Genomic DNA, 288,358 nt, shown 5'->3' with positions numbered 1-288,358 from the left:
ATACTAGAAATAAGAATAATCTTCACAAGGATTTAAAGTCACTTAGTCTTGTACAAAAAGGTGTGCATTATTCAGGAACACACATTTTCAATAACTTGCCAGCAGCCATAAAAAGCTTAACAACCAATGAAATTCAGTTTAAGAGAAGCCTAAAGAATTTATTGGTGGCCAACTCCTTCTACTCCATTGATGAATTTCTGAGGAAAACCAACTGATTTGTATATAAGTACAACATAACTTCTGCACAATTTCAGTGCAGTAATGTGTTCACTGAAAATTTGTGTGTGTGTGTGTGTGTGTGTGTGTGTGTGTGTGTGTGTGTGTGTGTGTGTGTGTGTGTGTGTAAGTATAATCTAACTTCTGCACCATTTCAGTGCAGTAATGTGTTCATTGTAAATAAGTATTACAGTAGTTGTATTACATGTTTCTTACCTTATAAATAAATATAAAACTTTTTTATTTTAAATTCAGTGCAATAGTATTTGTAAAATGACTCTTAGTGTTCATTAAAAAATGACGATCATTCCACTTGGGACCTGTGGAATGGTACATTAGCTTATTTGTTTTAGTTTAAATATTTGTCAAGTATTGTTGTTTTTCTGACATGTTCCACATCCTGGAGGACCTCCTCACTACGGATCAATTGGAATGAAAGTAAATCTAATCTAATCTTAACAAGTGTCTGCTAGACGAGTACAGTGCAAGGGTAAAATACGGGTTCCTAGGTTTTTATTTATTTACGTACTGATTTATTCATGTATTTCTTAAGTTCATTAATGAGGCACCTGAGTCTTTCAGTCACTAAGTCACTGGTACCGGTTTTAATGTTGCTGATTTGTTTAAACAGAAAAATTTTTAATGCGCATTTTATTTGACCAATAATCGTCAGTTTTAAATTTCTCAACACAATATGGACATTTCCTTGAAGTTCACGATTCTTGGACTTTGAAGTTCAGTATTTTGAGCACACTTGTTAGTGAAATAGCTGGGGTCCCACTTTCTTAATCGTACTTATAAGTTGTTTTGGGTTGGTTGGTTGGTTGGTTGGTTGATTTAGGGGAGGGGACCAAATAGCGTAGCGAGGTCATCGGTACCATCGGATTAGGGAAGGAAATCGGCCGTGCCCTTTCAAAGGAACCATTCCGGCATTTGCCTGAAACGATTTAGAGAAATTGCTGAAAACCCAAATCCGGATGGCCGGACGCGGGTTTGAACCGTCCTCCTTCCGAATCCGTACTGTGTCCACTTGTTGTAATCGTTGGGTGTGATGGCTCACTGGTTGATCTGAGCCAGTTCTTAAACCTTCCTGAATGCTTTTCCTCATCAATATGTCTAATTTTTTTCTCTGCTTTAATACTGTTTTTCTGAAACAGATGGAACCAGGGGACAGCGAACACTACAGCTAATTAAATTTCGCCTTTACATACTTCCTGTAATTATGTTATTGATATCTCAATGTTTTTAAGTTGTTGCTCATTTGGTTCAATACTGTTTTAACAGGGAAGTCTCTTCGCTAAATTAATATTACTCACTAAGCAGCATTCTCAACCTCTGCATTTTTCAAAAAATTTTTGAGCTGTAAGAGGCATTCATTCTGCTCCCATGAGATATCTTTTTTTGATAAAAAGCTAAGTGAAATATCTGAATTTTAATGGTAATTCATTTGAACTGATGTTTCCAAGTAAGTGTATTTTCTGGTGCAAACGTCCAATTATACTTCCCAGCACGTTACAGCTCACAACTCGCCACAAGCTGTGCCATTTCAGCGTTCCTTAACACTGGTAAGCCTTTTTCAAACTTGCATCACGTATTTTACAGGTTGGAGAAAAACAGCCTGTTAAGATTAGGCCCGACTAGAGGGGCCTCGACTAAGGCAAAATTTTCGAAATGACCACCAGTCGTAAAAGCACCGTGTGGAGCTAAGGCCATAAAACGACAGCCCATCTGCGACGAACACGCGGAATGGTGTGCAATTAAACTACCATGCCACACCTAATACGCGTTATGCTAAGGAGGTGAAGATAATACTTTCAGCTTAACAATCAAAGCCAGGCATACTTTGAATTCCTATTCATTGCTCATTACGTTGGAAGCCAGTTTTCTGTAATGTTCATTGGGTACAGCTTACCTATTAAATTAACTACACTAAAATTACCGTGCTGCCATTAATTTGTGAAGATAATAAACTGCAGTGCAGAAATAACACTGCCGTAATGTAGTCGACATGCTGTACTGTAGCTGTAATGTTGTTAATGAAGAAATCTAAAAGCCAAGTGTTTTAGTTTCTGATATGTGCATAGGGCAATACAAAAATGCAGTAAATGAAGCAGGAAAAAAGTAATAAAAACGTCTCAAAAATGAGACTGACAGGAAGTGCAAAATTGCTAAGCAGGGATGGCTAGAGGACAAATGTAAGGATGTAGAGTCTTATCTCACTAGGGTAAGATAGATACTGCCTACAGGAAAATTAAGGAGACCTTTGGAGAAAAGAGAACCACTTGCATGAATATCAAGAGCTCGGAAGGAAACCCAGTTCTAAGCAAAGAAGGGAAAGCAGGAAGGTGGAAGGAGTATATAGAGGGTCTATACAAGGGCGATGTTTTTGAGGACAATTTTTCAGAAATGGTGAAACACGTATGTATTCAGTAGCAGCGATGGCGAGGCATGACAGAATCTCTGACCAGAGAGTTATTTATCGTTGCTAGTCTGCGCTTGACCGCGCGAGAGTACAGTTGCGAGAAGGTAGTTGTACGTAGCGAGTCGCGAGAGCATGTAGTTCAGAGTTGGACGCTGTTGCGTGTTGGACTCAGTTGCGAGTCGGAGTTGTATGTGAGGAGTCGGCGGGCGTCGACATGGGTCTCTGGTCAAGGTTCGGGACGAGGTATATTGTTAAATAAGGTAATGAAGCAGCATTGCGCACATCTGATAATGTAATGTATGTTAATTTTAATTAATTTGTTCAAGAAATGCCCCAATAATAATTTTGTTTTCAAAGCAATCGTTTTAAGAAAATAATCATTCCAATTGAAACAATATTTCCTATGCTTTGCTCTCAGAATCAATTTATCAGATTAACTATTGCACAGGGCCTAAGGTCAGCGCAGCAGCCCTTATAAAATTTATCAGGTTCACCTTAACGTTAATTTTGTGGGGGCTTAACATTTTCGCACATTTTTATTATCATTGAGTTTTGTTACTGTGGAAAGCTAACATTTGGCACTATTCGCAATTATATTCAATTCTTATCATTTTTGTATTTTTACGGGGAGGTTACAGTGGAAGAGAATGTAGATGAAGATGAAATGGGAGATACGATACTACGTGAAGAGTTTGACAGAGTACTGAAAGATCTAAGTCGAAACAAGGCCCCGGGAGTACACAACATTCCATTAGAACTACTGAGAGCCTTGGGAGAGCCAGTCCTGACAAAACTCTACCATCTGGTGAGCAAGATGTATGAGACAGGCGAAATACGCTCAGACTTCAAAAAGAATATAATAATCCCAATCCCAAAGAAAGCAGGTGTTGACTAATGTGAAAATTACCGAACTATTAGTTTAATAAGCCACGGCTGCAAAATACTAACACGAATTATTTACAGACGAATGGAAAAACTGGTAGAAGCCGACCTCGGGGAAGATCAGTTTGCGATTCCGTAGAAATGTTGGAACACGTGAGGCAATACTAACCTTACGACTTATCTTAGAAGGAAGATTAAGGAAAGGCAAACCTACGTTTCTAGCATTTGTAGACTTAGAGAAAGCTTTTGAAAATGTTGACTTGAATACTCTCTTTCAAATTCTGAAGGTGGCAAGGGTAAAATACAGGTAGCGAAAGGCTATTTACAATTTGTACAGAAACCAGATGGCAGTTATGAGAGTCGAGGGGCATGAAAGGGAAGCAGTGGTTGGGAAGGGAGTGAGACAGGGTTGTAGCCTATCCCCGATGTTATTCAATCTGTACATTGAGCAAGCAGTAAAGGAAACAAAAGAAAAATTCGGAGTAGGTATTAAAATTCATGGAGAAGAAATAAAAACTTTGAGGTTCGCCGATGACATTGTAATTCAGTCAGAGAGAGCAAAGGAATTGGAAGAGCAGCTGAACGGAATGGACAGGGTCTTGAAAGGAGGATATAATATGTACATCAACAAAAGCAAAATGTGGATAATGGAATGTAGTCGAATTAAGTCGAGTGATGCTGAGGGAATCAGATTAGGAAATAAGACACAAAGTAGTAAAGGAGTTTTGCTATTTGGGGAGCAAAATAACTTATGATGGTCGGAGTAGAGAGGATATGATATGTAGACTGGCAATGGCAAGGAAAGCGTTTCTGAAGAACAGAAATTTGTTAACATCGAGTACAGATTTAAGTGTGAGGAAGTCGTTTCTGAAAGTATTTGTATGGAGTGTAGCCATGTATGGAAGTGGAACATGGACGATGAATAGTTTAGACAATAATAGAATAGAAGCTTTCGAAATGTGGTGCTACAGAAGAATGCTGAAGATTAGATGGGCAGATCACATAAGTAATGAGGAGGTATTGAACAGAATTGGGGAGAAGAGGAGTTTGTGGCACAACTTGACAAGAAGAAGGGGTCCCTTCTTCTTGGTAGGACATGTTCTAAGGCATCAAGGGATCACCAATTTAGTATTGGAGGGGAGCGTGGAGGGTAAAAATCGCAGAGGGAGACCAAGAGATGAATACACTAAACAGATTCAGAAGGATGTAGGCTGCAGTAGGTACTGGGAGCTGAAGAAACTTGCACAGGATAGGGTAGCATGGAGAGCTGCATCAAACCTGTCTCAAGACTGAAGACCACAACAACAACAAAATAATAATAATAATAATAATAATAATAATAATAATGCTAATAATCTCGAGAAATAGAGCAGAAAATTAGTCAGACGAAACCTCACTGATACGCACACCCAAACACGTTCTCTTCCCGGACAAACATTTGCGCGGTTGTCAGTTGTTTTACGGCCAGAGCTGCAGATGGGTGCATTCCGTACCCACGGTTGTCTAGAAGAAATTCTTCGTCCCCTACACTTTTGACCGCCGCCTGGAGGCTGGACTTGCTCTTTGGCCTGCATACCCCGTCATCTGGGCCCGGCACGGTGAGCCGCTGCCAGCTGGCGGAACCGCTCCACGCCGCTCCTCAACACAGCAAGCGGTGCCGCGCTGACAGCAGGGCCTCCGGGAAATGCCTTCCACTCCTGCGTTCCTCCGCGCTTTATTTAGCAGTCGCCTGTTGGCCGATCTTTACTGCCGAGGTCTCTCGGAAGGACTGTAATATATCATTTTCGCGCTGCGGTGCCAACTCCAACTCACGGGGCTGTGTGTAAGGTGACAGTCTCTATTATTAAGGCCACTATGTCGTAGACAGCTTTGTGCACCAGGCCCATCCTGCTCGGTATGCGAGCTTCTCTTGATTTCGTGACACACGACCTAACCTCCTCCTCATTAATTTTAAGCTCGTCTTTGATTCGCGTCAGCAGAAAATTGGGGGCTAGACACGCTCTAACACCAACACGCCAGTCTTCCCAAAAGATGATTTCGATAGTTGGCTTTTATCGCTGAGAATTCGTAAAAACTGCGAATATTGTAGAGAGTACGCAATCACTTAACAATACTATATGCCGAAACATTTCATTTTCCTTCCTAATGCAGGTTTAGCGAAATAAATCTGGCCGGAAAAGTATTAGATTGGTGCGTAAGTTAGTAGCAGTTTTCCTTAAGTTTAATAAACACAGCAGATACACGTAACTGACACTTTACTCATCAGTAATATATTCTCCATCATTTACAACAGTCTTATAACGCTGGGGTTGTAAGTAGGCTGTTTAGGTTTTTATGTCAGTAACGCCACGAAGCGCTCTGTATGAAAATCACTGGCTGTGCTATGTGCAGTTTGTGGCTGATTGGCATTGTTGGAATAGTCGCTATTGTAGTGTTGGGCAGTTGGATGTGAACAGCGCGTTGCAGGTGAGCCGCCAGCAGTGGTGCATGTGGGGAGAGAGATGGCGGAGTTTTGAGAGCGGACGATCTGGCCCTGTGTCCATCAGAAAAAGCATATTTGTACGACTGGATGTCATGAACTGATATATATATATGACTTTTGAACATTATTAAGGTCAATACAATGTTTGTTCTTTATCAAAATCTTTCATTTGCTAACTATGCCTATCAGTAGTTAGTCCCTTCGGTAGATTGAATCTTTTATTTAGCTGGCAGTAGTGGCGCTCGCTGTATTGCAGTAGTTCGAATAACGAAGATTTTTGCGAGGTGATTCATGAAAGGTATAGGTTGTTGTTAGTCAGGGCCATTCTTTTGTAGGGATTATTGAAAGTCAGATTGCGTTGCGCTAAAAATAGTGTGTGTCAGTTTAGTGATGATCAGAATAAGTAAAGAGAGAAATGTCTGAGTACGTTCAGTTTTGCTCAGCTGTCTGAAAATCGTGTAACTGAAGGGGTTAACCAGTACAGTAATTGATACATTTTTCAAAGGGGACGTTTCAGGGTAGCTTTTCGATTCCGCGGCTGTAGAAATCACGTTGATTTTGAGGCGAAGAATGCGCTAAGCCAGGTACGGAGCGCATTTTCACCCGGAAAGGAAGTTCCCTGAAGGCTGTTCGATAGAGAGAGGAAGAGGTGAAAATCTGAGGGCACAAGATGAACTGAATGCAGAATGACTTTCCAACCCAGCTCCTGTATGACACTTGACATTTTATCAGAATGCGGGCGGGTGTTATCGTGGGGTAGTATTACTTCACACAGTCTTCCAGGTCGTTGCGCTTTGATTGCAAGACGATTCACTTGTCGACAATAAATGTCATTAGTGATGGTTACACCTCGGAAAAACAATTTGTAATACACCACACGTCGCTGTTCCACTAGACGCACAAAATTATCTCTCGTGGATAAGCGCAGGTCTTTGTATTATTTTCCGTCGTCAGTAAAGACAGCACCTTTCATTTATTTCCATTGCGTTTCCCCCCTTACTTTCAATCATGCTTCCCAGGTACTTTAAGTTCTCTACCACTTGTAGTTTTTCCCCTCCACAAGTTATATCCACATTTGGCCTATTCTTCTTCCTTGTTGTGACAATTATTTCCCTTTTCTTTGCAGAGAAATGCATTCCATATTGTGCTGCCGTTGCCTCCCATACATCTAACTGCTCTTGCACCTCCTTCTCGCAATTTCCCCATAACATCAGGTCATCGGCAAAAAGCACTGCTTTCATTTTATGATCTCCAATTTCATCTGATACTTGCTGTAGGATTTCATCCATAACAATAATAAACAATAAGGCGAAAGTGCACTTCCCTGTCCCAGTCCATTTTCCAGCTTGAACCATGCAGTACGTTCCCTCCCGACTTTCACACAACTCTCACTTCTCTCATACATTTTTCTGACTTTTCGTGTTATCTCTTCATCTATCCCTTTTGCGTTCAGCACATCCCAGAGCTTGTCCCTACAGATACTGTCATACGCCTTCTCAATATCTAAAAAGGCCATGATTAAGTCCTTCCCGTACTCCTAGTGCCTTTCCTGCAGTTGCCTTGCCGCGAATATGAGGTCCGTTGTTGATCTTCCCGGTCTGGAACCATACTGCTCCTCTTGCAGTCTACTTTCAATACTGCTTCTTATTCTCTTTTCCATGATCTTTTCATAGATTTTTTCCACAGTGGCATAGCAGGGTGATTCCTCTGTAGTTCTCATATCTCCTTTTATCCCCTTTCTTGAAGATTGGGACTATAATTCCTTTCTTGCAATCCTCAGGAATTCTGTTCTCCTTCCACACCACCCTCAGCACTCTGTATAGCCACTGGGTTCCTACTTCTCCTGCTGCTCGTATCATATCCACTGTTACTTCGTCCCAACCTGGTGCCTTGCCCCCTTTCATCCGCTTTATGGCTTCTTCCACTTCATTCCAAGTTAGATCATCAATTTCCCCACTATTATAATCGTCTGCTGCCTTAGGCTCTCCATCGCTGTTAGTTACCCGCTTGGCGGCATTCAACAGATCTTCAAAGTACTCCTTCCAAATCTTTTTGAGCTCATGCATTTCCTTTGCATGAAAGGTGCAGAAAAGCAGGGCAGTTCTACAAATGCATTAGAGGGCTTATTTGGAGCAAAGAGGTGCCACAGAAATCCAAGGGAATTATATACCGAACCTACTTTGTCCCCATATTGGCATACGGAAGTGAGACATGGGTAATGCACATAAGCGACAAAAGTAGAATACAGGCTAGTGAAATGAAGTTCCAGAGGAGCAGGTTGAGTGTAACAAGACGAGACAGATTGCGAAATGTGTATGTGAGGGAAAGACTAAATGAGGAACCAGTACAGGACAGGATAGAAAAATCAAGACTTCAGTGGTATGGACACATGAAGAGAATGGATGAGGGAAGAATTCCAAAGAGGATGTTTGATCTGCAACTGGAGGGGAAGAGGCCCAGAGGAAGACCAAGAGATAGATGGGTGAAGGGAGTGAAGGAATGTGTGACGAGAAGAGGAGAGAACTGGACGAAGGTGGAAGAGGGGGAATGGTGGAAAGACAGAACACGATGGAGAGGCTTGTGTTCCCGACAGACCCAGCCAGTGGCTGGAAACTGCTCAAGATGGTGATGATGAGTAAAGACAGCAATGTTCGGTGCTCAAAATGGTTCAAATGGCTCCAAGCACTATGGGACTTAACATCTGAGGTCATCAGTCCCCTAGAACATAAAACTACTTAAACCTAACTAACCTAAGGACATCACACACATCCATGCCCGAGGCAGGATTCGAACCTGCGACCGTAGCAGCAGCGCGGTTCCGTTCTGAAGCGCCTAGAACCGCTCGGCCACAGCGGCCGGCTGGTGGGTGCTGTTCACGAGCCAATTGATGATCAGCAGAGACGCAATATGGCCACCAGCTGATTTTCGTAATTTTGGCTTAGAGCATTCGGTGTCCCTTCAACCTATTTTTGAACCTTCCCCATTTTGCATGCGAATGTCGCACGATGGTGGAATGATCATAGCTCACCGTTTTTCTCAGTTCTCGAGTACATTGAAGTGCATCACTGTGGATTAATGATCTTCATCAAATGCGAAGGTCTTCCTGTACGTGGAGAGTCACTAATATCAGAATGATCATCTTTCAAGCGAGAAAACCATGATTTATCATGCCCTTTCCAAGGGCATTATTCCAATACACGGCGCAAATGTTTCTGGCTTCCTCCACTGCTATCATCCTTCTACTGAACTCGAACAGAAGAGTATGTCGGAAATATTTGTTTTGTAAACAAACTGAGACAAAAACAAACTCGCAAATGGAGAAATTGGAACAATTCTGACATAGCCACTCCTTTTTCTAGCGTCCACAGCTCCTCTATATCCAAACGACAAAATACTTCATCTCATATGGCAAGCGTGTACTACAAATAAAAAGTGACAATCGAAAAATAAATACTTGGCAACCGGAATGCCAGCAAAATCACTACGAACTTATGCCTCAATCTAGGACTTATAAGACTGACGCCGAACTGTCCCTTGTTAACAAACAGGAGAAATGGGGGGCACCGTGATTTCATGCCCCAACCCGTCACTGTCACACGTCTGCTGGTGGTTACTAAGGTCCTTAGTTTTTCCATTTCTTCAGAGGATGTCTGGTTCAGACTGTCGGGGAATGTGAACTCACAATACATGCGCCATTATGCACCAGAAAGTCCCCATCAGTATTTTGAAGAGCCGTTGCATAATCTCAAGGTTGGTATACGGCGCATGATCTCTAGCGTCCGCACAGGAACACAATTCTTTCACCACACTGTTAATGCTAACCTTAATGTCCAGGAACTGTTTAATCCATATGTAGATCAACTGACAGAAGATGAACGGCCGAATGGTTATTTTCAGCTAGACAGAGCACCTATTTGGCAACATCGTCGCGAATGCATTACGTGTTCGGTCATGAGAGGGTAATCAGCATAGGCAGTTTACTTTCCTCACCATTTCGATCGCCTCACCTCTCCACCGTAATTTTTACCTGTGGGCTAAACTGAAGGGTCATGTGTACTCAAATACTCACACACACACCGGCCGAAGTGGCCGTGCGGTTAAAGGCGCTGCAGTCTGGAACCACAAGACCGCTACGGTCGCAGGTTCGAATCCTGCCTCGGGCATGGATGTTTGTGATGTCCTTAGGTTAGTTAGGTTTAACTCGTTCTAAGTTCTAGGGGACTAATGACCTCAGCAGTTGAGTCCCATAGTGCTCAGAGCCATTTGAACCATTTTTGAACTCACACACACACACACACACACACACACACACACAAAACACACAAAGAGCTATACCATAACAATGGAAATGCTATTTCTGCTATCCCTCGCACAGAGCACCTACGTGTGGGTCACAGTTTGATAAACTGAGCACAGCGCAGAATCGAAGTTAAACGCAGCCATTCCTAGAATCTTCTATGAAGTTCACTAATGAGGCTCAATCCCTCATCAGTTTTGTAGTAAATATTTTCTAAACTAAAACTCCGCCCGAACAGGCCTTGGAAGGCAAAACAGTACCGACCGGCCGCCGTTTCATCCTCAGCCCACAGGCGTCACTGGATGCGGATATGGAGCGGCATCTGAGCAGCACACCGCTCTCCCGGCCGTATGTCAGTTTCCGGGACCGGAGACGCTACTTCTCAATCAAGTAGCTCCTCACTTCACCTCACAAAGACCGAGTGCATCATGCTTGCCAGCAGCGCTCGCCAGACAGGATGGTCACCCATCCAAGTGCTAGCCCAGCCCGACAGCGCTTAACTCCGGTGAGTTCACGGGAACCGATGTTACCACTGCGGCAAGGCCGATGGCAAATATTTTCTGGGTTACTTTTATTTTGACAACTCCGTACATGCTATTCCCCATCCCCTTTCGATTTTTATCCAAGGGGGCTTCAACTGAAATAATTTGAAGAACGATCATGTGAAACACTCGTGCGGAAGGCTGACGTCAGAGGAACTCATTTGAAGAGTCAGAGAAACTTTAGTTCACACACCAGGCACTACGCCTGCAAAGTTCCCAGCAGATCCGTTTCGGAGAATTATCCTTCATATGAAAAGTGTGGTATGTGTTCTTTCATCTACATCTACATCTACATTTATACTCCGCAAGCCACTCAACGGTGTGTGACGGAGGGCACTTTAAGTGCCACTGTCATTTCCTCCCTTTCCTGTTCCAGTCGCGTATGGTTCGCGGGAAGAACGACTGTCTGAAAGCCTCCGTGCGCGCTCTAATCTCTCTAATTTTACATTCGTTCTCTCCTCGGGAGGTATAAGTAGGGGGAAGCAATATATTCGATACCTCATCCAGAAACGTACCCTCTCGAAACCTGGCGAGCAAGCTACACCGCGATGCAGAGCGCCTCTCTTGCAGAGTCTGCCACTTGAGTTTGTTAAACATCTCCGTAACGCTCTCACGGTTACCAAATAACCCTGTGATGAAACGCGCCGCTCTTCTTTGGATCTTCTCTATCTCCTCCGTCAACCCGACCTGGTACGGATCCCACACTGATGAGCAATACTCAAGTATAGGTCGAACGAGTGTTTTGTAAGCCACCCCCTTTGTTGATGGACTACATTTTCTAAGGACTCTCCCAATGAATCTCAACCTGGTACCCGCCTTACCAACAATTAATTTTATATGATCATTCCACTTCAAATCGTTCCGCACGCATACTCCCAGATACTTTACAGAAGTAACTGCTACCAGTGTTCGTTCCGCTATCATATAATCATACAATAAAGGATCCTTCTTTCTATGTATTCGCAATACATTACATTTGTTTATGTTAAGGGCCTTTCGGACATGTACGAAAGAACAGACACCACGCATTCATATAATTGATATGCCTAGCAGGGAAATGGATCCACCTGTTTCAGTGCGGATGCACAAATACGTATGACCTCCTGTGTGAATTTATAAGTGACGAATGGGAGTATAATGGACAGGGACTGCAGATAGGTGGCGCTCGGTAGAAATGTGGATCGAACGCGAGGCGAGCAGAGATACACATTTTCACTCGTCGCCGCTGATTCCGAGTAATGTCCCGCTACAGCCGACAGCAGTGATCCCCTTCAATTTAGAATTATCCGTCGGTCTGCTAATTTCACCAGACTGAATTAACGAGAAACGGATGTGATGCGGAGAACAGCTATGCAGTGTTTCATGAATGTGTTTCATCAGTGTGGGCAACAGACTCTACACGACTGGCGTTGTGCGTTATGGAGTTGAAAGTTCCTAACGCGTATATTCCAAGAAGAGTCGAGGATCAGGATTCTCCTACTTACATCTCGCCCAGAAAAGATGACAGTGACGATCCGAGAAAGTCCAGATTGCGGTGAGGGATGGAGTCAATCATTATTCCCCAGCATAAGTAGTTTTCAGAGTATGAATACAAAAATAAGATGGGGGAGTGATTCCGTGTCAAGGTAACTATCAAAATTAGATGTGTAATAACTCAGAAAACCAGCCAGCTCTGAGATGTGTCACTTGCCCAACACTTTGTTTCAATATCTCTAAGTGTTACTGAAATACTGTAACTGTTATAGTAACGTGAGGTAGCCCGAGTATAGCAACGACGAGAACTTCTGAGACATACGTAGTTGACTGATACTCGTTTATCTCTTTTATTTCGTTTACTGCATCGCATTTCAAGTGTGGGTTTGCGCTTGATGGCTTAGCAGAGCAATGCTGGCATAAAACATGCGGCCGTATAATAGAGTACGGAGGGCATGACTGGGCCTGACTAACTTATCGTCTCTGTTCTCTCAATTTCCAGTTTTCTACGTTCCTGCTCAAAATGTAATTCCAGTGCACCAATTTTTCGGGTCAGCGTTTAGTCTCTTTAGGTTCCTCTTTAACTGATCCTCATAGCGCTTCAGGAGAGCACCAAGTGACCTGTGCTTCCTTCACTATAAAAAAAAATTGTCGAGGAAGCCTCGTTTCTCACTTGCAGGAGATCAGCAATCCATCAGACCTGGTGGCCAACGACGGTGACTTCCACAGTCTACTAATCGTTTTCGTCTTCTCAAGTACAGTTGTGTGTGGTATGAAGCTCTACATCTACATCCATACTCCGCAAGCCACCTGACGATGTGCGGCGGAGGGTACCTTGAGTATCTCTATCGGTTCTCCCTTCTATTCCAGTCTCGTATTGTTCGTGGACAGAAGGATTGTCGGTATGCCTCTGTGTGGCCTCTAATCTCCCTGATTTTATCCTCACGGCCTCTTGGCGAGATATTCGTAGGAGGGAGCAATATACTGCTTGACTCCTCGGTGAAGGTATGTTCTCGAAACTTCAACAAAAGCCCGTACCGAGCTACTGAGCGTCTCTCCTGCAAAGTCTTCCACTGGAATTTATCATCTCCGTAAAGCTTTCGCGATTACTAAATAATCCTGTAACGAAGCGCGTTGCTCTCCGTTGGATCTTCTCTATCTCTTCTATCAACACTATCTGGTACGGACGCCACACTAGTGAGCAATGTTCAATCAGTGGGCGAACAAGTGTACTGTAACCTACTTCTTTTGTTTTCGGATTGCATTTCCTTAGGATTCTTCCAATGAATCTCAGTCTGGCATCTGCTTTACCGACGATCAACTTTCTATCACCATTCCATTTTAAATCACTCCTAATGCCTACTCTCAGATAATTTATGGAATTAACTGCTTCCAGTTGCTGACCTGCTATATTGTAGCTACATGATAAAGGATCTTTCTTTCTATGTATTCGCAGCACATTACACTTGTCTACATTGAGATTCAATTGCCATTCCCTGCACCATGCGTCAATTCGCTGCAGATCCTTCTGCATATCAGTACAATTTTCCATTGTTACAACCTCTCGATATACCACATCATTCGCAAAAAGCCTCAGTAAACTTCCGATGTCATCCACAAGGTCGTTTATGTATATTGTAAATAGCAACGGTCCTACGACACTCCCCTGCGGCACACCTGAAATCACTCTTACTTCGGAAGACTTCTCTCCATTAAGAATGACATGCTGCGTTCTGTTATCTAGGAACTCTTCAATCAAATCACACAATTGGTCCGATAGTCCATATGCTCTTACCTTGTTCATTAAATGACTTGGGGAACTGTATCGAACGCCTTGCGGAAGTCAAGAAACACGGCATCTACCTGGGAACCCGTGTCTATGGCCCTCTGTGTCTCTTGGACGAATAGCGCGAGCCGGGTTTCACACGATCGTCTTTTTCGAAAGTTATCCCATTTGTTCCCGTAAGTGAGCCTGTGCCATACAAAGGATGAAACACTGTTGCAGACAGTTAATGTTCTAGTTGCTGTTGGCGGGTATAGACACCTTCCCCGGTATAGTCGTGTTGCCGCCCGATCACTGTCATTTGCCTGTCTGAATTCGACGAACAGGTACGTCTGTTCCTGGTTGGTACACTGAGTCGTCGCCACTCAGCGCTGCACTACACGAGACATGCTGTCTAGAGTATGGGTGTGAAACACTTTTACAAAATGGCTCGAAGCACTATGGGACTTAACATCTGAGGTAATCAGTCCCCTATCACACACATCCATGCCCGAGGCAGGATTCGAACCAGCGACCGTAGCAGCAGCGTGGTTCCGGACTGAAGCGCCTACAACCGCTCGGCCACAGCGGCCGGACACTTTTACGCAGGCAGAACATTACCAACTGCCTGGTCATCATCTGATGTATGCTAACTACACCGCCGGAAAAAACAGTACTGCGTTTTAGAGGTTTCCAGCTCAGTCAAGATTTTCTGTTGCAACAGTGCACACGAAATGATTACGTTTACAGATCAATAGTACAAGAGGTTCTTAGGCACCAGGTGTCGAGCCATGCTGGAGGCAGAGGCGGGGCGTAGAACAGATGTGCAGAACTATAGACCTATATCTCTAACGTCGATCAGTTGTAGAATTTTGGAACACGTATTATGTTCGAGTATAATATCTTTTCTGGAGACTAGAAATCTACTCTGTAGAAATCAGCATGGGTTGCGAAAAAGACGGTCGTGTGAAACCCAGCTCGCGCTATTCGTCCACAAGACTCAGAGGGCTATAGCACGGGTTCCCAGGTAGATGCCATGTTTCTTGACTTCCGCAGGGCGTTCGATACAGTTCCCCACTGTCGTTTAATGAACAAAGTAAGAGCATATAGAATATCAGACCAATTGTGTGATTGAACTGAAGAGTTCCTAGACAACAGAACGCAGCATGTCATTCTCAATGGAGAGAAGTCTTCCGAAGTAAGAGTGATTTCAGGTGTGCCGCAGGGGAGTGTCGTAGGACCGTTGCTATTCACAATATACATAAATGACCTTGTGGATGACATCGGAAGTTCACTGAGGCTTTTTGCGGATGATGCTGTGGTATATCGAGAGGTTGTAACAATGGAAAGTTGTACTGAAATGCAAGAGGATCTGCAGCGAATTGACGCATGGTGCAGGGAATGGCAATTGAATCTCAATTTAGACAAGTGTAATGTGCTGCGAATACATAGAAAGAAAGATCCCTTATCATTTAGCTACAATACAGCAGGTCAACAACTGGAAGCAGTTAATTCCATAAATTATCTGGGAGTATGCATTAGGAGTGATTTAAAATGGAATGATCATATAAAGTTGATCGTCGGTAAAGCAGATGCCAGACAGATTCATTGGAAGAATCCTAAGGAAATGCAATCCGAAAACAAAGGAAGTAGGTTACAGTACGCTTGTTCGCCCACTGCTTGAATACTGCTCAGCAGTGTGGGATCCGAACCATATAGGGTTGATAGAAGAGATAGAGAAGATCCAACGGAGAGCAGCGCGCTTCGTTACAGGATCATTTAGTAATCGCGAAAGCGTTACGGAGATGATAGATAAACTCCAGTGGAAGACTCTGCAAGAGAGACGCTTAGTAACTCTGTAAGGGCTTTTTTTCGAGAATATAGCTTCACCGAGGAGTCAAGCCGTATATTGCTCCCTCCTACGTATATCTCGCGAAGAGACCATGAGGATAAAATCAGAGAGATTAGAGCCCACACAGAGGCATACCGACAATCCTTCTTTCCACGAACAATACGAGATTGGAATAGAAGGGAGAACCGATAGAGGTACTCAAGGTACCCTCCGCCACACACCGTCAGGTGGCTTGCGGAGTATGGATGTAGATGTAGATGTAGATGTAGACGCTGATTCTGGCATCTAGTCGATCGTACAGACAGCGACTATTGTCCTGGGATATGTTATTTCTCGCCTGCTCGAATTGTAGATGGAAGAGTCATTGGTTGATGAACCGCACAAGTCACTTGCCATCCCACCAATCTCACACCTCGATTGGAGACAAGTTCGGAGATCGTGCTAATCACGGATGCTGCTGCACGACTTGCAGAGCACGTTCAGTTTCACGAACAGTGTGTGGACGAGCATTATCCTTCCTACTGCTAGAACGGCGAAATAACTGGTTTAACAACATTCAGCATGTACCGAGCGCTGATTGACGTCCCCTCCAGAAACATCAAAGATGAACGAGAGTTGTAGCTTATCACACCCAAGACCATAAAGCCCGGGAAGGGGCCACTGTGTCTTGGACGAATGCACTCTACGAGGCAGCGCTCACCAGGTCTACGTCGTACGCACGAACAACCAGCACTTGCAGGCAGAAGCTGCTTTCATCGCTGAACACCACATTGCGCCATTCAATCTTCCAAGTATTCCTCTGATTGCACCAGTCGCTGATGTGGTGTGGTGTGAGTGGAAGACGGGTAGAGATGTGCGTGCCCGTAGTCTCATTGCCAATAACTTCTCCGCAGAACTCCGCATTGATACACCTGGCTTCACTAGCCCTCTTATCTGTGTTGTGGTAGCTGTACGATCTGGCACAGCTGCCGTTACGATACGACGATTCTGGCGGGCGTCTGTGCGGTGTGGACGTCCAGAACTTCGTCTACGTGTGTGAAAATGTTCACGTGACTATTGATACCAGCGTCGTTGCACAACTGACGCAGCACACATCCAGTTTGTGTGGCAGTTCTTCGACAGGACGGTTCCGCCACTAGAAATGCTACAATTAGACGCCTTTCAAACTCATCCAGTTGGGTGTAGGAAGGACGAATGCGCCTCTGTGGCATGGTTGCCTGCTTGTTTCACACGTTCGCACCACATTGAGTCTTCTGGCTGTGAGCATTCCCTGTTGAAGGGTAGCCACAGACAGCGCTCTGGTAGCAACGCCACTATGCAATCTGTTGGCGGCCGACGTCAAAAGTTCGAGGGTCACTCCGAAAGAAACGCACACTATTTTTTTAAAAAAATCCATCTTTTATTCTACGTGTTTGGAAGTGTAACAGTGTGTAGATGCACACTTTAGGAACAAAATTTTCATTTCTCCACATAATTTACATCCCTCTCAATTGCCTTACGCCATCTTGGAACCAGCGCCTGTATACCCGCACGGTAAAATTCTGGACCAACCTGTTGGAGCCACAGTTCGGCAGCGTGCACAAGGGAGTCGTCATCTTCAAACCTTGTTCCACGAAGAGTGTCTTTCAGTTTCCCAAAGAGATGATAGGCACAAGGAGCCAGATCAGGACCGTAAGGCGGGTGTTTCAGTGTTGTCCATCCGAGTTTTGTGATCGCTTCCATAGTTTTTTGACTGACGTGTGGCCGTGCATTGTCGCGCAACAGCAAAACATCCTGCTTTTGCCGATGTGGTCGAACACGACTCAGTAGAGCTTGAAGTTTCTTCAGTGTCCTCACATATGCATCAGAATTTATGGTGGTTCCACATGGCATGAAGTCCACAAGCAGGAGTCCTTCGGAATCGAAAAACACCGTAGCCGTAACTTTTCCAGCAGAAGATGTGGTTTTGAATTATTTTTTTCTCGGGTGAATTTGCATGATGCCAGTGCATTGATTGCCTCTTCGTCTCTGGTGAAAAATGATGGAGCCATGTTTCATCACCTGTCACAATTCTTGTAAGAAATTCATCTCCACCATTCTCCTACTGTTCCAAAAGTTGACTGCATACCGTTTTTCTTGTTTCTTTCTGAGCCACTGTCAACATCCTGGGAACACAACTGGCACAAACCTTTTTCAACGCCAACACTTTCAGTATTCTGCAAACACTTTCTTCCCCTATCCCAACGTACCGTGACAATTCGTTCATTGTGATGCGTCTGTCAGCAGTCACCAATTCGTTAACTCTCTGCACATTGTCTGGAGTGTGTGCAGTACGAGGCCTGCCGCTGCGAGGACAATCCTCAATATTGCAGTGCCCGCTTTCATCACTTAACCTGCTTGCCCATCGACTAACTGTACCGCGATCGACAGCAGCATCTCCATACACCTTTTTCAACCTCTTGTGAATGTTTCCCACTGTCTCGTTTTCACAGCACAGTAATTCTATGAGCGCACGTTGCTTCTGACAAACGTAAAAGTGTAGCAGCCATTTTGAAGACATGCTGTGACGGCGCCACTCACGGGAACAGGTTGAACTAAGTTTGAAAACCAGCGAGAAGGAAGTATCTATAGACTGTAAATCTTTCACACATGCAGAATGAAAACTATTTTTACAAAAATGTGTGCATTTCTTTTGGAGTGACCCTCGTATTAACAGTGCATCTACTATCTCCCAGTCTGCATATGCCATCGTTGGATCAAATTCGACGTCATCTTTCCACGCGTATTATTTTTTTTTTCTTTTTTTTCCGGCAGTGTATCACAGACCTTAACTATCTAAGATCTTATCTTCACCTTCAAGTGGATAGACCGCCCTGGAACGCATTCCCGTTCCGTCCATATGACTTCTTTTTCTCCTTATTTCAGAGATCGTTTCTTGCAGTTTCTCCCCATTTATCACCGAGCGAGGTGGCGCAGTGGTTAGCACACTGGACTCGCATTCGGGAGGACGACGGTTCAATCCCGCGTCCGGCCATCCTGATTTAGGTTTTCCGTGATTTCCCTAAATCGCTTCAGGCAAATGCCGGGATGGTTCCTTAGAAAGGGCACGGCCGATTTCCTTCCGCATCCTTCCCTAATCCGAGCTTGTGCTCCGTCTCTAATGACCTCGTTGTCGACGGGACGTTAAACAGTAATCATCACCTCCTCCTCTCCCCATTTATCAAAATCACCGTCTCTCTCTCTCTCTCTCTCTCTCTCTCTCTCTCTCTCTCTCTGTCTCTGTGTGTGTGTGTGGGGGGGGGGGGGGGGAGAAGGGAGGGAGGCAACACACACGACTGGCTACGCGCCTGCTAACAGGCGGTGCGCGGCGGACATTTGTTTCGCGAGGTGGCATCGTTAGCAGGGCAGACAGCGACACGGTGCGGGAGGAGAGGAGAGGAGAGGAGAGAGGAGACAACAACAGGACGGCAGCGGCGGTGTCGGGCAGAACGCCAGGAATAGCCGGCGCGCCGCTATTAGCCACGCAAATAGAATACAAATGCGCGCGCCCAGGCGAGAGCCGGGCAGAGCCGCGGGCTCATTAACGCGCCGGCGGCCGGCAGCGGCAGCGGACGCCTAAATAAACCTGTTGGCGCGCGCGAGCTAGCTAGCAAGCTACTAGCTCTGTACCTCGCCTCCAGCCATTCAGCAGGTGGCTGCAGGCAACTAGTCTGCTAAGTGCGCACCGACCCCCTGCACACGACACAAACACGGGTCCTCTGCGACTCAAACTCTGCGAAATTGACAGCGGCACATTCCGTATAACGGTTCTTGCGTCCACACGTGCACGTCCACAGCTCGTGGTCTAGTGGCTAGCGTCGCTGCTTCTAGATCATGGGGTCCCGGGTTCGATTCCCGGCCGGGTCGATTTTCTCCGCCCAGGGCCTGGGTGTGTGTGTTGTCATCATTCGTGAAAGTGGCGAGACTTGACTGTGTAAACACTGGGTAACTGCACGAGCGCTGATAACCACGCAATTGAGCATCCCACAAACCAAATAATATCCTCATCACAAACACAGGTGCACTATGTGATCGAAAGTGTCTGGACATCTATTAGCGGACATTGATATGGTGTGTGTGTCCACCTTTCGCCTATATGAGGACTGAACTCTGCGGGGGAACGAGGTGTCTGCTTGTCCGTGTAGTAATGGTGGCCCAATCTTCCTCACGAGGCTGATCCAGAGAAGGTAGTGATGTTGGACGAGTGGGTCGCCGTTCCAACACATCCTAAATGTATTCCACTGAGTTAAAGCCGGGACTCTGCACAGGCCAGTCCATTTTAGGAATGTTAGAATCCTTGAACCATTGCCTCACAAATAGTGCTTTGTGGCAGGTCGCACAGTATTTCTGTATCGTTCCCCTCCCACACACAGCACATTGCGCTGTCTAACGTGTTCATATCTTTCCGCATTTAGCGTTTTTTTTTTTTTTTTTCTTGAACGCAGTAAGAGGACTGTACCCTAACCACAGAAAGCAGACGCATATCGTAATATCACATCCTCCATATTACTTTGCCTGCACTACAATAATGTATTAGGATACAGACTGGGACGATAGAGATAAGTGTAACTATAGTGAAAATGAAAATAGGGCGGTGAAATTTGTAGCTCCAGGTAAAATTGGTTGTTAGTTGGAACAAGGATGCTCTTTAATGGATTCCAAAAGGCAAGCAAAGACTGAATATACAGTCTACAAGTAAATGGATTGGTGAAATAAGAGAACATACACGAGCAACACGGATTTCTATAACTGAAGACCACAGTGAATGGAGAAAACCTACACTCAATAGTGGGTGTCAGGTGGCAATTGAACGTGTCTTGAATGGCCCTAGATGACTGGTAACGGATAAAAAGCAGAAATAGAAGCAGTTGTTTTATATTACTGGAGGAGGAGGAGGAGGAGGAGGAGGAGGAGGAGGAGATTAGTGTTTAACGTCCAGTCGACAACTAGGTCATTAGAGGCGGACCACAAGCTCACATTACGGAAGGATGGGGGGAAGGAAATCGGCCGTGCCCTTTCGAAGGAACTATCCCAGAATTCGTCAGAAGTGATTTAGGGAAACCAAGGAAAATCTAAATCTGGATGGCCAGACGCGGTTTTGAACCGTCGTCGTCTTGAATGCGAGTCCAATGTGCTAACCACTGTGGCACCACGCTCGGTCATATTACTGAAGATGGGGAGAAAACATGTACGCAATGAAGCGGCTGTCTTACACTATTTGAGGAACTTCAGGAGTTGTGGTCAGTTACTTTTGAAGCATACAATTTATCAATCGCCAATAAACCATTTTATTAATGGTACCGACCTTTAAAAGAACATGTGTGTACTTCTGTAATTATTATGCATATAATATATCACAGAAGAAATTCTGCGTTAATTTATGTATGATATGTAGATACGTAATGATATATATTAGAATGAAAATTATGTAGCGAGAAATATCAATTTGTAAATGTCTTAAAAACTGTATGTATTTAACTAAAAGTATGTGTACATGCATAACTTCAATTGACGCAGCCTGTTAGATGGAAAACATGGTTAAAAACTATAAAATAAACGTCTACCCAAGAAGGCAGCCAACACTCTCTAGGCATTCGCCCAACCCAAATTCTACCATCGGATTGCCTGAAGGTATTGCGCGATTCATCGCTCCAAATCACTCGTTTCCAATCGTCCAGTGTTCAGTGATACCACCTCAAGCGTCCCTTAGCATTGATTATAGAAATCTGTGGTTTTTGTGGAGCTCCTTCACCGTTGTACCCTATTATTTTTAACTCCCAACGCGCAGTCATTGTGCCAGTTGCACTACCGATGGCACTCTGAAATGCTCCAGTAATTCCTTACACCCGTTTCTTGCGATCTTTTTCAGCCATGTTCGCAATACTGTACGGTTCCTGTCCGTTAGTTCATGAATTCTCCTAGTCTTTGTATAGTTGCGATTCTGTCTTCACGTTTCTTCTTCATGGTAACATTACCAACAGTCGACTTGGCCCGTTTTAGAAGTATTGAAATGTCTCTCGTGAACCTGTTACTCACAAGCGAAACTCCCCATAGCACCCCTCTCAGATTTAGTGGTAAGGTGTCCCATGGGATAGCCTGTCAAAAACTGAACACAGATCACGCCTGATAACAGGAAGAAGGTGGACTGGATTTTGAAAAAAAGCAGAACAGAAAAGTGAAAAAGTGAACGGTCCAATTACAAGAGGAGCAATAAAGAGCAGCGTAAAATAGCAACGGCGTCGTGGGTAAGCTGTTATGGTGTTGGACTGCCAAGCGGGCGAATCGTGTTCCGAATTACTTAGTGCCATTTATTTATTTTCCACAACAGTATGAACTGTCCGTCCGGTCACTGAAATGTTTGTTCCCTTTCTCCAGTCTTGGCAGTTTTGATACACTACACTGATTATACACACATCAAAAGAAGTTTTGCATCATCTCTGTTCCGAGAGTTCCGGAACTTGTACAGATAACTGGAACAGAGATCAACATAAACATCATTTCCGCCCTTTTTACTGCTCATGAAAACCACACATTGCATGTTGTACCACCATACAGCGAGACCTTCAGAGGTGGTGGTCCATACTGCTGTAAACACCAGTACCTGTAATACCCAGTAGCACGTCCTCTTGCATTGATGCATGCCTGTATTCGTCTTGGCATACTATCCACAAGTACATTAAGGCACTGATGGTCCAGTCCCATCCTTCAACGCCGATTCGGCGTAGATCCCTCAGAGTGGTTGGTGGGTCCTGTCGTTCATAAACAGCCGTTTTCAATTTATCCAAGGCATTTCGAAAGGGTTCATGTCTGGAGAATATGTCGGCCACTCTAGTCGAGCGATGTCGTTATTCTGAAGGAAGTCATTCACAAGACGTACACGACGGAGACGCGAATTGTCGTCCATGAAGATGAAGGCCTCGCCGATATGGTGCCGATATGGTTGTACTATCGGTCAGAGGATGGCATTCACGTATCGTACAGTAGTTACGGCGCCTTCCATAACCACCAGTGGCGTACGTACGGCCCACATAATGCCACCCTAAAACATCAGGGAACCTCTACATTGCTGCACTCGCTGGACAGTGTGTCTAAGGCGTTGCCTCGAAACACGTCTCCGACGATTGTCTGGTTGAAGGCATATGCGACACTCATCGGTGAAGAGAACGTGACACCAATCCTGAGCGGTCCATTCGGCATGTTGCTGGACCCATCTGTACCGTTCTGCATGGTGTCGTGGTTGCAAAGATGGACCTCGCCATGGACTTCGGGAGTGAAGTTGCGCATCATGCAGCATATTGCGCACAGTTTGAGTCGTAACACGAAGTCTTGTGGCTGCACGAAAAGCATTATTCAACATGGTGGCATTGTTGTCAGGGTTCCTCCGAGCCATAACCCGTAGGCGGCGGTCATCCACTTCAGTAGTAGCCTTTGGGCGGCCTGAGCGAGGCGTCATCGACACTTCCTATCTCTCTGTACCATCTCCACGTGCGAACAACATCGCTTTTGTTCACTCCGAGACGCCTCGACACTTCCCTTGTTGGGAGCCCTTCCTGGCAGAAAGTAACAATGCGGACACGACCGAACCGCGGTATTGATCGTCTAAGCATGGTTGAAATAGAGGCAACACGAGCCGTGTACCTCCTTCCTGGTGGAATGACGAACTGATTGGCTGTTGGACCCCCTCTGTCTAATAGGCGCTGCTCATGCATGGTTGTTTACATCTTTGGGCGGTTTTAGTGACATCTCTGAAAAGTCAAAGGGACTGTGTCTGTGATACAATATTGACAGTCAATGTCTATCTTCAGATGTTCTGGGAACTGCGATGATGCAGAACTTTTTTTGGTGTGTGTAGAATATGAGCCATGTGGTAAGAATATGTTACCGTCGCAAGTACGGGTGAGAGCAGGAGAGATACCACATTGACGTCCCACAGAAATGAAAACAACAAATAAACGGCGGTGATTCATGTTAGAACAAAGCAATTCAAGAGTCAGCATCTCCAAAACGGAACGCAACTTCAAAAATTTTCTGTTAGCAGAAGAGCCAACACCGTGTTACGAGTGGAGGCCGAAATGCACGCGTTTTAGCTCACGCAGGCTGGCGTGAGAAGGGAAGAACCATACTGACGTGAGGTTCAGAAAGCGGACGTAATTAGTTTGATACTTAACTGTAATCCGTTAATCATGAACGTCGCTCTTGACGGTACATGATTCACAATATTATCTGTTCAGAATACATTCTTGAAGTAATTATAGTAACTGAATATGGCGCCTTGCTAGGTCGTAGCAAATGACCTTGCTGAAGGCTATGCTAAACTGTCGTCTCTGCAAATAAGAGCGTATGTAGACAGTGAACCATCGCTAGCAAAGTCGGCTGTACAACTGGGGCGAGTGCTAGGCAGTCTCTCGAGACTAGACCTGCCGTGTGGCGGCGCTCGGTCTGCAATCACTGATAGTGGCGACACGCGGGTCCGACGTATGCCAACGGACCGCGGCCGATTTAAAGGCTATCACCTAGCAAGTGTGGTGTCTGGCGGTAACACCACAAAAAACGTAAAAACGTATGTTTTGACAGAGCACAGAGAAACTATGTGATTGTGAAACTGTTGCGTTCATTTGTTGCAGCTTATGTGACGAACTATTATGTTATCATGTCCTTGGTAGTGATCAGTATCACATTCAAACGAACACCTAAATCGGGCAAGGAGGCATATCTCTCTCACTTCCCAGTCGTATAAATTAGGTGTGTCGATAAGAGATTCCTCATATGACAAACGTACTGTCAGTAATCCTGTGTATGACACAGCACACGTGTTTTCCGGTGGAAGATTCGGTTGACTTGTAGCCTCGTCATCAAACTTTTGAGTTTCCCATTCGAAAGCCCCTTCCTTTCGGCTGCTAATAGAGTAGTTGCTCAGAATCAGCTGTCATTATAGGTCCTATCTTAAACCTCGCTCTTGTTAACGGACGTTACACCATGATACAGGCATATATTTGAATAAAACGAACAGCGGAAAAAAATTGGTACGGGAGATATTTAAACACATCTCACCCACTTGCAGTGCAGAACCATAACCACTTAACCACGACGCCATTTCCCTTGCCGCCTGCTCTGTATTTTACTTCTTGCCTTTGGACTAAGGAATTTGTTGCTAGTGCACTCGAGCAGATGTAATTTCAATGTATTGCTCACGCGCTGCCTGAAATATGTAAGCTGTAAGAGAATCTCAGACCAGACAGCGGTGTTGTATGCAGTAAGAGCAGTGTCTGTAGCAGTAGGAGTAAGTAGTAGCTGGCAGTCGTGTGTATGGAATTGGCTGGGCCGGTCGTGGGGGAGCTATGGCGGTGCCTGAGTGTTGTAGTGTAAGGTAAAAGCAGCCTCGCGCATATGTAGTATTGTTATACCAAGTCCCAAGTAAATGTTTTAAAAAATCTCTTATTAATAATCCTTTTTATAAAAATTAACTTTTGACGATCATTCATTTCAATTTAAGGAATTTACTAATTTCTCCAGTCCTTGGTCATCCCGATTATTGAAAAGAAAAATAAGTTGTTTCTTTTTATCCATGACATATCTATCGGCCAGCATTGCACTCGGCTGTGCTAGAAAAATTTCTTATAGGAGCAGATATATATGCGTTATCCGGCGACCTTATTGAGGTAAGAATTTTCAATTTATTCAGTATGATCTTTCAGGGCCATGACGCAGCACTGCTGACGTCCAAAATTTACCAGTTTAAATTCACAGTCTACTATTGAAAGGTTATAAGTGAGCTACAATTCTACTGAGAGATTAGTCACGTTGTATTATTGGTATGTTACGGATTTTTTTTTTTTTATTGGGAGGTTACGCTGAATGTGAATTATGTAAGTAATTAAATTTTACTGTTGGGAGGTTACGAAATTTTTCCTGTTGGGAGGTTATTAGACGTATGATTTACCTGTGGGGAGGTTACAGGACCGTTCACTGTTTCTTTGAGTTCACTGCACCTTCTTGCTGTTTTCGTTCTTGTTCTGTGTTCAGATTTTGACCGGCTGTCCACTGGGCCCTCTTACCACTAAATCTGAAGGATGTGCGGTAGTGTGTTTCCCTTGTCAGGTGACTAGTCCACACTCGAAGTCCTTGAGCTATCCACAACGATATGTTGCCGCTTCTCTACTGTACTGTAACACAATACTCCAACATCACCTTTTATTCTGGCGGGCCCGCCTCTCGTGACATCTAATGGCCAGTTCCACATTTCATAGGAGTGTTCGGACACTTCTGATGACACAGTGTGTGTTGTGAACATTAGATATCCTATTATACATTTTTGGATCACACCAGATGGTACTTTCGTTTCGGTGGGACATCCACCGTCGGAAATATAACATGCTGGGTCCTATCAGCGAAATAGATCTAGAACAAATGACGTATCTGCGAAGATATGTGCCATTTTTAGTAGCCGATGGTGCAGCTAAGTGTCTAACGCCTTTCGAAAATGTAAGACGACGGAATTTACCCTTCAGCTACTTCCATTGTTTGGAACACACAATGTAAGAATGAAGCAACCATGGTTCACTTCGAGTGAATGCGCGCTGATTCTTTGAGAAGCTTGTTTCTGTGCAGTGTCATCATAATGTTTGCGCTTAGAATGAGCTCTAGGGACCTGCAATGGGTGGACGTCAATGACACTGCCCTGCAATTGTGTAAATCCAGTATTTTTCCCTTTTTTTTTAAGCCGGCGTGACCTGCGCTCTTTTTGAGCCACTCTGAAAGGTAGCCGTCTTATTTGTCATTGCCATTGCCAAGAAGTTTTGACCATACATTTAAAGGAAATTGTGAATTTGGTAAATGTACTCAACATTTGTAATGTCGTTATAACCATATTCTTTGTAAATCTGTTCTTGAGACCACAGATGTTGGTCAGAGAGGTTCCTTCTTTTCATGAGAATAACAGAGTGTAGTGTGTGTTAGACAGTCTGGAAATGTACTTGGTTTGAAAAGGATGGAAGTTGGGCCACCATTTAGTGGAGGCAGCATCATTTAAAAATGATTTTGTGCTAATATGTTTTGAAGAAAGAAAACGATATTATATATAACAGAAGTAGGTGAAACAGGCAGATTTTAAGGTAACTAAGTTGCATTATATATTGTAACTGTATAGTTTCTTTGCGACGGGAGACAGCATATGGTTGAAGTTTTCGTAGGAATCTTATAATACAACATATGGTTTTGTTTTATAGTTTAAACAAATGTCAAGAAAAGGAATTGTACACATGAAAGTTATTAACAGACCAGCGACGCAGCTGATCACGTGAAATGCCCATGGTACGCTCGTGATGTATGCATGTAACTTTTAGGAATCAGAAGCGAGCACAAAATGTCCTGTTGGGTGAAATAAACTCAGAAGGAGAAGAAATGGGCGATATTTCGACGCAATTTAAAGGTAGGCCCTTTGCGATTGGTAGAGGTAGTTTCCACAAGATGAAAGAAACGCTCCCATTGGTCTGAAAAAGCCACGACATGAAGCACGAAAGATCACAGATGGGGGACAGTTTGCTATGAAAGACTCAAGACTGAAAACTTCGGGGACTCTCCTTTGAACCAGCGTCAAGTGTAGAACAGAGCGCATCACGCCTCTTTACCACGCCAAAAATGGAATTTTGTGTGAACACTGCATTACTTTGGCTGACATTCAGCTAGAAATTAGCTGAAGAGTCGTTGAGATCCAAAAGTAGAGAAACGGAACAGCCACATAGTTAATTGTTCTAGTAAGAACTGAGAGGGCATTGAAGAACACACACCGTACTATCTACACAGATGTATATTGCCACATTTTCCAAACTTGGGATGAGTGCATGTTTTCTCGCCTAACTAGAAAAATAGGACAGTTTCTGCTGATAAAATCAGTAAAGATTTTGATTAGCTTCTTATAGGGTCTTCAGAGGGCAAGAGCAGCCATGCAGCCGACAGCACATCGCAACTAAACGGTAAGTGCCGCTGGCAGAGGCGTAAATTTGTTGGTTCACCAGCTTGCGTCCATTGTGAACTCGAGCAACCTTGAGTAATCTTTTGCTCATCTTGTCACAAAAACTAACCATCCTCCGCAGACTTTATTGTCATCCTAAATAGCACCGAACTTAGAGCCGGAATCGGATGATTTGTCGTAATATTGGCCAACTTCACGGTGTATAAGTAAGAAAAATCTTGTAGAGAACCTTCTACTTAAATTTGATATTGTTGCGTTCAGTGTTATGTCTGCTGAACAGGACGTAATGCATTATCTTGACAACTGTCCTGACACTGTTATGTCACAGTCTACACTCCTGGAAATGGAAAAAAGAACACATTGACACCGGTGTGTCAGACCCACCATACTTGCTCCGGACACTGCGAGAGGGCTGTACAAGCAATGATCACACGCACGGCACACCGGACACACCAGGAACCGCGGTGTTGGCCGTCGAATGGCGCTAGCTGCGCAGCATTTGTGCACCGCCGCCGTCAGTGTCAGCCAGTTTGCCGTGGCATAGGGAGCTCCATCGCAGTCTTTAACACTGGTAGCATGCCGCGACAGCGTGGACGTGAACCGTATGTGCAGTTGACGGACTTTGAGCGAGGGCGTATAGTGGGCATGCGGGAGGCCGGGTGGACGTACCGCCGAATTGCTCAACACGTGGGGCGTGAGGTCTCCACAGTACATCGATGTTGTCGCCAGTGGTCCGCGGAAGGTGCACGTGCCCGTCGACCTGGGACCGGACCGCAGCGACGCACGGATGCACGCCAAGACCGTAGGATCCTACGCAGTGCCGTAGGGGACCGCACCGCCACTTCCCAGCAAATTAGGGACACTGTTGCTCCTGGGGTATCGGCGAGGACCATTCGCAACCGTCTCCATGAAGCTGGGCTACGGTCCCGCACACCGTTAGGCCGTCTTCCGCTCACGCCCCAACATCGTGCAGCCCGCCTCCAGTGGTGTCGCGACAGGCGTGAATGGAGGGACGAATGGAGACGTGTCGTCTTCAGCGATGAGAGTCGCTTCTGCCTTGGTGCCAATGATGGTCGTATGCGTGTTTGGCGCCGTGCAGGTGAGCGCCACAATCAGGACTGCATACGACCGAGGCACACAGGGCCAACACCCGGCATCATGGTGTGGGGAGCGATCTCCTACACTGGCCGTACACCACTGGTGATCGTCGAGGGGACACTGAATAGTGCACGGTACATCCAAACCGTCATCGAACCCATCGTTCTACCATTCCTAGACCGGCAAGGGAACTTGCTGTTCCAACAGGACAATGCACGTCCGCATGTACCCCGTGCCACCCAACGTGCTCTAGAAGGTGTAAGTCAACTACCCTGGCCAGCAAGATCTCCGGATCTGTCCCCCATTGAGCATGTTTGGGACTGGATGTAGCGTCGTCTCACGCGGTCTGCACGTCCAGCACGAACGCTGGTCCAACTGAGGCGCCAGGTGGAAATGGCATGGCAAGACGTTCCACAGGACTACATCCAGCATCTCTACGATCGTCTCCATGGGAGAATAGCAGCCTGCATTGCTGCAAAAGGTGGATATACACTGTACTTGTGCCGACATTGTGCATGCTCTGTTGCCTGTGTCTATGTGCCTGTGGTTCTGTCAGTGTGATCATGTGATGTATCTGACCCCAGGAATGTGTCAATAAAGTTTCCCCTTCCTGGGACAATGAATTCACGGTGTTCTTATTTCAATTTCCAGGAGTGTATTTAAATTTGCGTACTTCTTTGACAATAATTCTGAAATTAAACAAATGTATACAGTTGAACACCAATGTGCTGTCATAGAATAAGGGTCCACTCCTAACCCCAGTCATTTATTCTAATGACGCTAACGTACTCACAGGGTGTTTTTGCTGATGTCTGACAAACGTGAAAAAGGAGTGGGGTGTCAGAAAGAATAAGAGTTTACTAGTAGCAGGAATGACGATCTCTTTAACCTGACTGTCAGTTCAGTTTAAGTTTTATCCTCCCATGTAAGTAGCTTCGAAACCTTCACTTTAACATTTGTCAGCTTCATAGTTATGTATATTACATCTGACAACTGATTGCTTTCAGAATGCTTGAAAATGACCACGTGCTGAATCTGGAATAGCAGTGAATAATATTTTAACAAACTAAAGGGGAATGATTTCATTTAAAAACATACACAATGTTTTACAGTATGGAAAACCTCGACTCTGTTGTGTAGTGGAATACTACAAGCGACTTTCGGGACTACAGGTCGGTATTTTCCTATCGCCCCTGGTCTGCAATACCATTTGTCTGCCAGGAACTAACAGTAAGCAGTAGAATGTTTCCAATTTCTATCAGCAGGAGATACTACAGACGGAGTGTGTTTAGAGCTGACTTTCTGTTGCAGACGCCTCACGCTTTGTCGTTTTGAATTTTACAAATATTGCCATACCTATTAAAAATTCACAACCATAGATATTCAGTGAGCCATATGGGGCTTAGGAGAAATTATTTTATACCTTTTAGTCCGTTTTAAAAACAGTTACATTAAAATTTTTTATTCAGACAATTATTACTGTTTAGACAATATCCAATAACATATATTTTTAGCTAATTATCTTCTTATTTAAGCACAGTGTAGGCTTTTTCTTTTGCCAGATATTGTAAAATCTAAATCACTTTTTGTATTCGGATTTTTGGTCAACTGGTGGTACAGTACTGAAGAAAAATATCACGTGCAACCTTCGCTAAGTGTGACGGAAACAGATCAACATGTAAAATAAAGATTAAGAAGGCTCAGAAGCACAAAACCCATTACTATACTGCGTTAACGCTCCTGAGCGCGCCGACAATTTGTTATTCGTCTTAAACTATTGGTCGTTTGCATTTAGACATCTCACCTAGCCATGTTTTGTTCCAATTCTTGTCTTTATTTCATATGTAATCCCCACATACACGTTCGCAGCGTGCACCTTAAAGAACTCACCTATCAGATCCAAACTTATGCAGAGGTCGGACAAGAACCATGACATTTGCTTTACAAAGCAGAGGCGAGTGTGGATGATACTGGAATGATCATAGCTGCTCTCAGACACATTCCACCCACATCGGTGACTTTGATAGATTTCACATTCCACTCTCAACAGTCAGTGATATATTGGCGAAATGTTATGAAGCCTGAATTTTGACTAGGAAACTCTAAAACACTGGCAGCAGCTACCGGCAATATCTTTCGACGTGTGCTGAAGCCACAACAACACGCTTCGCTGGAAATCATGAGCACAGGCCTTCGACGTGTGTTGAAATCAAAGCGGCAAAACTTCGTTAGAAACCGACGCCAGCAGCTTTCGACTGGCGTGTGAAAGTCTACCCATTATTCGTGTAATTCCTCGTAATATGTCAGACATTTGGATTCCATGGGCACAGATCAGCACATAAAAGCCAGGGTCATCCAGGTGCAGGCTCGTCACCCATTACAACGGGGCATAGTGGGTTCGGAAACACAGCGTGATCGCTGGAGCGACAGTTTGTGGTGTTATCGCGTAGTACCCGATAAAGCGAGTTGAGGATCTGGTCAGGGTTGCAGTATCGTCGAGAAATCGGAAGCGGGAAGTAGTAATAGCGCACCCTCCAGTATCCTTACAAGTGAAATGCGGTCACGTCTGTAAGCCAATGCCGTTTCCAGTAAGAACTAAACACTTTAATTCTTATGCTTTAATTCTTATGCTTCGAAAAAATCTGCTGCACTTTATCTGTTTATGCGCAAGTTCTTGTCCGTCTGTCTCTCTAACACGTCTGCGCATAGCTTTTTCTACGGTTACCTTTTGGCGTACTATCGGACCTAGTACACGAAAAGGAAACCCTACAGAAAGATATATATATATATATATATATATTATTCGTTCATTCTGGGACATTATAAATCCAGTTCCAGAGACAGAACCGTTTCTCTCGTGCTTCTTTGCTAGCCTTGAAAGCCAGTTATGAGTTACAAAAGCTGTTACGTATCGCAGGTTTGTTATTTCCTTGTATTTTTATAATATCGAATAAATTTCTAGCTTTTTCGAGACCCCCAGGGGAATATTTTTTGTGTGCACCATACTGTATCTTCACTGGGGTAAATATCTGAATCCCATCGCACTATGCATTTGCGCTCCTCCAGTGGTAATTTCGACTCACTCAACTACAACATTTTTCTTCCACGTCCCGGTAACTTTCCTATCAGTACAGTCGCTCCCTTCTCGGTCGCATCGTCAGTAAGTTTAGTGACGTTAACAGAAAGCTGTAGGAATGACAGCGAAGACATTGTTCGCTATCACTTTCTTTTAGGTGAGGTAACAACGTGCATCACTTTGAACTGAAACGTGGCTGTATCGACTGACGTGAAAAGTTAATTCGCACTACCGTGGGTTCTACGGTTCGCTTTGTCGAGTAATATGTATATGGCTCCGGCATATGTCATATACATATTGTTTACATAAGCACAAGGATCCCATAAAAAACCTGCCTCAAGACGCATTGTGGTATTGGTTCAATATTCGCGATGATGTATTCGCGTACTGGTTATATTCTTCGGTATATAGATGTTAAAGTCCATTCGATAATAACAATTCTCTGTTGCCCACGTTGTGGCAACAATTTGGAAATTATACTTTCATTTTTCGATATGAAAGTGGTTCATTCGTAAAGCGTAAGACAGAAATTAGCAGTATAACGATACGTCATTTGTTGAAATGAAATATAGATCAGGGCACCAACAGACACATTAAATAATAATAATAATGGTTCTGAGCACTATGGGACTTAACAGCTGTGGTCATCAGTCCCGTAGAACTTAGAACTACTAAAACCTAACTAACCTAAGGACATCACACACATCCATGCCCGAGGCAGGATTCGAACGGTTCCGGACTGAGCGCCTAGAACCGCTAGACCACCGCGGCCGGCATTAAATAATCGCAGAACTGTTTGCCACGTTGTGGGGAAGAGGGTAAGTACTATTTAGTTAACTTCCTATTCTATTTGTCAGTTGGGCGATATGTAGTATCGACAGGAGACAGTCTCATTTGCGATTTATTTAACATAGTTCCTATTTAACCAGAATTATGTGTCGACCATTTGCAGATTATTTCGAATCGTGAACGAGGGACAGAATTTGCCGGCATAAAGCAGCGACAGAACAGCTCAAGATGCCTGTGATCTCTGTACGTCCTTTAGCGCTTGAGAAACCACTAAAGATTTGGTCTATATTGAAGAGAAAGGAGAAGTCCGTGGAAGACACGCAGATGTTAACTCTGTAAATTCTAACGTCTTGGAAAAGCTGTTATATAGGTTAAGTTTCTGATGTGTTAGTAGGCCTACGCCAAATAAAAATTAGTAGATCTATTCAAACAACCATGTGTGCAATAAATAAGCTACAAAATTGTTAATGGACAGAGGTGCCCGAAGAAAAACCAGCCGAAATTAAGTTAATCTTAGTTGAAACTTTCTCTAGATACTTTCACTTTGCTATCTATCTCCACACCGGAATTTTGGACAGTCTGAGACACACATTATATATGGTTTCACAATAAAATAAGTCATCTATCACTTTTATATCAGCTTGTTGCCGTGATTATTAGAAGACACAGGTCTTCAATTTCGAATGGCAGTTTCTCGTTAATTTACACGAATCTCAGTTTCATGTTCTTCGATGCGAAATTCTAGCATCTAAAGTGGGCCGTGTAAGCCACAAACGTATTGACACGAAACTGGCGGAGATTGAATGTATCTGTAGTAATATCCATTGCAAGCTAAAGGAGACAAGAATAAAGCTTCGTTAACTTCTAAGTCCACCTGTACGTACATCTGAACGATAGCGAGCGCTGGGTTCCGACATAAAAAAAACGAACAGAATACTGAATAGAAAAAAGGAATCCTTGACACGAAACCGTACATCAACAACTTAGGGGGGTAAGCAAATGAAAGTGGAATAAATATTTATCTTGACCATTGGCAAGAAATTGTCTAATGGATGAGGAGGGGGGGGAGGGGGGGGGGGAGCCAACACAAAGATTGTCAAACTCATGTTAAATCATAAACCATATACAACAGAAAACACAAAGTAATGCTAATGGGGGGACAGCTCAGCATACGGGCGTCATTTCATCCAGAGATCCCAGCACCCAGCTGCATATCCCCCAACTCATCATTAATAAATCAATCTACAGTATTGCTATTTATCACTTTTAACGTATGTCATCATTGCCGGAAAAACAGGACCGAGATAACCAAGTACAGCTGAAAATCAAGCTAGCGGGGACGAAGAATAAAGTGGTCATTATTGTTCTCAACAACAGGTACCGTGGGTGAATGGGGTAAGTTTATTTTTGTCGGCATTTGCACTCTTGCACACAATTTTCAGTGTATCACAGATACAAAGGTAAAGGGAAGTAAGAAATCAAACGAAATACAATTACTCCGTAACTAGCCGCCAGAGTGCACAGCTCCCTTATACATATGTATCGGCAGTTTATTACGTCGTCTTACTCATAGTACTCTATCATTAGGTGATCTTTAGTCAGTTCTGTGGTTCGAGTCGTCTTGTAGGTTACATTAGTTTTCATAGTGCTTGTTTGCCTTGTTGTACAGTACTGTCAACCCTGGGTACGTATCATAGTGTGTTACCTTCTTTAAAATGCGGATTCACTTTTGTGTGTTTACTGTTATTGCGTTGTTTGTACTTACAAAGGGAGTAGTACACTTACATTCTCTCTCTTCCATCTCTTGTTAGCAGTGGAAGCCTACTACTGGACAAGTGAAATGATGGATATGATATTCTGCTATGGTTTAGCAAATGGGCGTAGCCTGCGAGCTCGTGCCCTCTACGCTGAAAAATATCCACAGCGCAGAGTGCCCTCTGATAAGCTGTTCGGAGACTTTTCCAGCGTCTGAGGGACACGGGTAGCCTCGCACCCCGGAAAACTGATAGTGGAAGGCCCCCCACTGTCCGCACGCCTGAACGGAGGAGCGTGTGGTACGTTCGGTAGAAGAAACTCCTTTGACCAATGTGTGACGATTAGCAGCGACAGGAGGCTTATCTCACTATCTTATCTGGGCAAGGGGGGGGGGGGTTACTTCATGAACAATTGATGTACCCAAATCATCTACAACGCGTTCAAGCCCTAAGGCTACATGATCTTCATGACAGACGGCGTTCTGTCAGTGGCTGTTGTAGAAGTGTGCCGTAGATCCATTGTTCACATCCAAGATTTTATTTACAGATGAGACAGGATTCACAAGAGATGGTGTGGATTTCCATAACCAACATGTATGGGCAGTTGTAAATCCCCAAGCAATTCAGAGAAGAGGACATCACCAAAACTGTCTATCAACGTGTAGGCAAGCGCACTTCGCGATAGATTAATACGGCCACACGTGATACCACAAAGGTTAACTGGAGCGCATTATCCGGACTCTCTCATTAACGTACTGCCTACCTTGCTGGAGGCTGCGCCATTGCAGCAACAAATTCAAATGTAGTTCAAGCATGATGTCGCACCAGCACACTTTCGTCAAAATGTGCGCGAACTTTTGACGCAGACACTTCAGGACCGCTGGATTGGTTGGAAGGGTGGGGGAGGGGGAGACCTCAATACCCTGGACTTTCGGTTATGGAGACACTTTAAGGAATTAATCTATGGCACGTCAATCAACGATATGGGAACAGTGCAGGCTCGCATCTTCAATGCATGCCAGCAAATAAGGCAACCGCCGGGTATACTTCAAAGGGTGCGTCATTCCTTACGCTGGAAGGGCAGAGGGTTGCGTTGTTATGAATGGACGCCACGTTGAACACCATCTGTAAACATACGTTTATCGCAGATAGTATCCATTTCCGGACCCATATCTATTGGGCGTGTTTTTGTTTTGATGAATACTACCACCACTCGAAGTATTGCTTTCCATTACTTTTAACGTACATCATCATTGCCGGAAAAACAGGACTGAGATAGACCCAAGTAGAGCTGAAAATCAAGCGGGGGAGGGGGGGGGGGGCGGCGAAGAGTAAAGTGGTCATTATTATTCTCAACAACAGGGACCGTGGGTGAATGGGGTAACTTAGTTTTTGTCGGCATTTGCACTCTTGCACACAATTTTCAGTGTATCACAGATACATAGGTAAATGGAAGTAAGAAATCAAACGAAATACAATTACTACGTAACTAGCCACCAGAGTGTACTGCTCCCTTATACAAATGTATCGGCAGATTCAAGAATCACTCGAAGTATTGTTTGCAACACCCTGTATACCATAATAGTCGGGAAGCATCTCTGAGCAGCTTCCGACATTTTCCGTGACAATAAAACGTCAGTTATGGGATAAACGTGAAAACGAAATGTCGGAGTTGGGATAGTTACAATTTCATGTTACTCATTGTTCAGCATGTATTCTATGAAAGCACTCTTTCACAGCGAAGGGACATCACAGAAGCATGGCAACCCCCTTAGACCCATAAATCAGTAAAACAGTTGTGTAATAATAATAATAATAATAATAATAATAATAATAATAATAATAATAATAATTGTAGCTGCTGGTGAATCTTCCGGGATGTATGATCATGGTCAGTGTAGCTTTTCCGTTCGTGACGTTCCGTCCAGAACTGTACTGAGTGTGTTCAGAGGTGCTCTTGGTTGCGCTGAATGTTGCCGACTGACCGACTGGACGTTGGATAGCGACATAAAAACTGTAAAAAAGGGGCATGGTAGAAGTTTGCACGGGATCGGCGTAGATAAAACTTAACTACAGAACTGTTGTCTGTCAAAGATAAAACTGATGAAGTGGGACTTTAGGTCGTAATGACAAGAAATAATTATCTGGACCTAAAGAATAAATTATCTACGCAATTATTCCCTTAATTACTTTCCTTTTATCAAAAAATGGCTCTGAGCACTATGGGACTTAACATCTGAGGTAATCAGTCACCTAGAACTTAGAACTAGTTGAACCTAACTAACCTAAGGACATCACACACATCCATGCCAGAGGCAGTATTCGAACCTGCGACCGCAGCGGTCGCGCGGTTCCAGACTGAAGCGCCTAGAGCCACTCGGCCACTCCAGCCGGCTTTAATTTATCAATGACATCTAGTTAAATTAAATAATCTGAAATCGTATATAGGTATATTCAACCTGAACGTTACGACGCCAGAGAAAAGCAAGCAAGCTGTCACGGATTAAGAACGAATTACGGGTAATCTTTTAATAAGATAGGTATAGCTCTGCAGTGAGCTCTTCTTCTTGTGGTTGTTGAGCACAGGCAGACGTGATGGACTGTCAGTCATGAGCTGCCAGTTAAGGGGACATGGGAGGCAATGTCATCTAGTATTATGTATAATTGAAATTGCGCGTTCTGTTCTGAAGTTAATGTTAAAAGTGTGTACTTCCATGAAGTGAAATAATAAGTGAGTTACAGACGATAAAAAATACGTATCAGATATTGTTTCAAGTTGTGTCACAAAAGAGCCTTACAGTAAAATAATTCTTGACAAAAGAAATGAAGTCCATATAACATCACGACGACTGAACTTCTACGCAGGATCTGGTGAACAATTAATCCACTGTGTGATCAAAAGTATTCGGACACCCCCAGAAACATGCGTTTTACATATTAGGTGCATTTTTCTGCCACCTACTGCCAGCCACTCCATATCAGCGACCTCAGCAGTCATTTAGGCATCGTGAGAGAGCAGAATCGGGCGCTCCGCGGAACTTACGGACTTCGAACGTGGTCAGGTGATAGGGTGTCACTTGTGTCATACGTCTGTACGCGAGATTTCCACACTCCTGAACATCCCTAGGTACACTGTTTCCGATGTGATAGTGAAGTGGAAGCGTAAAGGGACAAGTACAGCACAAAAGCGTACAGGCCCACCTCATCTGTTGACTGACAGAGACCGCCGACAGTTGAAGGGGGGTCTAATGTGTAAAAGGCAGAGATCTATTCCAGACCATCACACATGAAGTCGAAACTGCATCAGGATCCACTGCAAGTACAGTGCCAGTTAGACGGGAGGTGAGAAAACTGATTTCATGGTCGAGCGGCTGCTCATAAGCCACACATAGCGCCGGTAAATCTCAAACGACGCCTCGCTTGATGTAAGGAGCTTAAACATTGGACGATTGAACAGTGGAAAATCGTTGTGTGGGGTGACGAATCACGGTACACAATATGGCGATCCGATGGCAGGTTGTCGGTATGGTGAATGCCCGATGAGTGTCATCTGCCAGCGTGTGTAGTGCCAATAGAAAAATTCAGAGGCGATTTTGTTATGGTGTGGTCGTGTTTTTCATAGAGGGGGCTTGTACCCCTTGTTCTTTGCATCTTTCAACACGATTGAGCACCTGTTCATAATGCACGGCCTGTGGCGGAGTGGTTACACGACAATAACATCCCTGTAGTGGACTGCCTTGCAGAGTTCTGACCTGAATCCTATAGGTCACCTTTAGGATATTTTGGAACGCCGACTTCGCGCCAGGCCTCACCGACCGACGTCGATACCTCTCCTCAGTGCAGCACTCCGTGAAGAATGGGCTGTCATTCCCCAAGAAACCTTCTAGCACGTGATTGAACGTATGCCTGGAGAGTGGAAGCTGTCATCGGGGCTAAGTGTGGGCCAACACCATACTGAATTCCAGCATTACCGATGGAGGGCGCCACGAACTTTTAAGTCATTTTTAGTCAGGTGTCCGGATACTTTTGATCACAGTGTACATCACCACCTCGTACACAAAATAGGAGATACAAGGTACTGTCACGACTGATTAGAAAAACTTATAACAGTAGAGAACAGTTCTGTGTAAAAAACATACTCTGTAGGAAGTCCTACGCAGGGTCTGAGGACTGAATGATGGTACTGTAGGGCTGTATCTACAGGTATCACAACTTCCAATTCAACAAATTTAAATACAGACGTATACTCTCCTTTATATAATTAAATAACATCTCTTTATTGCTCATTTTTTATAATTACATTTTTATTAGATCCCCCTACACTGATCTTTCTTTCTGTACAGTTACTGTCCATAAATCAAGTTTCAAAGAGAAACTATCGAAATTCTTATCTTTGACCCAAGGCATTTCGAGAGTTAATTTTTGTTTCCGATAAGGATTATCTCCGTCGCTCACACATAAACTTATACTACGCTCTATTTTCGTAGTATTTAACTGCCTCTCCGACATCCTAACCGTCAGTCTGCAACACTCAGCAGAATCACGAGCATTTGTGAAGGTGTCTAGAGCAGCTGTGTACGAAATGTCAGGAAAGAAAAAGTTTGATGAATTAGGACGATGTAACACCGAAAATTCACCAGCGGCTAACACATCCGGTCGTGAGAGACTTCATTGTGTAATTAAGAATGAAGCTTTAGAAAAATACGTCGTGCTTCAATCAGCCATTGCCACCGAAGTATCCGGAGTGCCGAGTAATTCGTGACCTTCGCGCCTGTTACACTTGGCTCCGTCGCCCTGGTTGCTACTTCGTGCGGGCTCGACTTTATACAGTCACTCCGAAGATGGTCCACCAACGTCACTGCCTTTTAGAGCGCGCCTATGTGAGACATACCTTCCATTGCATGTCACACGATTCGAAAGCTCCATTCGATTGCAAAACACGATACGCGAGCCTCAGCGCGAAGGTTGGCTACGAGCTTGCTCCGAAACGCGCCTTCCACCACTGTATCTATCTTATGATCAACGGCGACTATCTTCGTGAAGTATAAATTAAACAACTGCTATAGTCAATGTAAGACTCAAAAAAATACTTTATACAATTGCGGCATATAGTATATTGCCTTTCCTGCAGCCTCCTGCGGTAGATAGGTGTACTTCTGTAACATTCTTGCGTAAGTCGTGAAAATTCCTTATTGACTTGCACCAGCATCTCTAATTTCTTCACTCATTCCGATTTGTCGAAGTCCTCAGAAAACGCGAACATTGTTTCAGGATAGATTAGGCGAGTTTTCAGTGATTATTTGTCTACCTGTAAAGCAAGATCGTCCTCCCATTGAAATGTAGTGATGTCTCATTGATCTCAAGACACAGCGATCGTCCTATCCTACATCAACGTAACTACTCGGCAATTAACACTTAAGTGCCCGGCAGCGATTGCATCAAACCACCTTTGGACTGTTCCTCTGCCGTTCCTCTCCGGACCAAAGCTCGGGGAAAGTGTACCTTAAGTCTTTCTGTACAAGCTCTGTTTTTTTTTTTTCTTCGTATATCACTTCTGGTTTACTCGATGACTCTCCGTAGATTACTACGAACAGTGATCTTTCTCAGGAGATATCACGAATCCAGTCGTATAACTGACACGATATCTCAAAAATGGTTCAAATGGCTCTGAGCACTATGGGACTTAACATCTGAGGTCATCAGTCCCCTAGAACTAAGAACTACTTAAACCTAACTAACCTGAGGACATCACACACATTCATGCCCGAGGCAGGATTCGAACCTGCGACCGTAGCAGTCTCGCGGTTCCGGACTGAAGCGCTTAGAACCGCTCCGCCACCGCGGCTGGCAGACGATACCCCAGGGGCAAGCAATTTCATTAGGAGTCTCTTTTGAGAAACGGTGTCAAAAATCTTTTGGAAATCCAAAAATCTAGAATCAACTTGAGATCCCTTGTCGATAGCACTCATTACTTCGTCGAATCAAGAACTAGTTTTGTTTCTGAATCCGTACCAGCTGTTAGTTTCCTTCGAGGTAATTCGTGATGTTTTAACACAATATATATTCCAAAATTCTACCGCAAAATGACGTAAGCAATATGAATCCAAAATTGAAGGCATAACTTCTATTTCTTTTGAGTATTTGTGAGACCAATTAAGTAGATCACGAACGATTCCTCCATTCGAGAAATATAAGGTTACTTACGCAACTTAAGCCACTTCCCCATACGTTTTGAACCAACTACCACTTGCTGCACCGCCGGCCGCGGTGGTCTCGCGGTTCTAGGCGCGCAGTCCGGAACCGCGCGACTGCTACGGTCGCAGGTTCGAATCCTACCTCGGGCATGGATGTGTGTGATGACCTTAGGTTAGTTAGGTTTAAGTAGTTCTAAGTTCTAGGGGACTGATGACCACAGCTGTTAAGACCCATAGTGCTCAGAGCCATTTGAACCAGTTGCTGCACCTAATTTTCTGTCAACATTCCTGAATTTCAACAACTCTCACTAGATAACGTTTCTAAAAAGCGCCATCGTCTGCGGCGAATCCTACAGAGTTAGCGACGCTAATTATTAAGTCTTTTACACAGGTGTGCCGTTAAAGGAAATGAATACCTGCGTATGTACACTGAAGAGCCGAAGAAAGTGGCACACCTGCCTAATATCGTGTAGGACCCCACGAGCACGCAGAAGCGTCGCAGCACGACGTGGTATGGACTCGACTATTGTCTTAAGTAGTGCTGGAGTGAATTGACATCATAAATCCTGCAAGGCTGTCCATAAATCTGTAAGATGGTTCAAATGGCTCTGACCACTATGGGACTCAACTGCTGAGGTCATTAGTCCCCTAGAACTTAGAACTAGTTAAACCTAACTAACCTAAGGACATCACAAACATCCATGCCCGAGGCAGGATTCGAACCTGCGACCGTAGCGGTCTTGCGGTTCCAGACTGCAGCGCCTTTAACCGCACGGCCACTTCGGCCGGCCAAATCCGTAAGAGTACGAGGGTGTAGAGAACAGCCCATTGTAAGGCAATAATGTTCATGTCTGGGTAGTTTGGTAGCCAGGGAAGTGTTTAAACCAAGAAGAGTGTTCCTGGAGCCACTCTGTAGCAACTCTGACGTGTGGGGTGTCGCATTGTCCTGCTGGAATTGCCCAAGTCAGTCGGAATGCACAATGGATATGAATGGCTGCAGGTGATCAGACAGAATGCTTACGTGCGTGTCACCTGTCAGAGTCGTATCTAGAGGTCCCCCATATCACTCCAGCTGCACACGCCCCACACCATTACTGAGCCTCCACCTCCACCAGCTTCAACAGCCCCTGCTGACATGCAGTGTCCATGGATTCATGAAGTTGTCTCCATACCCGTACACGTCCTTCCGCTCGATACATTTGAAACGCGACCCGTCCAACCAGGCAACATGTTTCCAGTCATCAACAGTCCAATGTCGGCGTTGACGGGCTCAGGCGAGGCGTAAAGCTTTGTGTCATACTGTCGTAAAGGGTACACGAGTGGGCCATTCGCTCAGAAAGCCCATATCGATAGTGTGGCGTTAAATGATTCGCATGCTGACACCTGCTGATACCCCAGCATTGAAATCTGCTGCAATTTGCTGAAGGGTTGCACTTTTGTTACTTTGGATGGTTATCTTTAGTCGTCATTGGTTCCATTCTTGCAGGATCTTTTTCCGGCCGCAGCAATGTCTGAGATTTGGTGTCTTACCGGATTCCTGACATTCACAGTACACTCGTGAAGTGGTCTTACGGGAAAATCCCACTTCATCGCTACCTCGGTGATGCTGTCCCCCATCGCTAGTGCGCCGACTATAAAGCCACGTTCAAACTGACTTAAATCTTGATTAAATGTCCCATTGTAGCAGCAGTAACAGATCTAACAACTGCGCCAGACACTTGTCTTATATATGCGTTGCCGACCGCAGTGCCGTATTCTGTGTTTACATGTCCCTGTATTTGAATATGCATGCCTATAACAGTTTCTTTAGCACTAGAGAGTAGATATGCATGCTTTTGTAAGTAGTTTCTTTTATTCCTTTACAGTCTTCTTGTTGTACAAAATAAATATGTTATAAATTATGATATTTGTTTTGTGAAAGAGCATTGGACAACAAACAGTGTAAGAGTATGGGATAAGTGCAGTGACTAACTTGTGAGACGTCTGCGAATCAAGCTCGCTATTTGTGATTAAGTGACAAATTTGGTCTAAGTGGCTTCATGTTTGGTGCGGAGAACCAGTTAAAATTCGAGTAGGAGGGCGTGGTGACTTGAACGAAAATTATGTGGCACTATGATATAACGTCCATGTGTCGAGACACATCATGCAGTAATTATGTATAGACCAAAAAATTGATCGTCGTCATCAAGGCCAATTCTGTAGACTAATGTTTAAAAGAACTCGCACAAGATGATGGCGTTATTCTAAAAAATTCTGTTTGTCAAAACAACTTTCGAACTCAAACACTGTGGCCTTTATGATCCAACGGAAAATCTCCCTTTACAATACCGAAGGACGAAGCTGAAAATTATGTTTCGATGTGCACCTACGCTTCAAGACAGAGAGGGTTTCTACTCTGACAAAGAGGGATGATCTTTCGATTATGCTCAACCTATGTGTGATATGTTTGGGTGAGAATTGCGCAGTAAATGAATAGGTACACGTGTCTCATGTGAACTGTCACGACGATTCCGCGATTTAACCCCTGCTGAAATTTACTTTTAGGTGCGTTATTAAATGAGACGTTTGTGAAAGTAAAAGCCACACACATAATAACACAAAAAAAAAACATTCATGAAGCGTGTCTTAACACCGACTACATCGATAGCTGTGGGTTAAAAATGCTTTCCGGTGGCACTGCTTTACTAAAAACTTGAATCAGTGCTGAAGTTCAGTGACTAATACTTGGACAGAGACTTAATAATAGCAAAAAGACGTTACATCGTACTCTGAGATTACCACGAAACATCAGTACGCAGTGTGTCATTATTTTCAATATTTATTCAGACATTCTATAACTATTGAAGTATTTTTGCAGCGGCAGTACTACAATACATCCACGAAGTAAATTTGACGGTAACTTCTTTTCCGATGATGGCTGCCAATCTAAAACGATATGCTGAACTCTGCCTGTTATGGTATCCTGGATGCGGTTGTTGATCAGATCGGATACTCTAAGCGCAAACTTGTATCTTACTACTAAATGCTGATGCGAACTTTATGTGATTCGCGAACAACGGTGCTTCAAAAAACTGCCACACACCGTATCGAGGAGTGAAAAAGAAAATCTAGGGAACGAGTTACGTCTTAGCTGATACTTTAACTTTCCAGATTTACGTTTTGGCAGCCATGACCCACCTGGACTCAGGATTTCCAGTGCATTGGTATCAGTCAGTATTACTGATTAAGCTGAAGGGTCGTTTAGCCACCGACTTCCTTCGCTCATACAAACATCTGTTGTTCGCGAAGTACAAACGATGTGTCGTCGTGCGTCTACAATGATACACAAGAGCCTAGTACTGTCTGTACGGTTTACTGTTGAGTTTGTATTGTCGTTGAGGGAAAGAAGAATCTGATACCCGTTGCGAGCACAATCCCTATTACGCTATAGTTTTAGCGTTCTTATCTGACGGACCAAACACCAAAGGCCGACATATCCGCTCCCAGGTGCGTACACCGGAAAAAAGGCGGGAAAGTTTTCATCTGGGAAAACACTGGGAACTTTTAGAATTCCAGAAATTTTTCATTGCTTTATTTTTCAGTTAAAGTTTTGAAACTTTGACAGGTGAGAACTGAAGCCGAGACTCTGACAAATAATTTTTCTGTAGCCCGTTACCGCAGAATAATCCTCCAGCAATGAAGCATAAACAAGAGAATAACACCAAAATAAAACGTAAGCTGCAAAGAAAATGCGCCATTTACAACAACAAAACACAGTGCACACACAAGAGTTTGCCGACTGTAATAATATGTTTAAAACTTTAGAACGAAGACTGTGCAATACTTCGTAACAACAAACTCCTTTCAACGAGCTTGACGTCACAACTGTTTACATTTTTAAGTCGCAGAAAGTATTGCGAATGGTGGTTTGAGAAGCGTTACTTTCAAAGTAAATTTCCTTTTGCGTAAGATGAATTATGCTACATGCGATAATGTGCGATGAATTTCTTAGATCACATAGCGTTTGACTCTCAATCGAAACTTAACTCTTTGAAGACCAACCAGTTACAAACATCAGTGCTTCAAGATACCGTGCTATATGTGATGGAATTCGTATTTATACTTTCGTGATACGAAAATATGCAGCGTACGCGTTGTTGTGGTTCAAAGATCTTTCCAAAACGCGTAGTTTTTTGCTGTGTTTCGCTTCCTAAAACGCTGGGAATCTCTACGCCGGTGTATAAAATATTTACTTTTCAAAGGATTGTAAGTTTCACAGCTCTGACGGAAATTATATTTTCACGTAACATAGGAGAAATGTACCTTTACCCGGGAAAAGGTGTATTTTTAACATCGAGATCTGAGAAAAATTCAGGATCTCTTTTTTCTTGTCCGCATGTACACCCCGCCCTCTCCACGAGGCACTGCGGAGACGTTCTGACATTGGCTAGAAGTATGGTGGTCACAAATTGCGCCTTAACACCTCTTATTAGGACTCATCCGGGCTACCTCCAGTCAGAGTGCCATGCCACGAGAGCGTGTTAACTCCCTCTGATTTCTCGTGCAACACCATCGTATTTTACGGACTGTAAGACGAACTTTTTTCTTCGAAAAATTGCTTCCAAAATTCAGATGTATCTTATATTCAAAATCAATATAAAAATGTCCAGTGTTTGCTTTAAAATTCCCGCCAGTCTTAAAATGTTCCAATATGTGTGAAATCTTATGGGACTTAACTGGTAAGGTCATCAGTCCCTAAGCTTACACACTACTTAACCTAAATTATCGTAAGGACAAACACACACACACCCATGCCCGAGGGAGAACTCTAACCTCCGCCGGGACAAGCTGCACAGTCCATGACTGCAGCGCCTAAGACCGCTCGGCTAATCTCGCGCGGCCCGCCAGTCTTAAAAATGGCTATATATTCGATGCCTCTCAATTTGGAAACAATGGATGCAACTGGCGGCAGCACCAGCAGTGTACAGATGCGACGTACATGAGGTGCGGTGAATCACAAACTTGCTAACACAGTCTCCCTCCCTCCCCGCCATCGAGACCCAGGATACCGTCCAGCCTGTGATGCATCAGTGCAGGCTATGGTGCCAGTGAACTTTAAAGTAATTTGTGTTATCGATAACAGTACAATATTTTTGTTAGTAGGTATTTTCGTAATGGAAAAAAATAAAAGGTATTCGTGTGAAGCGATCTATAAATTGTAAGTAATAGCATATGAAGAACACGTAAAAAGAGCAGGTGAGCGGCATTTCGCCCCTCCACCAACAGAAAAGAATCATTCGCGATAGACGGGCTAGTAAAAAGGAAATGAAAAAAAAGAGGAAGACTAAATGTGGAAATAAAGGACTGGATGCAAAATGGCCAAAACTAGAAGATGATGTATTGAAATGACTAGAAGATGATGTATTGAAATGAATTCAAGGACACCGTCAAAATGGTATTGGAATTAATACAAAAATGATTTAGATACACACACACATAAGCTAGCGCTATAGCAGCTAACAGACCTCGATGGTGGAGTTTGTTGGTACTACAGGTTTACGAAGCGTCATAGACTTAGCATGCTAATGAAAACCAAAATATCTCAGAAAATGTCACAAGAGTATGAAGATAAAATACACTACTGGCCATTAGAATTGTTACACCACGAAGATGACGTGCTACAGACGCGAAATTTAACCGACAGGAAGAAGATGCTGCGACACGCAAATAATTAGCTTTTCAGAGCATTCACACAAGGTAGGCGCCGATGGCGACACCTACAACGTGCTGACATGAGGACATTTTCCAACCGATTTCTCATGCACAAACCGAAGTTGACAGGCGTTGCTTGCTGAAACGTTGTTGTGATGCCTCGTGTAAGGAGGACAAATGCGTAACATTACGTTTCCGACTTTGATAATGGTCGGATTGTAGCCTATCGCGATTGCGGTTTATGGTATCGCGACATTGCAGCTCGCGTTGGTCGAGATCCAATGACTGTTAGAATATGGAATCGGTGGGTTCAGGAGGGTAATACGGAACGCCGTGCTGGATCCCAACTGCCTCGTATCTCTAGCAGTCGAGATGACAGGCATCTTATCCGCATGGCTGTAACGGATCGTGCAGCCACGTCTCGATCCCTGAGTCAACAGATGGGGACGTTTGCAAGACAACAACCATCTGCACGAACAGTTCGACGACGTTTGCAGCAGTATGGACTATCACCTCGCAGACCATGGCTGCGGTTACCCTTGACGCTGCAGCACAGACAGGAGCGCCTGCGATGGTGTACTCAACGACAAACCTGGGTGCACGAATGGTAAAACGTCATTTTTTCGGATGAATCAAGGTTCTGTTTACAGCAGCGTGATGGTCGCATCTCTGTTTGGCGACATCGCGGTGAACGCACATTGGAAGCGTGTATTCGTCATCCTCATACTGGCGTATCACCCGACGTGATGGAATGTGGTGCCATTGGTTACACGTCTCGGTCACCCCTTGTTCGCACTGACGGCACTTTGAACAGTGGACGTTACATTTCAGGTGTTTTACGACCCGTCACTCTACCCTTCATCCGATCCCTGCGAAACCCTACATTTCAGCATGATAATGCACGACCGCATGTTGCAGGTCTGTACAGGCCTTTCTGGATAGAGAAAATGTTCGACTGCTGCCCTGGCCAGCACATTCTCCAGATCTCTCACCAATTGAAAACGTCTGGTCAATGGTGGCCGAGCAACTGGCTCGTCACAATACGACAGTCACTACTCTTGATGAACTGTGGTATCGTGCAGCTTCAACACGATACCACAGTTCATCAAGAGTAGGGACTGGCGTATTGTGACGAGCCTGTTGCTCGGCCACCATTGACCAGACGTTATCAGTTGGTGAGAGATCGGGAGAATGTGCTGGCCAGGGCAGCATTCGAACATTTTCTGTACCCAGAAAGGCCCGTACAGCACCTGCAACATGCGGTCGCGCATTATCGTGCTGAAATGTAGGGTTTCGCAGGGATCGGATGAAGGGTAGAGCCAAGGGTCGTAACACATCTGAAATGTAACGCCCACTGTTCAAAGTGCCGTCAATGCGAACAAGAGGTGACGTGTAACCAATGGCACCCCATACCATCATGCCGGGTGATACGCCAGTATGGCGATGACGAATACACGCTTCCAATGTGCGTTCACCGCGATGTCGCCAAACACGGATGCGACCAACATGATGCTGTAAACAGAACCTGGATTCATCCGAAAAAATTACGTTTTGCCATTCGTGCACCCAGGTTCGTCGTTGAGTACACCATCGCAGGCGCTCCTGTCTGTGATGCAGCGTCAAGGGTAACCGCAGCCGTGATCTACGAGCTGGTAGTCCATGATGCTGCAAACGTCGTCGAACTGTTCGTGCAGATGGTTGTCGTCTTGCAAACGTCCCTATCTGTTGACTCAGGGATATAGACGTGGCTGCACGATCCGTTACAGCCATGCGGATAAGATGCCTGTCATCTCGACTTCTAGTGATACGAGGCGGTTGGGATCCAGCACGGCTTTCCGTATTACCCTCCTGAACCCACCGATTCCATATTCTAACAGTCATTGGATCTCTACCAACGCGAGCAGCAATGTCACGATACGATAAACCGCAATCGCGATAGGCTACAACCCGACCTTTATCAAAGTCGGAAACGTGATGGTACGTATTTCTCCTCCTTACACGAGGCATCACAACAACGTTTCACCAGGCAACGTCGGTTAACTGCTGTTTGTGTATGAGAAATCGGCTGGAAACTTTCCGCATGTCAGAACGTTGCAGGTGTCGCCACTGGCGCCAACCTTGTGTGAATGCTCTGAAAAGCTAATCATTTGCATATCACAGCATCTTCTTCGTGTCGGTTAAATTTCACGTATGTAGCACGCCATCTTCGTGGTGTAGCAATTTTAATGGTCAGTAGTGTACAAGGGTTGGATCGACGAGGCTGGTTTAATAATTATGTTAGTTATGGATTAAAAGAGTGTGGGAGAGAACGAAAGGTGCCTTATTGAAGAAGAGCTCTCTTCTTGGGCTAGAGGAGCTTAGCAGTCATTTGAAAAATTCTATGAAACAGAAATTGAGACAGGAAAACAGAGCTTGCCGTTATTCCAGGACGACCTGCTTCATAATTGCAACCTCCTGATGTCTCGATAAATAAACCATTTATAGTGTATATGACAGAGAAATGGAGCAAATGCATGAAACCCAATATGAATTCATGCTGAAGGAAGCTTTAAAATGATCTACAATCAGGTAAGTGTGTCATTGGATAATAAGTCGTGGTGTAGAGTGAGAGAAGGCATTATTGCTAAAACTTCTGAGTACTGCGGAATAAGTGAAGGCCATCTCATATACGAAGAGGACAGCGTTGACGATTGAGAGAAAGAAGGAAGTAAGTTCAGATGACGACTTTCAGGGATTTTAAGGGTCACTTCGATTTTATGAACAAAGAGATTTTTGTCTGGTTTTGCAAGCTAATAATAAAAATGGTAAAAATGCTTTTTTTAAAAGAAGAAGTTGCTTAAAACTGAAGGTGCGTCTTTTAGTCTGCAAAATACGGTAAACAAACTGCTTTGTCCGCCATCACTGTCATCCTAGTTTTGCGGCGATGCCTGCCAGCAGCTTATGTTCTTGGAATGAGCGTGTTGTTGCAGATATAAATACAATTTGGACTCCACGCAAGTACAACAAGGCAGAGAGGAACGGCAGTAGTGATGAATGTACTGGCGAACTGCTGAACTGGCGGACGCGTCACAGGCTAGTCTCTCCGCTTTTCTCATACTCTTGTCTGTTTCCTGTTTTCCAGTGCTATTTCAAAATACAAATGCAAATCTACTTTTACAACATCCCTGTTCCAAAAGAATTAATACGAGGGTGGTTTGAAAAGTTCACTGAATCACCGCGAGGGTCAGCGCTAGCGCAACGAGTTGGTCACGTGACATTCATTGGTCTGTTGCCTGTAAACACGTGCCACGTCAGTGCTTTTGGAAGAGAGCTATGGCGGTCACGTGGTTCTGTTGTTCCCGCGTAGTGATTTGCGAAGATGGAAAAAAATCGAGATTCGAGCAGTGATTAAATAGTTTGTAAGGAAAAAGTATGAAAGCAAAGGACATTCATGCCGATTTCCAGAATATACTGGGGACTCTGCTCCTTCATATTTAACTGTTGCCAAGTGACAAATGAATTTAAATTTGGTCAGAAGAGCTTAGATGATGATGCGCGCAGTGGTCGGCCAAGATGTGACTACTCCAGATATCACTGCAAAAGTGCACAAAATGTTCATGGAGGATCACCGATTGAAAGTGGGTATAACTGCTCACGTTTACTAGATGTCATCTAAATGGGTACATCACATTTTAACTGAAGAATTACGAATGAAAAAAATTATCTGCAAGATGGGTGCCGCAATTCTTGACGCTGGACCAAAAACATGGGCAAAATTACACGAACTAAGGTGTGAATTGTTGCCACACCCGCCTTATTCACCTGATGGCTCCGTCCGACTCCCATCTCTTCCCGAAACTGAAAATTTTTCTTGGTGGACGAAGATTCACTTCAAAAGAAGAATTGATAGCCGGAGTTGACAACTATTTTGCAGGCCTGGAGGAAACTCATTTTCGAGATGGGATCAAGGCACTGGAACATCGTTGGACCAAGTGTATTAACGAACAAGGAGACTACATTGAAAAACAAAAAGGTTTCGGTGCTGTAAGTACTTTTTTCCTATTCCGTTCCGAGAACTTTTCAAACCACCATCGTAGATACTGTTACTAGGTCGCTGAGTTTGCTCGCAGATGATGCAGTCATTGTTAGAGAAGTGATGCAGTTATCTTGGGAGAGTCGTTCAAGTTCAGAAATATTCACAGCCAGTTGGACAATGATGAAAATGGGAGGAACTCCAACTGCCGTAATAGACTAATACGAATCACACCACAGTGGATGGCAAACCCCCATACTTCATTCTACCTCACGAAAATGGTTCTGGCGAAGCAGCTATCGATAGCTGGACAGAGGCGGCCGGTGTGGCCGAGCGGTTCTAGGCGCTTCAGGCTGGAACCGCGGGACCGCTACGGTCGCAAGTTCGAATCCTGCCTCGGGCATGGATGTGTGTGATGTCCTTAGGTTAGTTAGGTTTAAGTAGTTCTAAGTTCTAGGGGACTGATGACCTCAGATGTTAAGTCCCATAGTGCTCGGAGCCATTTGAACCATTTGAGCTGGATAGAACACTGAACTGGTCCCCATACAAAATGGTTTCAAGCTGTTGATGGTCATCAGAACTTGCTTCTGAAGCATCAGTTACCAGCGAATACAAATTTTTCTTACAATGTTAAGACTTCATGGAGAAACAATAAATACAGATCTGATGACCCAACCTAAGTGCAGTATACAAAAGCCTGAAAATGGTAATATTCTGCCGTAGAATGACTGTATTACTTCCGCAATTTTTGTGGGATCCTGAATTATACAACTCTGGTTCCAAATCAACACTCTTTCCAACCGAGAGTTAACGCCGGTGTGCGGAATACAGTCTTGCCGAAAACCAATTTGTCTGCAGCCGATTCGCGTTGTGGACACCACTGCTCCACGGATTGGACCCTATCGTGTTAGGTACAAACAATATTTATATCTGTGGCAATGTTTTTCGTTCGCTCACATTCGTTATCATCTTAGAGTGGTGGGACTGTAAACTAGATTTTTCTACCCTTATTTATGGAATGCTACTGCCACAGTTCATCACATCTACTACACGCCAGACTGACTGTCTAGGACTTGCATAGATTTATATTTTTAGATCAAAACTTATTTTTCGTGAACGTGACGAATCATCCAAGCAAAACTGACCCCCTTGAAACCTCGTAACACTTTATACGTTTAGTTATTTGTTATTATTATCTTTATGCCCCAATTCTATTAGTTGTCAGTACAAACGTTTGGAGTCTCAATTTTTGTCTTCGGTTGTCCATTAAACTAAAAACGATGTATACATCCAAAGTGTTCATTGACATACAGTTTTCTTTAGTTCACAAACAGAACAAATAATTTGCAAATCTACGAAATTAAATGGTAGCTTAAACTGCAACATTTCAGATAACGAAAGGCCAGTGACAAATTGTTAAAAGTCCTAGCGACCCACTATTGCGGCAACGAAAAAATAAACATTACGAATTTAGGCAGCACCCAAATTTAAATAAACAGCTACTAACACCAGCCACAGTAGGAAGATGGATGAGACCTCCTTCGGCCCGTCGAAATCTAGTTCACCATCTCAGTTGGAGATGGACGGGGATGGAAACACCTGTGTCCTGTCTTCCATCATGTACCTTAAGCAATTTTCGGACACGTAGCAATCCTAATTACACATGACTGATATGATACCCGCTGCGTAAAAGGTGAATCTCTGCTGTACCATTCCACTGAATCTCCTGATCATAGCATCTGCATCATTCTACGTGCCAACTACAACAGAGTGTCTCTCATTGAATTCTTCCATCTTTAATGGACCACCTGAAACAACAGTAAAAGAAAAACTGCATGTAGCTACCATAAATGAGTATCTCCTAGCCATGCAAAATCTGCATTGTAAGAAAATTGTCTACTTGGGATATTATGAGTAAGGAAGAAAAAATTAATTCAAAGATCTGTGCCAGGCCAGAAAACTGTTTCGCTCCGCAAATTTCATGTCATTAAAATAAAAAAATAAAAATAAAAAAACGCGGCGTGGCTGGATGTTCTAGACAAAAAACAGCGAGCGATTGCCGGACGTTTGTCCTTCTCAAGGTTGAAACTGACATCGGATAGCAGGTTTGTAGAGACGAAGGGGAGGAAACAAGGCAGCAAAAAATTATATAAAGGCTGCCGCAGTCGCTACTTCAGAAACGAGCATTGCTAACTACGCTTAATCCGTTCCCCGTGCGTGAACAGGTAGTTTATAAATAGCTTAATCCTGTTTGTCGCATAGCATAACGTAAATCTCACGATGGGCTCTTGATATAGTGTGACACAGTAGTTTCATCGTGGGACGGGTTTTCAACCAGTTCAGTCACGTCCTTCGCAGCTGATATATGCACTTTCAAAATAGCTACAGCCTGTTTTACTTTTGTTTTTACTATCACACGTCGTAAGGAGTTTACGTTTAAGCACGTGTTTAATTCAAAAAAGTTCATGAATATGTTAGTAACTAGACGGAAGTTGTAAAATTCAAACACTGAAATAACTTATAAAGAAAAAGATGAGAGATACTTAGTTTTTGAAGATGTTCAGTTGGCCACGAAGTTCGTAAGCCGCTTCAGCTTCCACAGAGCGGCCACTTACCTACGAAAGAGAAAATTCTTAAGTAAAGCATACAAATGTAGCGATAATATTGCTATGAATCACTTTTACAATTTATGACTATAATATGAATCATGGGGTCATTTTATAAGTGGTAACGAGACAAATACTTCCTGAAATCAAACCTACGAAGTAAGTTTCAATTTCTTCCAGGCAACAAGCTTCGATTTAGTTATTCGTTCCCAAGTGTGTTAAGTAATTTTTTTATTCCAGCTCACAACGACACATATCGACAGATTTTATATACGTATTTTATTATGCGAACTTTCAGTCTTCTGTATAAACACTTAACACAACTGAGAATGAATCACAACTAAATTGCAACCACGCTATTTTATTCTCATAAATAGAGTAATTGGCAACTTGCACCTCGCTAGCTCTGTCAAATCGACGAGTGGTAAGCTCATTCTCTCTCTCTCTCTCTCTCTCTCTCTCTCTCTCTCTCTCTCTCTCTCTCTCTCTCTCTCACACACACACACACACACACACACACACACACACACACACACACACACACACACAAGGAGGAAGGGAGGGAGAGACTTTAGTTAGTTGGAACAACCAATGCATAACATGAAATAAATTAGTGTTCAGTTCCTAGTTCGGTACAAACTAAATTTAGAATGCTAATAAAGAGAGGAACAGTTTTAAAACTGGGACACGAACGTATGTAGAGCAGGGAGTACAAGATTTGTAATTAGAAACACACTATTATTACGTCACAAAAAATCGGAAAGCAGCAGAACTTTTCACAGCCTCAATGTACAGCATGCAAAACAAATTAGTGTAAACACCAAATATTTCAGGCCACTGATGATGCCTTTCAAATAATGAAGTCTAAACGCGTGTGGCACGAAACATTCTATTTATTCAGTTGTAATTATCAACATAATATTGCATGCAACTGAGGATGGTAGGACAACAGAAGTCAAGAGTGGCGTAGTGGTTAGCGCATCTACCTTGTGAGCAGGAATCCAGCTTCGAATCCCAGTGTTGGGGCAAATTTTCATTCGCCGCCTCAGTCTGCATATATACATCACAGATGTTTGAGACTCGAGAAGGTCTCTGGAACGGTATAGTTTCATTTTATTAAAGCATCTACGTCTGGCTTTCAGACAGGACCCCCAGTTTCGTTCAACGTTGAGGTGCTATACCAATACAGTTTAAGAGCATCTACAATGCTGTTCGGGTTTAGCGGGAATACCAAGTGGGGTGAGGCGTGAATGGGAATTAGGACTGAGGAGGGGGGCGTTCTAGGACAATCCGTGCAGTTGTGCAGAACCACTGTGCCAGAGCGGTGCAGTGGCTAGTGCATCTGCCTAGTGATCAGGAGACCCGAGTTCGAATCCTGGCCTTGCTACTAATTTTCATTCGTCGCTTCAGTCTGCATACATACGTCATAGACATTTGAGAGTTGAAAGTCTCTGTAACGAAATAGTTTGATTTGATTAAAGTTCAGAATGCTGCATCATTTGGTGGAAGATCGTCGCGAAAAGGTATGGAGATGTTCACTTCTAGTGGTGGTATCGGCAGCAGATGCATTACCTAGGAGCGTGGGCGGAGCGCGTGCCCGCGCTCCCTAGTCCCTAGCCCGGCTAATGAGGCAGGGTCTCCCGTTGTTGTTTCAATGAGCGCTGATGAAGAGCCGCCGTCCACAATCACCGTGTGACGCAACCACCACCGACCGGCGTTGCTCGCAAACGCACTTCGCACAAGCCGGCTCCCGGGGACTCCAGTCTGAGTAGGCCGTTCGCACGCCGTGCGCCTTGAAAAGAACGGAACGGACTGGCGACTAAATCTGTGACTGATTAGCAACGCAGATCCGCACACGGCGCACCTCCGAGCTGACAAACTGCAGTTGCCGTGTGCGAGCGTGGAGGAGAGCGAAAATCGATTGTTCCACCTGGGCATCTTTTTGGTACACTCGGCACGTCGAATACGGATTCAAGCTCAGGGACTTGACACTCTTTAGGATGTCAAAGCAAACACCTTTCAACCGTCCGATTTCCAAACTTATTTTGTTTGGCTACCAGTTTCGGCGATTTACGACGCCATCTTCAGACCCCGGGAGTAGACAACATTCCATTAGAACTACTGATAGCCTTGGGATAGCCATCCCTGACAAAACTCTACCATCTGGTGAGCAAGATGTATGAGACAGGCGAAATACCCTCAGACTTCAAGAAGAATATAATAATTCCAATCCCAAAGAAAGCAGGTGTTGCCAGATGTGAAAATTACCAAACTATCAGTTTAATAAGCCACGGCTGCAAAATACTGACACGAATTCTTTACAGACGAATGGCAAAACTGGTAGAAGCCGACCTCGGGGAAGATTCTGTAGAAATGTTGGAACACGTGAGGCAATACTGACCCTACGACTTATCTTAGAAAATAGATTAAGGAGAGGCAAACCTACGTTTCTAGCATTTGTAGACTTAGAGAAAGTTTTTGACAATGTTGACTGGAATCCTCTCTTTCAAATTCTGTAGGTGGCAGTTACGAGAGTCGAGGGGCAGTGGTTGGGATGGGAGTGAGACAGGGTTGTAGCCTATCCCCGATGTTATTCCATCTGTATATTGAGCAAGCAGTAAAGGAAACAAAAGAAAAATTCGGAGTACGTATTAAAATCCACGGAGAAGAAATAAAAACATTGAGCTTCGCCGATGAGACTAATTCTGTCAGAGACAGCACAGGACCTGGAAGAGTAGCTGAACGGAATGGACAGTGTCTTGAAAGGAGGATATAAGATAAACATCAACAAAAGCAAAACGAGGATAATGAAATGCAGTCAAATTGAATCGGGTGATGCTGAGGGTATTAGATCAGGAAATGAGACGCTTAAAGTAGTAAGTGAGTTTTGCTATTTGGGGAGCAAAATTACTGATGATTGTCGAAGTAGAGGGGATATAAAATGTAGAATGGCAATGGCAAGGAAAACGTTTCTAAAGAAGAGAAATTTGTTCACATCGAGTATAGATTTACGTGTCAGGAAGTATTTTCTGGAAGTATTTGTATTTAGTGTAGCCATGTATGGAAGTGAAACGTGGACGATAAATAGTTCAGACAAAAATAGAATAGAAGCTTTCGAAATATGGTGCTACAGAAGGATGCTGAAGATTAGATGGGTAGATCACATAACTAATGAGGAGGTATTGAATAGAACTGGGGAGAACAGAAATTTCACAACTTGACTGGAAGAAGGGATCTGTTGGTAAGACATATTCTGAGGCATCAAGGGATCACCAATTTAGTATTGGAGGGTAGCGCAGAGGGTAAAAATCGTGAAGGGAGACCAAGAGATGAATACACGAAACAGATTCAGAAGGATGTAGGTTGCAGTAGTTACTGGGAGATGAAGAAGCTTGCACAGGATATAGTAGTATGGAGAGCTGCATCAAACCAGTCTCTGGACTGAAGACCACAACAACTTCAGACCCCTAACCGACTTTTAGGAAGATTCCACCTTGGTTCTGGTCGAAGTAGGGGCCAGCATTCAAATTCTGGTTTTTGTAGATTTCTGCTTGCTATAACGATGAATTCAACCATTATCTGCTGACTGTTAGATAAATAGTCGGCAGATGATGGTTGAAGTGATCGCTGTCGTAAGCAGAAATCTACAGATACCAGTATTTGAATGCTGGCCCATGTTTTGATCAGAACCGAGATCTTCCTCCATGTCAGGAGTCTGAAGATGGCGTAGTAAATCGCCGAAACTGGCAGCCAAATAAAATAAGTGTGGAAATTAGACGGTTGAAAGGTATTTGATTTGACATCCTGTAACGAACAGCCGAATCCCGCGACCATCTCTGAAAAGAGGGACATACAGACACTTGATACTCATGTTAGTACACATTAACGAGAAAACGAAGAGAATTTGTGCCAATTCACCTGCAAATGTATTAGGAAATTACACTGAAGAGACGAAGAATTATGATCACTGCCGCCTAAAGGTGTTTTAGGCGTGTTACGAGGTGAGAGAGTATAAGAGGGGCAGCGAAGAAGGGTGATCACTTTAGCGCGTTTTAATGGCCTCAAATGAGAAAATCCACCGACACAAGCTACTTCGGAGAAGGGCCAGTTAATCGGATTAGAATCTGTATGATCCCGTCATGAGAAGCGATCGTTGAATCTAGATAATGGAGAAAAGAACAGCAATCGATCGCGAAAGCTAGATTTCAACTATTACGAACCATCTTCAGTGCACATAACAATAGTGACATTAGTAATGAGTGTCACGACGTAAACAATATTGGTTGGTGTAGAGTGTATAGGAGTCTAACATGAAGATGACTATGTAACACTTGACACCTAGCTCTGCTGAAAAAAAAAAAAGACTCATTTCGTGATCGATTGCTGTTCTTTTCTCCATTGTCTAACGGGCAGATTGTTAAGGCCTGACACCTGGCAACGACTATCTCGGAAACTGCGAAGTCGGTCGCCTTATTACACTACAAAACTAATTCATTTTTGACATTCTTTATCTTCACATTTATGGTAGTAATTTCAGATTATAGATGTATATATTTTGTCATTTTACGGTCAGTACTAATTATCTGGATTACTGTAACGCAAATTTATTGCAAATCATTTAAAACTACTACTGTAAAGGAATGTATGAGGAACAGCCAGATGAAAACCGTACACTCACAACAACGGGACCATACAATGGTTTCATTCAAAAGTATATAATATATATAAATGACCTAGTAGATAGTGTCGGAAGTTCCATGCGGCTTTTCGCGGATGATGCTGTAGTATACAGAGAAGTTGCAGAATTAGAAAATTGCAGCGAAATGCAGGAAGTTCTGCAGCGGATAGGCACTTGGTGCAGGGAGTGGCAACTGACCCCTAACATAGACAAATGTAACGTATTGCGAATACATAGAAAGAACGATCCTTTATTGTATGATTATATGATAGCGGAACAAGCACTGGTAGCAGTTACTTCTGTAAAATATCTGGGAGTATGCGTGCGGAACGATTTGAGGTGGAATGATCATATAAAATCAATTGTTGGCAAGGCGGGTTCCAGGTTGAGATTCATTGGGAGAGTCCTTAGAAAATGTAGTCTATCAACAAAGGAGGTGGCTTACAGAAGGCTCGTTCGGCCGATACATGAGTATTGCTCATCAGTGTGGGATCCGTACCAGGTCGGGTTGACAGAGGAGATAGAGAAGATCCAAAGAGAAGCGGCGCGTTTCGTCACAGGGTTATTTGGCAAGCGTGATAGCGTGTAAGGTCATGATGACTTTCGAATGCAGGAGTCCTCTACTCGCCGAGTTCCTAGAGTGTGGAATAACAATCTATGCGCAGCGCTATGAAGACACTTTGCAGAAACAGCGAAGCGCCATAATGTCAAAACGCCCAGAGGTGCTGTCGGACGGACCCATTCTGTTACACGATAACGTCGGTCCCCCACTGCCAATCGCATGAGGGCTACGCGACAGCGATTTACTTGGGAAACATTGCAACATCCTCAGTACAGCCCGAATCTTTCACCGTGTGATGTTCAGACCTTTAGCTAACTGAATAGAGGCACGCGTGGAAGTCGGTTTCAGTCGGAATAGGGAGTGTAAGAGTGGTGCGGTTGTGGAGCCGTCAGCGGCCGATCACAGTCTCGTCTCTCCGTGTGATAAATGCCCTAACGTGTGTGGTGATTACTTTTGAATGGAACCATTCCATGGTCCCGGTTGTTGGGTTTTCATTTGACTGCCCCTTACAGTAGACACTCTGGCAGCGTCAAGGGTTTCGCAACGTACAACAACAACCTCTGACCACAGCTGATCTCGGCGTGGCACTAACAGCTTTGGTACGTGAGACCGCGCACATAGCGTTGGCAGTGGGAAAGATCGGACGTGTGTAATGGCGTAAGCGCCCGAGTAACAGTCTGTGATCTTCATAGTGATAAAATGTCGGGCAAGACATTGTGGAAACAAGGAGTAGTTGTAGTAGTAGTAGTAGTAGTAGTATTATGAGACACACAACCGTAATTGCCGGCTGGTGTGGCCAAACGGTTCTAGGCGCTGCAGTCTGGAACCGCGCGACCACTACGGTCGCAGGTTCGAATCCTGCCTTGGGCAAGGATGTGTGTCATGTCCTTAGGTTAGTTAGGTTTAAGTAGTTCTAAGTTCTAGGGGACTGATGACCTCAGATGTGAAGTCCCATAGTGCTCAGAGCCATTTGAACCATGTTTTGAACCATAATTATTTGAGAAGAGCTTCGAGTGTATTTATGGCCCCAAGTATTTAATTTTGTTCATAAACTAAAGGAAGAGACTGTTGCACTACCACCAGTAGGATCCTGATACCATAATTGTAATAACGTAGAGCCGCATAAATGAAACTACTACCATTTTAAATTTACGGAGGAACCGGACTGCAAACCTTAAATTTTGTTAGTTCGCAGAAAAGTGAAGTTTTACGATTTAACTGACAATGTAGATTACTTTTTCAAAATTAGCTAGTTTCATTACATTTTTTGATAAATACATATATAAATCATTTACATCATTATCTCTGGAAAAATATTAGTACGTAATTTATTTCCACTGTGTTATGTTCAAATGGTTCAAATGGCTCTGAGCACTATAGGACTAAACTTCTGAGGTCATAAGTCCCATAGATCTTAGAACTACTTAAACCTAACTAACCTATGGACATCACACACATCCATGCCCGAGGCAGGATTCGAACCTGAGACCGTAGCGACCGCGCAGTTCCAGACTGAAGCGCCTAGAACCGCTAGGCCACTCCGGCCGGCTACTGTGTTATGTGAACTTTGTCTTTTTGTTTTGTGCTTTAAGCTTTTGTGCTTTCGACGTTGCCTGTTTCCGTTGCTGCTGATAGTGAGGTATTCAGTGTTAATTTATCGTGTTCCTAATAATGAGTTTTGTTTACTGAAAAGGAATGATTAGGGAATATTGATACCGAGCATTAAAGTGAATCAACGTTTCTCTATCATTATCGTGTTACGTTTGACAACAATTGTGAGTTGTTGATTTTTGATACTGAGTCATAACAAAGCGTCCAGTGTAAAGCATTTTTAACCGAGCTCTCTCGCGTTCACTGACCGTCACCGTTCACAGAAATTTCAGTAATCATCATCATCATCATCATCATCATCATCATCATCATCATCAGTTGTAGCCGATTACTCTTGTTTTGAAAACCCAGATACCTTTAAATGTATGTACTCTAAATTGTGGTGGTGGTGGTTGTTGTTTTTGTTCCTTAAATCATTTGTATGTCAACATCATTGTGTTTAGGCAAATCGGAGATTTGTGGCATTTCTGCCGTTTCCACCATTCTTTTGCACAGATAATGTAACTTTGCAGGACGACATGAGCGCCGCTATTCACGCTATAGAATACTCCAGATTTTTAGATTCAGTACATGTGCAGTGCGGTACATACTTGCCATTTGAACTGCATGCCTAGTCGCTGCTAACACGTTGCTAACGATGTGCTGAAGCAGGGTCGTCTGCAGAGTTCTATACTCCCACAAAGGAAATTACTCGCAAGCGACCAGTTACAAACTCGCGTCGTCACCGAGTTTCATTTAAGTTGCCCCGTGTGTGGAGAGTGTCACTGCCAATTACCTATACTTCTTAGGCAAACAGTGTTACGATGAATGGATTCGATTTCAAGCTGCCAAGGCTTTCTTGTTCATTTTGTATCAAGGCAGCAAACAAATCCTAAACTAAATTTGCGTAACGATTATTTTCTACTAGTAAACTGATCGAAAACCGTGTTGCGCCACGCTAGCAGAGTCCGATGCTTTATTTTTCTTTTTAAATCGGAAACTTTCTCAACTCTTGACTACAGGGAATCACTATGCACCAGTGTAATGAGGTATTTCTGTGTGCATCTTGTGCTGACTGTACAGTCTGTCATCTTGCTTCTAACGATCCTTTCTGGCTTGGACCTTGCACCCACTGTCATGTTATGGGAAGAGGAGTTGTCAGCAAGAGAATGATTCCGACGAATTGGCGTACACCACATCCATCCGCGAGCAGCAACATCATTCGGACATTCACCCGTCAATGTGAGAGACGAACCAATGAACATTTGACTCTTAGCGGTCTCCTGCGGTCAACATCACCAGCTGATGGTAGCTACCTGCAAATTATGACGAAGGTACTCCAAGACGGCAAGGGCAGAAAAGTGCAAGTAAGTACGGGAACTATCGCGAATCAGCTTAACGGCTCATACATCCTAGTGAGTGGCAAGAATAGTAAGCAGAAGAATGGAAGAAAAAGTTGAGAATTTGTATGATGATGATCAGTTCGGTTTGCAGAAAGGTAAGGGCACCAGAGAGACAATTCTGACGCTGCGAGTAAAAATTGAATATATATTTAAGAAAAATTCAAAACACGTTCCTAGGATCTGTCGACCTAAAATGCATTCGACAACGTAAAATGGCGCAAAATCTTCAAAATTATCACAGAAATAGGAGTAAACTATATCAAAATATGGGTAATATTCCGTATGTTCAACAATCATGAGAGAAAAATATAAATTTTTCGGCCCTTGTACATATCGAAGAAGCAAATGGCGGAACTAAAAGAAGGGTTCACGAATGGGATTAAAATTCAGAGCTAAAGGATATCAATGGTAAGATTCGGTGATAACATTGCTATTCTCAGTGAAAGTGAAGTAGTATTGCAGGATGCAGAGAATGGAAAACATTCGAGTGACTGCAGAATGTAAATTAACAGTAAAACGAAAAAGGCGAAAATAGTAAGTATTAGAAATGAGGTTAGCGATAAACTAAACATCAAAAGTGGGTGTCAAAAAGTAGAGGAAGTTAAGGAATTCTGTTATATTGCAAGCAAAGTCATAAATGACGGACGGAGTGTGGAGGATATAAAAATCACAGGCAGAATTGGCATTCCTGGCCAAAAAAAATTTTTGTATAAAACATCGACTTTGATCTGAGGAAGAAATTTATTATAATGTATATTTGGAGCACAGCTGTATGGCAGCGAAACGTGGATTGTGGGAAAGCTAGAAAAGAAGAGAATCGACGGGTTTGAAATGTTGTGCTATACGAGGTGGCTGGAAATTAGATAGACTGGTACGGAGTGGTGAAGTTCTCCACCGAATCGACGAAGAAAGGAACATATGGAAAACAGACACAAGAAGAAGAGGGAATGATAGGACATGTGTCGCGATACCAGTGAGTAACTACCATGGTACTAGAGGGAGCTGCAGAGGGTGAAAACTGTAAAGGAAGACAGTACATCCAATAAATAACCGAAGATATAAAGCGGGGGAACTACTGTGAGATGAAGAGGTTCCGTAACAGAGAAATTCTTGGCAAACCGAAGTGAACTAGCCACAAGATCTGATGGCTCACAGCACTGTGCTGCACGGAAAATATGAGCTACCGAACACCTGATAACAGTACCTGTGTCAGTGACATCAGGTTCCCTTCATTGACGATCGCGGGGTTTTTCTGACGCCTGACGATTGAGGTAGAGATGTGTGCAGGTGTCCAGGTAACAATACACACACCGGGCATGCAGTGCCACAGGTCCAGAAGTGAGGTGGGTCAGTAACTTTTTGGGCTGGTATCACAGATGTCGGAGGCCTGTCATCGGTATTGAGGGTAATTTGAGGGCTGTGCAGTACAAGACAGAACCCTCCAATTTATTGCCCAGCCCTAGCGTCTACATTCCATTTCAGTGACTGGTTGGTCTTTCAATGCGATAAACACAAGCACATCATTCACATCCCTTTAACATCTTCCTCCTGGAGGCGTCTGCTAACTTTGACCCAGCTGAGAATGCTTGGTACCATTCGAAACTTGCAGCATGTCGTCACAGACACATTCTCCCCCACTGGATAATCTCAGGAAGACAGCTATCTAAAAGCTGGTGCAGGACAGAGCAACAATTTATCTACGGTACGGCACACAGTTTTAATCTGCCAGGGAGTTTCATATCAGCGCACACTCCGCTGCAGAGTGAAAATCTCATTCTGGAAACATTCCCCAGGCTGCGGCTAAGCCATGTCTCCGGTATATCCTTTCACACAGGAGGGCTAGTTCTGCAGGGTTCGCAGGAGAGCTTCTGTGAAGTTCGGAAGGTAGGAGACGAGGTACTGGCAGAAGTAAAGCTGTGAGGACGTGGCGTGAGTCGTGCTTGCGTAGCTCAGTTGGCAGAGCAATTGCCCGTGAATGGCAAAGGTCCCGAGTTCGAGTCTCGGTCCCGCACACAGTTTTAATCTGCCAGGATGTTTCAAGTTTCAATTTATCTACTAGTTTTCGGATAGCATGCCCAAGAGGATACGAACACAGCCACAGTCAAGATTGTCAGGATATTGTAGAAGTACAATATAAAAACCATTTTCCGTTCAGTGGTTAAAATGAACATGCTTGGGTAATCAAAGGCCAACTATGGCTATGACTACTGGGCGTCTATAGCATCAGTTTCTAGTGTGGGATGCAGTACATCAGCCAAACCGAGAAGTCTCCTGTGGCAGACCACAGTGTCAATGAAGGACACACATTTGTTTTAAACAGGTAAAGATGCTATCCCATTTCATTGTGTTCAGGGATTCAGTCACCAAAGAAGCAGTGGAACAACTACATGATAGTTTTGTCAACCAGGACAGCGGTTTCCAACGGAGCTCTGCAGGAAATGTGGCGCTAGTGAAAACACGTCAGGAACACTCTGATGGGAAAGCGGCGAAGGCAGCAAGCAGAATAGACAGGCAGCACCAAAACTGGAAGCTATAAGCTCCTGTCCACCCTGCTAGGAGGTTGTACCCTCCCCTTCATGAGAACACCCTTCCTCCTTCCCACCCACCACCAGTCACTACATCTCTTCGGAGGCATGCGACTGGCCCACGTCTTTGACCCTTGGCAGAAGTGTCTGCGGTCCAGTAGCTAGAAAGGAACAAACTGGGCATGGACCAGACACTTCGCCTGAAGGTAAGTAGATAACTCGAGAGAACGCACATTGGAGGCAGAAGAAGTTCAAACACTCTCTGCTACTTTGGATCGTCAAAGGGTTTTCATCAGTCCCTAGTCCTAGTAGCACGTTTTGGTATCACTGATGTATAAATACACAGATGGGAAAAAAATCCTAATACTAAGTAACAATTAATGTAAAATAATGAAATATCGGGAGTACATTTGTCTAGGTAAATTATTTAAGTGATTTTCGTTGCAAAATCACAAGTTAATGCAGTGCGAGCAAAGCCATTGAGAAATGCTGGTACACTAACAACTACAAGCGGATTCGACTCGCCCAGAAAGCAGAGCGAGTACACGAGTTCTCAAGTATAATTGCAGACTCGCGCCACGTTTTCAAAAGCTTTAAACGAAATTTCGGTCGTTAAACGGAAGACTACTGTTGATTTGCGCTGGACGAAATTTGTGTCTTCTTCCTTTAAAGCGGGGACTATAGCGCGCAACTTTTTCCTCCTCTAACGGAACGCACTTGCAGTTGTATACTCCGCATCAATTAATGTTGTTCTTACATCGTCCACAGTCTCACAAAACACAGCTTCCTTAGAGGCCACCTGATCCCGACAATTCATCATTTGGCCCTGACAGTGGTACTTCCCAGCAGCAAAACCTGTACTCATTTTCTGTATTAACAATAAGTCACAATTAGCCTTACACCTCTTCAGTAAGAGAAAACGAGTAGACGAGTACTCATATGAAGCAACCGCAGTGCCACAGTTCTCAAGACTCGTACTCGCGGAAGTACAGCGGGAACGAAGAAAGCCCGTTATCGCTGATGTAATATACTTAAATGTTTTATTCTTCTTGTTCCCTAATTGTTTGCACCAAACACGCATCGATTTAATAGCTGAAGATCTACTGAAGGCTCTCACACAAAAGCGAAACGCCACAAGACCGCATCTGGAAAGAATTTCTTGCCTTTCAGCAGTAAAGGCTAGAACCGTAAGGAAACAGATCCACATATACTGAGAGGAAATGCAAACCCTGATGTAAATGCAGTAGCTGCCAAGCTAATGTTTCATCGGCTGAACTGGGTAGGCAACATCAATTGTGATGAGACAGCTGTATGCAGAGAGATCTTTAGTGGGACCTCATACTCACTATGCACATGACATTTCATTTCATATACATGAACTCAACTTAGCCCTAAGCTACCTGAACAGTAATAAAGTCGGTGGAACTAATGGGTTGTGTTCCGAAATCAAAGACTGTTTAAGAAAGCTAAGTGATCGCAGTTACCGAAACCGGGAGAATAAGATATTGATGTGGCTACCTGTCAACTTCTCTGTCTACCCGTCACGTCGTAAATTACTGGGGAGGCTAATTCTCAATCGCATCGAAGATGTCATCGATAAAATAACCCCCGTCTAAAAGGGTGGATTAACAAAAAATTAGAATTGGTGCTATCATGTGGTAAAGCCTGCATATTTTCAATCTGGATATCAGACAGACATATGAAATCCGCTTTACAAGTGTGTTCCACGTACTTGTAACCCTGTGGCATGCTACCGTGCTGTTCTTCGGTGTTCACTCCAAACATTTCATTCCAGTGTCCACTGTAATCTGCACTGCGCAACACAGTTAAAGTACCACTTTCCCAAAACGCTGTAATTGTCTTCTATTACAACGTATAAGTTTGAAATCTGGCTCCACGGTGCCTGCAACCTTCCTCTGTAACCATGCAACAGCGTGGCGTCCTGCATACCATCCTCGGGCTCTGCGACGCTTCGAACAGCAAGGTGTCTAAACATGCGAAAAGAAGGCCACAGGTCAGAAGTTCATGACAGCTGAAAGGTGGGTTAAAGGTGTCATAGTGGCATCAAATTTCACCACAATTCTGACCAACGCCACCATGGATGTAACTTATGATGCAAAGATCGTCACATCCTCTCTTACCCACATTACACCCAGCGTTGAAATGACGCGGTTTTCTTACGGGTGACGAGGAAAACATTTCAGACCCACCGGCGCCGATAATCGACACGAGAAGACCTCAGGTGGTGACTTAAAGGGCGTCAATAAAACCAACGGTTCCCATGGGCCATTGATTCCAACACATCTCGCGGTCAAAAGCGACAATACGCAATGCAATCAGCAATAGCACGACGTTCTTGAGATATCGAAACTGCTGTAACCCCTGGGTGTCTCAGCATTACTCTGATATCATGGGGCTGTAACACCATTGAAGTTGATCTGACCCTTTTGGAGTGTAGTGCAACTGCTCTGCTTGCTCCTGTATACTGGATGGAACCACTAGGGACTGATAAAAACCCTTTGACGGTCCGAAGTAGCAAATAGTGTTTGTACTTCTTCAGCGTCCAGTTTGCGTTCTGCTGCGGCGTGGTCACTAAGGGTTGCAACATTAAGACCTGCTGAATAAAACGACAAAGGGACCCCACAGTTCGGCATCATCTTCGGTGCCACCCAAGCCCCTCTCTGAAGCACGTTAAAAATGTACCTGCCAAAACCTTCAACACACGTTCAGCCTCTCGACCGCTCTAGCGTCTGCAGAAAGGCAAACCACACCTAAGGGGTGTAGGTCGAAAGGGGTGGCGGAACCCCATGTCTGTTGTGTTTTCTGATGAAAACCGCTGCTTATCCCATGCACCATGACTACATCTCTGTACATAAATCTGGCAATTCGAACTGTTGAGCAGCCATTCATGAACAGCATTCCAGGGGGTGTTTTCCAAAAGGATAATACTCGCTCACGTACTGCTGTTGTAACCTAGCATGCTCTCAGATGTGTTTCCAGTCTAGCACACGTGGACAATCATCGGACGAGACCTCCTGTGTGATTCACAGTATTAATCGTCCATGTATTGACTAACCAAGTACGACAGGCACTCAAGGACATCCCACCAATTGACATCCACCTGTGCGACACAGTGCATGCAAGTTTGCAAGCTTGCATTCAACTTCTGCTGGTAACACAGCAATCTGCAGCAAGATTAAAATAAACACACTTCTTACATATGTAACATCATTACAACCGCTCTGTGAGCACGTTTCTAAAAAGATGAAAGAAAGCTTTTTTTTCTGCAATTACAAAGGTAGCTCTTCGATTTGTGTGTCCAGTCTTTACGCCTTGAATTTACAAACCACCTTTTACACCGACCTGTCTGAAGGAAACCGACAGAAATATAGCGACCACGTCTGCTACTATTTCAGCAGTTTGGAGCTGCACACCCAACCATTTGACGCTGTGGAACAATAAAATCCAGAAAAACACGCTGATTCAATTTCCTACGGCACGCGAAGCGTACAACACTGTCCTCGGATTGGGACTCAAAATGGCGGATTGTTCAGCCCGCTATATACAGTGGTTTAGTCACAGCCTGCCTTTCTCGAGGGTGAACGAGCTTCATTTACATCTACATACATACTCCGCAATCCACCATACGGTGCGTGGCAGAGGGTACCTCGTAGCACAACTAGCATCTTGTCTCCCTGTTCCACTCCGAAATAGAACGAGGGAAAAATGACTGCCTATATGCCTCTGTACGAGCCCTAATCTCTCTTATCTTTGTTGTCTTTCCGCGAAATGTAAGTTGGCGGCAGTAAAATTGTACTGCAGTCAGCCTCAAATGCTGGTTCTCTAAATTTCCTCAGTTGCGATTCACGAAAAGAACGCCTCCTTTCCTCCAGAGACTCCCACCCGAGTTCCTGAAGCATTTCCGTAACACTCGCGTGATGATCAAACCTACCAGTAACAAATCTAGCAGCCTGCCTCTGAGTTGCTTCTATGTCCTCCCTCAATCCGACCTGATAGGGATCCCAAGCAGTACTCAAGAATAGGTCGTATTAGTGCTTTATAAGCGGTCTCCTTTACAGATGAACCACATTTCCCAAAATTCTACCAATGAACCGAAGACGACTATCCGCCTTCCCTACAACTGCCATTATATGCTTGTCCCACTTCATCTCGCTCTGCAATGTTACGCCCAAATATTTAATCGACGTGATTGTGTCAATCGCTACACTACTATTGGAGTATTCAAACATTACGGGATTCTTTTTCCTATTCATCTGCATTAATTTACATTTATCTGTATTTAGAGTTAGCTGCCATTCTTTACACCGATCACAAATCCTGTCCAAGTCATCTTGTATCCTCCTACAGTCACTCAACGACGACACGTTCCCGTACACCGCAGCATCATCAGCAAACAGCCGCACATTGCTATCCACCCTATCCAAAAGATCATTTATGTAGACAGAAAACAACATCGGACCTACCACACTTGCCTGGGGCACTGGGGCCTTGGCGCAATGGTAACTCCCGTTCCAGTCAGATCACCGAAGTAAAGCGCTGTCGGCCTGGGCTAGCATTTGGATGGGCGACCATCCGGTATGCCGAGCGCTGTTAGCAAGCGGGGTGCACTCAGTCCTTGTGAGCAAACTGAGGAGCTACTTGATCGAGAAGTAGCGGCTCCGGTCTCGTAAACTGGCATACGGCTGGGAGAGCGGTGTGCTGACCACATGCCCCTCCGTATCTGCATCAAGTGACGCCTCTGGGCGCCGGCCAGAGTGGCCGAGCGGTTCTAGGCGCTTCAGTCTGGAACCGCGCGACCGCTAAGGTCGCAGGTTCGAATCCTGCCTCGGGCATGGATGTGTGTGATGTCCTTAGGTTAGTTAGGTTTAAGTAGTTCCAAGTTCTAGGCGACTGATGACCTCAGCTGTTAAGTCCCATAGTGTTCAGAGCTATTTGAACCATTCTGAACGCCTCTGGGCTGAGAACGAGACGGCGGCCGGTAGGTACCGTTGCGCCTTCACGACCTGTTCGGGCTGAGGTTAGTTTAGTTTGGCCTCGCAACAGACTTAGGTTACGACTGGACTCAAAAATGGTTCAAATGGCTCTGAGCACTATGGGACTTCACATCTGAGCCCATCAGTCCCCTAGAACTTAGAACTACTTAAACCTAACTAACCTAAGGACAGCACACACACCCACGCCCGAGGCTGGATTCTAACCTGCGAACGTAGCAGCAGGTCGGTTCCTGACTGAAGCGCCTAGAACCGCTCGGCCACAACGGCCGGCGACGAGTGGACTGTGTCGGTGACTGGCGAGCCGAGTCTACGGGCACACGGAGAAAGCGTGTTTGGAGATGACGTCACAGGATTCGCTAGCGAGTTTAAAGTGAGTATACGGGGCTTATTTCTGATCTCCTGTTCCCAGTCACGCTCCTGTTTGATGTTGCATTAGTTTGCCGGGAAACTTCAGTGGTCCCAGGCTACGCGAAACCGATCTGTAATCGCCCGAACCAATCGACTAGTCACGGCGAAACGGCGCGGCTGCCGCGTGGAGCAGTTGTTGACTCGTTCGGCGATGAGTGGAGAGGTGAGAGCCACTGGCCCCGGCGCACGATTCGTGACGCCGCGTTTCGCACAGCACTCACGCACCAGCGCCGGCTGCGTTTGAACTGCCGCGAACTCCTCAGCCTCTCCGAGCGGCTGAGCAAACGGCGGGCGGCTTCTGGCAAACGCACGTGCGGCACGCACAGTGCCAGAGGCTGGCCGAAGCCGCGGCCCGTATTTCACCGCCGTCCGGCCCTCCTCGAAAGTGGGGTATTTTAACTCCTCCGCGCCGCCGCCGCCGGCGGCCCATATTTTGCCTATCTCTAGGGGAAATAAATTAAGCGGACAAACTTCGCTTTCGTGTGAGGTAGTCAAAACAAACTCCAGTAGCCGGCACTTTCTGAACTAGTGGCACGGCATCTCCACACCCTGCGGACAGTTTGTCGCTGTTTTGCCGCAGAGAAACAAACAATGTGACCGTAGTTAATGATTGTATTCCAGTTCGTGCAGCAGCCAAGTGTGTGTTCTTTCTCTCCATCCGTCTGTGTCAGCTGGAAATACCTTCTGCACTTTATTCAACTGCGTGACTGATTCAGTTGATAGAGTCGGCGCACCGTTTTGAAAAATGTTCAACTGTATGTGAAATCTTATGGGACTTCACTGCTAAGGTCGTCAGTCCCTAAGCTTACACCCTACTTAACCTCAATTATCCTAAGGACAAACACACACACCCATGCCCGAGGAAGGACTCGAACCTCCGCCGGAACCAGCAGCACAGTCCATGACTGCAGCGCCGTAGACCGCTCAGCTAATCCCGAGCGGCGCAGCGTTTTGAACCGGGTCTCTCTCGCGTTCGTAATATCTTCTTTGTCACCGTTTTCTTGAAACTAAACCGGTTGATCTACGTCTACATACATACTCTGCAAACCAACATGCGGTGCATGGCGGAAGGTGCTTTGCGCCATCACTAGAGTGGCCGTCACGAAATGAACACCTGAAGGTCACACCCGCTGCCTATAATTCTCAGGCGCCAACCACTTTGATTCGCCCGCCTCATGGTTTTGTTGCCACGTACAAACTGTTCACAGTGCAGTACGCCAGCGCCAGTTAAATAATCAGAGTTTCCGTGCTATATCGCGTGTTCGCCGTGTGGTTCAGTCTTCCGTGGAACGGTGCGTTGACTTGCGTTTGGTAGCAAGCGAAATGCAGGAGCAGTGGTCTACGTGTAGTGCTGCTTCGTTCAGTGTGCGTAAAGAGCTGAAAGACATCCGAAAAGAATTCAAAATTGTCGTACCGAATGTACTGAAGTTCCTTATTTGTTTGGCCAACAGTGAAGAAGCCACGAACAATATAAAGTTCAAGCAAGTTCATAAAATAACAAAGCCTTGTGGTATTTACGAATCGACTGTATTCCGGATTAACAGTGCAGTAACATCGGTAGAATCTCTAGCTGTGGGTATGTGTTTTGATTCCCCAAGAAATGGATGTAACTGAAAATGGACATATACAAAATTTTTACGAGTTTCAAAAAAAAAAAAAATTACTGCGTACAACTGTGCTTCGATACGACGACAGAGGAGAGTATACGAGGGCTATAAAAGTGCACGATGATCTGCGTGGAAAAAATTAAATATTTTGCTTCAGAGGCCTCCGTTCCTTGCCTTCTCCGCTAACTTGTTTTTCGATTCAGAAAGTGTAATGACGGACGAAAATTTTTAAGGGAATACAGGAACGCTACAGGACCGAGAACGGAGTTTTCTGTGCAGTGCACTTACTGCGCGCTGAGAACAATAATCCTGTAGTACACTTCGATAAAACTCAGGTTGCACATGACCGTACGGATAAATATATTTTGCTCGAATTCAACGGAAACATTGACTTGAAAGTAACAACAGTCACTTTTGTATGCGGTACGTCGGCGGTTTGGATGATGGGTGCAGTGGAGACGGGTCAGAAAGAGATCTAAACAGAAAATCTTCGGGAGGTAGGGAATAGTCTCGGTCGTATTAAGTACAGTCGTCAGAACTAAAATTCTGGCGCTGCACAGTAGATCTCGAGGGCTGCCGCGCGTCTAGTCTCTCGTAAATAAAATGAATTTATACGTCACACGACACAATATTGACGCCGCAGGCGTTACCAAAATTTCTATACTAAAAATAGAGCTGCCATATTTTTTCAGTTTTACTAACATTTGAATTTTTCGCTAACTGGCAATGCTGGAAGATAGCGAGATGACCTTGAGGTGCCTGTTTTCGTGACGGCCGCTATAGTCAGCTCCTTTCCCGTTCCACTTGCAAACGGAGCGAGGGAAAAACGGCAATCTATGTAGCTCTCTATGGTCTCTAATTTCTCTGGTCTTCTATTCGCTATCATTACGTGAAATATACGTTGCTGGCAGTACAATCGTTCTGCACACAGTTGCAAGATCTGCACTCTAAAGTTTCTCAGTAGTTTCGAGGGGCCGGCCGGTGTGGCCCAGCGGTTAAAGGCGCTACAGTCTGGAACCGCGTGGCCGCTACGGTCGCAGGTTCGAATCCTGCCTCGGGCATGGATGTGTGTCATGTCCTTAGGTTAGTTAGGTTTAAGTAGTTCTAAGTTCTAGGGGACTGATGACCTTAGAAGTTAAGTCCCATAGTGCTCAGAGCCATTTGAATTTAGTTTCGAGGGAAGATTGTCGTCTTTCCTCCAGTGAAATCCGTAATATTCGCGTGTCGATCGAACCTGCTGGTAACAAATCCAGCAGCCTGCTTCGATGTCTTCCTTTAATCCGGCACGCGAACAGATGACTGGTAGAGAAACGGGGTGACGTTACGAGTGTCTTTGCCAGCAGCCGTTTGATAGCTACTGTGGGATAAAGATGTCTTCAGTTACTTTCGTCTGTTCTGAGCCAATTGTTTTACGTCATCGTCTGGTACTCGTCTTGGTCTTTCGTTATCTTTGGCGTTCAATAAACATTACTATTGATCCATTTACATCCACTCACCTGGCTGCAAGTCTCTCCTAACTGTGTTTCACTTTCGTGACAGACAAAATAACGTCTTTCACCACAGGTCGTTCGTAGGTCCATTTGTTTGTTTCCCTGTCCCCCTTTCAATAGTTCCTAACATGTATCTCTCCGCTGCTCGCTGAGCAATCTTCACGGGAGTGAAATACTAAAGAAAGTGCCGGGCCATTGTAACGAAAGCGCACCTACACGTGGAGATCCAGTTTGAGCTGTAATTATTGTATGACATCGAAATACGGTAGATGTGCTAATGCAGTAATGCGGAACCGATTTACGTTGGGAAAAAAATTAGGTCCGATACTGGGCATCAGGTGCAAATCTGGCGCCGTACCGCATCTCATCGACGTGTTTGGTAATTATATTGAACAAACTGTGTAAGTGGCGCTTAATTATAAAACCAAAAGGATGCTTTTCTCACTTGTGTGACCTTTTCTGCCCATCTCCTGTTCCTAATCCACTGCATATGGAAAACAACTCTGTATGTCTTTCTTGAATTCACAGCGCCAGATTTGCGCCTGGTGCCAAAGCTGGAACTAATTTTTTTTCCAGCATAAATCGGTTCCGCGTTTACATATTAGAATATCTACGAAGTTTCACTGCCACACGACAATTACAGCCCAGTCTGGACCTCTGTGAGTAGCTGCACTTTAATTATAATCACTTAATGATCAAACTGTCCATCTTGACCTTTTCTTGGCGTACTGATTGAACGTTTTTTTTATCGAGTGAGGTATATCAGTTGGGCACCTTGCAAAATACACTACTGGCCATTACAATTGCTACACCAAGAAGAAATGCAGATGATAAACGGGAATTCATTGGAAAAATATATTATACTAGAACTGACACGTGATTACATTTTCACGCAATGTGGGTGCATAGATCCTGAGAAATCAGTACCCAGAACAACCACCTCTGGCCGTAATAACGGCCTTGATACGCCTGGGCATTGAGTCAAACAGAGCTTGGATGGCGTGTACAGGTACACCTGCCCATGCAGCCTCAACACGATACCACAGTTCATCAAGAGTAGTGGCTGCCGTATTGTGACGAGCCAGTTGCTCGGCCAACATTGACCAGACGTTTTCAATTGGTGAGAGATCTGGATAATGTGCTGGCCAGGGCAGCAGTCGAACATTTTCTGTATCCAGGAACGCCCCTACAGGACCTGCAACATGCGTTCGTGCATTATTCTGCTGAAATGTAGGGTTTCGCAGGGATCGAATGAAGGGTAGAGCCACGGGTCGTAACACATCTGAAATGTAACGTCCACTGTTCAAAGTGCCGTCAGTGCGAACAAGAGGTGACCGAGACGTGTAACCAATGCCACCGCATACCATCACGCCGCGTGATACGCCAGTATGACAGTGACGAATACACGCTTCCAATGTACGTTCACCGCGATGTCGCCAAACACTGATGCGACCATGATGATGCAGTAAACAGAACCTGGATTCATCCAAAAAAAAAAATGACGTCTTGCCATTCGTGCACCCAGATTCGTTGTTGAGTACACTATCGCAGGCGCTCCTGTCTGTGATGCAGTGTCAAGGATAACCGCAGCCATGGTCTCCGAGCTGATAGTCCATGCTGCTGCAAACGCCGTCGAACTGTTCGTGCAGATGGTTGTCGCCTTGGAAACGTCCCCATCTGTTGACTCAGGGATCGAGACGTGGCTGCACGATCCGTTACAGCCATGCGGATAAGATGCCTGTCATCTCGACTACTAGTGATACGACGCCGTTGGGATCCAGCACGGCGTTCCGTATTACCCTCCTGAACCCACCGATTCCATATTCTGCTAACAATCATTGAATCTCGACTAACGCGAGCAGCAGTGTCGCGATACGATAAACCGTAATCGCTATAGGCTACAATCTTACCCTTATCAAAGTCGAAAACGTGATGGTTACGCATTTCTCCTCCTTACACGAGGCATCACAACAACGTTTCACCAGGCAACGCCGTTCAACTGCTGTTCGTGTATGAGAAATCGCTTGAAAACTTTCCTCATTTCAGCACGTTGTAGGTGTCGCCACCGGCGCCAACCTTATATGAAAGCTCTGAAAAGCTTATTTGCATATTACAGTATATTCTTAATGTCAGTTAAATTTCGCGTCTGTAGCACGTCATCTTCGTGGTGTAGCAATTTTAATGGCCAGTAGATTATCATTTCCTTGTCGCGCCTGTGTATACGTTCTGTGGCTATTACGTATACCAGAGCTGGGTTCCCAGCATCTGAGGGAAGCAAGTTTTTCTGCAACTTAGTAGTGATAGGTCGATCTTTACCCCATTTCGCTAGATGGTTTCTGGTAAAAACCTATGAGGTGGGTTCAAGGGTGTGTGATTTTTCCAGGACAACAGATGTTTCTTAGCAAATGTTGGAAATAAAGTTTTGAAAGGCCCTGTCCAAAAGCGGCAGTGGGCTGTTGTTAAAACGAACAGGAATTGCCCAGCAAACTTGGGTGCGTCCAGCTACTGAATCCTGCTGGGCGAAGGTTGGAACGATTTGGAGCTCACGACAGCGGTTGGGAGTGTCTCAGCAGCCCGCTTGGATTTGGGGGTGGGAAGTCGTGGCTCTGAAGGGCAGAGTTGGTAACGTAATGTGTGTAGCTGAATTACAGATTTCGCGATACTTTGTGATCATCGGAGTTACTTTTCCAGTAAGGGAACACTACAAGCATCAAAACTGTGTTTCCCGCGTGTGGTCGTGGAATTTTGTTTAAGTCCTCTTCCGGTTATCTAGGCTACTATTGACTTTCACTGAGCGTTCAAATACTCGACACGAGGAGATATATTGAGAGAGTGGAGATATTAGCCAGCTGGAGATAATGTTTACTGAGCAGAGTGAACCTGGGAAGTTTAGTTGATGCAACAACTTCCATTTCTTTCCATAGAAATTTGAGAGTGGTATTTTTGCACGTCCTTTTCCCTATTGTGGTTGTACGGCCTTCCTGCTTTTGTTGTTGTGTAGGTCATCGATGGAACTTGCTAGAAACTAGCTGGTGGTGATGTTTGGGGTATAAGCTGATAGCGGTGTACAGTTCCAGTCCGGTGATCAGATACTGGAATCTTTCTGCCGTTAGATAGCTGCAGGTCTTTAATTACTGACATTGGAGTAGTGGCAGTCCTGATCTTTTCGCGAGTGAAAGCGAGGCTGCCGATCACTATTTAAACTGATTTAATAGTTTAGCAGTGCAGAGGGTGCAGTCGGGTTCGCCAGTAAACGTTTCCACGCACTGCTAGTCTTACACGCCGCACAGCGCCAGCAGAGTGCGGATTCTGGATGCACCGTAAGTGTGACGTCATGGAAGGAAAACTCTTCAGCCTGCTAGACATCTTCAGGGTCTGTTCCACCTGCTACCGTATTTACTCGAATCTAAGCCGCACTTTTTTTCCGGTTTTTGTAATCCAAAAAACCGCCTGCGGCTTAGAATCGAGCGCAAAGCAAGCGGAAGTTCTGAAAAATGTTGGTAGGTCTTTCCACAACCAACTTCTGCCGTCGAATACATGTAGCGCTACACGGGCAAGCTTTGTAGGCACAAAGATAAGTACTGGCGCCAAAACCTCTGCGTCAATAAATTAATTAAAAAAAAAAAAGGTGGAAGACGAGCTTTTTTCCTCCGCCCTGAGTTTCGACCACTGCATTTTCATACATTATCCAACGAAGTAAACACAAATTCCGTATTGTTTCAATGTACTACGAAAATCCGACTGGCAAGACTGTTTGGGGTGTTTTTCAATATGGCCAACTCTACGTTCTGAATTTTTTCCTACCTGTGAGAAGAGATGGTTGCTAATAGGAACTTTTATGAATTGTGAATCATATGCAATATTCTCTTCATTATAAGGATAATACGCATATAAACATTTTGCCATGTATTGTTTCGTGTTTGCTGCTATCTCATTTAATTCCTGTCTGCCTAATAAACTGCGAAACTAGAGTGAGACAACAGCAAACGCTGAAGAACATACATATCATGTCATGTTTATATTCTTATTATTCTTATGCCTAATAGTGATACAGACAGAAATGAAGCACGGCAGTTGACTAGATTTTTAAATCTAAGATGACTAATTTCTGTGCAGAATGTAATATACTAAAGAGGCGCCTGCAAAGATTTTGAAATGGAGAAAAACTTTCGCTAAACTCTGGTTCAGAACGTCTTCTATCATACGCTGTCTATTATTTGGTTCTTGTTGATCGTTATCAAAGAAAGCAGCAGTGTAAGTAACAACAAATGGCAGTCTCTTGCCATCATTTCGCTAATGAGACGATTCCTCTCTCTCTCTCTCTTTTTTAATTGTAAGCAGCGGTAGCGCGCACAAAAGCAAGCCGTGCCGCGATCAGCGACAGGCCGTAAACACTCATTATCATCATGCGAGAAACAATGCACGACACAGTACAGTAATGCAGTTTCAGCTTAGTGTGACGTAAACACCTATAACAAAGAGAACGACACTTATCAGATCAAAGGAAAATAAGCAAACAATTCAAACCAGACGAAGCACGTGAAAAAGGAAGGGTACCCGTATAAATACGGACGGAGCGCCTGACGCATAGCAATGGCTACCTGGTAAAGCTTAACTGCTAAGCTTACGACTCGAACGAAACTACTGTAGCTGTATCGTCATTCATTCGACCAAAATTATGTCTCATATTACAATGGACCAACTTTGTTTCGATTTGGAGGAGCGGCCTAAAACTTTACTCTCCCCTCGAATTTCGAGTCTCAAATTTCAGGTGCGGCTTAGATTCGGGAATTTTTTTTTCCTTCGATTTCGAGTCTCATTTTTCAGGTGCGGCTTAGATTCGAGTGCGGCTTAGATTCGAGTAAATACGGTATTTGAATTCTGGACGCTGCCAATCATGATGCATGCCTTAAATCGGCTGAAACTTTCGTGGGTCTGGGACAGTTTACGATAAAATATGGGGAGGTCTCATACTGATGTAATTCCACAGACAGAAGCTAGCTAGTTTACTCAAAACACGTTCTCTGATCGACGGTTGCCTTTTTTTTCTGAATGGCAAAGCTAGCAGCTGAAGATCCTCGAGGCTTAATTTCAGGATGAACTATCCGGAACGGTTTTCCGACACCTCCTAGGAATTTTTTTTTTAAACTCACTGGAACACGTCGGCACCGGAGATTTGAAATACTATAGTTGTATTAATTGTCTTCTTAAATTCAGTATTGTTGTGCGTATTGACTTTTCCAATATCTAATGTGCTTGTATTGCACATGTGAGATTTATTCGATCAAATAGAAATACAACAGATAACAATACAATACAGTACAGTACTTCTGTTCCCAAGACAGCAATGTCTTAAAAACCTGAATTTCAGAGGAATATTTTGTAACAAATGATTTCTCACAATAAATTTTATCATAAGTTTAAGCACAACAGAACCAAGAACAATGACCTGTCTCGGTTATCAGTCCTAGCTGCCATTTGCAAGTTCCCGACATGCCAGCTACCACTACTTGTTTTTGTTGTCTACAGTCCAAAGACTGATTTGATGCAGCTCTGTATGCTACTACTGCAGCCTACATCTTTCGAATCTACTTACGATATTCATCCCTTGATCTCCCTCTACGATTTCCCCCCCCCCCCCCCCCCCCCCCCGCGCTTCCATACAGTAATAAATTGATAATCGCTTGAGCTCTCAATGTGTCACATCAAGCGATCCCTTCTTCTAGTCAGGTTGTGCCACAAATTTCTTAGCTCCCAACTTATATTTAGTACCTCTTCATTACTTTCGTAATCTACCCATCTGATCTCCATCATTCTCTGCTGCAGCACCACATTTCACAAGCTTCTGTTCTCTTCTTGTCTAAACTGTTTATCGTCTATGTTTTACTTCCATACATGGCTACTATCCACACGAAACTTTCTGAAAAGACGTCCCGACATTTAAATCTATACTCGATGTAAACAAAATTTTCTTCTTCAGAAATGCTATTCTTGCCACTGCCAGCCTACATTTTATATCCTCTGTGCGTCGGCCATCGGCAGTTACTTTGCTGCCCAAATAGCAAAACTCAACTAGTGTTTTCAGAGCCTCGTTTCCTAATCTACTTCCCTCAGCATCATCTGATTTAATTCGACTACATTCTGTTGTTCTTGTTTTGCCTTTGTTGTTGTTCACTTTATATCCTCCTTCCAAGAAAATGTCCACTCCGTTCAACTGCTCTTCCACGTCTTTTGCTGTCTCTGATAGAACTACAATGTTATCGGCAAACCTCAAAGTTTTTATTTCTTCTCCCTGGACTTTAATTCCTACTCCAAATTTTTCCTTTGTTTCCTTTACTGCTTGCTCAATGTACAGGTGGAATAACATCGGGGATAAGCTAAAACCTCTCTCCCTTTCCATCCACTGCTTCCCTTTCATGTCCCTCGACTCTTAACTCTCGGCTCTTTGGTTTTGGTACAAGTTGTAAATAGCTTTTCGCTCCCTGTATTGTACCCATGCTACCTTCAGAACTTCAAAGAGATTATTCCAGCCAATATTGTCAAAAGCTTTCTCCAATTCTGAAAATGCTGTAAATGTTGGTTTTCCTTGTCTTAATCTGCCATCTAAGGAGAGCCGTAGGGTCAGTATTGCTTCGCGTGTTCCTACATTTCTCTAGAATCCAAACTGATCTTCTCCGAGGCCAGCTACTAACGCCAAGAAAATCCAGTATGGAGATGACCTGGCGGTAATATATCAGAACAAAGATAACAGGTATTGTGAGAGTAACCCGTGGTTCCTCCTCACACGAGGATTCTCCGGAACATTGCAAGAATGAGACCTCTCCCCAGCTCGCCGCCATACTCGTCAGTGATGGTCAAGCACGGTAGCGCAAGACCGCGATTCATCGCCGATACCAATTCGACGCCATGTGTCAGCTGCCAATACTTCGCGGTCACGTCGCCATTCGCAACGCAGCCGTTTGCGTTGTGACGTTAATCCAGCATATGCACGGGATGGTAATACTCAAGTCTGATTGCTGCTGGACTCCGATCATTGCTGGGGAATAAAACAGAATGTTGCAGTATGTCCATTACATGTTCTGGGATGACAGGCGCAGATGTGAAAGACTTACCATGTGCTTGGCGTGCAGTGCGGCCATTACCCATTCTGGTTGTCAGACATGGTCGATAACAACCTCGACGAAGACTGGGTATTGCACGATTCGACCAGTCGGCAAAAGGGAGACCCACATTGTCGCCTCTTTCAAACTATGTCATGTGCTGATACCGCTTTCTCACATGACCACGCTTACTACTGTCAGTGATCACTTAACATCCGACACTGTTCACGCCCCCTAAATATTCTACTAGGCGTCATAACGACACTAAACAGGGAGGACTGTAATGTACACTGGTGGCCGGTCTACCTGTCACAAAGAATTGAAACTCTAATCATTTTACCGAGCGAGGAGGCCCAAAGGTAAGCACAATGGGCTCTCATTCGGGAGGACGACGGTTCAAACCCGCGTCCGGCCAACCTGGTTTAGTCTTTCCGTGATTCCCCTAAATCGCTTTAGGCAAATGCCTGGATGATTCCTCTGAAAGGGGCTGCCGACTTCCTTCCCCATCCTTACCTAATGCGATGAAACCGATGACCTCGCTGTTTGGTCCTCTCCCCCAAGTCAACCAATCACCTAATTCACTTACACACCCGCCGATGATGTGTACTCGTACGAAGTCAGACTGACATTCTACTATGTCCTTTGGATGCTCCCTTTTTTTTTTTTTTTTTTTTTTTTTTGTCAAAATGGCTCTGAGCACTATGGGACTTAACATCTGAGGTCATCAGTCCCCTAGAAGTTAGAACTACTTAAACCTAACTAACCTAAGGACATCACACACATCCATGCCCGGGGCAGGATTCGAACCTGCGACCACAGCGGTCGCGCGGTTCCAGACTGAAGCGCCTAGAATCGCTCGGCCACTCTGGCCGGCTTTTTTTGTCAGACAGTGGATGTTTGAATAGAAAATCTGCTGAAGTTACTAGAAAGAAATCAGCATTCAGCGTTTGCTACAGGTATTGCGATTATAACTTCTGTTTTTACCTTAATTGCTATTTTTTACCGCAAAACACCTGTTCGCTGTACGTGGATAGTCTCCCTTCTACAACGATATGGTTCCCGGGTTCGATTCCCGGCGGGGTCAGGGATTTTCTCTGCCTCGTGATGACTGGGTGTTGTGTGATGTCCTTAGGTTAGTTAGGTTTAAGTAGTTCTAAGTTCTAGGGGACTGATGACCTCAGAAGTAAAGTCCCATAGTACTCAGAGCCATTTGAACCATTTTTGAACAACGATATGGTTGTTTAAGGAAGCAGCGAAAATTTGATTTAAAAAATGTGCGTATGAAAATAGCCCAAATGATTCCAGAAATAAAGTTGTGTAAAGCCACAATAGCAAAATATTAAAGAGAAAGATATGATATTCACTAAAATGGTTTTAGTTTGTGTAACCAAGTTTTCAGAAGAGTAACATTTACATAAACACATTCAAAAAATTGTTTAAATGGCTCTGAGCATTATGGGACTTAACATCTGAGGTCATCAGTCCCCTAGAACTTAGAACTAATTAAACCTAACTAACCTAAGGACATCACACACATCCATGCCCGAGACAGGATTCGAACCTGCGACCGTAGCGGTCGCGCGGTTCCAGACTGTAGCGCCTAGAACCACTCGGCCACTTCAGCCGGCTCATAAACACATTATTTTGTTTATTGCTGGCTACTGGTATTTTTACTGATCACAAGAAGTTTTAATCCTAGTTGTATAAGCAAAATCCATTTAAGGAAGTTGTTTTGTTTTGATACACACACTGTGTTACTTCCACGTTTCGTAACTGAGGCACAAAAAAATGGTTCAAATAGCTCTGAGCACTATGGGACTCAACTGCTGAGGCCATTAATCCCCTAGAACTTAGAACTAGTTAAACGTAACTAACCTAAGGACATCACAAACATCCATGCCCGAGGCAGGAGTCGAACCTGCGACCGTAGCGGTCTTGCGGTTCCAGGCTGCAGCGAACTGAGGCACACACCCGTTCCTGTCTGTCCTGTGAGCTGACCTATTCACTGTAACATAGCTTAGTGGTTACCTTCCAGCGCTATTTTATATGCAAAAGTAAGACTACCGTAGGTGGATACATGTTATAAGAAAACCTTGATCTACCTTTCTGAATTCTAGGAGATGAGAACATCAGACAACTATTTAATGGAAGATGATGAATAAGTTTAGAAAGCACCCAAGAGCAACATGGAGGAAACATTTAGTTGAAGATCGCCAACCATAGAGACGTCTGGAGGACGCATTTGTCCAACCAGTAGTGTGTGATTAATGGACCATTATGATATGAATTACGACAATAAGAGCCTATTTTTATCGTTTTTTTGTTTTCTATCCAGAAAATTCATGTCGATGGTGATGGCAAGCTAACCGCGCATAGTGAACGAATACCGTGCAGATGAAACCAAGTATTAAGTTTGCGCCAAATTTGCAAACGACAACAGTTAGGTTATTATTCAGTTTTAAATATCCGTTATTAGATGAAGTAAAGATTTTCTGATTATGGCTTGTCTGAGCAAGGAAAAACAAGCACAGAATCCCATCCAGTCATTATCTTCGCAAATATGATACTGCAGAGCTTATTTCAAAACATGATCAGGCTATTACACTTCATCGTTGTACACAATTTTTCGATTTTTTGGTCATTGCTGAGGACCATAAAATCTCTCTTTTCAGTCCTATTCGTTGGCAGTAGATTCTATTAAAAGTCCTTGTGGCGATTATGGACCGTTAAATTAAGTGCCTGACTCATGGCTTACAAGTATTTACGTGGAAGAACATTTAATAAGGTAAATAACTCTCTCTACATATGGCTCTAAGCAGTATGGGACTTAAAATCTGAGGTCGTCAATCCCCTAGAACTTAGAACTACTTAAACCTAACTAACCTAAGGACCTCACACACATCCATGTCCGAGGCAGGATTCGAACCTGCGACCGTAGTTGTCACGCGGTTCCAGACTGAAGCGCCTAGAACCGCTCGGCCACACTGGCCGGCTCTCTCTTCGTGTCATTATCATCATTTTATTTTAGGATTTACATTGCAGAGGTAACGAAAGGCTCAATAATTGAATCGGTAAGTTCACCTGATAAAGTATTAGCCTTCCTTTTAAAAACGCAGAAGGGTCGAATTAGAGTGTTGCAGGCGGTGCGGAACTGATACAAAGCGGTCGTGTCAGTGCTCCAGTGCGGCGTAAGTCATGTCAGTGAAGTGAAGTGAAGTGAAGTGTGTGTGTGTGTGTGTGTGTGTGTGTGTGTGTGTGTGTGTGTGTCATAATAAAAATGTACTATTTAGAGAAAGCTTTTATTGTCGGTTTTAGTTTTCTACAAATCTAATTCATGGTTTTGCGTAATCGCCTTTCAGATTATCGTGTGCACTGGTTTGGACTGCACGTTATACTTTATCTCCCCATATAACGTGTGGTACGAGCCGGTAATTAAGTCGAACAAACGCAAGGGTGTACCACCTCCATCAGAATTTTACCGACTAAAGGACTCTACAGACCGATTCAGCCTTCAGAGTGAAGACGGCCTTTTTGTTTCACTCGAGTTTTATTCAGCTATCTATCCGTTAGTCACCGCCAAATAGCAATACGCGCACATAAAATTTAATCAAATGTATGTAAGTCATACAAATGACATGTAGAATTACCGTAATTTCTGTCGTGTGATTTGCGAAAAGTGCAACTGACATCAATTTCATTGGAAGCATAACGCCGAAATACCCATGGATTATCAGCGTCATATACACCTGAAAACCGGATATTTGTCAGGACTTCTTTTGTGAAGCCGCGTGCCTTACAGTCCATTTTTGAAATATTCCCCGGAGGATAGGAACGTGTTTCATAGAAAGATAAACCGGTTCTGAGATTTGCATATAGGCTGAAAGGCGGTATTTGGAAGTGAGAAATGATCAGCTGTTTGTGATCGTTTGAACGATGGCCGCAGTAATTTTTAGGGACGTGCTTAGAATTCGCTGAGCGAGCGGTATTCAACTGTTGCGAAATGGTAGCCGCGAGAGGGCTCCGCTGTTTTGGCGGGCACCTGCTCCTCTGAGATACTGCTGTAGGACGACTTTCACAGAAGCATAATCAAAAAAGAAGAGAACTCTGTGGCAGCGGCGGTCGACTGCTGTGTCATACACCTGATGACGAGCGAGCGGAACAAGTTAGAGAGGGATTAAAGACTGGCTACTTTTTGTCGCTACGTCGCTGCTACGAAAATGTCGCTCTGCCTAAAACTCATGTTTTTAAGTAGAAGCCTGTAGTCGGGAGCTACTATTTAGTAACAGCTACAAAGCTGTGTGACACGGTAAATTTTCGTCCCTAGTCGTTAGGTACACGATTTTTCCAACCTGTTTTTTTTCTTTTCCGTCGCGCTTTAATGTCTTTCTGGCAGCAGGGTCATTAGAGACCCTGCTAGTTCAGGTTCAGCCATTGTGGGTGGACGAAGCCTGCAGTATCCTTGTCGAAAGAGCTTTTTCAGTATCTGCGAAGCGTGGTTTTAGCAAACGACAGATCAATTCCGTTCAACGTGAAAGTTCTCCGACTGGCCCATCCTCTGAGTATTGTGCCTGCTTCTGCCTGCTTTACCACCACATGGATGAACCATAATGTGGGTTAGCGCTCTTAGTTACAACAAATGTACGACAGGAGCGGCCTGTAACTATCATGCACAGCAGCTGTTCGCCCTAATTACTCTCTGCTCACACGATTCGTGTAACTTCAGAACAATGATGGACACACGCGCGTCACGAGCAAGACGACAAACTTCCTGGACACACAGATTTTTCACAGCGTGTCCTGTCTTCGTACAATCTTGAGATTCAGTCTGTTTGGCAAAATGAGGAAATATGTAGGGACCAGACGAATATATAGGATGAGCCATGTAACACAAAACACCTTTTATTTCATGAACGGTTCAACACATCGAAACGAGGTTTTCCCCAGTTGATAACATGCTGAGGGGCACGTAACCTATGTGGACAACGCTCCGAACTCTGGTATCAACCAACATATTGAAACTGTGCTGGCGTAATCTGTCACCAGCACACCGGTCGGCAAAGAGCTTGCAAGAAGACCGATAATAGGCTCTGAATCAAGCGCACCTATCAGGATAGAGGCCAAAGACAGACTCGCAAGCAAAGGGCCATCAACACACACTCGACCGTCAGTATTTATATCGCCGCCGGGGACCGGAGGGCCCAGTCAGAGACAGTGAACCCATTCACAGACAGAATCATTTGCAGTCATCTCAGTTACTTGCTCGGTCACTATTCTAGTTGGCGTTTGTCAGTTCACGTCACCAGCTATGGGAGTGTAGTGTTTATAGCGGGACTTTTACTTCACCAGCAGTGAGGTCAAAATGGACTATTACGGAAGAGCTTGTACCACAACACATGGACTAGTTTAAAGATGAGTAGCTTCTTGTTCTTGTTAATAAAGAAACCTGTTAATACATGTGTGCAGTTGTGTTGCAGAAACGGGATACCGGCTACCAAACAACGTCCTCTCCCTTTCTTCCCCTGGAACAAAACTCTACAGTGTTACCGATGACACAAAAGAAACAAGCATGTTTTGTTTTACTGGGACTGTGTACGTTTCATAACTGCATTCAGTATCCCTTGCAAACACAATTACAGTGATATAGGGCTTGTTGGCATTGACGTTGATACCTTTCGGAAAAAAAGCCCGAGAAGTTCACTAAACTGGAAAGCAATCCGGCTAGGGTTAACTACACTACTGGCCACTAAAATTGCTACACCACGAAGATGACGTGCTACGGACGCGAAATTTAACCGACAGGAAGAAGATGCTGTAATATGCAAATGATTAGCTTTTCAGAGCATTCACACAAGCTTGGCGCCGGTGGCGACACCTACAACGTGCTGACATGACGTAAGTTTCCAACCCATTTCTCGTACACAAACAGCAGTTGACCGGCGTGGCCTGGTGAAACGTCATTGTGATGCCTTGTGTAAAGAGGAGAAATGCGTACCATCACGTTTCCGACTCTCATAAAGGTCGGATTGTAGGCAATCGCGATAGCCGTTTATCGTATCGCGACATTGCTGCTCGCGTTGGTCGACATCCAATGACTGTTAGCAGAATACAGGATCGGTGGGTTCAGGAGGGTAATATGGAACGCCGTGCTGGATCCGAACGGCCTCGTATCACTAGCAGTCGAGATGACACGCATCTTATCTGCATGGCTGTAACCGATCGTGCAGCCACGTCTCTATCCCTGAGTCAACAGATGGGGACATTTGCAAGACAACAACCATCTGCACGAATAGTTCGACGATGTTTGCAGCAGCATGGACTATCAGCTCAGAGACTATGACTGCGGTTACCCTCGACGCTGCATCACAGACTGGAGCGCCTGCGATGGTGTACTCAACGATGAACCTGGGTGCACGAATGCCAAAACGTCATTTTTTCGGATGAATCCAGGTTCTATTTACAGCATCATGATGGTCGCATCCTTGTTTGGCGACATTGCGGTGAACGCCCATTGGAGGCGTGTATTATTCATTGCCATACTGGCGTATCACCCGGCGTGATGGTATGAGGTGCTATTGGTTACACGTCTCCGTCACCTGTTGTTCGCATTGAGGGCACTTTGAACAGTGGGCGTTACATTTCAGATATTTTACGACCCGTGGCTCTACCCTTCATTCGATCCCTGCGAAACCGTACATTTCAGCAGGATAATGCACGACCGCATGTTGCAGGTCCTGTACGGGCCTTTCTCGATACAGAAAATGTTCGACTGCTGCCCTGGCCGGGACATCCTCCAGATCTCTCACCAATTGAAAACGTGTCAATGGTGGCAGAGCAACTGGCTCGTCACAATACGCCAGTCACTACTCTTGATGAACTGTGGTATCGTGTTGAAGCTGTATGGGCAGCTGTACGTGTACACGCCATCCAAGCTCTGTTTGACTCAATGCCAAGGCGTATCAAGGCCGTTATTACGGCCAGAGGTGATTGTTCTGGGTACTGCTTTGGTTCAAATGGCTCCGAGCACTATGGGACTTAACATCTATGGTCATCAGTCCCCTAGAACTTAGAACTACTTAAACCTAACTAACCTAAGGACATCACACAACACACAGTCATCATGAGGCGGTATTGCTTTCTGAGGATCTATGCACCCAAATTGCGTGAAAATGTAATAACATGTCAGTTCTAGTATAATATATTTGTCCAATGAATACCCGTTTATCATCTGCATCTCTTCTTGGTGTAGCAATTTTAATGGCTGGTAGTGTATTTGAGTTGTAAACAACGCCAAGAAGAGCTCAAATGTCATGCTGCGTCGTTATATGTGCAGCAAGATAGGCTTGTGCTGCTAAGAAAGAACCTCTTTTCCATTACGACATACGGTATGTCATCGAAAGTATCCGGACACAAGTTTTTCGTATTAGCTGCACTGTAGTGCCACCTACTGCCAGGTACATCATACCAGCGACCTCAGTAGTCAATAGACAGCGTGAGAGAGCAGAAACGGGCGCTCCGCGGAACTCACGGACTTTGAACGTTGTCAGGTGATTGGGTGTCACTTGTATCATCATAAGTCTGTACGAGAGTTTTCCACACTCCTAAGCATCCCTAGGTCCACTGTCTCCGATGAGAGTGGAAACGCGAAGGGACACGTACAGCACAAAAGCGTACAGGCCGACCTCGTCTGTTGACTGACACAGGCCACCGACAGTTGAAGAGGGTCGTAATGTGTGATAGACATCTGTCCAGACCATCACACAGAAATTCCGAACTGCATCAGGATCCATTGCAAATCCTACGACAGTTAGGTGGGAGGTGAGAAAACTTGATTTCATGGTCGAGCGGCTGCTCATAAGCCACACATCACGCCGGTAAATGCCAAACGACGCCTCGCTTGGTGTAAGGAGCGTAAACATTGGACGATTGAACAGTGGAAAAACGGTGTGTGGAGTGACGTATTACGGTACACACTGTGGCGATCCGATGGCAGGGTGTGGGAGTCGGTGTGGGGAATGCCCGGTGAACGCCATCTACCAGCGTGTGTAGTGCCAACGATAAAATTCGGAGACGGTTGTGTTACGGTGTGGTTGTGTTTTTCATGGAGGGGGCTTGCACCCCTTGTTATTTTGCGTGGCACTATCACTGCACAGGCCTACAGTGATGTTTTAAGCACTTTCTTGCTTCGCACTGTTGAAGAGCAATTCGGGGATGGCGATTGCATCTTTCAACACGATCGAGCACCTGTTCATAATGCACGGTCTGTGGCGGAGTGGTTACAAAACAATAACATCCCTGTAACGGACTGGCCTGCACAGAGTCCTGACCTGAATGCAACAGAACACCTTTGGGATTTTTTGGAACGTCGATTTCGTGAAAGGCCTCACCGACCGACATCGATACCTCTCCTCAGTGCAGCACTCCGTGAAGAATGAGCTGTCATTCCCCAAGAAACCTTTCAGCACCTGATTGAACGTATACCTGCGAGAGTGGAAGTTGTCATCAAGGCTAAGGGTGGGCCAACACAATATTGAATTCCAGCATTGACAATGGAGGGCGCCACGAACTTTTGTCATTTTCAGTCAGATGTCCAGATACATTTGGTCATAGTGTTCTTAGATACACGGTCACCTTTAATTTTTTTATATTGAACTACAGCATGAGCTATATATGCTAGCCTCTGGGAAATGTAGAAGGAAAAATGACCTAGGGACAGACAACGAGGTTTCTGATAGTTCTGCATTGCAAACAAGTAAACAGTCGAAAGGTTTAATCATACAATGTAGGCTTTCATGGCCGGTGTTGTCTTCAGTTGAAACTTCCGGGCTGAGAGGCCGTGGTCGATGTATTTTCCACCCAACGTTTCGTCTCCATCTGCGGGAGACATCTTCTGAGGTCGTCCGGCTACTGCCACTGAGGCTCCAGGTACTCTCGCATTTATAGAGGGCACCACCATTCGTCACGTGATGCCGACGGTATGCCTATCTTTGGAAAGCGTCATCATTCTCGATTAAGAGTAATCGATTGTCATTCTGCTGCCGCAACGTCGGCATCCATATTTTGTCCAACTTTAAAACTTCCTCCTTTCTACTACAATTATTGTATGTTTGTGAATCTCTATTGTTTCTCTATACATGCCTGCATGATAATGGGATGTTCGTGCTAGAATGCTTGTCTCATTAAATTTAATTTCGTGGCTCCCATCTCGAAAAACATGCTCAGCTACGGCCGATTTTTCGATATGTCCTAAGCGACAGTTTCTTTTATGTTCGGCTAAGCGGGTGTTTACACTTCTTCTCGTTGTTCTAATATATACTTGTCCACAACTGCATCGAATTTTGTATACCCCAGGTGTTGCTAGGGGGCGTCGGGCGTCTTTTGCAGTTCTTAAATATTCCTTAATCTTCGTGGTGGGTCTGAAGATTGTTTCGATCCCATACTTTCCCAGAACTTTCACGATACGGCCCGTGATTTTATTAATGAACGGTAGGAAAACTTTTCCAGTACGTGACCGTTGTTGCTCTGGAATTCTGGCTTCTTTTCTTCTTTTATGGAGGGTTCGATCAATTTCCTTGCTGGTATATCCGTTTTTCATGAAGGCTGACCGTAAGTGACTTAGTTCATCTTGCAAGTAAGCTGGCTCGTAGATTTTGTTGGCTCTGTCCACCAAGGTTTTCATGACACCTCTTTTTTGCCTAGGATGATGGTTTGATTCCTTGTGGAGGTAATCGATCCGTGTGAGTGTTCTTTCTATATACCTTGCGTCCCAGAGTCTTGTTTTTCGGATTCCTTTGCGAATAGTTCCTACCCCAAAATTAACAAGCATTAAATCACCGTACTCATATTTTCAAGCTCTTTTGTAGGCCGTTAAAGTACAACGTCCTACACTGAAGCGCCAAAGAAGAGGGTATAGGCATGCGTACTCAAATACAGAGAGATGTGAACATGCACAATACGGCGCTGCGGTCAGCTAGCCTATACAAGACAAGTACCTGGCGCAGTTATTACGAGTACATACGTTACTGCTGCTACAATTGCAGGTTATCAAGATTTAAGTGAATCTTAACGTGGTGTTATAGTCGGCGAACAAGCGATGGGACACCATCTCCGACGTAGCGATGAAGTTGGGATTTTGTCGTACGACCATTTCATGAGTATATCGTAAATATAAGGAATCCGGTAAACATCAGATCTCCAACATCGCTGCGGCCGGAAAAAGATCCTGCAAGAACAGGACCAACGACGACTGAAGAGAATCGTTCAACATGACGTGAGTGCAACCTTCCCGCCAATTTCTACATATTTCAATTCTGGACCGTCAAAATGTGACAGTGTGCGAACCATTCAACGAAACATTATCGATAGACCTATGGGCTTCCGGAGTAGATGGCCCACTCAAGCACCCTTGATGATTGCACGACGCAAACCTTTACGCCTGGCCTGGGACCGTCAGCACCGACATTAGACTGTTGATGACTGGAAATATGTTGCCTGGTCGGACGAGTCTCGTTTCAAATTGTATAGAGCGGATGGACGTGTAGCGGTAAGGAGGCAACCTCATAAATCCATGACACTGCATGTCAGCAGGGGACTGTTCAAGCTGGTGGAGGCTCTGTAATGGTGTAGGGCGTGTGCAGTTGGAGTGATATGGGATCCCTGATAGCCTAGATATGATTCTGACAGGTGACACGTACATAAGCATTCTGTCTGATGACCTGCATCCATTCATGTCCACTGTGCTTTCCGACGGACTTGGGCAATTCCAGCAGGACAATACGACACCCTGCACGTCCAGAATTGGTACAGAGTGACTCCAGGAACACACTACTGAGTTTAAACACTTCCACTGACCACCAACTTCCCACGCAAGAACATTATCGAGCTCATCTGGGATGCCTTGCAGCGTGCTGTTCAGAAGAGATCTCCACCCCCTCGTACTCTTACGGATTTGTGGACAGCACTGCAGGATTCCTGGTGTAAATTCCAGCCACTACTACTTCAGACATTAGTCGAGTCGATGTCACGTCTTGTTGCGGCACTTCTGGGTGCTCGCGGGGGCCCTACACGATATTAGGAAGGTGTACCACTTTCTTTGGCTCTTAAGTGTATATAAACTGGAGAGGCACGCCTTAAGCAAGTCGCTTAAGCCCTGAGACTAGCCAGGAAATTTTACTCCTTTATGTGGAGAATCGGAGAGGGCAGCAATGTCCGTGAACAAATGGACCAACTTCTCTTCCGCTTGATGCCGCATGGACTTGCTTAGTGTAGACGCTGTGTCTTGTGATACTGAAATAAACACACTGAAGTGACATCGTCCAAGACGATGGTGATAAGGTTGCTTGTTTCGGTGTATTTGCGTAATTGCGCATTACGTGGTTTTCCAGATTTGTTTACATGAGATACTTTGCGATTACATTTCACGTGGGCGCACTAGTTATTAGAGTTCACTGCTTGATTAAAACAGATGGAAATATACATCAATTGAAATTGGTTCTCACATCGTTCTGCAATCACTGAATAATATTATGGCCGTCGATATGAATATGTGATTATTATTACTTTCCGTTGTCTTTTGTGAACGTATCGTCTTGTAAAATTAGATACTCCATTCAAGAGCACTCTTATGAGATTTTGTACACAATGACAATGACACAGATGTATTCAAGTATTCAGGTGACTTTGTATCCTTGCGAAGTTATTTTTCACTCCTCTGGAGTATTCAAATACTCACTTACGTTCTAATACGAACTTTGTTCATGAAAAAACTACGTTCGGTTTCATTACATTCAAAGTCAAGAGAGAATAAATTGCTTTCAGAACAGACGATACTTTCACAGTGATTTTCAGCTAACGAAGTGTGTGCGTGAAACTTCCTGGCAGATTTAAACTGTGTGCCGGACCGAGACTCGAACTCGGGACCTTTGCCTTTCGCGGCCACGTGCTGTACCACTTGAGCTACCCAAGCACGACTCACGACCAGTCCTCACAGATACAGTTCTGCCAGTACCTCGTCTCCTACCTTCCAAACTTCACAGAAGATCTGCGAAGGTAGGAGACGAGGTGCTGGCAGAACTGAAGCTGTGAGGACTGGTCGTGAGTCGTGCTTGGGTAGCTCAAGTGGTAGAGCTCAAATGGCTGTAAGCACTATGGGACTTAGCATCTGAGGTCATCAGTCCCCTAGAACGTAGAACTACTTAAACTTATTCAACCTAAGGACATCACACACATCCATGCCCGAGGCAGGATTCGAACCTGCGACCGTAGCGGTCGCGCGGTTCAAGACTGAAGCGCCTAGAACCACTCGGCCACAGCAGCCGGCAGTGGTAGAGCACTTGCCCGCGAAAGGCAAAGGTCCCGAGTTCGAGTCTTGGTCCGGCACACAGTTTTAATCTGCCATGAAGTTTCATAACAGCGCACACTCCGCTGCAGAGTGAAAATCTCATCTGGAAAGTGTGTGCGTGTTGTTGTGGATCTTCAAGGCACGTCCTCGCACTGATGAAGACGTCGATATTTACCTAGCATACCAGCTCATTTCATCTTATTAGCTGTTGTAGGATACTGTATTGAAGTACATTTACATTGCACAAATAACGCTTAGGAGTGATTCATTAACACAAATGGGGAGTAGCAAAACGAAATCTGTTGTACGATTTCGGTTTATCTTGGGTTAGCATATGTTAAATTCCCCTTTCATACTTCCGTTGTGCTATGAAAAAGAACTTTATCACTACAGTATGTAAAATACATTTAGCTGGATCGGGTTTTTGTACATTTATGGGCCAGATTTCAGATAAAGAAGTATGTTTTCAGGGCTTTAGAACGGGAAGTATATTATGAACTCGCAGGCAAAAATGTGATGTAGTGAAGGTTTTCGTGGTTTATCGAAAGGATAACCTGTAATATTTAGAGGGTACCGTCCGGGAAAGCGTTAAAAATGCCTCCTACACACATCTCGCGCGAGACGAACGTGATGGTAAAATGAGATAAATTAGAGCTCATGCGCAGACACTCATCGACAGCTGTTCGTCCAACTCTCCATTTGCGAGTGGAACAGGAATAGGTGAAATTTTGGTGATATTGGGAACATACTGCGCCATACGGTAAGGTTTCTCGTGTAGCGTATGAATGTGAGCACTCCCTCGCTTCCTCAGGCCCGTTCCCGTCCGTAGAGTTTATGAAGTCCAACGCCATTCACTTGCCAAACGTCTCCCACGTTCTAATACTAACGCTATTCACGTATACAACATTTTTATTTTTTCTGATCTATTTTTGCTGGACTGGTAGTACATTTACACGATTTGGCAGGTCTGTGTATAACGTTGTTGCTTTAATTTGTGGTGTATGAAAGCGGTGCTGATAGCCAATAAAAGCGGGTTAAAAGCTGTGAGCTGTCTGGGGAAGTTAACCTTGCATTACTGCGCAACTGTTTCACCAGGTATCCAGTCTAGCTTACCAAATTCCCAACCAGACTAACATTAATTATAATCTTTTAATAGTCATACGACAACCGGTGATCTATATATAAAAAAGAGAATTTAAATAAAAAGAAATAAATCAGTTTATATTTGTAAATTTATTTTAACATAGATCATTGAAATTTCAGCATATTAAACGTGAGTCATAACTAAGCTGGTGCCTTATTTAGGACTTTAAAAATGTGAGTTTGTAATCTTACGGAACACATCAAATAGGGAGCCAAGATTGGGAGACTACATACAACACTGCATTCATAAAATAACACACAAAGAACGTCGAAACATGTGCAAGAGGAAATTAACCACAACCAACCGATTCAATTTTCACCCAAAGAAGTTACGTTCGTAGCGCAATCCTGTCCGTCATGAAATTACCGCACACTGGTATACTGAATTCATATTAACTCTGTGTGAAATCTTCCCGAAAAGAATAGCTGAGGGCTATTTGATGCTTACACCACATGCTTCACGTGGTCAACTTCGTTTACACAAAGAGTGTAACTCCACAATAATTTTGATAATTAAAATAAATTACATCGAAACGCAATTTACAAAAGAAAAACCTCGAACTGGTTACTATCGTCTTACTATTAACCTGATGGGTCAAACAACTGTATAAGCACGTAGTACTGGTCTCACGAAGTACACCCCACGTGGGTTGAACATAAAGAGAAGTTGCTATATTGAAAATTATTGTCAAGACGAGACGTTATAATCTCACGCACATTCGCATTTAAGATTGATGATCTTAGTTAGAGTTACTGATCAACACGTTGTTCCACTTTACTCACAAAGTAGTGACAAAGTAACAACCGGAATATATTCTGAACTTCACACTCGAATTACACTGCGTAGCAATTTAAGATAACATTGGACATTTTAGAGCTAAACCTGAAATAAAGGTGATTAAATTTTCAGTTAGGCTGAACTTAAGAAATCCATTGTCCTACGGACTTAGCAGACACGCGCTTAGCCGGAGATCTTACCACTTCAGACGCTCGCCACGGACAGACTGCTCTGGTCCCTTCCCGAGGGCGGCTCACAAATACAAACGGAAGTGGCCAGAGGGGCAGCTTCCTATACCAACATGACAAGGGACGGACAGGACCATACTAAGGATAGAAACCACTTTGCTTTTAGAAAGCGTAGCTACCTTTTCCGACGTTGGTCCTACTCTTCTCTAGCAGACAGGCTTGTCTGCTACCATCAAGCATGCAACTAGAAATACATTTGCTCATTCATCCTCTCACACAGAAGGGAAGGGGGATGACAGTATCTTATCATACACAGTATATAAAAGAAAGTGGATGTAGGTTCCGTATGAGACTGTGTGACATGAATTACATATAAACTGTGTTTTAAAGTGTAGTAGTGTGCAGATCGTTCTTGTTTATGTGTAAAAGTAACACGTCATTTTTGCCCCCCCCCCCCCAGTGGAGGGTTATGAAACACGTATGTTCTGTAGCAGCGATGGCGAGCCACGACATAATCTCTGACCAGAGAGTTATTTATCGTTGCTAGTCTGCGCTTGACCGCGAGTGAGTGCAGTTGTAGTAGAGCGCGGGAGACGGTATCAGTTCGAGAGTAGTAGCGCATGCGAGATGACATTGTCTGTGCTAGTAGCGCGCGCGAGACAGTCGCAGTTGTGTTGAGGAGCCGGCGGGCGTCGACATGGGGCTCTGGTTAAGATTCAGGACGAGGTATATTTTTTAAATAAGGTAATGAAGCAGCATTGCGCACATCTGATAATGTAATGCATCTTAACTGTAATTAATTTGTTCAAGAATTGCCCCAATAATAATTTTGTTTTCAAAGCAAATTTTTAAGAAAACAATCATTTGAATTAAAAGAAAGTTTCCCATGCATTTCATTAAAGAAAAGTTTCACTTAAATACAAAGAATATTTGCGATGCATTTCCTGCAAGCTATGGCGAAAAATAAGAGCAGATGCAGTTTTACTGAGGTAAGAATTTGAGTTTAATTAGTGAACAGGGCCTAAGATCGACATTTCGGTCTATTTGCGTTTTCATTGTCACTGAGATTTCATTATCATTGAATTGACTTACATTTTTGTGGGAGCTCAACAACATTTGGCTCATTATTATTCAGTAATCTTGTGGGGAAATAACTTTTGGCACGTTTTCATTATCATAGGGTTTTCTTTTATTTTTGTTGGGAGGTTGCGTTGAGCACTATTCTCATTAACATTTAAAGATTGTCATTCGAAATTATGCGGGGAGGTTACAACGTTTATACGTGTAAACCATTTGTCGCAGAAGTGTAGCAAATCAGTGATAACATTTATATTAGAAAGTACTCGTACACAACACCTACATTGCGAATGGTCAACAGGGTATTATGACATTTTTGAAATAATTATTTGTTGTGTGACGGCCACGCAGTAACAGAAATGCGACCAGACGTGTGACTAAGTGTTGAGAATTTTGTAAATGGGATGTATCAAGATTCTTACAAGTGAGGAGAAGATGCCCATATCATTACTCGTGGAGATGCATTACGGTTAACTAAGTGTGAAATTGCTCCTTGACGAAGCTGGGGCGCAGGGAACATCTTTGTTGTCAATAGCTATGCTAACATGCTGAGGAACTGCTATACCTCAGTTAGGTCCCTGCCAGTTTTGTAGATTGACCACTCAGTAACTTTATACACAGAACTGGAAATATAGTACTTCACATGTACTTTAGATGTGCTCTGTCCACATGGAATATTTTACGCTCAACTGAAGTTTTAAGTTCGGCATAGAATCCTATGTTACTCGTAGTAGCTACACGCCGAGACCATTCCCAGCAGTCGAACGGCGGATCGCCAACCCCCCCCCCCCCCTCACGCCCCTACACACACGTCACAAACCTGACGAATTGCTTTTTTTTTTTTCCAGTCCTAACTTCGCCATTAAGTGAACTACGCCTATCAGTATAGACTACCTGTTTTGCGTTCATGTGTCTAGACTTCAATATCAGACCTGCTGCCTAGGGGAAAATAAGCGTTAATGGCTTGCTGTTGCTGCATGTACTTGGAGGTACTAACCAACCTAAAAACATATGACTAGTGGTCGCTGTAATTATTAGCCTTCAACTGGGGTAAATACGGACGTAGTGTTCAGTATGCTGTATTCAGTCGATAAAATTATTTGCCCTATACCAGACACACCCAGAATATTTGGGACACCTGCATTATCATATCACTTCTCCACAAAGTGATCAGAGTCACACTCATCAAAATGTAATTTCAAAGCAGCCATTTGGGAAAACCCTGAGACAGTTTCGTTTGCAGTATACTCCGGGAAAGCTTACATTCACCTATATTTCAGTTAATAAACTATTGCTACTTTATGCACGACAGTCAAAGTGCACACAACGCCAATGCGCATATGACAGTATAGGTTGTTTAGAAAGGAATGACCTGATTTCCGAACTCATTCATTGATAAAAACATTCCACAAACATGGGATGAACTGCAAAATGCTCACAAAATCTTAAAGTTTTACCTATGCTATTACAAACGTGTGTGTGTGTGCAGCAGCAGCAGCAGCAGCAGCAGCAGCAGCATGAACATCTAGACAAGCTTTACACAATGTATCTGCTTTTGCAGAAGTTACGGCAGCTGTTATTCTGTTCGCCGGCCGGGGTGGCCGAGCGGTTCTAGACGCTGCAGACCGCAACGGTCGCAGGTGCGAATCCTGCCTCGGGCGTGGATGTGTGTGATGTCCTTAGGTTAGTTAGGTTTAAGTAGTCCTAAGTTCTAGGGGACTGATGACCTTAGAAGTTAAGCCCCATAGTGCTCAGACCTATTTGAACGGTTTTTTTGTTCTTTTTTTTTTTGTTCTTCTCTTCTTCTATGTCACGAGGTATGAACATGAAGTGCTGCTTCATCACTGAAAATTAATCCGTGGTAATAATGTATCGTCTTCCATGTCCTCTAACGGAGCACTACTTAAGTCTACCAGTTTCCTTTTATCGGCAACCCGAAGAGCTAGCACTATTGTACTCTATGTATGGTTTACATACCAAACGACCTCTTAACACCCGCCAGACGATTGAATGGGGCATTGCCAGTCTCTGCTTGTGCTTCGAGTAAACACAAGTGGACTCCGTTCAAACGTCTGCCGAATTCTTTCCACCATGTCATCGGAAGGGCGAGGTCGACATGGACTCCTACCCTTGCACAAGCATCCTCTCTCTTCAAATTGGCGATACCAACAACGAATGTTGAGTGCAACCGGATCAACGCCAAAACGCCGACGAAAAGCACTCTGGACCGAAATCACTGACTCACTCCTTACAAATTACAGAGCACAAAACGCCTTCTGTTGACCGGACGCCATCTTACTTCTGACTGACTGCTCGCGTATCATGTCGTTTTTAGAAACCCAGAATCTACTCTGTAGGAATCAACATAGATTCCAGAAACAGCGATCGTGTGAGACCCAACTCGCTTTATTTGTTCATGAGACCCAGAAAATATTAGATACAGGATCCCAGGTAGATGCTATTTTCCTTGATTTCCGGAAGGCGTTCGATACAGTTCCGCACTGTCGCCTGATAAAGTAAGAGCCTACGGAATACCAGACCAGCTGTGTGGCTGGATTGAAGAGTTTTTAGCAAACAGAACACAGCATGTTGTTCTCATTGGAGAGGCGTCTACAGACGTTACAGTAACCTCTGGCGTGCCACAGGGGAGTGTTATGGGACCATTGCTTTTCACAATATATATATATGACCTAGTAGATAGTGTCGGAAGTTCCATGCGGCTTTTCGCGGATGATGCTGTAGTATACAGAGAAGTTGCAACATTTGAAAACTGTAGCGAAATGCAGGAAGATCTGCAGCGGATAGGCACTTGGTGCAGGGAGTGGCAACTGACCCTTAACACAGACAAATGTAATGTATTGCGAATACATAGAAAGAAGGATCCTTTATTGTAGGATTATATGATAGCGGAACAAACACTGGTAGCAGTTACTTCTGTAAAATATCTGGGAGTATGCGTGCGAAACGATTTGAAGTGGAATGATCATATAAAATTAATTGTTGGTAAGGCGGGTGCCAGGTTGAGATTCATTGGCAGAGTCCTTAGAAAATGTAGCCCACCAACAAAGGAGGTGGCTTACAAAACACTCGTTCGACCTATACTTGAGTATTGCACATTAGTGTGGGATCCGTACCAGGTCGGGTTGACGGAGGAGATAGAGAAGATCCAAAGAAGAGCGGCGCGTTTCGTCACAGGATTATTTGGTAACCGTGATAGCGTTACGGAGATGTTTAGCAAACTCAAGTGACACTCTGCAAGAGAGGCGCTTTGCATCGCGGTGTAGCTTGCTCGCCAGGTTTCGAGAGGGTGCGTTTCTGGGTGAGGTATCGAATATATTGCTTCCCCCTACTTATACCTCCCGAGGAGATCACGAATGTAAAATTAGAGAGATTCGAGCGCGCACGGTGGCTTTCAGACAGTCGTTCTTCCCGCGAACCATACGCGACTGGAACAGAAAAGGGAGGTAATGACAGTGGCACGTAAAGTGCCCTCCGCCACAGACCGTTGGGTGGCTTGCGGAGTATAAATGTAGACGTAGATGTAGAAACTGAGAAGACGCATTGATTGACATCCAACGGAAACTTCCTGAAACTCTAGGCCACGCCCTTTCAAACAAGACATTTCCTTGCCGGCGCGTCCCATGTTACGTAATTATTACCGCCCAAACTCAGGCCATTCTTTTTGAGATCTTCGTATTACGAGGAGCTTTTGAGTATAGAATAATCCTATGTCAGCAGATGCTTCTGACACTCCAGTCTGAAGTTCTATATGTCGCAATTATTTCCTCGGATTTCTTTGTAACGTCGCTGCTAGCTCTGAAACGTACATTTTCGTCCGTCCTCTTCAGCTTTTGTGGCGTCGCGTAAAATCTCAGTCGCGGCCGCTGCCAGAATCCACTTACTCTTGGCCGTAAGCGGCGCGCTAGACAAAATATGCGACGCAATGCTCCGCAGATTTGATCGTCAACGTTTACTGATGGTCCCGGATTAATTCTCTCTTCAGCTAACCTATCAAATCGCTTTAAGTAAGGGACACCAGTCTCGCGAGACAGGCTTAAGCTTCTCATTAGTCCGACGTCAATTATATCAAAGCCCAGCAGCGATCCAACTACCTGCAGCAAGATTCCGAGATGTGAGCACTCGAGTGGAACGTGTTCATGACTACGAATTCAGTACACCGCCTACGACTGGCTACTGATATCTCCCCTCTATAATCACCGCAACAACAAAACAGGAACACAGTTTGTATTAACATGGAAAAAGCCACACACAAAAAAAAAGTCGCTCTCAAATTTCCGCGGGTACAAATCTGATTTAATGGCTTCCATTAAATCTCGCAAAGTCTGCCTCTTTCGCTAGAACACCACTCGCCAGCTAGCTGCAAGCTCCTCGCCGATTGTGCAGAGATCTTTCTCATTCCTTATCAGTCCATCAAATATTCAGCATCCTTCTATAGTACCACCTCTCAAGTGCTCCGATTTCCTTCTGTTCTAGTTTTCCTTCTGTCCACGGTTCACTACCGTACAATGCTGTGCTCCAAACGTACACCTCCTGAAATTTCTTCCTCAGGTTAATGGCAATGCTTGGCACCACGAAACTTATCTTTATCAGAAATGCAGTCTTTTCCTGTGCTGGACTGCCTTTTATGTCGTCCCTGCTTCGTTAGTCCTGTGTTTTTGCTTCGACGATTACGGAACTCCTTAACTTCGGGTCCCCAGTTTTGATGGTAAGTTTAGCGCTAATTGCATTTTTGCTAAAGCTCATAGCTTTCGTTAAACTTCGGTTTACTCTCAGTCCATGTTTTATACTCATTACACTACTCATCCCAAGCAACATGTCCTGTAATTCTTGTTCACTTTCACTGAGGATAGAGTAAGCTGCCGATTTTTGAGGTGTTGGGGCTGGTGGTTTAGAAATTTTGATCTTTAAGTGTATATATTAAAACGGCTCTCTATATCTCATATAATTAAATAGCTACGTACTAAAACAATAACAAAATATTTCTTTTTACTGTGAAATTAGACAAAGATCTAATTTAACTCAGTTTGTTACGCATAAATGCAAAAAAATGCTCAATAATCATCGACAATAATTAGCTAACGCCTTCGAAAAAATGGGCAAGGGATCCGGGATATGATTCAAATGAACGCATATCTAGATAAACATTTACATTCACGAAAGCCGTACTGTGATTTCCGAAATTTAGTACAAAAGGATGAAACACCTCAAAGAAGAGTGTGCGTTTGCTCTACGGTCCGAGTTGAAAGCATGTTCAGCCTCTAACAGCAAACACGTCTTCAGAATTTTCTTTCATTTCCGTCATTGCTTCTTGAGATTGAACAGCAGGGTAGAAATACTAAATCACTGCCTTACGTCTTTTTTAATCCGAACACTTCATTCTTGGTCTTCGATTGTTATTGTTATCTCTTGATTTTTGTGCATATTTTGTATTATCCAACCTTCCCCATAGCTTACTCCTATTTTTCTCAGATCTTCGAACCTCTTGAAACCATTTTTCATTACAGAAAGCTTTTTGTAGTTCGACAAATCCTATGAACGTGATTTGATTTTTCTTTAGTCTTGCTTCCGTTAGCAAGTGCAATGTCAGAACGGTCTCTCTGGTATCCTTACCTTTCCGAAAGCTGGACTGAATGTCATCTGATGGATCCTCACTTTTCTTTTGTACATTATTCTTGTCAGTAATATAGATGCATGAGCCATTAAGCTGATTGTCCAATTGTTCTTGCACTCGTCTGCCTACTCATCTTTGATATTGTGTGGATGTTATTTTTTCGACACGACAGTCAACAGTCGCTTGGTAACTGCTTGGTCGTATGATTTGAAAAATTTCGAAGGCACATAATCTATCCCTCCTGATTAATCGCGAGTCTTCCAAATCTCTGTTATAAACCGGATGTCAGAGTAGTAGGCCATCAACTGGTATTAACCAGCTAGCATGCACCAGCAGAGTGAGAGCGTTGTGACTGTTCTTCAAAGACATTGGTAAACAGGTCACGTCACACTGTAGGAAATTCTCCCTCGAACAAATGAAGCGCCCGGACGACAAGTTGTAATCCCAGTGCGTGGCTGGAATGTAAACCGGAGGCGTTCCCCCCGGGGCCTGGTGTTGAGTTGCACCTGCGGCGCCCGTTCCCAGAAGCGTGTGTCTCTCAGCGCCGGTTGCGGGCCGCCGTAACGAAGGGCCGGCCCTCGACCTGCGCCTCTTAATCGCCGCGGCTCGCCCGTCCTATTCCTGGTCGCCTCTGTCCCCGTGTTGTTTGCGCCCCGCCCCGCTCCACAAATCTCCCGATACCGGCAGCCGTATTTCTGTCAGCGCCTCGCGACATCAGGCGGTCTTCTCTGCTGCTGCTGCCGCCACGTTTCGCCTCTGGGAGGCGGAGGCACGCCACTGCATCAAACCACTGCCCGGCGGCTGTGGCTCTCCCGCCCTGTGGGGCTGGCTTCAAGAATCAGGGTATCCAGTCAAAAACTAAACTGCAGTGAAGCACTGCCTAGCCCTCATGTGACTGTGTTGTACAATATACCATTGCTAAACCCTCTACAACCTCTACAAGAGAGGTGATAGAGATGTCAATGACTACTGAACCTTTTCATCGCCGACATTTTCCGAAATCCTCAGAAAGGTGAAGTGTTGTAGAATATATCATCTGAGCAACATTATTATTTAGCGTATGGTTAATACAGACATATCATGAAATTAAATTACCTATACATATGTACATATTGACACACAAGAAACTTAAGTTTGTCTTTACAACTGAATATCCAGTCCTTCAATCCAGCGCACTGCATCTGGAGTTACTAGCAGGAAGTCCTCTTGGCGCCGTGATAGGCTCGAATCCTGCATTCACTGACAATGCGGTGAATAGTCTGGTATGGAGCCCCGCAGTCGCAAGCTGGATCAGGCAGCTTCTTCCACTTAAAGAGAGCATCCCTGCATCGCCCATGGCTGGTACGGATTCTGTTGAGAGTAGTCCAGGTCTCGCGTGGTAGGTCGAATCCACTTGGAAGTTTAGCGCCTGAGAAGATGTTATGCAGGCGCACATCTGTCACTGCTTCCCACCGACCTTTCCATTCTTCAAGAGGTTTTAAATCCTTAGCAACCATGTCAGCAGCATCGCACAGAGTTGGCTAGCGTGATTTCAGTCTCTTACGATTTAAAAGTGGCAGGTCGCTATGCACGGGTAGGTTAGAATTCCTGGAGAGCTTGTGGAATTCTCTCATAAGGGCAGTACATCTGCGAATATCAGGAGGCATTATACCGGTTAAGAGTGGAAGCCAATAAACTGCAGTAGATCTGATTGCGCCAGATATTATGCGCATTGTTGTATTCAGCTGGGTATCAACAAGCCTTGTATGATGACTGTTCATCCAAACAGGTGCACAATACTCAGCACTTGAGTATACCAAGCCCAGAGCTGAAGATCGCAGGGTGGTTGCTGAAGATCCTCAGGTAGTTCCGCATAGCTTATGGAGGATGTTGTTTGGAGTCCTCAGCTTTTGAGCTAATTTAAGAAGGTGTTGTTTGAAGAATAGTGTACGATCCAGGATGACACCAAGATATTTTGGGTTCCAATTATGACGAAGAATTCTGCCTCTGAAACTTATCTGAGCAACAATAACACCTTAAGTAAACGCATTTCGCGTTTCAGAAGAGTTGTTCAAGTGAGAACCTCACTTACGCATTCACTCGCCAAATTTCACAACCGTTAAACAACATACAGGGCGAGAATTAGATTTTCACTCTGCACCGGAGTGTACGCTGATATGAAACTTCCTGGCAGATTATAACTGTGTGCCGGACCGAGACCAGAACTCGGGACCGTTGCCTTTCGCGGACAAGTGCTCTACCAACTGAGCTACCAAGCACGACTCACGCCCCGTCCTCACAGCCAGTTTTAATCCGCCAGGAAGTTTCGCATCAGCGCACACTCGGCTGGAGAGTGAAAATCTCATTCTGGAAACATCCCCCAGGCTGTGGCTAAGCCATGTCTCCGCAGTATCCTTTCTTTCAAGAGTGCTAGTTCTGCAAGGTTCACAGGAGAGCTTCTGTAAAGTTTGGAAGATTGGAGACGAGGTACTGGCAGAAGCAAGCCTGTGAAAACGGGGCGTGAGTCGTGCTTGGGTACCTCAGATGGTAGAGCACTTGCCCGCGAAAGGCAAAGGTCACGAGTTCGAGTCTCGGTCCCGCACACAGTTTTAATCTGCCAGGAAGTTTAATATACAGGGCGAATTGAACTACATGAAATCAGATCGTCATTACTTCTGAACGGTTTGCGTTAGGACGTTCAAACTGCACTGTAGATCGCTAGGCACGATGGTATTTAGTATGTGCATGCTCACGCGCCTTTTGCTGTCGGCCATTTGCACGTGAAAATGTCACGGCACAGACTGCGTGACCGTATAGTGTCTGTGAAGGCCTACTACGCGAGCAGTAACAGCGCACCTCCGGAAGTTTGCGACCGAGTTCAAGCTGAAGACAACCGGTCCAAGTGTGCCAACAATCAAGAATTAGATTCGCACGTTTGAGAGAGCGGGTAGTGTTCTTGATGACAGTTCTGGCAATGTCAGTCGTCCAAAAAGGGTGAAAACGCCTGAAAACATCGAGAAGACACGCGCTGTGTTTCGAACCAGCCCCAGGAAAAAGATCAGACGAGTTGCACAACAGGTGGGAATCAGCTGGGAGACACTGTGACAAATTGTTGTTGACGACCCATGGAAAATTCTAACCCATCAGCCATTAAGCCCCAGGACCGTGGAACAGCGATTGTGTTTCGCTAACACTATTGTCCATAGAATTGACCAATAGGACTTTGACGTGAATATGGTTTGGTTTAGCGACAAAGGCCTCTTTCATTTGAATGGGTTCGTCAATAATCAAAACTGATATTGGGGGATTGAGAATCCGCATTTCGCAATCGAGAGGTCTCTTCACCGTCCACGAGTGACTGTGTGGTGTGCGATGTCCAGTCACTGAATAATCGTTGCGATATTCCTTGATGGCCCTGATTTCGACAAGATGTGGTTCATGCAAGACGGATTGTGGGCCTATTTTAAAGACAAGGTGTACAGCAACAACCGCAAAACCACGGCTGACGTGGAAACAGCCAACCAGGAGATCATCGACAGCGTTCACGTTGCGACGCCTTAGCGGGTCATGCAGGCAGAACTTCGCTATTCGTCTGCGAGACATCTTCGCCACTGATGGCAGGCATATCGAACTTGTCATAACCTAAATCCGAAAGCTGTAGTGAGTTTACGTGTTGAATGAAGTGTGTGCACGCCGTAGTTTGTAACTAATTTACTTTTTTCCGTTTTATTCAGTAATTGTCACCCTGTAACAGCACCGATTCGTATTTTCCGTAAGCTAGCTAAGGCATTTGACTATATGAACCACAATATTCCCCTGGATAAACTGAGGTTTTATGGAAATTATAGTACATCCAACCAATGGATGATGTCCCAACTACGCAGAAGGATGTAGAAAGCTGTGATTAATACTTCTACCAATGTAATCAGTACAGATCCTTCTGAATCAGGAAAAACCAATTGTGAGGTTCCACGAGGCTCAGTTTCATGCATATAAACGACCTTCCACCCGATACACAACAAGCAGAATTAGTTCTTTTCACGGATGACGCTAGTATTGTAATCAATCCCAACGTACATAAAGCAACAGGAAGAAACAGTAAATACCGTTCTTGACAATATAATTGCGTTCTTTTACGCAAATGACTCCCTCACAATTTCAGAAAGGCACAGCATGCTCAGTTTTGCACATCTATAGGTACTGCACCAACATTTCGTGTAACACATGCTAAGGAAATAACTACAGTGAGATGACGAAAGTCATAGGTATACCTCTCAATATCGTGTCGGATCTGCTTTTGCCCGGCGCAGTGCAGCAGCTTTAAGTGGCATGGACTCAACAAGTTGTTGGACGTCCCCAGCAGAAATTCTAAACCGCACTACCTCTACAGCTGACAACAATTGCGTAAGCGATGCCGGTGCAGGATTTTGTGCCCGAACCGACCTCTCCCCATAAATATTCGATGACATTCGTGTTGGGCGAAAAAAGTGGCCAAATAATTTGCTCTAATCCTCCAGAATGTTGTTCAAATCAATGGCGAACAGTTGTCACTTGGTGACGTGGACGCTTCGTTGTTTGAGAACATGAAGTCCATGAATGATTCCAGATGGTCTCCAAGTAGCTGAATAGAAACATTTCCAGTCAATGATCGGTTCAGTTGGACAAGGGGGCCCAGCCCGTTCCATGTAAACCAAGTCTACACCATTATGGGGCTCAAAAAATGGTTCGAAAGGCAGGATTCGAACCTGCGACCGTAGCAGTCGCGCGGTTCCGGACTGAAGAGCCTAGAACCGCTCGGCCACCGCGGCCGGCATTACGGAGCCACCACCAGCTTACACAGTGGCATGTTGACAATTTGGTTCTATGGCTTTTTGGGGTCTACGCCACACTCTAACCCCACCGTCGCGTCTTTCCAACTGAAATCTGGACTCATCTGACCATACCACGGTTTTCCAGTCGTCTAGGATCCAATCAATGTGGTCACGATCCCAGAAGAGGCACTGCAAGCTATGTCGTGCTGTTAGCGAAGGTACTCGCACCAGTCGCCTGCTGCCATAGCCCATTAACGCCAAATTTTGCCGCACTGTCCTAACGGATACCTTCGTCTTACGTGCCAGGTCGATTTCTGCCTTTATTTCACGCAGTGCTGCTTGTCTGTCCGTACTGACAAGGATTCGCAAACACCGCTGCTCTCGGTTGTTATGCGAAGGCCGTCGGCCATTGTGTTCTCCGTGGTGAGAGGTAATGCCTGAAATTTGGTATTCTCAGCAAAATCTTGACACTGTGGATCTCCGAAATGCGATGTCCCATGCATCTACCTCCAACTACCATTCTGCGTCCAAAGTCGGTTAATTACCGTCGGGCTGCCATAATCACGATGGAAACAGTTTCACGTGAACCACCTGAGTAAAAATGACAGCTTCACCAATGCACTTCCCTTTTATACCTTGTTTACGCGATACTGCTGCGACCTGTATATGCGCACAACGCTATCCCGTGACTTGTCACCTCAATGATTGATCGAAACTTCAAAGATATTAGGTTTCGATATTTAAGAAAGTTTAAACTAGAAAATCCATTTGGAAGCTTCTAAAATAATTTAGTTAAACCACACAGCAGTTTGAATTATTCCAAATCTTGGAGAAAAGACGAATCAGTAAGTTGACAGATTTGCGTATTTTCATTCAATAGTGTCGTATGGACTAATATTCTGGGGCAACTCATCTTTAAGAAAGAAAGTGTTCGTTGTTCAAAAACATGCTGTAAGAATAATGTGTTGTGCTCACCCATTATCATCTGTCAGATATCTGTTTAAGAAGTTCAGCATTTCGGCTATTCCTTCACAGTACATTTTCTCGTCAAGTTAGTTCTAAATAACCCACTACAGTTCAAAAGGAACAACATCAGAATTTTCCTTCTGTGTATCTGCGATACATTTCTTCGTTCTTTTCGGAAATAGAAGCCCGACTGTAAGTAGTATACTATAACTAATTGATTGCTTCAGACTTAAGGACCATTGTTCAGCGTAACCAAAATTTTTATGTAATAAAACTTCGTTCTGATGGAACAGACTTTTTCTGTTACGACATAAAATGGCTTCAAATTATCAGTATTTTCATGTCAACATTTTTTTATAGATGCTATATCAGCTTTCTTCGTGTGATTCTAATTTTCGCCTTTTGTTTCCCTTTTTGAAATTATCCCTAGCGTTAATCACATTTACTGAAAGTCTTCTTATATGCAAGACGCAATAAGTTTTGTAAGGATATCTTCCATGAACCAGTCCCGCAATAATTGGCGCGAGTGCAATGCTCAATTTACATATCGACCCTTTCTTTGAAAAGCATTCTGGAGCAATTCAGTTCAAAATACGCTGATACAGGTAACTTGTTTCAACAGAAAGACAATACAGTAATTAACAGTAACTGATTTAAATAACGACACAAACGCATCGAAAACTTACGAAATACTTTGCACTGGCAAAATGAAAGTCCAGATTTCTGACCAATAATCAAACGCCATCTTTTCGTCTGTATGTATATCAACCACATTCTGTTTAGTTTTGATTTTGACGACATTGTAGTAATTGCCGTTTAATATGTTGTTGGAATTTCTGTCTTGTTCTATGGGTCATGGGCCGTGAGACAATTGGAAAACAAGGTAATCGAGGTGTTTGTGTGTTCAAATGTGTGTGAAATCTTATGGGACTTAACTGCTAAGGTGATCAGTCCCTAAGCTTACACACTACTTAACCTAAATTATCCTAACGACAAACACACACACCCATGCCCGAGGGAGGACTCGAACCTCCGCCGGGACCAGCCGCTCAGTCCCTGACTGCAGCGCCTAAGACCGCTTGGCTAATCGCGCGCGGCAAGTGCTTGTGAAATAGTGCTGTAGAAGAATGCTGGAAAACAAGTGGACAAATAAGATAAGAAATGAGGTGGTTGCCCACAGAATACTCGAGGAGAGGAAATTTAGGAAAACCATTGACAATTAGAAGGAAGAGTATGACAGGAGATGTGTTAAGACTTTGAAGAATACGCCCATGCTACTTGAGGGAGCTGCTGAGGGTAAAAATTGTAGTGATAGATAGCGATAGGAATGTGTCCAACAAATAACTGCGGACGCTGGATGCAAGAGCTCGTCTGAAATGAAGAGGTCGGCACAAAGACGAATTGGTGGTGGGCAACGTCAAACTATAGGGGGCCCGTGATTGACCGCAGCCCACCAGATGACAAGGGTGTAAAGATTGGAAGCCAAAGAATATGGTGGCTGAGGAACTTCTTGGCACATTAAAGCTGTGCGCCGGACAGTCTCGAACTCGTGATCTTTGCCTTTCGCGGGCAAGTGCTCTACCGACTGAGCTACCCAAGCAAGACTCAGGACCCGACCTGACAGCCTTAGTTCCTCCACGACCTCGTCTCCTATCTTCCAAACTTCAATCGGAAGAGCACTTGCCCGCAAAGGCAAAGGTCTTGAGTTCGAGTCTCGGCCTGGCTCACAGTATTAATCTGCTAGTAAACTTCGTATCAGCGAATACTCTTCTCGAGAGGGAGAATTTCATTATGGTCTGTGAGGTCTGCAGACGATATGGTCCTCCTAGCAAAGGTCAAAAATAATTACGGGATGTAGTGGATAATATTGATGCTAAAGGAAAGACTTATGGAATGAAAATAAATACAAAGAAAACTTAGATAGTGGCACTGGGAGAAAATAAAAACGTGAAGATAATGCCGAATGGGCAAGTATTAGAACACGAGCAAAACTTTATATACTTCAGAAATGAGATACAAACCGACTGGAAGAGCAGCACAGAAATTAAAACTAGAATAGTAATGGACAAAAAGACATTTTATAAGAAAAGGAGAATTGTCTGCAGCAATACGCACATAAATTTAAGTTAAAGGCTAGTGAAATGTTTTATATGCTGTGTCCTCCTGTGTTGTGCTGATACGTGGTGACTGAGGAAGAATACTGGAGGCGTTCGAAATGTGGACATGGCGGAGGATGGAAAGAATTATTTGGATGGCTAAAGTGAAAAATTTAGAGGTACTGAGAAGAGTGAGTAATAAACAAAAGGAAACGACACATTAAGAAAGAAGGAGGAGTTATAAAAACAGTCTTAGAAGGGTATGTGGAAAGGAAGAGAAGGCGATGGAGGGAAGAGGTTTCAGATTCTGGATGATGTGATCGAGGGAACCATAATCACCGACATTGGGAAGGATGTAATGGATCGCATGAAACGGGGACACAAAGGACCTGCTAATATAACAGAAAACTGATGACGATGATTATGATCATCATCATAATGAGTATAAATTCAGGTTAGGGTCAAAGATTATATTTTAAGGTAGTCGTGATCGACTCGAACAATAATCGATAGTCGACTATGAAACTATATCACAACTGGGAGTTTGCCACTTCTTAAAACGAGTACGTGACGACCGCTAGGCTGATATGCAAGGACTGGCGAGCACCCCAGATGGGTGTTTGCCGTCAAATTATTGTGTAGTAAACTGAGAGGCGGTCTCGCCTCGCCTCGCCTCCCCTCTCCTCTCCCCATGCGCCGCTCACCATTGAGTAGAGTACAGAGGGAGCCGGCAGCCGGGCAGGGGCCACAGAGGGCCGCTGATTAGCCGGGCCGCGCCCGCCTGTTTACCGGCCGTTTCCCCACACCACACCTTACCACACACACTGGCTTAGCGGGACCCCCACCCCACCTCGGCAGCACAATGGGTGCGGCGCGTGCCCGCCAGCACGGCGGAAGCAGCTGCCGAAGCCGGCACCACACGGGCCGACAACTTTCGCCTGTTTTGAACGATACTCGCGACTCACGTTTCGAGACCAGCTGACGACGGCGCCCGTCTCCGACAAACACTGAGGAGTCAAAACATTACAACCACCTGTTTAGTAGCGTGTCTGGCCGCCAATGAGACAATACAGCAGCAGTTCTCTGGCACGGATTCGACAAGTCGTCGTTTACCTTAGCGGAGGTACGAGACAACAGACGTCTAAGCACAGTTACGCAATACCTGTAAATTACCAGACGCTGGATTGTCGGCGCAGAGATGACGCCCGATAAAGTCCCATATGCGGTTCATCTCAGGCGACAGCACTGAAATACCAGCGTCGAAACAAGACAACGGAAATAGACATTATTCCGTTAGAACTACTGATAGCCCTGGGAGAGCCAGCCATGACAAAACTTTTCCTTCTGGTGAACAAGATATATGAGACAGGCGAAGTAACGTCAGACGTCACCAAGAATATAGTAATTCCAATTCCAAAGAGAGCATGTGCTGACAGTTATGAAAATTACCGAACTACCAGTTTAATTAGTCACGGTTGCAAAATACTAACACTAATCCTATACTAACGAATGGAAAAACTGGTAGAAGCCGACCACGGGAAACGAGCAGTATGGATTCCGTATAAAAGTAGGAACACGCGAGGCAATTCTGACCCTACGACTTACCTTAGAAGAGAGGTTAAGAAAGAACAAACAAACATTTATAGACTTAGAGAAAGCGATTGACAATGATGACTAACACTCTGTTTCAAATTCTGAACATGGCAGGGGTCGAACACAGGGAGTGAAAGGCTATTTACAATTTGTACAAAACCAGATGGCAGTTATAAGAGTCGAGGTACATGAAAGCGAAGCAGTGATTGAGAAGGGAGTGAGACAGGGTTGAAGCTTATCCCCGACGTTATTCAACCTGTTTATTGAGCAAGAAGGAAAGAAAAGAAAAATTTGGAGTAGGAATTATAATTCAGGGAGAAGAAATAAAAACATTGACGTTTGCTGATGACATTGTAATTCTGTCAGAGACAGCAAAGGATCTGGAAGAGCCGGTGAACGGAATAGACAGTGTCTTGAAAGGAGGTTGTAAGATGAACATCAACAAAAGCAAAACGAGGATAATGAATGTATTCGAATTAAATCAGGTGATGCTGAGGGAATGCCGGCCGCGGTGGTCTCGCGGTTCTAGGCGCGCAGTCAGGAACCGCGCGACTGCTACGGTCGCAGGTTCGAATCCTGCCTCGGGCATGGATGTGTGTGATGTCCTTAGGTTAGTTAGGTTTAAGTAGTTCTAAGTTCTAGGGGACTGATGACCTCAGATGTTAAGTCCCATAGTGCTCAGAGCCATTTTTTTGAGCTGAGGGAATTAGACTAGAAAATGAGACAAAGTAGTAGATGAGTTTTGCCATTTACACAGCAAAATAACTGATGATGGTGGAAGTAGAGAGGATATGAGATTTACACTGCCGATGGCAAGGAAAGCGTTTGTGAAGAAGAGAAATTTGTTAACATAGAGTGTATATTTAAGTGTCAAGAATTCTTTTCTGACAGTATTTGTATGGAGTGTAGCCCTGTTCGGAAGTGAAACATGGACGATAAACAGTTTCGACAAGAGGAGAATAGAAGCTTTTGAAATGTGGTGCTACAGAAGAATGCTGAAGGTTAGATGGGTAGATCACGTAACTAATGAGGAGGTATTGAATAGAGTTGGGTGGGAAGAGGAATTTGCGGCAAAATTTGATTAGAAGAAGGGATCGGTTGATTGGACACGTTCAAGGGATCACCAGTTTAGTATTTGAGGTGAGCTGGAGGGTAAAAATCGAAGAGGGATACCAAGAGATGAATACACGAACCAAATTCAGAATGATATAGGTTCCAGTAGTTATTTGGAGGTGAAGAGGCTTGCACAGGATGGAGGAGCATGGAGAGCTGCATCAAGCAAGTATTTGGACTGAAGACCACAGCAACATAAGGTGAATGTGGTGACCAAGACATCAATGTGGGCTCACCATCTTGCTCCTCAAACCACTGCATCACGATACTGACCTTGTGACACTGATAGTTATCATGCTGGAATACGCCATCTCTATCCCGGAAGACGTGAAGAACAAAAAAAGGAAAGTTGTTCGTAATAACAGAAGTGGTCCACTTCTAATATGGCTCGGAAACGGGCAGGTCGAGCAATATGTGGTGTAAGTTCGCCAACGTCTCGTTGACCACTGTTCAGTAGTCTCGAAATTCTGACATTGGCCTTTCAGTACATTTTTATGTAGTTTGTTGTTAACTACATGAGCTTCTTCCTAAGAATTATCAGCTTTCACTCAGTTAATAAGAGGCAGAAATCCAATCTGTATTTAGAACGCACCTGCTTCCCTTTTGTACAGAGGCGTGTAGTATTCTGCTGCATCCATTTTCAACAAGCTGACACAAAAATTCAATAATCTTGGCAGTAATCCATGCATTTTAAAGTTTAAACCGAAGAATTCCTTCATTGCTCACTCCTATTCTGTCGAGCAACTCCTGGTAAATTTTAAAAATTAAGCTAATTCCCCTGTTACGTTGTTGATTATGTTTATTTAAATTCATGGTTTGCCGTCTGCGTAAGGTTCATATATGTTACATTTTGTCTATTATTATTCTTCTGTTATAATTTCATGTACTGACTCGTTCCATGACCATGCTGAGTTGTTCCTCAATTTCGTCCTAAGGAACACTACAAAATAAAAAAATAAATAAATAACGTTCACGTTGTACACAGGTGACGTCCGCCTTCTATTACTACCAGAAGTCCCATGAAAGTTCCGGTTAATGTCCGCTATAGCGTAGTAGAGTCACTCACCATCTTGCCTCTGCGGCGTAGTTACAAGTTGCGAGTACCCTTTCGCCTGTATAGGCGGCTTATCTGCACACGATCGTCGATCTGGTGTAAGAAGTTAGGTAGTTAATTAGATAGTTACATGTTCGGTAGATCATTTGAACGATTCTTTTATCGAAAGGATGTGGAGCTAGTAAATTTACATCATATATACACTCCTGGAAATTGAAATAAGAACACCGTGAATTCATTGTCCCAGGAAGGGGAAACTTTATTGACACATTCCTGGGGTCAGATACATCACATGATCACACTGACAGAACCACAGGCACATAGACACAGGCAACAGAGCATGCACAATGTCGGCACTAGTACAGTGTATATCCACCTTTCGCAGCAATGCAGGCTGCTATTCTCCCATGGAGACGATCGTAGAGATGCTGGATGTAGTCCTGTGGAACGGCTTGCCATGCCATTTCCACCTGGCGCCTCAGTTGGACCAGCGTTCGTGCTGGACGTGCAGACCGCGTGAGACGACGCTTCATCCAGTCCCAAACATGCTCAATGGGGGACAGATCCTGAGATCTTGCTGGCCAGGGTAGTTGACTTACACCTTCTAGAGCACGTTGGGTGGCACGGGATACATGCGGACGTGCATTGTCCTGTTGGATCAGCAAGTTCCCTTGCCGGTCTAGGAATGGTAGAACGATGGGTTCGATGACGGTTTGGATGTACCGTGCACTATTCAGTGTCCCCTCGACGATCACCAGTGGTGTACGGCCAGTGTAGGAGATCGCTCCCCACACCATGATGCCGGGTGTTGGCCCTGTGTGCCTCGGTCGTATGCAGTCCTGATTGTGGCGCTCACCTGCACGGCGCCAAACACGCATACGACCATCATTGGCACCAAGGCAGAAGCGACTCTCATCGCTGAAGACGACACGTCTCCATTCGTCCCTCCATTCACGCCTGTCGCGACACCGCTGGAGGCGGGCTGCACGATGTTGGGGCGTGAGCGGAAGACGGCCTAACGGTGTGCGGGACCGTAGCCCAGCTTCATGGAGACGGTTGCGAATGGTCCTCGCCGATACCCCAGGAGCAACAGTGTCCCTAATTTGCTGGGAAATGGCGGTGCGGTCCCCTACGGCACTGCGTAGGATCCTACGGTCTTGGCGTGCATCCGTGCGTCGCTGCGGTCCGGTCCCAGGTCGACGGGCACGTGCACCTTCCGCCGACCACTGGCGACAACATCGATGTACTGTGGAGACCTCACGCCCCACGTGTTGAGCAATTCGGCGGTACGTCCACCCGGCCTCCCGCATGCCCACTATGCGCCCTCGCTCAAAGTCCGTCAACTGCACATACGGTTCACGTCCACGCTGTCGCGGCATGCTACCAGTGTTAAAGACTGCGATGGAGCTCCGTATGCCACGGCAAACTGGCTGACACTGACGGCGGCGGTGCACAAATGCTGCGCAGCTAGCGCCATTCGTCGGCCAACACCGCGGTTCCTGATGTGTCCGCTGTGCCGTGCGTGTGATCATTGCTTGTACAGCCCTCTCGCAGTGTCCGGAGCAAGTATGGTGGGTCTGACACACCGGTGTCAATGTGTTCTTTTTTCCATTTCCAGGAGTGTATATATACGTGATTAGTGTTAACACTAATGAACAGTTTTTTTAGACCTACTCACAGAACTACACTTAAAGAGTATGTCTTTTTTCACAACCTCCCAGTTTCTAAATAGCAATTTAGGGCATAGAAGGAATTGTCCTGGAGAAATGAATTTAGATAACATTTAAAATTTGCTTTTCTACCTGCTATACAGTTCATGTTTTCTGGGCAAATGATCAAAGATTTTTCTTGGTGCATATTGATCTCCTTACTGAGCCACTGACAGCTTCGATAAGCGATAATGGAGGTTTTCCCCCTCTAGTGTTGTAGTAATGGATCTCATTGTGCCGGCCGGAGTGGCCGAGCGGTTAAAGGCGCTACAGTCTGGAACCGCATGGCCGCTACGGTCGCAGGTTCGAATCCAGCCTCGGGCATGGATGTGTGTGATGTCCTTAGGTTAGTTAGGTTTAAGTAGTTCTAAGTTCTAGGGGACTTATGACCACAGCAGTCGAGCCCCATAGTGCTCAGAGCCATTTGAACCATTTGATCTCATTGTTTTTCTCAAATTGTGATGGATTATTTATGACGAATTTCACTAGCGAATATATTGTATTGTGACGGTGCAATTGAAATGTCTAGCTCGTTGAAGTTCCTACATGACGCATGTCGGTGAACATCACATATTATTCTTACTGCTGGCTTTTATGGAATCAGTACCGTCACCGCAAGAGTTCAGTTATCCCACAGAACTGTTCAGTAACACGTTATTGAGTAGAAACATGCAAAATATACATAGGAATTCACGAAGAGCAGAAGCTGCTGAACCCAGTAGTATGAGCATCTCAGTAATATGCTTGTGCCACTTCAAGTTTTCATCAATACGAGGTCTGTTCAAAAACTTCCGTAACTTTGTGCACAAAACGTTTTCTGAGCGTACGCTTTAATTATTGTGCATGGTCTCCTCCCGAATACTCCCCTCCGCAACTGATACACCGCTCCGCTCCAAATTCCGTTTCCACTTCCGGAAACAGTTTTGGTGCGCCTCTTGCTGGATCACGCGAAGCGCCGTCTGTGAGTTTTATTTTATCTCGTCTATCGTTGCAAATCTTTGTCGTTTCAAAGAGATTGTCAACTTTGAAAATAAAAAAAATGTCCTCAGGGGCTAGGTCTGGAGAGAACGCAGAACGAGGTAGCACACATTTTTTTTTTTCTTCTTGAACAGTCACGAACCAACAGGGGTGAATGTGTGGGTGTGTCATCGTGATACAACAGCCGTGATTTGTCTCGCCACATTTCAAGCCGTTCCCTTGCCACATTTTCTCGCAGGTGTCGCAACACTTCCCAATAGTACCATCGACTGACAGTTTGTCTCTGATGCACGAATTCACGATTAACTAATACTTAAGTAAAACAAAACTATCAGCATGGCTTTGACATTTGACCTAATGTGACCATCCTTTCTTGGTATTGGAGAGCTTTTCCCGGCCCACTGTGAAGATTGAACCTTGGTCTCAACATCACAACCGTAGACCCGCGTCTCATCACCAGTTATGATTATCATTTGCGCGATCCAAAAGCTCTTCACAGATTGCGAGACGTAGATCTTTCTGGTCTTGACTCATGAGTCATGCGACGAACTTGGTGGCAACGCAAGCATTCCAATATGCTGTGTCAGGATTTCATGAGTTGATCCAACTGAAATGTTACATTCTTCCGCAATCTCTCGGACAGTCAGCCTCCCATTGGCACCCACAATTTCGTTGGCGGTCCTGACATGAGCGTAGTCGGTAGTTAACAATGGGCGTTCTGAACGAGGGTCGTCTGTATCCTTCGTCCGGCCCTCTTTAAACCGTGTGGACCATTCGTAACACCGAGTGCGGCTTAAGCACTCATCGCCACATGCCTCCTGCAGCATTTTCCGTCTCTGTAAAAGTTTTCTTGAGTTTCACGCAAAATTTGATGCAGAACCGTTGCACCTCTAACTCTGCCATCTCTAAATTTGCAAAGAGTGCGACGTAACGTTCTACTTAATACAGCACTGAACAATAACAGACATACAACAATGAAACACCCGGAGTTACACATTATACACAGGTGTGTGCAGGTATGCCAACCGCATTTCGCTGCAATACACCGAATTACGAATGATCTAAAGGTTTTTGAACAGACTTCGTATTTATACTCAAACATTTGGAGCATTTTATCCTATTTACCGACTCCCGTTCATGTTCAAAATGGTTCAAATGGCTCTAAGCACTATGGGACTTAACATCTGAGGTCATCAGTCCCCTAGACTTAGAACTATTTAAACCGAACTAACCTAACAGACATCACACACATCGATGCCCGAGGCCGGATCCGAAGCCGGCCGGTGTGGCCGTGCGGTTCTAGGCGCTTCAGTCTGGAACTGCGTGACCGCTACGGTCGCAGGTTCGAATCCTGCCACGGGCATCGATGTGTGTGATGTCCTTTGGTTAGTTCGGTTTAAGTAGTTCTAAGTTCTAGGGGACTGATAACTACAGGTAAGTTCCATAGTGCCCAGAGCCATTTGAATCATTTTGAACCAACCGGATTCGAACCTGCTATCGTAGCAGCCGCGCGCTTCCGGACTGAAGCGCCTGGAACCGCTCAACGACAGCGGCTGGCCCCGTTCACGTGCTACGTCAATTGTTGATATGAAATTGATTCAGTCAGGTAACACTTTCCAATTCATCCAAGCAGGAATCCAGATGACACGGTGCCGACTATAATCTTAATTGACGACACCGTTCTTTCGACACTGGAACACGTGGTAGCCGCGTGCTGCCGGGTCCTATGTACAATAATGTGTGCTGAATGGTGTGCTGGTGTGCTCCGAAATACTTTTGCCTGCACCAGCGGTGTACTCTTACCAGATCAGCCACAGATCCCGTCCTACCCTGCTTTACGGAGAAGGCACGCCTCCGATCTCCACGTTACGTGACGAGACGCGGACGTCCGACAACTTGTCGCTCGCTTGTGCTTTCACCGTCCTTCAGCCGCTGTTCTTAGACCGTCGCAACAGAAGCACGTGAACAGCTGACCAGCTTAGCCCTTTCCGAGACGTTCGTTCTCAAGTGCCAGGCCTTAACAATGTGCCCTTTGTCGAAGTCCCTTAGGTCAGTGGGCTTCTCCATTTGTGTCCCGTATCGTCGCCAGAATGATACCCCTTGCGTATCTGATCTACTTTACACACTTCCCTCACCCCTACATTTGAACTGAAAGTTAAGAGGGGAAGAAAGGAAAGGGATGGAAGGGAATCACTGTCGTCAGCTACATCCGGACACTACGCGGATCAGCAGCGACGAGTGAAAACGTGTACCGGATTCGAACACAGGATCCCCTGTTTACTAGAATGGTACGTTAAACACTGTGCCATGAGCGACACAGCGTTACTGCAACTGCGCGGACTATCCCGTCACGCCTCACGGGCGATCCGCACTATCCGTCCATTTCCCCCACATTCGCTCTCAGATTCACATAGAAGGACGGACGTGTTAGAGCATCCGCACTGAAGAACGTGGATCCATTGCCCAGCCAGGCCTATCAGATTGTAGGAATGTGGACAAAAATGATTCAAATGGCTCTGAGCGCTATGGGACTTAACTTCTGAGGTCATCAGTCCCCTAGAACTTAGAACTACTTAAACCTAACTAACCTAAGGTCATCACAAACATCCATGCCCGAGGCAGGAAACGAACCTGCGACCGTACCGGTTGCGCGGTTCCAGACTGTAGCGCCTAGAACCGCTCGGCCACTCCGGCGGGCGGAATGTGGACAAATCCGAAACAACAGACACGACACATACATATAAACCCCACACCGCGCCAAGTGTTCGCAGTCCGACTAGACGCAATCAGTCTAGCTGTGGGATGTGAGTATGATGTTTCAGTTTACCTGTGCACGCGCAGCAATGCCATGAACTGCCGTCTACATCCATTCTCTGCAGACTTTTGAGAAGTCCATGGCAGAGGTTACTTCTCATTGCGTCACTTACTACGGCTCCTTTCCGTTCCATTTCCAGATGTAGTGTGTGACCAATGACTGCTTCAGTCCTTCTGTGCGCGTTGTAATTAGTGTAATTTTGCATTCGTACATCCTACGGGAGGGAAACACAGGTACTTGTCCTATAACCCTAGATTAATCGCTGAAAGCTGGTGTCGAAAATTTCTAATTACACACACGCATTCGCGCACACGCGCACACACGCGCGCACACTAGAGCAATATTCTTGCACTGAATGCTTAAGTGACTTGTAAGCAATTTCCTTACTGGTTCCTAAGTATCTTGTCAATGAACCGAAGTATGGTTCAAATGGCTCTAAGCACTATAGGACTTCACATCTGAGGTCATCAGTCCTCTAGTACTTAGAACTACTTAAACCTAACTAACCTAAGGACATCACACATATCCATGCCTGAGGCAGGATTCGAACCTGCGACCGTAGCAGCAGCGCGATTCCAATCTGAAGCGCCTACAACCGCTCGGCCACAACGGCCGGCGAACGGAAGTATGGCATCAGCTTTGCCTTCTACTGAGCCTTTGTGATCACTGCGTGTTTTATATGCACTTAAATATCTGTACCTATGTACACTAAGAAAAAAAAAAGCTACGCTCCTCGAATGACTTATCCGAGTGGGATGGAAATCGGTAGATGTGACGTTCATGTACAGACAAACAAATGATTACAATTTCAAAGAAACTGGATGATTTATACATGAGGAAGGGCTCAGAAATTGAGAAACCCAAAGCGTTTGTCCACCTCTGACTTATGCAACCAGTTGAAGGGCCTTCCCCATAATGCTCCAGAAGTTCCTCAATTGGAGAGGGGTCGAGCTACCTTCCTGGACGAGGTAGGGTTTGACAAGCAGTAGAATCTCTCGCAGTGTGCGGTCTGGCATTATATTGCTGAAATGTAAGCTCAGGATGACTTGCCATAAAGGACAGCCAAAAGGGGATTAGAATATCGTCGACTTACCGCTGTGCTCGTAAGGGTGCCAGGAATGACAACGTAAGGGGTCCTGCGCTGAAATGAAATGGCACTACAGACCATCACTCCTGATTGTCGGGGAGCATGGCGGGCGACAGTAAGGTTGGTATCCCATCGCTGTCTGGGGCGTCTCTCAGACACGTCTTCGACCTGGAATCTCACTGACTGGATTAAAATTGTCTTTAGTGATGGGTCGCGCAGCGAAGTGAGCCCCAATGACCAGCGAGGACGTCTGAAGACACCCCAGACAGGACCGGCATACCAACCAGACTGTGTCCCGCCGTACAGCCTGACAAACAAGACTGGTCGTCTTGGGTACCACTTCATTTCATAACAGGACCCCTTGGTTGTCATCCGCGGCACCCTCATAACGCAGCAGTACGTCGACGATATTCTACGCCCCCTTTTGTTACCGTTCATGACAAGCCATCCTGGGCTTACATTTCAGCAATACAATGCCCGCCCGCACACGGCGAGAGATTCTACTGCTTATCGTGGCGCTTCCCAAATCATAACTTGCCCAACAAGGTCGTCGCATCACTCCCTAATTGATAAGGTTGGAGCGATATGAGCTGGGCCCTCCAACCAGTTCGGGAATTTGACCATCTAACGCGCCAGTTGGACAGAATTTGGCTCGATATCTCTCACAGGACATCCAACAACTCTATCAATAAAAGCCAATCCGAGTAACTGCTTTCATGAGGTTCATATGGCTTTGAGCACTATGGAACTTAACATCTGAGGTCATCGGTCCCCTAGAACTTAGAACTACTTAAACCTAACTAACCTAAGGACATCACACACATCCATGCCCGAGGCAGGATTCGAAACTGCGATCGTAGCGGTCGCGCGGTTCCAGACTGAAGCGCCTAGAGTCGCTCGGCCACACCGACCGGCTTTCCTGAGCGCCAGAGGTGAACTAATGCGTTTTTCCTTTTTGTGAAACTCTTTCTCCTGCATAAATCACCCAACATTTCTGAAATTGTAAATCTACCGATTTCCGACCCATTCTTCGTTGCGCATCTTTTTCTCACTCTCTCTCTCTCTCTCTCTCTCTCTCTCTCTCTCTCTCTCTCTCTCTCTCTCTTCTTTGTCTGAAAGTTTATTTGGAGGAGTTGGTTGATTTCAATTGCGGCAACCTGAAATTATAGTCATACTATACTAAGTTTATTTCGATTAGTGAAACGCACTCTTTCAGATTTCTGAACATTTATTTATGGATACCTTTCGTATGAAAAGCTGTCTCCTCGACTCTCCATGCCCCATTGATACCGAACTGTTCATACTATTCCATCCTTGAGAAATGCTACAGATTTCTTATGGACCTTCAACTGTCTTGCCATACTTGTGTAATATTTCTGGCTTTGCGGCAATCATACTCGGCTATAAGAACTTCTTTTTACAGCAGTTGAGGAGGCAGCTGTGGCAAAATGACGGAAATTGGTTTGAGGCACCGATGACAGGTGGTTTGTTCAGTTCGGGTATCGTGAGAAAGACCGCCTAAATTGTGGTCCTTGTCCGTGATTGGCTGCTGAGTTCGAGAGTTGCGCTCCAAAATAGTAATCTTCTATTATTAATATTTGAAAAATTAAACAGCGTATTTGCTTGAATTTCGAATCAAAGCATCTGTCAATAGCGCGCTATCATTCCATTATTCGAGAAGTATTAATAACCAGCAGAATAATAAACAACTGCAAAAGGAAAAGGCAGACGCAATTCGGTGATCTTCGGATGGCGCCTAACTTGGATGGCGGGCCAAGTGGTTCGCCTGTACGATCAGAGCTGGTTCGGCAGTGTCTGAGCACGAACATGTTGTCCGTCGCGGTATCAGTTAAGACATACTTGGCAATGTCTAGTGTGTAAATCAGAGCTGGTTCGGTAGTGTCGGAAGACGGTCATACGGTCTGCCACGTTTAGTATTATTTAAGACTTTATTAGCAATATGTGTTTATTCGGACATATAATTGAGAACAGTGTGATACTAATTACGGAAATATGCAGTTCATTAATTTGTTGGACAATAAAAATCATTTGTGGCTCAAGAAAGGGACGTAATTGTGCAGTTTCGTATGTTCTGCTAATAAAAAGCGAGTGGCATCACGTATAAACAAACTGATTGGAAATTTAATTATTTCTAGAACTAGAATTTCTTACAGCCTCAAGATCATCGATTCACGACCTACGTACTGTTTTCTGCGCATACTGCAGGTTGGTGAACTTTTATCAGAACTTGTGCATTCCACCCAGGACGGTGGAAGCAAATAAGCACCTCGCGTGTACTGCGATCTTAGTACAAATGAGATCAGTGACACGTCATCTGTGGTAACACAGAGGAGTTATGGAGGAAGATATTATTGAGTGAAATGTCTTATCATATATCACGCCTCCTAACTCTCTCTCTCCCCCCCCCCCTCCCCCTCCCCCCCCCCCTCTCTCTCTCTCTCTCTCTCTCTCTCTCTCTCTCTCTCTCTCTCTCTCTCTCTCTCTCTCTCTTCCAGCTTGCCGTACATGCTACAAAAATGAGAGAATACTAAGACTTGTTGACTGTGGACAGTAGGGCAAAATTCGTCATTTCTTTCTCACGCTCAATGACTCGACCTTCGACTTTTCCAGTCGTGTCACTAGGACACTAACTCGTTTTTTTCAGTGTCGGAAAGGCAAGGCTGTGTTCCCGCTGGGTTACTCACCACCTAACAAAAGACATGAAGAGTAACGAAGGACTATCTCTGCGGAGTTGCTTGCAAGCTACAAGGGTGATCGTGATAATATTTTGTCGGGCAGATGAAACACGGGTTCATCACTTCGAACTGGAAACAAAACGGCAATCCATGGAGTGGCGCCACACCTACTCTCCTCCGAAGACAAAGTTCAAAGCCGCATCCTCAGCCAGCAAAGTTAAGACGTCGACTTTCTGGATATCTGTACGGATGTTATGTCTGATGACCTCTTTCATGATGGATCGATCAACTCCGAAGTTTATTGTGCTACCCTAGAAATAGAAGAAACCACTTCAACTGTTCGGGCCGGCCGCTGTAGCCGAGCGGTTCTAGGCGCTTCAGTCGAACCGCGCTGCTGCTACGGTCGCAGGTTCGAATCCTACCTGAGGCATGGATGTGTGTGATGTCCGTAAGTTAGTTAGGTTTACGTAGTTCTAAGTCTAGGGGACTAATGGCCTCAGATGTTAAGTCCCATAGTGCTTAGAGCCATCAATTGTTCGTTGCCAAAAAATGCAAGCGGACTTCTCCTTGTCCAGCACAAAGTGATTCCTTTCTCACGCTCGGAGTAGTGAAGCAACTTAAATCACTTAATAAAATCAAGTCTTTTGGTCCAAAACTGTATACCAATAAGGATCCTTTCAGAGTATGTTGATGCATTAATTCCATACTTAACAATCATATACAACCGTTCGCTCGACGAAAGATCCATACCCAAGGACTGGAAAGTTGCACAGGTCACACCAGTATTCAAGAAAGGTGGTAGGAGTAATGCACTTAATTACAGCCCAATATCACTAACATCGATATGCAGCAGGATTCTGGAAGATCTATTGTCTTCCAAAATTTTGAATTGCCTCGAAGAAAACGGTCTAGTGGTACACAGTCTACATTTGTTTGGAAAAAAATCGTTCTTGTGAAACACAACTAGCTCTTTACCCATATGAAGTGCTGAGTGCTATTGACAAGGGATTTCAGATCGAGTCTGTATTTCCGGAAGGCTTTTTGACATTGTACCACACAAGCGGCTTGTAGTGAAATTGCGTGCTTATGGAACATCGTCTCAGTTATGTGACTGCATTTGTGACTTCATGTCAGAGAGGTCACAGTTCGTAGTAATCGACGGAAAGTCATCGAGTAAAACAGAAGTGATTTCTGGCGTTCCTCAAGGTAGTGTTATAGGCCCTTTGCTGTTCCTTATCTGTAAAAACGATTTGGGAGACAATCTGAGCAGCCGTCTTAGGTTGTTTGCAGATGACGCTGTCGTTTATCGATTAATAAGGTCATCAGAAGATAAAAAAATTTCAAAACGATTTAGGAAAGATATCTGAATGGCGCGAAAATTGGTAGTTGACCCGAAATAACGGAAAGTTAGAGGTCATCCACATGAGTTCAAAAAATGTGTGTGAAATCTTATGGGACTTAACTGCTAGGGTGATCACTCCCTAAGCTTACACACTACTTAACCTGGACATACATACACACACACACACACACACACACACACACACACACACACATGCCCATGCCCGAGGGAGGACTCGAACCTCCGCCGGGACCAGCCGCACAGTCCATGACAGCAGCGCCTTTCATCCACATGAGTGCTAAAAGGAATTCGTTGAACTTCGGTTACACGATAAATCACTCTTATATTAAAGCCGTAAATTCAATTAAATACCTAGGTATTACAATTACGAACAACTTAAATAGGAAGGAACACACTGAAAATGTTGTGGGTAAGCCTAACCAAAGACTGCGTTTTATTGGCAGGACACTTACAAAATGTAACAGATCTACTAAGGAGACTGCCTACACTACGCTTGTCCGTCGTCTTTTAGAATACTGCTGCGCGGTATGGTATCCTTACTAGATAGGACTGACGGAGTATATCGAAAAACTTCAATGAAGGATCGCACGTTTTGTACTATTGCGAAATATGGGAGAGAGTGTCACTGAAATGAACAGGATTTGGGCCGGACATCATTAAAAGGAAATGTTTTTCGTTGCGGCGGAATCTTCTCACGAAATTCCAATCACCAACATTCTCCTCCGAATGCGAGAATATTTTGTTGAGACAGACCTACATAGGGAGAATCGATCACCACGGTAAAATAAAGGGAATCGGAGCTCGTACAGAAAGATATAGGTGTTCGTTCTTTCCGCACAATGTTCGAGATGGAATAACAGAGAATTGTTGTGAAGGTGGTTAGATAAAACTTCTGCCAGGCACTTAAGTGTGATTTGCAGAGTATCCGTGTAGATGTAGAACATAAGGCCTCACACAAGTCTACGCACCCTAGAGGAGCTCACGAAACTCCATTGGACTCTTCTTCCTCATCCATCCTACAGCCCGGGTCTCGCCTATTCCGACTTCCGCATGTTTGGCCGTATGAACGATGGACTCCGCGAGAAGCAGTACTTGGTGATTGGGAGGCGACTGGTGCAGGAAGAAGTTGGCTCCGAGGTCGACCAGTAGAGTGGTACCATACCAGCATACAGACCCTCCAAGTAAGATGGCGTAAGGCCATCACCCTGAACGGAGATTATGTCGAAAAATAGAGTTGTGACACTGACGTGTGGAAGAAAACGACTGCTCTAGACAGACTCAATACAGAAACTTCAGGGGCGCTGCAGTATTTTCACTTGTAACGAGCAGTCTGTTGAGACAAAGTCGATCGTGCAAAAGAGGCAGTTCAGTAACTGCGGTGCGACGACCACCCTAGTCGTACATGCGGAGAGTGTCTCAGAGCAACGTCCGGAAAAGTTTCCCAACTGTGAGGGAGCTGGTAGACCCCCTTTGTCTGTGGCCTTACAGGGATGCTGGGTTTTCCCCCCGCATCTGAGCATAGGGAGGCACACGTGGTGCGTTCAGTGCGCGAACCAGTCAGACGGTCTCTCTCGCGTGGCAGTGGAAGCTTTCCTGGTATTTAACTGGCTTTTGGGAGAATGGGGCTAAAGACTGCAAAGAGACAAATAATACACAAAAATCAGCGAAAGTCACGCGAGAGTTTTAAAAGCGCAAATTCAAGAAAGATGAATTAGTATTAAGAAAGATGTAAATCAGAGTTACAATTTGTTACCTCTGCCGTACAACTTGTACGTCGAAGCAGTAGTGAAGGAAGGGATATAATATTTTGGAAGAGGGAAAGAACGTGTAAGCGGAACAGATACAGATGCTAAGGTTCGCAGACGGTTGAAACTTTCTCGCTGATCGTAAACGAGTCTCGGAAGACATGTTGGGAGAAATGAACATGTAGCTTTTGTGTCTCGGAGCTCCATGTCAGGAAACGTTGGACGACTGATAAGAAATTATGCTTTTAAAATAATACTGAATGATGAGTAGCGTTTCTCAGGAGGATGATTTCAAAGATATAATCAGATTAAATGGTGAATTAATACTTACGGTCACTAAACAGTAGATATCCTCTGAGGAGTAAATCAATTTCAGTCACTTAATAAAAGTAAGTCTTCCGGTCCAGATTGTGTACCAATTATGTTTCTTTCAAAGTATGCTGATGCAGTAGCCCCATTCTTAATCATATACAACCGCTCGCTCGACGAAAGATCCGTACTTAAAGACTGGAAAGTTGCACAGGTCACACCGATATTCAAGAAGACAACAGGCGTAATCCACTAAATTACAGGCCCGTATCATTAACGTAGATATGCAGCAGGATTTTGGAACATATATTGCGTTCGAACATTATTAATCACCCCGAAGGGAACGGTCTATTGACACACAGTCGACATAGGTTTACAAAACATCGTTCTTGTGAAACAACTAACAATTTACTCACACGAAAGATTGAGTGATATCGACAAGGGATTTAAAATTGATTCCGCATTTCTAGATTTCCAGAAGGCTTTCGACAGTGTACCTTACAATGTTATGAGACTGGATTCGTGGTTTCCTGTCAGAGGGGTCACAGTTCGTAATAATTGACGGGAAGTCATCGAGTGGAACAGACGTGATTTCCGGCGTTCCACGAGGGAGTGTTAAAGACCCTCTGCTGCTGATTATCTATATAAACGATTTAAGAGAGAATTTGAGCAGCCGGTCCCGGTGAAGGTTCGAGTCCTCCTTCGGGCATGGGTGTGTGTGTTTGTCCTTAGGATAATTTAGGTTAAATAGAGTGTAAGCTTAGCGACTGATGACCTTGGCAGTTAAGTACCGTAAGACTTCACACACATTTGAACTTTTTTTTTTTTTTGAACAGCCGTCTTAGGCTGTTTGCAAATGATGCTGTCGTTTATCGACTACTAAAATCATCCTAAGATCAAAACCAGGTGCAAAACAATGGTGAAAGGTTATCTGTATGGTGCGAAAATTGGCTACTGACACTAGATAACGAGAAGTGTGAAGTTATCCACGGAAGTGTTATGACAAACTGAAATTGGAAACATCACACAGAAAATGTTGCGCGGAAGTCGAACCAAAGACAGAGTTTTATTGGCAGAATACTTAGAATATGCAACAGATCTACTGAAGAGAATGCCTACATTACGCTTGTCCGACCTCTTTTGGAGTGCTGCTGCGCAGTATGGGAGCCTTACCAGATGGGGTTAACGGAGTACATCGATAAAGTTCAGAGAAGACCAGCAGGTTTTGTATAATAGAGAAACAGGGGAGAGGGTGTCACGGACATGATAAAGGATTTGGGGTGTACATTACTAAAACAAACGCGTTTCTCGTTGTGGAGGCATCTTCTCATGAAATTTCAGTCACCAGCTTCCTCCTCCGAATTCGAAAATATTTTGTTGACGCTGAATTAGATAGGGAGAAACGATCATCATAATAAAATAAGGGAAATCAGAGCTCACACGTGTTCGTTTTTTCCGGTCACTGTTACAGAGTGGAATAATAGAATTGTTGTGAAGGTGGTTCGATGAAACTTCTGCCAGGCACTTAAGTGTGATCTGCAGAGTAACCATGTGGACGTAGATTTAAACTGGACCTGCTGCCCTAAATACTACTTCCACTCCTGTCCTTAGATAAATGACAGCTTACCTGGAAATACACTGAGGTGGGGATAAAAACTAATGGGCAGAAGATAGGCATGCTACGTTATGCAGATGATATTGCTGTAGTCACGGAGACGAAAGAAGAGCTAGAGGAAGTCCTCTTAACAAGAGGAAAAATTCTATGTAATCAGTATGGAATGAGAATTAACAAGAAAAAGACTGAAGTGATTGTATGCAGTACAGGAGCAGAATATGACCCTTTGAGAATGAGAATTGGAAGAGAGGAGATGGAAGTGATAGAGGAATTTACTTACCTGGGAAGCAAAATCACAAGAGATGGTAGAAGCCGGAAAGAAATTACGACCAGAATACAAAAGGCCAAAATGGCATTTAATCGGAGAAGGAACTTACCAGCAACAACATCAGTCTGAAAATAAGGAAACGTGTCATGAAAGGTTTCGTTTGGAGTGTGGCCCTATACGGATGTGAAACTTGGACGATTGGAAGAGAAGAGAGAAGACGGCTAGAGGCCCTGGAGATGTGGTGCTGTAGAAGGATGAAGAAGATCAGCTGGAGAGACAAAGTAACACAAATGAAGAGGAGTCTAGAAGAGTACAGGAAACCAGATCTCTGTGAAGGCACATCCAAACAAGAAGATACAAACTTGAAGGGTACATCCTACCACACAACATCATCATTGGAACAATAGCAGAAGGAGCTACTGAGAGAAGGAATCGGCGGGGGCGACCAAGGATATCATACATGCAACAGATCATGAATGACGTTGGATGTAAGACATACGTGGAAATGAAGAGGAAGGCAGACAGAGGAGAGGAATGGCGCTCTGCTGCAAACCAACCTCAGGGTTGAACACTAAAAGAAGACGACCTGGAAATCTTAACGTGGTAGTATGTGTGTTGGAACCCACAGCAGGTGCTTCAGTCAGAAAATATCGTAGAATAAGTGACATGGGAAGGACACAAACACCTAAAAGTAAGGCACGAAGTCAATTGTTGAACTCAACTGAAAACAAAGGAAAGCGTGCCAGTATTAGGTTACGGGATGACACCAGGCCACAATTTCGGATTTTCTGTCTTATCACTACTGCTCTGCCGGCCGTGGTGGCCAAGCGGTTAAAGGCGCTACAGTCTGGAACCGCGCGGCCGCTACGGCCGCAGGTTCGAATCCTGCCTCGGGCATGGATGTGTGTGATGTCCTTAGGTTAGTTAGGTTTAAGTAATTCTAAGTTCTAGGGGACTGATGACCTCAGAAGTTAAGTCCCATAGCGCTCAGAGCCATTTGAACTACTACTCTACAGGGATAAAATTTTTAAGGAAATTCATCGAAGTTGAGTAAAATGTTCAACTAGGATATAAGCAGTCCTCATAACGGGAAACCACGTTGAGAAGGAGATGGGAGATATTGTCGACTATGAGAGGAACGCGGATCAGGATTTGTGCGCTCGTAATGCTGGTGACTGTGGTGGGCGCGTGGATCCTCGCGCAGTGTGATGGGATTGTTAACGATACACACTGAAATGACAAAATTCATGGTATAGCGATATGCACGCATACAGATGGTGTTAGTATCGCGTACACAAGACATAAAACGACAGTGCATTGGCGGAGCTGTCAGTTGTACTCAGGTGATGCGTGTGAAAAGGTTTCCGAAGCGATTATGGCAGCACGGTGGGAATAAACAGACTTTAAATGCGGAATGGTAGTTGGAGCTAGACACATGGGACATTCCAACTTGGAAATGGTTAGGAAATTCAATATTCCGAGAACCACGGTGCCAAGAGTGTACCGAGAACAGCATATTTCAGGCATTGCCTCTCACCACGGACAACGCCGTCTCCGACGGCCTTCAGTAACAATCAAGGGCAGAGGGTTTTGCGATGAGTTGCCAGTGCTAACAGACAAGCAACACTGCATGACATAACCGCAAAAATCCATGTGGGGCCCGCGAAGAAGGTATCCGTTAAGCCCGTCTCACACGGAGCAAGATTCGCTGTAAGTTTCCTTGCTGGCTCGCGCGGCGGCTACCTTGCGGGCTCCGTCGTCTGCTAGCGGGCTACCTTGCTGGGACCCTTGTAAGATTTCCACGATAGGTCCGGTGCTGTTTTTCTTGCAAGGTTCCTTGCGTGATACCTGCGTTGGCCAATCATGAGGCGTTTCGTTTGTGACGTCAGACGCGGAAAGCTTGGGCGGGAAGCCTATGTTGATAGTCGCTTTTCTGCTGTTGTGAGATGTGGTAGGAAGTTCTTATAATTATTAAATAATGACACCGCAGTGGTCCAAGGAAGCGACTGAAGCATTGATATGTACTTATAGGGAAGAACAGTGTCTGTACGTCGTGAAAAGCGCCAGCTATTATAATAAACACTTTTGTGCAGAGGCACTCTAAAGAGTTGCAAATACCAATACATCCATTCGTATAAAATTTGTAAAGGCTGTACGATCTTCTATCCTATAAAATAAAGTCGTATGTAACAGTCATTATCGGTATATTTATAAAATCAAACAGTAATGAAATGGTGATACTTTTCAAACAAAAGTACGTGTTATGCGAATTAACCTCAACTCTTTATGAAGCATGGAGAGCACAATTTTTCCAACGTTTCTCCTCTTAATCCAGTTTTTCGTCTGTTCATTCTTTCCTCTTCTCTCATTAGCATGCATTTCTGCATTGTTTAGCACCCAAACAGCTAATAACGCCAGTTTACTCTGAACATCTGTACCTGAAGCAGCCATCTTCGTTCGATACAACATGCAGCCGATCTTGCACCGTGGGAGAGCTTCGGCATGGAAGATAGCCGCCTCCTTTCCCTGCAAGCCGACAGGCATGCACGCCATCTCGCAAACTTGCGGAGAACCTTGCTCCGTGTGAGACGGGCTTTAGGACAGTGAGGCGAAATTTTGCGTTAATGGTCTTTGGTAGCAGTCATCGACTGTATAAAACGAAAGTAAAATTTGCACTTTAGACTGCTTTTTCCTTCTACTGATTAAGAGAAGTTGCTGATCCACAGCTACTCCTACATGCAGGAAGTTCACACGGAGCGAGGTTCGCCGCAAGTTTGCGAGGTGGCGTGCATGCCTGCCGGCTTGCAGGGAAAGGAGCCGGCTATCTTCCATGCCGAAGCTCTCCCACGGTGCAAGATCGGCTGCATGTTGTATCGAACGAAGATGGCTGCTTCAGGTACAGATGTTCAGAGCAAACTGGCGTTATTAGTTGTTTTGGTGCTAAACGATGCAGAAATGCATGCTAATGAGAGAAGAAGAAAGAAAGAATGGACGAAAAACTGGATTAAGAGGAAAAACGCTGGAAAAGGTGTGCTCTCCATGCTTCATAGAGAGTTGTGGTTAGTTCGTGTAACACCTACTTTTGTTTGAAAGGTATCACCATTGCATTACTGTTCGACTTTCTAAATATACCAATAATGACTGTTATATACGACTTTATTTTATAGGATAGAAGATCGTACATCCTTTGCAAATTTTATACGAATGGATGTGCTTTTTCTTGGCAAGCAATGATCCGCCAAAAACAGTAACTTATCATAATACCATAAAGATGGTTTGTGTATCTGCAAAATTGTAAGTTCATATTAACATAGTAAAATGTTCGTGGGAAAGCTACATCGTAATCCATTACCATTCAAGATTATGTGCTTTCAAAAATCGGGTGAATATTCAGTGTGATATTTCTAGGAAATAGTCTTAAATGTGTCCAATTTTTGAAGGTAGTAGATTTTTACATTCAACACAAAATTCATAGTTTTGTACTTACGTCGTTTATCCCAGCGCCACTGCTTTTCGATGATTTTACTTTTGCGTGCTCCACTTTAAATTGAGTACGTAAATTGTGCATTTTGCTGTAGCACTCCTTGGTCGTCGTATATGGTCGAACAAGACACACGGCACTTGCAACTCTTTCGAGTGCTTCTGCACGCAAGTGTTTATTACAGTAGTTTACGCTTTTCATGACGTACGGACACTGTTCTTCCCTAAGTACATATCAATGCTTTAATCGCTTCCTTGAACCACTGCGGTGCCATTATTTAATAATTATACGAACTTCCTGCCGCACCTCACAACAGCAGAAAAGCGACTATCAACAAAGGCTTCCCGCCCAAGCTTTCCGCGACTGACGTTACAAACGAAACGTCTCATGATTGGCCAACGCAGGCAGCGCGCAGGGAACCTTACAAGAAAAATAGCACCGGACCTATCCTGGAAATCATACAAGGTTCCCAGCAAGGTAGCCCGCTAGAGAAACCGAGCCAGTGCAGTCGCTCGGAAGAAGCAGGGGCGGCTGTACTTTTGGTGCGGTCGTGATCCCAAACAAGAGGAGGAGGAGGATAGGAAGAAGCGGGGAGAAAGGCGACAGGGCGCGGTGCGAGGTCGCTGGGTGGCCTTGGCAGCAGGCACGGCACGGCACGGCACGGCGCAGCGCAGCACGCGTGGGCGGCCCGGCAGACCAGGGCAGGTGCCCGCACTGTCGCGGAAGACGCCAGCAGCGTCCGCCCTGGGCCTGCTGTCTTCGGCTCTGTTCTGCGTCACCGGCGGAGCGCCACCTGAGTATCGGTCCATGTACCGTAAGGCGTGCGCCCAGTGGCCGTAACTTCCGCAAGCACCTGCTGCGGCGTTTACATTCTACACCTGCATCTGCACTGCGCATGCCTACTTGCGGTGTATGGAGGTACTTACAAGGGAACATCCCCATCGCACCCCCCACAGATTTAGTTATAAGATGGCGCAGTGGAAAGCCTTGAAAAACTGAATACAGATCAATCGAGAAAACAGGAAGAAGTTATGTGGAACTACGAAAAAAAAAATAAGCAAAATATCCAAACTGAGTAGTCCATGCGCAAGATAGGCCACATCAAGGACAATGGGAGCTGAGGAGCGCCGTGGTCCCGTGGTAAGCGTGACCAGCTGCGGAGCGAGGGGTCCATGGTTCAAGTCTTTCCTCGAGTGAAAAGTTTACTTTCTTTATTTTCGCAAAGTTATGATCTGTCCGTTCGTTCATTGACGTCTCTGTTCACTGTGATAAGTTTAGTGTCTGTTTTGCGACCGCACCGCAAAACCGTACGATTAGTAGACGAAAGGACGTGCTTCTCCAATGGGAACCGAAAACATTTGATCGCAAGGTCATAGGTCAACCGATTCCTCCACAGGAAAACTCGTCTGATATATTCTGTACGACACTGGTGACGGCATGTGCGTCACATGACAGGAATATGTTGTCGACCCACCTAACTTGTACACTTGTCGAATGGGTAAAAAGATTCTTCTACCTTGTCCGATTTAGGTTTTCTGGTGGACGTCAGTTACCTCGCATCGGACGGACGGACGGACAGATAATAATTGTCTGAAAATAAAAAAATTAAACATTTAACTAGAGGGGAGGCTGGAACCAAGGACCTCTCGTTCCGCAGCTGCTCACGCTAACCACGGGACCACGGCGCTCCTGAACTCATATTATCCTTGTTGTTGCTTATCCTGCGCATGGACTACTCAGTTTGTATATTTTGCTTATTTTTTTCGTAGTTCCACACAACTTCTTCCTGTTTTCTCGATTGATCTGTGTTCAGTTTTTCAAGGCCTATCCACTGCGCCAACGTATAACTAAATCTGAGGGGGGTGCGATGGGGAGGTTCCCTTGTTATATAGTGTACCAGTGTCACTCTCCCACCTTTCCTGTTCCAGTCGCGAACGGTTCACGGCTCAGAGCTCGAATCTCACTCTAATTCTATCTTCGTGGTCGGTTCGCGATATGTAGGAGGGCTGTTTGAGAAGTAAGGTCCGATAGGGTGCGAAATGGAAAACACGATGAAAATCCAATGGAACATTGCACAGATATGTTGGGCAGTGTGTCTAATATGCCCGTCGATACCGTCATGTCGCGCTTTTCAGTTCTGGGCGCACAGTGAGCACGCAAAGATGCTTAGAGCGTGAGTGTCTTCCGCCAAGTACGAGAGCCTGGTGTGACATTTCGCCTGACGGCACGCAGCCCACATAACTGTCACACGTTTTCTTCTGCATGACATTCCTCGGCCGCACTCTGAAGGGCCAATGAAGATGCTCCTGCAGCGCTTTCGATCGGAAGTGTTTGATCGCCCACAGTAGAGCCCGTAATTGACTCTCCCTGAGTTCCATCTTGGCTCACATGAACCGCTAGCTATGAAGACGACGTTCTGGCAATGACAAAGCGCTGCAGACCAGCGCCTAGAGTTGGCACAAACCGCTTGCTACTATGACGTGGGTATTGGAGAGTTGGTAGGACGCTACGACAAATGTCTCAATCGGAGGGGAGAGTATTCAGAGAAGTGGCTCGCAGGCGAAGGTAACTATTGCAAACAGAACGCAGCATGTCATTCTCAATGGAGAGAAGTCTTCCGAAGTAAGAGTGATTTCAGGTGTGCCGCAGGGTAGTGTCGTAGGACCGTTGCTATTCACAATATACATAAATGAACTTGTGGATGACATGGGAAGTTCACTGAGGCTTTTTGCGGATGATGCTGTGGTATATCGAGAGTTAGTAACAATGGAAAATTGTACTGAAATGCAGGAGGATCTGCAGCGAATTGACGCATTGTGCAGGGAATGGCAATTGAATCTCAATGTAGATAAGTGTAATGTGCTGCGAATACATAGAAAGAAAGATCCCTTATCGTTTAGCTACAATACAGCAGGTCAGCAACTGGAAGCAGTTAATTCCATAAATTACCTGAGAGTACGCATTAGGAGTGATTTAAAATGGAATGATCATATAAAGTTGATCGTCGGTAAAGCAGATGCCAGACAGATTTATTGGAAGAATCCTAAGGAAATGCAGTCCGAAAACAAAGGAAGTAGGTTACAGTACGCTTGTTCGTCCACTGCTTGAATACTGCTCAGCAGTGTGGGATCCGTACCAGATAGGGTTGATAGAAGAGATAGAGAAGATCCAACGGAGAGCAGCGCGCTTCGTTACAGGATCATTTAGTAATCGCGAAAGCGTTACGGAGATTATAAACTCCAGTGGAAGACTCTGCAGGAGAGACCCTCAGTAGCTCGGTACGGGCTTTTGTTAAAGTTTCGAGAACATACCTTCACCGAAGAGTTACACAGTATACTGCTCCCTCCTACGTATATCTCGCGAAGAGACCATGAGGAGAAAATCAGACAGATTAGAGCTCACTCAGAGGCATACCGACAATCCTCCTTTCTACGAACAATACGAGACTGGAATAGAAGGGAGAACCGATAGAGGTACTGAAGATACCCTCCGCTACACACCGTCAGGTAGCTTGCGTAGTATGGATGTAGATGTAGAAACTAAACATTTTTGATTTTCACAATCATTTCCATTTTGCAAACGATCGGATCTTACTTTCCGAATAGGTCCCGTACGTAGGAGATGATGGTGATTGGTTTGTGAGGGCGCTGAACTGCGCGGTCATCAACGCCAGTACAAAATTCTAATTTTTACACAGTTCAATTGTTTTTACGCAGTGCAATTGAGCCACAGTCACGAATGATAATGATGATGATGATAAAATGATGAGGGCCAGCCGCGGTGGCCGAGCGGTTCTAGGCGCTTCAATTCGGAACCGCACGACCGCTACTGTCGCAGGTTCGAATCCTGCCTCGGGCATGGATGCGTGTGATGTCCTTAGGTTAGTTAGGTTTAAATAGTTCTAAGTTCTATGGGACAGATGACCTCAGATGTTAAGTCCCATAGTGCTCAGTCACATTCGAACCATTTGAAATGATGAAGACAACACAAACACCTAGTCCCCTGGCGGAGAAGATGCCCAACCTGGCCGGGAATCGAACCCGGGTCCCTATGATCCAGAGTCAGCACTGCTAGCCACTAGACCACGAGCTGCGGACTCGTACGTAGCAAAAAGCACCATATATTTGTTGACTCTTCCGGGAATCTTCAGGGAATTTTAAATGTAGATCACACTGTGAAGCACGATTCTTTTATAGAAACTGCCAATGGAATCGGCTGAAAAATCACAGTAACGCTTTCGTGCTTACCAGAAGTACCTGTAACGAAACGCTCTGCAGTTGCTATATTGGTCCTATCTGGAACGAATTCCAGACCGACGAGCAATATTCAAGTATTGGTCGAATGAGTGTTTTGAATGTTAACTCCTTTGTTTTACGGGCTACGTTTCCAGATTATTCTCCCAATGACTCTCAGTCAGGCATCACCACCCTTACCCCCCATTTTTTGTATGTTGTCATTCCATTTCTAATCGCTCCAAATGCGTACTCCTCGACATTTTACATTACTACCTGCTTCCACTGATTGTTCAGCAAACGTGTAATCATACAACAAAGCGTCTTTCTGTCTGTGTGTTTGCAACACTTTACATTTATGTATGTTGCGGGTTAACTAATTGCCGCTCCCTGCAGCAAGCATCAATTCTCTGCAGGTCATCCTCCATTCTTCTACAGTTTTCCAGCACAACAGCATTATCCTCGAAAAGTCACATGGAACTTCCGATGTTGACTATTATGTCATTTACATGTACTCTCGTAAGCAGTGGTCCTATAACACTACCTTGAGACACGTCCGAATGACATACTGCATTCTGTTTGCTAGAAACTCTTCAGTCCAGTCTCACAGTTGATTCGTTACACCGTACGTCTGTATTTTGTTCACTAAGCAGCAGTCCAGAAATGAATAGATTGCCTTCCGTAAATCAAGAAACACAACATCTACCAGGGCGGCGGTGTCAATTAGGTTGGCGCTTAGGTTCGTAGCGTTTTCAGTGAAATTAATAAACACAACAGACACACATAACAGAGACTCTAGTATCAATAATATGTTCTCCTTGACAGTTCACAACAGCCTGCCAACGTCAGGGTAACTTTCCGATTTCGCGACTGTAGAAATCACTTCGTTTTGAGACGAAGAACTCGAAGAGCCACGTTCGGAGTGCATTTTCGTCCGGAACGGAATTTCCTTGAAAGATTTTCTCCAGAGAATGGAGAAGGTAAAAATCTAAGGGCACAAGGTCAGGTGAATAAGGTCGGTGCGGAATGACTTGAGAATTCGAACAGGAATTAAATTTATACCTGGAAGTGCGCGAGATATTTGTGTTAAAATACTGGGTAAGAGACTTCTCTCGCCCAAAAGTTTCCATTCAAGTAACTACATATTATTCAGTCATAACACTAACTTCAGGTTAATCGAGAGAGAAGTTAATAAAGAACACTGCTAGAAGTCATAATATCAACTGATTAGTGTTCAGATAGACACTACAGGTAGCACATTATTTGATTTGTTTTTACCGATTTCGATCATCAGACGAAAGGGCCACTATGTAATCGTTGCCTTAGTAGCAAGACGTGGCTTAAGGGCAACGTTCGGTTGATGAAATGTTGACAATCAAACTCTCTCACTGGCCATTCGGTACTGACCGGCCGCCCTGTCATCCTCTGCCAATGGCGTCACTGGGATGCAGTACAGAGGAGCAGGGTTGAGCACGTCACTGTCTCTTGGGGACCGCTACTTCACACCTTAACAGCTCGTTAACTGACCTCACGAATCTGAGTGCAATCTGTCCACGTCTTCCCACCAGGGAAATAAATATGTAAGGAAGCCCACGGCTGATGAGCGGAACGAGTCAGTAAACCAAATAGACGATGGGTCGCGGTTTATTTGAAAATTAATCGCAATAGTCGCTGTGTCCACGACAGGGCACGCCTACGTTTCGTACGCCATTTTTTTTATTTCCTTTTGACGTGCAAGAATTATTGTTTGCCATTCATGATATTTGTTTTATTCTGTTTTGTCGCTTTTCGAAATCTGGTGAGGACAAAGAGTATCAGATTCATGTCTATTGTCATTTAGAAGGGACAAAACAACACCGCCTGACGAAAAAAGCGTAACACCCAGAAAGAGAGGAGGAAACGAAACGAAACTTCACAGGTTGAGAGGGTATGTGATGTTATTTCAGTCATCACAATATCGAGTCAATTTTAGAAAGATTTCCTAGTATGAGTCCACTTAACAGTACGACTTTGCACCATCTCTGGTTTTTATGCCTCCACCGATTCACTTATGTAGAGTTTCAAAGCCGTTGCATCCTCTCCTGCGGCAAGCTGTCCCACGATTGTCGTAACTGGTCCTGCATATCCTGGATAGTGACTCTCGACGAAGCTGGTCACATACATGTTCTATCGGGGACAGTTCTGGCGATCTAGCCCACTGCAGGCTGTTAACGAAGGTACGATCATACGGAGTAAATTCACAGATATGTGAATGGCTAGAAGACTTTTTAAGTAGTAGAGCTCCACGGCCCGAGTGTTCAGAGAAAATGGTACGGTAATGGCTGCCCCAGGGAAGTGTGATAGGACCGCTGTTGTTCTCTATGTGCATAAATAATTTGGTGGACAGGATGGGCAGCAATCTGCAGTTGTTTGCTGATGCTGTGGTGTACGGTAAGGTGTCCAAGTTGTGCGCTGTAGGAAGATACAAGACGACTTCGACAAAATTTCAAGTTGGTGTGATGAGTGGCAGATAGCTCTAAATGTGAAAAAAATGGAAGTTAATGCGGATGAGCAAGAACAACAAATTTTTAACGGTCGGATACAGCATTAGAAGTGTCCTGCTTGACACAGTGAAGTCGTTTAAATATCTGGGCGCAACGTTGAAAAGCGATGTGAAGTGGAACGAGCATGTGAGAACTGCGGTAGGGAAGGCGAATGGTCGACTGCGGTTTATTGGGAAATTTTTAGGAAGAAGTGGTTCATCTGCAAAGGAAACCGCATGTAGGACGCTGGTGTGACCTATTCTTGAGTACTGTTCCAGTGTTTGGGATTCGTAACAGGTTGGATTGTAGGGAGACGTCGAAGCAGTTCCGAGGCTGGCTGCTAGATTTGTCACCGGTAAGTTCAAACACCACGTAAGTCTCATGGAGATGGTTCGGGGACTCTAATGGGAATCCCTGGAGGTAAGACGATGTCCTTTTCGAAAAACACTATTGAGAAAATTTAGAGAACCGCCATTTGAAGCTGACTGCCAAACGATTCTACTGCCGCCAACATACACTGCCCATAAGGACCGCGAAGGTAAGATACGAGATATCAGGGCTCATAGGAAGGCATATACACTGTCGTTTCTCCCTCGCTCTGTTTGAGAGTGGAACAGGAAAGGAAATGACCAGTAGTTAGACAGGTTACCCTCCGACACGCACCGTACTGTGGCTTGCGGAGTATATGCAGCTATAGATGTAGATGTAGCTGTTTCTCGCCACGACAGTAATCGCAACAATACGAAAACACGTCATAGAGCTATTTGCAATGTGTGAACGAGCACTGTCCTGTTGAAAAATGGCACCTCGATACCGTCGCAGGAGGATGCAGGGTGACCGTGACCTAACGTCGTGTTGTCAGAGTTGCATCAGTCACTACCAGCGGCCATCTGGAGTCACACCCAATGGCTCCCAAGACCATAACGTCAGCAGTAACACCGTTGTGCAGCTCTAAAACATTGTTCAGAAATGTTCAAATGTGTATGAAATCTTATGGGACTTAACCCTAAGCTTACACACTACTGAACGTAAATTATCCTAAGGACAAACACACACACACACACACACACACACACACACACACACACACACACACACGCACGCACGCACGCACACACACACACGCACGCACACACATACATGCCCGAGGGAGGACTCGAACCTCCGCCGGGACCAGCCGCACATTCCATGACTGCAGCTGCCTATACCGCTCGGCTAATCCCGCGCGGCTCTAAAACATTGGAAGGATGGGCCCTCACACCAGTTCGCCGCCATATTCACAGACGATAGGCATGCTAGGTAGTGCTGTATATTGAATCATCACTGAGCACCATGTGACGCTATTCCTTTGCAGCGCATGTTTCCTGATGACAGCCCTACTCCAAACGCAGCCGTTTGTACCGTGGTGTTAACGGCAGCCTATCCATTGGATGGTAATTCCCCAGTCCGGCTGTTGTTAGTCTCCGACCTGTGCTAGCGTACACCTTCGCCAGCACATCGGTCGGCACTATGAAACATTGTATAGCAGGCGCTGAATTAATCGCGCCTATGACAAGAAAAGACCGAGACACGCCCCCAGGCTACGCGCCGAAAACGCCCCCTGGGTAGCTTACGTATATGTCGCAGCCTCTGACCGAGCCGTCTCAGACACTCAATCTCACTACCTCAGTAAGTCGCATCGGAACTCAGTTCGCATTGCACCTCAATACATCGCACTGTTCTCTAGTCTTCCACAGTGATAGTCATCGCTTCGCACCTTAGCTAGCTGTGAAGGAACGTTAGTCGTTGACTATAGTCGTGAGACGGACATGGGCAAGATTCAAGAATTAGTATATGTTATTTAATTCCTGTTAACCACAGAGCTTTAGACTGGACATCACTGAAGCTAAGTACTCAATTGGTTCCTGTAATAAAGTGCATTTTAACAACGTCTGCATTTTGTGTTGTAGTGGGAGGAAACGGCCACCCACCTATCATATCACCCTCTCCTCATCCAGCCAGGAACCACAAAACACTAGAAGGGGCACAGCCACAACACGACCAAGGGTGCGCGATGACAATATTACAGTGAGCCCATTACTTGTTTCGTATGGTAACTGAAAATTTGAAGGGATTAACAATGCGCTTGCTGCACAATTCGGAGATCGTCCGTTGCTTGGGCAGACTTGGCCGACCGGAACTCTGACGCCAAGTATGTATGCCCTTACGTTCTCATGCGAGCCAACATCGAGCCACTGTCACATCTGAATGCTCCGCAAGTGTGGATATTGCTCGATTCGACAAGCCAGCCAAATGAGGGACACATAATGCGACCCGATTCAGACTCTGCCAGGAGCTGATAACGACGTCGCAACAGGAATACGCGGCATCCCCGCGTGGCTCTCTGATCATTCAAGATCTGACGCTGTTCACCCTTCTCATATGCGCTACTAGGCCTTTTAACACCATTAATGCAATCTTGAGGTCATTCCATCTCTTCTGCCCCACAAAATGGGATTAATACGAGTATTTCTTGTCTGTGATCTTCGATGGTTGGTTGGTTGGTTGTTTTGGGGAAAGTGACCAGACAGTGAGGTCATCGGTCTCATCGGATTAGGGAAGGACGGGGAAGGAAGTCGGCCGTGCCCTTTGAAAGGAACCATCGCGGCATTTACCTGGAGGGATTTAGGGAAATCACGGAAAACCTAAATCAGGATGACCGGACGCGGGGTTGAACAGTCGTCCTCCAGAATGCGAGTTCAGTGTGTGTGATCTTCGACCCAACTCTTATATTCCTACCTTCTGAAACTTCCCTTTGAAAAAATTATAAACGACTGTGCTGGTAAACTACGTTATTTGATACAGAACAACTGAATAAAACTCAACGTACTCAGACATTTCTCTCTTTACTTATCCTTATCATCACTGAACTGACAATATTTTTAGCGCAACGCAATCTGACTTTCAATAATCCCTAAAGAAGAATGGCCCTGACCCTACAATAACCTATACCTTTCATGAATCACTTACCTCACAAAAATCTTCGTTACTCTAACTGCTGCAATACAGCGAGCGCCAATACTGCCAGCTAAGTAAAAGATTCTAACTACTGAAGGCACAAACTACTGATAGGCATAGTTAGCAAAAAAAGATTTTGATAGAGAACAAACAATGTATTTACCTTAATAATGTTCAAAAGTCATTCATGACCTCCATCTTTACAAATTTCCTTTTTCTGGCGGCCACACGTCCAGATCGTCCGCTTATATTAACCTCTCAAGACTCTGGCAAATCTCTCTCTCTCTCTCTCTCTCTCTCTCTCTCTCTCTCTCTCTCTCCACATCCACCACTGCTGGCGGCTCACCTCCAACTGCCCTACCTGCATGCACACAGCACAGTCAGTGATTTTCATACAGAGCGCTACGTGGCGTTACCAACATAAAAATCTAAGCAGCCTACTTACACTTCAGGCGACTCTTTTGAGGACAACAGCATGTTCACTGTTGTCAGTCTATGCAATAATCTCCTGCCCTACCGCTCCATTCCCTTCGTATCCACCGCAGCCGAATATTAAAAGAATCTCAGTTTTAAATTTATAGTGTCTCGTTAATTTCTTAACAAATTCTTCCTCCCTTACTACCCGACCGGATCACACGCCTCAGCAACCGCACCCCCGCGTTTAAATGCATGCATTTACACCGAAATAATTTGCATATATATCGTGTGTAAGTAGAGCCCACGGAGCCGGCGCGCGCTGCAAGTTCTACTGGGCACATTGGTTGGCGCCCCGCTCGCGTCTCGGGTGTTGGCCCTTTTGTCTCCGCACGATAGCCATCGCAGGATGGGCCTTTTACTTACGCCTTATCGCCCTCACACATCGGAATAATAATGTCCGCCAGAAGGACGACACACGACCGCGCCGGCGAAAGGAGAGCTCTTTAACTCTCTTGGAAGCTGATCGTCTCCTCATGACTACGCTAGTGTCTGAGAGAACTTGCAGGAAAAACAAAGACCGAAAATCTCTTGGTAGCTTAAATGGTGTAAGAGAGAGGACGATAACACAGGTCCTGAGGCAGACTGTCATTCGTCTCGCGAAGAAGCCCCATGCTTGAATCTTCAGTGAGTATCATAACACGTTATCAATTATTTTCCGCGTGTAACTTGGATAGGGATGATAAAGAATTATGTAAGCAACTCAATACTACCGTTTACTACACATACCGAGAAAATGCCTCATGGTTTCAGTTATAGTTGGTAGTTTCCGAATTCAAGAAAGAAAATCGCACACACTGCAACATTACCGGGGAATATCATTGCTGTCTCACTCGGGAAAGCTAAATACTCTAATTCTCGCAAATCGTACTATGCCCATAACGGAAGAATTAATACCAGAGACCCACTGTGGCTTCTGGGCTACTGGAGAATCATATATACAAGGGTTGGACCAAAGTAAGGAAACATCGCGAGAAACACATACATGATCGTAAATACAGGTGCTAGCCAAACCTCCATATTGCGCTGCTGTATTTCCCCACGAACGGAACCTGTACGATCCACTCAACACGTTGCAAGAGCCAGTCGTGGACACAACAGTCTTCCGTGTAGTCGTGAGAGGATTATGTTGGAGCTAAGTGAATTCGAACGTAAGCAAATAGTTGCTGCTCGTATGGTGGGTGACCCTGTAACCAAGTGAGCCGAAGGTTTTGGTATTTCAAGAGGCACCGCGTCGAAGATCTGTGCTGCATACAAGGAAAGGGGAATATCATCATCTGCGAAGTTATAACGAGGACAAAACTGTGTGCTGAGCGATAGTGACAGTCAGTCACTGAAGAGGATTGTGACGAAAAATAAGAGGACGACAGCTGCAAAAGATCACTGCAGAACTCAGTGCCCTGTCTGTACCAAAACAGTACGAAGGTAGCTCCATAAGTAGGGAATTGCAGGGACAGCTGGAATCCCAAAACCACTCACCCTTGACGGAAATTCCTGTAGATGGAAAACGTGATGTCGAAGCCATAAAACCTCGACTGTGGAGCAATGGAAAAATGTTATTTGGTCAGATGAGTCTTGTCTCACACAGTTTCCAACTTTTGAAATATGGCGAGGGTTGAGTGATGATTTGGGATGTCGTGTCGTGGTGTTCCATGGGCCCCATGGTTACTCTGCAAGGCCGCATTACATCAACGGGTTGTGTTACCGTTTTGGATCATCACGTCCATCCCATGACAGAATGTTTGTTCCCCAGTGGTGATACTGTGTTCCAAGACGGCACAGCTCCTCTCCAGACAGGTTGTAGAAAGTTGCGAAGACAACTGAAATACTGACTAGAAATCACAGAGGTAATAAATGGTTCAAATGGCTCTGAGCACTATGCGACTTAACATCTGAGGTCATCAGTCCCCTAGAACATAGAACTAATTGAACCTAACTAACCTAAGGACATCACACACATCCATGCCCGAGACAGGATTCGAACCTGCGACCGTAGCGGTCGCCCGGTTCCAGACTGTAGCGCCTAGAACCGCACGGCCACTCCGGCCGGCACAGAGGTAATAGAATTGTCCTTTAGCACAAAATATAGTTAGTTGGTGGAGCAGCAGCCATTTGAAACAAAAATTGTAAGTGATACGAAGACACACTGACGTAAAAAAGTTACTCAGCTTGAGTGTATATTCATTCTTCATGTAAATATTTCTGCAAGTACTATAGTCTCAAAAACTGGTAAATCTCATAATGCACAAATAAATGCTTCGTGTATTGTTCAACAGATAATAAATAAAAGCCACTGAAGTTGGAGAAGCTGGCCTTTGTGTCCTAGCGGTTCTAGGCGCTTCAGTCCGGAACTGCGCTGCTACTACGGTCGCAGGTTCGAATCCTGCCTCGGGCATGGATGTGTGTGATGTCCTTAGGTTAGTTAGGTTTAAGTAGTTCTAGATTCTAGGGGACTGATGACCTCAGATGTTAAGCCCCATAGTGCTCAGAGCCATTTGATCTATTTTTGAAGGTGGAGCAACTTCTCCGAAGCATATATGGACGCTAAAACAAGAAAAAGTTTTTACTCAAGGCAGCACCACATTTTCTTATTACGTATTACGAAGAAACTGCGGACAAGGAGTGAGCTTCAATCACAAAAAGCCTTTCTAGACTGTTCCATCACACAACATGCAGGACGCGAACTTAAGCTGGGGTAATTGCGTCCAATTGAAATGTGAGCGGCGAGGAAAACAAGTACAAGATACCAAGTACTGTTGTTACCTTGTGTTTCGTTTAACCTTCAGCCGCGGAGACGTCGCGGGATGTGCACCATCACGGGTACCAGTTAATCGAAATTTCTACATCACCACGACTCGAGAAACAACGCTGATCGTTCGTAACTAGGCAACAGTCCTCCCATTGTCTCGAGTCGCGGACATCGCCGAAGACTTCCGAAGTATGTCGATTGTGAACGCTCACAACATTCTAAAGCGTTATATATTACGAAACACGATGTATTCTAAATAACGGATTACATTCTGATGTTTTAGCAGGACTTCTAAGATCCCCGTAGGATGTGCAGGGTTACATTAGTCGATGGTATTGGATAACGACACTACACGTGCACCAGTTTGTCGGCCGATTTGTAGGCTTGTTGCCCGACCGACCGACCGATTTTTCTTGTCTAGGGTTCAGTTGGGAACGACCACCCGACAACAGGAGCGTAGATTTCTCTCTGCTTTTTTTGGCTTTGTTAGCTCTGAAGCAGCCAAAGCAGTTCTTGTGTCTGGGTAAGACTAATCTATGTCTCGTAGAACATAACCACTATGAAAGTAAGACGCAGTTTGCAACTAGCGATAAGAACAGGGCGGCACAGCAAACGCTGTGTGCATGTGTTCGGACACTGTGTAGGCTGCCACGAAATTGGTTCATCTACATCAACATGGATACTCCGCAAATCACATTTAAGTGCCTGACAGAGGGTTCATCGAACCACCTTCACAATTATCTATTATTCCAATCTCGTATAGCGCGCGGAAAGAATGACCACCTATATCTTTCCGTACTAGCTCTGATTTACCTTATTTTATCGTGGTGATCGCTCCTCCCTATGTACGTCGGTGTCAACCAAATATTTTCGCATTCAGAGGAGAAAGTTGGTGACTGTAATTTCGTGAGAAGATTCCGTCGCAACAAAAAACGCCTTTCTCTTAATGATTTCCAGCACAAATCCTGTATCATTTCTGTGACACTATCTCCCATATTTCGCGATAATACAAAACGTGCTGTCCTTCTTTGAACTTTTTCGATGTAATACGTCAATCCTATGTGGTAAGGGTCCCACAACGCGCAGCAGTATTCTAAAGGAGGACAGACAACCGTAGTGTAGGCAGTCTCCTTAGTAGATCTGTTACATTTTCTAAGTGTCCTGTTAATAAAATGCATCCTTTGGTTAGACTTCCCCACAACATTTTCTGTGTGTTCTTTCCGATTTAAGTTGTTCTTAATTGTAATACCTCGGTATTTAGTTGAATTTACAGCTTTTAGATTAGACTGATTTATCGTGTAACCGAAGTTTAACGAGTTACTTTTAGCACTCATGCGGATGATCTCACACTTTTTCTTTATTTAGGGCCAACTGCCACTTTTCGCACCATTCACATATTTTTTCTAAATCGTTTTGCAGTTTGTTTTGATCTTCTGATGAGTTTATTAATCGATAAACGACTGCGTCATCTGTCCAGGAATCGATCTCAAATCCTTTGTCAATAGCACTCAGCACTTAATGCGAAGAAAGAGCTAGTTGTGTTTCACAGGAACGATGTTTTCTAAACCCATGTTGACTGTGTCAATATACCGTTTCCTTGGAGGTAATTCATAACGTTCGAACGCAATATGTGTTCTAAAATTTTCCTGCATATCGACGTTAACGATATGGGCGTGTAGTTTACCATTACTCCTACTACCTTTCTTGAATATTGGTGTGACCTGTGCACCTCTCCACTCTTTGGGTACGGATCTTTCGTCTTACGAATGGTTGTATGTGATTGTTAAGTATGGAGCTAATGCATCAGGATACTCGGAAAGGAACCTAATTGGTATACAGTATGGACCAGAAGACTTGCTTTTATTAAGTCGGTTGTTCGGTCAGTCGGCCGATAGCTTGGTGGGTGCGTAGGACTCGTGCACCAACACTTAAGATGGATCCAGTGGCTAGCAATGCGTCGCCCTCTTTGTCGTACAAAACCAATGTGGCAAACAACCGCAGACTACACTGAAAACCAATAAGGAGCACATGCGTAATACGGTGCTGATCCACGTTTCGAACGTAATACAGCAGAGATTCTACGTGTCATGGTTTCGAATATCCCTTAATAGGTTTCTCGAAGTATCACGTAATTTCCATTAATTATGGGCCGTTGGTTTCTGGACGCGGTGCTGCTCGATGGCTTTCCAGCTGTGTCCAAAAATGGCTCTGAGCACTATGGTACTTATCATCGGTGGTCATCAGTCCCCTAGAACTTAGAACTACTTAAACCTAACTAACCTCAGGACATCACTCACATCCATGCCCGAGGCAGGATTCGAACCTGCGACCGTAGAATTCACGCTGTTCCGGACTGAGCGCCTAGAACCGCTCGGCCACCGCGGGCGCCAACTGTGTTCCATAGGGTTCATATCGGACGAAATAGGTGGCCAAGATCTCAAAGTTAGTCCAGTGCAGTTCTGCTCAAAGCACTGTCACACGATTCTGCACTTGTGACACGGACAATTAACATGCTGGAAAATGCCGCGGTCGTCGGGAAAAACATCAACCACGGAGAGATGCAGATGATCCGCAATAATGTTCACCTAGTCTACAATTGCCGTGCTGTCTTCGATTACTACTGCATGTTCCGGAATCCCAAACCAATGTCCCCTACAGCATAAAACCGCTCTCTCAGCCTTGCGTCTTCGATGCGATGCATGTTTGGAACAGCCGCCCACCTGGATAATAGCATATCCGGACACGACCATCGACCGGGTGTAAGAAGAAACGACAGTTATCCGACGAGGCAACACGTTTCTATCGATAAAAGATCCGAACTCAATGATTCTGCGCCCCCTACTTCTCTACCAATCCAGTCTCGAATGGCGCGTGGGAAAAAGAAACACGTGAACCTTTCCGTTCGAGCTCTGATTTCTCGAATTTTATTAAGATGATCCTTTGTCCCTACGTAGGTGGGTGTCAACAAAATATTTACGCATTAGGAAAAGAAAGTTGGTGATTGAAATTTCGTAAATAGATATCGCCGCATAGAAAAGCGCCTTTGCTTCAGTGACTGTCACTCCAACTCGTGTATCATATCAGTGACACTCTCACCCCTATTGCGCGATAGCACGAAACGAGCTGCCCTTCTTTGCCCTCTCTCGATGTCATCCATCAATCCTACCTGGTAAGGATCCCATACCGCGCAGCACTATTCCAGCAGAGGACGGATAAGTGTAACGTAGGCTGTCTCTTTAGTGGGTTTGTCGCATCTTCTAAGTGTTCTGCAAACAAAGTGCTGTTTTTGTTTCGCCTTCCCCATAGTATTATCTATGTAGTCTTCCAAATTTAAGATGCTCGTAATTGGATTTCCTAGGTATTTAGTCGAATTGACACCTCTTAGATTTGTGCGTTTTATCGTATACCCAGAATTTATCGGATTTCTCTTACTCCAAGACAACAATGACACTGCAGTCATTGCGATTTATTATGGTTTCCAGGACATTTCAAAATGCGGGACCTGTTTCTTGTTCAAATGTATGTGAATTCCTAAGGGACCAAGCTGCTGAGGCCATCGGTCCCTAGACTTATATACCAGTTAAACTAACTTACCTTAAGAACATTACACACCCATGCCCGAGGGAGGATTCGAACCTCCGGCAGGAGGGGCCGCGACATCTGTGACATGGTGCCACAAACCGTGCGGCACCTGGTTCTTACTAGGGCGTGTGAGCACCGTGGGCGACAATGTATGCTCTATAACGCGCTCCCACGCTGGCCACGAGACGAGGTTCATAAATTCTTGTAGTAGGGCGTTCCATTGCTCCACCAGTGCAGCTGGTGGCTGCTGCATTGTCGTATGTGCGTGTGCATCTGCATGTGCAGCAGTGAGTCTCCCCAGCCCATCCCACACCTGCTCGATGGGATGGGAAGTCGGGAGGAACGGGTGGGCCAGTCGATTTGCCGAATATCCTACCTTTCGAGGAGCTGCTTCACCGTCACAGTACGACGCGGTCAGGTATTATCAGCCATAAAAATAAAGCCAGGGCAGAATGTACCCCTTAAAAGGTGCATATGGAGAAGATGTACAGTGTCACAATAACGTTGACTAGTGAGTGCTCCATGTTCACAGGTTTCGAGATCTGTACCCCAAGACAACATTTTGCCTTCCCACATCACAACACCAGCACCACGTAAACGACCATGTTCGACGACGTTCCTGGCCACATAACATGTTCTTACCTATACCCATATAAGGGTACGTCGGGCATTATCGTCTTGGTGGTGCATGTGATATATTGTGGAGAGGCACATTGTTTCGTGGGCGAACTAATCTCCAAAACTACACTACTGGCCATTAAAATTGCTACACCAAGAACAATTGCAGATGAGAAACGGGTATTCATTGCACAAATATATTACATTAGAACTAACATGTGATTACATTTCCACGCAATTTGGGTGCATAGATCCTGAGAAATCAGTACCCAGAACAACCACCTCTGGCCGTAATAGCGACCTTGATACGCCTGGGCATTGAGTCAAACAGAGATTGGATGGCGTGTTCAGGTACAGCTGCCCATGCAGCTTCAACAACGGTATCACAGTTCATCAAGAGCAGTGACTGGCGTATTGTGACGAGCCAGTTGCTCGGCCACCATTGACCAGACGTTTTCAAATGGTGAGAGATCTGGAGAATGTGCTGGCCAGGGCAGCAGTCGAACATTTGCTGTATCCAGAAAGGCCCGTAAAGGACCTGCAACATGTGGTCGTGCATTATCCTGCTGAAATGTAGGGTTTCGCAGGGTTCGAATGAAGGGTAGAGCCACGAGTCGTAACACATCTGAAATGTAACGTCCACTGTTCAAAGTGCCGTCAATGCGAACAAGAGGTGACCGAGACGTGTAACTAATGGCACCCCATACCATCACGCCGGGTGATACGCCAGTATGGCGATGACGAATACACGCTTCCATTGTGCCTTCAATGCGATTTCGCCAAACACGGATGAGACCATCATGATGCTGTAAACAGAACCTGGATTCATTCGAAAAAAAGACGTTTTGCCATTCGTGCACCCAGGTTCGTCGTTGAGTACACCATCGCAGGCGCTCCTGCCTGTAATGCAGCGTCAAGGGTAACCGCAGCCATGGTCTCCGAGCTGATAGCCCATGCTGCTGCAAACGTCGTCGAACTGTTCGTGCAGATGGTTGCTGTCTTGCAAACGTCCCCATCTATTGACTCAGAGATCCAGACGAGGTTGCACGATCCGTTACAGCCATGCGGATAAGATGCCTGTCATCTCGACTGCTAGTGATACGAGGCCGTTGGGATCCAGCACGGCGTTCCGTATTGCCCTCCTGAACTCACCCATTCCATATTCTGCTAACAGTCATTGGAGATCGACCAACGCTAGCAGCAATGTCGCGATACGATAAACCGCAATCGCGATAGGCTACAATCCGACCCTTATGAAAGTCGGAAACGTGATGGTACGCATTTCTCCTCCTTACACGAGGCATCACAACAACGTTTCACCAGGCAACGTCGGTCTACTGTTGTTCGTTTATGAGAAATCGGTTGGAAACTTTCCTCATGTCAGCACGTTGTAGGTCGCCACTGGCGCCAACCTTGTGTGAATGCTCTGAAATGCTGATCATTTGCATATCACAGCATCTTCTTCGTGTCGGTTAAATTTCGCGTCTCTCGCACGTCGTCTTCGTGGTGTAGCAATTTTAATGGCCAGTAGTGTATGAAGACAGTACAGTGACCAGTCAATGTTGTTGTTACACTGAATCCTTCCCCTTGTGGATCTTTTCAGAGGTGCATTCAGCACTGACTTCATCTTTGTGGCTGACAATAGGCAACCGCATCAAACTGAGTAGGTGGAGCAGCTCTTGGAACGAGGGAATACCCGGCAAATGAATTGGTCTGCCCTTCCCCAAGGCTAAAATCCCATTGAATACGTAAGGGATGCGTTGAGAATACGTATTGCAGCACGTACACATACAACAACGACCATTTAGAAATGGTTCAAATGGCTGAGCACTATGGGACGAAGCTTCTGAGGTCATCAGTCCCCTAGAACTTACAACTACTTAAACCTAATTAGCCTACGGACATCACACACATCCATGCCCGAGGCAGGATTCGAACCTAAGACCATAGCGGTCGCGCGGTTCCGGACTGAAGCGCCTAGAACCGCTCGGTCACAGCAGTTGGCTACCATCCAGAAGTTTTAAGCCGCGATGGTGGAGGAGTAGAACGTCGTAAAACAGAAACTCCTTAGCGACCTTGTGGCCAGCATGGAAACAGATTGTAGAGCACACATTACTGTCCATGGTGATTACACGCCCAACCAAGCACCATATCCCACCTTTTTAATGCCCAGGGAATCATCATAAACCGCGCTGACTTGAGAGTAATACTATTGTCTTTAAATAAAATGCGCTACTCGCCATTAAAATTGCTACACCACGAAGATAACGTGCGACAGACGCGAAATTTAACCGACAGGAAGAAGATGCTGTCATATGCAAATGATTAGCTTTTCAGAGCATTCAGACAGGGTTGGCGCCGGTGGCGACACCTACAACGTGCTCGCATGTGGAAAGTTTCCAACCGATTTCTCATACACCAACAGCAGTTGACCGGCGTTGCCTGGTGAAACGTGACCCAGTGAGCCATCACACGTACGTTCCACTAGGACATCAAGAAAGGGTAGTTATCCATCTTTCTCAGTCTCCATGGTCAACAATGTTACTGTGGACCGAATTTAGATGTCCTAGTGTCCTAGTGGAACGTAGGTCTCATGGCTCACTGGGTCACAGTGTGTACCGAAAGCCCACACACACTGAGCTGTACCTACATGCCTCCAGCTGCCACCATCCGGCGCAGCTTAATGGAATGCTCAACACCTTGGTACATAGAGCACACTATCTCTGATGAACAGAACTCGACAACGGAGCTCAAACACCTTGAGACCGCGTTCCGCAAGAATGGGTATGGAAACCGCCAAATCCAAAGGGCCTTCCGACAACAGAAGTGCAGCAAGAACCAAGATGAAGAACAACCCGAATAAGAGAAGCATGCTCTGGCCTTTCTGCCGTTTGCTGGCAACGTGTCGTCAAAAATAGGGAGACTGTTAAGGCGACACAAGATTGACACAGTCTTCCGGCCACCAGCAAAGATTCGTGACCTACTACGAACGGCAAAAGACGACGTATGCCTTAAGAAAGCGGGCGTATACAAAATCCTGTTCGACTGTGGCAAATTCTATATCGGCCAAACAGTTCGCACGGTCGAGGACCGATAAAAGGAACACGAACGTCACACTCGCTTACGCCAACCCAGCCATTCGGCCCTAGCAGAACATTGCACTGAAACCGGACACACAGCGAAATTCGAAGAGACAAAATTCCTGACGGCCACAAGTGCCTACTGGAACAGTATCTACAAGGAGGCCATAGAAATTCGACTAACAGATAACCTCACCAACAGGGACGCCGGGTTTCAACTTAGCAAGGCCTGGAAACCATTATTAAACACCATCAAAGAGCAACGCCGCGAGCGGACGCGAGATCCTTCCGCCACAGCGGACGGAGATGGACTGCGCCTACCACCGAGCGTGGCTGCAGCTACCCCCACCCCTCCCACAACGCGGCAACCCGCCGGCAGCCCGCGCCGGGTTACGACTCGGGACCCCGCGGACATAAATACCACGCACACAGCGTAGACAGATCATTGCATCAGCACCACCTGATGATGGCGGAACGGTTATTCGCCGAAATATCGTGGAACGTCGACGATCGGATCCGGCTGGACACCCGAGAACCTTGGATACAGCACATTCGCCGGGAAAGCCTCAGATCACATAGCACGACCGCATGTTGCAGGTCCTGTACGGGCCTTTCTGGATACAGAAAATGTTCGACTGCTGCCCTGGACAGCACATTCTCCACATCTCTCACCAATTGAAAACGTCGAGTCAATGGTGGCCGAACAACTGGCTCGTCACAATACGCCAGTCACTACTCTTGATGAACTGTAATATCGTGTTGAAGCTGCATGGGCAGCTGTACTTGTACGCGCCATCCAAGGGCTGCTTGATTTAATGCCCAGTCGTATCAAGGCCGTTATTACTGCCAGAGATGGTTGTTCTGGGTACTCATTTCTCAGGATCTATGCACCCAAATTGCATGAAAATGTAATCACATGTCAGCTCTAGCATAATATATTTGTCCAATGAATACCCGTTTATCATCTGCATTTCTTCTTTGTGTAGCAATTTTAGTGGCCAGTAGTGTAGTTATTCTGTTTGTCTCATTGTGTATTTATTTCACTTCGCTCTTATACATACTGTAGCAATTCTTTTAATGCGTGGTCCAAGTTTCATCGAGTTAAGCTTTTTGGCAGTGATTTATCGAGCGTATGTTTTGGACACCGGTGTATCTCATACAAGACTGACGTCTACAAAAACTTCGTTTTCATACAAAAATCTCTTACTTCTGTACACCTTGAATTCTAGCGCCTCACTGAGAACCGAGAGAGCCAGATTGTCTAACAGTTCGCCCAGTGCCGGTGCACAGCGTTTTCGGCTACAATGCAGAGTGCTGTGAGGATACATCCATCCCATTCTCTGGCTGAGAGAGTCCGGAGAAGAACAAAGCACAGCAGAGAGGAGCGGATTCCAACGAGAGCAGGGAACAGGGAGCAGACAACGAGTCGTGACGGAGAGCCGGTCCGGTAACGCGCCTGCTACGGCGGGCGTCGCCGGCCACAAACGGGGAGTAAGCGCTGGGCGTGAGGCGCCGCCCACCGCCTCCGGTAGCCCCGGGGGCGGCATTGCGGCTCGGCCCCCACCTGCTATTGGCCGTCATTATCGAGGAACATGCGAGCGGAACGAGGAGGTCCATTCCGGCACCGCTGCGCCTCGTTTATGCAAACTGCAAGTTGCGAGGGCGTCGCTACTGCACGACTACTCGTTTACCGCCTCTGCCGGTCTACCCCTCTACCTAAGTTTCTACCTTGCTTGTTTCCTCCTTTCGGCAGATCTCCTCTCATCTGATCGTAAGTATCAGGAACCCAATGACCACTAGACGTCACAACAGGTGGCGCACCAGTATGAAATGAAGAGGGGAGTGATGAGTTGTCAATATAGAAGCAGTGACAGCAGAATGCGTTGGTTAGCAGAGCTCAGTGACTTTGAATGTGCTCTAGCCATTGGATGTCGCATGACTACATCCATCAGGGACATGTCGACTCTTATAAAACAGCCCATTTTGACTGATGGTAATGTGATTGGGAAGATGTGGTGATGTGATGGGGAAGATGTGGTGCAACCATAGCTGAAGCAAGACCCAGCAGGTCTCGTGTATTGACGGATGGGGATCACTGATCGTTACGGAGAGTGCTTGTATAAAATCACATGAAATCAGCGATAGGTATCACTCCTGAGTTCCGAAATACTACCAGCGTGCCAGGTAGCACAGTGACTGCACGTAGGTGGTTTACAAATAATGGGGTCCAATGGTAGACCAGTTCCTCGTAAGCCACCCATTTCTGTCCTCAATGCTAATTGACGCTTGAGGTGATGTAAACAGCGACGACACCGAACAGTGGATGAGTGGAATCGAGCGAATTGGAGTGCTGAATCAGAGGCTCCATGAAGTAAAGCACGTCAATTTCTTTTGTCTTGCACCTTCTCCCGCAGACTTCCCAGGTTGGTTCAAATGGCTCTAAGCACTATGGGACTTAACTTCTAGGGTGTTCAGTCCCCTAGAACTTAGAACTACTTAAATCTAACTAACCTAAGGACATCACACACATCCAAGCCCGAGGTAGGATTCGAACCTGCGACCGTAGCAGCAGCGCGGTTCCGGACTGAAGCGCCTAGAACCGCTCCACCACAACGGCCGACTTCCCAGGTTGGAATCCATTAGTTCTGGGATGCTACCGATCTATCTCATCCTCTGCCGTCATCTTCTCCTCGTGTCTTTGATCTTCCCCGCATAATCTCTCTTTCCAGGGAATCGTGTCTTCTCGTAACACACCCAAAGTGTGCCAATTTTGTTCCAGTACCGCCCCTCCCAATATGATTTTATTTACTGTAATACTGACCCATTCGTTCTCTTTGTGATCCATAGAATTTTAAGGAGCTTACTTCAATACCACAACCCAAAGCTATCTGTGCTACGCCGTCCAGCCTTTTTTACAACCCATGTCTCCCATCCGCATATCACAACTAGGAAGGCGATATTCAATATTGCGATGCCTGTGTAATTCTGAATTACGATGCAAACTTCCTGCAGACATGCAATCATGTCCATGCAAGTCCAGAGGAACATGCACTGCTGCAACTACAGTCGTTATGAAATACATTAAATGTATTTGCAGTTGCGAATATGGACAACCATAAGCTGTAGAATGGAATGACGTCAGTGAAAATTTGTACCGGACAGAGACTCTAGCCCAGATTTCTCACTCTCCAAAACATCGAACTCTGATTTTAAAATCACATTAACTTCAATACTATCAATATGCAGTTCTTTCTTATATAGATCTACAAATATGAAGGTTTCCTTTTTTTCGACTTCTACCTCTTCTATCCTCTGTCATTCCAATTTTCCCCTTGAATCTTCATCTGATCAATAAACACTTTTGATCAGATAGGTTATGTCTTTGCAGAGAACCTTGTCCAGAAAATCCAGGTGCACGGTTTCCTGCAGAGAAGCAAGGTGCAGAGGAGTCATTCAGTTGGGTAATGGAGCCGGGATTGCCAAGTAAGCACAATTCAGGTAAGTTTGTCCCGACTTTCCTGTTGAAAAACACCTTTAAATTTCCGATTACACCTAAACAGATGATTTTTACCCATCTGACGAAGGCACGAAGAGATGAGGCAAAATATTTGACCATAGCCTCATTAGAGAATTAATGGTGTAGATGACCTTTTCATCTGCATGACTGCTGTTTCGTTGTTTACTCAGCAGAGAAACACAAAGGTTCTTCTGAGGAGATTGGGAAGTCCAAAAAATGTCAGCGAAGATCAATTCATGGCTTTTACGCGTATGTTGTGTCATACGTGTAGTTCTAACACCCTAACTAGTGAAAATAAACCAGTAATACTGTTGAAATAAGAAATCACCTCAACTGTATAGATACACTTTTATATTGAGAAGACCGGTTGCGTTCAAAAGAACAAGAGGTTATACTGCCAGTGTGGCCTGATTATAGTCTTTTAAACGAAAGAAGTCTTAACAATGTAAGTGTATATCAATACAGCAATGATGGTTTCTGATTAATACTGTAGGAAAGAAGCGTGTTCCAGAGGTCGCTTTGCAGGCTTCTAGAGATTGTAGAGGGGACTTTGTGACTAATGCTTTGGTAAGGTACCTATACCCAAAAGCGTGCCGTTTGGTAATGAAATTAGTTTGAAGACAGTATCATTTTCAAATGTCCCGCTTCACGGTATGCACACGAAATGACAGGAGGGCGCTGTCGTTAGTCCCTGTTTTAATGTTATGACGTCATATACCAGATCCGTCCAACTACATGAACGGCTGCGAGAAGGTGGGGTGGTTGTCTGTGGTGCTCCAGCGATACGCTACCCTCTTTCTCTACTCTGAAGAGGACATACTTCATCACGTAGAAGAGAACCTGACGATTACCCGAAACATTGCCCGTCCCATGCGCACACATGTCAAGGGTTAATTTTCTGCAATGTATGCATATACTGAAGAGGGAGATTTGAAACTGATCCTATCTTCAAACTTGTTTTGCATCCATACAGCACATTTCCGGATAAAAGTTCCTTATCAACTGTACCTGCGAAGTCCTCTCTAGAACCCTCACCAGTCTTTAATAAGAATTGTGCAATAACCTGTGTATTTCAATTTTAGACCTGCATTTGTTAATTATAGTTTAAGAAGCGTCAGTTCTGAAAAAAAATTAGAACCTTTCTCAGTTTTGAAATGTCTGGATCGTAAAAGTATCCGAACTGTTTTGATAAATATCTGCAACTCTCACTGGAGCACGTCGACATTTACGATTAGAGGTAGGTGTATCTTACAATCAGTTCCATACTGTGAATATTTTAAATCTTATATTTTCGATTTAAGAGCCTCAAGTTTTATACTGTTGTAAAGTCAACTGTAGCATTTACGTCCACTAATTAGAGACGCAGGTGTGTACACGAGGTCTTTTGGTATTTTTAAAACTATCGAGAAGCTGATATACCTGTATTTAAGTAAGTATTATTACCATCCCTCGATATATCGACAGAAAAAAAACACCGACATATCTGCCCGTAAAAATATCGGCTGCACATTGTAAAAATACTGCCGGTTTTAGACCTGTATATTTAAGTATTGATTTATTATTAGAAATTCTGCCCGAGGCAGGATTCGAACCTGCGACCGTAGCAGTCGCGCGGTTCCGGACTGAGCGCCTAGAACCGCGAGACCATCGCGGCCGGCTAAACGTTGCAGTTTCTGTTGGTACCACCGAGTGCCGATTACGTCAGTATTTCCCTTCGCGCGTCTCCGACCATCGTAAGAACCAATCTCGTCAGTTACATTTTTGTTTATAATTTCCAACAACTTCTTTTGAAGAATGCCGATGTCAAGAAACAGACTACTAGTTTCACCCTTTTTTTTCTTGTGCCATACGTTTTCCCCCCTTCTCCGATAATATTCCGTTGCAATTTGATGTCGTTCTGACCAGTGGTGTTATTTCTACAGCAGTTTGAAAGTTGAGCTTTAATTATAATCATTCCGTATACAGGGACAAGATGCACAAGTGGAATGTGAGGTCAGAGAATGGAGTCCCAAAGAAACCAGGGACAAAGTGTGGAAGATTAGAAAGAACACTCAAATGAGGCAGAATGCAGTGCGTGATCCTACAGAGTCTCGACGCAAATAAGAATTTTGTGTATATACGAGAGTAAGTTCCCTTTCTATTTCTTACCGCGGCAGGGCTGCGATCGAAGTTCCGACCATGCACGGCGGTTACTCTGACTCAAGGAGAAGACATGTACGCCATTTTCAGATTGCTGCTGCCGACGAGTGCTTCGCAGTGCTTCTTTCTAATGTCAGCCGGAATTGAAAATGCCACCGCATGTGAAATAAGATCTGTGACTCGTTTTCTAAATGCAAAGAAAGCTAAACCAAAGGAAATTCATCGCCAAATCTGCAAGGTTTATGGACAAAATCCCATGAGTGATTCAGTGGTTAGAAGATGGGTCAGGCTGTTCAGTGAAGGATAATACCCAACCTCACACGGCGAATGTGACCAAACAACCCTTACGGGAATTTCACTGGGACGCGTTTGATCATCCTCCGTACAGGGCGGACCTCGCTCCTAGCGACTTTCATCTCTTCTTACACATAAAATCTGTCCTTGGTGGTCAACACTTGAACGATGATGACGAGCTGAAAGAACATGTTACCACATCGTTGAATACACAGGCGGCAACCTTCTATCAAGAAGGCATACAAATGGTTCAAATGGCTCTAAGCACTATGGGACTTAACATCTGAGGTCATCACTTCCCTAGATTTAGAATTACTTAAAGCTAACTAACCTAAGGACATCACACACATCCATTCCCGAGGCAGGATTCGAACCTGCGACCGTAGAAGCAGCGCGGTTCCAGACTGAAGCGCCTAGAACCGCTCGGCTACAGAGGCGGGCGGAAGGCCTACAAAAACTTGTGCCACGCTATGACAAGTGCCTACAAAATTTCGGTAGCTATGTAGAAAAGTAGTTTAACTGTTGTAGATTTTTGTACAATAAATATTTTTTTCTCTATATGTACACATTTGTTTTATATAACCAAACGGAACTTACTTTGGGGACATACCTCGTATTATATATACTATTAATGAAACTGAATTTGTATGATGTAACATGCAAAATCACACAATGTACGACCTGCTTTGTAATAACAGGTAGCAGGTTATTGTATTGTATTGTATGTTAACCGGGGACCCAGAAACGACGGAGAGGCTCCGTCCCCGCCGCAGCCGCAGTGGTCCACAACCCCACGACGACCACCGCACTTCACCCCTCCGCCGCCCCACACCGAACCCAGGGTTATGTGCGGTTCAGCCCCCGGTGGACCCTCCCAGGGAACGTCTCACACCAGAGGAGTGTAACCCGTACGTTTGCGTGGTAGAATAATGGTGGTGTACGCGTACGTGGAGAACTTGTTTGCGCAGCAATCGCCGACATAGTGTAACTGAGACGGAATAAGGGGAACCAGCCCGCATTCGCCGAGGCAGATGGAAAACCGCCTAAAAACCAGCCACAGACTGGCCGGTTCCCCGGACCTCGACACGAATACGCCGGGTGGATTCGTGCCGGGGACCAGGCGCTTCTTCCCGCCCGGAAAGCCGTGCGTCAGACCGCACGGCCACCCGGTCGGGCTAGCAGGTCTCTACTTGAGAAATAAATAAATGAACTCTGCCTACCTTTGCACTCGTTGGCGTGCGTGGCGGTGGCGCGTCCCCAGGGCCGGTCGAAGTGGAAGGGCTTGCAGCGCTCGCAGTCGCGGCCGGCCGTGTTGTGCTTGCAGTCGCAGGCGAGCTGGCCGTCGCGGCCCACGGGCACACAGCGCGCCGCGTGGCCGTTGCACTTGCAGCGGCCGCCCACCGAGAAGTCGCTGACGGCGTAGTGGGCCGGCAGCGGGCCGCCCTGCCCCGGGGGCGGCGGGGGCGGCGAGGCGAGCGTGCCGCCGCGGTACACCAGCAGACCGTTGGCGCCCGGCTCGGCCGAGATGCTGGCCGCCGCCACCGGCAGAGACTCCGGGGGCGGCAGCGGCGACGGCTCTCCGCCGGGGCCCGGCGCCGGCCCGGACGCCGCCCCCGCGGCCTCCTCCTCGTCCAGGCTGTGCGGCAGCGTCAGCCGGTTGAACACCACCTGCCACACGCAACAGACTCCGCGTCACCACACTTCTCTGTTTGCTTAGTGCGCTCAACATCGTGACTACCAGCATAACACTTACGAGATTAATGTGGTTAATAAAGCGCACATATCGTAAGTTACGCAACATCACACTCATTCTTTTCTTACATTAAAATACACAGTCACTCTGCACCTGAACTGCGCAACAGAAGCAAAGGATCACTTTTTGGATATTTTTTCTCTTCACTTGCTGCCAGTTATTTAATGACCCACCTTCTAATTACTTATGGTGGGCCTCTTGGCCATCGTGACTGTATTCGGGGTCCGAAATCGGTATGTAATACCATCCAGACTCCCGTCTCCACTCATACCGTTGCTCGTCTTCTGCCACGTGGAGGCGGAATCTTGTTTCTTTGGATTGGCTGGTTGGTTGATTTGGGATAGGAGAATAAACAGAGAGTTCTAGAAATGCCTGAGCACTATGGGACTTAACTTCTGAGGTCATCAGTACCCTAGAACTTAGAACTACTTAAACCTAACTAACCTAAGGACCTCACACACACCCATGCCCGAGGCAGGATTCGAACCTGCGACCGTAGCGGTCGCGCCGTTCCAGACTGTAGCGCGCAGAACCGCTCGGCCACTCCGGCCGGCAAACAGCGAGTTCATCGGTCTCATCGGATTACCGAAGGCTGGGGAAGGAAGTCGGCCGTGCCCTTTCAAGGGAACCGTCGCTGCATTTGCCTGAAGTGATTTATCAAAATCACGGAAAATCTAAATCAGGATGGACGGATGAGAGTTTGAACCGTCGTCCCCCCGAATGCGGGTCCAATGTGCCACATTTTGAAAAACCCGTAATTGTCTCCGATTGCGACGCATAAGCTGGAAGTGTGGCTCAAATGTGCCTACAACCTCCTTCTGTAATGGTGCAAAAGCGTCGCATCCTACGAATTCACTCTCTGGGACGACGACGCTTTTAACAACAAGGTGTGCCGTGTGGGATTAGCCAAGCAGTCTCAGGCGCTGCAGTCATGGACTGTGCGACTGATCCCGGCGTAGGTTAGAGTGCTCCCTCGGGCATGGGTGTGAGTGTTTGCCCTTAGGATAATTTAGGTTAAGTAGTGTGTAAGCTTCGGGACTGATGACCTTAGCAGTTAAGTCCCATACGATTAAAAAAAAATGACAATGTGTCGACACAAGCAAAAGAGAAGCCACAGCTCAGAAGTCCATGTGACGTGTACGGTGGTTTAATGATATCACATTGGCACTAAGTTTCACAAAAGTTTTGCCCAACGCCATCGCTGACGTGACACGATATGGGAAGGTCGTCACCGCCGAAGTTACCCACATTTCGCCCCTTCCTTTGACGCTTTTGCGATGGATGTCAGAACAGCGGCGCCCGGCGCAGCTTTCTGATGTCTGGCCGAGGACGACATTTCAGACACACCACCGCTGACAATCCACACGAAGCAGCCTCATGGGGTGGCGTAAAGGGCGTCAATGAAACCGCCCCTTTCCTTGGGATACGGATTCCCACACGTTCAGCGGTCCAAAACGACAGTTTGCAGTGTGATCAACGAAAGGGAGACTTTCTTGACAATCTTCGATGCTGCTAACATCCACCTAATGCATAACCATTCTGTACGGACATCGTGAGCTAGCAACTCTTTTGGAGTGTGGTGCGACCGTAATTTTTGCTCTGGTGTACAGGGTAGAATCATTAGGGACCATCTAAAACCATTCGACGAGCATGAGCCGAAGCAACAAATGGTCTTTATGCTTTTTCAGCCATCCTCCTCCACATCCTCCTATGGTGTCATCACAGAGGGGGTGCAACGTTAATACATGCATGAACATAATGGCAAATGGTTCCTATAACAACCTGCACTTCGGAAAAACTCTAGGTGGCACCCACCCACATTCACTGAGAATTTTAAAATATGCCTTTATCGATAAAACAAGTGAAGTAGTACTAGGCGCCAGCAATAGGGCAACCACTTGACACATCTCTGGTGACAGTTGTCTGCCTGTAGGCGCCTAGGAGTACTTCACAGCTGCCACCGAGGGTTTGGCCGAAATGGGATTCTTATAGCGGGACACCTTGCCATTGCTTTCATGCATGTGTAAATGTCGCGCCCCTCTGTGATCACGCCACAATAGTGCTTGAAACAGGAGGGTCGAAAAAGCATACGCACCCTTTGCTGCTTCCGGTCACGTTCAAATTTACCCTGTACACCTGAGCAAAAATTGCGGTTGCACTGCACTCTAAAGCTGTGAGATCACATTCAATGAGGTTGCTAGACCACAATGTCCTCAGAAGGATTGATGTCAGCATCATCAAAGACTGTCAAGAACATCTTCCTGTAGCTCATCGAACTGCAAACTGTCATTTTTGACCGCGAAATGTATGGGGATGCACGTCTCTAGCAAAGGGGTGGGTTCGTTGACGCCCTTTGTCACCTGCTGAGGCGTTTTCATGTCAGTTGTTAGCGTCGGGCTGTCTGAAATGTTTTCCGCGGCCACAAACAAGAAAAACAGTGGGCATCGCGATTCTGACTTCCATCGGAGAGGCGTCAAAAGAAGGGGGTGAAATTTGGCTAAGAGGGTCTGTGTGGACTTTTCCATCGTGTGACAGGTCCAAAGTGGCGTTGTACACATATGACATCATTAAATCACTTTACGGGTCACATGAACTTCTGAGCTCTGGCCTTTATTTATCATGTGCTGAGACTTTACTGCGTGAAGCCTCGTCCGGGCGCCACACTTTTGCACAATTACAGGGGAAGCTTGTTGGCGCCTTTGCACTAAATTTCACGCTTATGGGTCACAATGGAATACAATTAAGACGAGTTGAAAGCGTTATCTTTTAATTCCCTTACGCCGTGTACATCTGCATGTATACTCTACAAACCAATGAAGTGCATGGCCTAGGATACGTCCTACTATAAAAGTTGTAAGGGTGAAATCACAACTTCAGAGACTTAACTGGCTTCATACAGGTATGATTTTTATGAACACAGACTGAAGTAGCGAGAGAAGATTTGTAGCAAGTCCGGGTATCGAAACCCGTCTCTTGTTTATTAGGAAGATGCTCTAACCACTAAGCCACCTTGACACAGCAGTTTGCACAATTGCACGGATTACCTGGGCAGCCTCCCTCATTCACCCAAATTCGCATTGCCACCCCAGTCTACTTTAAATTCCCCCTTACACGAGACCAGAATCGACGAGGCTGTCCATGTTCTGGAATAGCACCTCAGCATCGAACGTGAATGAGGGATCCAGCCTGAAACCCAGGTGCAAGTACTCATACAAATGAGATGACACAATTTGACAGACTTTACTGGTCTCATACAGGTATGGTGACTGAAGCGGCGAATGAAGGAGGGGGGAGGCGTGCCAGGGTAATCCGAGGAGTTGGGTGAGCCAAGATGGCTTAGTGGCTAACGCACCTGCAATAGTAAGCAGGAGACCCGATTTCGATTCCCGGCCTTGGGAATGGTCTTCACTCGCCACTTCAGCCTATATACATAAAATAGTTGTTATGGTACTTTCCCATTCCATTTACGTACGGAGCACTGGAAGACTGAAACTTCCTGGCAGATTAAAACTGTATGCCGGACCGAGACTCGAACTCGGGACCTTTGCCTTTCGCGGACAAGCGCTCTGCCAGTTCGCAGGAGAGCTTCTGTAAAGTTTGGAAGGTAGGAGACGAGATACTGGCAGAAGTAAAGCTGTGAGGACGGGGCGTGAGTCGTGATTGGGTAGCTCAGTGGTAGAGCACGACCGCGAGAGTCAAAGGTCCAGAGTTCGAGTCTCGGTCCGGCACACAGTTTTAATCTGCCAGGAAGTTTCATATCAGCGCACACTCCGCTGCACAGTGAAAGTCTCATTCTGGCACTGGAAGACTGTTTGAACTACTCTGCCTGTGGTGTATTTCATTTAATCTTGCCCTCAAGATCCCTACAGGAATAATATGCAGATGGTTGTAGTATATTCCTACAGTCATCATTTAATGCCGGATCTTGAAACTTCGTAAATATTCTCCCTCGGCATAGATTCCGTCTATCTTCAAGAGTCTGCCGTACCCTGAAAATCGCTGTGAATATGTTCGATGGATGGACAAATCATTCGCTTGAATTGTCTAGAATATTCTTCAATCCCATCGCGAACATTGTGGCCCGGTCACGTGGCGCGCATTGCAATCCATAAAAATTCCGTCGTTGTTTGGAAACATGAATTTCATGAACGAGTGCAAATGGTCTCCAAGCAGCAGAACATAACGACTTCCAGTCAATGATCGGTCCAATTGGACCAGGGGATCAAGTCCATTCCATGTAAACACATCCCACACGATTATGGAGCCGCCAGCAGCCTGCACAGTGTGTTGTTGACAACTTGAGTTCATGGCTTCATGGGACCTGCGCCACACTCTAACCCTACCAGCAGGTTACCAACTGAAATCGTGACCAATCTGACCATGCCACGGTTTTCCAGTCGTCTAGGGTCGAACCTATATGGTCACGAGCCCGGGAGAGGCGCTGCAGGCAATGTCGTGCTCAAATGGCTCTGAGCACTATGGGACTTAACATCTGAGGTCATCAGTCCCCTAGACTTAGAACTACTTAAAACTAGCTAACCGAAGGACATCACACTCCGCCATGCCCGAGGCAGGATTCGAACCTGCGACCGTAGCAGCAGCGCGGTTCCGGACTGAAGCGCCTAGAACCGCTCGCCCACAACGGCCGGCGATGTCGTGCTGTTAGACACGGCACTCGCGTCGGTCGGCTGCTGCCATAGCCCATTAATGCCAAATTTCGCTGCACTGTCCTAACGGATACCCTCGTCGTTCGTCCCACACTCATTTCCTGCTGTTATTTCGGTCTGTTAACACTGACAGTTCTTCGCAAACGGCGCTGCTCTCGGTCGTTAAGTGAAGGCCGCCGGTCAGTGTTATGTGTGTAGCGAGAGATCATGCCTGAAATCTGTTATTCTCGGCACACTCTTGACACCGTGAGTCCCGGAATATTTAATTGCCTAACGATTTCCGAAACGGAATGTCCCATGTGTCTAGCTACAACTACCATTCCGCATTCGAAGTCTGTTAATTCCCATCGTGGAGCCATAATCACGTTGGAAATCACCTAAGTACAAATGACAGTTCCGCCAATGCACTACCCTTTTATACCTTGCATATGCGATACTACTGCCATTTTCTGTTTGCATATCGCTATCCCATGACCTCTGTCATCTCTGTTATATAAAATACCTTCGACTGTTTATAATTAACTTTTCCGTTTTTAATGTGCACTGTGCACCGAATTGTGTAAGCGATGTTTAATGTGTGTCAGTTTTTGCGTAAGAGGACAAGAAAATCAGAGCAAAAGTTTTTTTTCCAAAATTCGCCGTACGTTAAACAACAGAATCTATTGTTACAAAATTGCACGTGTTTGTACGTTAGATTAAACGTAATAGAATAATGCAGCACCTTGCACATCGCAGTTATCACGCGTACATGTCAACACACGAAAAAACGCGCTTTAAAATGGGAATCATTTCCCGAAACGCGTCGTACAAGAAATAAATCGAACAAAATCGTGACTGGCAGAAAGAGAAAATGGATAATAAAAAAATGTAGCTCACAAACAGATACGTAGTATAAAATAACGTTTTAAGTCATTTCATTTGCCGAATAGACTTTAGCAGGGATATGAAATGGCAATAATAATTAAATATCGACAGATGAAATTGCAATACTGTCGCATGTCACAAAACAATGATGGTGATAGGACTGCTTTTCTCTGTTGTTACTTCGGGCCACTGCAAGTCTTTAACACACTTCCTAGCGCAACAGCCACGAAGTCAGCCTGACACATATGCAACGTGCTAGTCACGCCCGATATGCACGTTGCGTATGAACGTATTTCCATCCTCGCTTGACAAAACGAAGAAGAAAGAAGCCCAAGGAAAAGGAAGGGGAATCGACCCCGGTCCCTGGGTACAGCTGCAACGAAAAAGCCACTCCACTTCTGCCGCCTTACTGTTGGACCAGAGAATCCGTTCGCTGCGAAAACCCGTCTTTTAAGATTCGTACCCGTAAAGGATGGGCCCCTTCGGTAGTATTTAACTGTTGACAGCAAAGAACGAAATTGTACGAATGCAGAGACATCTACTGATCTACATTTATCCATAAATTGGTATTTAAATAACTGTAGAACCATACTAGATATTAAATTGTTATCAACTTATTATGGAATAACCCATAAAGTTTTTTACTTTCCAGGTGCCGCAATTTTGATGCAAAACTGAACTTAAAAGCATTTTATAATGTGGTGGACACCACAGGAGAAAGCTCAGTGTGTGGCCTGGTTCATACTGGCGACATCTGATAAGCAAGTGCAACGAAGCTTTCGAACGCGGTATGGAAAGCAACCACTGTCCCCACTAACTGTTCAGGTTTGGCATACGCATTTATGGAAACAGGCAGTGTTCTCCATGGAAAGGGGGTGGGTCTCCCATCTATTTTAGACGTCAACGTGGACAAGGCACGACAGAGCGTTTGCAATAAGTCCGACAAAATCGGTGCTTACGGCGGCCAGTGAGTAGGAAATGAGACGATCAACAGCGCACAATGTCTTGGATAAGAGGCTACTACTGTATCTCTACAAAGTGCAGCTGCTTCAGGCATTAAAGCCTATGGACAAATCTCAACGCTAATAGTTTTCAGTGGATTTTCTAGGCAAGATTGACGCAAACAATGATTATTTGGAAAAAATTTGTTTCCCCGATGAGGCAACGTTTCATGTATCCGGCAAACTGAACCGTCATAACGTTCTATGGGGGTTCGCACCATCCTCACGTTACACGTCAAATGGAAAGGGAGAGTCTCAAGGTCAATGTTTGCTGTGGACCGAGGGAAAATGGCGTCATTGTTCCGTTCTTTTTCATCGAGTCTGCCGTGAACTGTGGTTTTTACCCGAACATGTTACAAAAGTTAGCTGTGCCATTACTGGAACATCTGCAAGCTGATGTATTCCAGCGCTGGACCCTGAATGTCCTTTTAATTTATAGAAAAAAAGTTTCCGGACTGGTGGTTTGTAGGAGATGGTCCAATTCGACGGTCGTCACGATCCCCTGATCTCACACCACTAGGCGTCTTCCAGTGGGGTTTTGTGAGAGGTCTGGTGTACCGAACCAAGGGCTCGAAGGCACGCATTCTAAATGCATTCGAATATGTGACCGTGGAGATCTCGAATTCTACATGGACAGAAATGGAATTCTGACTAGACATATTAAGTGTCACTAAGGGTGCACACACTGATCTGCATAAATGAGGAAACGTAAATTTGTGGGTTATCTCACCACATGTTAAGAAACAATTGTTAATATACTAAGTTTCAAAGGTACTAAAGTCTTAAGTTGTAAAGATAGTTTATGGATTCCCTGTATATTACTACGTAGCTAACCACGTTGATTGTTAATGGCGCACGTTTGAATTGCAAGCTGCCTATTTAACAGCTTCCAGGGCTAAAAAAAATTTGATTTTCAATTTTTCACACAATTACTGATATAATTTAAAATGCGACCATAATGTTCTCATTAAGACCTAACACGCCCGCCCGGTTAGTCGTGCGGTCTAACGTACTGCTTTCGAAGCGGGAAGGCGTGCTGGTCCCAGGCACGAATCCGCCCGGCGGATTAGTGTCTACGTCCGGAGTGTATGGTTGGTTTTTAAGGCGGTCATCCATCTGCCTTGGCGAATGCGGGCTGGTTCCCCATATTCCGCTTCAGTTACACTATGTCGGCGATTGCTGCGCAGACACTTTCTCCACGTACGTGTACACCATAATTACTCTACTCTACCACGCAAACATTGGGGTTACACTCGTCTAGTGTGAGACATTCCCGGGGGAAGGGGGTGGGGGGGGGGGGGGTGGGTCCACTGGGATCCGAACCGCACAATAACCCTGGGTTCGGTGTGGGGCGGCGGTGGGGTGAGTAGACTGCTGTAGCCTGTTGTGGAGTTGTGTACCACTGCGGGCTACGGCACGGACGAAGCGTATTCGCCATTTCTAGGTCCCCAGTTCCATACAATACAATACAATACAAGACAAGACAAGACAAGACAAGACAAGACAAGACAAGACGTAACACACTAAGAGAAATATTACAATTATAAACTCTAATCATCTTGTGGTGCAGTTCTTCTTGTTGTCTCCGTGCTTGCTAAGAAAATGGGATGAGTAGTTCCGCCTTATACAAGACACCTTTTTTCTTTTGTTTCACCCACACATGTTTCAGCACTTTTGTGCTATCATCAGTGGGTTCTATTTTTATTTTTAACTGTAAATTTGTTGTTAACATATTAACATTTTCGTCGTTTACAACATTATGTAAAAGTTTCATTTATAACTTAATTGGCGAAAAGTAATATACCTTACATTATATTATTGTCCTCTTGTAAGGCAGAAATCATGTGGATAAAGCAAGAAACCTGGTCTTTGTATTCCAAAAAACAGACTCTGAATATTGAATTATACAGATTGCATTTAGAATTAGCTAATCACATAACATACCCACCATTTTTTGATGAACTAATACACAGGGTTAGAACATACACTGAGACCATAATAGGCAGAAAACAGACAATCCAACAAAAGAAACTCACAAAAATGTTAAATCACACATACACCCACCAATCCCACCACCAATACAACCAACACACCTTTCACAAAAGAGTGATTAATCTAACAGACATAAAATTATCTGAACAAGAAAGCAGCCTACTTGAAAAGGGTCCCAATCATAACATTAACACAATGGTGTCACATAGGACAGTAGAAAATATCATAACAGAAACTAAAACATCATAAAGAAACACTAAACACACCTGAATTTAATGCAAACCTAACAAGAGAACTAGTTGCTGAGGAAATAAGAAATACAATCAAAGAGAACAAAACCACCGTAAAAGAAAACACTAGGACTCCTGAAGAAAAAACCTACATAAAACTACAAAATAAATTAACACAAGAAAATGCCATCATCACAAAATCTGACAAAGGTAATTCAATAGTAGTCATAAACAAACAGGAATACATTCACAAAACATTAGAATTCATCCAAAGCAACAACATCACAGAATTAACAAGTGACCCAACAAACCGATACCAAAGTAAGTTACAGAGAACCCTGAGAAACAGATACAATTTTCACAGAAACACAGATTAAAAAATGATACAGAAAAATCCCAAGGCCCCCACCCTACAATCATTGCCTAAAGTGCACAAACCCAGAATACCCATATGTCCATTAATTAACTTCACCAAAGTGCCAACATACCACTTAGCCAAACACACACACACTCTGCTACAGACAATATACAAATACACTGACAACAGAAGTCTAAAGAACTCAAGTGACTTAATAGAAAAAATAAAAAATGAAAACATACCAAACACAGCAACATTGGTTTCATTTGATATAATTTCAATGTACACACACATCCCAACAGAAGAAACAATCAACATAATAGAAAGAAACCTCCAACTGCAAGGAAACATACCCACAACAAACATACAAGAAATATTAGCCATACTCAGGCTCATCACAGAACAGAACTACTTCACATTCAACAACAGATTTTACTCTCAACAAAATGGACTACCCACGGGATCCCCAATCAGTGGCCTCCTAGCTGACACTTTCCTCAACCAGATAGAAAAACAAATCTTTGACAAAATAGTAATACCACAACAGTACAAAATAATATATTGGTACATATACGTAGATGACATAATTTGCTTAATAGATGAATCACTGTCCCGCATAAAAGAACTTCATGATAAACTCCATCCACCCACAAATACAATTCACCATAGAAACACAAACAGATGAAAAACTTAATTTCTTAGATCTCACTATACACAAGAGAAACAACAAACATGAATTCAAAATCTACAGAAAACCCACGCTCACCAGCACCATTATTCATAACCAATCCAATCACCCCATAACCCACAAAGAAGCCAGCTTCAGATATTTACTTCACAGGCTGAACAAAATACCCATGAATAAGCATGACTACACACAAGAACTGAACACAATAAAACGAATTGCACAGGAGAATGGATATGATGCAAAGAGAGTAGACAAAATAAACCACAAAATACAAAAACAAACAGCACATAACCATGAAACACACACACATACAAACACAACTCATCACACAACAAATCGGCAGACTGTAAGCAACAAATGGCACATAATGACTTACAACAACAAAGTCACACACAGGGTGGATAATATACTAAAGAAACAAGGACTCAACATAGCATACAGAACCAACAACACAATACAGAGCAGACTTGGAAGAATTACCACCAACACTGACAAATACAGCCAGTCTGGCATCTACCAAGTTACTTGCAACTGCTGTCAATCTGTATAGTTGGGCAAACATGCAGGACCTTCAGAACCAGATATAATGAACACCTCAGAGCACTGAAAAGCAATAGAACACACTCAACATTTGCAGACCACCTGGTAGCACACAACCACCACCCAACAAACATTGAAACTGACCTTCACATCCTAAAAACTAGCAGCAGCCTATACCAAAAATTAACTATAGAAGAAAACTACCATATTCAAAAATCAATAGCCCAAGGAAAGAAAGTACTCAATGAATACACATCACTGTGCAACAAAACTCTCTTCGCCACAATAGAAGAACTATACAAGTAACACACACACACACACACACACACACACACACACACACACACACACACACACTCACTCACTCTCTGTCCCAGTACTCATCACACACAGGCAAACCCACTTAAACCACACACAACTAACACCAAATACAATTCAAACTCGCGCGCCTCAGCCAGCAGAACACGCTACGAAACAAATGAACGCCACACAGCCACAACAACACGTAATGGCAGCGATAACTCCACCTACGTTTTGAGTAATCGAAAAACTGCATTACCACACGAACACAGGCAAAGAAGTAAGCCCATTTACTTCGCTAACAAAACAGGAAAACGTACCACAACTTCAAAACTGTAAGTTACAGAAAGAAAACGTGATACAGTCTTATTTCCGTTCGTATATACATAACAAATAGAAAATAAATTACGTTTTGCTGTTTGCAGAGGACATGTTGTATGTTGTGTAGCATAACAGCTACCAAAACAAGAGGACAATAATATAATGTAAGGTATGTTACTTTTCGCCAATTAAGTTATAAATGCAACTTTTACATAATGTTGTAAACGACGAAAATGTTAATATGTTAACAACAAATTTACAATTAAAAATAAAAATAGAACCCACTGATGATAGCACAAAAGTGCTGAAACATGTATGGGTGAAACAAAAGAAAAAAGGTGTCTTGCATAAGGCGGAACTCCTCATCCCATTATAAACTCTGTATGTGTCTTCAGGCATCGTAACTCAGCGGCGCAAATACTCAAGCTTGATTCATCCAGTATTTGAGAATTAGAGCACTTAGACACTTCCAAGTAACTTTAGACATCTGAAATCTTCCCTAAACGTTTTGATACTTCCATGCTTCAGGTCAAATATCTAACACAGTAACTCATTTGTAAAGTAATCAGACGTCTGAAGCTGTTTTATACATGGGAGTTAGACTAACAAAATCGAGGGTGGCGAGTTTAGTGGCTGCTTACTAAGCTACAGCAGCAGTCATTTTGCTTCAGCACTCGTCCGAGTCTGGGTGATAAACGGTGGTATCTTCGAATATTTGTACTCCCGCCGTTTGCGAAGTGCGCGCCGCTCAAATTCATCAGATGTTCTGTCAGGGTTATGGCCTACAGCTGTGAGAGGAGGAACAAAAGACCCGGCAAGTGCTAGTAAGACTCTCACTCTAAGGGTTCCGTAAGTCCGTAAAAACTTAATTAGGCAGATAATGATGATAATTTCTGATGGTGTAATAACCTGGTGCAAGTCTTTCAATTGAGCGCCATTTCGACGACTCACGTATCCCTAACGTACCCCAGTTATTGCACCGGAGAATACAGCGAAACTGGCTGACACCGGTATTGCAGACGACTACCTCCAAAGTCTTGACACTGCTAGAAGAGTACGATGGTGTGAGATGACGCAGAATGTTAACTTCAGACATTCAAGTAAAAAGGCATGGAAGCTTCTGCGTAAGCTGGGCGGAGCCTCTAATAAACCCGGGCAGAAGCCTGGTATTTCATGTTAAATAAATCGCTAACCATATGGTTAGAACATCCAGATCATCCAGTGATAAACAACATACTTCCAAAATAAAACGAAAACTCACCTCTCTAAAAGCTCAGCGCCCAAACCAATCAAATTTCTCTTCACGATTTATACTGACTGCGGTGGACGAGACCTTGAAACAAACTAAACATGGTGAAACAAATGTCTGAATAATGTACACCCGGAATTCCTGATAAGCATGGGTAATGTGGGAAAAATGGCTGGTCCGTTTCTTCTCCAACATCCTAGATAGTGGATCACTGCCCAACAAGCTAAAGAGAACAAAAATGCTGGAAATTGAGAGACCAGGTAAACCAGCTGACCACTCAAAGTTTCAGACTAATTTCCATTTTGATCTGTACTTATATACTGTTAGAAAGGCTCAATCATAACAGAATTAGCAGCTTCATTCTCGAACTTATACCAGCTGAGAAAGCGGGTTTCAGGTCTCAGCCAAGTTGCTGCGACCAGGTATTGGCCCTAAAAACTTTCATAGAGGCTGAGGTCCAAGAAAACTTGATGACGTCTGTCGCGTTCGTGGACCTAACCACGGCATATGAAAGTCTGGAGGGAAGTGATGATATACAAATTACTAAAAACAATCTGATGCCGAGAAACTGTAACTCTCGTCAATACCGTGATAACCAATAGGTATTTTCATGTTTACCTGGGCGAAAATGTGAGCAAGGAGAGGAAATTAAGTAATGGTGTACCACAGGGCTCCGTCTTAGCTTCCCTTTTATTCAACTTTTGTATCTCCGATCTCTCCAATACCAGGTCAACAAAATTCTGCTACGCAAACGATATTGCTGTTACTTCTAGAACCAAGGACCTCGGACAAACGAAGATAATTGTCACAGAAGATCTAGCCGTTATAGGCTCCTATTTCAGAAAGTGGCAACTTAAACCCAGTACAAGTAAAACATTCCATTTGGACAACAATCAGGCTAACGCAGAGCTCAGAGTGAAACTTAACGGAAACCCTCTTTGCCATAAGAAGTGCCCTAAGTACCTTGGTGTCACCCTTGACTGCCGTCTTTCATATAGAAAACACATTGAAAATACTGCTACCAAGAATGACATGGGGAGCTTTAGCAGATACGTTGCGCACATAATCCGTTGCGCTGGTCTTCCCAACAGCCTAATATTGTGGTTTGGCTCAACAGCCACTAATGCATACATCAACCTTTTTTCCAAATAAGCTATAAAATCAGAAATTTAGACATACTGTAATCAACAACATACAATTCAGCAGACCAGTAATGCGTATCTGAGCTCTGAAATGTACACAAACCATGTACTCGTGTAATATTTGACAACAATCACCTCATTCACAAATTTAGAAATTTTGTACCAATTGTTTTCCCAAAACGTTAATATGTAATAATTTTACGGAAAGGAAATAAAGTAACCTTCCGAAGACAGCACAAAAAGTTCTGAAACATACCTGGGTACATCTACATCTACATCTACATTTATACTCCGCAAGCCACCCAACGGTGTGTGGCGGAGGGCACTTTACGTGCCACTGTCATTACCTCCCTTTTCTGTTCCAGTCGCGTATGGTTCGCGGGAAGAACGACTGTCTGAAAGCCACCGTGCGCGCTCGAATCTCTCTAATTTTACATTCGTGATCTCCTCGGGAGGTATAAATAGGGGGAAGCAATATATTCGATACCTCATCCAGAAACGCACCCTCTCGAAACCTGGCGAGCAAGCTACACCGCGATGCAGAGCGCCTCTCTTGCAGAGTCTGCCACTTGAGTTTATTAAACATCTCCGTAACGCTATCACGGTTAGCAAATAACCCTGTGACGAAACGCGCCGCTCTTCTTTGGATCTTCTCTATCTCCTCCGTCAAACCAATCTGGTATGGATCCCACACTGATGAGCAATACTCAAGTATAGGTCGAACGAGTGTTTTGTAAGCCACCTCCTTTGTTGATGGACTACATTTTCTAAGCACTCTCCCAATGAATCTCAACCTGGTACCCGCCTTACCAACAATTAATTTTATATGATCATTCCACTTCAAATCCTTCCGCACGCATACTCCCAGATATTTTACAGAAGTAACTGCTACCAGTGTTTGTTCCGCTATCATATAATCATACAATAAAGGATCCTTCTTTCTATGTATTCGCAATACATTACATCTGTCTATGTTAAGGGTCAGTTGCCACTCCCTGCACCAAGTGCCTATCCGCTGCAGATCTTCCTGCATTTCGCTACAATTTTCTAATGCTGCAACTTCTCTGTATACTACAGCATCATCCGCGAAAAGCCGCATGGTAAAGCAAAACTCTAAAGGTGTCTTGCATAAGACGGAGTTCCTCATCTAATTTTCTCAGCAAGCACGAAAATAAGAAGAACTGCAATAGCACAAGATGAGAAAGAAAATATTTGTAAAATGTCAAACAACACGTGAGCTGTTGAACGCGGTTAAGTATTCCCATTCGAAATACTGGGTGGATACAACTGGGTAAATTGCCTGCCGTGAGTTACACTGCACTGTGTCATGACGTGTAGACGTTGTTTCTGACTGTAATACTAGACGTATTGTGTAACATCTTCAACGCGACATTGTATCTCCTAATGAAAATATTATGACAGCACTTAAATTTTTTAAATTCGGTCAACAATTGTATGAAATGCTGAAAATCAAATTTTAGTCGCCCCTGGAAACCGCTTAATAAGCAACCTCTAACTTTGAGGGGGGGGGGGGCACCGTTTTAAGATGCTACTGCGCTAGTTTCCGGGACAATGACGTACGGGATGATTCACGAAGACGTGCAAATGTTTTAATATGTTATTCTACAAGTAAAACTAAAGAAAAAACGTATAAACATAGGTCCGCGAATGTTTAGTTACGGTTAATAAACGATTCTGCCTGAAATTTAGCAACTTCGCTAATACGAAGCCATCGCAAAGCTGTACGAGGTTAAAGTAAAACAATTTCCATTTATTTTGCTGGGTCCGGTGAATCTAATAAAACATGTCCCAGAAGTGTATCTGCAGTAGTTTTCCAGAGCATCCAGAGAAGCAAAGACGTAATTTCGTACAACTTTTAATTTATCAATTACTTGGCCTAATTTGTTTTTTAAATTCCAGACAATTGCACAAAGTTTTCAACAGAAGTAGTAGAGAGTTTAATTTTGGAAAAAATGATGGTAATAACGTTAACTGAAACTGTATGAATTTGTGAGATAATCTGCTTTCATTAATATCATAGCTCACGTGAATTCATGTTAAATCGAAAAAAAAGCTCAGTGTTAAGGAAGTTGTCCAGCGTACATACAACTTCACAATACGTTCACTATAAATGTTGAAAAATGTCTCCACCGAGTTCAAAGCATTTAGCTGCACGTGTATGAACAGATTTTGATGCTCGTATCAGTTTCGCAGGGTTGTTCGTAATTTTATCTATTCTATTCATAATGCGAGCAAGTAATGCCTCATGTATTGACTTCGTCCGTACCTCATTACCATCACATTTGTCATAAATGAACACCATATCGGCGTACTCCTCTGTCGTAAATTTGAAACGCATGCTTGTTTCATGAATAATGTACAAACTACAACAGTTACTATGTGGTATCACTTAAAAAGACTTATTGTGTTCTTTCACTAAACAATACAGAAAACTAACTCGTTTCAGGGTTAGGAAACGACTGAAAGAACTCATTAACGGTTGCCAATAATCACATAACCGTTTATACATTCTTAATGGAAAGTAAACAAATTTACTTGTATAATAATCTTTGCTTCTCTGGATGTTCTGAAGAACTACTGCAGGTACACGTCTAGGACATATTTTATTAGGTTCACCAGACCAATAACAAAAAAAGAAATGGAAATCGTGCTTTACTTTAACCTCGTACACTTTTGCGATGGCTATGTGTTAGCGAAGTTGCTAAATTTCAGGCAAAATGTTTTATCAGCCATAACTCCGTAACTAAATATTTGTGGACCTATGTTTGTATGAAGTCTTTTCTTTAACTTTAATTGTAGAATAACATATTAAAGTATTTGCATATCTTCGTGAATCACTCGATATACAGGCCCTGCAGCGAACTTGTGACGTCACACGCCACACTTCGGGAGTGCTCGGCACCGTGCAGGGCCCACGAGAAATCAATATTTAACTGAAAATGTACGCACTGAAGGTCTAAATTTTGTCGTGTGCTATCGCTATCGCGAACATGCCGCCGGAGACGGTTGCTGGCAAACCCTTTGCCTTACGATTTAAGTTCTGTTAGTGTGAACCGTAAGTGGCTGCAAGGGACGATTCCCGGCGCTTACACACGCTAAGGTTGCGGTGCACTACGGCTGGTGGCGTCCGAAGTCGTGCACACGCCCTCGGGATTTGTAAGTATGTGTGTGAGATACCAGTAACGTGACATTTCTACAGGTATCATAAATAATGACGATTAGTTGTCCATTGGAACGAAACATTAATTGCTTCAAACGCAACGATATATTCACAAACGTTTTATTTACCTTTATAAGCAAACATACATTGATGAAATACATCTTAATACTAATATTCACAACAATGCAATGATCTAAGACTGTATAATATTTTGTTCAAAACATTCTGGTACCTGTTACTCCAGTACGTTGGCAAACATTTTTCCAAACGCAACGTCTTCACTATACACGAATTTCATAGTCTTCCATTGTATGATATCGTTCAAAACAATCTGGCACATGTAATGCAACCCTGCACTTTTTGCATTCCCACGTTGTTTCGCTGCGTCGTTTATGCTTTCTGCACACTACACAAGCTCTCGCAGGATTTACTTTTGGGATCAATATATTTGGGAAAATGTGCCCAATGTTGCGCGTGCTGTCTCTGTGGTATATCGTCGGATGCTAATCGTCCCTGCAATGTGAATCCTATACTCTGCGTAGCTCTGTCGTTTGCCGCAATGTATTTTGTAATACAAAATGTACACGTTAAATAAAACAACATCAAATAGGTAAAAGAATATCCTGCGGTACCCTTTCATACATTTTCTCATCACACGGAAGCATGCGATCATCTGATCTTGGTAATCGATTCCAATCATGCCTCTACAGGGTGGTCCCGAATTCATGGTACAAACTTTAATGGTAGGTGCAGGACATTGTAACAAGGATATATTGTATAGGAATGTATAGTCCCAGGTGACGCGGTGAGGCGTAAACGGGGGAAATAACGGCCGAAAGGAAAACGAAAGATTTTATTGAAATCGTTGTTGACAAGTGTCATGTTTACAGTAAGTGTTCAAAATTGCGTCCACCATGAGCGATACATGCTTGACAGCGTCGGTGCAGCGATTGGCGTACACGTTCAAAGATGCCTGGTATTTCACGCACACCTGCAGCAGCTACAGATATGCGAGCAACGAGATCCTCATCTGAGTCAACTGGAGTCTCATAAACAAGACTCTTAAGATGTCCCCATAAAAAGTAATCGAGGCAAGAGAAATCAGGAGATCGGGGTGGCCAAGGGACTGGTCCACCACGCCCAATCCATCTAGCACCAAACGTGGCATTCAGGTAATTCCGTACAGCAGTGCTGAAGTGTGCTGGCGCTCCATCGTGCTGAAACCACATGCGGTTACGAATGGCGAGCGGAACATCTTGCAGCAGTTCTGGTAACACTTCTTGCAGAAAAATAAGATAACTTTCGCCACAGAGTCGCGTGGGTAGTAAGTATGGCCCAATCAAAAAGTCGTTCACAATACCAGCCCACACATTAATACCGAAACGTTGTTGATACGCATGTGGACGCGTTGCATGTGGATTATCTGTTGCCCACACATGGGAATTGTGCGCATTAAAGACACCCTCGCGTGAAAATGTCGCTTCATCTGTAAATAGCACATGACCTACGAAATCCGGCTGCAACGCACATTGCTGCAACAACCACTGGCAGAAGTTCACGCGAAGAGGATAATCTGCCGGATTCAATGCTTGTACTTTTTGAAAATGGAAGGGGTGTAAGCGATTTTCATTTAACACTCTGCATACAGTCTGATGACTCACATGTACGTCACGCGCAACAGTTCTTGTGCTTGACTCGGGTCTATCAGCCACTATGTTCAAGATGCGTTCTTCCAGTCTTGGAGTGCGTACAGCTCTTAATCGACCAGCGTCATGTCTGTTGACGTCGAACGTACCTGTTTCACAAAGTTGACGATGTAACCGTTGAAAAATTCTATGATCCGGCATTCGTCGATTAGGATACTCCGCGCGATACATTCGTAACGCAGCTCTGGCGTTACCATTTGCACGGCCGTACATGTAATGCATGTCTGCTTTTTCTGCATACGTAAAGTCACCCATCGTCTACGGCAGCACAATTGTGAATGGCGCTTGTCCCTACTGCGATGCATCATGTTCATCTACTGCCCTCTACCGGCAGTGACACCAACCGATCACTCCATTTCTCTTTCCCCTGTTTACGCCTCACCGCGTCAACTGCGACTATACATTCCTATACAATAAATCCTTGTTACAATGTCCTGTACCTACCATTAAAGTTTGTACCATGAATTCGGGACCACCCTGTATTGTATTCGACGACACATTTCGGTTTCCACGACGCATTGCGGAGGGATGTGTCTGTGGCAATCAGTTTTGCTGTTGAATGTTTTGTGGAAAGCATGTAAACGTCTCGTTTATCTTTCCATTTTAGTGCCAATATTCCATTACAACTCCTCACTGTATATTCTCCGTCCTTTAATTTTGCCTTCAGTAAGTCTGTGGGCATATTTCTTCTGTTTGAGTGCACTGTTCCAATCAAGTTAGTTTTGATTTGTAAATAATAGATTTCAGCTATAAGTCGTCCTTTGGAATTTTTATTGGCAGATCTAGATTCCGGCTAGCAGCTAGCCATTCTCAATGCACTATCCTCAATGCACTGTGTACAAAGCCAGACCAAAAGGCATTACATGCATTGACCAAAAAGAAAGATAGTGCATTGAGAATGGCTAGTTGCTAGCCGAAATCTAGATTTGCCAACAAAAATTCCAAAGGACGACTGATACCAGAAATCTATTATTTACAAATCAAAAATAACGGTCGCCGCGTGCAACAGCCTCTGAATGGAGGGTAACCTGATGCACATTAGTTTTATTGGTGAGGAGAGTTTTGAAAAGTTTCGGTGAAGAATACCAGTTATCCAAATATAGAGTATGCCCTTTGTGTAATACGGACTGTGATAGTTCTAGAATTACCCGTGCATATCTTAAAATCATAGCAGTATCCTGTACTTGACACACACAATTTATAAATTTTAATACCAAACCTCGCTATTTTTGAGGGGTTAAATTTTTTGTAGGATAAGGGCCCCTTAAATTTCATTGATGATTCATCATTGGCAATATTCTCTTGCATTGTGTACACTTCCTTAAATTTTTGATTGAACATATCTATGACTGGCCTTAGTTTCTACAGCTTATCTGTGTTGGCTAAACTGTTATTCGCTAGATGCAGAAATCTACTTATGTACAGAAATGTCCTGAATGGTATCGTCTTGCTAAATATTGGCGTTTCTATAATGGCGCTCCTAGACCAATACATCTGAATCGACGGTTTCCTTACTTCAGTCATGATTATACTTAGCGCAATGTATATTTTTATTTCATTACAGCCGATAGGAGACCACTTTTGGTCTATTTTCCGTCTCTTCTGTTCATTGTTGAGTACGTCTTGTGCATATCTATTCGTCTCAGTTACGATGTTTTCCAAAAATGTACTATTAAATATTACATAGAAGATGTCTAATTCTCTTGTGCTTGTACTCACTTGCTGTAAAGCTACTTCCTTTATTGCGGGAATTTCCGTATACGTCCAGATTGTTGGTTCATTGACTTCCTTTTGCCACATCCACGACTCTGGTTGTTGCTGGTAGGTTTGATCTTCTTCGTCAGTATCATCTTCAATCACCAACCACTTAACACTGTTTTCGTACAGGAGGTAAAACGTCGCTACCACTGTCACTGCCGCTGTCAAAATATCCTGCAAAATCACAGTTGGCTATGCCACCACGTGTCTCCCTTTCCTCGTGAGCCGTAGCGCTCGTTACTGGCGCGCCAGACTCTCGGATGTCCATTATCGATCCTTCGATGTTTCTTATCCTTGCTTGCCTTGTTGTTTTCCGCATTCGCGGGGCGAGTGGCAGTTGACGTTTGCTCGGGCTACCTGCTGAGACGACGCGAGGTACGAGGTGGGAAGCAACCAGTATACACTCCTGGAAATGGAAAAAAGAGCACATTGACACCGGTGTGTCAGACCCACCATACTTGCTCCGGACACTGCGAGAGGGCTGTACAAGCAATGATCACACGGACGGCACAGCGGACACACCAGGAACCGCGGTGTTGGCCGTCGAATGGCGCTAGCTGCGCAGCATTTGTGCACCGCCGCCGTCAGTGTCAGCCAGTTTGCCGTGGCATACGGAGCTCCATCGCAGTCTTTAACACTGGTAGCATGTCGCGACAGCGTGGACGTGAACCGTATGTGCAGTTGACGGACTTTGAGCGAGGGCGTATAGTGGGCATGCGGGAGGCCGGGTGGACGTACCGCCGAATTGCTCAACACGTGGGGCGTGAGGTCTCCACAGTACATCGATGTTGTCGCCAGTGGTCGGCGGAAGGTGCACGTGCCCGTCGACCTGGGACCGGACCGCAGCGACGCACGGATGCACGCCAAGACCGTAGGATCCTACGCAGTGCCGTAGGGGACCGCACCGCCACTTCCCAGCAAATTAGGGACACTGTTGCTCCTGGGGTATCGGCGAGGACCATTCGCAACCGTCTCCATGAAGCTGGGCTACGGTCCCGCACACCGTTAGGCCGTCTTCCGCTCACGCCCCAACATCGTGCAGCCCGCCTCCAGTGGTGTCGCGACAGGCGTGAATGGAGGGACGAATGGAGACGTGTCGTCTTCAGCGACGAGAGTCGCTTCTGCCTTGGTGCCAATGATGGTCGTATGCGTGTTTGGCGCCGTGCAGGTGAGCGCCACAATCAGGACTGCATACGACCGAGCCACACAGGGCCAACACCCGGCATCGTGGTGTGGGGAGCGATCTCCTACACTGGCCGTACACCACTGGTGATCGTCGAGGGGACACTGAATAGTGCACGGTACATCCAAACCGTCATCGAACCCATCGTTCTACCATTCCTAGACCGGCAAGGGAACTTGCTGTTCCAACAGGACAATGCACGTCCGCATGTATCCCGTGCCACCCAACGTGCTCTAGAAGGTGTAAGTCAACTACCCTGGCCAGCAAGATCCCCGGATCTGTCCCCCATTGAGCATGTTTGGGACTGGATGAAGCATCGTCTCACGCGGTCTGCACGTCCAGCACGAACGCTGGTCCAACTGAGGCGCCAGATGAAAATGGCATGGCAAGCCGTTCCACAGGACTACATCCAGCATCTCTACGATCGTCTCCATGGGAGAATAGCAGCCTGCATTGCTGCGAAAGGTGGATATACACTGTACTAGTGCCGACATTGTGCATGCTCTGTTGCCTGTGTCTATGTGCCTGTGGTTCTGTCAGTGTGATCATGTGATGTATCTGTCCCCAGGAATGTGTCAATAAAGTTTCCCCTTCCTGGGACAATGAATTCACGGTGTTCTTATTTCAATTTCCAGGAGTGTATGTGGAGTTTGTTCTACGCGGTCTGCCGGTTCAGCATGGAGGATATGTGTTGGCTGCCTGCCTGTCTGCTCTCCTGATTTTGGCTCGTCGTGCCTTGCGACCGCCTAGCTTAGGTTGCTGCCTGGTGTATCCTACACGAGCCATACCGGACGTCCAGCAGAAGTTAAGCAGCCTTGCGTTTCTTTAAAGAAAAGGAGCACATGTAGAAGACCTTTTGTAACCAATTTTTGTGGCCTTTTAAGTGTGGCCTTCGCGTTTACACTGTCTTTGGGGAGAGCTAATTCTTTTAAACTTAAATAGTTGAGGTTCCCTGTCCTTTATAATCTTTTGGAGGTTTTATTTGAATTTTCTCTTTGGTGTTTTCCTTCCTTGTGCTTGGTTAAATGTTTACTTGTATAGCGGGAAGTGACTCCTGGTTAAAACTCGGAGAAGGTGTTTGATGTTACTGCCGCTTCCGGCATTTGTCTTTTCAATTAAGTGTTGTCATCCCTTCGAGCGACCTGGTGTCACTCCTCGTTAATTAATGCTGGTTTATGTGTACTTAATTTTGAATTGGCCATTTCAATTAATATTTTGGAGCGCAGTGTAGCACTAAGGCAACCTCATTGTATACCACATTGTGCCCCGGTCTAGTACCTTAATTTTCAGTGGCACGAGTTAGCTCCACTACCGGTCTTACTGATGTGCTCCCTTCAAAATCTTGTCTTGTATAAGTTTGCACCATGTGTGTCTGGGAACACAGAGATGAGCTTTAGTGTGACTTCAGTCTACATCTACATACTACATTGATACTCCGCAAGCCACCCAACGGTGTGTGGCGGAGGGCACTTTACGTGCCACTGTCATTACCTCCCTTTCCTGTTCCAGTCGCGTATGGTTCGCGGGAAGAACGACTGTCTGAAAGCCTCCGTGCGCGCTCTAATCTCTCTAATTTTACATTCGTGATCTCCTCGGGAAGTATAAGTAGGGGGAAGCAATATATTCGATACCTCATCCAGAAACGCACCCTCTCGAAACCTGGCAAGCAAGCTACACCGCGATGCAGAGCGCCTCTCTTGCAGAGTCTGCCACTTGAGTTTATTAAACATCTCCGTAACGCTATCACGGTTACCAAATAACCCAGTGACGAAACGCGCCGCTCTTCTTTGGATCTTCTCTATCTCCTCCGTCAACCCGACCTGGTACGGATCCCACACTGATGAGCAATACTCAAGTATAGGTCGAACGAGTGTTTTGTAAGCCACCTCCTTTGTTGATGGACTACATTTTCTAAGCACTCTCCCAATGAATCTCAACCTGGTACCGGCCTTACCAACAATTAGTTTTATATGATCATTCCACTTCAAATCGTTCCGTACGCATACTCCCAGATATTTTACAGAAGTAACTGCTACCAGTGTTTGTTCCGCTATCATATAATCATACAATAAAGGATCCTTCTTTCTATGTATTCGCAATACATTACATTTGTCTATGTTAAGGGTCAGTTGCCACTCCCTGCACCAAGTGCCTATCCGCTGCAGATCTTCCTGCATTTCGCTACAGTTTTCAAATGCTGCAACTTCTCTGTATACTACAGCATCATCCGCGAAAAGCCGCATGGAACTTCCGACACTATCTACTAGGTCATTTATATATATTGTGAAAAGCAATGGTCCCATAACACTCCCCCGTGGCACGCCAGAGGTTACTTTAATGTCTGTAGACGTCTCTCCATTGATAACAACATGCTGTGTTCTGTTTGCTAAAAACTCTTCAATCCAGCCACACAGCTGGTCTGATATTCCGTAGGCTCTTACTTTGTTTATCAGGCGACAGTGCGGAACTGTATCGAACGCCTTCCGGAAGTCAAGAAAAATAGCATCTACCTGGGAGCCTGTATCTAATATTTTCTGGGTCTCATGAACAAGTAAGGCGAGTTGGGTCTCACACGATCGCTGTTTCCGGAATCCATGTTGATTCCTACATAGTAGATTCTGGGTTTCCAGAAATGACATGATACGCGAGCAAAAAACATGTTCTAAAATTCTACAAGAGATCGACGTAAGAGATATAGGTCTATAGTTTTGCGCATCTGCTCGACGACCCTTCTTGAAGACTGGGACTATCTGTGCTCTTTTCCAATCATTTGGAACCCTCCGTTCCTCTAGAGACTTGCGGTACACGGCTGTTAGAAGGGGGGCAAGTTCTTTCGCGTACTCTGTGTAGAATCGAATTGGTATCCCGTCAGGTCCAGTGGACTTTCCTCTATTGAGTGATTCCAGTTGCTTTTCTATTCCTTGGACACTTATTTCGATGTCAGCCATTTTTTCGTTTGTGCGAGGATTTAGAGAAGGAACTGCAGTGCGGTCTTCCTCTGTGAAACAGCTTTGGAAAAAGGTGTTTAGTATTTCAGCTTTACGCGTGTCATCCTCTGTTTCAATGCCATCATCATCCCGTAGTGTCTGGATATGCTGTTTCGAGCCACTTACTGATTTAACGTAAGACCAGAACTTCCTAGGATTTTCTGTCAAGTCGGTACATAGAATTTTACTTTCGAATTCACTGAACGCTTCAAGCATAGCCCTCCTTACGCTAAGTTTGACATCTTTTAGCTTCTGTTTGTCTGAGAGGTTTTGGCTGCGTTTAAACTTGGAGTGGAGCTCCCTTTGCTTTCGCAGTAGTTTCCTAACTTTGTTGTTGTACCACGGTGGGTTTTTCCCGTCCCTCACAGTTTTACTCGGCACGTACCTGTCTAAAACGCATTTTACGATTGCCTTGAACTTTTTCCATAAACACTCAACATTGTCAGTGTCGGAACAGAAATTTTCGTTTTGATCTGTTAGGTAGTCTGAAATCTGCCTTCTATTACTCTTGCTAAACAGATAAACCTTCCTCCCTTTTTTTATATTCCTATTAACTTCCATATTCAGGGATGCTGCAACGGCCTTATGATCACTGATTCCCTGTTCTGTACATACAGATTCGAAAAGTTCGGGTCTGTTTGTTATCAGTAGGTCCAATATGTTATCTCCACGAGTCGGTTCTCTGTTTAATTGCTCGAGGTAATTTTCGGATAGTGCACTCAGTATAATGTCACTCGATGCTCTGTCCCTACCACCCGTCCTAAACATCTGAGTGTCCCAGTCTATATCTGGTAAATTGAAATCTCCACCTAAGACCATAACATGCTGAGAAAATTTATGTGAAATGTATTCCAAATTTTCTCTCAGTTGTTCTGCCACTAATGCTGCTGAGTCGGGAGGTCGGTAAAAGGAGCCAATTATTAATCTAGTTCGGTTGTTTAGTGTAACCTCCACCCATAATAATTCACAGGAACTATCCACTTCTACTTCACTACAGGATAAACTACTACTAACAGCGATGAACACTCCACCACCGGTTGCATGCACTCTATCCTTTCTAAACACCGTCTGTACCTTTGTAAAAATTTCGGCAGAATTTATCTCTGGCTTAAGCCAGCTTTCTGTACCTATAACGATTTCAGCTTCGGTGCTTTCTATCAGCGCTTGAAGTTCCGGTACTTTACCAACGCAGCTTCGACAGTTGACAATTACAATACCGATTGCTGCTTGGTCCCCGCATGTCCTGACTTTGCCCCGCACCCGTTGAGGCTGTTGCCCTTTCTGTACTTGCCCAAGGCCATCTAACCTAAAAAACCGCCCAGCCCACGCCACACAACCCCTGCTACCCGTGTAGCCGCTTGTTGCGTGTAGTGGACTCCTGACCTATCCAGCGGAACCCGAAACCCCACCACCCTATGGCGCAAGTCGAGGAATCTGCAGCCCACACGGTCGCAGAACCGTCTCAGCCTCTGATTCAGAGTTAAGGGAATCTTCATTTTGGTTTGGCTTCCACTGAAGAGTTTGAGTGCAGCGTAGTGTGTTTGATTTGTTATTCATTTAATTACTATAAGTTTGTTTATTTAATGGGGAGCAAGACATTTAACGACTGTTGGTATTAACTCCCCTAGTTGCGGGGTGTTGCTAATTCGTTCCAAATGGCCTACTACTTATTCAATGGCAAGGCTGTTGTTTAGTTGGTTACTGTGAGTACAAATTCACGCTATTTATTTGTTACCGAAATTGTTGAAGTGTCTGTGTCGTGACTGAATCACTAGCTACGTGTTTGAGCTAAATTGATATAAACCTTACATTGCCTCCTTAAAATTTGTTGCCAGCAGAAAGCCTTAAGACAACTAAGTCTTGTCACTGCTTATGTTAACCTTTACTAGGAGCAATATTTCACGTAATTAAATTTTGTCTTAAAATGTGTATTTCTCTGATGTAATAAACGAGTGATAAAAGAAAAAGGCAAAGGGACCTGGTCCTTCCCATTGTGTCCAGTTTGTAACACGTATCACCTCGTGAACACGTTTGCGACACGTCGGGAACATTGTGAAAGTATTTTTGTAATGTCGGCAGGTCCGAACGCCGCGAAGAACACTTCGTGTATGCCGCTTGTACTCGATCAGCTCCGCAACGTGTCAGAGACGTTCTGTTTACATTTGGCGTGGATGACAGAGAACGTCTCTCACACGACTTGCGCTTGTTCGGCGCGGTAAGCGTACCACGTCTCTGATACGTCAAGGTGATGTTTGGCCAGGTCGGCACGCTACATCTCTCACACGACATTGTAAGCTAAGGTTCGATTCACACGGTGGGTAACGTCACGTCAACGTTATTCCACTTGCATTCCACTTGCAAATCCACTTGCATTCACACTGGACGGAACGTCAAGCGACGGCAATACTTCAACCACGTTTTGGCGCGTTACTGGAAACTCGCAGAAGTGTTCACGAGAGAGGATGACGGACATTATATTTAGTCTTGATGAACTTGCTACGATTGCAATTGCTTTAGATGATGAGTAAAGAGAGCGGAAATTGGCAAGGCAATCAAAACGAACGTGGGTGAAGAAAATGATTTTGAAGAGAATGTGTGAAGGCGAATATCACATTGTATAGAGAGTTGGAGGAAGAGGAAACGTCATTTTATAAATATTTACGAATGTCGAGACAGCAATTTTTTAATTTGCTGTCTTTGATAAGCAGCAGCATCAAGAAAGCAGACACAAACATGCGCCGTGCAATTTCTCCACGAGAAAAACTAATGGTTTGCTTGAGGTGAGTCTGATGCTTCAGCTTTACCAATTCCTTTGATGGTTCCTGTTCTGTACCTTTACGTATTTTATAGAACAGAATATTTATTGTAATACTGCACACTATCAACAAATTGATCTACATGCTAAACATTCACAATTTATGGCCCCTTGTTACGTAGATCTAAATCTGCTACAGTTCGTCCTGCATGAACTTTGGCACTGCAGAGAACCAACTGCACACTGTATATGAATGTGGAACATCGAACCTTTTACTGCAGTGTACTCAAATAAGCTGTAACCATACGAAATGTTGAGCGAGACTCAGTACCAGAAAGTATGTAAATAAATACTATACAGAAGTAAACTACTAGCCAAAATGATTATGTGGCGTAGAATACTCGTATTTGCTTCGGAATGATACGTATTACATATAAACATGGTCGAAATAAACTTTCACGACTCGCGAATAATTGTGAAATTGGAAAGCAGGAAGGCTCTAACCTCTGCTAAGCGTTTTCACCTCCTAATCATGAGTACATACATACATAAATAGATGCAGGTGCCATGTTATACATCTAAATAAATTACATACAAAATAAATATAATCTTCAGTAGGCCTACAATATTCATACAGTTATTTACCTGGGCGACCGATAACCAATCCAATTTTCTTCCATATTTCTTCTTTAAACAGAGTGTCGCTGTATTTTTTTGCAGCTCATGTCATGCAACTCCACATTTTGGCGAACAGGTTCAATTAACTTCTGGTCGGTCATGTTTATATAAAAACATTTTATAACTAAAATCTCAGTAGATATTTTCGATGTGGAGAACACTGTTAGCAGAATCAAACTCGTGCCATGCGAGCAGCCGCAGAACAGACAGAAAAGTATCAGCCAATCGTAAGCAGTTCGCCAACCACGTGACACCCAACGTCAACGTCAAACTATTCTTTCGAAGTATACCTGCCGGCAGGCAAACTGACGTTGACGTGACGTTGCCCACCGTGTGAACTTCGCCATTTGAAAGCATTGGACGAATATTTTGACGTCACGTCACCCGCGTTGACGTTGACGTGACGTTGCACGCCGTGTGAATCGAGCCTAAGGGGGTTAAGAGCTGAAGTGTCACGTGCTGTGACGTACGCTCCACGGCCTGTCTTGCTCGTGGGCCTCGGCTAGTTTTACATGACGCGTGTCGTATTTTCCGTTTCCATGACAACCTAAATCTGCCACAGCGGCTGAGACTGGCGTCTTCTCATGCCTATCCAGAGGCCGAAGGTCTTTGTAGATTTTTGCTGTAACTGTAGACGAAAGAGGCGGGTGGCTGTCAATCCTGGCACCGCCAGTGCAACCCTGAACTGTCCAGCTGACAGCGCGTTACACAGTGCGGAGAGAGGCCTGCGGAGGGAAGGCGGCGCAGCAGCTGCGGCAGTAAACTGCCGCCCCGAGAAAGTAGCGCCGCCGTCGATTTGCCGCCTCTCTTTGATCCAATCTGCGACTGTGCCGTGACAGAGCCAAGGCGACAGAACTACCAGAATAGCCAAGTGGTCGCAGGCAGGACCTATTGGCACACAACCAGCACCGATTCAGAAAATATCGTTCTTGCGAAACAAAACTGTCTCCTTACTCACACTAAGTAACGAGTGCTATTGACAGGATATCTCAAGCTGATTTCATATTTCTAGATTTCCAGAAAGCTTTTCACGCTTTTTCTCAAAAGCGGCTTCTAAGCAAATTGCGTATGTGTCAGTATCGTCTCAGCTGTGAGGATTTATTCCACATTGCCTGTCATGAATGTCACAGTAGTAGTTGACGGTCAGTCGTCTAGTGAACTCCAAGTTACATCTGGGGTTTTCCAAGAAAGCGTCACAGGTCGTCGACTGTTCTGAACAAACGGCTTAGGGCGCAATCTTAGCAGCCGTCTTGTTTGCAGACGATGCTAGCAAAGTCATCAGAAGATGAAAACAAATAGCAAAATGATTTGGACATGCGGAAAGTAGGAATGGACCCTTGATGATGTTTGGTTTGTGGGGTGCTCAACTGCACGGTCATCAACGCCCGTACAATGTTCCAGTTTTTACACAGTCCAATTTTTTTTTTACTTATGCCAGTCTAGCCACTGTCACGAATGATGATGACGATGGAGAAGAAATGATGAGGATAACACAAACACTCAGTTACTGGGCAGAGAAAATCCCTCACCTAGCCGGGAATCGAACACGGGACCCCGTGATCCAGCGGCAGCAACGCTAGGCACTATACCATGAGCAATGGACCCCGAAGAATAAAAAATGTAACGACGTGAACACTAAAAATTCGTTAAATTTGTTACACGATTAATCACACAAATTTAAATGCTCTCAGTTCAACTAAATACCTAGGAATTACAATTACGAACAACTTCAACTGTAACGATCACAAGACAATGTTGTGGGAAGGGTAAACCAAAGCTGAATTTTATTCGCTGAGCACCAAAAAGATGCAGTGGATCTACGAAAGAGACTGCCCACACTACGCTTGTCGGTCTTCTTCTGGAGTACTGTCGCGCGGTATGAGATCCTTACAGAATCGGCGGAGGACATCAAAAATACAGTTCAAAGAAAGGCAGGTCGTTTAGTATTATGATAAAAATGAGAGAGACTGTACGGATATGGTAAGTAGGTTCGGGTGGCAGCCATTAAAACAACGGTATTTTCACGTCGCGATCAGATTTTTTCACGAAATTTCATTAAATCTTTCAACACTGGTGATTTCTGACTCAAAGCAGCATTTTATTGAATTTGTTTTGAAGCACCAGTGCCTTTCGCAGGAAACCATCAATGTTATTGCAAGACAGACATCTAGTGGTACACTGAGGTGAGGTGCTTCTACGAATGTAATGCTCTGTAGCAGTCATTTACAGCGCTCAAAGCAACAGTCGGAACGGAGATACGGCTACGTGACATTTGGAGGCTGTGACATGCCCTTTTTTAATAGTGATCATACTGAGGAACTCATTGGCAGTAAAAGTAGGTATACCTAGACTTATTGTAAAGTAAATTTGAGTTTGTATTTCTATTTTTATGAGTAGTTTCGAAACGACACCTCCTGGGCAGTATAAACTTTTGATAGTAATTTATTAAATTTTGGTCTCATTTACTTGTTATTTAGGACTCCATTTTTTTTTTGACATTATGAGTTCACAGAAGTTTCGAGATGTAGGATAGTGTCTAGAGAAAGTGGGAAACTGCTTTCTCATGAAATGATCGGTGGTTGAGAACTATACGTCCCAGTGGCTCCAAAGTGAAAGCACAGCATTAAAACAATAGATTCTTTACATTTTGCCAATTTCTTTTTGTGCTCGTTGCTTACTATGGTAGTAAAGGTTAATTTTGTGAAACTTTTTAATTATATTAAAATAATTATACTTAATTATATGTTAATATTGTTGGAAATCAACGGGTTAACCAACTTTCATCTACAAATGTGAAAATATTTTACTGTCTTCACCTACATAAAAATGACCATCCTGACAAACTGAAAGGAATCAGAGCTCATTTCATTTCACCCACATGGTATGTGAGAATGGGAAGGTCCATAAATATCCGAAGTGGTTCTAGAAACACACTGCCAAGCACTCAAGTGTGAATTGCACAGTAATCATGTAGCAAAACCTGGTGGGAAACGCAAAGGCTTCTTTTTTTTTGGGGGGGGGGGGGGGGTTTAAGGGCGCTCAACTACTGAGGTCATTAGCGCCCAGTCACAATTGGTAGAGCACATAGAATCTAGTAAAACTCAAGGAGGGGGGACACCAGAAAGTTCTTACAAAGATGCAGATAAAATAAGTGAAAGAGTTAGATGTCTTTGGATAAGCCAGTCAAAGTAATAAAACGAAGAACACGAGCAGCTGCTCGAGCGTCATCAGCTAAAATATCCTGTAAAGTAGATGGCAGAGACAGGACAACAAGAGATTGACTAAAACGGGGACACGACAATAAAACATGGCGCACTGTTAATACACGACCACAAGGGCACTGCGGGGCTGGGTCACCGGAGAGCAGGTAGCGGTGGCTAAACCGGCAATGCCCAATCCGCAACCTGGTCAGAAGCACCTCTTCTCGCCGAGATGGTCGGGAGGAGGTTGTCCAAGCAGTTGGGAACGGTTTTACTTCCCGGAGCTCGTTTCCTTGAAGTGAGGACCAAGCATCCCACCACAACGACAACGCAAAGGCTTCAAAGTAGATCTGATACCTACCATCTATGCATACATATGACACCGAAATGCAATGAGCAGTTATATGCGATAGGTACTTCATACAGTTATCTGTCTTTACATCTACGTTCGTTAACATATCGTAAATTTAAGTCCCCCGCCGCGTTTTTCAGTTATGTTTGAAGGTTAATCTCAAGAACTATTGTAGGGATTCTGACGCGATTTTCACTCATAGATACACTGATTCAAGAGGGATTGCCGCCATTCCAGACAAGTCGTCCGGCTGTAATCACTTGGTGCTACCCGTCACTAATTCGTTGACAATGCGAAGTAAGATTATTGCCTCTATCGCTTCCTGCGCCTCTAGATGAAGTGTAAGATGCGATGTTCCAGTCACCGTGCATGAACTAACTGTAGCTCTGTTTAGTTCGGTAAAAAACTTCCTGTAGTCGAAATCGCATTGATATTTATTTTCGACAACTACACTCCTGGAAATTGAAATAAGAACACCGTGAATTCATTGTCCCAGGAAGGGGAAACTTTATTGACACATTCCTGGGGTCAGATACATCACATGATCACCCTGACAGAACCACAGGCACATAGACACAGGCAACAGAGCATGCACAATGTCGGCACTAGTACAGTGTATATCCACCTTTCGCAGCAATGCAGGCTGCTATTCTCCCATGGAGACGATCGTAGAGATGCTGGATGTAGTCCTGTGGAACGGCTTGCCATGCCATTTCCACCTGGCGCCTCAGTTGGACCAGCGTTCGTGCTGGACGTGCAGACCGCGTGAGACGACGCTTCATCCAGTCCCAAACATGCTCAATGGGGGACAGATCCGGAGATCTTGCTGGCCAGGGTAGTTGACTTACACCTTCTAGAGCACGTTGGGTGGCACGGGGTACATGCGGACGTGCATTGTCCTGTTGGAACAGCAAGTTCCCTTGCCGGTCTAGGAATGGTAGAACGATGGGTTCGATGACGGTTTGGATGTACCGTGCACTATTCAGTGTCCCCTCGACGATCACCAGTGGTGTACGGCCAGTGTAGGAGATCGCTCCCCACACCATGATGCCGGGTGTTGGCCCTGTGTGCCTCGGTCGTATGCAGTCCTGATTGTGCCGCTCACCTGCACGGCGCCAAACACGCATACGACCATCATTGGCACCAAGGCAGAAGCGACTCTCATCGCTGAAGACGACACGTCTCCATTCGTCCCTCCATTCACGCCTGTCGCGACACCACTGGAGGCGGGCTGCACGATGTTGGGGCGTGAGCGGAAGACGGCCTAACGGTGTGCGGGACCGTAGCCCAGCTTCATGGAGACGGTTGCGAATCGTCCTCGCCGATACCCCAGGAGCAACAGTGTCCCTAATTTGCTGGGAAGTGGCGGTGCGGTCCCCTACGGCATTGCGTAGGATCCTACGGTCTTGGCGTGCATCCGTGCGTCGCTGCGGTCCGGTCCCAGGTCGACGGGCACGTGCACCTTACGCCGACCACTGGCGACAACATCGATGTACTGTGGAGACCTCACGCCCCACGTGTTGAGCAATTCGGCGGTACGTCCACCCGGCCTCCTGCATGCCCTCTATACGCCCTCGCTCAAAGTCGGTCAACTGCACATACGGTTCACGTCCACGCTGTCGCGGCATGCTACCAGTGTTAAAGACTGCGATGGAGCTCCGTATGCCACGGCAAACTGGCTGACACTGACGGCGGCGGTGCACAAATGCTGCGCAGCTAGCGCCATTCGACGGCCAACACCGCGGTTCCTGGTGTGTCCGCTGTGCCGTGCGTGTGATCATTGCTTGTACAGCCCTCTCGCAGTGTCCGGAGCAAGTATGGTGGGTCTGACACACCGGTGTCAATGTGTTCTTTTTTCCATTTCCAGGAGTGTAGTTTCGATAGGCTTTCTGTCATCTTCTGGTCTTCAAAAAAGAATTTTTTTGTTTCAAAACGTGTTCACTGCGAGTTAGAACCTCGTGCCAAGTTGTCGTATTAGTAAATAAAAAATAGCACTTTGCGCTACTGTTTGTCAAAAATAAAACGTTTACAGTCAAAAGGCACCTTGTGCACATGGCCACGTCTTTAAATGTAGCGCTCAGAGATGATTGTTAGGTCTTAATAAAACGCAATATACAGTAAAATGTACAATAGCACATGTGATTACCTTAGCTTGACATGTTCCACTAATTGATGAATCACCTTAGACGACGTATACAGGGTGTTACAAAAAGGTACGGCCAAACTTTCAAGAAACATTCCTCACACACAAATAAAGAAAAGATGTTATGTGGACATGTGTCCGGAAACGCTTAATTTCCATGTTAGAGCTCATTTTAGTTTCGTCAGTATGTACTGTACTTCCTCGATTCACTGTCAGTTGGCCCAATTGAAGGAAGGTAATGTTGACTTCGGTGCTTGTGTTGACATGCGACTCATTGCTCTACGGTACTAGCATCAAGCACATCAGTACGCAGCATCAACAGGTTAGTGTTCATCACGAACGTGGTTTTGCAGTCAGTGCAATGTTTACAAATGCGGAGTTGGCAGATGCCCATTTGATGTATGGATTAGCACGGGGCAATACGTTTGTATCGAGACATTTCCAGAACGAAGGTGTCTCGACAGGAAGACGTTCCAAGCAATTTATCGGCGTCTTAGGGAGCACGGAACATTCCAGACTATTACTCGCGACTGGGGAGGACCTAGAACGACGAGGACACCTGCAATGGATGAGGCAGAGAAGTTGATGCTGCACAAGGTAACGTTGACCACGTCACTGTATGGAGAGTGCTACGGGAGAACCAGTTGTTTCCGTACCATGTACAGCGTGCGCAGGCACTATCAGCAGCTGATTGGCCTCCACGGGTCCACTTCTGCGAATGGTTCATCCAACAATGTGTCAATCCTCATTTCAGTGCAAATGTTCTGTTGCTGTGTGTTTCCATTCCATCATTAATGTGATTTGAAGAGAAGTAATAAAATGAGCTCTAACATGGAAAGTAAGCGTTTCCGGACACATGTCCACATAACATATTTTCTTTCTTTGTGTGTGAGGAATGTTTCCTGAAAGTTTGGCCGTACCTTTTTCTAACACCCTGTATTGGCATGGTGGTATTGTGTATGCCGTCTAATGTGTTTCATCAATTGATAGAACATGTTAAGCTAACACAGACGTAAATTTTACTTTATATTGTGGTTTTTTTTAAGACTTAATCGCCTCTGAGGTGTCTTCTGATTGTGAACGTTTTACTTTCGACAAACCGTTGCATGGTGTGCTAGTACGTTTTGTCTACTAATACAAGTTGGTATTATGTTTAAACTCACAATGAACGCGTTTTGTAAAGAAAAGAAATTGAAGACCTGAAGATGACAGCGCAGCCTGTCGTCTAAAATAAATAAATATCTATGTGATCATGGCTATACAAAGTTTTTTACCAAGTAATAGAGATCGCTCCTTCTCAGTTCAACATAAGAAATTTGAGTTGTTACTTTTCTGAAAAAAAAGGGCTTCCAGTATATCTAGTATATTGTTCTCATGGCTAACAGAATATATGGTTGGGTATGTTGCATCAATTGCTCACTACTGTCCTGTTTCCATACTAGACTGAGGCTCCTGGTGTAACTGAAGAGGATTTTCAAAACTCCTATGTAGACTGCTCTGCTAGTTCGTGTGTCCAGCAAATACAGTCACGCTTCACCAGAGAAGAGCAATTTCAGGAGCAACCTGGCAATCATGCACCGACTGCAGTAACCAGTTTTAGTACTGACATCGTGCAAAAGTATATGAACCGGTCAGTCGATGCACTATCGTTGTTTTGCAAGGTTTCAGTCTGAATTTTTTCACAGTTCTGTGAGTAGATGATACTCAGGCACCAGCCTAAAACGCCAAATGGCGCAACGATTATCCGGGGCTTTTGTTCCGAGCACGCTCCTAACGCGTCTACATTGGCTGAAACCGAAACTGCATCTGCCACAGTCCGTACAAAGCATTATACAGCGACCCTGTAATCCCCAAATGCGGCTTACACCAACATTCACTCGCATTCAATGTGTAAATTGGCCTCGCGTATTGTCTAAACAGATTTGTTACAATTATAGCGGCACTCCTTTCTGTTTATTGAATCCACTTATATGTCGAGCTGGTAACAGTCCCAAACACGTTAGCAGTGCTGAATCAGTACAGATTGTGCCAGTGTCTTGATCGCAATTGCAATGCCGACGTTGGGTTCATTAGCGACTGAGAACAAGTTCCGATTGGATAGTAAATGGGGAAGGAATCAGCCCCAGCACTGACGAAGCAACAATCCGGAATGTAGAAATAAGCGAAATTAGGATGTAGAGGTTAGAATTTTTTTTTTCCTCAGCTCTATCCGGTCACACACCCAGTGTTAACCACGGCGCCACATCGACAGGCGTGTGAAGTGAATTCGAATAACTTGACGGCTGGCTGAAGCAGCCAAGTGGAACGCAAAATTGTGTAATCGATACGGTTTTCGCGGGTAGCAGTTGCCTCTTCCCTTCCTCCGACCAGCGATTATTACGTCAATAACGGAGAAAAATCGCGGCAGTAATGGTGAAGATCCTGTCAGTGATAAAATGAACAAATGCACAATACAGGAAGTCTAGTCATGGGTGAATTACATTCACATGTTGTGACATGGAATGCAGTTTGCTATTTATCGGTTTTCTATCCTCACGTTCAGGAACAACCTCATCATGCTATTACCAAACTCGTTTGCAGATATTAATATCATTTCCATTTCGGAGTTGGCCAAATAATCAACAATCAAATTCGAAGACTATTTCTCTGCATTCAATAAATGTGTGTGTGTAACGCAGTGGCCGGCCAAAGTGGCCGAGCGGTTCTAGGCGCTGCAGTCTGGAACCGCGAAACCGCTACGTTCGCAGGTTCGAATCCTGCCTCGGGCATGGATGTGTGTGATCTCCTTATGTTAGTTAGGTTTAATTAGTTGTAAGTTCTAGGGGACTAATGACCTCATAAGTTGAGTCCCATAGTGCTCAGAACCATTTGAACCATTTTGTAACACAGTGAAGTAAGTGAAGCGAAGTATCTGAGTCAATGCAACAGCAACGATTATTAGCTAAAATGAGATAAGAGGTATCAAACTAAATAAGTGACTGTACTGCGGTTTCTTCGCAGCGAAGCTGCAGTAAGTTATTTTGGACGGAGAGTCATCGGCAGATGTACGCTTGGTGGACGTGTTATATTTGTACAAGGCGTGTTTTTTTAAGTAAAGTCCGATTTGTTTTAGACACTAGTAGTTCGCGCCCATACCGCAACGAGCGCGTGCGTCATGTACCGGCATGCCTCGGGAGCAACTGTACTCAGTTTTAGCTCTGTAGCTAACCTGTACGTTTCTGTTCTGCGCTTTCAAAATGTTTAAGTCTATCCACTCGCCCGCCGAGTGTGAGGTTCGCTCAGTGATACGGTTTTTGTCAGCAAGTAACCTGTCTGCTGCAGAAATTCATCGACAGATTTGCGAAGTGTATGGTGATACTGTTATGAGTGAAATCAAAGTGCGTACAGTAAGTGGGTACGAGAATTCAAAGATGGCCGTGACAACGTCCATGATGAGGACCGCTCCGGTCGCCCTTCTTTGATTACAGACGATTTGGTGGCTTCAGTTGAAGCGAGGATTCGTGAGAACAGGAGCTTCACAACAGGTCTCTCAAACGAATTTTCTGACGTGTCGAGATCAGTGCTTTACAACATTGTTTCTGAACACCTGAAGTTTAGGAAAGTGTGCTCCCGTTGGGCCCTGAAGCTCCAAACAGAGGACCACAAAAACCAAAGATTTGAGTGTGACATGAAGTTCTTGACTCGTTATCACGAAGTAGGTGACGGCTTCTTGAGTCAGATCGTAACTGGAGACGAAACATGGGTTTCGCATATCACGCCCGAATCGAAGCAACGGAGCATGGAATGGAGACACACACACTCGGCTGTAAAGGTGAAGGCCAAACAGACTCCGTCCCAGCGCAAAATCATGGCGTCGGTGTTTTGGCATAGGCATGATGTTTTGTTGGTCGACTTCATGCAACAAGGAATCACTATCAATGCAGAAGCATACTGTCAAACCCTGAGAAAGCTAGGCAGAGCGATTCAAAACAAAAGACGCGACATGCTGATAGAGGGAATTGTCCTTCTCCATGATAATGCAAGACCTCACATTGCAGGTCAGACCCGCGATTTATTGGACAGTTTTGGCTGGGAAGTTTTAGACCACCCACCCTACAGTCCTGATCTTGCGCCGAGCGATTACCATCTGTTCCTCCACCTCAAACAATACCTCAGTGGCAACCGTTATAATGATGACGACGACGTGAAAACGGCAGTGAACTCTTAGTTATCGGAGCAGCCGGCAAGTTTTTATGAAGAGGGTATTTTAAAATTGGTTGAGAGGTATGATACGTGGTTCAACAAACTTGGCAACTATGTCGAGAAGTAGAGTGAAGTATGTACTTTTCGAAAATAAATTTACTTTTTTGAAATAAACTTTCGTTATGTACTTATGTTCAAACGGACCTTGCTTAAAAAACACCCCTCGTATATTAATAAGTTGGCAGATAGTGTTGACAGTTAACAAAAGCTGTTTGCAGTTGATGCAGTTATCTATGATACATTATTACAAGAAAAAAAGCTGCGCAAATGATCAGATCTTTAAATGTCGTGCAAAGACACGCAACTTGCTCATAAAGTTCATAAATCGAAAATTATGCACTTCACAAAACGAAAAACGTTGTGTCCTGTGACAATAGGAATGACTCACAACTGGAATCATACAAATAATTGGATGTAACTATTTGAGGGCGTACTAAATGGAAATGATCAGATAGGTTCAGTCTTAGGTAAAGCATCAGGGCACGTTTCAGTTCATTAGTAGGTTAATGGGGAAACTGCGATCCGTCTATACAGGATATAATAATGCAGAGTCTCGCAGCGGTATCATTGAATAAAAAGTTCTCGGGTTTCCAACAGTGTCAAGAGATTAAAATTACACGAGCTTTCGGCCAGTACTCCTTGGCCATTGTTAGGTGGTACGAATGCCAGTGGGCTACTGGCACGTCCCTTATATACAGTAACTGCCGGCTGTGACGTCACTGGTGTCAGCATCGCCATACACGGGCGTATGTTGACTCTGCGTTCGATGCGCCCGCTTCCACCACGCGATCGCTGGATCCCACGCCGTGATGAGCTGCAAGCCACCGGCTCTGTTTAGGGCGTTATCGGCGATTTTCATTTCGATGGCTTCTTCAACTACATTTTATCAGCGTCTGATATCGTTCTTGCACACTGTACAAATATTTGTAAAACAGTGCGCTTCAGTGCCGAGTGATGATGGCTGATGGCGTGCTAGTACAGGGTTTTCTATAGACTCTGTGGCGAGAACGTCGAGGAAAGGCAATGCATCGTCTTTTTCTACCTCCATGGTAAACTGGATTGTACTGTTTATATCGTTGAGGTGTTTCAAGAACTCGTCAAGTTTCTCACGCCCGTGGGGCCAAATGAACGTGCCATCAATGTATCGAAAGAAACAACTGGGCTGTAATGGTGTGGTGTATAAGGCAATATCCTCCAAATTCTCCATGAAGATGTTTTCAACAGCTGGAGCTAACGGGCTACCTAATCCAATATCGTCCGTCTGACAGTAATACTCGCCGTTATACAGAAAGAAAGAAGTTCTAAGAGTGTGCTTTAATAGTTTGAACACTTCACTTACAAAGAACTGGTATACTAGGTCTACACAGTCTTCGGCTGGCACATTCGTCAACAGCACCGCCGTCACAAAACTAACCATAATATCACCCTCACTAAGTCGAAGACAGTTAATTTGGTTGATAAAATCTGCCAAGCACTTCCCCAGCTCTTATGTTGGTGAACTATTGCGGATACGATGAAGCGGAATGGCGTATCGTCCCTGTGCATCTTCGGTACAGCGTTGGCAGTAGGACGTCTAGGTGCCTGTGGGGGAAGATTCTTCCACCAAAGATAGCATGAGAAGTTAATATGTCGTTCTTATTCTCGATGCTGGGTCGCGTGGGAGTCTCCGGTAAGTATCTTCGTCCATAAGCGCGCAGATCTACTTACCACAGTCCGCGCATTCCATAATGACGGCTGCATTGTCGTTGTCAGCAGATGCAGGAACTAAGCCCCGACTGGGCGACCACTCGCTTAATTCTCTTACTGGTGGAGTGGAAGGACTCTCATTTTGCCGGCTTTAAAGGTTGATCCGAACGACAGACAGACACTAACTGCCTAACAAATGCGGACGAGAGACAGACTAGCAAGCTGGGGACGAGAGACTGACCGACTGGCGAGCTCATAGCGCCCCTTAAATCCACGCGAACAGGCAACCGTTCCCACCAGAGGGAGACACCAAAGCTCCGATTGCTACAGCAGCGCCACCGCCAGAAACGGAGGGCGACTGCTTCACACGACGCGCTGCGGCGCGCTCTTCAAAACAGCAATTTTTACCACGGCTCACAAGGGGAGGCCGCCAATTGTGAAATTCAGATTCGATTCATACTGCGCATAATAAAAGCTCATGGCCAGAGGTGTACTGTGGCAAAGCACCAAGAAGCACTTCTCAGCCGTTGTCGAGAAAATCGACAGTTAAAAGAAACCGTTGCGGTGAAATACTCTCTACGATTAATAATTTTCTACAGCGTCGTGGCGCAGCGGTAAGCGCTCGGGTTCGTAATCCGAAGGTCGCCGGATCGAATCTCGCGCCATGCAACTTTTTTTTATTATTTGCTTTTGTAATTCAAATGTATACACACAATTATGCATATAATAAGTTGTTGAAAGTCTTTTGTCGTGGAAAAATAACACTTGAAATAAAACACAATATCACAAATAATATTCAAGTGGATACAATTTATTGAAAAGTTCGGTATACACTCGCACATAATTAACAATTAGTGACCAGAAGTAGCTGGAGTATCGCACGAACCAGAGTGATAGTTGTCATAGAAACATGGAAAGTAGAAAACAGCACGACATCGAGAACATCTGATAAACGATGCGATTTTACAAGAACAATTGTTTTTTAAATTATCTGTTGGGAAACACACCTGATTGACATTCTGAAAAATTGTTCCATCGTTCGTCAGGTTTGATACATACCACGCATATCGTATCATATCGGCAAAAATCGGAGAAGACAATTGGTGGTGGACGATGGATTGGATTTTTACACAATCGTCTCTGGAGTTGATGTCACGGTTTCGCTGGATTAAAAAAGCACAATTTTGAAGGCGCTTGATCAAATTTTTTGCCTGCCGGTAAAAATACACGTCACACGGTTGGACGAGAGGAGCACACTTTGGAGGAATGACTTTTATAGTGCACGTTGGTAACTTCTTATCGTCCTGGAACATCTCATCGTATAACGACGGGTTCGTATGCCCACCCCAAGAGTCGATCAGAAGAAGAAATTCTTTCTTTTGTACGTATGGTTGCAAAGCATTACGCAAGAAGTCCATGAACAAACCCGTTGTTAGTTTACCGGATTTGGAGGATGTAATAACAACGTTGGTATACTTCTTGGCGTACTCGTCGACTGTCTTCTGTACTGTGGGTCCAAACGTACCTGTGGACTCTTGGAGGGATACGAAAACAAGAGGCAAGACTCGTCCAGACATCGTGATTGAATATTATGCCGTATACGAATGCGTCACCTTGTTCATGTCATGTCGGGTTACCAGGACAGCCTTTGAGATATATATATATATGTGTGTGTGTGTGTGTGTGTGTGTGTGTGTACATCTGAATTACAAAAAACAAATAATTAAAAAAAGTTGCATGGCGCGAGATTCGATCCGGCGACCTAGGGATTACGAACCCGAGCGCTTACCGCTGCGCCACGACGCTGTAGAAAATTATTAATCGTGGAGAGTATTTCACCGCAACGGTTTCTTTGAACTGTCGATTTTCTCGACAGCGGCTGAGAAGTGCATCTTGGTGCTTTGCCACATTACACCTCTGGCCATGAGCTTTTATTATGCGCAGTATGAATCGAATCTGAATTTCACAATTGGCGGCCTCCCCTTGTCAGACCACAATGCTTTCATCATTGCGTAGTCCTCCCAGGCCACTGCGCTCAGCCCTGGTCATGCTGGGTGCTGGTAACCATGCAGCCGTAATTGTGGAATAAGCGGACTATGATACGAATATCTTAGTGCTACTGGACGAGGATAGTTATCGGAAACTCCCACGCGACTCAACATCGAGAATAATACGGACGACATCTCAACTCCTCAAGCGCTCTTCGGTGGAAGACACTGTGGTCAAGAATCTCCCACAGGCACCTAGACCAAATGTTGCTTATGCTGTACCGAAGATCCACAGGGACGGGATGCCATGCCGCTTCACTGTATCCACCACTAGTTCACCAGCATACGAGCTGGCCAAGTGCCTGTCCCATCGCTCCACAGGCGGGACACTGCGAACATCATATTAAAAGCCAAGTAGACTTTATCAACTGAATTAACTGTCTTCGACTTAGTGACATTATGACCAGTTTCGATGTGGAGGCACTGTTTACGGATATGCCTGCCGAAGAGTATGTGGACCTAGTATCCAAGTTATCTGTAACTTAAATGGTCGAGTTGTCTAGGCACACACGATTACTCATTTTCTGAACAACGGCTAGTATCACGATCAGAGGTATGGCGTTGCAATGGTTAGCTCGTTTGCTCCAGGACTACCATCAGCTGCAGAATGAAATGACAATGAAAATTTGCGCCATAGCGGGACTCTAACCTGGATTATCGCGAGAGGTCGCTTTACCATTTGGCTATACGTGCACGACTCACGGCCAGAACCAAACTTCCATACGTCGTCAACCATGCGTCTACGACATGCATGCATGCATGTCCAAAGTAACTTTGCATTGTAATCAGAATAACACAGGGACAGCTATATCGTACCGAGCGAGGTGGCGCAGTGGTTCGCACACTGGACTCGCGTTCGGGAGGACGACGGTTCAATCCCGCGCCCGGCCATCCTGAGTTAGGTTTTCCGTGATTTCCCTAAATCGCTAATGGCGGGATGGTTCCTATGAAAGGGAACGGCCGACTTCCTTCCCCATCCTTACCTAATCCGATGAGACCGAAGACCTCGCTGTTTGGTCTCTTCCCCCAAACAACCCAACCCCAGCAATATCGTATTTATCACCCGATATCGGGCAAGCTACTTTCAAGTACAACGTCTGGCCTGTACGGGGTTTTTGTTAGATTTATTTGTTTTTGTCAGGTTGATTTGAAGTCTTTAATTGCTTATCCTTCTGTCGCTCATATAAGAATGGTTATTGGTGGAGTGATAACGGATGTATGAGTAGAGATCGTAGACGCATGGTTGACGACATATGGAAGTTTGTATCTGGCCGTGAGCCGTGCACGGATAGCCCAATGATAAGGCGACCGCTGACGATAAGCGGGAAATCCGGGTTCGAGTCTCGGCCCGGCACAAATTTTAATTGTCTCCGTTTCATTCCACAGCTGATGGTAGTCTTTATTCGAAATTGCCAATTCATTTGATGTGCTAAGTAGAGAGGGTGGCCTGGAGTTAAGAACGGCATCGAGCGCCGAGTCAGCACATGCCCTTACGCGGCGATGCCGCGGGCACCAGTGACGTCACAGCCGGCAGCTACGAGGCCTACGAGAAAGAAAGGCCGCGGCGCGTACGTCACGAAGGTACGTCTGCGCTAGCTCGCTCAGCTCAGCAGACAGACTACGTTTCTACACCTGTTAACTCGTAACTAGCTGCGTACGTACAACCGATAATTGGATGTTCTACTGGAATCCGCTTTTATGGAGTCTTACTGGTATTAGCCTACAATGATCAGAAATCCATAGGCCTACTTATGATTTGTTACGGCTGCACTGTAGTACAATAAAATTAAAATCATGCCAAAATGATTTCTCAGATTCCAGTAGAAGAAGCAATTCTCGTTAGTACTTACACGCCCAGCTGCGAGTTAACAGGTTTAGAAACGCATTTTGTCTGCTGAGCTGAGCGAGCGAGTTCAGAACTACCTTTGTGACGTACGCGCCGCCGCCTGTCTTTCTGATGGCCTCGCGGCAGCTAGTGCATCTAAGGAGCGTACCAGCAGCCCGCTGGCAGTTATGCCACTTGACAATGGCCACAGATTGCTTGGCCGAAAGCTAGTGTAATGGCTCTGAGCACTATGGGACTTAACATCTGAGGTCATCAGTCCCCTAGAACTTAGAACTACCTAAACCTAACTAACCTAAGGACATCACACACACCCATGCCCGAGGCAGGATTCGAACCTGCGACCGTAGCAGCAGCGCGGCTCCGAACTGGAGCGCCTAGAACCGCACGACCACCGCGGCCGGCGAAAGCTAGTGTAATTTTAATTACTTGACGCGGTTGGAGACCCGAGAACTTTTTATTCAGTCCATAAAAGAGATTACTCACAAAACACTCGTGCGACCTATTTCAGAAGATTGATCAAGTATGAGGGACTCACACCAAAAACGACTAACAGGGGATACTCAGTGAACATAAAGAAGGGCAGCAAGTAGCAAATGTTGTCACAGATTTTTACGACTCACGGCGGAAATGCTGTAACGCCCGAATTAGCACACGCATGAAGGTAGACGCCAACTGTTCCGCGAAATTCTAATTATAAAGTTTCGAGAACAAGTATTAAATGGAGTATGTAGAATGTATCGCACACCCTTAGGCATCGTCCGAAGCTCTTGGTGTAGTGTTGCTGCCTATAGATCACGGGGACCCGGGTTCGATTCCCGACCGGGTTGGAGATTTTCTCTGCCCGGGGACTGTGTTTGTGTTGTCCGAATTATCATCATCATTCGTGACAGTGACTAGATTGAACAGTGAAAGAAATTGGACTGTGTAAAAATTGTGACTGTCTGGGCGGTGATGTCCGCGCAGTTGAGCGCCTCACAAACCATTCACCACCACCACCACCACCACCACCACCACCACCCTTAGTCATCGTTCTCGTATGGCCTGCGAAAACAAGATTGCACCAGTTTACAGCACACGCACAGGCACTAAAGCAGTCAGTCTTCCCGTGTTCCATGCGCAAATAGAACGATATAGCTGTAGATGGTTGGAGCGCGAAGAAAAGTGGGGTGATGCACGACAGGAACATACGTGCGTAAAGCAAGTTTATGACAAAGTCCGAAAACAAAACTGAACTGTTTCGTTTAGTGCTGAAATAGTGATCCATTCTGCGAAAGACATTTCCTAGATGCATCTTTCATGGTTTGTTTCGCCTTGGATTCATTTTTCGGTGAGGGGAATCACCTGAATCACGATACAATCCTTCCATCGACAGTTCGGTCTTTGGGCTACAGATTAACCACAGAGGCCATGGCAAATTAGCAGACAACAACACACGAAAAGTTTCGATGATGCTCTTTTTTTTTTCAGTTTCATGCTCAAGACAAAGAGACCTCACACGCTGCCTTTTTAATCGTTTCCTAGACGTGTACCCACTATCTCTCATCACATCTGACTGATACCTAGTTTCATTCCACAACTGCAATATATAAAATGATAGATTTGATATACCTAGCATTTTTTCGTATTCCATTCACGACAGTAAATCTTGATCTCCTCCTCCATTTCAGACACACGATGGCAGAACGAAGTAGCCTGCGAATGGCGTAAAACCATTCTGCACTCAAGAGGACACTGACCGTCACCATCGGTGTGTACAGCAATCTGGACCACCACCTCTGAATGTCTCGCTGTATGGTGGTACGACATGCAATGTGTGGTTTTCATGTGCAATAAAAATGGCGGAAATCGTGTTTATGTTGATCTATATTCCAATTTTCTGTACGGGTTCCGGAACACTCTGAACCGACGTGATGCAAAACTTCTTTTGATGTGTGTATTTTACTGTACACCGTACTGTTCCCAATTTTCCAAAATAACAATCACAGTACACCTGCACTGCGAGCAAGTTTCAAAATTGTATTCAGAATAGCAAGACCAGGGAAACTGTTTTCCTAAGGAGAGTCTGTAAAAGATTGCTTCATTGATGCTGCAGAACTTTTATTTGACACCAGCGTTAGCAAGTACCAAGAAATGGGCATTTCGAAACCAACAGTGCGTAGTCGACTAAACTAAACTCCGTCGACCAGGGCGTACACGTATTATGACCGACGATGTGCACAGGCGGTTAATAAATAAGGCTAAGGACTTCGTTTGCTTTCTCTGTTGCGTTGGATGAATCAACATATCTAACAGATGCACCTCAGGTAGTGATGTACATACGAGGAGTCGGTAATGCTCTGCGTATAACAGAGGGCGTTTTGGACTTAGTACTTATGAACGGGACTACGACCGGGGTAGACTTTTACTCATATCTGTTGAGCAAGCGAATGGTGGTGTCGGTATGGATTGAAAACAATCTCATCGACCAAGTGACAATCGCTGGAGCACGTGCAATGCGAAGCCGCAAGAGATGATTCATAGCACTGATGCGCAAAAAGCTAGGACGCACAAAAATGACGTTGTATGGAATTCACCACATTCTACATCGAAGGCCGCTTTGTGGAAAATTAGAAAAGTCAGAAAAGTCATGAAAATTTATGTGCGCACTTTAAACTAGATGAAGACACAAGGGTTTACGCATCGCCAGTTTCGGCAGTTCTTGGAGGAATTAGGAGTACGAAAACATACCTTACTGTACCGATGTATGCTGGCTCAGTCGAGGTAAAATGCTGAAAATATTTTTTTTTTATTTACATTTGGCTGCAGTGTATTTCTTACATGCTAAGGGAAAGAGTGAACCGAAATTAGAAGGCCCTTACTGGGTATCAGATCTTGCATTTCTCATGGACATTACCTTTCAAAAGAACAGCCTAAACAGCCTGAACGTCTGAAAACACTCCACGTTTCTCTATCCTTGGTTTGGTCCACGTAAGCGCTAGATTTCAAGAATATGTGTAAATAAATGTAAAACTTAAGGAGTAATTTCGAGAACGATTTTTAGACGTTACGAGTGTGTCCCCTATCATTCGTTGCTTTGTACGGCCGTTTTCAGCATCAGTTGAAGATGCTCCGAATCATCTTCAGATAGGATTGATCGACCTGCAGTGCAACACACGGCTGAAGGCAAGTTCTTTTCAATACGAAATACAAAAGAATTTCACGAAAACTTTCCATAGCAAGAATTTTCGCGCCTGCATCACGAAGCTGCGAGAGTCATGTCCATGTTCGGATCTACTTATGTGTGTGTTTGTGTGTGTGTGTGGAAGATTTTTCTCATTAACGAAAACGATTTAATCAAGATTTCGATCGACTATAGTGACGAAACTCTTCGCAAGGGCTTGCGTTTATCAATCTGCCGACCTTTTGCGTCCGACATTATCTTTATAGTTTCTAATCACCAATGATAAACATGTTACGGATTTCTTTCTTTTTATAATTTATAATTGTTATTTACTAACTGTGCGTCGTCCGGCTTCATGTTACATCGGCGAATATCGCTATCTGAAAAAAATTGTTCAAGGTATAGTTAAATGCTTAAAAATTATCCTTTAATTATTAAGAGAAATGTTTGGCACGCTTGCGATGAAGGGTATTTAGATACGTAAGGCGTGGGCGTAAAGACAGAATCGTGACGTTTGCTAATAGGTCTATGGAATAACACGATACTTTCCCATGACTGCATTGCACACTGTGAGAAAGAGCATGGGAGTGCACCAGGTACAGTGTATCCCAGCTTGTGCGTAAAGCGAAGCGACGGCATCTGTGCTGAGAGACATAAACTAAATGAGCGGTAACTGTTCCGATTCCCTGTCTACACGTCTGGTAAGTGTGCAAACTGTGACCAGGAAGTTGCCCATGTGCAGCAGTTACGCACGTGCGCAGAATTTCTGTCCGGCCCTGTTCCGCGGTGATTGATTTGGAATGAATCTTTCCCTCTACTGTGGAATGTGCATTGTTCTGAAACGTCATGGTAGATTAAAAGTGTATCGGATCTGCACCCGCTGTTCGCGAGCAATGTTTCAAAAAGTCGCTATTTTTACAGTATATAAAAATCGACTAATGGTTGGAGTAACTTTAAACAACTTTTTGTGAAACGTTACGTGTTACTCTTACTGAAGGAAGTACGACCATATGGGAGTACAAAAGGAAATCTGTGACTGACTTGAAAATTTCTTAGTAGGGAGGACGGAACCTGTTATCTTGGATGGGAGTCATCAACAGAGACAAGTAACTTCAGTTCACTGTACGTAAACATTCATGTCTTACGTTTATCGGATGAACCACATCTTGCTATTGTCAGTCTTCTCTGTATTGTTTAATTTTATTTTACACGTCTAGTTCTGTACGACGAAATTGAGGAGCATATCTCCAATGTCTTGGAATGTGTCAGTGCATGAAATTACAACATAAAAGTAATAACAGATACAATAAAATGTTTATGAACCCAAAAAGACAAGCCATAAGTTTATGCAAACGCAATCAACAATATAACACAGGGAGCAGCTTAACATTTCAAGGAACTCTTCTACAGTGACACGTGAGGAAACACTTCAGTTTCGATTGTTAAGCACGTGGATTACTGCTAAGATTTTTAAATTCTCGTGACAGCTTATTGAAAATTGACGCAGCAATGCTCACGTCTTTCTGCACAGGATTTAAGGAATTGAAGATTGGATTTCTGCCTAGTATTAACTGAGTGGAAGCTGCTAAATCTTCGGAATAAGCTGATATTGTTAACAAGAAACGACAGTAAAGAATATATGAGGCTAATGTCAGAATACCCAGACTAGTGAACAGCGGTCGACAAGGGGTTGGCGAACTTACAACTCTTATTGCCCGAACCGCCCTTTTCTGAACCAAATATCTACACTGAGAATGGGAAGACTTACCCCAAAATATAAACCATTCATCATGAAAGAATGAAAGTAAGCAAAGTAGACCACTTTTCGTGTCGAACTATCATTTATTTCAGATACCTTTCGTATAGAAAAAAACGGCTGCATTCTTTGAACAAGATTCTGAACGTGTGCTTTGCACGACAGTTTACTATCTAATCTGAACACCTAGAAATTTTAACTGTTCAGTTTCACAACTCATCTGCCCATTCTATGAAATTAAAACTTCGGGTTTTGTTGAATTGTGTGTCAGAAACTATAAAAACTGAGTCTCACTGTGATTTAGTGTTAGTTTATTTTCTACAAGCCATGACCTCGTGAATTTTGTTATTTCCACTCTATTAACGATTTCCGAATCGGTCAATAAACTTTTATTAACAAAGACTTCAAAGATTCTATTCTCTTTTTCATTCAAAAAACTCATTGTGTCAATATGCAACACATTAGTAAGCATACAGACAGAAAAACTTTTGACTCAGTACCACACAGACGCTTATTAATAAAAGTGCTATCGTATTCATTATCAAACGAAATTTATAACTGGAATGAGGCTTCCGTTGCTAGGTAGCACGCAGTACGTTATCTCGGACAAACATCTTTGACAGTTAATGTTAGGGGCGTGGCTGAAGTCTTGCAGTTGACGCAGCTAATGGAGTACTGTCTGAAGAGAAAGCCGCACAACAAAGATTTATTTCAACTCTCACAGAGGTATTTACTCTAACCGCACTCCATACGTGAATGGAACGGGAAGAAACCCTCATGTATAATACAGCTGGGAAGTATCTTCTGCCAGGCATTCCACACCGCTTTGCACACTGTGAATGTAAATGCACCAGGTCATAATTTCCAGACATATATTTGTGTTATACACACACCAAAAAACGCTTTGCATCGCCTCGGTTCCGAGAGTTCCACAACCTGTACAGAAAATTGGAACAGAGCTCAACATAAACATCATTTCCGCCCTTTTTATTGCACATGAAAGCCACACGTTGAATGTTGTACCACAATACAGCGAGACATTCAGAGGTGGTGATCGAGATCGCTATACACACCGGTACCTCTGTTACCCAGTGGCACGTCCTCTTGCAGTGACGCATGCCTGTATTCGTCGTGGCATACTATTCACAATTTCATCAAGGCAGATTGTCCCAACACTCAACGGCGATTCGGCGTAGATCCCTCAGAGTGGTTGGTGGGTCATGTCGCCCATAAACAGCCCTTTTCATTCTATCCCACGCATGTTCGATAGGGTTCATGTCCGGAGAATATGCTGGCCACTCGAATTGAGCGGTGTCGTTATCCTGAAGGAAGTCATTCACAAGATGTGCACGATGGGGGCGCAAATTGTCGACCATGATGACGAATGCCTCGGTAATATCCTGCGGATATTGTTGCACTATCGGTCGGAGGATAGTACAGTCGTTACGGCGCCTTCCATGACCAACAGCGGCGTACGTCGGGCCCACAAAACGTTACTCCAAAACAACAGGGAACCTCCACCTTGCTGCACTCACTGGACAGCGTGTCTAAGGCGTTCAGCCTGACTGGGTTACATCCAAACACGTCTCAGACGATTGTCTGGTTGAAGGCACATCCGACACTCATCGGTGAAGAGAACGTGATGCCAATCCTGAGCGGTCCATTCGGCATGTTGTTGGGCCCGTCTGTACCGCGCTGCATGGTGTCGTGGTTGCGAGTATGGACCTCGCCATGGACGTTGGGGGTGAATTTGCGCATCATGCAGCCTATTCTGCACAGTTTGATTTGTAACAGCATTATTCAACATGGTGGCGTTGCTGTCAGAGTTACTGCGAGTCCTAATCCGTAGGTAGCGTCATCCACTGTAGTAGTTGCCCTTGGGCGACCTGAGCGAGGCATATCACCGACAATTCCTGCCCCTCTGTATTTCCTCCATTTCCGAACAACACTGCTTTGGTTCACTCCGAGACGACATGACACTTCCCTTGTTGAGAGCCCTTCCTGGCACGAAGTAACAATGCGGACGCGATCGAACCGCGGAAGTGACCGTCTAGGCGTGGCTGAACTACAAACACGAGCCGTGTACCTCCTTCCCGGTGGAATGACTGTAACTGATCAGCTGTCGGACCCCCTCTATCTAGTAAAAGCTGCTCATGCACCTTTGGGCGGGTTTAGTGAAATCTCTGAATAATAAAAGGGACTGTGTCTGTGGTACAGTCTCAAATGCCAACATCTCTCTCAGGAGTTCTGGGAACCGGGGTGATGCAGAAACTTTCCTGATGTGTTCCTAGATGGGCTATGGATCCACTACTTCAGTGCGGTTGATCAAGTACGTCCGACCTTCTGCGGGAATCTCCGAGTCGCGAGCATCGAGGACAAGTACAGGCACTGCGGATAGGTGGCGCTCGGTGGCAATGTTGGTCGGCAGTTAAGCGTGCGGACTCTCACTGAAGCGATGACGCTGTGCCCCGGATGGCGCAGTGGTTAACGGAACTGGGTAGTAAGCAGGAGGTCCCAGGTTCGAATCCCAGTGCGGTACACTTTTTCACTCGTCGCCACTGATTCCGCGTAAGCCGGCCGAAGTGGCCGTGCGGTTAAAGGCGCTGCAGTCTGGAACCGCAAGACCGCTACGTCGCAGGTTCGAATCCTGCCTCGGGCATGGATGTTTGTGATGTCCTTAGGTTAGTTAGGTTTAACTAGTTCTAAGTTCTAGGGGACTAATGACCTCAGCAGTTGAGTCCCGTAGTGCTCAGAGCCATTTTTTGATTCCGCGTGATGTCCCGAGGCAACTGGCGTGACTAATTCCTTTGATTTCGTTTCTCCCCCTCCACCAGCAATTTACGTATACTATATTTATATTTATATTTCATGTCGAAACCATAACTGCATTCGGACACGATACAGTGCGATTGGCAATCCGCTCAGACGTCGTAGCATCAGATATTTGTACGTTTTATTTAAACGGCACCAAGTCCAGACAAAGAACGGGTAGAGTTTTTGTACATGGGCTACATTGCCTGTGATCGTTTGAAGTGGCTCATATGTACGTTTTCTTTTCGTAGCGTGGCACACTTCGACAAACGTGCATTTACCAGGCACAGCTATCGTGCTCCAGGCAGGCTGAACATGAACAGCCTTTGTTGCTAATTTGGAACTAATTAAATAAAATGTTTTGATATTATCACTCTTCTCAAGCTTCATAATGCATCCATTCATCGCAGTGACCTTATTCGCCGAATATTGCCCCATTTCTCATGGAGCATATCGGTAAGATGACAGGAAATGGTTTCAAGTGATATTTGTTATTCTTTATATTATATAAGGGGGGTTTCAAAGAGAAACGACCCGGAGTCTGAAATGCGCAAACCGGTGACAGGAGGGTAATGTCGTGGCATGTGTAACGAGGTGTGGTTCCGACCAGAGCATGGCACCCATGCACGTCACGTGACTATACAGAGGTAGAAGCAGCACGCATCAATCGTCCATCACTGCCAGTCGCATTGCGAACAGTGACATGGAGGCGTCAAAAGAAGAGCAACGAGGTGTTGTTCGTTTTCTGACAGTGGAAGGAGTGAGAGGAACAGACATTCATCGACGAATGTCACAAGTATACGACGAACACTGCATATCCCTTAGAAGGATCAAGGCGTGGTACAATCGCTACAGGGAAGGACGGGTGTCGTTAGCTGATGATGCTCGGTCTGGAGCACCGCACTGCATTACCGATGACATCGTCCAGCTGGTGAATGCACTCATTACCCAGGACCGCCGAGTGACAGTGAAAGCCATAGCCACCGTGGTCGGACTGAGCGTCGGAAGTGTTAAAAAAAATGGTTCAAATGGCTTTGAGCATTATGGGACTTAACATCTGAGGTCATCAGTCCCCTAGGACTTAGAACTACTTACACCTAACTAACCTAAGGACATCACACACACCCATGCCCGAGGCAGGATTCGAACCTACGGCCGTAGCGGTCGCCCGGTTCCAGACTGTAGTGGCTAGAACCGCTCGGCCACCCTGGCCGGCAGAAGTGTTCACACCATTATGAAGGAATGACTGCGCATGCGGAAAGTGTGTGCCCAATGTGTGCCCCACAGTCTTCAGTCAGATGAGCAAGACAGTGGACCGTTCGACATGTTTCCTGATGTCGAATGGTCCACTCTCTTGCTCATCTGCAGCGCTATGGTCGGGAAGGGAATGCGTTCCTGGCACGAGTGGTGGTTGGAGATGAGTCATGGTGTCATCACTTCGAACCAGAATCAAAACGACAGAGTCTCCAACAAAGCATCCACGGTCACCACCACCACCACCACCACCACCACCACCACCAAAAAAAAGCCAAGGCCCTCCACACGAATGCAGGAAAGGTTATGTTGACGTTCTTCTTTGACCAAGATGGCCCCCTTCTGATTCACATCCTGCAGCACGGGACAATGGTGACTGCCCAGCACTGCTCGCGAACCTTGACCACCCTTCGCCAAGAGATCAAATTACAACGACCAGGCAATCTCACCCATGGGGTCGTTCTGCTCCACGACAATGCAAAGCCTCATACGGCCAACACACTCGCGGCAATAGGAGGTTCTCTGACACCCTTCATACAGTCCAGACCTCTCTCCCTGTGATTACGCCATTTTTGGTCCCCTTAAAAAGGCTCTGAGAGACAAACGATTCAACTCCGACGACGACGCCCAGCTGTAGGTGCGGAACTGGTTAACACTGCAGCCCAGGGAATTTTATGAGACAGCCATTCACCGCCTTTGTAACGGTGGGACAAGTATCTTAACAGCCAGGGTCAATACTTTTAACATACGGGTACTGGTTTCTGTAATTATGCCTCCGGCTCGTTTCTTTTTGAACGCCCCTTGTACCTGGAGAATATCGGTAGATAAAATTTTTAGTTGTTTTAGACGTGTTTTTCAGTTGTGTGGTCTGTTTAGTCTACTGATGTCTGAACAGTACAATCAAATAACCAATAATCTAATAAGAATCAACAAATATTATTAGTGTTCTCAACACAAAAGTCATACCTTACTAAAACAAAATCTGAATGAAGTTCTCTTTCTGCAGATATCAACAGTATGCTGGTAATTTACTACACTTGAGTAGTCCAGTTTCATTCATTGACTTATCATAAGCGATGGATCAGTCGCAAGTTAGCCTACAGCTACACTTCAGGCAAAACAACGCACGACTATTCGTCCTTTTCCTACTGTTGTACACCAAAAAAATCGTGAAAACAGTCTTGTTTGCACAAGAGATTCAAAATTATATGCGAGGATAGACGTCGTTTTCCACACATGAGTCGTGTGTGGCTTGGTAGTTTAATTCCAAGAGAAGACTAAATTTTGAAAATACGCTGATGATAAAATTACTTCTCCTACGGAAGCCAAAACGCACAGTAAAATCAGCACAGAAACATCAGTAAAAATTTTCACAATTCTGAATTTCTGTATTTGTTATTTATCGTACACTAGATGGGCAACCCGGAATTGCCCGGGTATTCGTTTCGCCAATTTTCTATTAGAAACGAAAACAAAAAATGAACTGTTTGTAAGTAAGTATAAAAAAATTCATTTCCATACATTCCTGAAAATTTTTTGAAATTATGAAACTTGGTCCCGGACAGTTTCTGTACGTTGGCAGCAGCTGTTTCGCTTATCTATAACGCGATTTTGTAAATGTTTCTGTAGCAACGCCTCTTCAGAATTCAAAAGTACCGTTTCCACCTATAGTCGTTTGCGCTTCGACGTTGCAAGTTACCAAAAGCGCTGCCAGGTGTCAATATCCTGAAGTTGAGTCGACTCTGGTAAAGCGAAGTAGCAGAGGTTAAATCACAATTCATGCACAATGCGACAATTTTGCATGCACCTCAATCTTTATGACGTCACATCTCCTGAACTATGATAGGTATCTGGTTCTTACCCCCAAAGCGATTGTTGCCTGACAGTACGGGATCTTTGGCTGAAATCGATCCAGTGGTTTAGGAGGAGATATGGGAAAAAAAAAACACCAACTTCTGTAACATATTTCGATTTCAGTAGTAGTTATCGTCGTAACGAAGTTAAGAGTTCAATTCAGATTAAACGACTGGCAAAAAGAGAAACGAGTCTGCTTGTTTTAGTAACTAATCAACCTCAGCGGACTACAGACCCCGTTATAAGAGCACACTGGTGGTCACTCTGGATGGTTCGTGGCAGTGAACTGACGTGTAGGTGGCCATCAGTTTTACGGAATCGGCTCGTTAAGTGAGGTAGACATGGAGACGTGACAATGACGTAAAGGCGCTGTCATGTTTGGATGTGCCCAGGTTCACGCCGAGAATGAAGCTGTCCGAACTTTTGGTTGATCGATGCCGACCTCTCTACAGGGAAAGGTGTAGCACTCCCAGACGTGTAACACGCCGTAAGAACAGTGACAGTAAAAGAATCATAATCGACAGTAACAGGAAACGACTGTCCAGCCTCGTCAAATGACAATCGCTTTCAAACCAGATAGGAATTCATCATTAATAATAAAATCCGTTACAGTTGGAAAAATTATTTATTTCTAAAAAGGAAAGCGTATCCAGGTTTCAGGACCTATATCCTATCTTCAGGCGCATCTGCAAGATTAAAAATCGAGAACAACACCTATACACGTTGTTAACATAAGAAAATTAGCTTTTCTTATGTTAACAACGTGTATAGGTGTTGTTCCGAACCAACAGGAATTCTTAGGAAAAAAAAACCTGTACGTACATAAAATGTGACTCCATAAAGAATGCAAAACTGAGGTAAAAATGGGTTAAAATAGTGCATTCCCGGATACATCGACAGCCCAGTGAGGTGTTTAGCAGCAGAATGTGGAGGTTTGTCAGGTGAGAGGTAATTCTGTGTATTATTATTATTACTATTATTATTATTATTATTACTATTATTATTATTATATGGGGCGTCCAAAAAGTCTCTCCGGAGTGCTGTATGTTTGTAAGCCGCGCGTGACGTATGCCGCAGTGAATATACCGAAATGAAATTCAGTGAAATACAAGTTATTAATTCATTGAATGTTCATTTTTACTTACAAATTTTCACATTAAATGCTGAAAGTGTCCCCCCTGTTGTTGAATACCCAATTCAATTCCTCTAATCATGTTTCCAAACACAAGCTGCAACATTTCTTCTGTAACAGATGCAGTGAAAGTGGATATTGCAGTTTTCAATTCGTCGATGGATTTTGGACGGTTTTTATAGACAGTTGCTTTCGCTGCACCCCAGAAGAAAAAGTCAGGTGGTGTTAGGTCAGGCGATCGTGGAGACTAAAGTCCCTGTGAAATTATGCCATCACCAAAAACATCAGCAAGCAGTGACATTGAAACGCAAGCTGTATCCGGAGTTGCACCATCTTGTTGAAAATAACCGTTCAGTATTTCACTCAACACAATTTCTCCTATGAATGGGTACAGAATATCACTGCAGTATCGTTGTGCGTTTATTGTTTCGTTGAAAACAAAATAGGGCACCAACAATCCGATGTCTAGAAATTGCAATCCAAACTCCTATTTTCACAGAATGAAGTGGTTCCTCATGAATACACAATGGATTTGCAAAACTCCATATACGAGAATTTTTTGAATTCACGTACCCGGATAAACGAAATCACACATCAGTGAAAAGGCTTTCGTTAAGAATATCCCTTCCATTTTGTTGAACGAAATTTTTGAACCACTGACAATAATGTAGTCTCTTGCCATGATCAGTATTTTTCAGTTCTTGCACGACTGCCACTTTGTATGGGAAAAGTTCTAATTTTTTTCCTTACAACTGTGAGGGCCGTTCCAACACTAACATCGATTTTCTGGGCAAGTTTTCTTACTGACTTGTTCGGACTCACGGACATTTTATCGGAAATGTCAAGTAGTTTATCCTCGGACAAAACGCTAGTACGACCACTTCTCGGTGCATCTGTCACTGAACTCTTACTTCGAAATTTGTTCTTCAGATCTCGCACAGTCTCGCGATGTGGGAGTGTTGTCTCAGGGAAAACTGAATTAAATGTTTGACGAACTGGAACTTCGTTTTTACCGCCAGCTTTGAACACTTGTTCGACTAAATACACACATTCTTCAATGGTTAGCATCTTATCAGTAACAAAAACGAAGCAAATGAACAAAGGAACTAAACTTACACGTTCAACTCAACACGTAACGACACACACCAACGATACTACTGACGGTGGCAGAGATAAACGAAACAGTGAAATATTGGGAGAGTCCGCTTGAAGGGAAGTAACCCAGGCAGGCGAAAAATCATACGGCACTGCGGAGAGACTTTTTGAACACCTCGTATCTTCGGCTTACTCACAAATCACGGAAGAAAATGTCACCGTTAAACGGTGGGGTGTTCACACCAGCCGGGACGTCAACGTAACGGCATGTCAAATGTTCAAATGTGCGTGAAATCTTATGGGACTTAACTGCTAAGGTCATCGTCCCTAAGTTTACACACTACTTAACCTAAATTATCCTAAGGACAAATACACACATCCATGCCCGAGGGAGGACTCTAACCTCTGCCGGGACCAGCCGCACAGTCTATGACTGCAGCGCCTGAGACCGCTCGGCTAATCCCGCGCGGCACCGGCATGTCGTTCAGTGCTGTGCTGTCCTGTCGGCTCAAAGTGGGGTTAAGAAGGGGTAGTCCTCACAAGAAGGCGGAATAGGGTTTATTACTGACCAATGGAAAACTCTTAACGGGTGCCTTTGACAAACTTTAGGTATTTGCTAGAAACTGAAAGAGTAGGGAAAGTCCCATCTAAACATTTCAGATCGTCGATATTTATTTGCGTGAGAAAATATATGCATGTAAACATACTAAAAATATTTAAATGGCAATATATTACGCCGTTTCTACTTTGTTCTTTGCGTCTTTTCTTTCTAATTGCCAAATAACTTCGAAAACACTTTGTTCCTCTAAATAGCTGACATTTAGCCTGTTGAATCTATTTTTGTTATAAAACCTTTTATCTATTTCTACATTATCTTGAATTGTAAAACCTAACTCATTTTTAGTTTCCCGGTATTTGGTCACGGTTGAGGGACCACACGAACAGGAAAAATACAATCTTGTTACCATCGGAATATGTCGTGAAAACGACCACACGATGAAACAGTGACTGAGATGAACCAAAAGCGAGAAGTTCACCGCCATAACATGGAGAGTGGCCAGAATAGCTCAACCTTCGATGCTGCCAGAGGACGTCAGTGTCAAAACTTTCTTCGTGGGAAACCCCGACGGCGACGTTCAGTTCCAACGTCTTGACTGCCTTTGTGAACGTCGCCATTTCAGAAGCATTGTGGAATGTTTCTATGTTCCTTTCCGTAACGTACAGTCTGAATCGAAGCTTCCAATGCAAATTCACAACGTTGTATGTACGCCCAACAGCACATTTTGAAACTGGTGCAAGTAATTCAAATGTACCAAAACAAGCCTAGTGGAACGACAGAAACGAACAGCATCCCTAATGCTCTGAAAGAAGTCCTCCCTGAACGTAATAAAGTAAGCGAATTTCTTGATTCCTGTATGGCGTAACAAATATTACGTCAAGTTAATTAACCAAACAGTTCAACTGAATAACGCAAACTTCTTAATTTGAACATGAACGGTAACAGGATATTAGAAATACAAATGTAACGAGGTAATAAGAAAATTATGGAATAAAATAATAGAGAAAATCGGCGACTTTATAGAAGGATTTACTTTTACACTATGATGTGTTAACGACTTTCGCATTGCTGTTTATAGCTACACTGAGTGAAAAGAGAGTCAAACGGGAGAAGTGCATTTTTGAATACAGGGGGAGTGGGTCTAACTTCTTATTTCTCGTCATGTGAAGAATGTTCCTGACGATATATCTACGTATTTCTCTGAGGAATCAGTGTATGATGGGGAATACTTAGTAGAAGAATTAGTCTTTCCCTGACGTAGGCTTTCGGGAGTAGAGGAACACAAATATGAATGTGTGTATCCCGCGCCACGTTCCATAACCTGTCATGATGCCTAAAATAAGGTGCGAGACTTGTTGTCCTGTCCCTCTCGCATACAAATTTCTAAACTTACTCAACATGTTTTCGCGTAATCGTCGACGGCTTTCTTCCAAAGAGTTTATCGCCTAGACCCTCGTATACCGCGTTTTATTTTCCCGCAATTTTCCCAAAAATTAAAGTTTTCAATTCGCCCTTTCTACTACCGATTTCTCGTAATCGTTCGATTTAATATAATAATATTATCTCTATATGTTCCCTCACTGTGCCAGGGTCGAGAAGTTTACTTTAAAGTTATATAGGCCATTTGATCAATAGTACCCAGACACGGCTGTGTAGTCCGCCTGCTTGGCTGGGTGGTAACGTGCTTGCCTCCCGTGCAGCGGGCCAGAGTTCGATTCCAGGCCAAGTAGATTTTCTCCGCTCGTAGACTGGGTGTTGTGTTATCATTTCTTCCTCATCACCGGCACGCAGGTCGCCCAATGTGGCGTCGGCTGGAATAAGACTTGCACTCGGCGACCGAACTTCCCCACATGCGGCCTCCAGGCCAACAACGCCATGCGCTCATTTCATTTCAGCGCTGTGTAAAGCGGGATTGACCATTAGATATCACGAGAGGCGAACCAACCAGTGTCAAAGAGGGGTATGGGGTATTGTGATTTTAGTAGAAAAGCCGTAATAGCTGAGTGGAGTTATGAGAGACTGACTTCGAACGTGGTCTATTTATTGACTGTAATCTAACAGTTCCATCAGGGATATTTCAACCCAAATCAACTGTTGATGACGTGATTGTGAAGTGGAAATGCGAAGGAACAACTAGACCAATATCAGGCGGACAGGGACCGTTGAGTATGACGTGAAATCAGTCACTCGTTAGTTCCAAAGTGCGACGAGCAGTCCAGCCATCACAATGACAGTTTCAAAAGGAATGTAATACAACGGTCGAGCAGTTCCTTATAAGCCACGCGTTTCTGATTCCTGCAGTCAATACTGACTCTTGAGATGGCGTAAAGAGCGACACCACATGACAGTGGATGACTAGAAACTAATGATTTGTAACCTATGGCAATTCCATGGTAGGCTTTGCGTTTGACGAATACCTGGAAATCGTTCCCTGGCAGCATGTGTAGTCCAACAGTGAAGTTTGGAGGAGCTGATATTACGGTATTTGGGTTGTTAGGGTGTGTTCCCCATCACTGCGCATACGAAAAAGCTAAATGCGGAAGGATATCAATATTTTAGAGCACTGTGTACAGGATACAACAGAGGAACAGTTGGTAGATGATGACTGTATCAGTATGACGATTTACTCTTCTGCCATAAACCATCACCTGTGAGGCAATGGTACTTTTTCAGTAGCCTTTCTGGAATTGACTGGTCTTAGCAGAGCCCCGACCTGAACCTCAAGAAACACCTATGGGATGAGTTCGACCGCTGGCTTCGTTCCAGATCCCAGAATCAAACGTCACTGCCTTATCTGATTTCACCTCTGGAAGAACAATGAGCTGTCATTCTTCCGCAGACACCCACACCCGTCACTGAGAATGTCCCTAGCAGAGTTCAAGCTGTCATAAAGGCGGAGGACACATACTATACTAGCATCCACTATTAGGTGTCGGGACACCTTTGATTAGACAGTGTAGAGGCCAATCTATAGCTTCCTCTTTCTTGAGTACAGGAACAATTAGAGGTTCCAACAGGAGCCAACTTCTCATTCGCCGGTGACCACCCATAATGGTACATAATACGGGAGCCAATAGCCAACAAAGGTTACGCTCTCCCTCCACCGCAGTAACCTATTAAAATAAAGTTCTCTCCTTCTTCCTTAAGTGACCAATGAAATGAGCTATCATTTTAACATTATGATGTAATAGCATGCGCAGTGAACAGTAATAACAAAATATAAGGGACACTGCGTAGCTAGACCAAGAAGAAGGCCGCTGCGACCGTGGCCGAAGCGTTGGTCTTCTCCAGCAGTAGTTTTATACAATATAACGCGGTGCCATGCACAGAAATGTCGAATTCCATGTTTCCTTCCAAAACACAACAGAACACATTTCCCTAGTACTAGGGACACTTCGCTCGTGTGGGCTATAGGAAATATGTATAATGAATGTTGTTGGGTTTGTCCAAAACGGTGCGTTTATGCGGCCAAAATAAATTCTCAAAATATATCCCTGCACAGTTGGACATCAGAGCGGCCGTTGTGGCCGAGCGGTTCTAGGCGCTTCAGTCTGGAACCGCGCGACCGCTACGGTCGCAGGTTAGAATCCTGCCTCGGGCACGGATGTGTGTGATGTCCTTAGGTTAGTTGGGTTTAAGTAGTTCTAAGTTCTAGGGGACTGACGACCTCAGAAGTTAAGTCCCACAGTGCTCACAACCATTTGAACTGGACATCAGCATTTCGTGCAACACGAGATGTTGCCTCATGTTGGGCAACACCGCTGGACAGTAAGTGCAGCAACGCAGTTCCAGGCCAGAAGAGTTAACTTTCCACGGTAGTGCGGCGGAAAATAGACGAAAGCCAGCAGGTGGAAGTGGGTGCGCGGGTGTTTTACTTTTTCAACTTCATTTCTAAAAAATGCAAAGAAAAATAATGCAGAATTTTAAAATGAGGCTAGATAATTGTCGTTTTCAGAATGTCTGAACACGTTTTTTAATTTCTTTTGTACATGACATTAAATGAAAGGCTGCAAAGACCTATCTAATATGCGGCACTGTAGACGCCTTAAATCGATTAGCGATAACGAGGCTTTTGGCTACCAGTGATTCACACAGATGTTTGACGTTTCGGTAAAAGTGCATCGTTCGTCGATATACGTGTTCTTGCCAGAAATTTGTAACGCCTGCGTGAAAGAACGAAAATCATTTATGCAAGTTTTAAATAACGTTGTACTACTATTTTACGAAAAAGCCTTTAGTACTGCGCCTTAGTATCCTTAAATACTGAACATATTCAACCAAAAGCTATAGCACCATTGCACGTCTTTTATAATTAGCTGAAGCTGCAATGTCACAAGCTTTCCCGTGTTTCTTTCGTGACTATTTTTTGTGTAGGCGCAGTGGATCATCGAAGTTTCTAGTAACGCGACAGACTTCGTGACAGTAAGCATGTGCATATAAGTCAACGCTGATCAATTCCAAAATTTAATGAGTAGACGCAGAAAAGACTCACGCTGAGGATGAACCATCTACATAGCTGCAGTATTCTGATTCCAAATCTTGAGCGCATACAGTAATAGTAGCAAAGTACCTTGGTGCAAAAGGTGGGACGGAAGCATTTACAAAGCTAGAAACGCGTACGGCTCAGTCACCTGAAATATCGTCCAGCCCACGTGCACAACTGCAAAACTTACAATGGCTGGCCACGATGGTCAGATCATGGTTTTACTTCAGACTCCGTACGTTTTTAGCAGTCAATTACGACAACGTAATGTACAAACAGTAAGGCGTACTACTTAGGCAATATCGAGAGAACCGCAAGAGAAGTTTTAAGCGTCAAACATGTACCAGTGCGTTGCCACTGAGCACGAGATGGGGAGCTGTTAAGCGGTTAGCGCTCGAGTTCCATAATCGGTGGCTCGATGGACTGCGTCTTCCTGAACTTAGATTTCAAATGTACATTTTTTTCCAACACTGGTCATATTTTATAAGTGTCGTAATAAAAAAAATACATGTATTTGCACGACATTTTATTGCATTTCCGATGGTATTTGATTGTTTACCGATTCTAATTGCTGCAACGACTATTATACTTGTAATTATGGACAAGTAAACGACCGAATGCATCACGTTTTTTCTGAAAACGCCGAAAACAGCAAAATAACATTGGAAATCTAACAAAAGTTCATTCAAATGTACGTGTATTTTCATTATACTAGGTTTCAAATGTCATATATATGAAATGAGACCAATGCTGAAGAAAGACACATCTAAAAAACAAAAATATGGGCGGGACTCGATCCAGCGATCCACCGATTGCGGAACTTTAACGCTAACCACATGACCGCTGCCATCTCATGCTCGGAGTCGCAAAACAATTTTTATTCGAGGCGAAAGACTTCTCGTGCGATTTTCTCGAAATCGCCTAAGTAGTACGCCTTTCTACTTGCACATTATATTGTCTTAACGGACTACCGAAAGCGTAAAGTTCGACGTCAATCAGTGATGAGAACGCCGTGGCCTCCCCTTGTTAGATAATCACCTTTCTTGCAATAATGTGGCCGGGCCATTAACACATAAGTAAGAGCTATTTTTGGGCATTGCAACAACGAACTATCTCAAAATTTAGCCCGTGCAAATGGAGTAAGAGTTACGCGTACTGTCCCCGCCTCCCTGCGTTGTTCTTAGTTGTTAACTGAAATGTACATAGCACGCATCGAAATATTCGTCTGAGACTTGTCCATTATATAACAGGTTTTCTGAATTTATCTTGCAATTTTAGTTTTTACGATGAAGTGTGAGCGAACGTTGAACTATGACTGCGCTATAGACCTATCTGTCAGCACAATCTCCATTTGGCATTCAAATTCGTTTGTTTGGCCATCGCTCAACTAAATTATCACCTTTGAGCAATTTTTGTATTGTGGAGATCCACAGCTGTAGAACTGCACCATGACAACTGTATAACTTAGTTTCGCGGTTGAACTTTTTTATCACAAGGGACAAAGAATGTCGAGTCTTCTACTGGTTATCGTTTGAAATAAATAATTAAATAAACATTCATTCCTGAAGATATGGTCTAATGTCGCGCAACTAGTTGGATTATAAATAAATGTTTGGTGGTGGTGGTGATTGGTTTCTTGGTCGCACAACTTCGTAGTTATCAGCGCCCGTACAACGTACACAGTGCAAGTTCGCCAATTTCCCGAATGATGATGAAGTGACGAGGACACCACAAACATCCAGTCCCAGGGCGGAGAAAATCCACGACCCGGATGGAAGTCTAACCCGTGATAACATTTGTCATACAGCTGAAACGGTCTTTTTCATCATGGTACCACTTTGCAGCATAACGTACACCTCGGGCTACGTCGCTACAGATTAGTCAGTGACGATAACTAAGTTTGCAGCGGGCTGGGGGAAGGGGGATATTTACATCACATGCTAGTCATCAGAATACTCGCCGAAAATTTGTCTTATTTAATACCAGCCTTTCTGAATGTGACTTGCAGTTTTAGTTATTTGCAAGGGAAAGTGCTTAAAAATTTGGACCCATGCTATAGTTCAATCAATTGGCTCAAATGGCTCTGAGCACTATGGGACTCAACTCCTGTGGTCATAAGTCCCCTAGAACTTAGAACTACTTAAACCTAACTAACCTAAGGACAGCACACAACACCCAGCCATCACGAGGCAGAGAAAATCCCTAACCCCGCCGGGAATCGAACCCGGGAACCCGGGCATGGGAAGCGAGAACGCTACCGCACGACCACGAGATGCGGGCTTCAATCAATTATCACAGATCTGTGACTCATTCATAGTCGTCACCGTCCAGTAGTTCAGTCTTTCACCGTAGACACGATTTCGGTGCTGGGAGGAGGGGGAACTATTTTGAAAACGCGCGTTTAGATACGAACACCGCGTATTTCTTGTACTACCATCTCTATCCAGCTCAAGCTAAACTGTTCTCCTAATGAGAATGAGTGTCGTTAAAGTCTAGCAGTTATCGAGTGGTCGCGCACGGCAGGGCCAAGCGAACTAGCGCGCCCAGCGCTGTCAAACAACGCGGCGTGGCTTGGCGCGCCGGACTGACCTTGATGTCTGTGGCGGTGACCCAGTCCTGCAGCACCGGGCTGTTGTCGAAGTCGGCGGCGCTGGGCCGGCCTTCGAGCGTGCTGAAGGCGATGCGCGACGCCCCCAGGCCGCCGCCGCCCCCGGCGCCGCCTCCGCCGCCCCCGGGCAGGCCGTCGCCGAAGCGGTGCGCGTCGGTGCACAGCGCCTCCTGCTCGTTGGCGCGCGTGATGGTCGCCCGGTTGGGCCGGCCGTACACCTTGCGGCACTGGCCCGAGTAGAACTGGAAGGGCTGCCACGTCTTGCCGTAGTCGACGCTCTTGTAGATGGCCAGCGAGTCGGGCTTGGCGGCGCGCGGGCAGAACTGCAGGCTCACGTACGTGATCTCGTACTTCTTGCCCAGCGAGAGCGTCAGCGTGACGTTGTCGCCTGCGGAGCCGGCCGGCGGGTGCGACGGCTCGGAGCGCCAGCAGGTGACGTTGTTGGGGTTGTTGAGGTCGGTGAGGTAGGCGGCCGGGTGGCGGAGGCGCGCCTTGGCCTGGTCGCACACGCGGCACGCGCCGTCGGCGTCGCAGTAGCGCACCGGCGCCGACACGCCGCAAGTGCTCGACGCGTGCACCGGCGCGCCGAACGCCGCGTTCACGAAGTCGGGGATGCAGCGGCGCGGCCGGTGCTCGTCGTAGCAGGGGTCCTGGGGCGCACCCTGCTGAGCCGCGAACAGGTCGAGGTAGGAGTCGTGGTGCACCGCCGCTGCCGCCCAGGACGACAGCAGCAGCAGCAGGTGCGGGAGTAGCAGCAGCAGCGGCGGCGAGCGCATCGCGACGACAAGGCAGGACAGAAGAGCAGGTAGGCGACAGACAGCGTGGCGCGCGCGAGCAGTCGTCCGCGCGGCGACCAGTGCCTTACTGAGGGCGAGACGTCGGCTGTCCCTCGGTACCCACTCGCCGCGGCATCACGACGGCGACTGGGGCGGCGCGCGCAGGCGGGGAGCCGGCGCCCCGGCCCGGCCGCGGCCAGCCAATGGCGCGCCGCGCTGCCCCTCCACCGCGCCCCGCCGCCCGCCAATAGCGGCGTTCGGCGCGCGCCCGCGACACTCCGCACGGAATTCGCAGGTGAGGCGCGCCGCGGCGGAAGCGTCTTGCGCCTGCGGATTGCCGAACCCACCGGGCGCCTGGCTGGTGGACAGCTCATGGGTCGGGTCCGCCAAGATATCGTACGTGATACTATGGGCGGTTGCTTCGGGTGCCGAGCTGAGAGGATCATCGGAGCCGCCCAAGTGCAAGACTTATTCAGAATTTTTGTAGTCCTGTCTTCCTCAGGACACCGTGCCGGCTGCTATTACTTAAGAAGTCTTCTGGCCACTCACATATCTGAGAATCTATTCGGTGCGTTCGAACCTTCGTTAACAGACTGCAATGGGGCACCGCGTCAGACGCTTTCGGGAAATCTGGGAGTATGGAATTTGCTTGTTGGTCTTCAGTCACGGTTGGCAGAATATCGTGCGAGAAAAGGGCGAGCTGAGTTTCGCACGAGCGATGCTTTCTAAGTCCGTACTGATTTGTGGAAAGACGTTTTTCGACTCCCCTGTCAGTTTTCGCTCCTAATTACGAAACATTCTGAATAATATGGTATATTGATAATTTTTACTTATGGACCGTCTGACAGCAACTAAATAAAACACAATTTTAGTGCCATACGAGTTTCGCCTTTATTTTCTGCAAGGCATCATCAGTGGCCTGGAATATGTACATATGTTAGCTATTGAATTTACATTTTTGTCACTGTGCCTATAGGTTATAAACAGTTCTCAAAAATTGCGTTCGATGCACACTTAACGGAACGGAACAGCAAAATATTCCACAGTGCATTTCAAATGACGGCTTTTACTGAAGGTGTCAACGCCAAGGATTTTCGAGAAGAAAGCTGTAATAGTGTCAATACGGCATAGGGGGGTGGGGTGATGTGGGGTGGGGAGGATGGGGGGGTGACGGTGGTAGTGAACATCGTGGCTTTTTTAAAATCTATTTTATTGTTTGATTTGTTTTTGTGGCAAATTTTAAATGTTCCGTGATGAGTGTTAGACTATGGTTATCTACGGAGTGATTCAAAAGCGACTGTACAAACTTCTCGTGAGTTATGTATGAAACAGAGCAGGAGTAAAATGTAAATTAAAGTTTTGTTTGAAACAGATTTATTTCCGAGTTATGATGCGTACTGTCATTTGTGGTAAGCCTAACATCATGGGTCAGTGCAGGCTTTTGGCGTGTAGTGTTCACCTGCATACCGACTGATGCTGCTTCGTCGACGGTGCTGTTGCACATTTCAGCCAGGAGGTTAGCGAGTACCTCGTATTGTTTATCAGAATAATTGGACAGTTCGTGCAGGACCAGCTGTTTGGCCCGACGATCTCCGAATCTTGACCCCTGGACTAGCTTCGGGGACGTCTCAAGGAGCTCGTGTTTTGTCTCGCAACTGAGAACGTAGCGCAACTACAGCGTTGGTTTGAGTCTCTCCTTTTCAAATCTTAAACCTTCAGGTGACTAAATGCAGTCCGCATAACATCAGTTAGCATACACGATCACAGTGAAATTTAGTTCCTGTCAAAGGAGTAACATTATAGGAAAACTGAGGCACTGAAAACCATAAGGGCCCAAAGCACAGAAACAGAGTTTACATGTTTGTCAAAATCAAATTTATAGACAAACCAGCAAACTCATAGGTCTGAATTGTTTTTCAACGACGTGTCAACATCCTGTACTTCGTTGAGCAGCCACTTTATTTAATGAAATATTGATTAATATTTAAGATTATATCTATTATTAATGGTCATTCACAAACTTAATTCCCAGACATAGGCTAGTGACAATCGCGTCTTTTGACAGTCTTAAAGTTTGTAATTAATGTGAAATTAGGATCAGAACATAAAGAGGAGATACTACCCAACGCACACAATTATGACCTATTCTAACATTCCATGATACCTATGTAAGGAAGGCTCTGAGGGATATGAATTGAGATAAAAACATTATCGTTCTTACTGCAGACAAGTATGAGAGTGAGGACTATCATAAAAATATTAGTAATATTTTCGATACCAACACTTATAAAAAAAACTTCATAAGGACCCGATTACGAAGATTTTAAAAATCACTAATCCATTGGTGAAAGCGTCTTCACTCTCCTTTGATGATAAGAAGTCACATTGCAAAACGAAAGAGTATCCGCCTACGCTCTATGGATTACCGAAGGTACGCGAACCACAGATTCCTTTCAGGCCTATTATGAGAGCTAACGGGTCTCCCACCCACGAGTTAACTAGACACCTTGCCTCATTGCTCCAACCTTATGTAGATGGAACTGACTCCCATATCAGAAACTCACATCATTTCATTGACAAATTAAAAGGAATGCACGTGGGCCAACCTGGTATCCCTGCTAGTTTTGATGTCGTGTCGTTATTTACCATGATTCCAGTGAACTAAGCTATCTCTAGCGGATATTTTCCAGCAGATACTGTGGCGTTATTCAGACACTGCACGACCTATTTTCAATAAAATAATGACTTTTATGAACAGATTGACGGGGTGGCTACGGACGGTCTTCTTAGTCCAGCTGTGGTCTATGTGTTTACGGAGAACTTTGAACAACAGGCGTTGTCGACTACCAGTAAAAGACGGGCCGCATGGTACCACTATGTGGATGATACTTTCGTAGTATGGACACACGGTGCAGAGTAACTGGATGCCTCCCTGATACATCTCAACAGTATCAATCCAAAACACAATTTCCTATGGAGACGGAGAATGGTTGCCAACTGAATTTCTTGGATATGTCTGTTTTCATGCGAGGGGACGGAACATTGGGCCATAGGGTGTACATACAGCAAAGCTATGCATACTGACCGTTACCTGTACAAAGATTCTAATAGCCACCACAGACAAAAAAGAGGACACTACAAGAGGGCACAAAATTTGTGAACCGACTTATGAGCTTCAACATCTACGGTCGACATTCAAGAAGAATAGTTTTTCTGACAAGAAGATAGGTCGAAAACTTCGCCCTAAGAAGAGAATCAGAATCGAAGATAAACGACAGCCGCACAAAGATAAAGTATTCCTTCCGTTCATCAGTACGATTACAGATCACATTGGGAAACTGTTGAGCAAGTGTGGTGTGGAAACTACCTTCAGACCCACCAGGAAGATAAAAGAATGATTAAGATAGCCAAAATATATACGAAATCCTTGTCTACAACGGGTATATATATAAAATTCCTTGTAGACTGGTTTATACAGGGTTGTCCATTGATAGTGACCGGGCCACATATCTCACGAAATAAGCGTCAAACGAAAAAACTACAAAGAACGAAACTCGTCTAGCTTGAAGGAGGAAACCAGATGGCGCTACGGTTGGCCCGCTAGATGGCGCTGTCATAGGTCAAACGAATATCAACTGCTTTTTAAAAAATAGGAACCCCCATTTTTTATTACATATTCGTGTAGTACGTAAAGAAATATGAATGTTTTAGTTGGACCAATTTTTTCGCTTTGTGATAGATGGCGCCGTAATAGTCACAAACGTATAAGTACGTGGTATCACGTAACATTCCGCCAGTGCGGACGGTGTTTGCTTCGTGATACATTACCCGTGGTAAAATAGACCGTTTACCGGTTTCGGACCGGCCGGAGTGGTCGTGCGGTTCTAGGCGCTACAGTCTGGAGCCGAGCGACCGCTACGGTCGCGGGTTCGAATCCTGCCTCGGGCATGGGTATGTGTGATGTCCTTAGGTTAGTTAGGTTTAATTAGTTGTAAGTTCTAGGCGACTGATGGCCTCAGAAGTTAAGTCGCATGGTGCTCAGAGCCATTTTGAACCAATTGCGGAAAAGGTCGATATCGTGTTGATGTATGGTTGGTGTGATCAAAATGCCCAACGGGTGTGTGCTATGTATGTTGCTCGGTATCCTGGACGACATCATCCAAGTGTCCGGACCGTTCGCCGGATAGTTACGTTATTTAAGGAAACAGGAAGTGTTCAGCCACAACTGAAACGTCAACCCCAACCAGCAACAAATGATGATGCCCAAGTAGGTGTTTAAGCTGCTGTCGCGGCTAATCCGCACATCAGTAGCAGACAAATTGCGCGAGAATCGGGAATCTCAAAAACGTCGGTGTTGAGAATGCTACATCAACATCGATTGCACCCGTACCATATTTCTGTGCACCAGGAATTGCATGGCGACGACTTTGAACATAGTTTACAGTTCTGCCACTGGGCACAAGAGATATTGCGGGACGATGACAGATTTTTTGCACGCGTTCTATTTAGCGACGAAGCGTCATTCACCAACAGCGGTAACGTAAACCGGCATAAAATGCACTATTGGGCGTTCTCAGAAATGATAAGTTCACAAAGGTACATGTATCACATTGGAACAACCGAAATAAAATGTTCAAATGTACCTACGTTCTGTATTTTAATTTAAAAAAACGTACCTGTTGTACCAACAACGACTCTGTACTGTTGTACATATAAGGAATTCTTTTCATTTGATTTTACGATAAACTTGTGTAATTGATGTTCTGATTTCATTTCTTTTTGTTTCATGCCATTGCGTTAAGAAAACTGTAAATAAGTTTCAATGTGAATATTAATGTTTATCTCAAATGTTAAGTAATATAGTAATAGAATTGAAATGTAACAAATGTTGAAACTGTTGTAAGATGTTTAAAATTGTAACTGTGCGTCTGGTCCATACGTAGGCAATGTGTTAGGATATGTAGAATGCAAAACCCCGGGGGAATACCCGGTCTGTCAGGGAGCGGTAGAAGGTGGATGGCAGGCGAGCACGGGAAAATGCGCGCGGGCACTGCACGGCACAACGGAAATCTTGAACGAATAATAAATTCAGTAATCATTTTTTTCAATACAGTGATCATAACAGTTTCAGGGTCCCTCCTTCATTCATTTGAATTCTGAAGCGTTCTAAACTGGTTTGACCAGCAAAAGTGAAAGTCAATATAAAAGTCAAAATTTATCAGTGTCTTATCTTTATCAAAATTGACATTTTGTGTGTGGCATGAAAGTACAATTTCTACGGTAGCCTATGGCCGATTTTAATCAGATTAATAGACAGCATAAAGTTTTGTAGTAAACATTATAGTGCAGTGTTATGTATTCCTGATTTTTCATATTAGTACTGAACGTGAAACTATCAGTTCAATAGATTTTCTGGTTCTAAAATTCTACTATATTGTGCAGTATTACAACTTGTTGTTTTGCATGAATATATACCAACTTGTAAAGGGAAAAAACTCAGTTAATGCCTAATTAGGCTGGCGACCGTATTGTCACATTGATAGCATCTGCTGGTTTGCTTTTGACCTATCGTGACGTGTGATTGCATTTCGAACTTACCTGACGGATCATTGTCATTACAGAGTGGATGTAAGTCTGATTTGCCACCACTCAGGTACACGCGGTCGATATCTATGCGAAAATCTTTTCTCATAAGGTGAATCCCGCTCACTTACCATAGCACAGGCTTTAACGTGATCTGTCACAGTGGTTACACTGTTACCAACTGTTCGTCTAAAATTGTGAGCCGTATGTTTGTGACTATTACAGCGCCATCTATCACAAAGCGAAAAAAGTGGTGCAACTAAAACACTCACATTTCTTTACGTACTACCCGAATATGTAATAAAAAATGGGGGTTCCTATTTTAAAAAACTCAATTGATATCCGTTTGACCTATGGCAGCGCCATCTATCGGGCCAACCATTGCGCCATCTGGTTTCCCCCTTCAAGCTAGACAAGTTTCGTTCTTTGTAGTTTTTTTGTTTGGCGCTTATTTCGTGAGATATTTGGCCCGGTCACGATCAGTGGACCACCCTGTATAGGTACCACAAGAAGATGTGACACTCGTCTGGCTGAACGCAGGAGGAACTGCTGCCTGGGACGTACGGATAAATCGGCCGTAGCGGATCATCTTTACCAAGACGGTGATCAAATGGGACTTAACTTCTGAGGTTATCAGTCCCATAGAACTTAGAACTACTTAAATCTAACTACCCTAAGGACATCACACACATCCATGCCCGACGCAGGATTCGAACCTGCGGCCGGAGCGGTCGCGCGGTTCCAGACTGTAGCGCCTAGAACCGCTCGGCCACCACGGCCGGCAAGACGGTGATCATTAAATAAAATTCACTGAGACATGTGCCATATCTAAAACATCACATTATCATGCCCGTATATATAAAGAGGCTATTGAGATTTACAAGCACAGTAATAATTTTAACAGAAAAGAGGAAGGTGCTAGATTAGATAAAATTTGGATGTCAAGATTGCAACGTAAGAATGACGATCGATTACTTTCAGTCAACAATTTTGGCACTACCAGAGATAACCTTGTAGCCGACGTCACGTGATGAACTGTAATGCCTTCTACACTGCCCGTATATTCGACGCTCTCTCTCTCTCTCTCTCTGGTTGCAGTTGGACACTTTAATTCTGAAGGTGTCTTCCGCAGTCGTAGAGGAAACGTTAGGAGAAAGTTTTATACACCGATCACGATCTATTAGCAAGGAACATTGTAGTGATGGATATTTATCTAATAAAATCTTGGCTTATCGGTCGTACTTGATCAGGAAAAAATATGTTAATAATCAGGCTTGTAAACTAATGATGAAGTGCCCAATGATTGTCGTAATGTTAACTGAAACATGATAGTAATACAGAAGGCAAAACGTCATATTTGTGAACGCAGTTGAAATCATCTGTTCATCTAGTTAAAATCCATGGCTTGAAAGTGACGCTTGAAGTAATCGAATTACTTTAAAATGATTTTAATGGCCCTACACATCGTCTCGGTGTTGCAGTCCGATCTCAGTATAATATTGCAGGCGGTGGCTAAAGAGAGTGCCGAATAGATAACTGGCAGAACCAATGACCCTCGTCAGTGGATAAGTTGAGATTAGCCAAAAAATTTGTAAGTCTCCAGTGCGTCAGCTCTGGCGGTTCAATAGCAGGTAGCGTCCCTCAACGTAGTAGTCTGTGGCAGAGACTCGCGGGGACCGTCACGAAGGTTGGGGATGAAGTCGGAATCTGATTTCTGATCGAGGGTTAGTTAAAAGGAAACCGCACATTTCCACCTCTGGCGTCTGCCATTGACTTTTGATTGGTGCGGTTCCAGATCTTCTGAACACTGACCCGTCACCCTGCTTCTTACAGAAAAACTAGTCCCTTTCCTCTAACTCGTTAACCAATAACGTGCGGCCTAACATCCTCTACAGAAAAAAGCCACGTCAGTCTATATATGGTGGCCGGCTGTACATTTTATATATCGAAGACAATCATCTGACTTTTAAAGCCACTTAGTGCACCCATATTTCACTCATGTTTCGATATCCCTGCATGCATCTTCGTGTCTTCTCGATGTCATATTTCGTCGTCTATGACTGCAGATGACTGTGGTATCGTCTGCATATATGTATTTGCTGACTTGGTGGGACAACGCAAAATCTGCGTCTCGGAACCTGGTGACAGAGCTTCCCGGGTAACTGGCGAGTAGCTGAACTGTAATTTTCCTAATCGAAAAATTTATATTCGTGGAGATATGTACCGTCTACGCAACCAATTGAAGGCAGTTCGTTTGGTTGTCATACATCAACATATGTTGATCACAAAAATGGAAAGTGCAAATGATATATGCGATGTGACAAAGTTGGTGAAAGGGCGCCAGAAATCGGCCAGCTGGAGTATGGAAAGTAATACATCTCCAGGACCACACATATCAGTTAACAGCGCTGGAAATCGCCATTGTTGATGCTTCCCAAATAAAAGAAGAGAAACGCGTATGGCAACTAAACAAACTGCCTTCAATTAGTTGCATAGATGATATATACATCCACGAATATAAAGCAAGTAAGGGAAAGACAGAAAACAGAAAAAATTACCAAAAATTTTAAAATCAGTCCCTGGTAGCAAACCTGTCAAATCCGCTGGAGACGTCCACTAAAATCCTTCCACAATACTCAGTGTAGTCAGACATCGGGATGACTTTTTCTACCATTCGAAGCTGTTAGAGAGGCGTGGAACATCCTTCACCAGACACGAATTGCTCATCGTGAAGCACAGTTTTGCTGATCAGCTGCAGGCTGAGCATTTCAATCTGAATCCGCTTGAAGGCCTTACTCAGCGTAGAAAATGGTTGAAATGGATCTGAGCACTATGGGACTTAACTTCTGAGGTCATCAGTCCCCTAGAACTTAGAACTACTTATACCTAACTAACCTAAGGACAGCACACGCATCCATGCCCAAGGCAGGATTCGAACCTGCGACCGTAGCGGTCACGCGGTTCCAGACTGTAGCGCGTAGAACCGCTCGGCCATCCCGGCCGGCTTACTCGGCGTAGAGAGTGGCTTTTAGCACCTGTAGGGATTTTCCCCGACTTTGGTATTTCTATGACAACGATTCTCTTTCAAGCACAGCGATATGTTCTCTGCTCCATGACGTTGGTGAATGTGCGGGTTATCGTGTGTGGTCGCTTCTTGAGGCAGTTCCTTGAGCATCTCGGCTTTGTTTTGGTCTCCTGCAAGTGCCTTCTTATGTGGTGGTTGCTTAAGACTTCGCAGAACTTACTTTTCAGTGATTTGTTCGGGCCCTGTTCTTTGTCTCCTGTTCTCGCACTCTCTTCTGTTTTTGCCTAGGCTAAGGATAAACCCAGTGAGTACACTTCATGTAATAACAGTCTGGAGCACAAGTTCCTAAAACCAAAGTCACAAGCACAAGAGGTAGTCATTAGTGATACTTGGTGAAGCCGCTTGTCCTTTCTTGCCGTTCACTCATCAGTACACCCAGTATTTCCTAATTATGAAAGAGTTATCGGAGACCTGGGTTGTACAAGTCATTGGTTTGACTGTTCAGGAAACACTCCACCTCGGAAATCGGATCGTCATCAACCCAAAAATACCTTCCTTCATCAGAGAAACGTGGAAGTTGACACTAGGTGCCATGCAAGGAGAATACAGGGGCGAGGATAAATCCGACAGCCCAGAGAAGCAGCACGTGTAGCATTATCCTGTGCAGAATGAATGGGGAAGTTATCGTGGAGAAAGACATCCACCGAGATAGCTTCACGCGATGCTTCCTCTTAACAGCCACCCGCAACCTCGCCAGGAGATTTTGGTAGTATGTTAGTATGTTCCTTACGAATATAATCTGTTAGCACTGCAGTATGGCAGACCCCCTCCGCCCTCTCCAAAAAACTTTCGGAATCATCTAGCCCAACGATGGTTGGACCTTCGCCTTTCTCGGCGGTGGTGAATCCTCAAATTCCCATTTACTGCTTTGCTCTCATGTTTCGGTGTCGTAATGATAGACCCAGCCCTCGGCCTTTGTGGCTAGATAGCTAAAGAAGTTACACGGATTAGCCTAACACAGCTACAACATTTTCGCTGCTGCCTCGCTTCCGCTGGCTTATTGAATGAGTGTGAGCAGTTACGGAACCTAGCGGAATGATGAGAGACCTTATTCATGCTCGAAGTGCCGTGCAAGATTTTGAAAACTGGATCATGACTTTTTCCCATTTCTCCTTGTAGCTCCCTGTCCAGTTTTTAAAATGGATTACTTACAAAGGTAAGTTCGAAATATGCCCTAAGTGGCAACGCCCCCTCATATCCAAAGTTTAGATCCAAGCGATTTGACTGTAGTTGCATCATAACTTTATACTGGCTGTAGAAACAGTTAAGACAATCAGTCTTTGCTTGTGACAAAATCCACTCTATGTCGAGACGTTAAATGTTAAACGCAAAGTGTAACTGGAAATAGATTCGCCAGAATAGGAAGATGACAGCAATGAAGTTTTAAATATTTTGAAAATATTTGAATAGAAAGAAATAAAATACAGGGTGGTTATAATTCAACTTTCGCTACTTGAGTCAAGGTAGAACGAAAACTAACTACCGTATGCGTATCACACTCTATAGGAATGATGTTCACAGTGGGTGCTACAGGATTTGTGTTAGTGTTAGAGTCATGACTTGCCGCTAGACGCTAGAGTTGGTAGAGTGACGTAGGATTTGAATGTAAGCGTCATTCTACATTAAATTGCAGACAGTCAATATGTGTTTGCACAAGATGAGCAGAACTTTACTCGTAAAGCAGTTTTATCAAAACAACAGCAATAGCACACCTACTTTTCGCGAGTATCGGCACATTTCAAGACTACGGAGATGTCTTCTTTCTGCACCAAGGCTGAAGAACATGATTCGGCAGTTCTAATTAACTGGCAATTTGGGAACTGCTCCTGAGAAAGGCCGATGGCCAATTGCGCCACATATTGTTGAAGAAGTTACTGTTTCCATGGCTGAGAATGCTGGACGCAACGTACGATGTTCAAGCAGTGCACAAACTGTGGGGACATTCCACGGTCCACTGTTGTCTGTTGAAGCAGTAGAGCAATCTCTAATGAGGTTCCAGGCAGTCGTTGATGTAGATGATCGTCGCAATGAGCAACATCTGTAACCTGGAACGTAAAGACAGTGCGCAATTAACAAATGTTATCCTCTCATGTGGGAATTAAAATGTGTTTCTTTCAATCGTTTATTCGTTATTTCTCATCCGCAATTCCTTACAAACGTTTCCACAAAGCTTCATTGTTCTACAATCTCTCGTTTGTTATGGGAGCCTTTTGAGATAACGAAAGTTTAATTGCAAAAATAGTTCAAATGGCTCTGAGCACTATGGGACTTAACATCTGAGGTCATCAGTCCCCTAGAACTTAGAACTACTTAAACCTAACTAACCTAAGGACATCACACACATCCATGCCCGAGGCAGGATTCGAACCCGAGGCCGTAGCGGTCGCGCGGTTCCATACTGAAGCGCCTAGAACCGCTCGGCCACAACGGCAGGCGTTTAATTGCAACCGCTCTGCATTTGTATATATCTAAGGAATGATAATACACACAGCATTAGTTCAAAAGACCACAACTTCAGACAACAGAAAATCTATACATCTAGAAAAATGCTGAATAAAGCACATTGGCTGGGGATGTCATGAGTGTAAATGCCGTACTACCCGGGTGGATTAGTTGCAAACGTGACAGAGAACGAAAGGTATATTTGACATGTATTCTGCATCAAGGACAGCAGAATACCTTCCAAACTGATCGTTTAACATCCTACTAAAAGGGATAAATTAAATATAGAACTATTGTCTACAACAGAACGGACACCCTGTCTTCTTAACACAAAACCGAACAAAATACAGGGTTATTCGAAATGATGGACCCATTTTCAAAAATTCGTATGTATTCAAGTACAAATCCAAAATGAACAAGCTTTATGCCAATGAAAAGAACTTTCAAAGTTTTTGTCGCACGGCGGCGGGCGGGCGGTGATAGTTTCACAAGCGGCCGGTGGACTTCGCGTGGCAATAGGGCCGTCAGTCCGTTCCAAGGTCAGTTGAGAGTGAGATGTGGTGGTAAATGTCGTGTGACGACGGCCTCCCGCCGGGTAGACCGTTTGCCGGGTGCAAGTCTTTCGATTTGAAACCACTTCGACGTCTTGCGCGTCGGTGGGGATGAAATGATGATGGTTAGGACAACACAACCCCCAGTCCCCGAGCAAAGAAAATCTCCCACCCAGCCGGTAATCGAACCCGGGCCATTCTGTAGCGCGGATCACTCAGCTACCGGGGGAGTGAGACAGCGACTGCGGCGCACAAGGCTTTCTGCGTTCTTGAGGACGAGAAACGTGAGTCTCAAATTTCAGTGCAGCGGGCATTTCGTACCAAATTCGATATCAACCACCAACTCGGAAAAGCATTAGCCGTTGGTTTAAGCAATTTAAACAGACTGGGAGTGTATGCAAAGGAAAGAGCGCAGGCCGACCGCGTGTGTCAGAGGATGATCTCTGACGGATTCAATAAATTTTTGTGCACAGTCGCAGTAAGTCTACCAATAGAGCCAGTCGAGAACTTGGAATAGCCCAACCAAGTGTACGGAAAGTTCTGAGACGGAATTTGCTGTACAAGCCCTACCGATTACAAAATGTGTAGGCTCTCAACCCCATGACAAAGAGAAGCGTCTCGCATTTTGTGGTTATGTGCTTGCGAAGATGGAGAATGACGCGTTTTTACAGCGTATAATTTTTATCGATGAAGCGACGCTCCACCTCAGTGGAAAAGTGAACAGACACAATGTTCGCACAATGTTCCACATTCACCATTGCAACACGAAAGACACTCACCAAAGATCAACGTGTTCTGTGCCGCATTCCGTACAAAGGTTTAGGGACCATTTTTCTTTGCGGAAAGAACTGTAACGGGAATCACGTACCTGGACAAGTTGGAACAATAGCTGTTCCCTCAAGTTATAGAAGATTCCAATGACTTCATTTTCCAACAGGATGGAGCTCCGCCCCATTGGCACCGTGATGTACGAAGCTTTATGATGATTCCCTTCCTCAACGCTGGATCGGTCTCTGGGGACTTGAGGACCTGGCTCTGCATTCTGGCCACCGAGATCTGATCCCACACCCTGAGGCTATTTCTTATGCGGTTATGTGAAGGAAGCTGTTTACGTCCCGCCTCTACCAACCACTCTGAGCGTTCTGCGGAACCGGATCACTGCTGTCGTGCACTCAGTAACAGCAGATACGCTTTTGCGCGTGTGGACGAGTTTGGCTACCGCGTCGATGTTTTCCGTGCTGCCAACTGTGGCCACATTGAACATTTATAACATTTATCATACAGGGTGTCCATAAAGTCCCTTTACAACTTCAAAATTTTATTACAACGGCAGTTGTTGAAATATTTTAACAACATTTCTTTTATTGTAATCAGTGTTCATAAAACTTTTTTGACAGTGTTTAATAGACCTCTATATGGACGTGGCGCCTTTAGTTGCACGAAGCACATCAACACGGTACTCTATTTCTTGCAATGTTCGCTGTAGCATAACGTAATCAGTGGTGGAAATGGCGTTACGAATCCTTTGCTTCAAGTCAGCAAAGTCCCGTATCTGTGTTTGACACAAGATTTCTTTTACATACCCCCATAAAGAAGTCCAAGGGGGTGATATCTGGCGAAAGCTGTGGCCAAGGAAATGACCCATCCCTCCCAATCCATCTGCCTGGAAATGTTTCACTGAGAAACCGACGAACATGCAGTCCCCAATGTGATGGTGCACCATCTTGCTGGAAAATGGTAGTTGGTTGTAAGTCAATCAGTTGTGGTGCTATGTATTCGGTCAGAAGCTCGAGATAAACATCTGCAGTAACTTTTGACTCGATGCAGAAAAATGGACCAACTATTCGGTTGCACATGATTCCACACGACACATTCACTTTTGGATTATCCTGGTGAAGCTCCCTAGTCACATGGGGCTGTTCAGATCCCCAGATTCTCACATTGTGTCTGTTTAATGTCCCAGGAACATTAAAAGTTGGCTGGTGACTGAAACAAACTCGCTTGAGGAATGCTTCATCCTCGGAAAGGCGTTCCAGCATGTTGAGCGCAAACTCTGTCCGGTTTGGCCTGTCATTTGGCTCAAGTGTCTGTAACAGTTGCACTTTGTAAGCGTACAACCGTAAGTTCTTGTGGACGACCTTATGCACGGTTGAACGTGGTAGTTGCAACTGTCTGGCAGTAGTGCGGATGGACTTCGTAAGTGAACGAGTGGAGACGTTTAAAAGGCCATCCATATTTTTTGCGGATATTCTTGGTCGCCCGCTCTTCCCTTTATCCAACACTGTCCCTGTCTCCATAAATTTTTTGTGTCATGCACGGATTGAAGGGCGCGGTGGTGGATCTCTTCCATACTTCGTTCTGAAGTTTCGTTGAGTCTGAACATCCGATTTTGTCTCAATAAAACAGAACACACATGGTGCCTTCTCTTGAGGAGCTGCCATTTTATAGAGGTTCAGTTGCTTTCATCAACAGATTATCTGAAACGCAAAATTTTGGTATATATAAAAACATGGTAAACAGTGATTACAATAAAAGAAATTTTGTTAAAATATTTCAACAACTGCCGTTGTACTAATATTTTGAAGTTGTAAACGGGGTTTATATACACCCTGCATTTCTAATTATTAAATAATTATTAAAAACTGTGTAACCTCCCCACCGCAATTTTTTTTTATAAGAAAATATAGCAATACTTAATAGAAATGGGGGCCAAGTGTAACCTCCCCACAAAATTTTTAAAGAAAGGACGATGCTAATTAGAAATGCTGATGGACATTGCTCTATGCGTAACCTGCCCACAATGAAATGTACTGACAATGGCAACAAAAATGTGAAATACGCAATCTGACTCAAATATAAATCCTTCAAAAAATTAAAGTCCATTCAGTGAAAAGAAAATTCAATTAAACCGAAATATCGGTCTTTGGCCCTGTGTAAAACAATCAGAATTAAAGTCTTACCTCAGAATAAATGGACGTCACATATCTGCTCTTGTTGTTGCGCACCGCTTGGAGGAACTGCATTGCAAATAATAATATTCTCCTTTTTTGTGATTTTACTAAAAATTTTCTTTTAAAGAAGTGGAGTGAAAAGGGAAGTGCAACGAAATCTTTAGTTCCATAAAAATTAAATTTTTGAAAAAAATGCTTTTGAAATAAAAATTATTATTGGGGAACTTGTTGGAAAATAGTTACAATAAATAAAAATTTTTCATTATCTAATAATTATATTAATTAACAGTATACCTTATTCCTCATCTTGACCATTGTTGCCGACCGCCTACATCACACAACCGCACTGGGCTGCTACTACTGACCTACCGCTCTGCATGACGACTACAGACTCAGTACTGCTCTCAACTAGACAGAGCTACAGACTCGCAACGACTGCACTGACAGACTCGCAACGACTGACTGACTGCTACTCTGCATAGCGACAACTAACTCGCAAAGACTACTACTGACTGAGAACCGCTCGCAACACTCGCGCGGTCAAGCGCATACTCTCTGGTCACAGATGCTACAATGCCTCGCCATCGCTGCTGCGTTACATACGTGTTTCATAACCCTCCACTCGGGGGGCAAAAATTTGGCAGCGATGGTGAGTCATTTGGACTTGCCAAGCGCGGCAAAATTTTTCTTTAATTAACAAAATCCTACAACTTACAGAATATTTAAATGTTGTGCACACGCACTAAGTACAAAATATATCAGACAAGGACAAAATGTGAATACTAAACATAGTAGCAAATCAGAAAAAAGTATATACAAACTTTTTGACAGATAAAGTGCACAGGCACTGAAAAAATTCTTTAGCATATGCAGAACAAATAAACAGACTGGCGAGAATAATTAGATGTAGTACATAAAGTAAATGTTGTGCACACGCACTAAGTACAAAATATATCAGACAAAGACAAAATGTGAGTACAAAACATAGTAGCAAATCAGAAAAGTATATACAAATTATTTGACAGATAACAAAGTGCACAGGCACTGAAAAAATTCTTTAGCATATTCAGAACAAATAAACAGACTGGCAAAAAATATTATGTTGACAAGTGTACATGCACTGAAAAATGTCTTTAGTATTTTCACAACAAATAAACATAATGGCAAAAAAAAAATTCATGTCCAAAGTGCACATGCACTGAAAAATGTCTTTAGTATTTTCACAACAAATAAACATAATGGCAAACATCATGTCGACCAGTGACATAAGTGTACTCACACTGGAGTTTAGCGAATCGAAAAATGTATAACCTATGAACATAAATGATGTTACCAAAAAAATTTTTTCTTTATGTGACAAGAATCAGGATAGGAAAGGGAAGGATTGCATCATGGTTGTAGCACTTTAGATTGCACACAGCTGCTCTGAAAGTCCATATCTTTCCACAGTAGTACAACACCAAGTGACACAACTTGAAGTTCTTTTCCCATCAGAATTTATCAGTGTAGCCAAGACACTGAAATGTCGTAGTAATGTTCCATGTTTTCATTTTGGCAGTACATTAGGTACACCAAACAGTGGGACCATAATAATGTCTTCATCGCTCATGGTGGTGGACAGCATGTCGTGTCAACACCACACTCTTACAAGGCACACCAACGTAGAATTAGTGCAAAACCAAATATAGTGCTCCATGATCACTGGGATAAACAGGACAAATGGACATTGCAGTAATTCAGGGTAGTCAGCTTATGAGGTGAAGGACATCAAGTCACATAATATTGACAATTACAGTCTTCATTGATAGTTCGTGGCATTCATAGCCCAGTTATTGAACATTTCTGTACCAAGTATGTAGTATTACAGAAAAATGTTCATTAATTGTTTTACATAGAATCAGTAGCCTTCTTTTCCTGGTTACAAAGCATTATGAAATAATCGCATTCTTTTCAGTTACAGAGTATAATCAAGAATCATTAACCTTCTCCTAATTACAGTTAATTAATCATTTGTCTTTAATTAATCATTTGTCTAATTACAGTTAATTAATCATTTGTATAATTACAGTTAATTAATCATTTGTCGTTAATTAATCATTTGTCTAATTACAGTTAATTAATTAATCATTTGTCATTTCAATATACTAAGAATTATTAGCCTTAATTAATTACAAAGCATTATTAAACAGTACCATAGTTAATTAATTATGTGTCATTCCAATCTATTAAGAATCATTAGTCTTCTTCTAATTACAAAGCATTATTAAACAATCACATTTATTTCCAATTACAAAGTATGAACATTGAAAACAAGAGTTAATTAATGGCATAATTAATAACAATTTCGTTGATTGACATTAATTATTGGCACTCAGTGGCCATCAAGTATTGAATAGAATAAAACATAGTTCATCATTCAGTATTATTCAGATCATTACAAAGTCATTATTAAAAATCAGTTAATTACAGTCAAATCATTAGTAATCACAGGCATTACAATAAACAGTGGCAGTTATTAGCTAGTGACAAAGCATTATTTTGAATATAGTCTCATTAAGAGGTCATTACTCGAGTGACATGCTATTCAGAGTTGATCAGTATTATTCAGAATTATCATAAACTAGTGACATTATGTGGGACTGGTAATACATTTTTTTGGTAGCAATGCATTGCGTTGGGATCGATAATTAATTGCTGAGGCATAATACTTTTTGCTTTTGACCTATTGCTGCAAATGAGGATAGGTAACGTCATTCGTCATGAGTCAGCTGTAGCAAGATTATGTAACAAGGCAGTACATGTGATCACATTTATAAATGATAAACACAAATGGGTAAAAAATATAAAAATGCAAGTACTAGAACAGGTATAATAAGTAACAGGTTTAGTAAGTGTCATGAAAAACTTCTCCTGGAAAAAATACAAAAACGGATTATTGACCTGAAAGAAGAAACGCACACTATGCTGAAAAGTAGTGAACTTCGAATTAACAAGTAGTGAAATGTGTATAAAATGTGTTCCATAGCTGTCCTTTCCAAAACTTTCCGTCATCCTACTATGCAATGTAACACCTGCTGTCAAAGCAAACCGCAACAAATACTTAAATAACTACGTGGCATAAAGAAAAAAAAACTTCATTATCCATATCATCATAACTTCACCATTATCATCACCTGTAAAGAAAAACTTCATTATTCATAATACCATTTCCTTCATCATTATTCATCAGTATTCACTATCATCTGCAAAAAATCACTTCATTACTCATTACCTAACTATTCCTTATCTCTAGCATATTTCATCACTAAAACTAAGATGTGTAGTTCAGTCTGACAGCCTGCATCAATCACCTTGTATTCTGAAAGAAAAAATTAGTTAAGACTGCTATTCTGTGATGAGTATAGTATATTCTTGTTAATGCCTGCCAATCCTGATCCATTTACTCTTCCTCATAAAGTTATTGCATCTTCTTTCGTTTATTCCGTAGGTGAAATTCCCATTTATGTTAAATTTATTTCTTAGAATCATCATTCCTTTCTGAAATTGATGAACAAAGATTAATGTCTTGCATTTAAATCCTATACCCACTAAATAATGACTGGTTTATGGTGACACAATTAACCATACAGCATAACATGACAGAAAACGTAATATGTCCAAGACATTGACAGTGTTCGGATGCGAAAAAATGTACACAGAATAATACAATGCAGTAGCAAAAAAAATGTGAAACAGTCACGATGTTGAGATGTCATAAGGCAAAAAAAAAAATGTCAAAGTCGACTGGTGTGTGTTATATCTTAACTATTTCATAGTGCATACAAACAAAACTGGAGTACAGTCATATACACAAAAAATGGAAAATGTGCACGGTCTGATGTGTAACGACAAGAAAAGCGACCTGCTAACCTTACCTTGCCGGGCACTTGCCAAGAAAAAAAAATACGATAATCATCAATAATTAGTCAGGTGAATTAATTGCATTAGTAAATGGCATCATAGTGTGTTGAATCATACAGTGGTTTCACTCAATAAACGGTTTAATGTTTGAGATATGGTGATTGCCTTTCGATTTTCTGGTTCTCAAAGTTTCGACGTGTACAACATTGGGGTGAGGGATGCTGCGAATCCGATACGGACCTGCGTATAAAAGTTCAAATTTACTGCACTTACCTTTTAATTTGCTGGATAAATAGTGTGTACGTACTAATATCTTCTGTCCAACGTGAAAGTCGCGGCGTGTACAAACCTGTTTTTGCTGTCTTCTCCGGCGCTCTGCGGCACGTTTGATGTTGTTCAGCGCAATGTCAATTATTTCGTGGTGTCGTAGGCGACGATTTTTGGGGAATTCTATTAATTCTTTAATTTTGTTCGGTGGTTCAACGTTTTTCAGTATAACAGTCGGAGATAGCATAGTGGATTCATTTGGAATGGAATTAATTACATCTTGGAATGAGAGTATGTGTGTATCCCAATCAATATGTCTTTTGTGGCAGTATATTCTGCACAGCTTACCAATTTCCTTCATTAATCTTTCACAAGGGTTCGAAGAAGCGTGGTACTTGGATATATAGATCGGAGAAATGTTTCTAGCTCGTAACATGCGTGTCCATACACTACTACGAAATTGAGATCCATTATCAGAAATTACTTTCATTACATGCCCTACATGAAATAGAAAATGTTTTACAAATGCTTTCGAAACAGTTTTAGCAGTAGCTTTGCGTAACGGAGTGAAAGTAACAAATTTTGAAGTGAGCTCAACAGCGACAAAAATGTAGCAAAAACCTCTGTTAGTTCTCGGAATCGGACCAAAAATATCTACTGCGGCCATGTGTCTTAATTTCACAGGTATAATGGGATATAAAGGAGGAATATGTGAAGTGGTGTCTGATTTAGCTTTCTGGCAAATTTTACAAGACGCTAAAACTCGTCGTATACGTTTTTCCATGTTGGTAAAATAACAGTTCTGTCTCAGTATAAGAAAACATTTTCGTGCTCCGTAATGTGCGTAACTTAAATGAGTGTACCAAATTAGTTTGTTAACCAGTTCGTCAGGAATGCATAATAACCAAATGTTGCTGTCAGGATGAGAGCGGCGAAACAGAATGTCATTGCGTACAGTGTAGTGGTTCCTAATCGTAACATTTTTCCTATCTTGCCAAAGGTGTTTAATTTCTTTCCACACATTGTCCTTATTTTGTTCTTGTGCTATGTCCTGTAATGACGATGAAATAAAATTTTCAAATGCAACTTGCTGAATGTACATGACACTGAAATTTGCTTTGCAGAAGTGGGTTGCTACGTCTTGCTGATTGTTGCTGAGAGAACGCGATAGTGCGTCTGCTATAACATTTTGTGTGCCGGGAATGTGAACAATCGTAAAATTAAATTCCTGTAAATACAGCTTCCATCTACTTAATCTATCGTGAGTGAATTTGGCTGAAAGCAAAAATTGTATGGCTCTATGGTCAGTGTAAACGGTGGTGTGTCTGCCATAAAGAAAATGCCTAAATCTCGTGAAAGCCCATACAACACATAATGTTTCAAGTTCTGTGACGGAATAATTTCGTTCAGCAGGTGACAAAATGCGACTTGCAAATGCGATGTTTTTAATTATAGTAGAACCATCTTCTTCAATTTCCTGAAAAATGTGTACGCCTAAAGCGGTATTGGAACTGTCGGTGGCAATGGAAAAATTTCTAGTAAGATCTGGGTGCGATAAAAGTGGTGCCTTCAACAAAGCATATTTCAGGTTCATGAATTCAGAGTGTGCTTGCTTATCCCAAGACCAAATACTGTTTTTACCTGTTAATTGGCATAGTCTAGGCGTGTCTAAAGCAGAGTGATGAATAAATTTACGAAAAAAGTTAATTAAGCCCAAAAAACTGCGTAATTGTTTCTTCGTCGTAGGAACACTAATGTCACGTAGAGCCTGAAGTTTTTCTGGATCAGGCGCAATGCCTTCTGCTGAAATCACGTGTCCAAGAAATTTTATAGAAGTTTTGCCAAAGTGCGATTTACTAAGATTAACTGTAAGTCCTTGTGCATAAAAAGTTTGTAACAGTTGTTCAAGAACCAGATTGTGTTCAGACCAATTAGCTTCTGCTATAAGAATGTCGTCTACATACGTCGTGATTCTGTCCTTAAGTTCTGTCGGAAGTATTGTGTTCAAACCGCGAATAAAAGCTGCAGAAGAAACAGTTAAGCCGAACGGTAGTTTGCAAAATTGATAACAGTCGCCGAAACAAAGAAATGCTGTGTATTTTCTGCAATTCGGATGAAGTTGAATTTGCCAAAATCCCGATTTCAAATCTAGTGTAGAATAAACAGCTGTACCGTGAAATTTCTGTAAAAGTTCCTCTAGTGTCTGTGGTCGATCTGTTTCGTTAATAATAATGTCATTAATGTGACGTGAATCAAGTACAAGGCGAAGTGAGCCATCTTTTTTCTTAACAATATGTAGCGGGTTTATGTACGGACTAACTGCTGGTTCAATAATTCCCTGATCAAGCATATCCTGCAATTCTTGTTTAACCTGTTCTCTGTGAATGTATGGAATAGGATAATGCTTTGCTTTAAATGTGTCGTGTGGTTTGACTTGAAATTCATACATAAAGCCGGACATAGTACCAGGAATGTTGTCGAAAACTGGAGCTTGCTGTAAAAGAATTTTGTGTAATTGCGTTCGTTCGTCGTCTGTACTTGCATTGCTCTCTTTAACCTTATCGGAAATCATTTGCATTACGTCGTAGTCAACTTCGTCTGGAGTATTATAGTTGTGTACGTACGTATCCGTGAACAATGTGGGATCACAGTCTATGTTACGTGTTGCGGAAATGACCTCTGTGCGGTTAATTGTTTGTTCTTCCGTAGATAAAGAGTGCTGAAATTCTAAAGCAAGTTGTACACTTTCATCCTTTAACATTAAATAAGAATTCTGAAAATCAATAACTGCGTCGTGTTGTACCAGAAAATTCGTACCTAAAATAACGTCTGTTGTCAATAAAGGCACAATCCAAAAATTAGAGTGAAAAGTATGACCTCCAATACAAAATGATAAATGCGTCTGTAATTTAACGTCTACACCTTTACTCGATACTGCTCCTTTCACTTTTGTTTTGCCTAAAGGTAGTGTCGGATAGGTATTCTCTTTGTTGCACTTATTAAAAGTCTCCTCATTTATTACTGATATAGGTGAGCCGGAATCAATTACTGCTGAGAATTTCGATGAACCAATTTTAATTTCGATAACAGGATGTGAAATAGTTTTCTGAACAAATGGTCTTTCCTGCAGAAGAGTGTCTCTGATATCGTCAAAAGTAATTACATTTTCGTGAACAACATTTTGCGTGTCTAAGGTAGTGCTTGTATTATTGGAAGATGCGTTCTGTACATTATCTAGTCAGATTCTATCTGACGTGTTATTATTATTAGGAGGATTCTGTGGCATTTCGACTATTTGAACTGTTCTATTACTTCTTCCAGACGTGTTACGCTCTGGATGGTACCTACTGTCGGTTTCATTCATGACAATATGTTCTTGCGTATGATTTTGCTGTTGGTATGACCGACTGTTGTTAGATGTTCGCTGAAAATTGTCCTCATTATTTTTACGTCTGTCGTAATAGTCATTCCTATACGGTGCATTACGATAGGAATTGAAATACTGTCTTCTTTGTACGTAGTTGTTTCCTTGCTGACGTACGTTACTATTTGTTGGACCAGGGGCTATACGTCCACGCGGCGAAACATTAAAGCCTGGTTGACCTTGTGTATTCCATTGTTGGTTAGGTATGTTAACCGGCTGGTTTTGATGTTGTTGTTGTGAAACACCTCTATTGTTACTAAAGTGTTGTTCCTGTTGCTGAAAATTTTGACGGTATTGATAATTAGAGTTTTGTCTGTTATTAAAGTTTTGGTAGTTGTCGTTCCTAAAACGTCTGTTATCTTTCCGATTGGAATTACGTCCCTGATCATAATTGTAGTACTGTTGTTGACCTTGGTTGTTACTCGAAAAGTTTTTGTTTACAAAAGAATAATCGGATTGCTGTACTTCCAAGAGCTGTAAAAGATCTCTGAATGCTGAAATGTTTTCTTTTTGCTGGCCCGTTAGAAGTGACACTCGTAATGACCGTGGTAATTTAGAGATGCATAGTTGTATAAGTGCGGATTCACTGTACGGTTCACTTAGGTACTGGTTTTGTTGTACCATATGCTCAAAAAATTGCGTTACACTGGGAAAATTTGAGTTCTCGTAGTTTGGCAAACTAATTAGTTGGTCTTTAATTCCGCGCTGTGTCGTCTTCGACCAGTACGCTGACAGAAAAGCATTCTGAAATTCCTCTACCGAGTAACACTGTCTCGCGATCGGTCTCATACGAGTTGCCGGTTCGCCTTCCAAAAAACTGCAAATAAATTCAAGTTTATGTGTTACAGGCCAAGTCGGTGGAAGAGCAAAACTAAACTGTTGAATCCAATCCAGTGGGTGAATCTGCGTTCTATCGTTTTTGAAAACCTTAAACTTTCTCACTGACAGAAAATGTTTGTAGTCGAAGTTATCATCTCTGCATGATGGAACAGGTTCAGGATCGTAAGAGTATCTATTGAACTGTGGTCGTTCGGAATCTAAGTCCCGTACTCTCTGCAGATTACCCAAATTATACGCGCTGCGTGAGTCTGACACATGTTCATAAAGTGGCGTCTGTTGTGTATTATTAACAGAAGTGTTTTTCATTTCTGTTACTTCTTGTTGTAAATTTGATAATTTCCTACGTAACGTGTTGTTAGATGAATCGATCTCATTAATAGTCTGCTGTAAATTTTGAAATTCAGGCGTTTGGATAAATGAAACCGGTGCAGTATCGTCTGATTTATTGTCATTAGCATTTTCGATAACATCAATACGACTGGCCAATTCATCACATTTTTCAGTCAATATCTTAACCTGATCATCGGTTTTAGAATCAGACGCATTAATCTGTTTTTGCAACTTGCGCGTAGTTTCGCTCAGTTTTTTAACATCAGCTTTGATAACATCACAATCCTGTGTTAGATCTAACTGTTCGAATCTATCTGTCACTGTTTGAATATTTACTGTGTGTGTATCTGTTTTTGATTTAAGGTTAGAAATTTCATCCCGTAATTCCGCGTTCAATTGTTCTATGGTATTAATTTTGTCAGACACTGTAGTAATATTATTGTCTACATACGTCTTCGCTTTCGCGAATATTTTACGTTTGTCCTCTTGTCTTTGTGCAGTGATTGTTTCCATAACCTGACGTTTGACTTTATTTTGATCTTGAATAAATTTGCGGAAACGCGTATCACTGTTCTGTATGTGCTGATTAAAGCGCTCGTTAATCTGAGTGTTCTGCTGTTCGAATTTCGCGTCTATCTTTGCGTCCATAGTGCGCGAAAGTTCTACCGTCATTGCTCTAAACTCGTCCCGTAATTGTGCAGCTTTTTCAGAGCATTGTTTAGCGACTCCGCTAATTTCGTCTCTGAGTGTATCTGTTGCTGCTGTTTGCATTTCCCTTAATTCTTGTGCAACAGACTTTATTTCTTCGCTATTTTTTTGTGAACAAGCCTCAATTTCCACGCGCAACTGTTCCTTAGTGTCATGGCACTGCGCGGCAACGTCTCTAATTTGTTCACTAAGCTGTCTGTTCTGTTCCCTAAGTTGTTTGAGGTTTTCATTCTGTTGTTTGTTATCTTCCCTAAGTTGTCTGAGATTTTCGTCATTCTTGTCAAGTTTTTCGTTCTGTTGTTTGAAATTGTTCTCCATTTTCTCACTTTGCTGTTGTATCAAACTTGTCATAATTCGTACCAAGTCAAAATTAGCGTTTATATTCTCTGTGCTGTTTAGTGGTGGATCTAGAACTCTCTCGCTTTCCGTGACCATTTGGTCATTCTGTAATTTAGAAAAAGGTTTGTCAGTCGGATGTACACGGTCAGACATTATTTCGGAATTAAATAAATCCGTCGTACTTTGTGTATCCTGTTCATTTTCATTAGACAAATTTGTCTGTACATTACTTGGATTTTCTGAATCGGGTGTGTTAAGCTCGACAGCGCTCATTACAATAGAGCGTCCCGCGTCATCAATTGTCGTCAAGTTAACAGACGAGACAATTGAGTTCGTTTGTTCATTATCAAGGTAAAAGTCATCATTAGTGGTTGTAATGCATTGATTGTTAGTGAACGCAGGAATGTCATGATTACACTGCGTGTCACATGTCCTATCGGTAAAATTGTTTAAATCGGTAGTTTCGTTCGTAATACCTCGCGATACACTATTCACAGTCTTTCGCGGCATTTTTACAATAGTCAAAATTTTTCACAAAACAAATCAACACAATGCAAAAGCAACACACAAATACAACAAAGCAACAAATTGCCGTTGACCTGTAGAGAGAAAGTCACAATATTATTAAAAGCGTTGCGCCAAATCCTAATTATCTAAGCAAATAAGAGCAGATATCTGACTGTCGCTCAAAAGACTCTCAACGAAATACGATCCTGGACTGGGTGTCGCCAAGTGTAACCTCCCCATAAAAATTTTAAAAGAAAATACGATGCTAATTAGAAATGCTGATGGACATTGCTCTATGCGTAACCTGCCCACAATGAAATGTACTGACAATGGCAACAAAAATGTGAAATACGCAATCTGACTCAAATATAAATCCTTCAAAAAATTAAAGTCCATTCAGTGAAAAGAAAATTCAATTAAACCGAAATATCGGTCTTTGGCCCTGTGTAAAACAATCAGAATTAAAGTCTTACCTCAGAATAAATGGACGTCACATATCTGCTCTTGTTGTTGCGCACCGCTTGGAGGAACTGCATTGCAAATAATAATATTCTCCTTTTTTGTGATTTTACTAAAAATTTTCTTTTAAAGAAGTGGAGTGAAAAGGGAAGTGCAACGAAATCTTTAGTTCCATAAAAATTAAATTTTTGAAAAAAATGCTTTTGAAATAAAAATTATTATTGGGGAACTTGTTGGAAAATAGTTACAATAAATAAAAATTTTTCATTATCTAATAATTATATTAATTAACAGTATACCTTATTCCTCATCTTGACCATTGTTGCCGACCGCCTACATCACACAACCGCACTGGGCTGCTACTACTGACCTACCGCTCTGCATGACGACTACAGACTCAGTACTGCTCTCAACTAGACAGAGCTACAGACTCGCAACGACTGCACTGACAGACTCGCAACGACTGACTGACTGCTACTCTGCATAGCGACAACTAACTCGCAAAGACTACTACTGACTGAGAACCGCTCGCAACACTCGCGCGGTCAAGCGCATACTCTCTGGTCACAGATGCTACAATGCCTCGCCATCGCTGCTGCGTTACATACGTGTTTCAACTGATTAATTACAAATTATTACAAATTACTAAATTTATGAAATCGATATCAAACATTATGAAAAAGACTTTGAAACTTCCTCTTTTCATTGGTATAAAGCTTGTTCATTTTGTATCTGTACGTGAATAAATACGAAGTTTTGAAAATGGGTCCATCATTTAGAATAAACCTGTAATTTCATGACTTAAGAAGTCAATTATTCTGATACAGAAGTGAGCCATGAAGCTATCAAATAACTGACCAAGCACACGTAATGCAACACTAAAACACAATTATGATAATAGTACCTTCTAAATACGAATAAAACGTAAGAAAAACAGGAGTCTGTACTTATGGCTCAGCAGTGGGCTGTGAAATTAACAAATTGTGTCGATTTGCATAGAATGTAACAAAAAATATGACGAAAACAGATAATTGTTATATTTTGTGTCATGGTGGCAGGCTCAACCGTCACTTCTTGTCGTGCTCGTTATGTATCATGGTGTTTCCCGCTGCACTTCCGGAAGATATAGCAGCTAGGAGCCAGTGAGCACGTTTGGAAGAGAGTTTCCATAAGATGATTCCAAAGCAGGTCGTAAAGTGTCTGATGCCATTATCTGCGCACAGTTCCATGTGTGCTACCATTAGTGTGTGACAAAGATTTGAATTCTCAAAATACAGTGGGGCTGTGTTGCATCTTGAAACATGGCCAGCCATTTCACCTTCCTTTTTCACTTAATTTGAGTATCATTCAGATACTGGAGTGAGACAATGGGGCGGAATTCAATGGCAATGTTTTATTTTATATACACTACTGGCCATTAAAATTGCTACACCAAGAAGAAATGCAGACAAATATATTATACTAGAGCTGACATGTGATTACATTTTCACGCAATTTGGGTGCATAGATCCTGAGAAATCAGTACCCAGAACAACCACCTCTGGCCGTAATAACGGCCTTGATACGTCTGGGAATTGAGTCAAACAGAGCTTGGATGGTGTGTACAGGTACAGCTGCCCATGCAGCTTCAACGCGATACCACAGTTCATCAAGAGTAGTGACTGGCGTATTGTGACGAGCCAGTTACTCGGCCGCCATTGACCAGACGTTTTCAATTGGTGAATGATCTGGAGAGTGTGCTGGCGAGGGCAGTAGTCGAACATTTTCTGTATCCAGAAAGGCCCGTACAGGACCTGCAACATGCAGTCGTGCATTATCCTGCTGAAATTTAGGGTTTCGCAGGGATCGAATGAAGGGTAGAGCCACGGGTCGTAACGCATCTGAAATGTAACGTCCACTCTTCAAAGTGCCGTCAATGCGAACAAGAGGTGACCGAGACGTGTAACCAATGACACCCCATAGCATCACGCCGGGTGATACGCCAGTATGGTGATGACGAATACACGCTTCCAATGTGCGTTAACTGCGATGTAACCAAACACGGATGCGATCATCATGATGCTGTAAACAGAACCTGGATTCATTGGAAGAAATGACGTTTTGCCATTCGTGCAACCAGGTTCGTCGTTGAGTACACCATCGCAGGCGCTCCTGTCTGTGATGCAGCGTCAAGGGTAACCGCAGCCATGGTCTCCGAGCTGATAGTCCATGCTGCTGCAAACGTCGTCGAACTGTTCGTGCAGATGGTTTTTGTCTTGCAAACGTCCCCATCTGTTGACTCAGGGATCGAGACGTGGCTGCACGATCCGTTACAGCCATGCGGATAAGATGCCTGTCATCTCGACTGCTAGTGATACGAGGCCGTTGGGATCCAGCACGGCGTTCCGTATTACCCTCCTGAACCCACCGATTCCATATTCTGCTAACAATCATTGGATCACGACCAACGCGAGCAGCAATGTCACGATACGATAAACCGCAATCGCGATAGGCTGCAATCCGACCTTTATCAAAGTCGGAAACGTGATGGTACGCATTTCCCCTCCTTACACGAGGCATCAAAACAACGTTTCGCCAGGCAACGCCGGTCAACTGCTCTTTGTGTATGAGAAATCGGTTGGAAACTTTCCTCATGTCAGCACGTTGTAGGTGTCGCCACCGGCGCCAACCTTGTGTGAATGCTCTGAAATGCTGATCATTTGCATATCACAGCATCTTCTTCCTGTCGGTTAAATTTCGCGTCTGTAGCAAGTCATCTTCGTGGTGTAGCAATTTTAATGGCCAGTAGTGTATATCAGATACTAGACTGTTTGTACTGAGCTCTTTCTAGCATCATTTGCTTTCATGTAACACGGTACTGGACTCTGATATTTTGTGAATAATTTCTGTGTGCATGGGAAGGCACAGTGCACAGGGTTTTGTACAGGAAGGACAATGAGTGCAGCAAAAAAAGTAGCCCAGGTAGGACAGTGAATGCAGTGAAACAAGCAGCCTTTTTGCCGTTGGCCCAGATTGGAGCCTCAGGGGTTTGTTCCAACGGAAGTCAGGATGCCGACGCCAACAGTGGGTGGGGGGGAACAGACCATGATGTATTTTACAACTGGGTCCTGGCCAGCGACCAAACTGAGGACATGAGATGGTTCCAGCAGCAGTAGAGTGGCCCTTTCTCATGTTTTGCAAAGAGCCTTTTGAAGATATGCATCTTACGGTTTTCAAAAGAAACATGGTTTGCTATAAATAACGATAAGCCTCAAGAGCAACTTTCTGTTTTCCGGGGATCCGTGATTCGAAGCTAGCTGCTGGTTGAGAAAATGCGCCAGTAAATTTGTCAGTAATGTAACACAGAAGTAACTGAAATGGCAGTTTTTTAGGTCTAGACGGGCTATGTGTAGTGTGACTAGCATTTTATAGTGACACACTGCCCTCCGGTATTTTGCGTGCTTCAAGAAACTGCTTTATTGGACAGCCATGTATGCATTTTCTGCTATTGGTGGGCATGAACGGTCCAGTGGGAAGCAATAGCAGGGGTTAAGATGCTTTAAAAATAGTAAGGAGGCGAGGGAGAGCAGATCAGAGTCCGTGTCTAGATGTACTGGTGGGCGCATCTTTAGAGTTCTGTCGGAGACTTGGAACTGTGAGCATCTTGAGCTTAGCGGCAGTGTACACTGCAGACGGACAGCGGTGCGCATCTTAGCCTACGAGCGGGGTCCAGACTTGTTGTGACGACGGCACAACACTCAGCCTCTAAAGCTGAGCCTTTCACACGACGGTGGCGTTCTGCACCGCTCTCGAGTGAATAATTTTGCTGAGCGTAATTAGCAGCACTGGCGTGACAGGACGTTTGCTTGCTCCGCACTTGCAGAAGTCAATACGATCAACTGTCTCAGGTTCAGCATTGTTGTGGAGTACGTACGAGTTCTTCATTTACCATCCGGTTAACAGTCACTTTTTTCATTTGGGGCTAACAAGATTTGAGAGAAAAATTCAGACTGCCATTAGCATCAGAGGGGCATTTTCGTGCTGGTTCAAGTAACACTGCAAATGAACGTATCCATTCGTTAGAATTTACATAAAGAATTTGTAAAACATTTCACATTCGTTTCATAATCTCTGTGAATAATTACATCTTTACTAAATAAATTACTGTGTTAATTGAGAGACTGTTTTCGCTAAACCTCTACCATTCATATTAAACCTCCGCTTTAGGATCTATAGCTAGGGATCTGTAAAGGTTTTTTTATTTTTTTTAAATTACCGCTACCAGTCACAAACTTTGTCAACGATTGTATTACTTATTTATTTAGCGACATGTTTCGAGGGAATCCCTGGATCACTTGGTCACTGTTCACAAATTGTCACTAACATAACAGTAACTTGGAAACACGATCACGGAAATGGAAACAGCTCAGCGCATCACAACGAGACTGCCACGCCAGAAGAACAAAGATGACCACAGCATTTACAAAAAGACTATGTAACATCAGTATGGCCTTATCGTAAAGTTGTTTTTGTAATGCCATTTAGCCTGAAGATGAGGGATTTCCTCGAAACATGTCGCTAAATAAACAAGTAATACAATCGTTGACAAAGTTTGTGACTGGTAGCGGTAATTAAAAAAAAAAACTTTTACACATTTCTTGAAACATCCAAAGTCGAAAAATGGACAAAATGGCTTTAAATTCTTCTATAGCTACTTAGCTACTATTCTCCATTTAAGTTGTGTATACTAATTTTTAGCTTAAATCTTAAAGGCATATCCAGCTTTTAGTTAGTTTTCTGTGTCAGGGTAACATTACAAACACTGGGAGTTACACATAAATTGGCGAAACTGTGGATAGAATTGTTCTGATCTTCTGGGAACCAATCAGAACTATTTTTATTCATTCATTTTGAGTTCATCGTATAACTTGACAAGAGACAGTACACCAGCTGCAGTAGTTTTACTAACTGCTGGCGCAAATTAATAACTCATATAATTCCTTTTCTCTAGATTTACGCTCGTGGTTCAGTGAATTATTCTCCAGTCTGGTGGTTTATCTGTGTTGGAAATCAGCATTGCAAGGTTTTAGATGCAAATGTATTCTGTTGAGGGAATCTATGATAGGCTACGATGAGTATAAGTATCAGTGGTAATATACCACTGATGAAAAATATTATTTAAAGGCAAGAAAACATTTTATTAACTTTGTAATTACACCCTGGGTACGAAAAAAAAACACATTTACTGTAAGAAAATACACAGAAGTTACACACAAGCCAAGAATAAAGATATTGACAGCAGAGTCATGGAGTAGTACATAAATATAGACGTCACGGAATTTTTTCTTTTCTTTTAACACTTCCTCCAAAAGAAAAAATCATGAAATTATTGCTTTGTCTCTTGCATGCCAATTTCTGAACATAGAAAATTAAATCGAACTCGTTCAAGAGGTTTCGTCAAAATATCTGCCAACTGATTGTGTCCATCAATGTGTTCCAAGAAAATCTCACCGTTCAGATATCTTTCACGAACATAGAAATGTCGGACCTCTATATGTTTAGAACGTCGATGATATTCTGGATTTTTTGCCAACTTCAATGCACTAGCATTGCCAATGTAAAGAACTGGAGGCTGCCCCGACATTTCCACTAATTCTGATGTAGTTATGTCAATTTCTGTTTCACTTATTAGTATCTCGTCAATTATGAACGCTGGCAGGAAGGTAAGCATGGCTTGAATTAAGTCAGGATGGTAACAAAACAGGTAGCATAATGAAACATGATAGAGCTATAGGTTCTTGTAAGTCATGAGAGTATCAGATAACATGCCACCGAACAGTCAAATCCAATAGGCGGCGCCCACGTAGATGGTGTAATAGATGCCACAATGTTAGGAAATGTGGACCGTACAGCGAATGACAGTATATGTGAAGAAGAAGATGAGGTCACACCACAAAATGTGAAAGTGGCAGTACTGATTTACAATCTTTTGGAAGAGGAGAGCAAGGAGCCGAACCAGGTAGCGATAGATGTTACTCTGATAGGATCACGTGCAGCTTCACCAGACCATATTTGCGACAGAGGAGGTGAAGAATTTAATATCGTAAAAAATTTGAAGGCAATGAGGAAAGAAAATAAAGAGATTGGGGAAAAGTTACAAAAGAAAACAAGGCAAGAAAATAAAGACATTGGAGAAAACGTAAGGAAAGAAAATAACGATATGGGAAAAAGATAAGGAAAGAAATGAACGGCAAGGGAGAAAAGCTAGTGAAAGATAATAACGAGATGAGAGAAAGGAGAAATCAGCGATATAAAGAGAGAAACGAAGAAAATATCACAGGACGTGAAGGACGAAGTCATCAGGCAATCTAGAAGACATGAAAAAGAGTCGAAAGCACGGAGACGTGACAAGAAGAAACAGAGAAAAATATAAACGAGACGTTGGAAGAAGCGACAAAACATTAGCGAATGAAACCTGAGGTAAAGTAGAAAGTGAAATGCAGAAACTCAATACGGAATCCTATTTGACAAACCTGATACCTGTTGCGGAAACTGAAGAAGGATTGGCACTTCTCCTATTCAAAGATCGACTCCTGACAGGAAAAGAAGATCGAAGAGGCATTGAAAAATTACGTAAAACTGCAAAAGAAGGACAGGGCCGTATCAGGAGAGGATGCCGGACCGAGCAAGTCAGACGATAACAAATCACCGGTTGCAAATCACGATCACGGTGACAGTGAATATAGCTTTGGGCTTAGCAGTAGTGGGCACTCTCACAATGTACCAAGTCGAGCAGATGTGAGAAGAGTCAAACGAGTATCGGGACTATCACAGTGAGCGAAGTATCGATTGATTATAAGCACTTCTTGCAAGTTAGGAAATTCTAAAATTACAAAGGTAAGGGAAACAAGCTACATCTAAAAAATTGGATTTCGCAATTTGATGTACTGTTACCTCCATCTTGGTCACTGATGTATAAGCTCGAATTTGACTATGGTCACAGGGAAGGAACGGTAGCAAAGAAAATGAGAGGCACAGCAACTACGTTTTGCTCATACAAAGAATTTAGAGACAGATTCCTCGAGAACTACTGTTCAAAGGAAAGACAGTAGAGAATGAAGCATGAGATGATTGTAATCAGAGATAATGTGGGGTCAGGATTAAAAAGTCCTGAGAAATTCCTTGAGACAATGAGAAAGAAAAACCAGGTCCTAGACATGGGAGATTACTAGTTTCTGTGTCATTACTAGCAAGTGTTAGCAGGCAGATGCAACACACTGCACGAGTTAGAGTTTACTATCAGCAAGCAGCACAATCGAGAATGAAGGCACGATAATGAGAGAGACTTCTCCAGACCGAAATGTCAAAATAACTACAAGTACTACAATAACAGAAACGGACACTCAAACAGAGGGTACCATTTCCCATGTGCATCATGCGGCGGATACGGTATATATATCTATGGTGGTGTAACCACGGACCATAAAACGGATGGTGGAATAATGAGAGGAGAAACAACTGCAGACCACATAATGGAGGGCCGAACAGTCAGAGAATTAATAATAATGGACCTCAAAACGGAGGATTGTATAATCACAGGAATAACTACAGGTGATTTGTGCAGAATAACAAAGGAGCAGATATGAAATGAGGAGGGGCCAAAGTTATTGAAATTCGGGGACCAAATCCAGGCACAAACCAGGGAGGAAACAGCCCGATTTGGCACTGAGTGCTAGAAAATGCGGGATATGCCAATTTTGCAGTAGTCACATCAGTTGGGACCATACTTATCAATGGGATCAAATATGATGACATTTCGAAATTATTACTAGGAGAGAGGGAAGTGATAAGAACGAAGGAGATCCATCCAGAGATAAATGTGACAATAGGAAAAGTCGAACTGTGATGTATCGTGGACAGCAGGAGCCAAATTTTGGTGATAGCATAGACCACATTCGATAGACGCAGAGCAAACTTTAATTGGCCAGAACTTTCGATAAGAAAAATTAGAGTAAAGGGTACACTCTTGGAGAAAGTTATAGAACTAAAACAGACAGGTGTGGCTGGAATGGAGTGCCAAGGACACATTCTAATAAGAAATTTCCTTGTAGTTCCTAAATTGGCGACAGAGTTAATAATCGATATTCACTTCCTCAGTGACTACGGTGCACCAAAAGGTCTATGACACGGTGAAGTGATTTTGCAAAAAGGGAAGAAGATACATTTTCGATCTGAGGAATAGACCATCCTTGCGCAGATACTAGTAAGCTTATTGAAACTGAGTATCGAGAAAGGAGATTACAGGACAAGAATGGAGAAGTTCGAGAGATTCAGAGGATAAACGATAAGAAAGGAAATTGGTCGGGCTATCAATCAGCATGTGGAACACATTACAAGCATCAGTGCAGAAGATTGAGAAGAGTCTAAGAAATATTATTTGGCTACCAAGTTATATTTCTACCAAAAACTGGGACAATTAATAATTTTCAATATGCTTTCGGCGTAAAGGACCACTGCAAATTGCCGGCCGGGGTGGCCGAGTGGATCTAGGCGCTACAGTCTGGAACCGTGCGACCGCTACGGTCGCAGGTTAGAGTGCTGCCTCGGCCATGGATGTGTGTTATGTCCTTAGGTTAGTTAGGTTTAAGTAGTCCTAAGTTCTAGGGGACTGGTGGCCTCAGAAGTTAAGTCCCATAGTGCTCAGAGCCATTTGAACCACTGAAAATTCATTGTACCTCCTTATGAAATTCCACTAGCGTACAGACCGAAAGTGAGCCAAGAAATCGGACATATGTTATGAGCTGAAGTGATCTAACATGTAGTTTCTATGTATAACAGCTCCCTCAGAGTTGACGAAAAGGACAGGTCTATACACCTCGTATATGATTCAAGACAGATTAACACTACTATCACGCCGGGGATGGATGGGTCAAATGGCTCTAAGCACTATGGGACTTAAAATCTGAGGTTATCAGTCCCCTAGACTTAGAACTACTTAAACCTAACTAATCTAAGGACATCACACATATCCATGCCCGAGGTAGGATGCGACCGTAGCAGCAGCGCGGTTCTGGACTGAGTCGTCTAGAACCACTCGGCCACAGTGGCCGGCCCGGAGATGGACAGGCCAGAGAAACTAAAAGAACTCTTACAAAGATTTTACAGAGTGAAAGTTTCTCATACATCGATCTTAGACCGGGTTTCTGGCAGATAGCGCTGCACCTGCCTTGCTGCATGCATGTACAGGGTGAATCACCTAAACTGTGGACAGCCAGTAATGTGGAAATGGAAAGTGCCATTGATATACAGTTTCCACGTAACAGGTTGGTAGCTAGGGGCTCGTATTGTTAGCCAGTCAACAGACTGTAATAATACATAGAAAGTGTATTTTTGTGCAAACATACACTTTTTTAAATGGAACAATGCCTACTGGTATTAACAGACTAAACTAGAGTTAATTAGATTGTCATGGTGTTTGTTGCAGGATTCTAGTGCGAGTCGTTTACAAGATACCGTACTTTAAAAAGTTCCCGCTACCTGTGGTAGCACACAGTAAAGAACAACACAGGTGCATACACTAGTTGTGTGGATTCTGAGCAGCAATGAGAACAGCTGACCTTAACAGATTGTGATCAAAATGACCACAGGCAGCAGCAGTACATGCTTCCAGTCCGGTGTGGACCGACTGCTACACACATGCTAACATTTAAGTGGAGAATTCCGAAAAGGCTGCAGTAATACGTCGTTGCATATCATCGGGTGTAGTTGGTATGTCCCTGTAGAGAGACAGCGTCTTTCAACTTTCCCCACAGGTAAAAGTCTACACGCGTCAAATCTGGGGAACGGGCCAGGCAGGATACAGGTCTTTTGCGTCAAACAATAGGAAAACAATTCGTGAAATCCTGTAGTACTTTGTACACTATGAGCTGGACAGCCATCGTGTTGGTACCACAGGTTCCTCCCAGTCTGCAGAGGAACGTTTTCTAATATCCGAGGAACAAGGTCTGTTAGGAGGCTGCAACACTTGTGCGCGTTCAGTATTCCATCTATGAGTAACGGACCCACGAGCTGATGGTTCTCTGTCCCACATCACACGTTTACGCTCCATGGACGCTGACCTTCCATCTGAAGAAGCCAATGGGGATTGTCAACAGACCAATAGTGCATGCTTCGGCTGTTTATCTTTCCATGATTGGTAAATGAGGTTTCATCACTAAACGAGATACTTGATACATCTGATGATGATGATGTATGGTTTGTGGGGTGCTCAACTGCGTGGTTATCAGCGCCTGTACAAATTCCCAGTACAATCTCACCACTTTCATGAATGATGATGAAATGAGGAGGACAACACAAACACCCAGTCATCTCGAGGCAGGTGAAAATCCCTGACCCCGCCGGGAATCGAACCCGGGACCCCGTGCTCGGGAAGCGACCGCGAGACCACGAGCTGCGGACAATACATCTGAAGTCTCCTGTCTTACTGCCCATGTACAGAATTTAACACGATTCTCATTGTCGCTTCCATACAGCTCTTGATAGAGATAGATGTGATACGGATGGAACCTAGGTCGATGGATAATGCGTAGGACACTTACCTGACTCGTGACACTTCCTCGTGCGATTGCGCGCGAACTAACGTGCGAATCAACCGCAACGGCAGCAAGAACATTAACTTCCTCCTCTTCTGTCGTCACTTGTTTCATTCTATGACGTTGTGTGTGTGTTACACTACTACTTTAACGTAATTAGTTGAAGAGGTTGATAAAATACCTGCTGAGATGCCTGACGTCTATTGTGATATCTTGCCGCATAAACCATACATGAACGAACTGTTTTCTTCTTACATTCATCATACACCATGAGCGTGTCGGTTTTTTCTGCATTGGCAAATCCCATCGTCCAATCACGACCCACGTCTTTGACTGTCACACATTAGTTGACTAGCTATTCGCAATGCACTTATGGAACACACAAGCACACTGTAACCAAAGATAACAGCATCGTACATAGAAACTACGCAGGTTGAATGGCACAAACAAGTGTCGATGCGGAAACTTTTCAAAATATAATATCCCGTAAACGACTTGCGCTAAAATCCTACAACAAACACCACTGACATTCTAATTTACCCTACTTTTAGTTTGTTAATGTCGACAGGAAATGTTCCATTTAAATAGTGTATGTTTGCACAAAAAATACCCTTTCTTTGTATTATTATGACCCGTTTAATGGCTAACAATATGAGCCCCTGTCTACCAATCCGTTCTGCGAAAAACCGCACAAAAATAGTACTTTCCCTTTCCGCAATATTTGCTGTCCAGGATTTAAGTGATTCATCCTGTTTATTGCTTTTCTCGTATTTGGTCAACGCTATCAGTTTCGAGAACTAACCTTCAGCCTAAATATATCTTCGGTGCCTTTATTCGTGGGTGAAGGGAAATTCTTGATAAATCAGTAAAGCAAGACATCACCTGCTACGTTGACGACCTGTTGATTGTGAATGAGACATCGAGAGATCACAAAACAGCGCTAAGGCATTGCTTTGTGCTCTAAAGAACAAAGGGGTAACCACCAATTTCTAGAAATCTTGTTTCAGCACAGTAAAGGTGGAGTTTTTGGGACATATTGTGTCAGCGGAAGGAATAATACCGAACCTACAAAAGATAGAGGCGATCAGTTCCCTACACCTTGCACGAGAAAGGATTTGAGAGGATTTCTTGGAGTCATCAATTTCTATGAAAAATGTGCCAGGGTGGACATGTTAGCAGCACCGAATCTTTGAGCATTAACAGAGGAGAAGACACTGTGGGTGTAGGATGCGAACGCAGGAGTGAATTTCAGGCACTGACAATGCACTGGCAACTGCTGTGAAACTGTCACATCCCAACTTGTCAGATGATTTCTGTATGATGTCTGACAGGTCGAAGACACGCATCAGTATCATAATCTTCCAGAAGATTGAGGAAAATTGAGAGATCATAAAGAAGGCAACAGCGTTTGGTACTCGAGTGCTATTGAAATGCAAGAAAAAGTATCCAGTTAGAGAATTCGAGGATTTAAGAAGTTTCGCTATTTCCCTTTCGGACACAAGACCAGAGTGTATATCGACCACAGGGCACAAGAGTGTCTGGAGACAGCCAAATTAACCCACGATAGACTGACGCGGTGGGTTCTTCTTCTGCAGGAATTCGACTTCACAATCACAAATGTTTAGGCCATTGGTCCCTAGACTTAGACACTACTTACATTATCTTATGCTAAGAACGACACACACACCCATGCCCGAGGGAGGACTCGAACCTCCGGCGAGAAGGGCCGCGCAATCCGTGACATTGCGCCTCAAACCGCGCTGCCAATCCGCGCGGCCGTATGTTCCAGGTGTAACAAAAATAATAACCGATACTTTATTCCATCACCTGTAGGCTTGAAGAAAGAGATAACTGAGGAAGTTGAGGATGATCACTTCAGTTTATCTGGGGACAATGGCCTTTGAGCCTTACATCGCTGTGTCACTATAGGAGATAGTCAAGGAGAAGTACAAGGATCTGGCACTTAGAGAGCTGAAAGAAAAATGAGAAGGTATAGGAATAGTCGCAATCAGACAATTTTATTTGGTTAGAAGTAGAATTCTGTTCCATTGTAGGAATATTACTGATACACTGTGGTCCCTTTGTATCGCAGAAGATTTGACAAATGAAGTGATATGTAGATGCATTTTGGGCCAAATAAATATTTTCTGAAACTGAAGAACTTCCATCTGCAGGGCTTGCCAAAAGGTGAAACCAAGTATTCAGATGATGCAGGCCCCAGTGTATCCAGTAGTGGCCAATAAATTGCGACACCTTGCGGTAGCAGTATTACTGGGACCATTGCTCGAAACACGGCACAGCTTTCGGTACGTATTAGTTGTGCTGGAGCTCATATCAAAATTTGTGACTCAAACCGTTACGCAGAGCTACCGCACTTACCATATCAAAGGCATTGTGCGAGGACTTCCTGAGGTAGGGTGAGTTGATAATATTATCACAGACAATGGACTTCAGTTTGAAGACACAGGATGCAGCATACGTACATCTCAGTACACCTCCCGAGTTCGAACCCTGTAGATTGCATCAGCAGGGAGCTAGGTAACTTGTGCCAAATCCACTGTCACAAAAGACACAACACTGTGACATACCGTTAAGGGAATTTCAAAATGTCATTAACGAGATACCGCACAACTCAGCATTGTTTCCATGATTAACCATTCTAAAGTATCAGACGTCTTCTGAGAAATTGTGAGAAATAATTGACTACTCACCGAGACCGAGGATACGACTTCGACATCTAATTAGGCAGGCACTGATCGGTATCCGGGAGGTGGTAAGAAAGAGGAAGAAGAGAGTGGATAAGAAGCTGAGGGCGGGGAAGAATAAGGTTGGGCAGCACGTATTTGTCAAATAATTCCGACTGCCAAACAGAAGAGGTTGTGCCACAAGTTTTTCTCTGTGTACAGCAGGCCACTAAGAGATGTATTTCATATGCATATTTTTATGAGTCAAATGCAATTAACTCCAAGAAGTCAGTTGGTGTGCATCACATAAGCAACATCAGGCTTTTCATAGAGCAGAGAAACGATAAATACACTCATGTTCAGAAAAAACTTTGAACGACTAGAGATAGGACGTTCATATTCGCAGGACATGTACATTAGTATGTTCTGCAGAAATGATTAACGTTTGAACCATGGCAGTCTGCGGGTACAAGGCCAACATCTATATCGCGTTGCAATACCACCTACCGGTAAAACGTGCCTGCAACTCTCGTTGTCACTATAAACCAAGGTAATGAGGGAATGTGAGTTGAACAGACGTGCAGTATGCCAAGCAGACGTATGCACGAAACGTACCGTTAAAGCATTGAATTCGAAAAGGAGAGCATTATTGACATGAGAGAATGTGATGCATCCATCCGTAAAATTTCTGCTCCTGTGGAACGAAGCGTTTCGGCAGTGTACTGTTATGTCTGCGGATGGCCGTAGGAGGCCGCAGAACAGGACAAGGTGGGTCAGGTCACACCACCCAGGCGGCCCTCTCAGAAGTTCGACACCTCCTCCGAATGGCATTGCAGGACGGATTTGAGTCCTCCTTGGCTCTGGCGTAACAGTGAAACAGTGTGACACATCACACATTACCAGTGGTTACAGTCCTTCTCCATTTATTACGGCATAGGTTACGTGCGCGTCGCCCACTTTTCAATCTATCTTTGGTGAACGTGTAGGAACAGGCTACAAGGCAATGGTGTGTGGAACGACGTCGCTGGGGACAGGTTCTGTTTGTCTGAAACTGATGGCCGCGTTTTGGACAGGGGGAGCGGCATCGCAGTGACTGCATTCACACAAAACATACAGCGCCATCTCAATACCTTATGGTGTGGGGTGCTGTTGGGCACAACCACAAATCACAGTTGCCGGCCGGAGTGGCCGAGCGGTTCTAGGCGCTACAGTCTGGAACCGCGCGACCGCTGCGATCGCAGGTACGAATCCTGCCTCGGGCATGGGTGTGTGTGATGTCCTTAGGTTCGTTAGGTATAAGTAGTTCTACGTTCTAGGGGACAGCCGCGCGGGATTAACCGTGCGGTCTCAGGCGCTGCAGTCATAGACTGTGCGGCTGGTCCCGGCAGAGGTTCGAGTCCTCCCTCGGGCATGGGTGTGTGTGTTTGTCCTTAGGATAATTTAGGTTAAGTAGTGTGTAAGCTTAGGGACTGATGACCTTAGCAGTCAAGTCCCATAAGATTTCACACACATCTAAACATTTTCTAGGGGACTGATGACCTCAGAAGAGTGATCAGAGCCATTTTTGAACAAATCACAGTTGTTGAGTGTCCAGCGCACTGTGACCAGTTTGACCTACGTGAATGACATCCTGCTATCCATAGCCATACCCTTTCTGCACAACACCGCAGATGCCATTTTTCAACAAGACAATGCGCGACCACATGATGCTGCATCCCCATGCCTTCTTGGAGTCACAGGATGTAAGCCTTTTGCCTTGGCCCGCCAGATCACCAGACTTATCGCAAATCTAAAATGTGTGGTATGTGGTGAAATGACAGGTGCAGCACTGAGAGCATACGCCAAACACCACAGATGAACTTTGGAACCAGGTGAATGCAACACGGATGTCTATACAACAGGACGCCTTTAGCGCCTTATATGCGTCGATGTCGTCACGCATGGAACAGGTCACCAGGGCCTATGGCGGACGCTGTGCGTACTAGACAATAGGATACATGCTGAACTCAGGTGCCTGAAATGAAAATCATTTCTGCAGAACTTACTAATGCACATGTCCTGTGAATATGAACGTCCTATATCTACTCGTTCATGGTGTTCTGTTTTTTCCTGAACATGAATGTACAACACAGCAGCAGTGAATGTGAGGAGAGATTTAAGGAACAATGGTTATTGTTGTAACGTACACGAGTGCACACACATGGAAGCATGTCTAAGTGTGAAGTGCAAACGATGAGAGAGTGTATCAAAGAGTAGCATTCAGCTAGAAAGAGAAGCCGGTCGGAGAGGCCGAGATGTTCTAGGCGCTACAGTCTGGAACCGCTACGGTCGCAGGTTCGAATCCTGCCTCGGGAATGGATGTGTGTGATGTCCTTAGGTTAGTTAGGTTTAAGTAGTTCTAAGTTCTAGGGGACTGATTACCTCAGCAGTTAAGTCCCATAGTGCTCAGAGCCATTTGAGAAAGAGAGAACCTACGTAAACATGTTTACTGTACCCCATCGTGCTGAGATTCACAAAAGAGAAAGTGTTGCAGTCGAGTCCAAAGAGAACATGCCTGGGACATGACGGATAGGTAGTTGGATGAGCATTACAGAAGAGACCTGTCGAGCTGTAAAAGGGACGTTATATATCAAGTGTTTGCATCATGTCAGATGGCTGTTGCAAGGTATACGATACAGATACTGATTCTCAATTGGTGCTTCGTATTTCCTAGATGTTATAATTGCCTGGTCATCGATTGATAGTCTTACATCACGTAGTTTTACATCACGTACTCCTTTCTTTCGTCCATATAGCGTCAAATGAAAAAACTACAAAGACCGAAACTTGTCTAGCTTGAAGGGGGAAACCAGATGGCGCTATGGTTGGCACGCTAGATGGCGCTGCCATAGGTCAAACGGATATCAACTACGTTTTTTAAAAAGGAACCCCCATTTTGATTACATATTCGTGTAGTACGTTAAGAAATATGAATGTTTTAGTTGGACCACTTTTTTCGCTTCGTGATAGATGGCACTGTAATAGTCACAAAAATATGGTTCACAATTTTAGACGAACGGTTGGTAACAGGTAGGTTTTTTTAAATTAAAATAGAGAACGTAGATACGTTTGAACATTTTATTTCCGTTATTCCAATGTGATACATGTACCTTTGTGAACTTATCATTTCTGAGAACGCATGCTGTTACAGGGTGATTACCTGTAAATACAACATTAATGCAATAAATGCTCAATGGTGGGACGGTGCGGGTTTATATCGGCTGATCGGTACATTCGACTTCGCCTCACTCTCTCTGCACGTTCGGCCTACGAAGAAACCACAGGTCGTGGCCGTAAGAATAGCATTTGTTGGTATATTTTCCTTGCAATATATCCCCCTACTCCTCCTCTTACTTATTACTCGTGCTTATGCCAGTTGCTTGAAACGGGCCTTACGTGGAGCGGTCCCCATTAGTGCAATCAACTTGTTGAAACTATCTATACGGTGATGTAGGTTAAGATCCCAGGTATCACACACTGCAGCCATTCACCTTGGTGGGCCCCCATTTGCAAGTAACTGACGAAAAAATAATTCGAAATGTAATAGCGTTGAAAAGTTGCACCATGTAGTCTAGTTGCGTGGATGTAATGGAGAGGACAATAGCTACGCATGCAACAGATTGTGGGAACGAATTTCATCAGGTGTAGTAAGTCACTTCCTATATTTTTAAATCTTTCTCGAAATGAGTTTAATCGTCATTTTTATTTAATTAATTGATTTAGAGCTAATTTAATCGTCATTTTTACTCAATTAATTGATTTAAAGGTAATTTTTTAGTTCCATTCCTTTTTCACATAATTTTATTCATAATATCAATTTCTTCATTTTTCTTCCTGACATTCCTTCTCCATTTTAAATCTTTGCTCATGGGTTTTAACTAATTTTTTTTATTAATTTCGATTTAAATTTTTTGTTTTATCGCCCTGTTTTTTTCGTCTACATTATTGCGTTCATTATATCTGTTTCTCGATTTGCTTGAATTTCGTTCTACTTATAAACGTGTCTTTCATTTAAATTTTCAGCTGTATTATTTTGCCCATAGTGCAAAAGATGTTTAGGTTATTTTTTTAAATGTTTGTATGACTATTGCCGTGCAAAAAGAAAAATTGCGCATCTGGTAACAAAGATACACTTTCACACCATTTTACAAATATAAATAGATTATTCCGTCTTTTGTTTTTTAACTGATACATCGCAATTTTCAAATAATTGATTATTATAATAGATAAAAGTAATTAAATTCGTATTCACAAAAATTCCCATTGGATCAGGATTGATGTAAAGAAAAAATGAAACAAATGAAAAAGTTCATACGGTGGTTAAAATGATGGGACAAAGGAACAGAAAAATAAAAATTAAATTTGAACTAATTAATTGAATAAAAATAATGATCGAAGTAGTTTCGATAGAGATTTAAAAATTTTAAAAAAATTCATCGTGCTATTTACGAGAATCAAACCCACAACCACCTACATATAAAGCTGTTATCCTATCCATTACACCACACAACCACACCGTACATTGCTGCTTTTTTAAACTCTATTGAGTAGCACACAAAATTCCGAATTTTCTTTTCGTCAGTTACCCGGAAACGAGGGCTCTCCAGAATGAACGGCTGCAGTGTGTGATAACTGGGACCTCAACCAACATCACCGCATAGATAGTTTCAAGTAGTTGATCGCACCGCGGGTTGCCTGTCCTTGTTAGCTGCACTTTCTCTACTTCCTCGCCAAAACGCCTAACAAGCGCTGTACGGGCCTACAGATTTGGTCAACACGACCGTAAAATGTCGTTCATGTCCGGCTAAAGCCGGTCTCCTGACAAACCTAGTGGCGTGGCCAATAGGACGGTACGAGTGAACGTGCAGTGCCCATTTTATTGCAGAACCGCACCGTCCCTAGTTCGTAGAAGTGTTTTGCAGAGTGCGGTAGCAACAAAGTACTCCACTTGCTTTAAAAGATTAAAAACAGGACGAAGCACAACACATTTGGTATGTCACATTAGGTGAAAACATTCACTAAGTTCCTTGGTGGAGAAGGTAAATTCTATTGATATACCTATAATTTGTTGACTTCCTACAAACTTGAGATAATAAGTGAATCCTAATTCTGTGGTTGCTTCAGGGTGAAAAGGTGATACCATTCAAAAGGTGACGATGAGGGAAGTCATCAACTCGTGATCTTTCGCTCTCACTGCCACCACACCTGTCTCCTTTATCTTTTAATCTTTGCCGGAGACAATGGAACCGATTTCTGCAGCAGCTTCAATACCATATCGGTCGTGAGCTCCTACTCCTTCATTTTCATTAGAATGTTTCAGTCTTTGTTGGAAGTCTACGATCGTTACTGGAAATAAAAGCCAAAACCTAAAGTTGATTATTTCAGAAACCGGTTATTTTGAGTAATTTTAACAGCCACGTTAAACTGGGACGAAATGAACCGTTGTAACTGAAAACCGGTTTTTCAACGATAACCGCCCATCCCTAGTACAAAACCGAAACTGCAGTCTAAAAATGGAAATTAATATTATATTTATTAAGCAGAATATAAACAACACCAGAGAGTCAAATGGTTCAAATGGCTCTGAGCACTATGCGACTTAACATCTGAGGTCATCAGTCGCCTAGAACTTAGAACTAATAAAAAGCTAACTAACCTAAGGACATCACACACATCCATGCCCGAGGTAGGATTCGAACCTGCGACCGTAGCGGTCGCTCGGTTCCAGATTGCAGCGCCTAGAACCGCACGGCCATCCCGGCCGGCACTAGAGAGTCATTTAGGTGAATATCAAGGTCGTTTTAGGAAGGGAAGGTCATGCTCAGAACAAATATTTAGTCTCAAGTCAGTAATGCGCCACAGATTACTTAATTCAAAGCACATTGTAGTTATGTTCGTGGATTTCAAAAAGGCTTTTGTTTCTGTTGACGGAGAAACTATAGATAAAATAATTCGAGAATTTAACGTAAAGTCTAAACTGGCAAACCTGATCCATAAAACACACATACAGTCTGTAAAGTAAAATTTATAGAGAAAATTCACAGCCTTTCAAAATAAAAATAGGTGTATGACAAGGTGACGGCCTATCCCCAATACTTTTTAATAGCGTGTTAGAGAAAACAGTGCGAATTTGGAACGAAAAAGTTATTGAACACAACATCTCGCCTACAAGGTTAGGAAGAGGGATCAAAAAAATCGAAGTCAACTGTCCTGCGTTTGCAGATTTTGCTATAATTTCCGGAAATAATGGCGTCTGATATAACACAAATAAATCTCCTGTAAAAATAGCCAGCAGGACTGGATGAAGAATTTCTGCAGAAAAAACAAAATTTGTAGCAAACATTAAGGATGCTCCAAAACTCCTGAAAATAGATATTGGCAAATTAGAGAGGGTAAAAGGATTCAAATACCTAGGGGAGATAACCCAAGAAAATGATTTGGGAAAATCTGCAATAGAGGAAACGTTGCATAAAATGTGGAGAGCATATGGTATCACAAAAGACCTCTACAATAAAAAGTGCCTATACAAAAATGCAAAAATAAGGCGTTACAACACAGTAGTGAAGCCAGAATGCACATATGCAAGCGAATGCCTGGCATTAAACTATAATTTAGATAAATTAGAAATACTAAAAAGGAGAATTATAAGGAAAATATTAGGACCACAAAACACAACAGAAAGTTGGAAATTACGAACTAATGCTGAAATATACCAACATATAGAAAATATTTCAAACGTCATGAGGAAGATAAGACTCGTGTCTTGTGGACATTTATTTCGAACGCAAGACAGCAGACTAACTAATAAGCTTTTCAAATATTTGTGGGGTAAGAAGTCCACAACAAGCTGGGTCAACGAACTATAAAATGACTTAGAAAGAAACAATATAAAAACAGAAGAAATAAACAACAGAGAAGCCTTTCGGGAGAAAGTATTGGGAGCGGAAGGGTTCCAAGGCAGGATAACTAAAAAGACTGGTTCAAAATTATCTGAAGGCAGAAAGAAGAAACACAGTGAACAGGTGAAAGCATACTGCAAGAAAAGAAGAGAAGGAACAAGGAAGAAACGAAATAAAAAGCAATAACAAATCAATGAGTAACGAATTTTAGTATGCAACAGAGGATGCAGAACTTTTTTGAGCGATATTCTTTGCTGTTTATTTAGTGTTTAACAAACTTGGAGAAGATGAAGTATTTTAGGTGAAAACTACGACACTGCGTACGACGAGATGCAACGCCCGACACTCATAGAGAGACCTACACTTCAGCGCAGTACTTGTATTTTTCACACAGGTGACAGAAACAGTATCTTAAGGCCGACCAGAGATCGAGCTCCGAAATGTTGAATACCAAGCCTGGTACTTGGTCACCCATGCATCGAGAAACCACCTTGCATTTTCTACTATACAGTATAAATTAATAATGTACCCCGTTTGAGATCCAGTAAACTGTTTGACTTGCGCACAGTTTACCTCATGCTTCCATTAGCTATGCCCTTGGGCTCCACGATATTTTCTGAAAAAGGGAAGACTTCGCAAACTAGGTTGCTGTGTGCTTCGCACACTGGACAAGACTGGTTTTTACGTAACCGACCTCTCGCTTATTTTCCTTCGGCTTCGGTTTTACAGTCAGGTGCGTAAAGAAAAACACTGAAAGTAAGCTGTACACTTTGGTGGATACAGCAAAAGTCGCCTGATGAATGTCCGGTATCTCGCAAAGGAATCTGGAACCATTGTTCGCCGAAACACAGCGCTACGGTGAATAAAGCAAGATTTCCTCTCAAGACGATCGCATTGTGCTGCCATTTTGAAATACTCGCTTATTGTTAGATACGTGCATTTTCTGAAGTTAAGTATGTGACTCCAGAAACGTGTCGTCCATGTTGTATCGAAATCAGCGCTTTGAATATTTTACGCTGAATTCGGCGTTATGTGGAGTATGCAATAAACAGTTGAAACTCGTTCTACAGAATAACACCAACAATACACACATCGGTTTGTGCTATTTTTTTTGCACTCATGGGCAAATGCATCATCCAGATTTTTTCTTGTGCGTATTTATCTTGCCTTACCTCATTCGTATCAGAAACTTGTCTTTTCTTACCTTCCCCATTTATTAGTTCTTCTTGGCTTTTGAGGATAGATTATTTGACTGTCTCTGTACTTTCGCCCTCATAATTAGAACGAATAACTCATTTCATTCCCGAGAACACTGGTGATAACGAGTCAGCGCCACGAAAGATCGAAAGATTAAGATAGTTGTAATGCTACAACTCCTTCAGTTGTGACGTAACGTATTTCCGTCAGTTTGGCGGTCAGAAATAGTCTGAAAAGCTTGTAAGGTGGTTCAGGGTAGGTTGTACAGAGAAATAATTGCTAAGAAAAAAATTCGATACGTTGCACCGTTTCCGAGTTAACATTGAAGTTAGCTAATCAGGCCGTTGCGCGCGCAAATTCAAGAGGCTCGCCAAATACAATTAGGATCAGTTATTCTCACAGCGTTGATGTTAGCGCACGAGACTGCTCAGCCTTTGGCTCTGGTTCGATTCTTATTACCGTCCCATATCCAATTTTAGTATCGCTCTCAGGTTCTGTTTTAGGAACCCGAACGAACCGCAAGTTTGGAGACACAGTCTTGGCGGCCCGGTTGAATTTGCGCGTGCAACGGCCTGATTGGGTAACTTCAGTGCTAATTACGTCAGAAACGGTGCAAAGCATTGAATTTTTTCTTAACAATTATTTCCCAGCGCAATATACACAGCAACGCCCTTACAAGCTTTTCACGATGTTTCTGATGCTCGAAAACATACTGACCACCTGGTAGTAGAGAGCTTGTCCGCCTTTGGAAGAAATTGAAGCAGCTATTCTGCGTGATATGGATCGTTAAGTTCTTGGCAGGTCTCTCGAGGTATGTGGCACCAGATGTCTATTCAAAAGCCTCGCAATTCCGTTTAATTACGAGCCAGTGGTTTGTAGGTTCCCAGCTGGCATTCGATAGCGTGTTCCAACGGGTTCAGCTATGGTGAAATTGGAGGCCAAGACATAAACGTGGCCAACGGCCTTGCCGCAGTGAGAACACCGGTTCCCGTCAGATCACCGAAGTGACGCGCTGTCGGGCTGGGCTAGCACTTGGATGGAGGACCGTCCGGTCTGCCGAGCGCTGCTGGCAAGCGGGGTGAGCTCAGCTCTTGTGAGGCAAACTGAGGAGCTACTTGATCGGGAAGTAGTGGCTCTGGTCTCGCAAACTGACAGCGGTCTGGAGAGCAGAGTGCTGACCGCATGCCCCTCCATCTCCGTATGCAGCGACGCCTGTGGTCTGAGGATGACACGGCGGCCGGTCGGTACCGTTGGGCCTTAGTAGCCTGTTCGGACGGAGTTTAGTTTTTATTTAAAGATACCAACGTGAGTTCACTACCGTGCTCCTCAAATCAGAGTATCACGACTCTGGCCTTATAACACGCATAGTTACCCGGCTGGAAGATGCCATCGCCGTTAAGGAAGGGTTCATGCATGAAATGCTGCAGATACTCCGCAGTAATGGTTACGTAGTCCACAGCTATCTCGGTGGCTTCGATTATCTACATCTGCATATATACTCCGCTAGCCAGCAAGAAGTGTGTGGCGGAGGGCACACTTCGCGCCCAAGTCATATTTCCCCCTTTCTGTTCCACTCGCAGATCGCGCGAGGGAAAAACGAACGTCTGAACGCCTCAGCACTAGCTCCAATTTCCCTTATCTTTGAATGGTGAACATTGCGCGATTTGAAAGTTGGAGGTAATAATATATGCTCTACATCCTCGGTGAAGATCGGATTTCGGAATTTAGTGAGCAGTCCCTTCCATTTAGCGCGTCGTCTATCTGCAAGTGTATCCCACTTCAAACTTTCTATGAGGTTTGTAACGCTCTCGCGATGGCTAAATGTACCAGTCACGAATCTTGCCGCTCTTCTTTGTACCTTCTCAATCTCTTGAATGAGACTGGTAAGGGTCCCATACAGGCGAACAATACTCTAAGACTGGACGAACTGAAGTATTGTAAGCAATTTCCTTTGTTGAAGGACTGCATCGCTTCAAGATTCTACCAATAAACCGCAATCTAGAGTTCGCCTTACCCGTTACTTGTGTAATCTGATCGTTCCATTTGAGATTATTTCGAATAGTGGCACCCAGATACTTGACGGATGTTGCCGCTTCCAAAGACTGGGCATTTATTTTGTACTGGCACATTAATGGGGATTTTCGCTTTGATATATGCAGTAGGTTACACTTACTAATATTGAGCATTTATTTTCTGCAAATCCTCATTGATTTGTTCACAACTTTCTTGTGATACTACCTTCCTGTAGACTGCAGCATCATCGGCAAACAGTCTAATGCCGCTGTTAATACCATCAACCAGATCGTTTATGTAAATCGTTCAGGACGACATACTGCTCTTTGTCTGTTAGAAAACTTTCTATCCAACCGCATATGTCATCGGATAGATCGTAAGCGAGCACTTTTTGGAGCAAGCGACAGTGCGGAACTGAGTCGAACGCCTTTCCGAAAGTCGAGAAATATGGCTTCAACCTGGCAGCCGGTATCTAGAGCCTGTTGTATATCATGCACAAAGAGGACCAGCTGCGTCTCGCATGACCGCTAATTCCTAAAACCGTGCTGGTTTCTGCAGATGAGCTTCTCAGAGTGTAGAAAGGTCATTATGTCTGAAAACAAAATATGTTCCATGATTCTACAACAAATCGATGACAGTGAAATTGGCCGGTAATTATGTGCATCCGATTTTCTACCCTTTTTATAGATTGCTATGACCTGGGCCTTCTTCCAGTCCCGTGGAACTTTCCGATGTTCCAATGATCTCTGATAGATGATGGATAAATGGTGCTATATTTGAAGCAAAGGCAACATATAACAACACGGAAGCTCACGTAAACATCCCCCTTAGTGTAATACTGCTCCCATCGGTCTGCGTCCGTGGCGCGATGCATGTTTCGAGCAGCCGTTTCCATGACGACAACTCATCTGGACACGACCATCCACCTGGCGTATCAAAGAACGTGATTCATCCATTCATTCTTCCACCCAATCTCTTTGATACCGTGACCACTGCAGTCATAATTAACAAAGTCGTTGAGTCACCAAACGAACACGTAGGGGTCATCTGGTGTGGATCCCAATGTTCAACAGTGATTACTGAATGGCGTGCTCCGAAATACCTGCACTGCACTGTGTCATCATACCTGACGCAAATCGTCACCTGTTCTACTTTACAGAGTCGCAAGCCTCCGACCTCCACATAACGTGCTGAGGCGTAAACGTCCAACACATTGTCGCCTACTCGTAGTTTCAGCGTCCTTCAGTCACTTTTAATAGACGCTGACGACGGCAGCACGTGATCAAAAAAATGGTTCAAATGGCTCTGAGCACTATGCGACTTAACTTCTGAGGTCATCAGTCGGCTAGAACTTAGAACTAATTAAACCTAACTAACCTAAGGACATCACACACATCGATGCCCGAGGCAGGATTCGAACCTGCAACCGTAGCGGTCGCTCGGCTCCAGACTGTAGCGCCTAGAACCGCACGGCCACTCCGGCCGGCGCACGTGATCAACCAGCGAGTTTGTCCATTCCCGAGATCCTCGTTCCCAGCTGGTGGGTCACAACAGTCTGTCCTTTGTCAAAGTCGCTTATGTCAGTGGATTTCCCAATCTGATGCCCCGTATCGTCATCGCCTTATCTTCTTCTGTCACCGCGTCCAGCCAGCTGGACGTTAAGTCTTTATTTTTCTTTATGTGCAATTACAGTTTCTCCTACAATGCAACCATGTGTCCAGTACGCTGGACATTTTAGCTGTCTTCAGAATTTATTTTTCTCAGTGGTATTTGGTTTCCATTGTTGTCTACACTGAAATGTTGCGCTCACTGCGTCATGGCGGCACAAAGAAGTGGTCTGCATGAATCTTCTTCCATTTCGTTGACATGGCGATTGTGAAGTCATGGACTGAGTATAGAAAGGATGAGCAGGCACTAGGTACTAGCAAGAAATCAGTCATGGATCCACTGGATTTTAAGGTTTATTTTGGTGAATACCTGAATTCAGCGGCAACTGCAACACCACAGGACATTTACTCTTCAGACTCTGAATCTGAATCTCATGAGGTAGCTCCTTGACTTCACAAACAGATCGACAACCAACTAAAAATCGCATTATATATTGCAGTAAAATCAACGAAATGAAGCGGACTCTCAGACTTCGACATCATCACATAGAAATGGCATAACAAACACAAAAAACGCACTTGAAAATGGGAATCATTTCCCGAAACGCGTCGTGCGAAAAATAAAATTAAGAAAATCGTGACTGGTAGCAGATGAGTTATTTATAAACAAACCTATTGTTTTCACAGACGCAGGCTTTCAGAACCGTTTATAATCGAGAAATCAGAGATGGTAGGAAAGATGAGAGTAGGCATCTGCCTCTCTGCCCAATTACAGGCAAAAAAAAAAAAAAATGGAAGAGATGCCGAAACAAGAGCTACGTAGCTAAAATCAAGTTCATATGGTCCGAATGAGAGAAAATCTTCCTTTGACTTCCACAGCTGAATAGAGATTGTGATGTACTACCAGAATTTCAGAAATATTGATGACTGAAAGTGCTTTTCTTGTGTCATACATTTGTAATACTCTGTAAGTAGTGAATCTAAATGTCAAATAAATATTAAAAGACATAAATTTGTCTTATTTCGTTCATGCCATACATCATGAATAGTCGCTTTGAGTCTCAGTGTCCAACCGCCTGGATATAGGATCGTCTCTATCCAGACGAACAGTAGCAAAATCCTACAATTACAATGCTTGCTTATGATATTCACATACCACGCCTTTATCAAAAGATAATTAAAATAACAGAAAAATTCTGCGTCGGTCTGAACAGGTTTTGGGTTGACAACGGTTTCGGGCCGTATTAACTCTCGTCGAGAACAGTGATCAGAATGTTTTGGAACTTCAATGTGTTTACTTATTATGTTATTGTTTTTGTCTACTGCAAATCGATTAGGAGCTTACTTGGGTAAACTTTGTCTCTGCTCTCGAGTCATTTTCATTTCTCATCAACGAAACATAAGGCGAAAAGTGATAAATAAAAAAAGCTTATTCTCTCTCCCTTGTCTTGTGGAATTGTAACGAGCGGACACAATTCGAAAGCACGATCGCATTTGTATACAGTTTCAATCAGTATGAACCTCAGTTTACACCATAAGTACGTCGCCTACATTTTTGAGACGCATATGATCATATTGTTACATTTTTAAGGACAGCTACTATGTCAGTCACTGAAAACTTGGAAGTCGACTGTCACTTCCACAACTTCTGGTACTGACTTACTCTTGCTTGTTCTGAAATCGGTAGAACACTACAAAGATATAGTTGCCCAGTAGGAGGCTTGTACGATGCTCTCTGAAGAGGTGAATCATGGTAGCCAATCAGTGTCGAAGGCGGCACGTGGCTCGTAGGAACGCTTCGGTATTGAATGCACCAATGACGCTCCAGTCGGGAATAGTTACTCGAGAGAAGTGGATATGCTAAGATGTTTCATGCTCGTGTAAGATCTGAGTACAGTTGAGGTCACTAGCGTGTACTGAGCGGTAACGTGTACCTATTTTCTGAATCCTTTTATGAGGCTTAGACGGTGATTTTCACGGTCTTTTCAGAACTTTAAAACCTATATTCTAAGTTGAGATGTTACGTTCGTTGCTTTGTAAAGTGAGTTGTTTTCGTTCCAATTCACAGAATCCATCAATCCATCCGAATATCAGGGGTAATGAGGTTTTTCTCACATTCTATGAGAAAGATAGATTATCTTTTGTTCAAGTCTTTCATGTAGTGTGGCCTTTTATACCACGTGCCCTAATAATAAATGTTGCGTATGCCGTAGTGGACTGACGGCATTTTGGGATCAATTACACGTTGTTCTCTTTAAACTTTCTAAAAATCATTCACACATACTTGTCATTATTTTTATAATTTCTGACGATTTTATGCGCGATTTGCACTTGGCAGTCGGTATCAAAATATTTCAGGTATGGTGTTTATTGCCTTCAGCAAAGGCAGTAGCTACCTTGAACTGTTTTACGACCATCCTTAAGCTAGTCGATGAATACGTCGAGCAGTATGATCCACTATACTACGCATGCTTTTTCAGAATGTAATGTGAGCTAGTTCCTGCCGTCGCTGAAAGAATGGGAGTTCATCATCATAATCTTAAATGCAGCCTGTTTTATGTCTTGCATTGGGAGGATATGTTGATAAAATGGGTCCAGCATGTCCCAACAACAGAACTGTGCTATCAGCAGAAGTATTGTATACCAGGAGTAAATCTAATGATTGTCTCTAACTAGAAGTCTGTAAATAAATGTGTATACGAATTAGCTTATTTTAAATTGGTCTAAACTTGTAAATACTTTGGCATGTCCTATATCCTTGTAAAAATACATCTACGGGTGAATAAAGCTACTACTACTACTACAGCACAATTCTTTTTACATTGTTTAATTTATTTGGTTCATGTAAATCTCTTAACTATTTTCTATGCTCATTATAAATACTTTGCGGAGAGCAAGTATGTCCTTCTCATGGTCACATTTCCTTAACAAAGAAGACTAAACTTCAAATATGTGAGGGCATTTCATTTCACGATATTTATAGGGTTTACATTTCCACGTAATTTAATACAACAACATAGGCAGCTTAGAAACTGAATAAAAAGATAATAACATCTTTTTAGATGTATAATACAGTGGACTTGCATTTGAGAGACCCTTGATTCAGGTTCCTTTTGGACCATCCAGATTTAGAGTTTCTATACTTTCTTCGAATCAAATCGCATCACATCAAGATCAATGACGCAACTAAAAAATGCAGTACTTGGGAAAAGCCGACTTAAAGAACTACATAAGTATTGAAATAGTGTAAGCGTTCTTTAAATTTCAAGGAAACAATTCTGACAGTAAATTCGATTGTAGTTTATACAACAGTACATTTACATCTACATGGGTACTCTGCAAATCACATTTAAGTGCTTGGAAGAGGGTTCATCGAACCACCTTCACAATTCTCTATTATTACAATCTCGTATAGCGCGCGGAAAGAATGAACACCTATATCATTCCATACGAGCTCTGATTTCCCTTATTTTATCGAGGTGATCGTTCCTCCCTATGGACGTCGGTGTCAACAAAATATTTTCGCATTCGGAGGAGAAAGTTGGTGATTGGAATTTCGTGAGAAGGTTCCGTCGCAACGAAAAACGCCTTTCTTTTAATGATGTCCAGCCCAAATCCTGTATCATTTCCGTGACACTCTCTCCCATATTCCGCGATAATACGAAGTGGACATGTAGTTCTGTACTCGTCGTATGTGAGGTGTTATCAAGTAATTGTTAATTAATTCTCTGAGTCGTGTAACTTTTCCTGATTTTCTAAAAACTTTTCTACTTTTGTTATGTCCCTTCATGTGATACTTTTGCCACTTTTTTACCCCAAATAATATCTAGGCCACCAGGGAAAAAGAGTATAAATCAGCAAATTGTCAAAAAGTCTTGTTATCTTCTTTGGCCTGGTCACGGAAAGTGATACAAGTGATGACTGGCGCAATGCATGCTACCATTGTAGAATGTCAGTGACGTATTGTTACCTCTCGGAGTACTATCTGAAGTTGTTAACGTTTAATCAGAGTACGATAACATATTAATTCTCAGCATTATTAGTGTACAGTATAGTGATATCTGGTGGTTAAATCACATGAATAAGACAGAATAATAGTAACAGAAGACATATACTCTTGATGATATCTGCTAGGTCATTAAGAATATTAGAACGTGCAAAGAAATCTATAACACAGGACAAAAATGATGTAACAAGTAATGTTCTCTTGATAATGTTCAGTATGGAACACACGAAGCAGTATTATCATAAGTAGTTCTTTCACGGTCAAAATTTCCTGTCATTTAGAACTTGTTTCAGTGTATGTAAGTTTTTTGTTTCAGTGTATTTCAGCTCTTAATGAAATTAATAGGAGAATGGTGGTAGCTAACCTAAAAAAAAACGGGAAGATAAATTTCCACGCGTGTAATCTGAGACAACTGAGAAGCTGTTAGGAGTAATCCAAGATGTTGAGGATGCAATAGACAATGATAGTGATACTTTGGCAGACATATCTGTTGATTGTGGCATTGATAAAGGCTATGTACCGGAAGATAAAGTAGCCGAGGCTGAGGATTCAAATGTGTATAAGTTAGTGACCGCCGGAAGACGTTAAGAAAGGAGGAAAATCGACAGTATTGCACAGGAAGCTGGCTATGTAACTGCTGAACCAGAAAAAAATGTCTGCACCAAATGCTGTGAAAGGCATTCATTCTCTAAAAACCAAAGAGGAATGAAAACGAAATCGGAAAACAGGACAAAAATAAATAATGGCCAAAGGGAAAGAGGTCACAACTAGAGCTCTAAAATTGTGCCGTTTGAAATGTAAAGAAAACTAGACAAAATGAGTAAGGAACAGAACACGGTTGGTGGGACACAAATACTTAATGCGTATTGGGCTCTTCGTAATCGAGACAAAAGAGTAAGCTATGTGGTCAGCCTCATTGACTCAAAAGCACCTGCAACATCACGGAAAAGGACATGGGATCCGGAAGAAACAAAATGCCGCATGGTTCCTCATTTGTTTCATTTCCGAATAAAAGTAGAACCATTTCGCGTTTGCAGAGGATTTTTCATGAATACCTTTCATGAGTCCCAGATGTTCATAATGTTTGCACTTACCAGTTGACAGGCTAATTTGTCTGCAATGTTAAGTAATGACTACAGGGGGAAAACACCGCCCGGTAACAAACACTTTCCGGAGAAACTAAAAGAATTAAGAGATCACATTTCATCATTTCCTCATTATAAATCGCACTACACACGTAGAGAAGATAATAGAGTTTGTCTACTATCGTATCTGTATTTGCATACTACGTACAAGCTCTACTGCGGTGGAAAGGATAGGTCAGTTTCTACAAGAATATACGAGAGATTTCTATAATTTGAACCTTACATTTAAACTGCCTAAAGTGGATAGCTGTCATAAGCGTGATGTCCTACATGCTAGAATGAGATCTGCATCACTGAAAGACGGTTCTATGGAAGAAAATGACTCTGAGTTAGCTGCTCTTTACACTGAGACAGACAATGCGTAACTTCAAAAAGACAAAGACAAGAAACTTTCCAGCTGAGGTAGTTTGTTACTATGTTATACTTTCGATCTATAACAGTGCCCGCCGACACCGTTTCTGAATACTTCAGTTGCTTTTTTATAAACGGTCACTGTCTACATACCATTTGACCATGCATTAAAACACTACAGGCAGCGTAACTTGCTACATGTGACATGAAGCAGAGTGTGTTCGTCGTGGGAATCAGATTGCAGTGTTTGTTTTCAAGGAACTGATGTCAGTTCCTTCAGAAGTGAAACAAGTGACACTATACTCAGGCACCAGCGAAGGACAGAATACAGAACACTCACGAGGTTGCAATATGCTTGTTCGCCACACAGGAAAATCCAGATCTGAATGCAGTTTATCATGGATTCATGGTTAGTGACCACAGACACTTAGAATGTGACGCTGACCTTGGCCTAATCGAGAAACAAAAGAAGAAGTTGGAAGTACCAGAGGCTCACCCATATGACTAGTATCAAGTGGTACTCTCAGTTGTCAAGAAAAGAAAATTGGGAATTGTAGTACTGTCACATACTGACTTCTTGGATTTTTCTGGTGTTCTGAAAGACACTTTACAACTTTCGAACGAAAGAAACACAGGGAAATCAAATTAAGTGGTAGGATATTTAGTTTTACGAAAGAGTATGGTACAGCGTTTTTCAAAAAGATTCTCAATGAGAATGAGCCCTTTCAATCAATAAGCCTCATTCGTAGAGTAGACAGGTGTTTGACTGCAACTTGGAAAATGTTATCATGGAACACTACCAATTTCAAAAGAAGAAAAGTAAGACCTTTTGGATATCCTCCCACTTCAGTTCCATAACTTATACAAAGATATCAAAACAACTGAAGATAAGGACAACTACCCTGACACAGAAGAATTCCATGTTGACTGAATTCATGTTGCTAACCTGTCAGTCATTTAGCTGTAGATTCAGTGAGAAATTATTTCTTTTTATTTTCGTTATTTAGAACTATGTTCATTTTATTGTAGACAAAGGTCACCGTTGTATAAGTCCTGTTCTTAGTATGGCAAAATTGGCTAAGTTACATAAAACTTTAAATACATTAACTGGAATATAAAGCTCTTCTAGGTAATTATATGAGTCCAAATCATTATTATTAATAACATGGAAAAAGTTCTTCCAGTTATTCATTTCACAAAAGTCAATAAAAGATGTCTCCTGAAAAATGTAATTTTTTGACTTATACTCATTTCCCATATATATATATATATATATATATATATATATATATATATATATATATATATATATATATGGGGATATATTGAAACTTCCCCTTAGAAAAATTATACATGACTGTGCTTAAACTGACACACAATATTTTTTAGCGCAACGCAATCTGACTTTCAATAATCCCTACAAGAGAATGGCCCTGACTAAATTAACCTATACGTTTCACAAATCACTTACCTCACAAAAATCTTCGTTACTCGAACTACTGCAATACAGCAGGCGCCACTACTGCCAGCTAAATAAAAGATTCAAACAACTGAAGGCACTAACTACTGATAGGCATAGTTAGCAAAACAAAGATTTTGATAGAGAACCAACAATGCATTTACCTTAATAATGTTCAAAAGTCATAATATATATATATATATATATATCAGTCCATGATATCCAATATTACAAATTTACTCTTTCCGATGGACACACGTCCAGATCGTCTGCTCTCAAAATTCCGCCATCTCTCTCCCCACATCCACCTCTGCTCGCGGCTCACCTCCAATTGCGCAACGCTACGCGCTGTTAACAGCCAACTGCCCAACACTACAATAGCGACTATTGCAACAATGCCAACCAGCCTCAGACTGCCCACAGCACAGTCAGTGATTTTGATATAGAGCGCTACGTGGCGTTACCAGTAGAAAAACTTAAACAACCTACTTACATATCCCCCATGCTCCCCGCAAAAAATTTTACAAATTGTTTTGCGCACTGGCCAGTACATATTTGTTAAAATTTTTTCGCAATTACAATAACAAAGAAATCAAATGCACACACTTATTGATACACTGTCGGTCAAAAGCTAAAATTTTCTCACAGTCCATAAAGACAGTCCTGATCATTCATCACAGTAAAATTGCAGTGTTTTTTTTTTCTCAAAGTCTGAGCAGTAAAAGAAAATGCACACGGAAGTAGTGAATTTCCATACAGTCTTGAAGAAGTAGTGTTGTTCTTCCACTGGAAAGACAGTGCTGACTCTTGACATGCTGACAGGTAATGGGCCACAACAGAGCAAACCCACAGAAGAGTCAGTCGAAGTTGAAGAATATTGGTAGGTAGGTCATCACAGAGCAGACCACTGTAGTCTTGTTAGAGATTACGGTATTGGTGGGCCACCAGAGGTGCAGACCCACTGCAGTCCTTGTAGAGACGGCCAGCAGCCATCTGTTGCGACTGTGCAGGTGCACAATCACCATTGAAGAGACTTGCGAACAATATAGCAAGTCCATGAACCACCACTTGTGCACTCAAAAAAAATTTTTTTTTTTGAATCGTCCTTAGAACCAGCAATGCTGTTAACCAGTCCCTTGCTGAATTATTAACACACATGCAAACACTAACAGTCCCAACTTCTCACATACTGTGCATATATTATGACCAACAGAAACGTGTGCAGTGAAATGATATTAATTTGGAGAACTGGTGTCTATACAATTATAAATCTACAACATAAGAATACAATTGCAAAGGTACAAAATACATCATTAAAGAACATAACAGTACTGATAACATTTGTAGCAACACAGGCTTTACAAAAGAATAGAAATAAACATATACATCAGTGTTACAGGAATTATGACATAAGTAAAAATAAAAAATAATGGGAATAGTTTTAGAACCATTAATTCCACACATGAGCATTGAAACAGAACAGAATTAATAATGTCTAAACATCTTTACAAAGTAAATAACATATTATTAATGGAAATTATATTTGAGGATAACAGTATTCCTCATCATAGTGAATGCTGCTTAGTACTAGAAAAATTCTACAACATGAATCTTATTAGCTAAACACATAAAGACAGATAAAAACACAAATACACAAGAGTACACAAACACATAGCAGAATAACACAGGAGGAAAGGACAGGGTTTGTTTTCAGTGTGACATTTGGTACTGCAGTCCAACCCAAAACTTCATTCCATAGATCTTTCATCTTATTTCAACATTTGTTTCCACCAAAAAAATCCTATCCAAGCATGCTTTCTGTATTTATATGTTCACATATTTCTTACCTCATTATTTATTTTCCATTATCTTACCTCATCATTTATTTCCAAGAAAATCCTACCTAAACCTGTTGTTCCTAAACCTTACTTTTTTGGTCATATCTTCTTTCAAAATACTTTTTTGGCCAAACCATTGTCTTATAGCTTCTCAATGCATTTCTTCCAATTCATCACAACTCATTCTCTTATATAGCCTACCCCATCTTAAGCTAACTTAAATCTACTGAGCTCAGATTCTAAACTAAGGGACGAGGCAATGCAGCAGCACAAAACAATTAACACAAACAGCAATGACAAAAAAATGGAAATTGGCAAAGCAAGTAGCAGTATATCTAAATTAGCAAAGCAAATCCAACATTACAACTAATGTGAGCCAATGTCCAGCAAAAAGAAAAATAAATCAGTAGTAAAACTGGCTTAACAGAGTAATACAAAGTGAAATTCAGTAGCACTATTCCTGGCAAACAGCAGCAGCAAATCTAATAACTTATATCTAAACATGACAAACCCACAAGCAGAAAAAATAGTACACTAAAGATAACAATGCAGATAAGGGAAATGTATATTCACATCTTAATGCCTATGTAATTAAAGTGGTGCATCACAAAAACTTATTCTACAAAAAATTACCAAGTACTTGAAAAGAAAATTATATATGCAGTTACTGTTATTAGTCCCTTCTCGTTGTTCTTTCCTTTCCAAGTGCTCCTTTTTCAAAGAATGTGGATCATAAAATTATTATTTAACAGATCTGTTGACAGAAAGTGTTCACATTAGCAAATGCATTTAATTTTATTTTATATAACCAATACTGCAACACAGCAAAAAACCAGATATCAAATGAAATAAGCAACTATGTAAAGCAAAGCTTAAAAACATCATTCAATAGTCATGTGGCATTTCATAAGTCAGTAGAAATTCTCTCAAGTCTCGTAGAAAGACACTTGCCATAATCAGGTGTGCAGATGTAAGAATATTTCCCATCCACTCATATGCATATCAGCAAGTAGCACAAAGTACGTGCTCCACAGTATAATCATATGTTTCCAAGTAATAGCGTGTCATATTTGCGATGCTTTCTACAAAGGAATGTCAATAGCAAGGTTAATGGCCTCTTTTTTCTCCACCTAATGGCTTTTCCTCCAGGCGACTGGCACACCTGGCCGCTCACAGTGCATTACGTCAAGGTCACTTGGCTTTCTTACCGAAATATTTACGACAGCATTTTGCACTACAGCGACAGTCTCGTATAAAAAATTTCACAGGCCGAGAATTTGCATTACAAATGTGTAGAAACAAAATCCTATAAATATAGCAGTGTCCAAAAAATTTTCGTCGGCATTGTAATACATTAACGCATTTACACACATTTCATAACTCTTAAAGTACGATTCTTGGGTTCCAACATGCTTTTTCACAAATCAGCGTCCCTAACCACTACTCATTATTCCTTACCTTATTACACGTATACATATTCGTTGACATTCTTCAATATTTCATCATTATAAATATGTAGCATAATCAGATTCCTCATATAGCATCAGCTTATTGATCATAAACATACCTCAACAGCATAATACACATCGTCGTCGTAAAAATGACATCATAACACCTCAGTCAAATCTCAAAAACGTCGTAGCTTTCTGCAATAATGTCAAAACCTAAAAAAAATTCTCTGCTCATTTAAATAGTGTCATCTACCTCAAATGTACTTTAAAAATCATGATCCCATACCAAATACATCATTCAAAGCCCTCATAGTATCACAAGGGTTATGAAAAAATATGAAGAGTTCACAAAGTACAGACAAAATACAGTTTCATAAGTGTGAAGTTATCCAACGGTGTAATTTCGTAAACATCTGTCAATGATGTAGTAAAATAATGTTTGTCTCTCTCAGTTAAATGATCAGATAGCTGTGTAATTTATGTGTTAGAGAAACATGGTACCGATGTGTAAAGTTGTATAAGCAAATACCATATTAGCAAGGGCTCCTTGTGCTTGCCAAACACATGGTACACAAAGTAAGCGTGTGCCCCCTAAGGATTAATGTAATTATACCCTCAGGTGTTACAGATTACAGCGATAGAATGAAATGTATCACGGAAAACCTTTGTATTATTGTAATTCAAAAATCTTTAAAAATAAATGTTTTAAATACAAAATTAATCACTCAAATACGTGTCCTTTAGCGCTAAATGTGCGTCTTGCTATAAGATAATTCTGTGAAAGTGTCGTAGTTATCGTCTTCCGAAAGCTAAGTTCTGCAGAAGTCAATGTACTTACCTCATGATAAACAAAAGTGAAATGCTATGCTTATAGATATCGTAGTTATTACGTACATTACCGTGATGAATGCTGAAGATTAGATGGGTAGATCACATAACTAATGAGGAGGTACTGAATAGGATTGGGGAGAAGAGGAGTTTGTGGCACAACTTGACCAGAAGAAGGGATCGGTTGGTAGGACATGTTCTGAGGCATCAAGGGATCACCAATTTAGTATTGGAGGGCAGCTTGGAGGGTAAAAATCGTAGGGGGAGACCAAGAGATGAATACACTAAGCAGATTCAGAAGGATGTAGGTTGCAGTAAGTACTGGGAGATTCTTGAGTTCCAACATGCTTTTTCACAAATCAGCGTCCCTAACCACTACTCATTATTCCTTATCTTATTACACGAGATGAAAAAGCTTGCACAGGATAGAGTAGCATGGAGAGCTGCATCAAACCAGTCTCAGGACTGAAGACCACAACAACAACAACCGTGATCAAGAAAGTACTATACTGTAACGTATTGTTGTGCTACGAAAAGACTGTCACATTGTAGCTATACCACAAAAGTTACTACTAAAACATATTTTACTTTCCAGAAGAATTCAGAAAAACTGTGCAGATATAAAACAGATACAGCACAAAAGCAACAATGTAAATTGAGTCACACATTAGTAGCGTCGTGATATAAACGTGTAGCTGTCAAAGAAACCAAATACTAAGTCATCTTTAATCTCACAGAAAGTACTCCAAATAAAGAATGTATTTTCAAGTAAACCAAAATGTTGCATTAAAATCTCATTAGCAGTACCGGTACATGCTCTAAGTATGTGAGCCTTATAGTCGTTACGTAATCGTGCAGCTAACAACCAAGAATGTAGACACACAATAACACTGTGTCGTCTGTTCACTGTAACAATGCATTTGTAATTACTTGTCTAAATAAGTTCCCTAGGTTCTTGACTGGATAGTTAACTTTAGAACATAGTTGCATGTTAACAGTGTCTAAGTGTGACAAAGAGTACTAGTAATGTGAAGTGAAAAGTTTTATAGCAAAGACTAAGTTAAAAAGCAGATTATCTCTCAATAAACGGTTTTACATGTGAAATGTGGTGCAATCCTTTACTCTTCCTAGTACGCAGAGTTTCAACTTCAACGCAATTACGAGGGTCAGTCAAAAAGTAATGCCTCCAATTTTTTTTATTCTACATTTAATTGTCAGGAAATTTAAATGCAATTACATAGGTTGAAAACCACAACATTGAGGATCATTTTGTCATTTTTCAATGTAATCTCCGCCCATCTCTACAGTTTTGGTCCATCTTTGAAAAAGGGCATGTATCCCAGCACGGTAAAAATCACAGCTCTGCTTCCTAAGCCATTGACGCACGGATGTTTTGACGGCCTCCTCATCTTCAAAATGAATCCCACGATGAGCTTCTTTTAGTGGCCCGAACAGATGGAAGTCTGATGGTGCCAGGTCAGGGCTGTATGGGGGATGAGGCAAAACTTCCCATCCAATTTTGACAATCTCGTCAGAGGTGTGACGACTGGTGTGTGGTCTTGCATTGTCATGCAAAAGAAGAACATCTGCCATTGATTTTGTTGGGCGAACTCGCTGAAGACGTGCTTTAAGTTTGTTGAGGGCTGTGACGTATTGAACAGAATTTATTGTGCATCCCTGCTCCAAAAAATCAACCAGAATCACACCCTCTGTATCCCAGAAAACTGTTGCCATAACTTTCCCTGCCGATCGCACAGTTTTGAATTTTTTCTTCCTCGACGAGCTTGTGTGACGCCACTCCATTGACTGCCTCTTTGATTCGGGTTCAAAAAAATGCACCCATGTTTCGTCCCCGGTCACAATTTTTTTCAGAAACTCATCTCCCTCCAAACGGAAGCGCTGCAAGTGTTGGGAGGCTATTGTTTTCCTTGCCTCTTTATTCTGATCGGTTAACATTCTTGGAACCCACCGTGCACAAACTTTTGAGTACCCCAATTGTTTAATAATCGTGATCACACTGCCTTTACTAAGAGAAATAATGCGACACACTTCATCTGCAGTCACCCGACGGTCACCACGAATGATGTCATCAACTTGCTGAATGTTATGTGAAGTCACTGCACTCACCAGCCTGCCGCTCCGCTTTTCGTCAGTCAACGGTGTTTGCCCTTCAGCTTCCTTACAACGACGAACCCATCGTCTAACAGTGCTGACATCCACTGTCACAACACCATACACCTTCTTCAGTCTTTCATGAATGCGTATGGGCGTTTCACCTTCTGCATTCAAGAATTCAATCACACAATGCTGTCTCAAACGAACATCGATGTCGGCCATCTTACAAACTTCTGCTGTGCTGCCACCTGTTGACACAGAAAGTTACTACTGCAGTGGATTGCAGAAGAAGGTTTGAGAAATGGCGCCAAATTCAAATTTTTCACTTAACTTAATTTCTTTAAGTAGAAAAAAAATGGGAGGCATTACTTTTTGACCGACCCTCGTATCATGTGGTATACGTCGGATTCTGTAAGGTCCATTGTAAATCAGAAAGAATTTGTTACTCAAGTGTTTCTTCTTATGTGACAATGAATGAGCTTTAATGAGAACTTTCTGACCAATATACAATTTCTTTGCATTTGCTTTACCGTGTAGTTTTCTCCTTTTGTCTGCTGCAGATTTTATATTTTTAATAGCCAAATCAATTATGTCTTTGTGTCGAAGTTTACGTGTATTCGGAAAAGATACAATCTCTCTGATTCTGTTCGGTGGTTCTTCATTCTTCAGTACAAGAATAGGTGGTAAAGCAGTGGAGTCATGAGGCATTTCATTCAGCACGTTTTGAAATAAGTGTAGATATCTGTCCCAATGATGATGCTTTCTGTGACAATAAAGTCTGCAAAGCTTATTGATTTCTTTCATAATCCGTTCAGACGGGTTACAGTGTGATGAGTACAATTAAATAAAAACAGGTTTGATTTTATGGTTCCGAAGCATGCGTGACCAACCACCAGATCTGATTTGCGGTCCGTTATCTGAAATGACTTTACTAACACGTCCAACTTCACGTAAGAAGTTTTTAACAAAGGCGTTGGATACAGACCGTCCAGTGGCTTTACGTAACGGTGTGAAAGAAACAAATTTTGAAGTAAGTTCAACAGCGACTAGAACGTACGAAAATCCATTCGATGTTCTGACAAGGGGTCCCAAGGGAATGATAGGAAACAACAGAGCACGATGTGAGACAGTAGATCGTTTAGCCTTTTGACAAAGTTTACAAATAGACAAGACTCTTCGAATTCTCTTTTCCATATTGTTAAAATAACAAGTCTTCCGAAGAATATGATAACATTTTCGTGGACCAAAATGTGCGTAGCTGAAATGAATGTACCAAATGAGCTTATTAACAAAATCGTCAGGAATGCAAAGTACCCATAGCTTGTCATCAACAGTGCAGTGTTTGAAGAGTATGTTGTTTCTAACCAGTTAATAATGCCGAATCTGAGTGTGTGTCTTTTCATGCCATTTACTTTTGATGTCTTTCCAAATCGGATCTTTATCTTGTTCATGAGCAATGTCCTTTAAAGATGTGGTGATGAAGTTTTCAAAGGCGACTTTCTGAATGGAAAGAATACTGAAATTTTTCTCGAGGTTGCCTTCTGTGCTACTTTTCTCAAGCCCTGCCGGTGCGCGTGACAGTGCGTCCGCAACAATGTTCTCCTTGCCGGGAATGTAGACTATTGTGAAGTGGAATTCTTGCAGAAACAATGCCCAACGTTTTAACCTGTCGTGATTTAATTTTGAAGACACAAGAAATTGTAATGCACGATGATCACTGTATATTTTTACGGGCTTACCAGAAAGAAAGAAAAGGAATTTGTTAAATGCCCAAACGATAGCTAAAGCCTCTAATTCAGTAACGGAATGAATTTTTTTCAGATTTTGTTAGCACTTGGCTAGCAAAAGCAATGGTTTTC

The 288,358-nt window shown here is 43.9% G+C and overlaps 1 protein-coding gene across 1 annotated transcript; it reads right to left on the bottom strand.

The window, feature by feature from the left end:
* Window positions 1-52,280: 52,280 nt before the first annotated feature.
* LOC124606433 (netrin-1-like) lies at window positions 52,281-223,041 on the bottom strand. Its single transcript, XM_047138415.1, has 4 exons — window positions 222,116-223,041; window positions 157,773-158,220; window positions 69,540-69,761; window positions 52,281-52,339 (listed from the first exon to the last, which is right to left on the bottom strand). The coding sequence occupies exons 1-4, from the start codon at window positions 222,908-222,910 to the stop codon at window positions 52,281-52,283; spliced, it is 1,524 nt and encodes a 507-aa protein (XP_046994371.1). The 5' UTR covers window positions 222,911-223,041.
* Between the last annotated feature and the right edge of the window lie 65,317 nt (window positions 223,042-288,358).

Source organism: Schistocerca americana, chromosome 3, assembly GCF_021461395.2.
Source record: "Schistocerca americana isolate TAMUIC-IGC-003095 chromosome 3, iqSchAmer2.1, whole genome shotgun sequence".
NCBI classification, from domain to species: Eukaryota; Metazoa; Arthropoda; class Insecta; order Orthoptera; family Acrididae; genus Schistocerca; species Schistocerca americana.
The sequence above is the reverse complement of the archived record's forward strand: the minus strand, read 5'-3'. Positions and strand labels throughout refer to the sequence as shown.

Coding starts and splice junctions, on each gene's coding strand:
- LOC124606433 (XM_047138415.1), bottom strand. CDS start 222,910: ATGCGCTCGCCGCCGCTGCTGCTGCTACTCCCGCACCTGCTGCTGCTG. Junction 158,221..222,115: donor TCACCGCCACAGACATCAAG/GTCAGTCCGGCG, acceptor TGCGTGTGGCAG/GTGGTGTTCAACCGGCTGAC. Junction 69,762..157,772: donor GCACGCCAACGAGTGCAAAG/GTAGGCAGAGTT, acceptor TATTTCCCCTAG/AGATAGGCAAAATATGGGCC.